Source organism: Tauraco erythrolophus, chromosome 17 (assembly GCF_009769465.1).
Source record: "Tauraco erythrolophus isolate bTauEry1 chromosome 17, bTauEry1.pri, whole genome shotgun sequence".
Classification (NCBI taxonomy): domain Eukaryota; kingdom Metazoa; phylum Chordata; class Aves; order Musophagiformes; family Musophagidae; genus Tauraco; species Tauraco erythrolophus.
The window spans coordinates 15,869,585-16,152,618 of record NC_141481.1 but is presented as its reverse complement, the minus strand read 5'-3'; the positions used below and the strand labels follow the sequence as shown (position 1 = coordinate 16,152,618).

Genomic DNA, 283,034 nt, shown 5'->3' with positions numbered 1-283,034 from the left:
CTTGCACCCGGGAGCTGGTGCAAGCAATTCACAGGAGGAATTGTGAATTGAGGAGCAGGCTGGTTGGAGTTTGACACCACCAGTGTGTCAGACCCTCTGGTCCGCTCTTCCTGACTGCTCCTGTGCAACTTCTGGTCTCCAGCAGCGGGCTTCGCTGCCGAATGGTGCTCCTGGCAAACCCACAGCTCTGGTTTGGAAAAACCTTGGAAATGGGTCTGTTGTTTGAAACCTCTCTTTGTCGGAGCGTTGCCCTCACACGTTGCTGCCGCCTGCCCGCTCCAAAGGGTGTTCATCCCGCTGGGCATGGCCTCCCAGCGGGAGCCAGGGCTCTGGGACTCCTGTTCCCGAAGGCAGGGTGCTGCAGTACATGGACTGACCGGGACAGTATTGAGTTACAGTCAGGCCCCCGCAGGAATGCAGGACCTTCCCAGCATGACCCGTTCAGATATCCCAACCGAGAGCAGGAGCCGCTGGCAGGCTTTAAACCAGAGAGGTCAAGTTAATGTCACAGCGCACCTTCGCCAGGAGGAAGGCTTCTGAAAGTGTGGTCTGGGCAGCTAGTTGGATATGCTTTTCCCATCTGTTCTGTATTTTTCCATTCCTTTGTTTGGTTGTTCCCCCTCACCAATCAGCACCAACCTTCTGGAAGAACATCAAGTTTTGGATGCTGGAGGGCAGTAGTGAAGCCCAGATGAGCCAGCCTTTCCTTTGGGTGGCTCAGATGGTCCCTTCAGGTTGTTTGAAGCCCTTGAATGAGTGAAGAGGTCCAAAGACACCTCTGGAGGGCAGGCGGTGCTCAGCAAAGAGCCCACGTGGCAGGTCCACAGGCCTTCGGAGAGGTCTGCACGCTCAACGGGAGTTTTTTCAGCTCGAAGGTCAGGTCCTGTTCAGCTGCTCAGGGCTGCCATTCGAGTAAGAAACATGAATCCTTGCACCAGCTCACATACAGGGAAACCTGGTAAGCCACAGCTGTGCCTGGGGACAAAAGAAGCAGATTAACAGGAGCCCCTCTGAGTTCGGAGGGGTTCGTGCCGCAGGCGTACGAGGAGCGATCCGAAGGGTGCCCGTGTGCAGAAACGCCCTGTTTATGAGCTGACCCGAAATCCAAACCAGCTGTCAGCAGCATCAGCGCCCAGCTGGACCCGTGGCCCATCCAATATCATCTCTAGGCTATGAAAATCATCTAAAATAACCTTAATATTAAACACTAGCGTGAGAGCTCAGAAGTCACTCGTCGCCGGTTTCTGGTTCGTAGCTCTGGCGCGTGGTTCTGTTGATGGACTGCAGGACACCGAGCAGTCGGTGCTACTTGCAGTCCCTAAGAATAAGGAAAGCAAAGGGAGCTGGCTGGCTTCGGCCAGCAGACCTGCAAACCGACTCCCAACTGCCTGTGTCTTGCTCCGACACAGCTCTCCTCCTTAAGTCATATTCCTTTACCAGTTTATGGCGTAAGCAGGATGGGTACAGAATCTTCTGTATGACAGGGTGAAACACGCAGAAGAGATTTTGTGATTTATTAAAATATGACTTCTGCACTGCTTTCAGCTTATTTCGAGCCCAGGAATGAGAATTTTATGAGCTGGGTCCTGTGGTGAGCAGGGGAAGGACAGTGGATGGACCAAGCTAATGGGAGAGGAGTCACAGTGAGAAGCTGCTGACAGCAGAGGGCACAAAAGATAATGGCATCATATACTTGGTGCTGGCACAGGACCAAAAGTGATAGCTTGCATTTGTGTTCTATCTAATTAGGGTTTTGTTGTTTTCTCCTTATGACTGTAAAAACCAAAATTCTTTATTCTGATTTTTTTAAAGCTTCATTTTCAATTTTTTCTCTCTAAATTTTAATTTTTTCTTAATATTTCAAATCAGACGCCACTTTGTGGACTCTGTGCTATGATTTCCTTTCTTATCCCAAATAGTAAAGCACTAAATACTCCAGCACCTGTGGGATCAAGGTGGTCGGTGTTTCCACTGAGAAACTCTGTGAACTCCTACAGCGATTCATAACATCATTTCACCCCATTTCCTTTCCTGATTCATCTTTTTCTATAGAAACTGTGGTTGCTGAGTTTAATACCTTAGAAAATGCCATCTGATGTGTTGGGGTATTTACACTCATCATTCAGCTGGGGTTAGGAAGGCCTCATCTGGCACTACGGGCACTAGTGAGCGGATTCCCAGAGCTGTTCTTTCGGTGCAGGAGGGTGAGATCCAGCACCTGAAGACCTGAACATGTCTGCAGGCAGCTCTGATGGGTGCAGCTGCAGGAGGACACCACCTGTTCACCTGGGTTTGCAGTGCCAATGGCTGTGTATCCTTAGGGTTTAAACCTTTTGTATACCCAAATCTCTAATATTCGCTTACTCTAAACGTATCACTCGTAATAACTGTAAGTATGAGTTTGCAGTTTGGGGGCATCTTTGGTCTTCGTCCTTTCTCTGTGTGCTTGTCAGTCACATTAGGGGTGTTGTTCAGAAGGATGAACAGCAGCTGTTCTAGCTCTTTTTCCCAAACCACGGAGCAAACAGTGCCAATTATCTCAATGTTGCTTCTTTAAGGAAAAAAAAAAAAAAGCCAAACACCTGAAGAAAAGGACTTAGCTGTTGAGATGGTTGCATAGCAGCACAACTGAAGGACTTGCCCTGGATGGGATGGACTCCACTTTGCTGGGTAGAGTGGCTGAAGACAGCAGGCGCTGGCGCTGCGAACAGGAGGGCAGCAGTTCTGTCCCTGTGATGCTCGTGGTGTTAATCGCAGCGATGACCAGGAAAGCCTCAGCGCTTCCGATCCCTCTCTCAGAGCAAAGGAGCAGGTCAAGGGAGCACCCACCTGAGGTCGTTATTCTTTTTTTGTTTGTTTTGTTTTGTTTCTGAACAGGAGAAAACTCCTCCTTCTGGAAGCACTGAGAATATTGTGGAAGAGATTGGTGAGTTGGGCCAAACTGTGAGATTATGGCTAGAGAAACGTCCTTCTCCTGTGCAGGCATTTGCTTTTGCCACTTCAGCCAGGAGTGATGGGGAAAACGCTCCTGGCTTTGCCATCTCATGCATGAACATCTGTACACCCAGCCAAATATTCAGGTTCCTCCTCAGTCAGCACGCCGGGTCCGGCTGCGAGCGCTGTGTGTTGTCTGCCAGGCAAGCGGGCATTCCCTGCAGCTAGTTTGGGAAGGAAAGCAAGCCCTCAGGGAAAGGCATCGTTGGGCATTGGCTTCATGAGGGTGCCCAGAGACTGCTCTCCTGAGCACCCTGGCTATGCCCACAGAGCCTGAAGACGGGGCTCGGTGAGCAGAAGATGCTCCCGCTGGCCTGGCAGATAGCCTTGGGAAAGCGTGGCTCTGTGGCCGGCACGCTCAGCCACGTGGCACTCGGTGTGCCCTGGGAGATGCCCTCTGGCCGTGCCTGAGGTCACATACAGAAGGAAGAGAGTGTGGCCCCTGCCCTGACCCACCACCGCCAGGACTCCTAAGGCAGCGGATGGGAGCGAGGATCTGGATGGCCTCGCTCTTGCCTTCCCGCTCGTCCCGGCAGTCTCCTCCCGGCCAGCCCGCCCCACGGGCTCTGACTCCGTAGCTCCCCGATGTCCCTCTCCAGCCTGATGCTGAAACCATTCCTTAAGCTTTTTCCTCTCAGCCTGATTTGCAAATATGTCGTTGACTTCAAGATCAAATTTTATACTCTCCCCTTACAAACTGACCCTTCCTTCACGTGAAGGTGGTGAGCCCAGACGTTGGGTCGTTAGCGGGCACAGCTGGTTGAATAAACGAGGGTTTGCCAGGACTAGAGCAGAGGGGGGTTCGTGCCCGTCCCGGCCCTTCCGCAGTCCGTGGGTTTCAAAACTGCCCTCCACAGAACGTCGCTGCCAATCACTCTTGATGGCAGCTTTTGGAAACTTCTGTTGCTTTTATCCACAACGGCAACAAGTGTTTTTGACCAAAAGGGAAATAATTAACTCCATGCTTTGTTTTACACAAAATCTTCCATTGCCAAAACTTGACCTGACCAGCTGTACAGCCGTTTAGTACTGTGTGTGTTGAAGGGAAGAAAGCCCTCCTAATTTGAGTTTCCTCTGGTTTATCACACGCAGGTAAAGCTGTTTTACCCACTTCCTCATTCTGCAGCCCCTGCAGATTTATGTTTGGAAACCAGAGTGTACCCATATACCTCCTCATTATGCTAAATGCACGCGTATTGAACATAACAAGCAGGTATAGGGGTTCACAATGGACCACGAGACACAAAGAGCACAAGCCCAGACTTTCAGCTGCCCCAGCTGGCAAGGAAGAGACTCAACAGCATCGAGCCGATGGCGATTCTCCAAACAGGGAGCGATTTTTGGTTTGGCCGTTCGGCTTTGCGCTCTTCTGAGCTGTCTGAACCTATGCGAGAAACGCAGCAGGGGAGGCACTTCCTAGGAAAGCAGGACGGATGGCTTCAGGTATCAAAAGAAGATGTGCTGGTGTAAGGCCAGCCTCATTGGCCAGTGCGGAGGAGAGGGAGGCCAGAGGGATGTCCATGAAGTCATCTGGAGACCATGGTTTCTGCGTGCACGCAAGGGCTGCGTTTGCGCTGGAAGCCAGTGACTGCGTTGTCCTGGCTGTGCGGGGCCAGGTATGACCCCCCCAGTTGAGAGGTCCCTCCTGAGTCTCAAAGGATGCAGAAGCGATGGTCTCCTGCACTGTGCAGAAGTTATAGTCTTCAGGAGGTCAACGTGCTGGGTTTCCAAACACGCCACCCAAAAAAGTCACCAAATTTAAAAAGCTTAATTGAGCTTGAGAGGGTAAAGGCATTTTCAACTGAGGAAAGAAAGAGGGCTGCAGGACAGGTTTTCTGGACCATGATACGAGATCCAGCACTTGGGACTGCCATTCCTAACCTCCCACAGTGCTTGGCCCCACCAGCAGCTATGACCAGGCAATCTCCTGCAGGGCTTGCTGACAACTGCAAGGAGCTCATCAACAGAGGTGTATCTGTCTTTGTCCTGCTTCCAGAGCAAGCGGTTCAGGAGACGGTAGACACAGATCTGTATGTGAGAAGAAGACAGCACCCGACTGCTTCCAGGAGATACCGTGAGGGTTACCGGTAAAGACAGTTCTCCGTGGGCGTCTTGTTTGGCTGTGGCTCTCCTTGCCTCCTTCTTCCTTTCTTTTCTTGCTCTTCTGGACTCTGTCTCTGCTAAGCTCAGCCGTGTCCTTACTGGATTGGGGTGAGAGGAGAGGTGTTGGTAGCTCCTCATGGTGCTGGTGGCTCCCTGTGAGAGGTGTGCAGTGGCCCTGGGCAGGAGAAGCTGCAGGAGTGGGCTGGGGATGGGTGAAGCTGTGAAGATGACGAGTGTGGAGGAGCACAAGATGGTTCTGGGATCCTTTTTCCTGTTAATGTGGGGTGGGAGCTCTGGCCACGTAGGAGGAGAAGAGCTGAGGAAGAGGTGGCATCATTTTCTTCCTTGGCATGGGCCAGCGAAGTGAGTGTCTCGTGAATTGGCCGACATGTCAGCAAAGGGCCCACTTGGCTTCCACCGTTCCCCTTTTGGGTGAGTGTTTGGGGGTGGGACAGTATCTGTTTTGCAAACCCTCCTGGAAATGGAGAGGCCTTTCCTGGGGCATTGTCCCTGGTGGCAGCTGAGCCCTCGCCGGGGGCCGGAGTCTGAGCATCGCCCCGGTGGGCTGCAGCGGCTCTGCCAGGACAGAGCCCGGGGGCAGCTCTGCGGCTCGGTCCTGCGTCGTCTGAGCCGACCTCGGTCGCTGCGCGGGGATGCCGGGGGCTGCACCTTCCGGGCAAAGAGGAAAGGTCAGTGCAGGCTCAGAGACCTCGAAACGAGCCGTGCTGATGGAGCGGAGCTACGGCCGTGTTACAGCGGGCTCCGTCCAGTGCCAAAGTTTGCCATGACCAGGAAAGGGAGAAATGGCACCTATGGAAACTCAGTGTGGGCTCCTACTGCCAGAGGGGCTGTCCAGCCTCTAGCCACTTCAGGAAAAGGAGGAGAACAAGGAGAATATAGGGTTTCTGGGGCAAAAATACCAAAAAGAGAGTGGCTCCCTTTTTACGTTGTTCAGCCGTTAAAAAGCACCTGCTTGGATTTTATTTCCTTTCCATTTCGGTAGTCAACACTTACACAGTCTGAGAGTGGTTCTAGAATCCACAGCATGGGAGAGCTTAGTTTTGCACCTTGTAGTAGTGCTCTTTGTCCAACATAATGCATGATGTATAGATGAGTGTGTGTGCATACGCAGATGTGTGTGTGTATTTATTGAGGACATCCTCTGCCCATCGCCACCTTCTTCGGCACACGCTAAACAGTTGTGCTGGTTTCATTAAATTAAGCATGGCTGAAGATCTGGGATCCCCATCATCAGAAGGACGTGGACCTGTTGGAGCGGGTCCAGAGGAGGCCACGAAGATCATGCGAGGGCTGGAGCACCTCTGCTATGGAGACAGGCTGAGAGAGTTGGGGCTGTTCAGCCTGGAGAACAGAAGGCTCCGGGTAGACCTTCCAGCAGCCTTCCAGTATCTAAAGGGGCTACAGGAAAGCTGGAGAGGGTCTTTGGACAAGGGTGTGTAGTGACAGGACAAGGGGCAATGGCTTTGAACTGAAAGGGGAGATTTCAATTAGGTCTAAGGGGCACTGGAACAGATTGCCCGGAGAAGTTGTGGCTGCCCCATCCCTGGCAGTGTTCAAGGCCAGGTTGGATGAGACTTTGAGCAACCTGGTGTAGTGGAAGGTGTCCCTGCCCATGGCAGGGGGGTTGGAACTGGATGATCTTTAAGGTCCAATCCAACCCAAACTATTCTATAATCCTTGACAGTTCACGGATGCACGCTCGTTGTTAGATACGCGGGATTGTTAGGGATGTGTGTGATGCATTCGCTGTGCACCATGTGTTAGGTCATACGGAGCACACGCGCTGTGGGGGGTGTGTGTGTAACGACACGGGGCAACCTTGCTTTGGCGCTGCAAGGGATGTCATGCCAAATGCTCTGTCATGGCAATTTAGAGCTGACCCATGGTCCCTAAGCATCAGGTTATGTTGACTGCTGAAATAACCTTCCTCAGACACGCAAAGCATCTGCCAGTTTGTAATTAGAGCCCTTTCCTCGGCAGCTGCACCAGCGCAGAGTCAGTTCAGAGGAAGACGGGGAGCAGGCAAGAGGGATGTTCTTCCCACATAGGTGTGGGACCCTGGTTAATTGTCAGCCACCATCCACCACGTCAAGGGGAAGGCAGCTTGGTGGGACTCGCTTCTCCAGAGCGCTGCTGCTGGCAAAACCATGTCCTGATGACAGGGCTGGGACTCAACAGGGAGCAAGTGCCTGGCTGTGCTACTCCCTGTAGAGATGCTCAGCCGGTGTCCAGGACCAGGTAGATATTCAGGAAGCTTCCCCTTTTTGCCTTGAGCACATAGTAGAGAAGGGAAATAGGTTCAGAGAGTCCATATCCCAGAAGCTGATGAGCAGGGAAGACGATGTCTTTTTGTGTCAGGGTTGCATGTAGCTGAAAGCAAGAACTTTTCATGCTTCCCGGCGTCACGGGGTACGTGCATGTTTTGACCCCCTTTGAAGTAGATGCACATGTTCAAGCACTCCCTGGACAAACAGTCTCAGCTTTTCATAGCTGGGATGCTCCTCAGGAGTGGGCACGGGGCCCCTGCATGCTGGAAGGGCCTTTGACAACCTGATCTGCTGCGGCTGCTGGTTTGCTCATCCGTACTCTGTCACAGCTCGTTCTGGTGTCAAGTCCAGCTTGGGGCACTGAGGTCATTTGGGCTTTGCACCAGTGCAAAGATGAGTGTTCGGGCTGGAGCTGTAAGTGTGCAAAGAGCTCAGCAACAGTGTTGAGCAAAAGCTGCTCTGCTTTCCCCAGTGACCTCGGTCTGAACTGCTGGGTCCTCAGCACCAGCAGGTCCCACCTGCAAGAACTGGGCTGAGGACCGCTGCTCTACCCTGGTGAAAGTGTCCCTCCCTCCAAGGGTGACGCCACTCTTGTTTCTCCTCTTGCTTCGAGGTGCAGTTGTTGTCCCCCCGCTGACTGCCCCTTTCGGTTTTGCCCTTTTCTTGCAGGCCTGAAGCAGCCGTTCAGCCTGAGACCGACACTGCTTAGAGCAGTAGCTGGTAAGTGTCTCCTCATCGCTCGCTGCCCGTTTGACGTAGCTCCATCAGGCTAGAGGGGTTAGGTGGCCACAGCCTGTGACACCCGTCTGCAGGCGGTGCGTCTGGCTGTCCCGGCTGTCCCCCATGTCCATGGATCGAGAACCTGCAGAGCACGAGGGCTGGGCTGGTGTCCCAAACCTCAGGTTGTGCTTTGTATTGCACCGGGAGTCCCGCTGGGCTCGGAGTCCTGCTGCATGCCTCCTCCTGCCCAGCTTGTCCCTGCCTGGATGCTGCCAGAGAGGAGGACCGAGGCTGAAGCCATCTGCCTGGGCTGCCCCACCACGGCAGGGTTCCTGCCTCGGCCTCACGCTTGTGTGGTTTCCGTGGGTACGATCTGGTCACCAGCTGGAGACTCTCTTGGTGCTGCCAGGACAGAGCCTGGGGGTCTGTGGGAAATGCAGAGCTGGCAGAGGCGCTGAGGGTCTCTGGGCTTTCCGGAGCCACTTGAACCAGCAATCGAGAAACGGTCTTTGCCACCGTCACTGTCACCTGCCCTGAAGTGAAGGTGGCCCTGAGCGGATGCTTGCCTTCCTACCGAGGCACAGCCTGTCAGCGCGTACTCAAGCTCCTCCTCCTCCTCCTCCTCCTCCTCCTCCTCCTCCCAGAGTCTCTGCCTACATCCCACTCGTGCAATCTTCAGCCAGGTCTCAGTCTCTTTTCCTTTCTGTTTCCCGACAGCTCCAGCTTCCATGGCGTGTGGCGGCAGCTTGCAGAACTAGTGGCATTGCAGCCTTCCCGGAGGAGACCTAGAGTGAACCAGGGGGTTTGGTGGGGTGGGATGGGATCGGGGCATCCTTAGGTGCATACCTGGGTGAGGGGAGAAGGAACACTCAGCGTTGCAGTTGTGTTGCAGCTAATGCAAAAAGCTTTCCCTGTGTTGAGGCCAGGTCAGGTACATTTGCTGTTTCTTGAGAATAAACATCCCTTCTTGTTCATACAGCTGCAGTCTTGATCTAACCAGACATTCACTGGCTGAAGATTGACTGCCCCACAGCAAGCCCTTCCCTGCTCCTCTCAGCAGCCATAGCTTCCCACGCAGCTGGTGGCCTTGGCCACCACCACACGGCACTGAGAGAAAAGGCAATGCCTAAAAAGAGAAGGCAGCATCTCAAGAAACACCAAATGGTCTGGCCCGGCCAGCCTCTTTGAGCACATCAGCGCAGCAGTTGCCTGTTTCAGGCCGTGCAGAACCCAAAGCTATCCCACAGCCTGAGGACCGTTGGCGTTTATAAGCTGGTGGCTGCCTGGCTTGACCCTTCTGGCTAAGAGGAGACAGGGTTTGCACAAACACTGGTGGAACCAGGGGGCTGGACGTGCTTCTCACTAGTGGGGTCCAGCCTGAAGCTGTCCACCTCTTCGTGTCTGTGAACTGGGGCTGAGCTCTGGTGCACGTCCTTCTTTAGAGCTTTTTTTTTTCCCTTTTCAATGGCTTCCCAAAGCTCCCTCCCACATGGCAGCACCTGGAAGTCAGAGGAGTCAGATGTGACTGGTGACACTGGGGGGCAGTGGGCAGAGGCTCAGTGGGGGAGAAGAGCCAACACAGCCCATAAAAACACTCTGGGCTGTTGGTCCATCCCGTCTGGCCTGCTTGACCCCATCAGTGGCTTTTTCGGTCCCTTTTTTTGCAATGTAAAGGCTGTCCCCAAAGCACTCTCACTTCCAGCATGGATCTGCAGTGAGTATTTGATGTCCTCAGGCTTTTTACCTTTGTGTCATGGCCTGATGGAGGAGGGAGGAGAGTCTTCCCGAAAGCTGGAACAGGACAGACTCGGAGGCAGCAGTCTCTGCTTTGACCCCAACGCCTTGGCTTTTCCAGGCTGAGTTGCAAGTCCTTTGGGAAGTCTTACCCTTAGCACAGGTGGGTGGGAGGTGAGAACCCCCCCAAGTGGGCTGAGATGCTCCACCAGGTAAACATCCCTGCTGCTGGGCTGGCAGAAAGGCACACAAAGGAGCATTTTCTAACTGCTCCAAACCCACCGTCCTTTCACTGGGACGTGTGCCAGCGAGACCCCATGGGGAGCACCGCACCAACGAATGCAGCCGGCCAGGAAAAGAAAAACAAAACAGGTCTCAGCAGGTCTCTCAATTCGTGACAGTTATAGGCAGCGGCTGGGGAAGGAAGAAAGTTGAAGTGGATAAATAGTAAGGATTTCCTGAGGATTTCATCTAGAGTGGATGCGGGTGAGCAGCATAAAGATGCTGAAAATAGTCTCCAGGCAGACAATAAGTGCTCACCCTCGAGAGGTGCCAGGACGGGAGCTCTTGGAGCAGGGTGGGTTCAGCAGGAAGGACAGGTTAGGGCCCCGCTCTCGCCTGGGGCAGCAGATCCCCCGGAGGGACAGCATCCCCCGAACCCGCTGATCGGCCTGCGAGCATCACCTGGGTCCCACGGGACAGGATTGGTCACAGTTGTATCTGTTCTCTCATCCCAGTGCCAGTGGCTGTCAAGGTCAGCCTGTCTTTGGTGCTGCCCTCCCGGGCAGGATGCCGGGGGTGCTCAAAGCCACCTACCAGAAGCTCAAAGCCACCACCTTCTGCTCAAAGCCCTTTGCAGAAGGAGAAGGGGCTGGGAACAAGGCTCCAGCTCATCTAACTCTGCCCCTGCTGTCTCCCCAAGCCCTGACATCTGATCCAGGCGTTTCTTGGCTGGGTGCTGTAAAACCCCACCTGAGGACGTCACATCTGGGCTCCCTGATGGGTGCATCCCCCCTCACCCAGCAGTAAACGCCTGGTGTCTTTCAGCCAGCAAGGGACAGGTCAGCAGCTCCAGAAGCACTTTGTTATGAGCAGCGAGGAGGTCTCCAGGGTCGGGAGGGCAGCGCGTTAGACTTGCTTTGCAGCAGCAGCCTTAGAGGCAGCGCTCGCTGATTGAGAAGGTGTCACCGCAGCGTAGAGTAGCGACAGAAATGGAAAGGTCCTGTTAGCTGCAGGGTGGGAGCTCAGAGACGTCTCTGCTGTGACAGCAGAGCAGATGTTTGGGGAGTGCTGCTCCCCACGCCGGCTCTCGCTGCACCGGGTCCTTGGCCCACACCGCCGAGGGATGTCGGTGCCCGCGCAGACACGTGCTGGTGATTGCTGCGGGTGCTGGCTGGGCACGGCCCAGGATTTAACCAGCAGCTCAGGCACGGGCAGAGCCTGGCAGGTGGCACCGCAGCATTGGCCGAGGGGGTTCGGTACAGCCCCGCTCCGCGAGGCTGAGCAACGCTGCCGGGATGCCGGGAGCGCTGCCGAGGCAGCCTGCGGTGACGGGTCCGTGCGTCTGCTTGTGCAGCAGAGCCAGCTTGCTCCTTGTGCAAACCGTTTGGAGTGAAACCAATAAACACTGAGCTCTCTGTGCCTGCACTAGTGAGCTGAGCCTCATTGCACATCTCTCCTCTTCGCCTCCCCGTGCCCTATCTCTGCTCCACAGCAGGAGCTGCCCACTGGCAGCTTGGCCATGGCCACCCGACCAGCAGGACAGGGCACCCATGCCCACCACTGACCACCTGGATGTGGCGGCCACAGCTCACCGTCCAGACGTGATGCCCACAGCCACAGGGAGCCATCCACACCCCTTGGTGCTGCAGCGCAGTGGTGAGCACCCACCGCCGGGCACTAGCGCCGTGCAGGCTCGTGGTGGTTGCTATCACCGCAGCCACTACCCTGGGTCATGCTGGGTCTGAACACAACCCTGCTTTCCACCCAGCCTGGCAGCGTGCACCCCACAGTGTCCAGTCCGGCTGGGGGTGAGAGTGGGTGGGGGCCACAGTGCATCACGGTGGGCATGAACTTGGTCAAATATCCCCAGAAGCTTTGCTGGAGAGAGCTGGATCCAGTTCTGCCCCAGCTGGTCCTGCACCAGTGCCCCTCAGTGGCACCAACGGGTGCTCCTGCTTGTCCCCCACGCACACAGGATGGGCCATCTCTGACTTCCTGCACTGCCTGCGAGTCCCACGCCACGGGAAGACCCGTCCACCCAGATACAGGCTGGCCACTCTCCAGCACCTGAACAAAGCGGCTTCCTCTGCCCAGGGTGTATTTTTGACACAAGAAAAACGTTCCCTCATACAGCATCTGAGCCTTGCAGGTTTTTCCTGCCTTTAATAGGCCCAACTGGCTGAGCTTATTCAGAATACAGGTAGAAAATACATTCCAGCAGCAAGGTACATTGTCCTAAGGAAGTGGTTAAAACTTTTGCAGGGCTGTTCACGCTTGTCCTGCCAAGCTCCACCTTGGCAAAGCCACGTCGTGCCATGCTTGCTCTAGGTTGGAGATCATAGATGTGGCGGTGCCCAGCCCACCCAGCCAGCAGACACAGACTCCCCCCAAAGCAGTGAGAGCTGCAGCTTTCCACCTGGTGCCTGCTGGTACTGCGGGGCAGAGTTGCCTGGCACTGCAGACCCACCTCCCGGGCAGACTGGACACAAAGGGAATTCAGGCATCAGCCATACTCCTGAGCACACCTGGCCACAAATGGGACGTGAGCAGGAGGGACGACCCCAGGTCCTGCCCTGTCACCCCTGCGCTTCTCCCGTCTGGGGACCAGGTTCTCCCCCACTGCTCCCCACTCCTTGCATGGGCAGCAGCCCCTCGCGGCAGCGGCTCCACAGAGGCTCCCTTCATCTTGTGGCAGGACGTTTGGTCTTCTGTCCCCAAATGCCCCCTTGCTCTGCCTCCCCACAGGCTGGCAGGCTGCTGTGCAGCTGGAGAAGGCACAGATGGAGGAAAGAGCTTTCCAGGGGTCCAGGCTGTGCTCCCCAGCAGAAGGACAGGAGCCCGGCAGGACAGAGCAGCAGTGGGCGAAGCGAGCACAGGGCTGAGCACGCAGCCGAGGTGGGAGGGTGCGGGGACCCCCAGCGGGTCTGGGACCTGCTGCAGCCATGGCACGGAGTAGCTGTCAGAGTCCGATGTGCCACGTGGATCGCAGCAAGGGATGAGTCAGGGCCCCTTCTGGGTTAGGGCGTTTCCTCTCCCCAGCAGCTCTCCACCTTCTTTTGTAATTCCAGAGCCTCATGATTGAACAAATAAAATGTCTCAAAAATGTTATCCTTAAACTGAATAAACCACGTCAGGAGGAATATTGGCTTTACTCCCTGTGGCTGAGCAGCCATGCAGAGCGCTCAGGCCCCAAGGAGCACTTGGGGGGTGTATCCTGCCCCTCGTGCCACAGCCTCCCCTCCAGGAATAACTGCGGATCACACAAAGACACCAGGGCTGCGGGGGCACGGCTCTCCCCAGCCCAGCCCTGCAAGACCTGGGGCAAACGCGGCCCCCCTGGCAGAGCTCTCCCTCTTGCACCGAGTCCAGCCCCAAGCGGCATCTCTAGGACCTTCTCCTGCCACCGAGTCCCCGTGTCTGGTGGAGCACAGCAGTAACCACACAGCTTTCCCCGCAGGGATATCCAGGGAAGGGAGACCAGGCAGCCCCACGAGCAGGTCCAGGGGAGCAGGACCTGAGAGTTGACGGGGAGGAAGAGGGAAGCCAGGCTGGCCTCCTCCATTGCCCAGGGAGCAGGATCCCAGTGCAACTTGGGGGAACTTAAAGCTCCCTCTGGCCAGGCGAGCTGGGAGATGCACAGCGGTATTTACTCTTCCTTCTGCATCCAGACAGGCTGGGCATTGGATCATGCACAGCAGAAACTCAGCCCTGGGGCACAGCAGCTCGTGGACCAGGACCAGGGACCGGGACCAGGGCCAGTGCTGTGGCAGCCGCGGGGTCAGGGTGGGCACCACCGTGCAGCCCCCCAGCTCGGGGTTCAACTGCTGAGGCTGGTGCAAGGAGAGACGCAGCATCCTGCGGCACAGCCGTGCTGCCAGGCCCGGCGGGGGAGTTCAGTGGGGCGGGGGAAAAATGGATTCACAACGGGTAAACATCCATCCATCCATCCATCCATCCATCCATCCATCCATCCATCCATCCATCCATCCATCCGTCCATCCATCCGTCCATCCGTCCGTCCATCCATCCATCCATCCATCCATCCATCTGTCCGTCCGTCCATCCCCCGGGAGAAGAGCAGGGAAGAGCCAGAGAAGGGTATTCTGAGACACGAGGACGAGGGAAATTATTTTGGGGATGGAGCCCGGCGAACGGCTCTCCCTCCTCCTCCTCCTCCTCCCCGACCCGCCCCGCCCTCCCCGGTGCGGCCCGTGGCAGCGAGCGGCGGTGAGTGCGCGGGGCGGCGGGGCCGGGCGACCCCCGGCCCGGCGCGGGGGCTGCGCGGAGACTGCGCGGGGGCTGCGCGGGGGCTGCGCGGCGGCGGTGCCGGCAGAGCCCGCTCCCGGCGACCCGCGCTGAGCCCCGCAGCTCCGCTCGGCTCCGCGGAGCCCCGCCGGGAGCTGGGCCGCCTCCCCGGGCCGGCCGGACCCTCGTCCCCATCCCCGTCCCTTCTCACCCGCCCCCGGCCCGGCACGGGGGTCCCGCCGCCCCCTTCAGCTCGGAGCGGGGCGGGGGGCTGCCGGGGTCGCCGCCCGGTCCCTGCTGCGCCGCGGAATTCCGCCCCGCTCCTGCCCTGCCCGGACTGTCCAGCTTGGGGGGTGGGGGGTAGTTTTTTCCTTGTTTTCTCCGATTTCTGGTGGGTTTCCCTCTGTCCCGCCACACAGGAGCTCCCCCCTGTGTTCCTCCTCCTTTCTCCCGCCTTGAGCCGAAATGGGGAGAGACCGTGGAAACAGGGCATCCGGGGGGCTGCGGAGGGGAGAAGCTGGCACAGTTTCTTTTTCTTCGGAAGCTTGGCAGGAGCAAGAGTCTGCCAGAGGGAGGATGTTGAGAGTGATTTTGGGAATGATCTGTGCCAGAAAGGGAGCGGAGACCTTTTTGATGCTGACCGTCACAGCGGAGAGAGCAGCCCCGGGCTGGCACGTGTGCCCTTCTGCAGCTTCTGCAGCCTGCGGGCGGATGGGCTCAAGGGCTGGCAGGGACAGGGAAAGGGAAGGGCGTTATGGGGCAGAGTGGCTCGGGGTCACCTCTCCATCGGGGTCTGTTTGTGGGATCACTGTCAGCTTCACGCTCTGGCGTTATTGCAGTTTCCTGCTCTTTGGGAGGCGATGTCCGTGGGCTGGCATCAGCTCGGGTGGCCGTGACAGATGGGAGCGTGCCAGCTCACTTGCACGCCTGGGTGTGTTGTGTCTGCAGCTGAAGGCTGTGATGCTACGGTCCTGCTGCAGCTGGCACTTCACCTCTAAGAGACTGCAGGTCCCCACCCGCGCAGCAGTCACCCCTTCGGGCTGCCGTGACCATCAGCCGTGGCTTTAAGCAGCCGGAGGGTTGGGTGCGTTCCTGATCCGTCAGCCCCGCGTGGATGCAGCCCCGCAGCAGGGAAGGAGGCAAGCCTCTGGCATCCGTGCCAGTAAACATTGCACGGGCTGGAAACCTCTGCGTGTCTGATCTCAGCTGGCCAAAGACTGCAAGGAGGTTGTCTAAACTCAGCAGGTGCTGGTAGGGCTGGAAACATCTCTGGAAATGGGAAAACAAATTTCTCAAATTTCTTTTTTTTTTTTTTTTTTTCCCCCCAAGCATCTTAGACTGTTAGTTCCTCCCTGCTGCTTATTCTGCAGACTTGTTCTGCATCTGCTGGAGCTGCAGCAGGGTTGGTGTGCGTGGTGGCCAGTGGAGCTGCTCTGCGATGCATTGTGACAAGAATCCAGCCAAACCCGTCTGCCCTCTCCTTCCCCACCCTCACCTTGGTGGAGAAGATGGTTATTGTCATCTTTAGTGCCATCTTGTGCTAACTGCTGTGGCATAAATTGGACTCAGGGAAATAACTATTAACACAGACACCACACGGCTTTCAGCGTTCACACAAGTCCCAGGATTTCGAACGCTGAGGACCGCTGGCTTTGTCCCCCTGCAGCGGCTCTTACACGTTTCGATAAACCTCTGACTAAACAGAGGGAGGAAAAAACCTGCGTGGCTTTAAGGCTGTTAAATGTCACTGGTGGGTTTCTGTGTATCCTAACGAGTTTTTTCTTCCCTCTCCCTCTTTTAAAGGAGCTGAGCTGGGAAATCTCTTATACAAGCCATGCCCTTCTCAGTCTGACTTTTGTAGGATTGCTGCTTTGCTTTGCAAACCAGAACTCCCCGAAGAAGTGTGCCTGCCTCTTCCAGTGCCTCTGCCAGTCAGCAGCCAGGTTGGAGGCCTAGCATTTTAGTCTTCAACAGCAGCTTCCTTCTGTGCTCTGTTTGTGGCTGCGAAAAGGACAAGCACCTCTCCTCTAAATTTGAACTGAAACAAAAATCCCAGCTTTCATCATGGCTGATGTCTGGCTGGTTGGATTGATGGTACTTGTGAACGTCTGGTTTTTCAAGGTTGCGGCTCAGAATCTCATCAAAAACCCCAGGGACCAGAAACCAGAGCATACCCTCTTGATTAATGAAGTCAATGCTGACAGCCCAGGAGAGGACACTTCTGAGTTTGTGGAGCTCTATCACACCAGCGGTCAAACAGCCTGCTTGGATGACTACTATCTGGTCTTCTACAATGGCAATGGAAACCGAGCCTACAAAGTTTTGAACCTCCATGGCCAAGTTACTAACAGCCAGGGGCTCTTTCTCATTGGCTCCTCTTCTGTGAACCCTGCTATAGTAATTCCTAAGAACACCATCCAGAATGGCCCTGACGCCATTGCTCTCTACTATGGAAAAGGGAACTACAAAGAGGGCATGAGCGTCACAAGTTATGGACTAGTAGATGCCTTGGTCCATAAGACTAAGAAGACAGACAGAGCAGATACGCTGGTCAGGGTACTGACCCCTGGCAGAGATGCTTTCCTGGAGGACTCCACCTTCAGGACCATGGATGAGTCAATAGAAAGGTGCCATGGTGTAGATTCTCAGTGGATCTTCCAAGTGGCCATGCCCACCCCAGGCACAGAGAACCACTGCATCCTAACTTCTCAGCTGAACGCATCTGCTGTCCTGATCAGTGAGGTCCTTGCTGCCTCTTCTTCTGAAGAGTTTGAGTTCATAGAGCTTCAGGGTCCTCACTCAACCATGCTGAGGGACGTTGTTCTGGTGCTGATCGATGGTCGGACCAAAGACATTTATTTCACCATGGATGTTTATGGCAAAACCTCACTGGATGGGCTACTTCTGATTGGTCCAGCACAAAGCAAAACTCCAGGTAAGAACCGCATTTTGATGACTACCTCAGAGCTGGGGGAACAATCAGCCAAGTTTGGGGCTGGAGGACGCTCTTGGTTGTTATTGTTGTTGGGCATTCTGAGAGATCAGTGAAAATGTGACTCAACTCAGTGGCAGATAAAAAAGCACATCAAATGTTAGAAATTATTGGAAAAGGAATTATATAAAGCAAATTAAATATTAGAAATTATTAGAGAAGAGGAAATAATGGAGGCCATCTTTTATGGCAGTCTGTAAGTTCGTGGTTTGCTTGTATCTTCAGTTGTGTCTTGCGCGGTACGATACCTTAATCTCAAAAAGTATATATTGGCAGTGGAGACGTTCAGAGAAGGTCAGCCAGGATGGACAGTGCTCTGGAAATGCTTCCACAGAAGAAGTAACTGAGTACACCCAGAAAAGGGAAAGCTTAGGAGGGCCCTGACAGAGGTTTCAGACATGGGAGTATCCTGGAGAAAGTGGACAGGTGTCGTGGTTCAGCCCGGCCGGCAGCTAAAGGCCACGCAGCCGCTCGCTCACCCTCCCCCACCCTCAGAGAATGGGGAAGAGAATTGAAGGGGAAAAGGGAAGGAGACTCGCAAGTTGAGAGAAGAACAATTTAATAATAGCGATAATATAAAAGTAATAATGGTAATAATAATATATGAATATATATTTGCAACAACATCTACAAACAAGTGATGCACAGGGTAATTGCTCACCACCTGGGGACCAACGCCTGTCCCATCCTGGCAAACGGTTCGGAAACACAGAAGCCCCGACAACGCAATCCCGGACGAGCGTAAAGCCCGGAAAGGGAGCGAGAGTGAGAGAGCACTCCAGGAGTCCGAGAGTGAGAGCTCCCGGAGGAGCAAAGGCCCTTCTTTCCAGTCAACCCTCCTCTATATACTGGGCATGACGTTGCATCATATGGAATACTCCATTGGCCAGTTTGGCCTCAATCCTAAATCTACGTACAAATCGTAAGGAGAGTTGTGGCCCCTCTGTCCCGGCTCTGCTCCCCCTTATCCTGCTGTGCTCCTGCACACTGGCAAGAGCACGGGAAGCTGGAAAGTCCTTGATGTCTCAGTGCCAGCTACAAACATCAGTGCGCTGTCAGCGTTCGTCTCGTAGTCAATCCCAGACTAAATCCAAACCAGAGAGCTCTTCTGGCTGCTGAAAAGAAGAACCAAGTCTGTCCCAGCAAACACCAGGACAACAGGGATCGATTGCTTACTCTTTCTCCTGGTTCAAGAACTAAAGGGCATCACAGAAGGTAGAAGGAGATGGTTTCAAGACAAGCAAGTGGAGGTGGTGTGTCTCACAGTGGTATTAGACCTTCAGAGCTCCCGGTGAGGGACCTCCTGGAGGTCAGAAGCCCACATGTGCCTTTGCTGCTTGGGAGGACACGGTTCAGCTCCCAGCCCTGTGGTCAGCCTGCCATGGGACCCTGACTGCACCACAGCTCCTTGAAGTGTCTCCCTTCTCTATGTGTAACGTGGTGGTCGTTCACTGCAGATACCTACTCTCTTCTGGAAAAAGCACAAGGACTTTTCTTCCGTTGTGCCATCTGCCAATGTAGGTCACACGTGTATCGGCTGTGTGACGCTGCAATCTGGACTTCCTCCCAACGTTCAAAATTTCTTCCAGGCCACCAGAGGAGGAAGAAATATCTTGTTATTTTGGGCACCTCAAAAGATTTTGGCAGCTGGAGACACTGACTCTGCAGATGTCTTGCATAATTCACTGACTCGTGATTTCTGAGTGGAGGAGTACACTCATCCCTTACAAAGCTGGTTCCCATGAAAATAAAAATACTTTTGCAACTAAAACTCTTTTTTTTTTTTTTTTAAAGCAGTTGAGCTCCTTTTTACAATTCAAACTGCTCCAAATACTCTCTCACCACAAGTAGATTGTCCAGGTAAGGAGCTCGGATTTTCTTACCAGGAAAGGTGCTCTGCTCTTGCCTCTGGGTGAGCTGGGGCTGCTAGTGGCCAGTAAGCTAAGCCAGATCAAAGCAAGTGATGCCAAAGCACAAGCAGCTTGCAGACTAAGCAGGAAATTCCTAAGGATCATGTTTAACTGTTCCTCAAGGCTCACCGAAGTCAAGGAGGTCATTGGAGATATGCTTTGGCACTTTTTTCCAATGAGGCTTTGTTAAGATGTCTCAAGCATACTGCACACGCATTTTTGTGGAAGGTTTTCCCCAAAAAACACCAAATGACTCTGTGTGATTACATTTTAATCATCTTAAAAGGATACTTTCATAGTGACTTCATGGTGAGCGCTCTGTGAGAAGTTGACTACTTGATTTAACCTGACCACTTCGAATTTGGGACAGAAGCTCTTAAAATGGCTCTGGTTCTTAGTCCTGTCTTTACTCGGCTTGTCTGCCTATCACTGCAGAGAACTTAAAGCTATGGGAGCACCAGAGCAGAAGTCCTCCCTTGACAGATGCCAGTGTGAAAACTTTCAGTTGAATCATCGGATGGTTTGAGTTGAAGGGACCTTTAAAGATCATCTGGTTCCATCCCCCTTGCCATGGGCAGGGACATCTTTCACGAGATTAGATTGCTCAAAGCTCCATCCAACCTAAGCTTGAACACGTCCAGGAATGGAGCATCCACAACTTCTGTGGGCAACCTGTTCCAGCATCTCACCACCCTCACCGCAAAACTTTCCTTCCTTATTCTTCTTGTCTAGATCTACCCTCTGTCAGTTTAAAATCATTACTCCTCATCCTATCAGCACAGGCTCTGGTAAAAAGTCTGTCCCCATCTTTCTTATAAGTCCCTTGTAAGTATTGGAAGGCTGCAAGAAGGTCTCCCCAGAGTCTTCTACACGCAGAACAACTCCAGCCTTTCTTAATGGGAGAGGTTCTTCCAGCCCTTGGATCATTTTAATGGCCTCTGCTGAACCCGCTCCAACAGCTCCATGTCTTTCTTGTGCTGGAACCCCCAGAGCTGGATACAGCACTGTGGGGGGGTCGTCTCATGTGAGCAGAGCAGAGGGGCAGAATCCCCTCCCTCAACCTGCTGGCCACACTTTTTTGGATGCAGCCCAGGATACAGTTGGCTTTCTGGGCTGCAAGTGCACCTTGCTGGGTCATGTCCAATTTTTCATACACCAGTCCTTCTCTGCAGGGCTGCTCTCTACCCATTCATCCCAGGTGTAGGACCTTGCACTTGACCTTGTTGAACTTCATGAGGTTCACATGGGCCTGCTCCTCTAGCCTGCCAAAGTCCCTCTGGATGGTATCTCTTCCCTCAACTGTATCAAATGCATCACTCAGGCTGGTGTCATCTGCAAACTTGTTGAGGGTGCCCTCACTGCCTGTGTCGTTAATGAAGATATTCAACCATATGGGTCCCAATACGGACCCCTGAGAGACACCACTTGTTACTGATCTCCATTTGGGCATAGATCTGCAACTCTTTGGATGTGGCCATCTAGCCAATTCCTTATCCATTGAGTAGTCCATCCCTCAAACCTCTATCTCTTCAATTTAGAGACAAGGATGTTGTGTGGGACCGTGTCAAAGGCCTTACAGAAGTCAAGATAGATCAGTTTCTCTTCCATTATCCTCCAATGCAGTTGCTCCACTGCAGAAGGCCACCAGATTAGTCAGGCAGGGATAAAACAGTCCCCTGGCAAGGGGTGCATCAGGACTAAGGCACAGAACTGCCCCTTAGTGTGCAGGTGCCCTGGGGGCACTTCTCAAGGAGGAACCACTTCTCCTTAGTCTGTGCCTCTGCTGTGATTCCTCCTTTAAGGACTGTTCCCTGGAGCCATTTACGCAGGGGAAAGTATTGAAATGGCACCAGTTTGCTGGTTTTTAATAGCCTCAGCAGTTCCTCCTGGGTGCTGGGGAAACAGCTTGTGAAGGGAGCAGTAAGTATGAGGAAAGAAATTGAGAAGCTCATGAAATCGAGAAGCTCCACTAAACCTCAACCTTAATTCTGCACACTGGCATGTGGGGCTGCTGCTGAGCACGTGTGTGGGTATGTGTAGAGTGTTTGTGTTTGTAAAAAACATGGACTGTTAAACGATAGAATAAAATGTAAATTCTTAAATATTTTTGTGTATTATTGAAGTAGCTGCCACCTGAAACGTTAGTGGATTTTGCAGATCTCTTTTAGAATTAAAAATTGACTTTACTGTAGACAAAGTCACATCAGCACTTGCTTTCCAGTTCCCCTGCTTACGTATAAACCAGCTTCTCTGTTGGCAGAAGCAAAATAGCAGGACGAGCTCTGCTCAGATTTCCCCCTCCAGCCTCCTCCACGCTGCACATCTGGCCACGAATGGGGAAATTCCGACTGGGCGATCATGAGAAACGTTAGTGAGCAGAAAGATGGGGCAGCAGATGCCGAATTTGCAATAAGCAGCCAACCCCAGCCACTCTCTGAGTTCCTGTGTCCTGCTCTCCAGGACCGAAGAGGTGCTGGTTTCCTACATAGCAGGTGTTGCTCACGCGTTGCTTACGTGCCGTTGTCGTTCCTTTCCTTGCTGGTGTGCAGTGGATCTGCCCTTCCCAGAGAACATCACCCGTCCTGTCCTCAGAGGTGGCCCCAGTGCCATTGCCCTCTACAGAGGCAACAGCAGCAGTTTTGTCCCCGGGAAGGCGGTGCCAGTGACCAGCCTGTTGGATGCCTTCGTGTACACGACCAACGAGGAACCGGACCCTGAGCTGCTGGAGACCCTGACCCCTGGCAGACCTGCCTACAAGGAGAAATGGTGAGAGGCTTGTCGCTGGGCAGGGCTGGGAGGACAGTTTGGCAGCAGAGTCGTCCTTGCCTGCTGTCCCAAACCCTGGTCAAGACTGGAAGGCAAGTGCCACCTCCAGACCAGGGTCTCCTCATGGTGGTATTGAGTCCCGGCCTTTTTCCACCGCCTGGTCCGAGTTCGTAGGTGTCCCCTCTCCACAGCTGTCCTGGAGCAGCTGTACAGTTGCAGAGGGATTTTCTGACCAAATGATTATAAAATTCTATAATTTTAATAATTTATTATTTATAAAAATCTAATGGTTGATATTATAAATTTTCCAGTACTGCTTTCAACAAGAAAAGGTTTTTCTTAGATTCAGGATGGAATTTCAGGTCAAAATGAGGGCAAGGGAGGGACTTCAGTATTGCTCACCTGACCCGGGAGGAAATCCCTGCCCTGCATCATCCAGACCAAGGACTGGGAGCAGGTTACTGTTCGTTCTGGGCTGAGCCACTTTCTTTTCAGTTTTTTTTGTGGGTTAAGGGAAATGTTCGTAACCTCCGACTTCTGTGAGAACTGTTTCCTTCACATCTTAGGCATGCTCTGCTAACGGGAGAAAATGGACAACAGAGCGGGTGGAAGAGCAGAGGCAGCGAGGTGCCGTGCACATGAAGATGGGGTGGGCTGTGTAGAACCAGGCAGTAAGCCAAAAAAACCCTGGGCAAGCTCTGGTTGGTGCCTTTGATGGCAAAGCATCAGACTTGACCTCTGTCTGTAGCTGTCAACTAACTGACAACGTCCTGGCTCTGTAGCTGGAGGAGATTCACCCTTTCTGGATGGGCCTGTGAAAAGACCATTTGAGACTACAGTGGCATCAACTGCATCGGCAAAGGGTGTAGTTTACTCTCGTGACAGGGTCACCACTTATTCACAGCACATTCCTGTTCCTTCCGTTGCTCGTCTTCCTCCCACTGGTGAAACAAACTCTGCACTTGTCCCACGAGGAGGTGGTCTCCTTCCCTGAGGAGCTCTCAGCAGCTCTGCTCTGGGCAGCTCCTCACAGTGGGGCTTCATCCTCTTTGCCTTTGAGTTGAGGGCTCTTGCTCAAGCGTTTCATCCTCAGGTGCTGCCTTTCCAGTTTCTCTAGCTGCACCCCACCGTTCTTCCCAGTGGTCCCAGGCTGAGCACAAGTGTGTCTGTATTATCTTACCTGTCTTCAGACCAGTCAAAAAAGCAGCCAGTGCTAGGAGAGAAAGAGCTGGCTGAAGCCCATGCTCTTCTGCCTCAAGATTTAGTGAGCTCTTGGGCTTTCTTTTGAGACAAGGAGGCACCGATGAGCATGAGATATCTCTCCAAACCTTGTGAAGGGAGAAGACTGTAAGAAACTGCATGGTTTCATCCTCTGATGTGACCAGTGGGTGAAGAGCACTCAGGTCTCTGGCTGGCAGGTCATATTTTCTTTCATTTACATGTCTGTCTCTTGCAGGCACCAGCTGGCAGGTGTGTCCATGAGCCAGTGCAACTGCTGCTCTGTGGCCCGGGACTCCTTGTCCTTTGTCCTCAGCAGGCCCACCCCTGGCAGGGTGAATGATTGTCCCAGCAAACGCTTCAGCCAGACTCTCTCCGTCTGCCTTCATGTCGCAGGTGGGTGTTAGTTATTTCTGCTCCTGTCGGCAGGACCTCCTAAGGACAAGAGCATGTGCACAAAGCCAGAGCTGTCCAGGAAGACCACCTGGAGTCGTGCTGGGTTGTGTGAACGTAACACCGAAGGAAACACAACTAGGACATCTGAAAATTTTCCGTAATAATTTTTCTTCATAGCAGCCCATGCCCACCTGAGCTTCTCCAGTCTTCATTCCCACATAGAATCGTAGAATCATAGAATGGTTTGGGTTGGGAGGGACCTCAAAGATCATCCAGTTCCAACCCCCCTGCCATGGACAGGGACACCTTCCACTACACCAGGTTGCCCAAAGCCTCATCCAACCTGGCCTTGAACACTTCCAGGGATGGGGCAGCCACAACTTCTCTGGGCAACCTGTGCCAGTGCCTCACCACCCTCAGAGGGAAGAATTTCTTCCTTAGATCTCATTGAAATCTCCCCTCTTTCAGCTAGAGGGTTCTACATCCAGCTGCTCAGGGCAGAGATAAGCTATTTCAGGCCCTCTGAGTGATATCAGGAGCTGAGCTGCACCCATCCGAGAATGAGCTGGATCCTGTGACCGAGGTTGCACTGGCTGGGTAACAGGTGACTTTTTTTTTTTGCCCCTAGATTGCCAGGAGTGGCTCCTGAAGCCAGAAGAGATTCTGATGACTCTGGTCCAGGCCCTTGATGAATCCTGCAGCTGTGGAGTCTCTGCTGCCTACTTCAAAGGTGAGCTGGGCAGGAGCAGGGCAGTCCAGGGACCACCAGTGGTTAGTGCCTGTTCACTTTTGATTTTCAGCCCCGTGTTCCCTGTTGCGTTGTGTCCTCCTGGCTGAGATCGCAGCTGATTTGAACTCGGTGCTGATGACAGAACTGCTGAGTGCGAGGCAGAGCATGTGCCTAGGTGCTGCTCTTCCATGCTCCGCAGAGCCCTCCCATCTGCAGCTCCACCAACGCGCACCAGTGCCCATCTGCAAGACCACCATCTATTTTGGCCTTGAGCATTTGCAGTCAGACACATGTGGCAACAGGGCTGACATCTCGACTAGGAGTTTGTTGCCTGCCTGACCTGATGATCCGTAGGCACCAAGCCAAGTTGCAGCAGAAATGCAAGTGCACTTACTGCTCTGCGTTGCGTTTCTGAGATCCCCACTAGGTTGATGCGCGAGCGTGACGAGGACATGCAGACCCACCAAGAGCAGTGCCATGGCTCTGCAGCCTGCGTTGGCAGCGGCGTTATGTTTAGCTTATGTTTGGACACCCCCCAAAGAGACCGTTCTGTCCGCTGTTGGGACTACAAGGCATCAGAAGGATGAAGACAGTATCTCGGTGTGCCATGTGGCTTGGTCCCAGGATGCCCCCTGGCACAGGCAGAGCGCATGGCATCATGTGGATGGTGTGCACTGCCCTGAGTCAGTCTGAGCAGGAGGGCAGCGATGGTAGAGATGAGCTGGTGAACTCCATGTCTCTTCCAGGAGAAAGTGGGTCTTTGGTGGTGTGGGGAAACTGAGGCAGTTCTCTGCTTGCCTCTGCAGAGCCAAAGGCAGCCTGCCAGGACCTGGGGCTTGTGTTCACCGCTCTGCTAACTGCTAAGTCAGAGGACCAGCTGAGCAGCCTGCTGCTAGCCTTCAAGGCCTTCCTAGAGACACCCAGACTTGTGAGTTTTGATGGAAGCAACATCACAGCAGAAAGCTCCTGCTTCAAGGATATTAATGTGCCAGACCTGCCTCCAGGTACCGGTCATCATTCTTGCAGGTTGGGGAATATGATGCATTTGAGGATGGACATGTGGATCTAGCTCTTCCAGAGGAGGGAGATGTCCCTCTCCCCATTTCCCCAACTCCAGCAAAGATCCCCTCCAATTCCATCATAGTTACTCGAGCCCATGTTGCTCATTGTCTGGAACAGCAGCAAGCCCTGTTGTTAGAGCCAGTATGAGCCAGAGTATTGCCAGGGCTCTTCCAAGGAGTCTCGAGCAAGCAGATGATAAAAATCTGAGCCAGCACCCTCAGTGCTCTGCTGAATTTCGTCTCGCCCCAGCAAAAGAGCGTGCAACGTTGTGTTATTTCCCTGGGGCTCATGCATTCATGACATTTTTGCTTTCCAAGGTGTCCCATCAGAGATACCCAAAGGGACTCAAGAGCCTTCTGCGCAAGGGGCCAAGCTGCTCATCAACGAGGTGAACCCAGACAACCCAGGGGCAGGAGAGGATGCAGAATACATTGAACTCTTCTACACAGGACGGACACGCTTTGACCTCCAGGGATATTGGCTGGTCCTCTACAACGGTAAAAATAGCCGGGCCTACCGGGTGTTGGACCTGTCGGGCCACCACACAGATGAGCTGGGTTACTTCTTGGTGGGGAGCAGCGCCGTGCGCCCAGCACCGATGATCAGGCTGCCCCCCAACACCATCCAGAACGGGGCGGACGCTGTGGCTCTCTACTACAGCAACACCATCCTCTACACGGTGAACATGGCCGTGACGGCAGAAGGGCTGGTGGACGCTGTGGTGTACACGTCCCGAATGCCGGAGAAGGCAGACCAGCTGGTCACAGTGCTGGTACCAGGGCAGGGGATCCTGTACGAAAATGATTCTCACAGCACCGAGGATGAGTCTCTGAGCCGCTGCCACAGCCTGAGTGCAAAACTCCAGAGCAGCTTCCAGGTGGGTGGATGGAGATGTCCTTTCTCTGTCCATAGTCACTGGGAGGGTAGAAGTCTGTTCTCCATCCAGAGTCACTGGGAGGGCAGCGGTCGTGTTTCAATACACCCTTTATCTGGGAGAGCGGGGCGTTCTGGTGAGCCACATCTGCCTCCTGCCATCTGCTGATGCTCTCACCAGCCCTCACCTCCCTGCCCCCTTCGCCTGCCGTTGTTGGCCAGGTAACAGCTCCCTGCCCTGTGCAGCGTGGCTCAGAACCAGGAGAACATGGCTCACATGCCACCAACCCCAAAACCAGGGAGTCTGCTTTTAGGCAGCATCCTGGACTCTCGAGATACCCCGAGCCAGATGTGGAGCCACCTCTTCACCCCAGCTTGTTTGGTGCTGCCTTTGGGATGTGTGGTACAGCACATCATGGCCATGAAGCCCACCTTGCTGCAGGGCCAATGTGTGAAGGACATTCCTCGACTGCTGGTGTGGTCGATCTGCGTTAATTCATTTGAACTGTTCCTTTTTGTTGCAAAATGTCTGGTTTCAGATGGTCCCCCTGAAGGAACATGACAGAGTATGTATGCAGGTCCTGCACAAGCTGGGTAAGGGAGGGCTTGGCTGCTGCACTGGTGATACCTGCTGGGATTGGGCCAGCACAGAAGTGTGCTCTGGTCCAAAACTGGGGCAATAAAACTGCTCTAGAAGCTGAAGAGGTCTGCTGGCAGGAGGGAGGTGTGTTTGTGGTGGAGGAGGACCTCAAGGAAGCGATGCCGTGGACTGGAGACGCAAGTGTAGAAGTGCTCCCAACAGTAGGGAAAGAGAATTGTTCCCAGTCCTGAGGGTGGGAGCGAAGGCAGTGATGGAGATGTGTGGTGATGGGGCCTCGCAGTCAGGACAACCCTTCAAAAGATGGTGGGAGTGAGGAGCAGCTCGCATGAGGCAGAACCACTGCATCCTCTTTGGGCCTCACCAGGGAGCTGTGGGAGGCACAAACGAGAGGTACCGCCGTGAGCAGCTGTCACACCACCTGAAGAGATGGGAGCAGCAGTGGTGGCAGCAGCTTCTCTGTCTCCCTGCAGGTGACCACGGTGACACCGCTGCGGGAGAACCTCTGCAGCAGGTCCTCAGCGCTGGTCCCTCCTGCCGTCCGCATCAGTGAGCTGTGCCTGGCCAGTGGTGTTACCCCCTGTGGCTTCATCGAGCTGGAGGGGAAGCCCGGCACCAGCCTGGGAGGGCTCAGCCTGGTCTTCTTCTCGGGGAAGGAGGGCAAGGTGCATGCCAGCGTCCCACTGAGGGGCACTGTCGGAACCACGGGGCTGTTTGTGTTTGCACTGGACGGAGGGCACGGGAATGGTGAGGCTGATGTCACAGACCTGGTGGGCACATGGTTGAGTGGCTTTGAGGAATGGGATGGAGAAGGGTGCATGGTGTGGGGAACGACTCTTCCTTGCCGTTCCTGTCCTTTATTCCCCCTTTTTCTCTCTTTGTTCTGCCTGGGCTGTTCCGTCACACTCCAGCTGAGAAGGTGCCTCTGCTGAGCTCCCTGTGCAGGGCAGAGGGACCAGGAGGACTGAAAGCTCCTCCTGCCAGTACCTAAACAAGGGGGCTTTCAGGAGAAGCAGGGTCCATCAGGGCTGCCAGGTGGTTCACTGATGCTTGCTGAGCCCTGCAGTGCTGCTGCCTCCTCCTCGTCCTGGGGTGGTGGTTCCTCTGTGCACTCATTTATCTTGATTTATTTTTTGTTCGCCTTAAATTCTGGCTGGACTGCGTGAAGAGGACTCTGTAGCTCAGAGGAACCTTGATCTTTTGGGAAACTTGTGTTCACGGCAAGCATTTGCTTCTTTATAGCTTTACTTGGCCTCAGTAACCGCCATTCTTTTGTCCCCTGTTTCTGTTCTTGGAGTTCTCCTCATTATCAGCTTGCCCTGTCAGGCTCAAGGCTCAGCCTAACGCTGTCTGGATGTTCACCCTACTTATTCCCCTGGCACTTCCAGATGGCACAAACCTGACTTTCAAGGACATCTCTGCTGTTAGTGAAGGCTCCAGCGCTATTGCTGTGTACAGCACCAGCTTGGTTCCTGGTGACACAGAGGCAACATCAGAGAACTTGGTGGATGCCTTGGTTTACACATGTGAGCCCAGCACAGCTGGAGGACACTTGGACTTCCTCGGACCACCTTATGCTGTGCCCTGCGAGGACGACAGGTGAGGTCGCTTCTCTGGGAGAATGTCTTTGGGTTCCCCACACCCAGAGCCTCCAGCTGGCACGTGGCAGAGCTTGCTGCCTTGTCCTGCCTCTGGGATGAAAAACGGAGAGGTGGGTAGTGCTTTGCAATGGAAAACATCTCCCTGCCCTTGGTGTAGGCAATTGAACTCTGTTCCTCACTGCTCGCTCCACTTGCTTCTCCCAAGGGATACGTACGGCATCACATGAAGGGGCGCAGCCCTTACAGACAGCAGCTGTATATGCTGCTTTGCCAAGTTTTTTCTTTAGGAAAAAAAAAAAACGATCAACAAACCAAACAGAAAAGGATATCCCTGTGAGCAGCAGAACAAAACAAAACCCGGCATCCCTTTCGCTCCCAGGTGGACTCAACGACAAACAGGCCTGAGCCTTTCTCTTGGTGGGAACACTAGCGGGGTTCCTCCTGTCCCCATGATCACCTCTGGTAACTAAATCTGTCCTGCTCAAGTCCTCTGCTCCCCCGTCCCATCTGGTGTGACAGGAGGTAGCCTTCCCTACGAGCATGGGTGCGCAGAGCACAGCCCCACACACGTGGTTTTCCTGGGAAACTGTCATCTCCAGCTTCTGGCTGGCTGAGACACGGTGCTGAAACCTCTCCAGGGTGGTTATTCGCAAGGCCAGGGCAGCGGATTGGTGGGGAGCTCACACGGGCTGACTCCAGGCAGCCTCTCTCAGTCCAGCCCTGAACGGCTGCACCCAGAAAAGCTGGTTCCTCACACTGGGACCAAGTTTCTAAGCCCTGGTGCGGGGAGAGAAGCAATAGGTTAGAGAAATGCAGGGGTAGATATTGTGTAGCTCGGAAAATTCCTTATCCTGGAGGACAAGGACTTAATTTTGAGAGGCTGGCTGTAATGAGGCAGCAATCTTACTCCTACAGAAGCCAGTCGGAACAAATAGTTTTGCTCTGGCCAAGCCCAGGTGTTTTCCAACTGGTGGGATTGGCTGGGCTCATCTCTGTGAAAGCTGATTTTGGCTCCATCTCCAGCAAACTCTCCATGATCCCCAGCAGCGTCAGGAACTGGGGCCCGGGGGTGGTCTGTGGATGGAGGTGGGAAGAAAGGTGTGTGCTGTGTTGGTGAGCTCTTGACTCCTCTTCCGGGGACAGGCCCGTGTCCTTGAGCCGTTGTGCCCACAGCAATGCCAGCACAGGGCTGCAGTTTGCCCTCTCGGACCCTACCCCTGGTCTGCAGAACAGCTGTCCCCAGGACACCTTCGCGGTGGATCTCCACCTCTGCCTCCTGACACACGGTGAGTGGAGCTGGCTGCCCACGCTGGGGCAGGGCAGGAGGGACGGGAGGCTGACCCCATCTTCCCATGGCATGGGAGGGGGATACTGGCAGAGACCCTGCTGCCACCCAGTCCTGGAAGCAGACATGCTGGGGGAGCGCTGGTGCAGACACCTGTGTGTTGATGTGATGCCACCGACCCAAAAGGGCAGCACGTGCTTGTATGAAGGTGGCCACGTACTTCGTTTGAGACGTCTCTGCTCAGACGGGGCTGTGCCCAGCTCTTGGGGTTTCTTTCTGCAGCATTAGGTTGGCAGCAATGGCAGGAGATCCCCCCCCCGGGGTCTCTTGTGATGGCACGGGCACGGTCAGGGAAACCACCAGCAAACCCTCCTGTCTCAGCCTGTCCGCAGGAACAAAGCGGTGTGGCTCAGTCCTGATTCTGGAGCCAGCAAGCAAAAGTACAGTGGGATCTCCAGCCCCTGCAGAGGCCATGCTTGGATCAGCTTGGGGCAGTCAAGACCTGGGTAAAATGAAACGGAGGTGGACCTCTCCTCCCTCTCCCAGCACAAGAGATCACTCTATACTGGCCCATGTGGTGGGACATGCCTCTTCCCCACTCCCCTGGGAGGCTGGCAAAGGAGTGAAGCTGGCGTACGTGGTGGTAGAAGGCCAGAAGTGAAGACTCACCCTCTAGGAGAGGGGCAGAGGAGGAGGGGATGCAGAGGAGGGTGGGATGCAGGCTCTGGAGGAGCTTTGCTCCTGAGCTCAGGTGTGACACTAAGAGTTTTGGAAGGGGCACACAGGTGGGAGCTTATTAACAGCCCTGAGCTGCACTCAGAAAACCATGTCTCCTTTTCCTCTAGACTGTTCCATGTGGACCCTGCACCGCAGGAGAATGCTGGAAAGCTTGGGCAGGGTCTTGGTGAGCTCCCTAGAGGAGAAGTGCTCCTGTGGCGTCTCTGAGCTCTACCTGCAAGGTTGGTGCCCCACGCTGCTCACCCAGTTTGCAGTGCCCTCCATCCTCACCCATCCACAGCCGCTCATCATCAGGATGGTCCCTTCTCAAGCCAAACTTGCAGCCTTGCACGCAAGTGAGGGGAATTGGAGGAGCAGTGGTGGGTACGTGGGATTTCAGCAAGGAGAGCAGGAGAGGGTCTGGGGCGGGCTGCTTAACTAGAGGAAGGGTGAGCTAGAGGGACCGTGAGGAATGCGAGTCTCTGATGATGCCTTGAGACGTCTGCTGGACAAACTGGATATCCTAAACCTGCAAAGCAAAAAGCCGTTTGCGCTCTAGAGGACGCTGGTTCTCAACTCTTTCTCTATCCGACTCCTTCAATGTCCTATACTTTTTTGAAGTACCTGGACCAAAAACTCACTTCTGGAAGTCTTAGGGACCTACAGCTTTTGAGGGATGGGAAGAAATGTTTCCTATTTTTGGCTGGTTTTGTAAGGAAAGGAAGGCTTTGCAGCCATGCTTTGTCTCCCTTGCCCAAACATCTTTTTGACCCTTTGAACAATTGCAGACAACTCTCTGCCAATGGGTAGAGATCGTGAAGTTATGAAGTGTAGTATGAAGTATTCTGCTGGGTTGGGTGGACAACTCCGAGTCCCTTTGGTCACCAAAAGAAAGGTTGAGCATGTGCTCAACTTGCCTGTGATACAGCGTGGCGGCATGATCTCAGAGAGGTGGGGAGAAGAGGGTGAAGAGCATGGGAGCAGGAGGGTGTTACTGGAGCAGGGCACGAGGTCATGGGAGCAATGTTTTCCCAAACAGCCGGAGGTTTTCCGACCACCCGAGACCCACTGTTGTTTCTCTGCAGAGCTGAACCTGACATGTGTGGGCTCCTTGGTGAAGGTCTGGGGCCAGGTGTGGGCTCGGGAGCTGGAGCAGCAGCAGTCCATCAAGACCTGGCGCCAGGGCCTCCTGGCCAGCCCCCACCCCTTCTCCGTGGATGGCGGAGTGCTGGAAACCAGTCCCGACTGCGTCGCCCCAAAAAATGCACCGTCTGTGTCACGCAGCGGTGGTGAGTAGGAGGCAAAGCTGAGCACAGCTCCTCCGGTGTGATGGGGTAGTCGGCCCCGTCACGCCAATACCACTGGAAGTTTGGGTGTCTAATTCTTCTCGTGAGACCGGGCTCCACCGGGGAGCCCCTTGCTTTTGGAGCTGTTGGACACACAGCCCAGAAGGCATGAAGCCCAATTGCTCAGAGCAGCAGCTGGAGCTGACCAGAGCCGGCACGCTGCGGGGGTGCAGCCAGGGGGTGGGAAGGTGGCTCTCCAGATCAGGAGGCTGGGACAACACAATCCATTGTTGCCCAGAGAAGCTGTGGGTGCCCCATCGCTGGAAGTGTTCAAGGTCAGGTCCGATGGGGCTTTAAGCAACCTGATCTGGTCAAAGATGTCCCTGCCAATGGCAGGGAGTTGGACCAGATGATCTTTAAACATCCCTTCCAACCCAACCCAGCCCAACCCAATCCATTCTGTGACTGTGATTCTATGACCTTCTGGTGGCACCCTGTGCTGGGAAGGGTCATGGCTACAACATTCCATCTCTGCCTTTGCACCCTCAGCCTCCTTTCAGGGCTGGGAAATAGCCCTGTTTGTCGTGGGATCTCTCCTGCTCATGTTCTTGTTGGTCAGCCTGGCATTTTACTTCATCAAAAGGTGAGGAAACCACCTTCACACCTGCCTTATATCGCCCACCCTCTCCTTCCTTGGTGCTTCCCTCTAACCACGGCGGGGGGACCTGCTCCTTTGCACGGGTGAACACCTACATTCAGATGCTGCATCCAAACACTCCAACACGTTGCTCCTAATTTTTGCAGCAAAGCCCCTTTGCTTTTGATGCAGCAGGCTGCAGGTTCTGCAGAAGGTTGCAATTACCACCAACAAAACCATGGATAATGCTAGGCGTGTCAGCGGACACCGGGTAAAGGCCACCAATCTTAGTTAGAACGTGCTGTGGTGGAAGAGCAGAGAGCTGAAGGCTCGTGGTACACAAGGGGCAGAGAGAGATGATGCTTTGGCCACGGGGCAGAGCTCTTCCTTAGGGCAGGGTGGAAGCAATGGGCAGTTTAGGATTGCCTTGATGGGAAACCGCTTCCACGTTATGACGTGACACCACTTTAAATTCCTTGGCGTTCCCTAAGGTTGTCCGCAGGCAAACAGCAGCTTAGCAGTCGGGCTGTGTGTCTGAAATCAGTGTTGCAGTGGGTGGGATGTTCAACCAGCCCAGGCGATTTGTTTCCATTAATTTTTACTGATGGTCTTTCATCGTTGGACAGGGGGCTGATGTTCAAGAGTTAGAAATGAGGAAAGTTCTTAAAATATGTTTAGGGAATAGAAAACTCAGTACGTATTTTTTTAAAGGAATTTAAAAACTGCCATAAGTCAGATTTAGGGAATCCCTTTCAGAAACCAGGGTGGTTTTAAATTGAGGTACATGTGCCAGGTGATGGCAGGTGTTCTGCTCCTGGTTTTCCCCAAAAAGGTCTGGTAGCACAGACCTCAGTCAGCTCTGCCTGCTGAGGGCGGCTCGTCCAGCCTCTTCATCCGAGGTGCAAAGCGGCGACGCAGATGAGCCGCCCTGTGCAAAAGAGCAGAGCGACTGATCTTCCTTTTTTTGTTTTTGCCCGTTGCTTTTCAGACATCCCCCAAATTACACCACCATCGAAATGACTGACCGCGGGGAGATTGCGGCGGATTCCTAATGCTCCCGGGAGCAGCTGCAGGGTCTGAGAGCGCTCAGGCCAGGCATGGGGCTTCGTGGGGGGCAGACTGGTTGTCCAGCTCCTGACCACTGGGATTGCTGCAAGGACCTGCAAAATGCCCAGGTGTATATATACACATATGTGTGTGTGTGTGTGTGTGTATACAAATGCTGAATTATTTTTACACTTCTAAATTTTGACCTCAGAGTAAAGGAGTTCGAAGAAACAGGCTGGGGACTACTTCTTCCAGGCAAAGTTTGTGCTGAGTATGGCGACCAGAAAGAAAGTAGCCTGCTGGTCAGGCTGGAAGGGCATCTTCTGCCCCCTCTCACAATTCACTGCTGGGTGATGAACCAAGGCCACCCCTCAGCAGAACTTTCCCCTTGGCAGGCAAGTCCAGTTTCTAGTCCCTCTGGACTCCACTGATGCAGTGAAAGTACCTCCACCTCCCTTGAGCCCTCCTTGTCCTGGCGGGTGAGGGCTTCTCAGCGTGGTGCCCCTCTCTGCTTGAGCAGCTCTGCATCACCAGCAGCCTGCACTGGGAGAGCCCGTGCTGCTGGGGACCACCACCAGAAGGACGTTGTGCCCAGAAAAAAGCGTTGAAGGAGAGATGAATACTCAGCTCATGCCCAAGCACAACTCTCACTCCTATGGACCTGCCCATGTCGTGGCCGGACCGTGGGCAGGAGCAGTGCCAGACTCTGGATCTGCTGAGAATCTGGGCTGGGGAGGGTGACCTAGGTGGCGTCTGCTCAGTAAAAGATTGGTTCCTACGTGAGTGTGATACATCCCTCACGGTGCAGCTGCTGATGCCAGGCCTCCGGCAGCATCCTTCGTGTGCGGAGCGGTGGTCTCACCTCATGGCTTTGAGCACCCCGCACAGCTCCGCGCATGGTGGCAGCGCCCAGGACAGATCCAGCCGGCTCCTGGTGGAGCGAGGGGTAGGTAAAATGAAGAAAGAGATCCCACGCTGTTTCTGAGCCATGGCATATATAGATTTTTTTCTCAACAAGGCTCCGCAGAGGGAGGGCATGAAGCATTTCTGTACCTGCCCCTCGAGAGAGGAAGCCTCATCTTTTCTTTGAGACCCACCTCCCTGCCGTGTCTCTCTTAGTTGTGCCTTCTACTTGCAGGCAGCGTGCCCGTGCTGCTGAAGTCCACGGGCCACCAGTCAGCTCCAGTGCCTGCCGGGATGAGCAGCACGGGCAAAGCAAGACCTCAGCTTCCCATTGCCCCTTCTGTTGTGCCAGGCAGCTCCTTCCAGTCAACAGGGCTGAAAACATGAGGCACCAGCGACCCTCTCCACTGGGTGCCCCACATAACCCTTAGGCAGCTGCCACAGCTGCTGAGAGGTGGTTCTTCATCATGGCTCCATCCTGCCACCAGTGCAGCACTGGTGGAGCATGCTGGCACCACCGGAGGTCAGATCAGCTCCATCTTGAACTGGCTGAAGTTTGGCACAGTGGGCGAGGGCTCGGCCACGCTGCTGAAGGGCACGCAGGGCTGGTTCGCTGGCACGGCGCCGTGGCTCACAGTGGAGCTGAGCTGCTGCAGCGTCACCAGCACCTCCTGCTGCAGCCGCTGCTGGTGCTCCTGCTGGCGCTCCAGGCGGCACTGCCTCTCCAGCACCGCGTGCAGGGCCTGGCTCAGCTTCTGGATCTCCGTCTGTACAGCATCCAGCTTTTCGGCAATGGCATGGGAGCTGGGAGCGGGGGGAAACGCTGGTCCGCCCCAGGCAAGGTTTTGGGTTCCGGGAATGGCGGGGTTCAGCAGGGCAGTCTGAGTGCTGGCGTCTTTGACCTGAAGTAGTGGAAGTCAGGAGAGAAGGGAAGGTGAAACATTATCAGCTGCTCCTTTAACGGCGATTAGCAAGAGAAAGATTTATTCTGCACTTAGCTACCAGGCATGAGAGAAAGCCACCACCTTGCTGTGGACCTCTAGACCTCACTGTGCTCTGAGCTGCTCTTCATCCCCACCCAGCCCCTGTGCCACTGCCCTGCATGCTCTCAGTACGTGCACAGCCCCGCGGTGGTGGGTGCTGCTAGAGTACAGCCAGGCTGCCCCCGCTGATGCCAGACCTGTGTTTGCTCTCTGCAGGGACAGAAACAGAGTATCCCAGGTTTTTCTTTCCAGCCCTTCCATTTAATGTATTACACCCGAGGAAAAGGACTGTTCTGCTCCCCTAGAGAGATCACGGGCTGGTTTTGAACCCCAGGGGAGCCTTTCTCCTGGAAAGGGTGTTGAACAGCCTGTGTCCTCTCAAGCAGCTGGCAAGGGCTCTTGGCAAACACCTGAGTTGGCTGGAGGAAACGTTTGCTGTGTCTGAGCAGAGACAGGGCCATGGGTGAAGGCTCAGCCTGGCTCACGGCTGTGTTCTGTGCCCAGGATCCCATGGCAAGACAGGCAGGTGCCAGCATCCTACCATCCTCCGTCGGGCAACAGCATCATCCGTCAGTGAAGTCTCCGGCCGTCGGAGGCTGCTCTGAAGGGGTAAACCTTGGGTGTTGGGGCAGCCACACAGCCACGCTGCCCTGCTGGCAGCCCACCCGGCTGGGCCTGGGACTGCTGGTCACTTGCATTTGCCCCATGGCTCACCGCAGCTGCCAGCAGAGCTGGGCTGGGCCGTGGAGCTGGGCAGCTGGTTGCGTGCTCGCCATGGTGGATGGGATGGCCACAGTGACATGGACCTGCTGGGGCTACATGTGCATGGCCATGGCCTGGGGGTCTCGTGGCACAGCAGGGCGGGAACATGCACATCAGGGATTATGGCAGCTGGATGTGTCCCAGAGGGCGGCCGTTCTGGCTGTGCCACCCTGTCCTGGCCCACCGCAGCCCTTTATCCCCCGGTGCGGCACCAAGTCACTCAGCTGCTGGTGTCCTCGTGGTGGCTTGGGGGACCTCCTGAGCTGGTACTGAAACCAAGCCTTAGAGAGGGGGTCTGTGAGCTGCAGGTTGGAGGCCACCACGGGCAGAAACTGGTATCACCAAGGACAGCAGCAAGTGCTGGCTGCAGGCGGGTGGGCGGCACAGCCCATGGCCCCGGCAGACAGAGGGGCTTCCCAGATGAGCTCCCCAAGTGCCAGGGCCGAGCATCACTCGAGAGGGCGGCTAGCAGAGGTTGGGGGGCATTTCAGGAGCCGTTCGTTCCCAACGGCCCGCCCCACCTGCAGGAGTGAGATGCAGCGGGCGCTGCGCAGGGCTGTCGGGGGGGGGGCAGCGCTGCACCGGCTCCCACCCGGAGCAGACAAGCTCTCCCATCCCGCCGTGCCACCTGGCATCCTACCTTTTTCTGCTGGAGGATAGCCCTGTCCACGATCTTCTTCTTCACCATCAGGGCTGGGTTCCTGGTGGGGGGTGTGACCAGCCGCCCTCGGCCAAGCAGGGGCTGTGGGGGGGTGGCCGGCCCCTCTGGAGGGGGGCAGTGCCCCGGAGCAGGGGGGGCACCTGTGAAGCTGTCATCACCTGCACGAGACAATGAGAGCAATGCCTCATCATGAGGCCCTTGGGGGCTCCTGGCGGGGGACAGGGAGCCCTTTCCCCAGCCCAGCGCTGCCAGGGGTGCCCATGGTGGCGACCCCCCGTGGGGAGCCAAGCCTTACCGTTCCCGGGGGGCAGTCCCGCCGGCAGGGCCTCCCCCAGCTGCCCACTGTCCCTGCAGAGCGAGGCTATGCTAACCATCTGGATGCCCTCCTTGGAGTCTCGGCTGCCAGCAGGGCAGGGGTCCTGGCTGCCCGCAGGGCTCCTGCCGGGCATTGCGGGGGGCCGGGCACCCGGCGGCTTGGGCAGCTCAGCCTCCAGCCCCTGCAGCGGGGGCCAGGGCTGGTCTCCATCCCAGCCAGCTGCTGCCAAGCCCGGCTCCACACTCTTCCGCTTGAGGAAGAGGTACACAGCCTGTGGCGTCACCCGGATGTCATCCAGCTCCAGCACCTTCTTGATCTTGCGGAAGCTCAGCCCAGCCCTGCGCAGCTCCACGATCCTCCTCTTGGCGTGGTCGTCCAGCCGGCCCATGGCTCCTGGCACCCCTCCCTGTGCCCAGCACCTACATCCCCGGAGCACTGCCACTGCAGGGATGCTGGCAGCCCCCCAGGCACCACTCAGCCCCTGGCAGTGCTCGGGCGCCGCTAGCGCTCTCCTGCCTGGCTGCCGTCCCCAGCCATGGCTCCACGTGGCACCATCCCCAGCTCCCAGCAGCGACCTGGTTGCCAGCCAGAGAGGGGGAAGGAGGCAGCTCTTCCCACCAGAGTGACTAGGGACAGCCCAAACCCCGTCCCTTGCTCACGCAGAGCCCCCTCCGAGCTGGGAGCCCACCCCCAGCCCCCTGTCTGCCAGGGGCACAGAGGACAGTAAGAGGCTCGGCTCTGCCCAGTGTCCCAAACCAGACATCGATTCACCACCAGCAGCAGTACGGTGAGGAGTGAGGAGCAGTCAGTATCCCGAGCAGCAGCTCAGTATCCCCGGGAGCTCGCAGCGAGGTTCATCACGCAAGGCTGGCAGGTCCTCAGCAGAACCTCGCGGTCCCTGTGGTGGCCTGGAAGGTTATGGCGAGCAGAGCCAGGGATGCCCACGTGAACAGCTGCTGCGTGGAAACTGTTGGTGCCGCAGAGCCCGTTGGGTTTGGAGATGGTGCTGTCCCATACCTTTGGGAGAACCAAAAGCAATCATTTATATACCAGTTGTGAAGAAGGCAAGAACTAGAAATGTAATGACGGTACCTCCTGTGCTTCCCCTTTCTCCCCACATGCAAAGCCTTGGTGAGTGATGTCGGTCAGAGATGGTGGCTCAGGACATGGTCACACTCACTCTGCATGCGTGGGTGGTGTAGCAGGGACCACGCCGCCGGGACAGCCCCTGCACGCACATGTCCTCTGGGTCGCACCTCAGAGCAAAGCAACACGGTGGGACCAGCCCCTTCCCTTGCTGCAGGCACCACGGTGGGGCCAGGTCAGGATGGACAGTGCTTGGAGTTGAGTATATGTGTGTATATGTACTTACACCTACATGGAGATACATCTATGTATGGGTATACGTACACGTGTGTGTGTGTGTGTACAACTATGGTGGAGGTTTTTTTCCACTTCCTATCAGCTTCCTTCATCTGCAGGTGTTTCTTGGACGCTCGGTGCTGCAACTGCTGTGTAAAGGACATACTTTTGGGTTCTACCTCACCAAAATCAATAGCCACCAAGAATTCCCAGACAACAAAACACTTCTCAGCTTGGCAGTGTATAATAGAGGGTACCTCAAGTAGTCGCTGCCAAGCAGATGTGATATAGGAACCTTTTCCAAACCCCATGGCACATGGGGATCTTAAAAAGGACAACAACGTGTTTTGTAGGCCAAGGAAGCACAGAGACTGTTGTACATCAGCCACAGAAAGCTACAGGGAGAAACGGAACCACTTAACTCGACACAGTTGTGCCCCTCCGCGGTTTACTTCCTCCACAGCAAAAGAGAGAGACATTAAGTCCAGGGATGTAGGTTGTACTTTGATCCAGCTCCGTTTACACCTGACGGCCTCCCCACGCCCTGCTATGTGCATCAGGGACCTTGCAGATAAGAGCAGGGGGATAGTGGATGTGGGAAAACAGATGTCCCTGGCTGCAGACACAGTGATCGCAGCGCAAGAGGAAAAGGTCAGAAACATCCAGCTTCCTCCAAGCCAGGGGAGATGCTACACGGAAACCACCACCTTGGGCTTCCCGTGGCTGCAGGTACAGGGAGCTCAGGCCCTGGCAAGAAGCTCTGCCCTCCTCCCAGAGTGTGTCAAGACATGGCCAGAGGACACCAGAGCAAAAGCAAAGCAGTGTGACTATCTGAACGGCTGGTGACAGAAACACAAGGTTTCTGTAAATGCCAGGAAAACCAGAGCCCCACGCCCACAGCCTTCATCCAGCCTCCGCACCGGAGGAGGGATGATGAGAGAGCCTCAGAGATGCACTGACTCCATGTAGCATCTCGCCTAGCTCCCTCTCCACTGGAGATGTGGCTCACTTTGTACCATCCCAGGTCCCAGCTCTTTCCTTCTTCACCTGCTCATCCCCTCCGGACCTTCCCCAGCCCTCCGCAGAGCTCCCGCCGCCCTGCCCTCCTGGGCTTGGGGACAGCTCGTGGGAGGCACAGACCACCCCTGCCCCGCTAAGCCCACGTCAGCTCGGCGTTCCCAACGCAGGGCAGCGGGATGAGGAGCCTGGCCAGGATGGCTCCCTGCCGCAGCGCGTGGCTCCGTGCCTGCAGCACACGGCTGCGAGCAGCAGCTCCATGGAGACACCATCAGTGCCCCGGGCTCAAGGCTAGCTCCGTCCAGCTCCTTCTGCTTCGAGTACTTGTCTCTGCAGCAAAGCTTTTTAAAAATACGTGTTTACTGACCAGAGATGGAGCAAGATCTGGAAACCCATCCCAGAGAAGAGGCTGAAAAGTGGGCTGTGGGGCAGCAGGAGGCAGCTGGCAAGCAGGAGGCAGTGCAGGATGAAGGGCAGGGACGCCGAGGCACGCCAAGCACACAGCAGCTACTCTCTGCCCCGTCGGGTAGGAGAAAGGGCTGCCAGTGAAAGCAACAGGTCGCCCCTCTGGACAATACAGTATTCCAGCAATTCCCTCCAAGACCACGAGCCAGCCCCTCACAGCTCGGCGCTGGCTCCATCTCCAGCTCTACCTTTATGTATCCAAGTTTTCCTGCACTAAACGTGCTCCCCCCTTCCACAGCTGAGCCCATCACCTTCTCCTCTTTCCCCCTCTCCAGAGGGGATTTTCCCGATGGAGCTGCTGCCTGCGCCATGCATGCAGCTCGTGCAACACAGCTGCTCAAGTTACACATTCATGGAGATGAGACCTTTACACTCACCTGGCCTACAAGATGTTTGTTACTCTCCAATAATTCTTGCACAAGGAAAAAATAAATCAATTCAAAGAGAGCAAAAGATTCAGGGATTTTCCTAGACCTCTGATTTCACGTCAAGGGTAGAGTTCCCTTCAGCTTCTCAGGGTCAGGCTGGGGAGGTGATGTGGTTCCTCAGAAGGTTTCTTACACCACTCAGAAGTGAATGCCAGTGGAGACTTTGCAGGGGCACAAGGAAAGGGGCACATCAGTGAAGCAAACGCACAGCACTGCAATCACGTGAGCTTACTCTCTGCCTTTACCCCTTTTCTTTCTGTGGACATCAAGAAAACAGAAAGGCTCCATCTCCTCCAGAAAGTCCCTGGAACAATTTCATGCGGGCTGACTCAGCCTTTGCTATTTCTAAAACAGAGCAGCACCACGACGTCTGCTGGGCTCGGCGGTTTGCCCACAGAGCTCAGGCACCGTGAGCCATGTGCATGGGCACCAGACGTCCTCCGTTCTGCAGTCCAGGTTGCTTCCACCCCCCTGGCTGTCGCACCGTGCCCCAGCCACAGCCACCAGACATGGCATCACTCCCCTGTGACCTACGGCAGCATCGGTGCCACTCCTCCCGAGCCCGCAGGCGTCCTCCCGCCCTCCACCCGCCGTGTTCTGCAGCGGGACGTGCACTCACGGGGTGCAGCCCTGGTGCCTGGGACACTCGGCTTATGGCTGCGGCCAGAGAGGGCTGTCACCCCACACCACGGGCTCCCAGTCCTGCCCTTCAGTGGGTCGGCTTGCAAGACCTTCCCCAGCCAGCTGGACACCCCCGTTTGTGCGAGCGGCTGCGTGTTCTGTCCCACAGCCAGCCTGCACAAGGAGCTCCGCTCCAGCCTGCCGCTTTAGGCGTCTGTCCAAATTTGGATCAGCCACCCCTTCTTCAGCCGCTGCTGACCCCTTGCAATGCCTAAAGTCTTTAAATACATAGTTGTAGCTGGGAAAGCTCCTGTAACCAGGCATTGCTGCTGGAAATACTGCTATTCCGTAACTCGGCACGCAGTAATATCCACAGAAGCACAGACCACAGCCTGGAGCAACCTTCTCATCACCGGGATTATTTCCTCAGCTCTCCTGCTCGCTGGCCCAGAAAATATCACATACAAAATGGAATAGCCTCAGGGAGAAGGAGAAAGCAGGCAGCACTCATGCACACCGAGTTCCTGTCAGGGCAGAGTGGATTTAAGGCCTGAGAAGGAGGAAGAGGCTGAATCCGAGTTTCCTACAACCCAGGTGGAGTTAACTAACCACTGGCCTTCACTGCTGGCTTCTGCACCAGCGGAACCCCCCGCTGCGGGAGGCCAACCCGAGGAAGAGGAGCTCCCCAGTGCCCACCCTATGAGTCCGTCGGGGCAGACCCCCCTCTCGCTGCACACACGTACACCCACCGGCTGCATCGCCGCCTGCTTCCCCCCGAGCCGCTCTGCAGCCGTGCTGGCCGGCGTCGGAACACCGCGTTCCCCAGGAGTTAAACATTAGTTGTGCCACCACAGAGTTGACTCCTGTTTGCTGAGATTTACTTCTCCCTTCTGTCTCACAGCTGCTGCCCTGCTCCTGGGTGCAGGCAGTTTGTACCCCAGGGAGGTGCTTCATCTGAAATTCCTGCTGGAGTGAAGCAGGGAAGAGTCAGATTCCCGCGGAGCCTTCAACAGACAGTAGGACCACGTCGCAGTCATGTTATTTGACGTGGTCTGTTTAAGTTATCTAATTGTTGCACGACAGCATGCCTGCAGCCAGCCTGGCCCTCAGGGATGGAACAGCCTTGGAGAGACATAGACATGGGAGAAGATCAGATTTGAGACCATCTAAGGAACCTGAAGGTGCACAAATCTGTGGGACCTGATGAGGTGCATCCGCAGGTCCTGAGGGAACTGGCAGATGAAGTTGCTAAACCAATATCCATCACACTTGAGAAGTTGTGGCAGTCTAGTGAAGGTCCCACTGACTGGAAAAGGGAAAACATAGCCCCCATCTTTAAAAACGGAAAAAAGGAAGACCCAGGGAGCTACAGGCCAGTCAGTCTCACCTCTGTGCCCGGCAAGATCATGGAGCAGATCCTCCTGGCGACTATGCTAAGGCACATGGAAAATAAAGAGGTGATTGGTGACAGCCAACATGGCTTCACTAAGGGCAAATCCTGCCTGACTAATTTGGTGGCCGTCTATTGTGAGGTTACAGCATTGGTGGACAACTGACATCATCTACCTGGACTTGTCCAAAGCATTTGATACTGTCTCGCATGACATCCTTGTCTCTAAATTGGAGTGACACGAATTTGACAGATGGACCACTCAGTGGATAAGGAATTGGCTGGATGGTCTCTCTCAAAGAGTTGTGGTCAACGGCTCGATGTCCAAGTGGAGACCAGTGACGAGTGGTGCTCCTCAGGGGTCAGTACTGGGACCAGTGCTATTTAATATCTTTGTTGGTGACATGGACAGTGGGATCGAGGGCACCCTCAGCACGTTTGCTGACTACACCAACTGCGTGGTGTTGTGGACACGCTGGAGGGAAGGGATGCCATCCAGAGGGACCTGGACAGGCTGGAGAGGTGGGCCTGTGAGAACCTCACGAAGTTCAACAAGGCCAAGTGCAAGGTCCTGCACATGGGTTGGGGCAATCCCAAGCACAAGTACAGGCTGGGCAGAGAATGGATGGAGAGCAGCCCTGAGGAGAAGGACTTGGGAGTGTTGGGTGATGAGAAGCTCAACAGGAGCTGGAAATGTGCACTGGCAGCCCAGAAAGCCAACCGTGTCCTGGGCTGCATCAAAAGAAGTGGTGCCAGCAGGACAAGGGAAGTGATTCTGCCCCTCTGCTCTGCTCTCGGGAGACCCCCCACTGCAGTGCTGCATTCAGCACTGGGGTCCCCAACAGCAGAAGGACATGGAGCTGTTGGAGCTGGTCCAGAGGAGGCCACGAAGATCATGCGAGGGCTGGAGCACCTCTGCTATGGAGACAGGCTGAGAGAGTTGAGGTAGTTCAGCCCGGAGAAGAGAAGGCTCCAGGGAGACCTTCCAGCACCTTCCAGTACCTAAAGGGGCTACAAGAAAGCTGGAGAGGGGCTTTGGACAGGGGTGTGTAGTGACAGGACACAGGGCAATGGCTTTAAACTGAAAGAGGGGGGATTTAGATTAGATCTAAGGAAGAAATTTTTCACTCAGAGGGTGGTGAGGCACTGGACCAGGTTGCCCAGAGAAGTTGTGGCTGCCCCATCCCTGGCAGTGTTCAAGGCCAGGTTGGATGAGACTTTGAGCAACCTGGTGTAGTGGAGGGTGTCCCTGCCTGTGGCACGGGGGTTGGAATGAGATGGTCTTGAAAGTCCCTTCCAACCCAAACCATTCTGTGACTCTATGATTTATCTATGGATGGATTTAACCAGCACAAGCTTCAATATATCATTTCAGAAGCTGCACAGCTACAAGGGCAGCAGATACCAAAGTGCAGCAACGTGTCTCACCAGTGAGACAAACTGCTGTTGCTGAGAATGGCTGTGACCAAAGAAGAGGGATGAGTGGGAGAGGGAGAAGTTGCCACCCACAGAGAGCGAGAAGATGCAGCTCATCCTGTCTGGTCTCAGCAACTGGAAGCAGCTGCTGTACGTTTTTATCATCCCAATGCACGTTGGAGTCAAGAGGCTGCTGTACTACAGAGAGCGCAGAATACTCTTGCCCTAAGAAGGTCAATGTAGGACCGTGAAGGACAAAGATAGATGTGGGTGTATCTCCTTCCTTTCAGTTATTGCCTTATGCACGTTGCATTTGGCCTGGCCGGCAACTAAACACCGCACAGCCGCTCGCTCACCCTTCCCCACCCTGAGGAGATGAGGAAGAGAATGAAAGGGGAAAAAGGGAAGAAGACCCATGGGTTGAGATAATAATAATAACAATAATATATTAATATATATGTATAATGATAACAACATATACAAACAAGTGATGCACAGTGTAATTGCTCACCACGCAGTGACCAACGCCTGTCCCATCCCCGCTGGCGATACCGGAACAGGTAAGTCCCGACACCGCAATCCCGGACGAGCGTAAAGCCCGGAAAGAGAGTGAGAGTGAGAGAGCACTCCAGGAGTCCGAGAGTGAGAGCTCCCAGAGGAGCAAAGGCCCTTCTTTCCGGTCAACCCTCCTCTACATACAGGGCATGATGTTGCATGATATGGAATACTCCATTGGCCAGTTTGGCCTCAGTCCTAAGTCTAAGTTCAGATCACAAGGGGAGTTGTGGACCCCCATGTCCCCACCGTGCTCCCCCCCAGCCTGCTGTGCTCCGGCACGCTGGAAATCATGGGAAGCTGGAAGGTCCTTGATGTCTCAGTGCCAACTACAAACATCAGTGCGCTATTGACATTCTTCTCGTAGCGAATCCCAGACTAAAACCAAACCACAGAGCTCTTCTTGCTGCTAAAAAGAAGAACCAAATGTGTCCCAGTGAAAACCAGGACAGTGCACCAGCCACTGCCTTTGCATGGTGCCAGGCTGGGGTATCAGGGCATGGGACAGGAAACAGTTCAACTACTCCGTAACGGATGCACGGGGCACCCCAGGCTACGCAAAAGCACCAAAATAAAGAAGGGGAAGGCATTAGCGAAAGGGAATTGATCCTCATGGACCTTGTAAGGAGCCACAAGCCCAATCTGCCAGACTTCCTTCACCCTGGGCCCTGTGGCTGGTAGCAGCTTGACAAGGTCCGCTTGCACACCCTTCTCTTTGCCTCCCATTCCCAGCCCTCCTTCTCAGATCCCCAACACACCTTTGGGAAGCTGGAGCAGCTGCAAGCAGCTGGGGAGGGACTGGTCCATCCTCATCGCTTTTCCTGCTTTCCCACAGTGTTCTAAATAGCCCCTGCAAAAGCTGGCAAGATGAGGCCTTTTTCACTCTGCAGCAGCTCAGAGGGGAATAAAAAATATTCAAAACATCCTCCAGAAGCACAAGGAGCGCAGTGTTTACACTCGATCCAGATATGGAAAAGAGCTTCTTGCAACCGAGAGAGCGAATAAAGCAAAGGCAAAGATGCCATGGAAGGGGCTGGTCAGCCGGGGAACGCCCGATCCCTCCTCATCCCGCCGAGAAACGTGCTTTGGACACAGCCGTGCCGGCAGGAGCGACGAGCTGGTATGGCAATGCTCCACTTGGCTTCTTGCCCTCGGGGTTCCGTTTCAGAGCCCGCCTGGCACTGCTCTGCAGGGACATGGATAGTTCTCAGCTCTCCCCCCAGGTGACGGTTTCACTGCTGCACAGGCTGGAAAGTCTCAGTCCCAGGGAGAGAGGTAATCAGAAAGAACCGGCGATGTGGTTTACTGGTGCTCAGCATGGAAGAAGATGAACAGTATCAGCTGTCCTATGCTGGAATCTTGCCAAAGCAGGACGATCTGTGCCAAGGAAGAACGGCCATGTCTCCCAGACTGCGATTTCATAGAATCATAGAATCACAGAATGGTTTGGGTTGGAAGGGACCTCAAAGATCATCCAGTTCCAACCCCCCTGCCATGGGCAGGGAAATCCTCCACCACATCAGGTTGCCCAAAGCCTCATCCAACCTGGCCTGGAACACTTCCAGGGATGGGGCAGCCACAACTTCTCTGGGCAACCTGTTCCAGTACCTCACCACCCTCAATGTAAAGAATTTCTTTCTTATATCTAACCTAAATCTCCCCTCTTTCAGTTTAAATCCGTTGCCCCTTGTCCTATCACTACACACCCTTGTAAAATTTCACCCAGTGTCAGTGCTTTGCGGGATTTGTGGAAGCGATAACACCTCACTGCCTGCTCCCAGCCCTACGGACTGTGTCCCATGTCGCAGAGCCCTGCTTTTCTTTGCCAAGGTGGTGAAGGAGCAGCTCAGGTGTTATTAAAAGGAGAGGGGCCAGTTGAATTTAGACAGTGCTGCTGCGACCTGAGCTGTGCTGACATCCCCTCTGAAGGGGTGACCTCATGAGGAGCTTTTCCATCAACTTGTGCTTCAGCCATCAGAACAGCACAGAAGGAAGGGCAGTACCTTTGGAAGTGAGCTTTCCTCTGCCACTTTTGACAACTTCCTTTGGGCTTTGCTTTCAGAGCAGTTGAGAAGCTAGCCCCTGCCTGGCCATGCTTTAAAAATTAGATCCTCAAATGGAAAACAGAAAACTTTAAGGTTCTACTTTAAGGTTTGCAGTACGTGCAAATTGGAGATGGTTTGGTCTCTGCAAGGTTTCTTTAATTAAGAGTCTTGAAGTTTGCAAAATAAATTGTGAGTAGGATGATACATGTAGTTTGCTTTTGACCCAGATGATGCTACTATAGCCTTATGCTAACTGGGGAATGGGGTGTAAAGAGAAGGTGACAGGAGAAACAGGAGCACGCACACATGATGAGTTGTTTAGAGGCACAGGGTAACAACCGTAGAAACAGAGTGCTGTTTGCTCATGTTTGAGGGGAGGAAAGGAGGAGTTTCAGGAACACAGAAAAATCCGCCCTGATGGTCAAAAGGTCCCAAGACACACAGCACACAGCAGTGACACTATAAAATCACGCTGATGGATAGCTTTGTACGAAAAGGCTCTGCATTGCATCAGCTCTCCTACACCTCAAAAACCATAAGTCGATGTCAACACCGGTATCACGTGGTGTGACAAATTCAGCATGGTTGTGATGCTGTGCCTGGACCTGGTAAAGGTCAGATTTGTATTAAGAGGGTTCAAGCCTGATATTAAGGACTGTGGAACTACAGCTTGAAGGAACAAGAGGCCTTTTACAGACCACCTGGGAAGGAGGGACAGACTGTATTTAACATCCAGGCTCAGAAATCCATCTCTGCCCTGGCAATGAATAAACTCATCAAGCTAATCTTAAGTATTCAGACAAGAACAATAAATGCCAATTATCTCACCGCCCTGCCTGTACCTCTACAGGCAACATTCACCTCTCTTTAAAGGGTTTTGCAGTTTTAAGTCTCTGCTCTGCAAAGATGCAGCCCTCCCAGCAGACAGAGTTGCAAAGGCTAAAACACAAGCCCACCTTGAATTCCTGGTGTCTTTCACACGGCCGAAGAGGAAACAGATAAATCACTGCAAAGCATAACGCAGCATTTGTTCCTTGTGGTGAAAGCAGGACGTCTGAGGAAGGTTAACATTGAGCAGGCATATTGCTACAACGTCAGGGCATGCTTTGTAAGTTTTCAGGAAAACAGAGAAAAAGCATATCATGACAGTTTTTAGGCTAAGAGCCCTGAAATACGAATGTGTGCATAGGCACATTCAGGTGCAGGCAGTCCTGAAGTCTTGAGCTTGTCCATGGCCTGTCTGCTGGTGTGCAAGGCGAGAACAAGCCTCACATCTCAAGAGAGGGCAGGCCAGATGTTCAGAGACTACTGCTGAAGACTGAATTCACCTAGAAGTGTTTCAGCTAAACTGCTAAATTCACCTCCTTCTACAGATCAGAGGGGAACCCCAACCGTCTCCTTTTCCTGCTGTTCCAAATCTGTATAGCTACTCGGCAGCGCAGCCGCTGGGAGCTCGGGCTAATCCCAGCTCTGCAGAGATAACTAAGGCTGTTACTACACATCAGGATGAAAAGTTTCCAAGCCCTTAGAAGACAAACGCCCCATCTTGCAATTCCTCTAACGAAGCCACACGGACTACATTCTCCGAAGCCAGACACATGTCTGACCCCACTCTAACACAGGTGCAGAAGGAGCGATGGACCGAACAGGGAGATGGACCAAAGCTCCCACAGCACAGGGAAATCATCAGCATCATGCCTACAAACGCGAAGGAACGCCGGGTATAGGGCACCTCGCACCTCACCGGGGTAACTGAACGCCGGTGGTTCAGTGCTGCCGTTGGCGGAACAGCCCACTGACCACCTGGATCTCCTGGGGCTCAGGGAGAGCTCTCTGTAGCCACACCACCACGCCGCTGCAGCTCCACAACCCAAAGCCAAGGAATAGGAAGGAAGAATGAAGCACCCAGTTGCACGACAGCGCAGCACGCAGGACAAGCACTTTCAGCCCCAGGTGGCATTCAGAGATGCTGACTAATTAGTCCTAACCACCATCAGCCACCAGGAGAGCAGTTCACCTGTGGAGAGGGCAGTAAATCCCACTGTTCTCCTCAGCAGCCTGGAGGTGCAGGAATGAAGGGACAGCAAAACACAGAGGCAAGATCCAAAAGCAGCACTAATGGAGCACCGCTCCTTCCTCCCCTGCTCGCCTTTGGTGTTGTGGCTGGAGCAGTTTGAGGTTGTCTGCTGCCTTAAATCCACCACTCAGCAGCCTATCGACACGCGGGCAGGTTCTGAAGAGGGTCTGCACCTCTGCTGGAGAATGGCTAGGCAGGATTTCTGAGTTCAAGAAGCAGCTGGAGGATAGCGTTTCAGATCCACTCCAGCTCTGACACTGAATCTCAGCGTGGCACCAGACCTCCACGTCCCTGCTCGAGCACATCCCTGGGCTGCACACCAAGCAGCAGCGGTACGGGATGGCTGTGGGCCACCGTGGGCCACCAGCACTGGCCTCCTGCCACCCCTCCCTGCCTCTCGCACCCCCGTCGAACTACCACTGCGAGAAGTTTCTCTCCATCCTTCCCCATCACGCTCCCAGCACCCAAACCAGCGCACTGCACGAAGCAAACATCCACGTACAGGGACTAAAGACGACTGCTGGGATCCTCCCAAGCGATGGCACCAACTTGCTGCCGCTGCTGCATCCTGCGGTGGCTGTGGCCAGACGGGGTCCCAGTACAGCCCAGCTCTGTGGCAGCCAACTTTCTGGGAGACTGGTGTTTGAAAAGCTCCTGCCCTCTTTGTTTGGTTGGGGCAGAGCCAGCAAAGGCTGCCGGGAAGGTCACCCAGGAGGAGACTTATGTACTGGGAAGGAGGAGCCCTCCTCTTAACTCTTTCGGGGCAGCCTGGCTCCAGGGCCACGAGGAGCCACGCCACCTTTGCAGTCTCGGAGCGCACACTCGCCGTCCGTCCCGTCCTGCACCGCAGCTCGGATGTGGCCAGTGGCCCCTGTGTCAGAGGATGGAGGAGAAACCCTGCAGGAGACAGCAGTGCTGTCCTCATAGGTCCCATCCAGAGCGAGAAGCACCAGCTCCTTGTGCGTGGAGGGGTGCCCTGCGCCGGGCTGAGCTGCTGGCATGGGGCAGAAGGGCATCGGTGCCGTTCGCTCTCAAACTGAAGCGGACACATGCTCTGACCTGTTCTCACCTCTGCTTGTGCCCCCAAATCAGATGTTCAAATGTCTCTTCTTGCTCAGGCTTAGCCTTAAGGCTTAGTTCTGCCGAGTGCCAACAGCGGCTGAGAGGAGACCAGACCTCCCAGCACCCTGCCACCACCACGCTGGGGCCGGCCCTGCTGCTCACAGCTCCGTGGGAAGCTGTTAGAGGGCGACAACTGGCAGGAAACATCTTTTTTTTTTTTCACAGTAGTGTTATTTTTCTGCCAGTTCAGTGAACTCACCTGACCACCCTTGGAGAGATGACAGCCGTTAGGAGAACAAGGGTGTGCACGGCTTCGGGATCAGCCAGCCCTTACGGCTTTGCGACGGCTGAGAGAGGAGAAAATTTGAAACATCACGCCCTGAGCCTGACAGCAGTGAGCACAGGCGAGTGGGAACAAGCCTGGCCTCCATCCCTCCGGCCCGAGGAAGCACGGCCTCTCCCGTGGGACTGCCTCTGCGCGGTGGTACTTGGGGTGCAGCCTGCCTTGGGGCTGAGCACTAAAAGGCTGTCACTAAACAGCACGACCTGCTGAAAGCCGTAGGTCTGGTGAGTAAGGCGGGCTGAGACTTCCAGCTTATCTTTGGCAGCTAATTTTTATCTAATCTTTAGTCCGTATTGCCATTTGTTAAATCGAGACAGCGGTACCTGCCATCTCTCATACAGTGGTTTTCAGATTTCCAGCCAAAACATGGCACAGAAGAGGTTGGGATGTGTCACATCTTGCTCTCCAGCTGTGGCTGCAGCTGTTATCCAACGGGCACGTTTGTTAACTGTTCCCTCGCTCAGGGGTTATTCTAAGTATGGACAGACATGGGCAGCATAAAAATGGACTGAAGATTTTAATAAAGCACCATAAACCTCAAGAATTAAAATTTCGTGTGTAACGAGTTAGTTGAAGAAAGGACAGGATAACACCATGCTGGGTCAGCGCACAGGTTTCTTTGGGCCAGCACTCCATCTCCAGCAGGCTGACTAGCAGCTACCTGGGCAGGAATAGAAAAGCAGTGCAAGCCCATAATAGCACTTCCCAAAGCACACTCCTCCCAGTACAGCACTGAGAAACTTTCCAAGAAGGCCAAGAGCATCCTGGCTTGTATCAGCAGCAGTGTGGCCAGCAGGACCAGGTCAGTGACCACCCCCTGTACTTGGCACTGGTGAGGCTGCAGCCTGAATACCACATTGAGTTTTGGGCCCCTCACTACAAGAAAGACACTGAGGGGCTGGAGCGTGTCCAGAGACGGGCAACGGAGCTGGTGAAGGGTCTGGAGCACAAGTCTTGTGAGCAGCAGCTGAGGGAACTGGGGCTGTTCAGCCTGGAGGAGGCTGAGGGCAGAGCTTATCGCTCTACAGCTGCCTGAAAGGAGGTTGTAGCGAGGTGGGGTCGGGCTCTTCTCCCAGTAACAAGTGATAGGACAAGAGGAAACGGCCTCAAGTTGCACCAGGGGAGGCTTAGGTTGGATATGAGGAAAAATTTCTTCTGCAAAAATGTTGTCAAGCATTGGAACAGGCTGCCCAGGGAAGTGGTGGAGTCACTGCCCCTGGAAGGTATTTGAGAGACCTGTAGATGTGGTGCTGAGGGATGTGGGTTAGTGGTGGGCTTGGCAGTGTTAGGTTTACGGTGGGACCTGACGATCTTAAGGGCCTCCTCCAACCTCAATGATCCTGTAATTCTAAGGTCATCATGTCAGTCTACGAAGAGTCCTCCGTAGACATAGTCCAGTTTCTCTTTGAACCCGTGTAAACTTTTAGTGGGCTACAACGCCCTATGGTAAGGAAATCTGCCTTTTAACAACATGTTGTGTGAAGAACAACCTTCTTGTCTTTTTTTTTTTTCCTCAACCTGCCCATGCCGTACCCCCTTGGTTTTGCAGCAGAAGAGAAAATAAACCAATTCTCCTTGCCACACGTGATCTTATGGACACCTGCCCTGTTCTTGCTCACGTTCTGTAAGGGAGGTAGACAGGACACACTTACACCGTTTGCAGGAGGTGGAGCTGTCTGCCTTTCACAGAGGAGCACAGGATTCAAATCTGAGGAATTTAACAACAACATCTACGATCACAGTTCAGGTGCCTCGTACACCTGCTTCTCGGAGAGGTTTGTCACGTTTAAGGCCCTGCGTTGGGAACGGGGTCAAGGTCCACTTCTGAATTCGTGCCTCTGAAGTCAGATGCCAGGCAGCCAGTGCAGCTGGAATCCAGCGCCAGCAGGTCAGAAGATCAATGCCCCTCCAGTTGCAAATTTCCTTGTAAGTTCACAGCACGTTTTGGAAAACGCCTTTCCCACATAAATCTTCCGGTTTACGAAGTGCCGCTGGCTAGTGCTCCATCTCACGTCTTTCCTTCTTTTCTTCAGCTTTTTCTTGCACTTAAGCAAGCTGGGCACGGGTACCCCTCCCAGCGGTGCACGTCCCTTCCTGCTCCCCGGCCCAAGAGGACACGTCTGCCACCCCCTCAAATTAGAGACGTGCGTGTCGTGAGCCTGCAACCTGCACCCAGCACCTCCCGCCAGGGCCTGCAGCTTGCTGGGTTCTCTCTTCAGGCAAGTCAAGAGTCGAGGCCCTGGCTATTATTATTATTATTAACTATTATTATTAAGCAGGTCAAGGTTCGTAGGGAGGCTTAACAACTTTTACTATACCAGTAAGCACAGCTGCAACAATCCAACTGGCCCAATACAGAGGGGCTCACTGCTCACCACTCCACTAGACACCCCTGGACACACAGGCACCAGCACAGCTGGAGCACATCTGCCCTGGCAGAGCACGAGCTGCTCCCATAAACACATCGGACGTTCCCAGCTGCAGAGCTGTCCCCCCCGTCGGGCCCCCCGACCGTCATGGCCACAGCCCGCTGGCACCGCAGTGCTCTGACCAGCAATTTATTTCCCTCTCCGCAGCAACACAGTCCGTTTTTTTCTCTTCCCATTCCCGCTCCCCCCTTGCCCCCCCAGGACCCCCCGACGAACCTGCTCCCCCCTCACCCCCCCAGGGACACCCCGATTGACCCGCTCCCCCCCAGGGACACCCCGACGGACCCGCTCCCCAGCCCCCCCCTCTCCAGGACGCCCCAACAGACCCGCTCCCCCCCTCCCAAGGAGACCCCGATGGACTCGTTCCCCCTCCTGCCCCCCTAGGACCCCCAGACGGACGCCCTCCCCCCTCGCCCCCCAGGACACCCCAAACAGACCCGCTCCCCCGCCGAGACACCCCGACGGACCCACTCCCCCTCTCACCCTCCCCCGGACGCGCTCCCCCCCACACCCTCCAGGACACCCCAACAGACCCGCTCCCCCCTCCAGGGACAGCCCGACGGACTCGTTCCCCCTCCCGCCCCCCCCCAGGACCCCCCGGCGGCCCCGCTCCCGCCCTGTCCCTTTAAACCCGCGCGCCCCGCTCCCGCCTCCCTCCCCCCTCCCCCTCGGCGCGTGACGCCATCGGCGCGCGCCGCGCGGCTCTCGCTTCCCGCCCGCGCTGCGTCGGTCGCGCGCGACGGGCGCGGAGCGGCGGCAGCGGCGGGCGCCGAGGATGTGAGTGGGGCCGGGGCGGGGGGATCGGCGTCCATCCGGGCCGGCCGCGGCGCCCAGCCGCCGAGCCGCCGCGCGGGGACGCCGCGGGGAGCGCGCCGGAGCCGCCGAGGGGGAGATGGCGGGGCGAGGGGCAGGGATGGGGCCGCGGCGCCGCGGCCTACCGCGGCCGGGGGCGGGGAGGGGGGCCGGGCCGGGGCGGGGCCGGGCCGGGGCCTGCGGGGGGGCCGGGGCCGGGGGTCTGGGCGCTCCCCGCGGCCGGGGCGGCGGGGGGAGCGCTGTGCGGGCCCGGGGGCGGGCGGGTGGGCTGGCGGCGCCGGGCCGTACCCGCGGCGTGCGGACCGGGACGCGGAGCCGGCCGCCCTGCGCTCCGCCGGCCCTGCGCGCTGGGGTCAGCTCGGGCGAGCGGCCGCCGCTTTGCGAAGGACGGCCAAGCGCCGAACCCCCCCTCGCACCGGGGATCTTGTCCGCGCTTTGCAAACGAGGAGCTGAGGCGAGCTGCCGCTGAAGGGCTTGCCCGTAGCCGTGCGGGAAGCCCAGGGGGGAGCTGGGCGTGCTGCCTGTGCTGCCTGTGCTTCAGAATTGCAGCTTTCCAAGAGCGCGCATCAGCTCCGTGAAGCAGCGAGGGGTGTGTGTGCGAAATGAACGTTTTGCCCTGGGTAGACCACTCTCAAGGCTGTCTGGTTAGCAGTGGGTGCTGCAAAAGCATCGACTTGTCAGGGACTGAGAGGTTTTTTGGGTGTAGGAAGGAAGCACATTGCTTAGAAACCTGTTGTTATACGCCCTTGTGTGAAGATGGTGCTTTTAATCTTTCCACGTGTTCCGGCGAGAGTCTGAACACCTACAGGTGAAAGTATCTGCAGGCTGCATCTTAGACTGAGCTTTCCAGCTGAAGTAAGCTGGGGAAGTGGCATTCTTGGGAAAGGTGCATATATTGCAGCCTTCCAGTACCTAAAGAGGGCCTACAGGACAGCTGGAGAGGGACTTTTTACAAGGACGTCTAGTGGTAGGACAAGGGGCAATGGATTTAAACTGAAAGAGGGGAGATTTCTATTAGATCTAAGGAAGAAATTCTTCCCTCTGAGGGTGGCGAGGCACTGGACCAGGTTGCTCAGAGAAGTTGTGGCTGCCCCATCCCTGGAAGTGTTCAAGGCCAGGTTGGATGAGGCTTTGGTCAACCTGGTGTAGTGGAGGGTGTCCCTGCCCATGGCAGGGGGGTTGGAACTGGATGATCTTTGAGGTCCCTTCCAACCTGAACCATTCTGTGATTTTGATGGAGAGAAAACACTGGTTAGTTTGGAGGCTGCTTAAATGCTGCCTGTACCATTATATGGAAGTTTGCTGAATGTATAAACATCATATGGCTGATTTGACCAGTTAAGTGCCCGTCCTGAGGAGCAGTAGCTGTTTAACTGGAATATTACCTACCACTCCAGAAGCAGGCTGTGTGACAGCAACACGTGTGCTGGTCTGAGCTGGGCTCTCTTTCTCCCCTCCGTCCAGAGGGGATAAAACCAGAGGCAGCTCTCAGATGATAATGGCTAGTGTTGCGTGGCTGAGCTGGTAGCACCATCACTGTGATGGTCCACAGATGCAAGAGGAGCTGGTGTGCGGGAAGAGACAACACAGACCTGGCCGGTATATTTAGGAGAAAAAAGGTGGGAAAGGAAGGCGTCAAGTTTTTTGGTCTTGTGAGTGCAGAAGCTTGCCTGTTCGGTTCTTCCAAGTGAGTGAGCTGGCCTCATGCCGTGGCTTTCAGGTTTTGAGCTGCAGCCCCTCGCACTTTGCACCCGAGGCACAGAGCTGATAAGAAATGTCATAAAGCTGGATGATGCACATGGATTTGTCTTTCTTAGTCGCCTTTGCAGCACCTCTGGAACAGTCCTTGGACTGCCTTCTTACTGCCACTGGTGTTAGAGGAGACACTTCCTCTCCTAGCAAGCCCTGCCAGTGTCACGTTTATGCTGTGGGTTTCCTGTTCTCCGTGCAAAAAGGCATGGGTGTTGTGCAGAGAGCTGGGCTTGCAAGTGTTCCTTTGTGTTACCTTTGGGAGTTGCTGTATTAGGGAAAACGGGAAGGGAAGCTGAAAATCAGGGAAGTGAGTGCAGCCATTCAGAAGTAATATCGTCCCAAAGATAAATTTGATTGCAGTTTAGACAACAAAGTAATTGCTTACCACAATCTGACACCAGAAGCAACAGGACTGTTGGGTGCTGTGAGCTGGAGAGGATTTTTGCTTGTTAACTGATTTTGCCTGTGGTGCATGTGGACATAGAGGGGTTTCCAGCATCCTGCAGTACTAGGAATATTCAGTGCCACTTCGGATACGCCTGGCAGTTCGTGCCTGCGCCCACTCTTCCATTTCCTGAATGTTTCATTTAAGCTGGATAATGGGTGTTACACCAAATCAAATCTGCCACACTCTTTTAGAGATTATTAAAACCTGTGCTGGAGGCAGCTTTGTAATGCAGGTGTTAGATCAGCTCACGTGGACTAGGCAAGATGCAACAGCGTGTTTAGACATCGCAGAGTATGTGATGGATGCAGCCCTCCTGGGAAACATCTGGAATGCAACTAACACCCAGTAAAAGTACAACATTTCAGTGTTAAATAACAGGGTGTTGCATTTGGCTCCTTTGGGATCTAGAGTACAGAGGGAGCTGACTGGGGGTAGGTGAGGTCGGAATCCAGTTTAGACTTTCTGCGAAGAAGTTAAAGTCAAATCTGCTGTTGCAGCAGTGCAGCAAACTGGGCTGTTTAATCTGGTCTTTCCAAGGCTGCCAGAGCTTTGGGAGCAGCTTGTTGAAAGCAGCCATGATTCCGTGGGGGCTTTGTTCTCAACAGCCCTTTCTTCCTGACAAATCCGTGCTGTACTGGCTTTGGAGAAAACCAGTACTTACTCCTCTGGAGACAAGGCTGTTGTCAAGAGGCAGGAGCTGCAGGTACATCTTGCAGAGAAAATAGATGTCCTCTGTCATTTTTTTGGTTGGGTAATTAACATTCTTTGTACTTCTGTGAATAAACGATAGCTTTAAACATGGATGCAGACTTTTCCATGAGGCACACAGTGCCAGTGTGAGCTGGCACACAGGTTGGCCATTAACGGCCGTGTGCCAGTGTGTGTAACTGTACAGTCACTCTCTAGAAACCAGTTGATGCCCAGTGCACTGCTACTCTTGCAAAGCAGGTTTGGTGTTTTATGCCTATCTGCTAATTTCTTGTTTCTAAACCCTTTTGTCTTGTCACTAGGCTGTTCTGTGGAGTTTATTGCGCTCGATTAGGGATCGGTTCTCAGAGTCGAGGAGTTAGAAGTGAGATTTGAGATAAGTGAGGCCCGTTCGGTGCTGCTTTGGACGCCTCCGAAGGGGAAATGGAGTTTTCAGGATTGAAAAAGAAGAGTTTGCTAGGACTCAAAGAAAATAATAAAAAATCCAACACTAGGTAATAATTCTGTCCAAATTTTCTAGGCTTAACAAAACTGGGGATGTTGTAGGCTACTAGGGCTCTCCCAGTGAGGGTGAGGAGTTGAAAATGTACTTCTTCCAGCGTGAATTTCTGTATGGGAGAATTTCTGTATGCTATAGCTGTCTCCCTCAAAGCTGCTCTGTAATGTCAAACGTTTTCCTTTTTCTAGCAGCTCCAGACTTGCCTAATGTTTTGACTCTGCAGCTATGGTGATCTTGAGTTACGTTTGAAGTCCAATGTTTCGAGTTGCTGTTCTGTTCTTTGTTTGGGTGTGGGTTTTCTGCTGTTTGTGGTCTTCTATATTAAACAACATCTTCTGCAATTTGTTCTTGAAGGGCTCCCTCCCCGACCAAGCGCAAGGATAGGTCTGAAGAGAAATCCAAGGACCGGTCCAAGGATAAAGCAGGCACCAAGGAATCGGGTGAAAAGGATCGTGGTCGAGACAAGACGCGCAAAAGACGCAGTGCTTCCAGTGGGAGCAGCAGTACCAGGTAGTTGCTTTTGCAGTCTTTTCAGAAACCAGCAGTTTGATTTCTGGTACGTTTTGTCCCCTGGGTCCTGGACTCGTTGACATTGGGTTAGTCAAGAGTGCAGTTTTGTCTCACTTAAGGGGTTTTGGTTTTTTAAGGTATGAGTTTCCTGTGGCTGTTTGGTGAGCTATAGAGTCCCTTTGCACTGTTCTGACTCACAGTTGCGCTCTCTGTAACGATCAGAAGTTTTTCAGCTGTTCCTTTTCTGGGTATTCCACTCATTTTTATTGCCCGCACCTGCCAACAGATCCCGTTCCAGCTCAACTTCCAGTTCAGGGTCCAGTTCCAGCACTGGTTCTAGCAGCGGCTCTAGCTCCTCTTCTGCCTCAAGCCGCTCTGGGAGCTCCAGCACCTCACGCAGTTCCAGTTCCAGCAGCTCCTCTGGTTCTCCAAGTCCATCTCGACGGAGGCATGACAACAGGAGACGCTCCCGCTCCAAGTGAGTTTCATTTGCCTTCTAGGAATACCAGACGCCAGGTTAATTTCCATGTAGAATGCAAGATGATGATCAGAATAGATTTTTATCTGAGGACCATTTTCTTTCTCTATAACTTAAGATATCTGTGTTTTGTTAGAATGGGAGTGCTCCTCCTGCTTACAATCAAAACATACACCCTGTAGGAAGAGAGACTATAAACCTTATTTTTGAAGAGTGATTTATAGAATCCTAGAATGGTTTGGGTTGGAAGGGACTTTCAAGACCATCTAGTTCCAGCCCCCCTGCCATGGGCAGGGACACCCTCCACTACACCAGGTTGCTCAAAGCCCCATCCAACCTGGCCTGGAACACTTCCAGGGATGGGGCAGCCACAACTTCTCTGGGCAGCCTGTTCAGTGCCTCACCACCCTCAGAGAGAAGAATTTCTTCCTTAGATCTCATGGAAATCTCCCCTCTTTTGGTTTAAAGCCATTGCCCCGTGTCCTGTCACTACACACCCTTGTCCAAAGCCCCTCTCCAGCTTTCTTGTAGCTCCTTTAGGCACTGGAAGGTGCTGGAAGGTCTCCCCGGAGCCTTCTCTTCTCCAGGCTGAGCAGCCCCAACTCTCTCAGCCTGTCTCCATAGCAGAGGTGCTCCAGCCCAAAGCATCATCTCCGTGGCCTCCTCTGGACCCGCTCCAGCAGCTCCATGTCCTTCTGCTGTTGGGGGCCCCAGAGCTGCAGCTCTACATAACTATACTTCCACGTATTATATTTTGTAGAGGCAGTTTAAATCAATGTTTCCCCAATAGTATGGGAATACATGGGCCCTAGGTGAGATTAAAGCTCTGATTCCTGTAAGTTACAGCCAAGACTAAAAGAAAAGTCAGAGCCGAAAATGGTGTAAATGTGTAATCATGTGTATGTGTATATTTGTACGTATAAAAAAACCAAAATGGGAGGAGGCAAAGGAAGCGTTTTCCTGTAAGGGTGGGAATCAAACTCCGTTAATGTCCGTATAGTTTTCCCTTTGGATAACTCTGTAGGTAAGGTGCTGAAGGCTGATAAAATCTACTGAAGTATTATAATCCAGTGTGAGTTATTTTGATATATCCCTCAATTTACAGACAGTGAGATTAGGAAGAAGCATAAACATAAATTTTCTGCGTACTGAACTTTTTACGTATTAAAGTTACATTCCAGATTTTTTTAAAAGAAAAACTACAAAAAAAATTGTGATATGCAGCTACTTAAATATTTTTTTTTTTTTAAACTGTGACATTTCTGGGCCCCTGGAGTGAACAGAATATCCAGAAACACAAATCATTGGATCCATTAATGTGCCTGGTTGTGGTATGCTTTGGTGTTTATGTCCTCTTTTTGTCTGTTTAAGCGTTGAGGCAAAGAATGGTTTTTTGTTTTAACAACTGGGAAATGCTTTAACTATGGCAAACGGCTTTATAGAAGTGTTTGCTACATTTCGTGTTTGTTACCCTAGTTGCAGTAAAGTTGAAAACTCACAAAAAGGCTCTCAAATTGCAGAAGGTTCTAAAGCAAAAGCAGACAAGGCAGATGCGAGTCCTGAGGTGTTTCTCAGTGGAACACTCTCACCACCAGCCCAGCACTTCCTAACCTGTAACTTCTTAAGAAAAAAGACACCCTCCCAAGAAAAGTGGTACTTTTTTATCATGTGATAACGACTGGCTTCTTGGTTTTGTCTTGTGTGTTCCCTGAAAACTGCAAATGTTTTCTGTTGTCAAAATCAGGTCCAAGCCACCCAAGAGAGATGAAAAGGAGCGGAAGAGGCGGAGCCCATCCCCCAGACCTACCAAAGTGCATGTTGGAAGGCTCACTAGGAACGTGACCAAGGTAACAGTGTGCTTCCCTGTAACATCAAGCTTGCATGTTTTCTGTGAGGATGTGTGAGTGACTCTTTCAAAGCTCTCAAAGCTGCTTTTGTTGCTAGAGTCTTGCTGTTGGGAATTCTTGCTTTGAGTCCCAATTTATCAGTGAGGAAAATTTTGGTAGGATTTTACTGAGTCAGATACAGAGCAAGCTTTTGGGACTGTAGTGCCTAAAGAGGTCTGTCTGCTTTGTCAGCGTTACAGAGCTTGTATCCTGCCCTGCTAGGAAGAAAACTGTGGAAGTTGGCACAATAGCTGAAATTACCTTGGAGGCATTAAGGATATCTGGAGGTTCTTGGTGTCTGAAGAGAGCTGGGCTGGTGTGAGTTGTCTTTGCTAGAATGCAGTTTAAAGATCTTCAGAGTTAAAAGGTTTAGGGTGCTGAAAAGATTATATTTTTTTAAAAAATATTAGCAATTGCACCTTAAAAGTTTTCAGGTGAGGGCGTGAGCTCCCTTTTCATGTCCCCAGGACAATTTTCACGCTAGTCGTGTTTTTTGTAGCCAGTGTGACGTCCAGCAGTCATGCTGCTGGAACTGAAGGTTTGGAACAATCTGAGAAGGAGCTGAATAAACAATAGTAGGGAACGCAGTGATAATCCTTTCCACATCTGGCCAGTGAAATACGTCCCTTCCTGATGGTGGCATTGATTTAAAGCTAATCTAGTGCCGTGGATTTAACGCTCTAGTGCCAGCCAGAGCTGGTCAGTGAGTGTGGTCTGTGGCCTTAAGACTTGCTCTTTCTCTGCAGGATCACATCATGGAAATTTTTTCCACTTATGGAAAGATTAAAATGATTGACATGCCAGTTGACAGGCTAAATCCACACCTCTCTAAAGGTTATGCTTACGTGGAGTTTGAGAATCCAGATGATGCTGAGAAAGCCCTGAAACACATGGATGGAGGTAGGTGTCAAATGCTGCAAGGAGGCTGGGTGCTTTTAAAAATCTTTGGAGCAGATGAGTTTGATCTGAAAATGAGCTCGAGGTGATGGGGAAGCCTTTGGTGAACTGATCTGAAATACTATCTGTTTTCAGCCCAAACGGCTTTGGCTTTTGTATGGTTCAGGACAGGTCTAAAAACCATAGAACTTAATAAAGCTGGGTTTTTTCAAAACAAACAGTAATAAAAATTAATTAAATTAATTAAAAATAATAAAGTTTCCATGAAAATCTTTCCCGGGTAACATCTGAACTGCAGTTTGATGGGATATTAGATTAAGAAGTCTGGTATGTGTGCGGACTTTGTCAAAACAACCCCTGGGTGGGTGGTGGGAATGGCACCGTAGGCTGATTCACAGAGCTGTGAGTTGCACCACACAGTGGTGTGTGGATGTTAGTGTTGGAAAATACTTACTTCTTCCTGTTTCTGTTCTTCCCTAAAAAGGCCAGATCGATGGTCAGGAGATCACTGCCACGGCTGTGCTGGCACCACGGCCTAGGCCGCCTCCCAGACGCTTTAGCCCACCCAGGAGGATGCTGCCACCACCACCCATGTGGCGCAGGTCACCTCCTCGCATGAGGAGAAGGTGAGAGCTGTGACAATTTGTGTTTCCTTCTGGGTGTAACAACACCTTATTGCTGAAAGACTTGGCATGGTGACTGTTTCATCCTGCGGGACTCGGCTTTCCCCTCCAAATGACAGTAGCACCTTCTGGGCACCAGTTGAACCTGGATTGTCCTTCGTAACTCCTTAGTGCCAGGGTGACTCGCTCTGCCCTACGCTCTGAAGGCAGTCTGTTGGAAATGTCACATGCTTTCCAGCCTGTTCCCTGGAATCTGCATAAATGCTTCGAGGGGAAGTGGGAATGGCCTTCTGACTGGCGGAATGCTTTTGGGAGCCTGCTCCAGCCGCTTGCTTTTCTGGAGCCCCTGCACCTCCCTCCCTTACTCGTATGAATGGGCACCTGACCAAAAACCAGTCCTGCTGCATCAGGTGAGCAGACTGGGCTGACCCCGGACGTGACCTGACATGCACGTGCCCATTGCCTGCCTGAACGTGCTCAGATCAGTCAACTTTCGGAGTCTTCCTCAGCGTCCAGATGGGCTCCTTTGCCTTGGAAATCTACTGAAACTCTTGTCGCTGGCAAAAGCAGCTCGTGTTTGAGCCGCTCCGTTGCCAAACAGCTTACGAACGACAGGTCTAAAAATGAGAACCAGTAACGTGGCATGAGATCCACTGCCTGTTGGTTTTCCTTTAAACCAGCCTTTTCCCGAGGTCTGGCAAATGCTGGATTTGACCTTCCCTCCTGAGGAAGGTTTTGTTTTGTTTTCTTCCCTCTTCTGACTCTTATTGTCGTGTTGAGGCTCTGTTCATATTCCGTGCCTGGAACCTTGGTGTCCTACTGGTGGCTGTACAGATCGGGTGTGGTACCGAAGAGCTGGAAGCTTAGACTTCCTGTAGGAAATGTCCCTGTGATTTGGAAAGGCTCATGTAAATCCTTTCCCTGGATATCCCTGCGTTTCAGGAATCCAGGCTGGCCTTTCAGGTGAAGGAGAACGCTCTAGAATGAATGTGAGCTTGTCTTGCTTGAAGAAGACAGGATCCATGTTTGTTCTTTGGATATTAAATGTTCTTTCAACTTCTGGAAGTAGAGGGAGGGTAGCCAGGATATTCCTGCACTGTAGTCAATGTTCTGAATCGGCTTTTTGCTCTCTGGAGCTGGCTGTGTTTCACTGGAGCTCTTCTACTGTGGTGTGTGAGGGTTTTTTGGAGGGGGACGGGGAGGTGTTGTGTGAAAAGTTGGTTGATGAGCTGCCAGGTTTCTGGAACCTATTGCCCTTGTCTCCTAACAAAAGCTTTCTCCTCCTTCTGCCAGGTCCCGGTCTCCTCGGCGCAGATCACCCGTTCGCCGGCGGTCAAGATCCAGATCTCCTGGCCGAAGGCGCCATCGCAGCCGCTCCAGCTCAAACTCCTCGCGATAAAGCAAAAAGACTGGACAGCTTTTGATTTTTTAACTTAAATCCCATCAGACTAAATATTTTACCTTTTTTTTTTATAACGGGTCTGGGTGAGGAGGAGTGAGAGAGAGAGAGAATCCTGGCAGTGAAGGCAACCTAAGAGGAGAGAGCGACAGTTCCCGGCCAGTAGATAGCCTTCACTGGGGGCTTCTAGTTTCCTGGCATTTAATTGAGATTATTTAAAAATGGCTTTGCTTTTTAAAGGCTGCAAAACCATCTTTTTTTTCCAGCTAAAGGGAAGGAAAGATGTGGCAGCCGCTCTTTCCCCCGTTAGCAGGCTGCGGCGTGGCGGTTCCCAAACGCTTGGCACGCTGTACAGACGAGCTTGCAAACGGTGAGCTGGTGCAGAAGCCCCGGGTAGGGTGGCAGGGAGGCCTTTAACTTCATCCCCAGGTGCCAGCACAAGGTTTTTCAGAGCAGCTGGAGTCCAGATCTGCCCGAGACTTAAATCCCGAGTTTTGCTTTATCCCAGTACCCGACCAGTTATTGATTTGTGCAGAGTAAGCTCTTCCGTAACGCGCACACCCGGCCACCACCGCAGAAACAGCGGTGCAGCCCGCTGAGCGCGATACTTTAGCAAGAAGCAGCAGGGGGTTGTGAGCGCTGATGTGTAGCTGCCCCTGTACGGGATTTCTGTCACCTTTTCTCGAAGGGTTTTGGTGGCACCGCCCTGCACGAGAGCCCCTGGTGAAACGGTGCGAGCGCTTCTGCTTTCCCAGACCTCGCGTGTCGGCCCCTGCGCACCGCGGGGCGGAGGGGGGTGGGCTGGGTGGCGCCGGGAAGGGCGCGGGGTGCCCCGCTGTAGGGTCCGTGCTCGCTGCGGGATTTTTGTTGGGGTTTGTATCACTTTGTAGCCGCCTGGCCGGTCGTGTTTGTACTCGCGTAGGATGAGTCGCTGTCGAATAAAGCAGTAGGGTTCATAGCCCGCCTGCCTCGCTCCCTTCTTCCGCGCGCAGCCGGCGGCCGCCTCTCCCGGGCGTTCTGGCGGTGGAACCGGGGAGGGCAGCGCAGCCGGAGCCGCCGGGCGGGCTCCGGCTGCTCGCCTAAAGCGCACCTGGCTCTTTAAGACGGTTGTGGGCGGGGCTTTCTGCGCGTCACGCGTGCCGGCGCCGCTGATTGGCTGCCGCCGCGGGCGGGCGGAAGCGGAGCTGTCGCCGCCGCGCTGCCCTCAGCGCCATGGCGGCCGCGGCGCTGGAGCGCGCCCTGCGGGAGGCGGCGGCGGCGCTGGAGCGGGACGGGCCGGCGGCCCGCGGCGGCGCTGGGCGCCGTGCGGGAAGCCCTGGCGGCGGCGGGAGGCTCGGCCGCCCTCGGCGAGCGGGAGCGGGCGCTCTTCGGCGCCGTCCTGCGGGGCCTGGCGCGGGCGCGGCCCGAGGGCGGGCGGCAGCGCTGCTTCGTGGAGGCCCCGCCGGGACCCGCCTTCTGCGTGCTGCTGGAGGCGCTCGGCGCCCCGCGGTCAGTCTGGCGGGGCTCGCCGGGCGGAGCTCAGCAGGAGGGGGGTGCGAGGGGGGTCCGAGGGTGCCCGCCGGCGGCATAAGCCGGGGCAGGGATGGATGAGTGAGCGCGGGGGGCCTGGCGCTGCCCGGGCCTCCTCAGTTTCAAAACCCGCACGCGGTACTGGCGTTTCCCACCGAGGCCACGAAGCTTCCCCAGTTGTGCTCATTGAGTATCTTGAAGCGTCATGAGCCGAGGAAGCTGGAGAGATTAAAGTTGCTTTCGGTGTGATTTGATTTTCCTTGAAATTAGAATCGTGGAATGGGTCGGGTTGGAAGGGACCTCAAAGATCATCCAGTTCCAACCCACCTGCCATGGGCAGGGACACCCTCCACTACACCAGATTGCCCAAATTCTGTATGACTGAGCAGCAGTGCTTTAGCGGTGAGACCACAGCAGAAAAATGATAGCACACGAGGCTTTTTATCAGTTAAATGGGGCAGAGACTTATTCCAGTTACTTTCTTCCAGTCCTAGCTTTCCTCCGAGGGAGGTGGTTGAGATCCTGGAACAGTTCCTGCAGGAGGGACGGATTTCAGCCCTGATGTGGGAGGTGTGCCAGCAGCAAGCACAAGCTGGCTCACCTGAGCTGCAGGAGGCCCTGCTCAACCAGATTGTGTGTCTGCCAGATCATGTGAGCAACAAACTCCAGGGGAAAAACCCACCAGTGTTCTTCCCACAGAACTACTTTCCTCTCTTGGGTGGTGCAATTATCCAGGTGCTGCAGAAGATCTCTGATTCTCTGAGAGGTAAGATTGCAGGAGGGCTGTGCTGTGGGGACAGCTCTTCCTCAGAAGAGTTTTGTGCACGGACCCCCTTGGCTGGTGCTTGAAATAGAGATAATGGATGTTGCAGAGCCTCATGTCCATCCTTCGGGCTGGAGTTCCTTATGCTTAGAAGCATAAGACACCATGAATGAGGAAGGTGACCGAGGCTTTTTAAAGTCCCGCTGAAAGCTGGAATCCTACAGGCTGTTAAAGTGTTGTCTGTTGCTAAAGCTGAATTGTGGTGACTTGATCTGTGCTGAAGTAGTTGTATGGAAGATTGAAACGGTACTGAAAGAACCAGTGTCTTTGTGATCATTGTGTTAAAAGTGAGACTGGACTGCTGTAGTCATAGAATCCTAGAATGGTTCGGGTTGGAAGGGACCTCAAAGATGATCCAGTTCCAACCCCCCTGCCATGGGCAGGGACAACTTCCACTACACCAGGTTGCCCAAAGCCTCATCCAGCCTGGCCTTGGACACTCCCAGGGATGGGGCAGCCACAGCTTCTCTGGGCAACCTGGTCCAGTGCCTCACCACCCTCAGAGCGAAAAATTTCTTCCTTCTATCTAATCTAATCTCTCCTCTTTCAGTTTAAAGCCATTTCCCCGTGTCCTGTCACTACATGTCCTTGTCCAAAGCCCCTCTCCAGCTTTCTTGTAGCCCGTTCAAGTACTGGAAGGTGCTGGAAGGTCTCCCCAGAGCCTTCTCTTCTCCAGGCTGAACAGCCCCAACTCTCTCAGCCTGTCTCCATAGCAGAGGTGTTCCAGCCCAAAGCATCATCTTCGTGGCCTCCTCTAGACCTGCTCCAACAGGTCCATGTCCTTCCCTAACCCAATTCCTTATCCATGGAGTGGTCCATCCATCAAAACCATGTCTTTCCAGTTTAGTCTTCTGACCCTCACTGTTAATATATAATACTGGGTGCCGTTTTGTGCCTGAGGGCAGGTCGTGGAGGGAGGAGGAGGAGGTGATGCTTGAAGAGGAGAAGATAATCTGTGTTTTCAGGCTTCAGTACTGTAGAAGCGTACATGCGTCCTTCTGAAGGTTGGTGGGAGGATGCTGGGGATGCTTGTGTTAAGCTTGTGTCTGTTTTATTCCAGGTGGCTTGGATTGCTCCATCTCTTTTGTGTCTCATGTCCTGGGGAAGGTGTGCGTTCAGGGGAGACAAAGTGAGTGGTTTACGATACTGTCTTGGGGAGGGGGAAGGTTGGTTTTACTGTATTAGTACGGAAGGATGACTATGATGGGGATCAGCCAGGAGAGTGGGAGACTGACCACGTAATACTCTGGGGGGTTGTGAGTTGAACTGTGGAGGCTGCTCTCTGCTTTCTGAGGCTGCCGAACTCCATATCTGATAGATGTCGATGCTCTCCTGTCGGCTCATGGGAATGTGATCTGTTCTCCTCTCAAAAACTGACGAGGTTATTTGGCTTCTCAGCCTGCCCTTTGGGCAAAAACCAGCTTTTCTAGTGCTTTTCATCCAGTGGTCTGAAAGTGCCTTGTGAATACCAGCATAAATCTCTGCCTGTACGTAATAACCTTCTCCTGCGAGTAGCCTTCGGTCTGGCGTTGCTTGCACCTTCGAAGCCTTCTGCATTCAGAAGCAGCTAACAGGGCAGAGGAAGAAGAGGAAAGATTTTCTAGCTGTTTGCTGCGATGAGGAATACTTGCAAGTTCCTTAGGCTGCTTAGGTTAGTTCTTACCACAGCAACAATTTAGAACTGCAAACTGGACGTTGGCCTTCTTCATCTTGTAAGCATCTGGAAATTTGCAGGCTGACCTTGAGTACCATTGCACCAGTTCTATCTTGTGTGTTTACCTGTTTTTTCTTCCAGAGGAAATCCTGAGCGTTTTGGTGCCCAGCCTAACAGACCTCACCGAGTCAGACTGCATCTGGCAGAGAATATGCTGGCGCTTGGTCGAATGCGTGCCAGACCGCTGGATGGAAGCAGTGGTCCTTGGCTTTGTGCAGAGAGCAGCCGGGTAAGGACTCTGCTTTCCTCCCTGATCCAGAGCAAAGGCTGGGATCTTTTTCACGGATCCTTGCAGAATCGGTTTCTGAAAGGTGCTGGGGTGTGTGTGTTTGTGAAGGCAGTCTCTTACAGTGCTGTTTCCTGAGAGACTCTAGGGGGAAAGTAGCTGATTGTTCCCCCTCAGAACCTGCACCATTCCTTAAAGGTCTGTTGTTGTGACGTGCAGTGAAAAGACAAATGAAAACATTCTTTGTAATTACTGACTCTTAAAGTTTAAAGATGTCTTAGAGACTTGAACAAGACTTGAACATCTACAACTTAGAAGCTGTGGCGTCCCCATCCCTGGAAGTGTTCAAGGCCAGGTTGGATGAGGCTTTGGGCAACCTGGTGTAGTGGAGGGTGTCCCTGGCCATGGCAGGGGGGTTGGAACTGGATGATCTTTGAGGTCCCTTCCAACCCAAAACATTCTGTGATTCTGTGACTTAGTTGCAAACAGCTGCTCACAGAATTTCCTACGGTTAGTGGCAGCGTGGCAGTAATTACATGGATTCCTAACGTTTTGCTATTGACCTGTCTTGCCAGGGCAGACGTGTTGTCCAGGTTGCTGGGGAACCTTGTTGTGAAAAACAAGAAAGCTCAGTTCGTGGTGACACAGAAGCTGCTGCTCTTGCAGTATTGCCACTCGGTAAGGCCTCTGCATTGCACAGCGGTGCAGTAATCCCTGTTTTTTTCCAAGTGCTAATGTGTTTTTTAGCTGAGCTCCAGGTCATCTGGAGTAAGATTTAGCTCTTCATTCTGAAATCAGCCCTCAGTCTCTGCACGGGTACCTGAGCTGTGCAGCTGTTCTCCTGCATCCTCTCGGCTGAATGTAATGAAGATGGAGTGGTAAATGGTTGCTTTGAAATCCTGGGGTTCATGTGCTCTCTCAGTGTTGATGGCGATGAGCAGAATTCCTGTACTCTTTTCCTGGATCCAAGTGGTTATTTGCACGTATTTTCAGTGTTCTGGGGAGCTGGAGCCATCTAGTTAGTTTAGAATCTGCAAGAAGAGACTGAATAAGCCATGACCCACCCTTAGGGATAAGGATTACATTGAAGAGATGAGACGAGGACTAGGATTTTTATTGTTTGTCACAAGGTGTTAGGAGGTGTTCTGTGGCTTGTGGTGTTGTGAGGGATGTTCTCTTTCTATGTTCCATGTTTGCCTGGGACTGTGCTGAACTGGTTTTGATGGTAAAAATACTATGCTGCATTCCTTTCTTGGTTTTCCGTGTATTTCATCAGCAACTGCATCTGTGTGTTTGGTTGTTTTTCAAAATTTGCTTACTTTCCTGTCTCTGAACGCTGTCACCCAGTCTCTCAGAATGAAAAGTTTAACATAGTGCAAACAGGCACGTGTCGTTGCTGGGTGACAGCTTGATGCCCAGTTAAAGCAAGACTTGTGGTTTCCATTGCAGACTGCAGTGCTACAGAACCTCCTTGGCTACCTGTCCCTGGACAGCCTTCGGCGCGCCTTGTTGATCAAAGTAAGGTTTTGGTACCTCTCTAAGACACGTTTGTTCCTGTTCATGAGTGAGGGAAGCCCTGCCATATCACAAGTAAATTGTGATGTACAAATCAAAGACTTTCTGCACTGCTGGCGTTAGTTTTTCGTATTTAATTGGTAAATTGTATTCCAAGTAGCAAAACTATGGAGGCTTGGAACCCAACAGATGTCTTGTGTCCTCCACCCTTCTCAGCTTCCCCTGTCATCCCCTGTTTGTGTGGCGGGGCAGATGGCAGCAAGTGATGAAGCTGCTTGAGAGCTGTCTGTGTGCCAAATGGTTGATGCTTCAGAATCGTTCTCATCTGCCTTTTCCTCAGTGGGGATGCAGATATTTTCCCTCTCAAAGTCAGCAATGTGATGGAACTTCTAGAAAATTTATATCTCTGGAAATCTCCACCATTTTGTCAATTTTTTTCTTTTTTGTTTTGTTTTGTTATTCTAATTATCTGGAAGCACTGGCAGCTATATAAGGTTGGAATGAAACCATATAATAATCATACTGGGTTTTGATTATAATATATATTACTCTATATATAATGTTTATCACTTTTAAATGAAAAACTGAAACATTGTTTAACAATTTATTAAATAAAGGTGGTGTGGAGTTCTGAGTTGGTCAAACACAGTGTGTTTTGGGCCCTGAAGTATAAAGTTAGCTCTGTTTGTAGAGAGTGTCAGGTTCACTGGGAGATATGAATCACAGAATGGTTTGGGTTGGAAGGGACCTCAAAGATCATCCAGTTCCAACCCCCCTGCCAGATGATCTTTGAGGTCCCTTCCAATCCTAACACACTGTGTTTGACCAACTGAGAACTCCATACCACCTTTGTTTAATATATTGTTAAACAGAATGGGGTTTTTTTTAATTTAAAAGTGATAAATATTATACAGAGAGTAATATATATTGAAGCTCTAAGGTCGTCAGAATATACAATGTGCTGTATGAAAGCATGTTTCAAAAATTTGCTTCAAAACCAAGGTTACTCGTGTAGAAAAGATCCATTTCAAGCCAACTTGAGATCTGTGGTTCAGGTTCTGCAGGAGCTCTTGGAGACCTGGGGCAGCAGCAGCGCTGTGAAGCACTCCCCAGTGGAGCAGCAGCAGTATATTAGCAAGGCCATCCTCATCTGCCTTTCCCACCTGAAGGAGCTGGAGATCGAGAGCTGCAGGCAAGGTGAGGGGGTGATTTGTGTGACAGAAGGTCTGCCTGTGAGTAGGAAAACGTCTTTTTTTGATCAGTGGATAAACAAAATTGTGCCATGTTCGTCTTGGCAAACGGGGCAGCCTCCTGGAATGCTCTTTTTTCCTTAGCGCTGATGTGAGATAATTCCAAGCGCGCAGATTTAAATTACAAAATTGGAGAACCCTGTCTTTGTACTAAGGCTCTTGAACAGTGGTTTAGGAACCCCGAAATTTTGCCACAGGAAAATCAGGCTTGACTCTGGGACTGGTTAGAGGAATAGTGTGATTTTCAATTTACAGGGCAAGTACACCAAGGATAAAAAGCTGGTTGGTTGGTCTCTGACTATCCGTGTGCGTTCCTGCGTGTCATCCTGCTCCCCTCAGCGGTGAGGTGAGTAGGGATGGTGTTACCAGCAAGGACCTCCTGATCTGTGTTCATACAGTGGGGTCCTGGTCTAAAAATTTCACATTGGGGTCCCGGTCTAAAAATTTCTGGTTCTGTTGCAGTCAAAAAAATTTCAGTCTCCAGTGTCTAGAGTTACTTTTCTGTGTGTGTGGCTTTTGGAGGGCACAAAGGTTGACTTGTAAGACCTGTTAATGTGTTTCATTCTAGAATTAATTCTTTAGGTGAATAAGTGACCTGGTATTTACTGAACGTATGGCAGTTTTATGATCTGGTTTTTGTCTGACAGCTGTTGCAAAGATAAGCTTTTCTGAGTCGAAGGAGGTCAGTCTAACAGCAGTAAGGCTGCCCAGTAAAGCTCTGGACTGAGAAGTACTGGTGTTATCTGCCTGTTTCCACTTTATCTGGTGGTGAGGGAGATTTCTCCCTCCATGGTCAGAATTTGTAGCTTCCTCAAAATATGACACTTCACTTAAGCGGCTTTGAAGCACTCTCAAGTCCATCTTTAGCTTACTTTTACTTACCATCCTTTTTTGTTTCAGTGGAAACCAAAATATTCCAAATTTACAATATATTGTAATGTTTTGTTGACTTTGTACCTCATGGAAAAGCTTGTTTTTATTATATTGGTGCTGAAGGGCAATACTGCCACTGCAGGAAGAGAAGTCACAGCTGCGTGGGCCCTTCCTGTGCTTCTGCCTGGTATTGGGTGGCGAGTGGCTGAAGATGCCATCTCAGGGAACCAGTGGATGTTTGCTTCTGTCATTGCTTATGTGCTGTGTGTTCTTTTTTTCAGAGCTTCTTACAAGCATGATGGAGGGTGTGAAATGCCACTTGGACAGCAGTCTGCCACAAATACGGCGTCTGGGAATGATCGTGGCAGAGAGCATTAGTTCAAAAATAAACACTGATGGGCCTGTCCTGAAGTTTCAGGTGAATGTTGTAACAAAATTTGTCTGATGTGCAGGGCTTAGAGGAAGTAAAAGCTATGAACCAGATGATCCAGGGCATTATAGCAACTTCTAACGCTTATCTGGGAATGAGGAGAGGCAGCAACACTTTCAAAAAGAGAGGATATCTGTTTACAAAAACAATTGTGTAGAAAATAGCCAGGTGGCTGAGGGTGACCTTAAGAGGGTAATCTGAGGACAAAGTTCAGGGTAAACTGATGATAATAAAGGGCTCCTAGAGGATTATCGTATTGCATGAGGGAATCGGAATCTGACTCATGGAAGTTGAGAGAGAACTTCAAACCTAAACCAGCGGTGAACGTTCAGTTCCTGGCACGTGGGAAGACCTGCTCTGAGTTGAGATTTTCAAGATTGGTACGAGGATATATGCTCTGCTAGTTCCTCTAGAGTTTATAAGAATGATGCGACTAAATCACATTCTTTAAAAACCTGCATCATCTCTTATATCACATTGCCATTTATTAAATGTTCTAAATGTTTTAAATTTAAATGTTTTAGTATGAAGAAGATGATGAAACGAGAGAATTGAAGTCCCTTCTGGTGCAGACTCCGCCATTCCGTGTTGTCTCCAGCCTTCCAGATGATGAGTAAGATGTTGCTACCGTTCATCTCCGTGCCATATTTGGCCCTTCTCCATACCTTTTTTTGGAGTTATGCACTAGAACTGCGTATGATATTCAAGATGTCTTATCTATTCTTAAGCCACCTGCGGAGGCTCTTTGAAGCACCTCGTGTTACTGGCAAACGTCCAGCACTCCAGTGAAATACAGATTTATTGCTGCCATTTTAGGGCCATAACCAGCATAGATGACTGTTTGAGACAGCATTTGAGAAGCAGAGGGATGAAAGGACAATGCCAAAGTCCACAGAAATAAGTACAGAGACAGAAAAAAAATTCTGCATTGTTGTATTTATCCCACTAGCAATGGTTAAAGATGTTTCTTCCCCTGTTTGTTGAGTTTCATTCACAGCTTCAGATATAGTGCAGGCCAGAGTGATGTACTTGTCGCAGACGAGTCTTTCCTTAGCAGTCAGGTACAGGTTAGTGCAGGGGGAACACACCAAATTAGCTAGCTTAATTTTTGTTATCCTTTACTCTTCTGTTAAGAGATTCTGCTTCGCTCCCCCCCCTCACCCCATTCTCCATCCCAGGACTTTGCTCCTTGTGTAGGCCAAGCTAGGTGGGAGCCTGCAGCAGAAATAGCTGTCTGCCACTCTGTTTCAGCAGCAAGGGTTGGTGGTGCGGGTAGTTCCATGTGAGTAAGGACTGTTACTTTACTGGTTTTGATACTTCTTGTTCTTCAAAGCAGAAATGAGAAAGCAGATGCTGCACAGCCGTTGGTGTTGGAAAGTAACAAGAAGTCATGTACAGCAGCCCCTGTGACCCCAGATGAGGAGTCAGACGCCGAGCTGGACAGGTATGGAGCAAGAAACTGGTAGAATATGGAAAACAAATGGTGAGTTCTTAAGAGCAGGCACGGGGAGAAGGGAGCTATCGGTAGCTGCGTTTCTTGACAAATCTTGTGCTTCCTGACCTTGTTCAGCTCAGTGCTGTGCAGCAGAATAGGGCTTTGTGTAGGAAATTGCATGCAAGTGTGCTAGTCAATAATCTGAGCAAAGCCTGCGTTGTGTGCAACCATTGTATTTGTTCCGTTTGACTCATACCTGTTTCCTGGAATTCAGAGACATATCTCCCCGTTTTAATAGTGGATCTGCCGTATTCTGTCACTTTACCGATACATACAAGAAATCTCAAGAATCAGCTTCTAGTCTCTGGGTCACCTGACTGCTTCCTGCACTTGACAAGGAGATCCAGCTCCAGATCTGGTCACAGAACTGCTCTTTCACTGAGCTCCAGACTAACTCATAGGACTTCCTAAGGAAGCCGTTCGGGCTAGGCTTCAGCAGTGCTGCTGGATGATGCACGAGTGACAGTGTTACGACAATATACGTGCTGGCTCTTTCCCTTTTGTGTGGATAGCTGGAGAAAGGAAGAAATCTATGCTTTATAGACTAACTCCTGCCTTTATTTCTTCTACAGTGATGATGACCTCATCCCTTACGACATGTCAGAGGATAAAGAACTAAAGACTAAGGCTCCTCTGTATATCCGAGACTGTATTGAAGGTAGGAGATTTTGGGCTGAGTCTTTATCTGTTTCTTACTGGTTTTGGAAGAGTGGTCTCTGTGTAGGTTTGGGATTTTTCTGAGCTAATCCGAAGAAGTTGTAGGATTTCAGTAATCTGGGCCTAAGTGTTGAACTGTGATTTCTGAGTAATTTCAATTTAGTTCCTAACGCTGGGCGTGCACTAGGTCAATGATATCTGCCTATAACAAGACGAACTATGGGCAGAAGAAAGTTGGGGTGTGTGTACCCCTAAGCACAACCATTCTGTTAATGGCTTTTGTTTGTCGTTTGGTTTCCTTCAGTCCTGACAGGATCTGAAGATGTGGACAAATGGGAAGCTGCAGTCAATGCTGTTGAGAGCTTGGTGCGAAAGAATCCAGCAGCAACGAGAGAGGTGAAGTAGCACGAGCTGAGTTACCAGGGGGCTGTAAAGCAGGATTATCCTTTGCCCTCGTGAGGAGACTAAACATGCCAGTAGAGCAGCTGGCCAGGCTCGTGTGTACCTGGATGTAAAGCTTTCAACTTGGGAAGGGAAATAGAAGGAATTAGTTGCTTTGGAGGTGAGGCTGCAGAGCACAAAGGAACAAAGAACCAGGCGAAGGTGCTGGCAACACTACAGCATTTAGCAGCTCCAGTGCTGAAAATGAAATGCATTGCAAGTAGAGCTTGCCAGTAGTGTGAGAAAGCAGAGGATGCTCCATGCTTTGTGCTGGGCAGAAAATACATTGGAAATGCAGTTTACAGAGCAGCCACAAATTCCACAGACCAATTGATTTTCATTTTGGATTTCATTGATTTTGAATTGAAATTGGATTCAATTGTTAGTCCTCAGCAAAAAGGGAGACAAAATCAAATGGACTTTCCCTATTTGCTTGTACTAGCATAATGTCTTCCAGAGGGAGTAGTTGGATTGTACTGGTCAAGATGAAAAGCTCAAGTAAGAGGAACGTGGGACAAGGTCACTGGTGGGATGAGTGCTCACCACCACTTGCTAGTGAACGCTTGAGGTGGCAGAGATACCTGCCTCTGCCAGCTGAGAAAGGGAAGGGGTGTAGTCTGGTAAGCAATGCACAGCCTGCTGCTGCTCATCAGCTGTGTTACTGAGCTGCATGGGCTTTGAGTGTGGTGCTGTTCCCTTTCACCCATCCGTCGTAGTGACAAGTCCTCCTATGTCATGATGCCACCACTTGTCCAAAAAGCCAGCGTGGACATGGACAGAGAAATCAGCGTAGGGGTTTGTTCAGTGTTTTGAGCAATCTGTCTTGAATGGCATTTAGCTTAATGTGTTTTCTCTGCCTCCTAAGATGTTGCCTATATTCCATGCCCTCATTGTCTTTGCTTAAACGCTAGAAATGGAAAATGGATGCTGCTGTGTAAATCCTGTGTGAAAGAAAACACTTGGAGGGATTTGATTCCTTTTTTCATATTTTGAGCAGGTTAGCGTGGAGCTGGCAAAAATACTATTGCATCTGGAGGAGAAGACGTGCATTGAAGGCTTTGTGGAGCTCCGTCAGAGAGCTCAAGTAGCTGTTTTAACCACAGATCCAGTACCCGTGAGTCCCTCTTACTGCTTTCCTTTTTCCAGGTCATGCACCGGCAAAAGTTTAAGCAGCTGAAGTCTCTTGCTAGCTTGCTAGAAGCAGGTGTCAGAGTGTGGTAGCATAGCTAGTTCATGTCTGACAGCATTGATGCAGAGATGGGCTATGTACTGAAGAATCTACGATGGATGACTGAACAGGAAAGAAAAAAAAAAACTGTCAGAGCTGTAACAGACTGGAGGAACTGTTTGGAGACTGTTAATATGAGTATACCTGAAGGCAAATTAGGCGAGGAGTTGTTGCACTGAAGGGAGATCATTTCACATAGAGGGAGGCTGAGACACAAAGGGCTTCTCTAGAAGAAGACTTGACTGGTGATTGTAATCATAGAGTGGTTTGGGTTGGAAGGAACCGTTAAAAAATCATCGAACACTCCCTGCCGCGGGCAGGGACATCTTCTACTAGATGAGGTTGCTCAAAACCCCATCCAACCTGACCCTGAACACTTGCTATGATACAGCATCCATAACTTCTCTGGGCAACCTGTTCCAGTGTCTCACCACCCTCATAGTAAGGAATTTCTTAGGTCCAGTCTAGATCTCCCCTCTGTCAGTTTAAAACCATTACCCCTTGTCCTGTCAGTACAGGCCCTGGTAAAAAGTCCCTCTCCATCTTTCTTACAAGCCCCCTTTAGGTATGGAAAGGCCACAGTAAGGTCTCCTTCAAAGTGCCAGAGCTGCTGTGGCAGTTGTTTAGGAGCCTCTGCACAGGAGGGAGAGAAGAATGGCAAAGCCCCATTAGTCATTTTCTTCCTTTGTGAGAATCTAGCAGTGTAATTGTCTGAACTTCCCGTGTTTGCACAGCGTGTCTCTTCCCCTCTCTTGGAGGCTTGTTGGAACTAACAAGAAGCAGGACTTCTTCTGAAATGGACTGCTTTTAGAATTAGTGGGAGGGCTGTTGCCAGCCCGGCTTTGTGTCCATTGCACCTTGATCTTTCTGTACAGGTGGCAAAGTACTTGACCTCCCAGTTCTATTCCCTCAACTACAGCCTTCGTCAGCGCATGGACATTCTCGACGTAAGTGCTCTTCTCTTCAGTGCCCACTGTCCTTGGGCCTTTGTTGCACCGGTGCCACCTGAGCCGTCACGGGGTTTCCTTTTATTGCTCGGGGGAGGAGGCAGAGGCGTGGGAATCTCTTTCACTAGCATTTGTGCCTGGCAGTCCCCTCTTGTTCACTCCAGTCATACAGCGATCCTTCCCCACAGAATGCAAAACACATGGTGGGCATTTGCTTAGGAGAAGGCGCTGTTTCCCAACATGTCATCAGTCTGTTGCATCTTCCCTTTTGGGAAGACAGCAATCCACCTGTGACTCCTACGTCATGTCACTTACTGTGTCTGAAGAAGGAGCCACTGTTCTGTTTCAGGGCTGAGTGACCAAGTTTCTGCCTCGGAGCCAGTTGGCTGGTTGGGGGTCAGTTGCCTTGCTGTTCTTCATCCTAAACTTTTCTGCCTTGCTGTTCCTGCCAGTTTGGGTGCAGGTAACTCTTGTTGGGGCTCCCTAGTATACGGATTACCCCTTTTTAACAGAACCTCCCTCTTTTTCATCTAGGTATTGGTTTTGGCAGCTCAGGAACTGTCCTATCCCAAATTCCATGGGAAGACCAAGCATTCCGGTAGCCAAAAACCTTGTATCCAGCTCCTTCCTGGAAGTGACAGCTCTAAGGACTGGAGAAGAATTGTTGATGAGAGGATCAAAAGCAAGACTCGGAGATTTGCTACGGTGAGGCCAGGGCAGAAACAAACTAATGTCAAACTCTGCAAAAATAGAGATGCTAGGAGTTGCTGTAGTTCTGTCCAGAAAGAACAAAATTCCTGGGAAATTGGGCCCAATCCAAAGGAAAGACTGTGTAACTTCAAATATAAATTTATCTTGGTATCTGGCTGAATCTTTCAGTGCAGAGTACTAATTCCTGTAGTCTTCTCCCAGCAGGGAGAGGAAGATGCACTGTGAACTCCTTGCCTTGTGTTGAGGGATAGTTGCTGCTGTTCTGTGCTTGTTCTGAGCGTGTCTGACCGCTGCAGGGAGCTGTGGCTGCACCTCACGGATCCCAGAGCCTCCTCCGTCAGACAGCCGCCTCTGGGCTGAACTGTCTCGGCCTTCCTAGTTTTCAGGAAGATAAATCGACGCCAGTTTCCTAGTTCCCAGAGCTCCCCTGTGGTTTTTCCTGGAGAACTTGCTTTTCAAAACTCCTTTATCCATTGCATGTTCTTGTTTCCTGTGTCTGACCCAGCAGTACTGAGCTATATTGCACTGAAATATTTAGATATGTGAGAGGAGCTGAAGTGGGAAGTGAGCTGGCTAGTCTGGAAACTAGTAGCCACAGGCATACAAGCAAGCAGTGGCTGACAGTGGGATGGCTGCAAAGAGCCCGTAGTCTTGACAGTGTCCGGTGAAGTGGAAGAGTTGGGTGCTGCACCTTGTGTCTAGACTTCATTTCTCTCTTGCACAGGGTCAGCCTCAGGTGGAACTGGCATCTGGCCCAAACGAGTTCAGTGCTGTTGCTGGGCACTTCTTTTTTCCATTGATTCAGCACTTTGACAGGTGAGTGTCAACACCTTTGGGATGTGGGCATGGCAGCTGCCAGAGCGAACCTTTCTGCTTGTTCTGCTTGTCTCAGAACAGCAGGCTGACCCCCAGAAGCTGTGTGGGAGTCCACTGACACCACACTGGTGCCTGGCCTTGTCCATAAAGCTTATAGAGGGAGGGACTGATGGTCTCTTGGACTTACCCTGTGGAGTCTTGTTGGACAGGAGTGTGTCTGGCTCTGCAGAAGCAAGATACGTTATGAAGAAGAACCTGTAAGCAGGTAGACAGGCGGATGATTTTGGCAGTACCAAACCAGTTGTCTTGGCTGACCCTCCACCTTGGGAGGTTCACACAAAACCGCAGGACTCGGTCTTTCACGAAAATTAACTCTGTCTCAGGTTAGGGCCTGTCACCTGGGCTGGTCCTCGTGACCACTTTATGGTGGTTGATTATTATTGTTTAATTAACTAATAATTGTTTATTATAATTATTGACAAATTGCTTAAACCTTTGCTTGCCTAAGGAAGGCTGAGTAATTGGTTCCATGAGAATCAAGATTCTTGTAATATCAGTCTTAATGATTAATGATCTAGTATGGCAGTGGTGTAGCTTTTGCATGCTGTTCTTTCTCCGTAAAGCCTGTTGGTAGAATAAGTGCCACCTGCTGTAAGAGTAGAAGATAGTACTGGTCTGGGAGCAAAGGTGAGAGCAAACAGCTGTGGCCTGTGTTAAATCAGGAATGGCTGCTGTATAATCACTGTTGTCATAGGGCTTCAGGCTTGTGGGGGACAGTTCCCCCTGCATAACTACCCTGACTGCTCCAAAGATGCACAGACCATCCTGCTCACTGCTACAGGACTGTGTATCTTGCACTTGCAGGCCTTTGACAACATTTGATCTCCTGGGGGAAGATCACTTTGTTCTTGGAAGACTGGTTCACACTTTAGCAATCCTGATGTACTTGGCTGTCAACACTATGGTAAGAATAACAGAATCATGGAATGGTTTGGGTTGGAAGGGACCTTAAAGATCATCTAGTTCCAATCCCCCTGCCATGGGCAGGGACACCTTGCACTACACCAGGTTGCTCAAAGCCTCATCCAGCCTGGCCTGGAACACTGCCAGGGATGGGGCAGCCACAACTTCTCTGGGCAACCTGGTCCAGTGCCTCACCACCCTCTGAGTGAAAAATTTCTTCCTTAGATCTAATCTGAATCTCCCCTCTTTCAGTTTAAATCCATTGCCCCTTGTCTTGTCATTACACACCCTTGTAAAAAGTCCCTCTCCAGCTTTCTTGTAGCCCCTTTAGGTACTGGAAGGTGCTATAAGATCACCCCGGAGCCTTCTCTTCTCCAGGCTGAACAGCCCCAACTCTCTCAGCCTGTCTCCATAGCAGAGGTGCTCCAGCCCTCGGATCATCTTTGTGGTCTCCTCTGGACTCGCTCCAACAGCTCCATGTCTTTTTGATGCAGCCCAGGACACGGTTGGCTTTCTGGGCCGCCAGTGCACATTGCCAGCTCATGTTGAGCTTCTCATCACCCAACACTCCCATGTCCTTTTCCTCAGGGCTGCTCTCAATCCATTCTCCGCCCAGCCTGTACTTGTGCTTGGGGTTGCCCCAACCCATATGCAGGAACTTGCACTTGGCCTTGTTGAACTTTATTAGGTTCTCATAGGCCCACACCTCCAGCCTGTCCAGTTCCCTCTGGATGGCATCCCTTCCCTCCAGCGTGTCCACCACACCACGCAGTTGGTGTTGTCAGCAAACTTGCTGAGGCTGCACTCGATCCCACTGTCCATGTCACCAACAAAGATGTTAAACAGCACTGGCCCCAGTACTGACCCCTGAGGAACACCACTCGTCACTGGTCTCCACTTGGACATCGAGCCGTTGACCTCAACTCTTTGAGTGCGACCATCCAGCCAATTCCTTATCCACTGAGTGGTCCATCCATCAAATCCGTGTCTCTCCAATTTGGAGACGGATGTCGTGCGGGACAGTGTCAGATGCTTTGGATAAGTCCAGGTAGATGATGTCAGGCTGCATGAGCTTGCAGACAGCTGCAGAGAGATCCAACCTGGGAACTCTGAGATGCCTTCTGAAAAAGCAGTGTGCTCTGGGGCCTGCTATGCTTAGACTGGCAACAAGTTTGAGTCATGTGTGCGCTGAGAAGTTTGGGGAAGGGCAAAAATGGTCAGAAAGGAGACGTGGGATTCAGCTCCCCCGCTTCTTATGGAAGAAAACCTCTCAGCTTCCATGGGAGGCTGGTCACATCATTTCACTTCACTGCGTCATTTTCCTCATCTGTACAATAACGTTAGTTGTAACGGTGATGCTCACAAGAGTGTACGGTCCAGTTCTGCAGGGGGTGTGGGTGTGAAGGTGTTCAGTGTTTCTGTCCCAATTCTGTTCTGCAGGCAGTTACCGCCATGGGAAAGGCACTGCTGGAGTTTGTCTGGGCTCTGCGTTTCCACACTGACTCGTGAGTTGTAGTTGTAGCTTTTATTTCTAAAGATCAGCTGCGAGCCAGTCTCCAGCGTGGTTTGTCTTTGTCCTGACCAAGAATGTCAATGACTTAACCCTTAACTCTCTGCTCCCCTCCAGCCTTGTGTTCTTGTGGCTGAGTATTGCAAGAACATTTAATGGTACTGCTTTAATGTCAGACGTATGAACTTGGCTAGTGTCTTCTAGTGTGAAGGTGCAATCATTACCTATAGAAAGCATGACAAAATTCTTGATCTACTAGCCATGTGATAGTTTTATCTATGTTTACTCAGGGAGGTCAGAAAACTTTAGATTCAATTCCAGCATTCAACCCTGGAAAGGAATTAAGACATGTAGCTAAAATGCTGTAAGCATCCAGTTTCTGTTCTGATCTCAGACTCGTCCAGGACTCTGAATTATGCTAGACCCCTGCACCATAGTAGGGCAGGGGCTCTGTATGTGAGCACTCTGCCAGCTGGTGCATGACTACACTCCTAATCAGTAGGAATATGGCAAAAGTCATCATAAGCACAAACATTTGAAACTGGAGAACCCCTGAGGTGAGGAAATCAAGGTAGAGCATGAAGCTGCAGGCTCTAACCAGTTCAGTCTTTCTCCAACAGGTATGTGCGCCAGGGTCTTTTGTCGTGTGTCTCCTCCATGCTCCTCAGTGTCCCTGCGGAGCGTCTTCTAGAAGACATGACAGAAGAGCTGTTGGAGACTCAGTCCTGGCTGGGAGGTAAGATGTGGTGGTGTACCCCAGTGTTTTTCTGCTTAGTGGTGCAGTCTTTGTGCAGCATCTCTTCAGTTGTGATGGTAGCAGTAACGTCCTGGTGGTGTGCAGCAGAGATTTGCAGGATGAGCATATTTATCACTCGCTTGTAAGTTTAGGGCAAGTACCAGACCACACTGTGTGTTGTACAGACGGGTTACTGAGGTATCTAATGCATCAGCTGAGAGCTGCTAATGGCATTTCAAAGTGTGACTATCCTCACCTTACAGGCCAACCAAAAAAGTCCCAAAATGTAGTGTGTGTCCCCTTCCTCTGTCGAAGCATCCAACCGTACATCTTGTGAAGCTGCAGAAAGTATTGTCATATTGCATGTTGCATCCAGGCAGTGATTTTGACCAGCAGGAACATGAGGCTTGTATGGCCTGTTTATACCGTGTGCACAGAAGGTGGGCTTCATTAGTGCTAAAAATTGGAGAAGACCGTGACCCCATCTCTTACTTCACATTGCTGATGGAAAGAACAACCTATGAAAGACAGCAGATGACTTTGTGTGCTGCACCCAACTCACCTGGCATCAACACAAGCTCTTTTGTGGGTTCTGGTAGGCACACCTTGGTGCCCAGGTATCACGGTGTGCTGGGAGTGCAAGAGGAAATAACGCTGGGTGCTTCGTAGCTCTGAAGCCTCCACTGTATTCTGAGTGGACTTTGTGACTCCCTGGGTTGGTTGCCTTCACCTTTCTTGCTCTTGGTGGGTTGGCTTCTCCCAGGGAGCAGGCAGGAAGCAAGGCTGACACAGCTGGCCTCTGATCCTTGCAGGTTGTGCAGCTCTGTGCCCTTTAAAAGGAAGAGAGCGGCCGTGTGGGACCAAAAACTTTACTTTTCCCATGACATGGTGTGCTCTGAGGAATCTGTTGTCTCTGCAGTTAACCCTGCTGTTACCAAGTGAAGCCTTCCCAGGAATGCTATAACTGCATTTGCAGCATGAGGGTCTGCGTAATCTGTTTTTAATGAGTTATTTTTGGAAGGAGGACAACGACAGAGCTGGTAGCATCTTTTTATGCCTGTAGGTAGTGCAACAGCCATCTCTTTACATGCAGTGCTTTTGCACGAAAATTGTACGGTAAATCCTGCTGGGAATGAGAGCAGGGTAAGATCACAATTGTGTGTGTTGTGGAGAAGCAGAAATTTTTGTAGGAATACCTTAAAGAATACAACCCAGCTCCATATCTGGTCAGATAGGATTTAAGTGCAATTTAAAACTTGCACGTCCTTCTAGAGCTGCTTCCTGAAACACAGCAGCTTTTTGGGCAATGCCCTTGCTCTTTGTTTGAAGATGGTTGGCAAAACAGCTATCCCAGGGAGGCACCGGGCTGCTCCGACACGTGAAGTCAGTCACTGGAGACCTACTTTTGTGGCTGCATCATGGTTTTGAGCTAGCAGACGTGCTGTTGCTTCCTGACGCTTCCAGACAAGATTTGCAGGAGGTGTCATGTGTTGGATCTACTGCTGCAGCTGGGAAAAACGACAAGCTGTTGAGCCTGCAAGCCCAAGAGCCAGGAGGAGTCACCCCTTCTTGGGTTTCAGCTTAAAGCATCTAATTTCTCTGGCTGTGGCTAAAGCACAATGAGGAACAGCGGGCTAGAAAATGTTATCCATGAGGCAATTAGTAGAAATCTAAAAATCTTCTCCAGTTTGTCATGATAATACCCCAGCCTGTGCAGATTGCTCTGGTTCACCGTGTGAAGGTGGCTGGCTGTTCTTGCCCTTCGCCTGTGGGCTGCAACTAGAACTGCTCCCCATTAGAAAGTGTTCGCAGCCTGGGGTAAGGAACTGCTTCCTGCACTGTCTCAGTGCTGTCTGCTTCGTGGATACTTTGGGATGCTTCATTTGGAGAGAGGGGTCAGGATCCACCTTGTACATGTCTGTCATTGCCCTTAATGCCCCGCTGGACCTGCTACTGAGCAGCCTACTCTTTCCCGGGGGAGGGAGGGAGGGAGGGAGGGAGGGAGGGAATACCTACATATTTCTAGGAAATAGTTCCTTTGATTCCTCAGCAGCTGCCTTTGAGGGAATTCCCTACCCCTTGCAAGTGCTGTAGAGCTCTGTCATAGGTAAGGACCCGAATGATACTCCAGTGCCCTGTGCCTCCCTTTTGGTGGCACCTGTTCAAGGTCCACGCTCATGGAATTAGACTCTGTGCCAGCACCAGTCTCCTAGCTTTTGAGCTTGGATTAATCTGTCTTGTAGCCTCCCCCTTTTGCCTTCTGTAGAGGGAGTTTGGAAACACCATGGTGAAGCTCTCGCTGAGGTTATAAATAGGCTCAGTCCATCCGAATGAGTCATGTGTTTGGGCTGACAGCACCGAGCTCTGAGCACACCGCTTGTGCGTACAGGATATCCTGACACGGGCTCGCTGCTCTGCCAGGCTCCCCCTGCTCAGACATCCTGCGTGCATCCTGGCTTTTACTTCGCAGGCCCATTAAGGGCCCCTGAAATAACAGCTGCTGGAAGCAGCTTCAGGCCCTCCCTTACACACTGCACAAAGTGTGAAAGACCTACTGGTTTTTCAGAAGACTAATCTCTCAGAGTGGAGAACGTGTTGAAACTTGGGGCCTGCCGCCTCCTTTCCCCCGTTTGAAGGGCTGCGTGAGCACAGATTTCGGGAGGGAGCACTAAGCATTTGTGTAGATTGCAGGAACTGGCAGAATGGAGACTTTTAGACATTTAAGTAAGTGGATTTCTAATTGCAAACTGCACTCATGGTGGTAGATCAGCTCTAGAAAGGTTATGTATCGCTCGAAGGCTCAAGTGTAAACTCTGGGATGGAGGTTATCCCAGGGAATGCAAGGCCAGGCAGTTTCTATAGTGCTTTAACCCAGCTGTTCATGCCTGCTGCAGAGTGAACTGAGCGTTATTGCCTGTGCCAGTCAGGGCCCAGCTAAGCTCACCCTGCTTAAGACGATCATGTCTGTGCATCTTCGCCTCCTCGTCTAACATAATTTCTGCAAGTGCTGTTGTCCAGCCCAGATGTAGTTGCATCTGCTGTTGCATTTGGTGCTGTTCTGTGATGGTCAGTGAAACAGTAGAGAAGTCTTAGGTGAAGAGTAGTTTTTCCTGTTTCCCAGCTAACAGTGGCTGCTTCTTTTACAGATGTGGTGGAGAAAGATCCGGATGGGGACTGCAGGAGGCTGGCCTTGCAGAACTTGCTACTAATGGAGAACCTGAAAAAGAAACTCAAAACTGTCCCTTCCTAGCTGAAGGGTAGAAGAAGTGACCTTTACTTGCCGTACTCTTGCCAGCTGGATGTGTGTAGGCACTGCTGGGGCCTCGTCAGCAGTCACCTGGCTGGAGAAGAGGAAGAAGGGGGAAGGGTGCAGAGCTGTACGCCGGTGAACCTGACTTGACATCTGGACTTTGTAGTGGAGGCCAATGTAGTGAGCTATTGCTGTCTGGTACGGGGTGTTCAGATGCAGGAAGGTAGGCTCCTACTGCCATCCTCCCACACCTCCCCAGCCCCCACCCCGGCTATTTATAACCTTGGCAGTTTTGAGCGCGCTGCTAAAAATACAGGGAAGATCTCATAGCAGGCTTCTTGTCAGGAAAACAGCAGGGCTGGAAAGGGCCACTTACTTCCCAGGGCTCGGTCTGTGACATGCCCATAACAGAGGCTCCCGTGTCTGCCAGCAGTCAGCGTTGGGTGGGATAGTTGCTGGTCTGCTGTTGGAAGGGGTGGCACGGCGTCGGGAATGACGCTGCTGCTGAGGTGCAAGAACTGAATAGCTACACTGAAGCTCTGAAAATGGGCCAGACCTTAAAGGCTTGAGCTAGAGCTGTGCTGGGGTTAGGAACACACGAAACAGGAATTCTTTTAGTGTAATCTCAGTACAGAAATAAGTTTCTATTAAAGGATAACTAACGTCCAAATTTTGGCCTTAAAACCTCCCCGCACCCTTCTTCCCTGAAAGCATACAATTTAACACCTTCATGTTCACCCCAAGTTTTGAAGCAAGTCACAAAACAAAAAAGAAAAATCCCTCTAAGCAGAAGAGCTGGTGGGTGTGAAATGTATGAGAGTGACTTTAGAAGTACACCTTTGTGGGGCAGGGTAACAGACTTAAAGGTGAGCAAAACCTTGGGTGCTTATGTTGGTCACTTCTCATGGTCCTGCTTGTGCCGGGCAAGAAATTTGCATCCTAAAATCTGACTAGTACAGAGTAGCTTGACATAACTGTAGTGTTACGGAGAAGAAGCTTCTCTGGCTCAAAGTGACACAGCTTGAGCAGAGAGGATTGGACCAGATGACCTCCAGAGGTTTCTCCAACCCTAGATGTTCTGGGATTCTGAGGTTTAGTCCAGATTTTTGTAAATGGTAGCTCTAGCCCACATGGCCTGTGATGTATCTGAATATGAAAGCTTTGGGTTGGGGGAAGTCTCCCTTCATTCTGCAGCAGAGGAGCAGTTTGACTTTTCGCCAAGCTCCCACCCAAACAGGACAGAGATTGTTTTCAGAAGTTTGGACTTCCAGGGAATGACAAATAAGTTGGCACTGCAGCAGATCAAAGTTGTAAGTGAAAATGTTGTCAGCTCGGGAGTGTCTGCCTCAGTTACTCAGCTCTTTCCTGTACTCAGAAAAAGGCCTGAAGTTACAATATGCAGTTCTTGGTGTATTTTCCCCTCAAATTTATTAAAATACCAAACCCAGATTCATAACAGGATACACACGAGAATCTTTGTGTGTAGTGCTTGAGATAATATTAACTTCAATACTGTTGCTTGTACAGTCAAGCAGGAAAATGAAATTTCTTGGTAATAACCAAAAAGCCTTGTCACAGCAGTGTGTTGACTGCTGCGTGACCCCTAACGAGGACAGAAGAAATGACCTGGTATTAAAGTCAGCTTGGCAAGTGTAAGCCATCAAGGCTCCTCGGCTTCATCTGCCACTTCTTCCTCCACCTCCTTGTTCTCCAGACTGCTGTGGCGAGTTTGCTCTGGAACCAGGGTCCGGCTTACGGGAATGCCCACTCCTCGGTGAACGGCCTCAACGGTCTGCTGAGTCACGTAGTAGGTCAGGTTCGTGGGTGGAATTCTTTTCTGCATCTCTTCCAGATACTGGTGAGCCTGCAGCAATGCAGAGAGATGACTGTTACGGGGAGGGTGTGCTGCCACGTGAGTCCCAGCAAACGTGAAAAGTGCCCACCCTTCGTGCGTGGCTGAGCTCTTGACAGGAGCTCGGTGTTGAAGGGTGATCACGCTTAACCAGGAGTTGTAGCCTTTGCTGACATGATGCCCTTTCGCAGTGACTTGTGTCAATCCTAGCTTTTCCAGCTTAAAAAAGAAGGGATCTCAAAGGCTGGTTTTACCTTGTCCCGTCAAACAGCACGTTAGAAATAAGGTTAATCAGCACAGCTGGAGAAGCCAGCAGTTGGCATCCTCGTGTTTCGTAATAAAGCAAGTTCTGGTTTAGTCCAAACACTGGTGTGTGGTGCTTCTGCCCTGAAGAAGTGATTCACCATTTCCTCAAATGATTTCAAATCTACATTTTTCTTTTCTTCCTTGGCCAGCTGGCAAATGAAGCACAGTGTAATTGCTGAGACATGCTCCCAGACAGACCCTTCTGTCCTTACCTAATAACTGGGAATCCACCACTATTTATGCTGTGTGTCCTGTGAGCTTTCTTTTTCTCTTCAGTCCCATGAAATGAAAAATATATTAATTTGGATGGAATGGAATTTCTGAGGTCTACCACGCCCTGCTGAGCAGTTTAGCTCCTGTAAAGGAGTCTCTGCTATGGAATGTCTTCCTGTATGAGATAACTGCTCTACCAAGGTGCACTGGTGTATATAAAATACAGGCTCTGCAGATTGGAAGAATTAAGAATTAACTTACCGTACGGAAATCTTCCACTTGTACATAATGTTCAACCAGAAACCCCAAGACGTCGCCGTGACGGATGGCATTGTCGAAATCTTGTTCAGCTAGGAGAAGTTCACACTGTCTGACTGCTTCCTTGGGATCTTCGGAGTGAACTCTAGTGAAAGGAGCAAAAGGAAACTGAACAAGCTGGGGGAGCATTCGGCTTGTCACGTAAAGAACAGGGAAGAATTTTTTTACTGTGGTATGTTTCATAACTGCCTTTCTGACAGAGCTCTGGTTCCTTGGCCCATACACTGCTCGTATTTCAGGTTACCTTTTCATCTCTAATTTAGTCAACAGCACTTTTAAAAATCGCATCGTGGCTTCCCTGCTAGAAGAATCTAACAGCAGCTTTTAGAAGCGAGTCTGCAAGTTATTTATTAAACTGTAGGTGCAGCTTTGCTTCTTGCCTGATGTTTGTGTCATTAGCTTACGTGCTCTGAATACTGCAGCTCACCTCCGAGCGTGGATGAAGCGCTTAATTAGGGTTATCTTGCTCTGCAAAGTTGCAAGTTTGCTTTCCTGTTCCAGAGGGCTTCTAGTCTTCGCTTTTGAAAGGCACTTGTATGCCTCTGTCAGTGCTCCGTGTGCTTTCTCGTAGTTCTGGTACTCATCGATTTCTACCTGCGAGAGGAGAAACGAGCTGAATGTCTTGCTCGAGCGCTGACAAACCAAACAGAGTCACAGAAGGGAGATGTACCTGAGCACATGCATCATAGAAACCTGCCAGCAGGTCCAGGGCCCGCCCTTTAGTGTAGAAGCTAATGATGTTCTTCATGACCTCGGGGTCCGTTCGCCAATCCAGGGATTGCAGGTAGTTGGCTGCCATGATATAAATCTCCCTCTGTCTGGAAACTCCCGCAAAGAAGACAATTTTCTCGGTGTCTCCAGATTTCAGGAGTGCCCTCATAGCCTAGCAATGGAAAGGGGAGTAGGAGGGAAGAGGGGGGAAAAATACCATTGTAATGCAAGCACACAAGCCATGCTAAGATGGCAGGGAAGCTCATCTGGATAGTGTCCTACATGAACACTGTTCCGAGATTTACTTCTCAAAACACCTTGTTTTGGGAAGTCTTAGGAAGGTAACAGGCTCAGCCTCTTCAGCTTTTCTTTCTACCAATCAAGACTGACCTTTAACTTGTTTCCTGCTTGCGTGTACTTCTTGGTCGCCATGTGGTAATTGCCTTGTCTCACGCAGCAATCAGCAATTTGCTCCAACAGCTCCCTACGGGACTCCTCAGAGAGGTCCTTGGAGTCCTTAGAGACTGTCATCTTCTCAGCCATCTCCTCTGTGATGGTCAGGTTCTGCTTCAGGCAAAGCTGCAGAGCTTCATGGTACTAATGGAGGTGAGAACGCAATGAGATGTTGCAAACACTACAGTGGTACTTCATGTTGCTTGTGGTGTAACCTACAGAAGTTGGCTATGTGAAGGCACAAATGCCAGCAGACGTGGATGCTCCAGGACATTGTTAAGCATCCCAACATCAACTCCCGTTCAAGTACACGCTGTCTCATTTTGTTTGCTAAGAAATGAGCAATTGTTCTTCCAGGAAGACCACTGCTTCTCCCCCGTTTTCTCAGAGGACACTAGCGTGGCACTAAAGATTCACCTGTTTCATCTCTTTGAACGTGACATTCTGAGAGACACACAAGTCCGATTTATTACGCATGGTCGATGATGTTAAGGTGTGCAGCAAACACAAATACAATAAATACAGGCATTTGAAAGACTTGGTTAAAGATTTTGCTCCTTCCCATATAGGAACAAATCATGAGTAGGATACACAGCAGCTTGTAGCCCAGAAAAGGGCTACTGTACCCTTGCAAAGCATGGAAGGAAGACACAGGAGCTCCTTAAAGAGGAGCGGGCACAGAACTGCTTTGGCCAGGCTGAGTTGCCAGCACAATAATGAGGGTGAGGCAGAAGTGCACAAAAGTTTGGGTGAGAAATGAAGCACCTTAACTACATCGGTGGCATGAGAAGGGGGACAGTATTGGGTTTTTTTTGACTAATGATGTTATAATTTCCCTGTCTCCAAATATGTTAGTTGTTTAGAAAGGAGGTTTTTCTTTTCCCAAGAGTGCAAAATCTGCAGGTGACGAGCCAGAAACGAGACAAATGTCAGGAATCCATTTCTAGACTTGAGCCTGCCCCATGAGTCACTGGCACACGAGGAACCTTCAAACCTTACAGATATCTCCCCGTGTCTGTTTGCCAACAAAGATCATGCTGGTGCATGCTCCTGCAGGCCTGCTGTGCTCCTCCTTACCCGTGCACGGAGGGGCCGGAGCAGCCAGAGCTTACCTTTTTGGCTGCTAGCAGCAACTCCATCGCCTTCTCGTACTGAGCGTGCTCAATGAAAAAGTCAGAGCAGCGGGCTAGCAGAGCTGGGTCTGATTTCTCATCCAGGTCTTCGGCGATTAGCTGCAGGGCCCCAAACTGCTGCGTGGCAAAGGCTAGCTCCAGTGCTTTGGAGAAATGTCCTGCCTGCAAAAGGAGGACCGAGCCTTTAGAACAAGCACTGCAGAATCTGTTTGCAGGATGCTCTAGGGTAGATTAATAAAGCCTCACCTACCATGAAGAAATTACTAGTAAACAGTACATACAGTAAAAGCTACCGTTGGTTTGATGTTCCTCTGCTGGAGTAACCACTTCAGTTTAACATTTGGTATTTTTGACTAAGAAGGCATTTACCTTATGGTATAACATGACAGCTCTGTCCATTTGCTCCCCCTTTTCCTCATAATAGCAGGCTGCCTCTATCATGTCTTCTGGAGAGCTCAGAAGAGCCAGGTTCATCAGCTGATCATCTAAATTGTTCTCCTGTTCAAAAGCAAAGATGTGGCTCTAGGTAATGCAGCAAACAGATCTCCTAAGTCTCTCTTCTTGCAAGCTTTTTACTCGCACATAGTAGCCCATCAACCCTCTTCTGTGTAAGAACCAACCCAAGCAACTGAGCTGCAACGGCGATTGTTTCGGGCAGTTTTCTGTTGAACTATACAAGGAGACACTGTCCCGTACAACCCAGCCTTTATTGAGGCATCTTTTGTAGAAGACGCAGGCAGCAACCAGCAGCATCTTCATTGTGGGCTGTACGTGAGCAAGCAGTGTCTCAGGAGAGAATGGGCACCAACGACTGGTACCGCTTCCATTCTGTGTGCCGCCTAAGGAGAGGCCCCTGCGTTGCTTTTGGACATCAGTAGCTCTCCGCGTACCTTGCACAAGCGGATGGCATTGTTGAACGCCTGGGCCCTGGTGTAGAAGTGCACAGCCTGCTTGATTTCATCCTGGCTCTCGTACTGGCGCGCCAAGTGGTAGGACGCTGCCCAGTTCCCCGTTTCATTTGCGATTTCAGCAGCCTGAAAAGGAAATGGTACAGCTTTACTTCGTGCCCATACTCGTGCCAGGAACGAGCATTCTCTCTGGAAGCAGATGACACAGGCTGCCTTACCTTCTGGATGTTGCCCTGAAAGCAGTGGACACGGACCAGGGAAAAATAATCCTGAGCCAGTGCATAGTATTTTAGTGCAGATTCCATATCTGATTGGCTCTCCAGATACTGTGCCCACCATTTCCACAGGCTCCTAGAAAAGCAACAGCATTAATTGCAGTAACAAGGATTGCCAGAGACTGCATTTTTCACTCCTGGAGATGTTGCTCTCAAGACTAGATACGTTTTTTAGGACATAGACAAGGCTTTACCCCAACTCAAGGGTAACGTTCAGAGGTCTGCACGGTAAGGGAGGTCAGGCTGAGCATCTCATGGGGCAGGTTTTAAGCAAGATGTAGCACAATCCTGATGATAAGCTGTAGGAGGATCATAATGGATAAGGCAAGGGCTGAACCTGGAGCTGAGAAGATTCATCATACTCCTTCCCTGCTCTCTTCACAACTTGTATTTCAGACCCGAAAGTCCTATGGGGGAGAAGGGACAAGCATAGCACTGACTTGTCTTTCGTCTTGTTGATGTAGTTCTCCAGGGCTTGTAAGTCTTCAGAGAGCATTCGGGGTACCTCGAACCTGTGCGTGTCTGACTTCTCATAGCTGTAGAGAAGAACATATTAGATGTGAAATTACTACCTTCTTACTAGCTCACTTCCTGTTTTAAAAAAATAATCCATTTGATGTTGTTTGACAGCGAGAGAGTGACACCACTGGTAACGCTGCTTCGTTTGTATTACTAAGTTCACTGCAAAAGCAGGTGCAGTCTGGCAGCACCGTCAAAAATAAAAAGTTCAATGGTCCTGCAGGGCATCTGGTGTCAGGGAGGCAATGTGATCACAGAACTGTAAGTACGTTAAAAGTGCCAGTGATGGTGCACAGAAATACCCCAGAAAGTGCCCCAAACATTAAGCACATCCCTGTGCAACTGGCTGAAAAGGCTGCAGAAGGCCAGGGCTCTGTCTTGCCCGGGCCTCCTGCCATCTGCTGCAACGTCAGCCTCTTTGCCACCACCCCGAGATCGCTGCGCCAATGCCACCATCTACCGCTGGAATCTCTCCTCACCTGCCTGCCCGCCTTCATCATCTAATGGGTCTGTCTGATCACACCAGAGCTCTACTTTTGTCATGGAAAAGGAAGGAAAAGAGGGCAATGGTCTTCCAGAGCCAAGTACAGGATGGAATATTAGTGGGGTTCAACCGTTGGCCCCAACAAGACACTCAACCTGAGGGTGCTGGGCATTTATTGTAACAATGCTTTCGCTCCATGAGATAGAAAGCTCCAGAAACAGGAAAATACTTTAATTGTTAGTAGTCATCTCCAGACACCATCCTCCTGAGCCTGCCTCCAGTCTTCACGGGAGAACAGGCTCCAATTCCCGGCGTGCCGCAGGCTGGTGCTTACTGGGTGAGTGCCAGACTGTGCTCTCCGGTCGCCTCCAGGTGCTTCGCGTAGTTGTAGTAGGTGGTGCGTAGGTGAACCCGATCGTGAACTTCAGCTGTTTCGATGGCTTTCTGCCACTGGTTTGAGGCTTGATAGAACTTGTTCAGGAGGTCGTAGCGTTTGCAAGCCACGTACAGCTGCTCGGCGTCCTCCTGGAAGGAGAGCACGCAACACCCCGTTAGCTCCCACCGGCGTTTCATGGGTGCCCCTCACAACAGACCCTGCGCTTCTGGGTGGTGTATTAGTGCAGGTCACTGTAAGGCAATTAAAGTAACAATAATTCAGGCAGGGGGTTCAACCAACTAAATATACGTAGCCTGGAATAGCACATTACTGGGAAACAGGATGTTTATGTGAAAATAAGGAAAGCGCTCAGATCCTGGCATTTACTGTACAGAATCAACTGGGGGGTGGCACGAGCAAGCCATCAACAATTAAACGCTGTCATCAGGAACGTAAACTGTTTGGGAAAGGGGAGATATGCTCATGTGGGGCTACAGTTAATGGCCACACCACCCGCCCAGAGGTGAGGTCCAGGAGAAGGTCCTGGGCGCTAGGGCTTGTGGCAAGCAGGCGTGATGTGCCAGGGGACCCCCTGCAACCTCCGAGTAGGTCTCAGAGGTAGCAACGCTGGTCATGGATAACTGAGATCCATTCCTGGGAATAAACGCGAGTCACGTAAGGCAGAATTAGACCAGGAGGATTTCGCCGATGCTGACGCAAGGGTGAGCAAATTTGGAACTATTATTTTTACGCTTTGAGAGGTACTCCTGTGGAAGGAGCATTTTCCTGCTCCACCCAACTGCTGTCCAGCTGAACGCTATATTTAGTAAATTGAGATTATCTGTCCAAGACAGAAAAATAGTTTCTGTCTCTTATTGTTTCAAATTCAAAAAAGCATAGAAAGCAGGGGGGGAAGATGCTTGCACTGTGATTCTGTATGAGCTGAAAAAAGCAACCGAACCGCATTCGTTTTGCTACAGTGTCCCTCCACCACTCCAGCCAGAGCTAAATATCTAAAAGGATGAATATTGACGCTTCTCGGCCTCATAGTTTTCTCTGCCAGGAAGCTTTTCCAAACATCTAGTTTTAATTTTCCTTTTCTTCTTCACTTTAACTCAAAATAGTTACTCTCTCTCTAGCATTTATACTCCTAAAATAGTTGTAGATTGCTAAAGACCTTTTTAAGCCAAATTCTAATTATTCCGCTATCTTAAAGATTTCCTTGTCTGTGAAACCTTTCCAAGAGCTTAACAATTTGCACTGATTTTCTCTGAACTTCTTCCAGTTCATCAACGTTTTTTTCTGGTAATGAGATACTTGAGGGCGGAAGTCAATGTTCCAGCTGTAGCTGCAACAAATGCATAGACAGAAGTTCTCAAATCAAAGCCCCAGGGTGGTGCCTCCTCAGACGCTGCCCCAAACAGATTTTTGCTGTCGTAGCATCTTGCCATTTTTTATCCAATTCACTATGAACTGTGGGGTGTTTAATCAATTCTCCTTTCCCAGTTTTTCCCTCTTACAGATCGCATGCCTGGATTTTTTTACGGTTCATGAACTGAAAATCTCTGTTTTTCTTACAGATTATTGATGAAGACATTAATTAAAGGCAAACTGAGTGAACACATGCTCTTATCATTCATCTGACTGAACAGCGCTCTGGTCAGTTTTCAATCCACGTGATACTGCTGGTCTCAGACCCACTTGAGAGATCAGTTCTGTTGGTAATCCGACTACAACAAAGGGACATGGGAAAGACAAGGTCCATTTTGGTATGTATTTGCTGCCAAGTCAGGCTCCAGACACAGGTCCAAGGGACAGGCACCCCTCGCAGCAGACAGGAGGACAGCCTGACCGCGGCCTCCGGCTGTGCCGGGTCCAGGCAAGGTACTGCTCCCACAGCAGGAGAAACTGGGATGGAAATCTGGGCAACTGTAGTGGAGCATCCCTGGGACAGGACAAGCAGCGAATGTGACTCGCTAGAGCTCTCCAAGCCCACAGGGAACACCAGTTTTGCCTGAACTGCTTCAGTGCCTGGAGCCAGCCCTCGCTCTCCGGTAGAACACAGCTTTAGCCTTTCACTCCGCAAACAAACGTGTCAAAATGCAACTGGCGTTTCCTGTATCGCACCTTAAAATAGATTTGTTGAAGCATTTTAGCCAGAATGCTGTACGTTCTTTTTTGGTTCCAGTCAAACCTAGAATGATCAAGCTTGGAAGAACCGTGCCCCAAGAAAACAGTTTTTCTGTTTACTGTTTCACACATAAACCATCCTTAAAAGATGTTTCCTTCGCTCAGCAGTTTCTCATATAGAAAATTCTGTACAGCAGTTAAGAAAACAGACAAACGGATTTGCTATACCCGTACGTGGCTATGGCTCCTGGTGCTCTTATTTCCTGGCATCAGATTCTGCCACCCTCATTCTCATCTACCTTTTGAGGAACACAAAAGGGCTCAGGGGACTGCTGAGCCTCTGGAGTTTGGGGAAAACTCCTGATCAGTGTCACGCAGGAACCGTGCAGCAGGGGGTTGTGCAATGCTGAAGGAGATGACTAGCTCCCTAGGATAAAACCTCCACTTCAGGAAAATAATTGTCAGAACTATTCTTCATCGCTCCTTGGAAACCTGGCCATAGGTTTTACTCCCCAGCAAGGTCTTTGCATCTCGAAATTCAAAACCAAAATGATCAGTTTCTCATTTTTGGCCCCGGTTAAGAGGGGTGGATGTTTCTGGATGCACATGGTCGGCGGGGTTTACCAGCATGCCCAGCTGAATGGCCAGCACAGCCACTCTGGCCTCCTGCTCTGGTTCTTGTTCAGCCTCCCTCAGCGCCTTGGCTCCTCTTGCATGCCCCATGTTTCCCAGGCAAATTCTGGCAACGTCGAGCCTCTGGGTCTTCACGCACATGCGAGCCATGTTCTCCCAGACAGCCTCACTGTGAGAAATGGGAAAGAAACGGAGAGCTGTCACCTGTAAGGCTTGGGTGCTGCGCAGGTAAGATGCAAAGAAGGAGGTGAGAGTGGAAGAGAAAACCATTAGTACATTGGACACTTGCTGGATGTAACAAAGAGACTCCAGTTGCTGCTTGAAGACTGAAGAGGAACAGAAAAAGGACTCAGACACAAAGGTTAGTTCTGGAGCTGAATGCCCACAGCCCTAAGAAAATATCGCAGGTTTTGTTTTACCCCAATGTCTGAACAAAAGCAGTTATGTTGCACATATATGAACATCCATCATGCACCCACCACTGTGGTTCTTGCTGTAGCTGCCACATACAGGCATTCACAATAGCCCCACGTCAGTGTTCAGAATTCGAAAGAAAAACTATGAGAAAAGTCTTACGTACATGAACCTCACACTAGAAATGTCCTGCTGCTGTCCTGCGTCCTTCAAACATGGAACAGCCATTGGGAGCCAAATAGTTGCACTCAATAACAGGGAACGATGTGTTGGAAACAACTGACAAAACTATCCTGTCCTAATTTAATACTTGCTTAAAAAAATGGCACAAAGAAAAGCTTTAGTGTGGGAACTCCTCAGGGCTGAGAGCTTCCACTTCACACTGCACAATCCTCTGCCCAGACAGACACAGTTGACCACTACTTGGGGTGACAAGCACAGATTTTCGTAGATTCTATTTACATCTGAGACTCTTAGGAATAAAATGCAGTATGTTTGACTAATAGCAACCATAACCATTCAAAATATGAATTTTTCTCAGCGTGTGACCCTCAGTGGAGGTATGGTCCACACAGTTCTCAGACACCACCACAGCACAAAATAAGTACCTAAATGATAAAAGCAGAAAAAAAAAAAAGAAAAAAAAGAAAATAGTTGAACGGCACTTCAGGTCCTGCATCCGCAAGCAAATCCCCTTCCAGTTTTCCTATGATTGAAATGTTTTTCTCTTCCCAGTTGCTGTGGGAAAGTCCTGCACAAACAGGGGAAAATGACTAACCGGGAATCAGCGAAGCAGATGAGACACGACGTGCTGTGAAACACACACAATGAAGAAAGGCAGAGAAAAAAATGCTTTTCCTAATTTACTTTACAATTAGAGCATCTTTTATTTGCAGCTGGTATAAATTTTTCAGGTAGTAACACAAATATGTGACTTAAACTTCATTAAGGCCAAACATCATAGAGGAAATAAAATACGATCAGAAGCGATAACTCAGGGGCAAATTTCAGCCTGTTCAGAAGTTTTGCTTGTTTAGAAAAGCAAATATGAATGTCTGAATATTTTACTTACACCTTTCTTACAGGAAAGGTGTTTACTTACACCTGCAGGAATTTCTTACACCTGCATGTCCGTGCTGAACGTGGTGCAAACGCAGACTCCGCTCATGCTCTGCTCCAACATGTCCAAGTCCTCCGGCCGGAGGAGCCCAAAGGAGCACTGAAGCAGTCAGTTCTGAGCTGGGAAGGCCCTACATGAACTTCAGCACTAGGTCCTTCGTGTAAGTCTATGCACCACCACGCAATGTAGAAATGCTGACTAAGCAGCACAAGATGCGACCTTCCCAATTTTTGAAAAGTTGGAATTGGTTTCTCTCTTGTTCCAGTCACTGCCTGTATCTGAAGTGGAAAAATGCAGGAAAAACACCTTTAAAGAATATTTAGGTCTTGTTAGATATGGTCACCTGGCTTTGATCAACAAGGACAGTGAGTTCTGTCTTTAGTAAATGACACCAAACGTGTGTGTGTGGGCACGGCTGTGCTTCACTACGCGCAAGGAAAAGAAATACATTTTCCAAAGTCTGTGGCATGCCGTAAGTTGCCGATAGCCGTTTCGCTCCGGGTGAAGGAACCCACGCTTGTGCTGAGCTTTGTCAAACTGACTAATGGCAAGTTTCTAAAAGGAAATCAAACTCTTTATTTTCCAGAGCTTTGACAGCTCGCAGTTCCCTCAGTGCAAGATGAGCGTTCATGGGCTTGAACAGACGAGCGGATGAGAAATCTCATTTACACTGCAGGGAGTGGAAACTTTTGACAGGAAATAGCCCCCATAGCGCATTTGAAAGCACAAAGTTAAAAGATAACAGTGTGCAGAGACACACAGTAGGACTTAGAAGATGCTACTCATCATCTCTCAGCTGCACCATGCTTTCCTGAAGGGCAGTGGCTCCTGCCAGCTTCAAAACTGGGTGGGAGCTGCTGCCCCAGGGATTCCTCTGTGGGAGCTCCTGCCCCAGGCACAACCTGCCCATGGGCCACCGTGGCACTCATTCCAGCCGTGGGCCACCCACTGTACCCCTGCCCTGAGGAGCTGGAGCTCTGCCATCCCACCTCCTCCACTCCAAACCATTTGCAAAACTAGAGGCTCCAGCAGCGGGTACCGCTCGGGCGCAACAAATACAGAGGAAGAAACATCTCCAGGTGCTGTGCTCTGTGTTCAGCTTTACTTTGGCAAGCGCTGCCTCCCCGCCAGTGCCAGCCAGGCAGCTGGTGAGCACGCACCAGCATTCAGCACTGTGGCCAAGCCAGACCAAAGACGCTGGATTTTGGAAGCGTTCGCAGGACAGCAGTGCTGGCACAGGCTCATCCAGCGCAGAGCCCAGAGCTCGGGAGAGGCTAAGAGCAGCTCACCAGCACAAGCACCTATGAAAGGGGAAAACATTGCCTCCCTCAGACCATTCCCTCTCCTGCCTCTGCCCTCCAGAAGCGCCTGAAGGAATGTTTCATCTAAGGAACGTGGCACTGCCCTGCCCAGAGGCGTTCCCGTTGTCCCACAGGAGCTACGGATGGCTTCGTTGGGGGAGAACCCACAGCCAGACCTTCTCCCCTGGCCCATGTGGAGCTGCAGCACAGGCTGGTTCTTCCCAGTAGACATGTCCCTCGCAAGAAGGACACTGCTCTGATAAGGTGCATTATTTCAATTTTCTTCCTGCAGCAAAATGTTGGAAAACTGGTTCTGCTTTGAGAGACGATTCATTTTAGCACCATGCTCCAAACACTGCTGCTAAGGTACGTAAGTATTTCTGACACAGCAACATCCTCTTCGCTTGCAAAGACCATCTTCATAAAAATAAACATTCTATATGTTTATTTTTACTATTATTTTACTACTACTATACGTAGTTTGCATTTATTATTTTAATATTTGTTTGTTGTATCATATTTAAAAGGCAAAAGATCCGAAGCACTTTACAAAAATAAACTACCACGCAACACGCAGAAGGTCTCGCTGCCTAACGGAAGCACAAGCCACAGAACTGTTGACCACCACCGAGCACCACGGCCAAGCCTCAGCTGGGCAACAGCACGGACCGTGTCTCACTGAAACCACAGGGGAATAAGGCAGCAGATCTGCGCTCCCGAGCCTGGGCCAGGATCAGATCCCACTCTCCCAAGCTGGGACTGATCCACCCACAATTCCTGCAGAAAGACATGAGGATGTTCAGCCAGAACCTCAGTTTTACCTTCACCCTGAAAAGACACTTCCAGCCCCTCCACAGCAGGGCTGATCAGAGAGAACAGACACCGTGTCCTGGGCTGCTTCCAAAGCAGCGTGGGCAGCAGGGTGAGGGGGGGATTCTGCCCCTCTGCTCTGCTCTCCTGAGACCCCCCTGCAGTGCTGTGTTCAGCTCTGGGGTCCCCAGCACAAGAAGGACATGGAGCTGCTGGAGCGGGGCCAGAGGAGGCCATGGAGATGATCCGAGGGCTGGAGCACCTCTGCTCTGGAGACAGGCTGAGAGAGTTGGGGCTGTTCAGCCTGGAGAAGAGAAGGCTCCAGGGAGACCTTCCAGTACCTGAATGGGCCATAAGAAAGCTGGAGAGGGGCTTTGGACACGGGGCAATGGCTTTAAACTGAAAGAGGGGAGATTTCGATGGGATCTAAGGAAGAAATTGTTCCCTCTGAGGGTGGTGAGGCACTGGCACAGGTTTCCCAGAGAAGCTGTGGCTGCCCCATCCCTGGAAGTGTTCAAGGCCAGGTTGGATGACGCTTTGGGCAACCTGGTGTAGTGGAGGGTTTCCCTGCCCGTGGCAGGGGGGTTGGAACTGGATGATCTTTGAGGTCCCTTCCAACCCAAACTGTTCTGTGATTTCTGTGATTCTATGATTCTGTGAACTTTTTATAGTGCCAAATTGTTTTTCAGAGCTTTCCCCTGCAAACTGTTCAGCCTGAGGCGCCCAGCAGCCCCGCAGGTGAGGGATGGCTTTGGAGACAAGAACGATCCAGGCAGCATCAGCAATGCGCTTCCATGTCTCTCCGTGCCTGAAGAAGACCAGCCTCAGCCCTGGGCTGGCACAGCCTCCCTGGCAGGCAGATCCCTCTGGCACCGCAGCAAGTCTGGTGGCCACCCGCGCTGCCCCTGGGGAATGTGGGCAACGTGATGCAGGTCTGGCTGGGGAGCAGCAGCGGGAGGTGCAGACCAGGCCCACAGAGCCCGGGCCAGCCCATGGTGGATCTCCGAGCCGCTGTTCGTGTAGGGAAAAGACAACTCCGTCCTCGCAGCCCTCCGAGGCAGCGGCTCTTCTCCCCAGGCCGGCCCGCTGCCACATATCAAACCCCACGCAATGACTCCCCCGCCCCCAGCTCATGCTCTGGGAATTTCCTGTTCTTCCCCTCCTCCTCCTCCTTTCCCCCCTGGAAAGCCGCTCACATCTGTACTTCATCAGCCGAAGCTGGAAACTTAAGGAAGGGCAGCGGCAGCGGCAGCGCGAGCGGAGCCACGGGAACGTGCTCCCCACCAACACACCAGCGCGGTCTGCTGCTGCCCCCGAGCCCCGCGTGCTCCAGCCCGTCCATGGCGCTGCGCGTTCCGAAGGCGAGCTCCGACGCCTCTTAAGGCTGGACACAGGTTGTGCCACAGACTTGAAGAAAACATTTTTCTTCCTCTATATCTGAACTTTCGCATCAGTTTTTCTATGAAACTACGTTTATAGCATCTAACGGTCTGATTTTACAAGCCCTTCTGCTCCTATACATTATTCATTGTCCATTTTGATGAAAGTTTACAGAAAAAATCCAGCAAATGAAGTATTATTTAGAAGGGCTAGAGACTTACATGGCTGAAGCTTCTCACTACAAAATCTCTCTCCCTCTATTTTATGGGGTATATTTGGAAAACGAACATATGTTCCATCTCTTGTCTCTAAATATCTAGATCAGGAGGAAAAAAGCAGCTCTCTTCCCAGTCTGGGCCCCATTTTGTTGAACAGGACCCAGGCATTCTGCTTTAAAAGAATGCTATATAATGCAAAGAGAAATCATAATATAAACCATCTCTAACACTATATTATGTATAATATATTATGAAGTACTTTTACATCCCTCATGCATACATCTACCCGGAGTGGGTGGGTGTCTCCCTGTGCCTCAGGCACAGCCTGGGCTGTCAAAAATGGAAATAAACCCAGCAAGTGGGAGAGTTTCTGGTGACCCAGTGGTGGGGACAAGGCAGTTTCACTTCCCTATCCCAAAACCAACCCCACAGGAATTTCAAAGCAGATTCTCAGCAGCTCAGCCAACTGGGACGGCGGTGGATGCGCCGTTCTGGTGCCAAGTGTTTGCGACCAGGCTGACCCCAGTGTGAGCGGCGTCGGGGCCAGCCTGGCCGCGCGCCGCAGCGCCCTGGGCACCACCCTTCCCCGGCCTCCGCTCGCTGCCTACGTGCTGCTCTCGATGCAAAGGAAAAGGATGGGACAAAGCAGGTGCTGCTTCCTAAGGAAAATTAACAACTATTTACAACAACTATTACTGTTTTTCAAATGTTAATCCCTTACCTGGATTTCAGTAACTTAAAGCTGCATCTTCCAACTCCTGAAAAAATGTGTTAGAATAACATCATCTGGCTTAAATGTTCTGCAGTGGGTGATTCTGACCAGATAATTCATTTACGATCAACTGTACATACACGTGATGTGACAGACTGGTCACAGGACAAAAGCATCGTGCTGTGGACCGTAACGGCTACAGAGGGCTTGGACATGGTCAGATGGGACCAACCTTCAGGTGATGGGACCAACCTTCAGGTGATGGGACACCTTCAGGTGATGGGACACCTTCAGGTTAGCAGGGATGGAAAGCTCATCATTTAGAAGTACTATGTAAAACTTTAAATGCAAGCACTGATTTTATCTTCAAACTACCACAAAATAAATAGAGAGCTAAAATGTTAAAATTGGTGACTTACTGCCTGTTCTCTTCTAACCTGGAAAAAACACAGGACTTGAAAAAATGAAGTTTTATCTGACGTAGCTAAATTATGTTAGATGCTTTTAAAATGCATCTATCGGATTCTGGTTATCCTTGTTCAGTGGGACTAAAAGACAAGGAACTAAATCATATATGAAAAGTTGCAACAATTCCATGAGATTCTTGATAGCATTAATCATATTAATTGAGCTCTTCTCTGAGCACTGTCAGGCACTTTTCAGGTATGATCAAAGCACTGAAAGCTGTCTAGGTTATTCCTAAAAACTCTTCCCTGGCAGAAACAGAATTTGATAAAGCAACAAGAGCTTTACAGAATAGTATCTGCAGTATCATATTAAAGACGTAGTTTTTTCCATTCCAAACTCACCGTGATACAATTAACACCGAGCTATTGCTCAGTGCAACTGAGTACACTGCTGCACGTTCATCAGTACAGAAGTGTTCATTAAGGTGATTTTCTTTTATTTTTTTAAAGGACTAGAAGGATTCCTGGAGTGTTTTGTACTGGAAGCACAACAAGATCACTGACTGCGAATGTGCCAACAAGAACCACTTGATTAAAACTGTAACAAAAATGAATAACTGAGCCATTTTGGTACAGCAGGCTAGGAAAATCTACCAGATCTTTGCAAAACTAATTTAATTTTGACTTGGTGCAGTCTACTTATTTGGGGAATTCCCCAATTTTACATCTTTAGTTATTGGTATTGGTTGAAGAGAATGATAAAAAGACATTTGCCTATCAAAAAATAATAGAAAAAAAAAGTGCCCTGCATAAACCAACTGTAAACAGAGTTTATAAGGTAGCAGGTGGATAAATTCAGTATGGAAGCAACTAGTTATCTGAAATCATCTATATTATTGAGAATCTGAAAGTAAAATTCATTTACATAACTGATTTCTCATCCAGACAGACTCAAAATGCTTTATAAGTTGATATGCAAATTGTCTGGTGCAATTTACTCTACCACTGAGCAGAACCACTCTCTAGCACGGAACAATCAATTAGCAAACAGCTAATTCCAGACAAGAACATCCACTAGAAATTTTGCCATGGGGACAAAAAGTCAGCACACGCTTGCTGAACTACGGCAGGCAACAGCAGTGCCAGCGCCTCGCACTGCTCCCCAGGTCCCATCCGTGCCGCCGTGTCGTCGGGGCAGGCTGGGACTGCAGTGCTGCTCTCCTTTCTGCTCTGCGAGCCACCATCGTGGTGCCCAGAAGAACTTCCATCATCACAAAAACTCAAAGTCCCAAATCGTTTGTGACGTGGGAGTCCCCATCAACAGAGAGACAACGTGGACTTGAAACAACACAGCCTTTTGGGAGCTGCCAGAGGGATGCAGCATCTGATGTAAAGTCAACGTTGTCACCAGTCCCAGTGCCACCTCCGGGGTTTTACGTGGCAGCGAACCGATCCACTCGACTCCTCCGCGTCCGCATCAGCTGCGGCTCACCACACAGCCACGCCGCGTCTGCGGCCACAACAAGAGGAAGGCTGGCAGAGAGAAGGAGGGTTATTTTTCTTTGCTCTGGGAAAGCTGCCTTAAATGCAAACTCATGGACTTGCATGGATTTGCAAACGTGACATGAAGAATTTCTCAATTATCATATCTCAAACCACAAACTACTGCCACCATGTTTAACCTACCTGGGCCCTTTGATGCTCAAAGACAAGTATGACTTAGGCAGAATACGATTTATTTTTAATGCTGATGGAACTCAAAAAAGAAGTTAAATATACTCACATCAAATAATTAGTGTGGAAAGAGGAAGAGATGTGACTAAGTTTTAAATGATTAGACTGATTTGTTCAGCCTTTGTAAAATACAATTGCTGTATTTTTTTCACATGTAACCTCCAAACAAAGTTTCTGCCCTTCTGAAAATACATGCTCAGACTTCAACGAATCACAAAAATCAGAGACAGGAGGGGGCAGAAGCAGGTTAGATTACCCTAAAGGTAAATTTCTCCTGATCTTATCTGTACGTGAACATCATCCACCTTGCTGCTGAATCACAGGCTTAAGATAGTAACAAATAACCCATGGGCTATAAAATATGAAAATATAGTAATGGTTGTTAGGAAATTTCTTTGAAGAATGACAGACACCAGTGTGTTATTTATATCAAAACTTCTAAAACCGGAGATGTACACAAACATGACCAACCACAGGAAAAAAAGAAACCAAAGATGCTGTACTGCTGTCAGAGTATGAAGATGCTCAAAGTACCTAAAGTTTAATCCATTTAAGGATTAAAAACAAACCCAGGGCACAGAGGAGGGGTGAATTTACAGCCAGGTTTGTACATTTAATTCCAATAACTGGAACCTAATTATAGGGGCATATGAACTTCAGTGGAATCTTTCCCACTCCTCTCAGCAGTAAGTCTTAGAAAACAAAACGCTGCCTTTCATAGAATCATAGAATCATAGAATCGTTAGGGCTGGAAGGGACCTTCAAAGGTCATCTAGTCCAACCCCCCCGCAAGGAACAGGGATATCTCCAACTAGATCAGGTTGCTCAGGGCCTCATCCAACCTGGCCTTGAATGTCTCCAGGGATGGAGCATCCACCACCTCTCTGGGCAACCTGTTCCAGTATTCTACAACTCTCATGGTAAAAAATTTTTTCCTAATATCCAACCTGAACCTACCTCCCTCTATTTTAAAACCGTTACCCCTTGTCCTATCACAACAGGCCTCCTGAACAGCCTCTCCCCATCTTTCTTGTAGGCCCCCTTGAGGTACTGGAAGACCGCTATAAGGTCACCCCGGAGCCTCCTCTTCTCCAGGCTGAACAGCCCCAACTCTTTCAGCCTGTCCTCATAGGAAAGGTGCTCCAGCCCTCTTATCATCTTCGTGGCCCTCCTCTGGACCCTCTCCAACTGGTCCATGTCCTTCTTATGTTGGGGACTCCAGAACTGGACACAATACTCCAAGTGAGGTCTCACGAGGGCAGAGTAGAGGGGAAGAATCACCTCCCTCGACCTGCTGGCCACGCTCCTCTTGATGCAGCCCAGGACGTGGTTGGCCTTCTGGGCCGCAAGAGCACATTGCCGGCTCATATTGAGCTTTCAAAAATTTCCAGCCAGTTTGTCTGTGTGTGTTGGGTCAGTACGGATTTGTCGACCAAGGGCGAAGTAACTTAGCTGGTAAGACAGAACTGCTATAAAATTAAATCAGTTTTTAATCTAATTTTCTTAATTACACAGACGTGAACTCTCGTGCCAACATCTCAGGCGCGGTCGGTGCGGTGCCTGGTGATGCAGGTGGTCTGCCACCACGTCCCACTACTCCCTCTCCATGCCGCTGCCGTGAACACCACTGCACTATTTACCACCACTCCTTGAACAGCATTTTTTCAGCCCACAGAATTTTGAGAGGCTCAGGTGGAGGCAGGGCATAACCGCCGGCGGTAACGCGCCCAAGGGCAGGGGAAGCCGCGGCCGCCGCAGGGCGATACCCGCCCGGGGTCGCTGCCCCCGGCCCCGGCGCCGGCCCCGCTGCGGCGGCTGATGGAAACATCCCACAGCCGTTTGGAGAGACGGTCTCTGCAAGACCCCTCGGGAAACATCCGTGTTCCGGGACAGTTTGGAACGGCCTCAACAACTGTTCTGTAGCCTGTCTGTGAGAGCTGCTTTCTGTGCAGCTTCTGCAGTCCCAGCGCTGCGGTCCCGGCTGGTCGTCCGGCCGTCGATTCTGCACTGGATTGTGAGCAGAGACGCTCCATTAAGCAACTCGCAGGAGATTTTCCATCCTCAGGACACCGGGGCGAGGCGCTCAGCCTTCTCGGGGCACGGCGGAGGTTCCCAGCGAAGCGGGACGTGGGGCTCAGGGCTGTGCCAGCCCTGCCCGGTCACAACGCCGCGATTGTCAGCGTCATTCCCATCGCAACGCTTGCGACTGCCTTTCCAGACACCCCCAAATTCGTTTGTTTATCAGATGGAGAATGTTGTGATTCTGTTTTTCCCATTTCTCTGCTGTGCTCCCTCCCAGGGCTGCAGAGAGGAAGGGGGACACCACTGCCCCCCCCCTCAGCTTTCACAGCGAACCCTGACATTGCTTTGCTTTCAGTAAAAACCATTTCAAAATCCCTCTCCTCAATCCCTTCCTGCAGCCCTGATGGATGCTCCGAGGGCTGAGGCGGGGGATTTCTGTTTTCCCTCTGGAAGAGGAGCTCGGCTGTGCCCCCGGCCCCCGCACGGGCAGCCTGGCCCCGCTGCGCGCGGCCGGGACGGGGGGAGGAGTGAGAAGCGGGGGGGCTCTCCGAGGGGAGGAGGTACAACTTTAGGAGTCTCCATAGTCTTTTCCTTTCAGGAAACACATCCTGTTAATGTTTGACTGCTGTGGCAGTGGCTGTGTTTGTTGCAGCCGACTACGCCCTGAGGCTCACCAAAACCAGCCACAAAAACAGCCGTTTCCTCTCCGTGGCGGGGGGGTCTTCTCCAGCCCCAGCACGCCGAGCTCGGACCTCAGAGCGGGACACGGCGGAGCGAACTCCCCGAGACACCCCAGCCTCGCCGAGCTCACCTCCGCCCCAGCCCGGCTCTGGGAATGCCGCTTGCCGCGCTCCGGGGGATGTGCTGAAGTTCGCACCCAAAGAAGCAGCTCTTGGAGCGGCGCTGGTGGACGCGGAGGACGTGGCACGCTCGGCACGCTGCTGGTGAGCATCCTCGCCTCTGCCCCGGCAGCAACTCAGGCTTTCCTGCCTCGAGACTGGATTTTTTCTGGATTCGCCCCGTCTCACAAGGAATGGACCTCCCCGTCGTGCGGTTCATCACAGGACTGGCGTTACTTATCAAAGTGCAAGAAGGTGGATAAGCCAAAGCTGGGAAGGACCTAAAAAAGCTTCTTTGTGTTCTTATTTTATGGAATTCTACCTACCTCGCAAAATTCTCATTTCCTTGATCAGAAACACCTCTGGAGTTGACTTTGAGAATGAGCGGTGATGTCCTCTAGCCCTTCCTAACATTCCAGGGAAGCTGCCTCTGTTTAAGTTCAACTTCAATGTGCTGCAGCTGATCGAGACCTCGCGTCTTCTGCAAACAGAGACTGGCAGCAAGCTGACAGTCAGATATGACTGTCCAGAAACTGGTAGCCACAGCTGTGTTGGTAGCCCTGGTCTCACTTATTCTTAACAACGCAGCTGCCTTTACTCCCAACTGGGTATACCAGACCTTGGAGGACGGGCGTAAGCGCAGCGTGGGGCTCTGGAAGATGTGCTGGCTGGCAGAAAAGAGCAGAGGAGGTGCAAGCACGAGTGCCAGGCATGGGCAAGGGGAGGAGCGCGAGTGTGAAGCCCTGGGCTGGGGCTCCGAGTCAGCCGGGTTCCAGGAGTCGCGCAGTACTGTCAAACGTAAGTTCCATCTCTTCTGCTCTCTGCTTACGCTCGGTTGTGATTGATGCCACGTACCTGGTCCCCAGGGGATTTACAGCCTAGCAGAGCATCCTGAAATCATTGTTAACCACCTGAATCTAAACATCCCTTAACGTTTATCCACAAATAAATTCATTTGGGAACATAAGAATAATTATGATGTCTGCCAGTGATGAAGTAAACTCCTCCTCCTCCCTCTCCAAAAGCAGTAATCTGCATTGAGCTGTCTGGTTTATACAGCGTATGGAATGAGGTACTTTGAAAAAAATAATCTGTGAAGTGTAAGTCTAAAGCTTTGAGACATCTGCTGCTCACTTTTCCCTCTTGGGTTCCTGCTGTAAGCATATCCCTTCCTGCTCCATACATTAAACCCCAACCACAGTTGTTCTGGATACCATAAAATTTACAAAGTCAGTATTCAGATGCCATGCTAAATTATTTACTTTTGGTGGAAGTGGAAGTGCCAGGAGCAGAAAAGACAGAAATAGTTTTGGCAAAAACATGTAAAACTGAGATAAGCCTTAATGCATACAACTATTCTTCTTGGTGAAAACAACAGTTAGCATACTGCTCGGGGAACACGAAAATCATTAAGCATGGTGTATTCCTCATTTTGCAAATTCACAGACTCATGTGAAGAATGCATGTAGCTTAAACTGAGCTACTTAAAATTTTCGGATAAGATGAAGCCTGTAAGCCAACGTTGAGAATTATAAAGCTGAATAATAAAAAAGTGCATGCTACCAGATTCATAACGCTAAGGGTGCGACCCTGCTCTTGTTACGACACTAGAGCAGGACCGTGCTGGGAATACCCGCGGGCATCTCGGACACCGTGGCTGCGACCACAGCTACCCACGGTGCCAGAGTTCCGCTCCGCTGAAAGCCGCTGCTCCCAGCAGCTGGTTTCCAGGCGGGCACTGGGGCACGCTGGGAGCAGGCGGGGGCTGCAGCGGCAGCGCCGCGGTCATTGGGGCAAATGGATGCTCTAACGGAACCCTTGCAGGGACTGAATTTCATAGCACAAATGTTGGTAACACTCAGGCCATGGCAGACACTAGGATTTTCCGGAGATGCTAACGGTGCTCATAACCCGCTCTGGTGTCTCGGAGGGACGGCAGCGTGAGTAACATACGTTATTGCACAGAGATTCTTTTTCCACGTGGTTTGAAATGTGGAGAAAGAGCAAAATGCTCTGCTCCTCCTAAAAGGCTCTTATATCCCTCTGGAGAGGAAAACAAAGAAATATGAGAGGAATTTCTTTTCAAAAAACGTTTTAATGTGGACCCATTCCATATCATGCTTTCTTTCCAACTAAATTGTGCAGTAACGTTTTTTGCACATTTGCTAATATTAAACCTGCACAAACAGAAAACTTCTAAACCCAAAGCCCTAAACCTAACTTTCACTTCTTTCTTAACTGAAAGAACTTTTGTAATGACAAATAATTATAAATGGGATTAGACCATTGAAAAAGTTCCTTAATGTGTATCTGCAACTTCATCACTGGAACCACTGTCCCAATTAATATTTATAAGCCACGGTCTAACTTGAAAAACATGCATGTCATTAATGAATTTTAAAAGTACGTATTCTATGTTCAACAGCTGGAATGAGCTCCTGCATATTGAATTTGGCTCCTGCTGCATCTTAAACACACAAACTTGTGTTTCTTGCTGTGCACAGGTCAGAAGAGGGGTGGTGCTATAAAGATTGGCATAGACGGTTTCACAGGAGAATTTTACGGGCAGCAATTTCTTATGTCAAAGAGAAGCAAATTTGGTAGAAAATTTTTGAATTTCACAGTAATAATTACAGCATGATCAAATCCCCAGGAGAATTCTTGAAAAAACAGTCTTAAAAATTCTAATTTAAAGGACTTTGAAGTCCAGTGACTCAAGTTGCATAGGAATAAAGCATCCATTCCTGTTTAATCTGGGTGCTGACAGTAAGCAGAGGCCAATTCTGAATCTTTATAAAGCATTTGAAAGAAACTCTCACCTCTGCAGCTGTGCCATGACAAACTAAGTAGGAAACAAGTCCATTGCACATATTTTTCAGACGTTTCCATGGATTGTACCCATAGTCGATAAGAGCCTGATTCTGCATCCATGTTTTTGTCATTTTAAAGAGATGTTTCTCTAATGAGAAATCACACATTATTTTAGTAATAATAGTGATAAGAGTTAACATGTAGTATTTTGGGTGCCATTCGTAGAACCATAAATAGAAAATATGTTCTTCCAATAGCAATGCAAGTTAGTTATCTCACAGTTCAACAGAAAAACTGTAAAACCTTTGAGAATTTGCTTTTCCATGTACTGATGACTTCTGTCCAACTAAATGCACTCCTGTGAGCAGGCTCGCTCACTGCAGAGAAGCATGTTCTTAAAACCTGTTTCTCACTGACTTTCACTGCCTGCTCTTTCTCCCACTGAATCAGTGGCAAAGCTCATTTTCAGGGGACACAATAAAGCTGGGCTGTTTTTTTTTCCTCTTCATCATGTACACAGCTCAAGCAAAGTGATTTGCAAGAAGGATTATGGAAGTAGCTCATTGTGTTAGGACTGACATGTGCTTAAACTCAAACTACAGCAAATTGAAACAAATAATAACTGAAGTTTTGCATATTTGGGGTAGAAGTCATCGTAAATGATCTGTCAAAAGTTCATGCAGGGAAAGAACAGAAAAAGTCGATGTGATGGAGGATGTCTGCCAAAAGCCTCTCTGGAAACACAAAATCAAATTCCATAGCAAATACCTCTCTGAGCCACTTCCCCACTAACAGGATATCTGTGTGAATTATTTCGCCATAATCATAAACCACTGGAGCAAGAGGAAGACTAAGGTGTTCTGCTTTCAGATCCTGTGATGCAAACACTGCAGCGAGGATGTTAAAGTAAACATGTAAAGGACCGCTGGTGTAAATACCACGGGACATAAAAATAAAGGGAGATTACAGATGCTGCAGCAAAGAGATGCTGTGAGGAAAAAAAGATTAGAAATAGGAAAAAAAAAGAAAATCCAGGGGCAGGAGTACATGATATTAAAAATATATGGAAATGAAGCATTTCAATATGAACTATTTCAACAAGGCACAACATGAGAACCGTGGACGGCTTTGGTCCTCGGCAGAAGCACCTCAACTCTCTTCTTCCAGCTCAAGCCTTGCTGCTCGCGGAAGGAGATCTCAAGCCCTTCCATTCGTCTCTATCCACGTCTTTCTTTCTGCCTCTCCTTCTCGCTGTGCCATCCTACACCCTTCTTTAAACCATCTGTGATGCTAAAAAGCTGCTGTGAGACCATTCAAATGACTAACAGCAAGAAAATCCCCAGGTTTGGAGTGGAAGGTTGGGGGCAGGAGGACGGGGTAGTTTTTTGGGATGATTGTTTTTCTGTTGGATAAAGCCATGGTATCAGGAGTCCAAGCTGAGTGATGCAAGTGTGACGACGAGCGAGAGAGCTCCCTTTTAGCGGTAACAAACGATTAGATCTCAAATCTTTGCTTACGCTGAGAATCAGAGCCTAGTTACGAGGACACCAATCAAAGTTTTTCTAACATGGACAAACCACTAGATGATACAAACTTAAAGGCTTCACCACAAACTCAGATGACACATCCACTCTTCAAAACACTTTGAGGAAACCTAGCCAGGTCACCCAGCTCTCCTGTCATCTGAGCAAGGGCAAAGCAGCTTGCCAAAGGTTACGGAGTTGCAGTTTCAGAGTTGTTGCAAAATTTTGGAAAATTAGGCTCTTGTCTGCATCTCTTAATCCTTCAAAAAAAGACCGTAAGTCGTAGGAGCATACACTTAGTAAGATCTTGGCTAAGGCAGCATGTCTTGAGTACTCAGTACTCAGCTTTGTGCCCACCCAACGCGTGAGCAGGCGCAGCACACCGAGCAATGCCCCATGGCAGGGACACACGAGCCGCCCTGAGCAGTGAGCATATGTCGCAGCCCCACCAGTGAAGCCCTCTCAGAGCAAACCAGATCTACTCAAAGGTACCATCACCTACGTCCTGGCCCAGCATCAGGCCAGTAGTGCTGCGCTGCACTGTGTGAACACACCAGATGACTTGGAATCAGCTTGGATATTTTTAGCCGTGCTGAGCGGTACAACTGTGCCCTTAAGCCCTCCCGTGCTCCAAGGCTATCTCTGGGTGGACAGATGGAGCTGATTTATTCATTAGCCGAGGTCACAGTCTGTCCCTTTTTGTCTAAAGAACATTACGAACAATGTGGAAACACAGGAATAGGGAGGGGTCTAAAGAGATATAAAAACCTTGCTCGGTGCTGCGGGGCTCCAGAAGACAGAACACAAATCCCACCAGTGGGAAGCGTGTGATGCCCGGAGCAAGATAGCTCTTGTCAATTGTAGTTCTCACAAGGAAGTACAGGCAGTGCCAGGGAGAGGCACAGGATCACGAGCGACTACGTGACTGCTCCAGGGACCAAACATAAACACCTGTCCGGCCCAAATGTACGACTCATGCAAACACACGTACGCCTGGAAACGCGCGGGCTCAGGCAGGATGCTGCTCGGGGTGGGAATAAGGAGCTGGCATTTGCTTGCAGAGGCAACAGTTCACTTGAGTGCCCATGTCCATTATATTTACACAGGTTTCCAACGTCCACAAATTTCTCTGAAATTGGGCAGGATGGAAGCCAGGCTGAGTCAAGCCGTTGAGCGTGTTGTAGACACACGATACTTTTTCAATAGATAGAGAGCGAGAAAGGAGGCCCACTTCGTTTGGGGAAGGCAGGAGCTACCATCAGATTAAAGAAAGTTCAAAACCTTATTATGTACATGGTTGTCTGGTAAACTGCTCAGGCTGTCACACAGAGGTGTGACAGTCCAGACAGCTGGCAGCTTGGGATTACCCCGCCGAACATCTACAATATGATTTAAATGAGTAAAATTACTAAATTAACAGTAGAGGTCAAAATGCAATCTTTCTGGAGGTGAATTGTAAGAGGTCTGACTCTTCAAATTAGAGTGAATGCTTATTTTAGTGTGGATTTTACTACGCTGTGTACTTATTGTGGAAAAGTTCAAAACTTTTTGAGATTCAGGATAGGAAAATGAACGTAATATATGTTTCAATACTGTACCTTCACATGTGTTGCACAGAAATATTATCAGAGAAATCACTGATTACTCTCACTATCAAGACTTTGACTTCAATTAAAGCGTGAAAATGGCCATGAAGCTTTTGAAAATTTCAGATGAAACACATTTATTACAGCTAGCAACACAGAATACCCTGCTGCTGATGTTTATAAACAGGCAAACCATACCACGCAGACAACTAACATCTCAGCAGGAACTATGTAAGAGCCTTGTCTGCTAAAATTGATCATTGTATTCAAGTGTTCTCAATGTTGAGTTTGAAAGATTCCCATTGTTTAACCATAAGCACTTGGTCATGTTGAAAATAGTCGATGTAGCTTTGTCCTCACTCCAAAGGTAACTACTGAAGCAGTTAAAAAATAAAAAAAGGACCAACCACACTCTTCTCTCCCCGCACAAGAGCTGTATGCCTTTCAAACTAAATATGCAGATATGAAGTTTCAGGCTCAGATGAGCTCAATCACGAAGTTCCAAAATATCTAAAGGGATGGAAGATTTTACCAGTTTGTCACATCAGAACATTCTTTTAATTGTGCTGAAATACATTGGGTTTTCCCTGCTCTCCGCCCCCCCCTCCCCCCCGCCTTTAAAAACATTATTTTTAAGTGAAAAAACATAAATTGCATACTTCAGAAAGCTACCTAGGAGATGAAACCAATCAAAATAAGTGACTGTTCTCATTTTTAAGATATCCATCCAGGAACAGGACGTATTGAGGACTCCTTGTAGCTGAAAGCTATAGGGCTGCTAACAGAGATTTACAAAGAAAAGAGAGAGAGACTTTCCTTTTCAGGATAAAGCCCTGTCCTTTCACTAAGACATGCAAATAACATCTTCCCGTGGAAAGGGTACAAACTGATGAAGAACAAACTAGATAGGGATCTGTTTCACTTTTAAGAAATGAGTGCATATTCAGACCATCAACATCTATCTGTATCAAAGAGGCAGTGCTTTAACTTCATCTTCCCACAGTCTGTCACGTAGCCGTGCAAAGGTACACTTGAATACTGCCAGCATTTGTTTTACTCTGTTGCACAAACACGTTTAAAGTGTTTCAATATATTTCCTAATTCATACTCCAAAACACAGCTCGAGAGGTGAACAAGATAAATACCACAAATTTAAATCGACAGGAGAAATGAAATATCCAAAGACTTCATAAACACAGCACAAGTTTGGGAGATGCAGCACGATGCTGACTGTCAGCAGTCAGCTGACAGTTAATAATAACTGTTAAATAATTAGGTTAATCAGGTTAAATAATCAGGTTAAATAATTAACCCTAATTATTTAATTACAGTTATTCTGTTTATTGTCCTTATTGCTTCTGAACTATTTTAACAGTAAATGCGGAATCTCCTATGTCTGTGTTGTAGAACTTTGCATTTTCATACTGCTCTTGACATTCAAGGCACAGCTCCAGCTGATTTCCATGTCAGCTGCGGAGACTGTTCCTGCACATCTGATCTTTGCAGACAATGCTGACATCCAAAACAAGAGGAACGCCCAATTAGTTGCCAAAAGTTTGGCTAAAGTGGATTTTTTTTTAGAACTATAAAGAAGGGTTTCTTCTAAAATTATTTATTAATAGAGAATTCAGTTCTCCAGGTTGGAACTCAACTTCATTAACAGCAAGACCATAAGTAAGAGTCAGCAAGACACAAGTCGAATAGAGAGTCGGTCTGAACCACTTCAGCGTTTTTGCAAAGCAGAATTTCATGCACTGAATGACTCAGAGCTCCCATGAAAAAAAAATATAAGCCCATTTAGGTCAAAGTGTACTATTCTGGCTTTTCCCACTATCTGGATACTTGGTTTTGTGTTTCTGAAGTCTCTATAATGTAGATTTTAAAAAATGACTCCAAAAGGCTGAGAAAGTAGAACTCTGCTAAACAAAAACCATGCTCTAAGCCCAGCCTGAATCACGGGCCGGCTCATGCGCAGGCAGAACTGTTACTTTCCAAATGGCTCAGTAACTGAGGCAGGAATCATGGAGTGGTTTGGGTTGGAAAGGGCCTTAAAAGTCATCCAGTTCCAACCCCCCTGCCGTGGGCAGGGACACCCTGCACTACACCAGGTTGCCCAAAGCCCCATCCAACCTGGCCTTGAACACTGCCAGGGATGGGGCAGCCACAGCTTCTCTGGGCAGCCTGGTCCAAGGTTGAAGGAGAAGTGGACTTCCGAGCCGCGCCGCGAGGGCCGAGCTCGGACAGAACCAACTCTTTGCTTCTGAGCGTCTGGTACCGCAGCAGCTGGATGAACACAGGCCAAGGCTGTGGTCAGTGCTGTGGCATATCCAGTGCCCTGTGACCACAGAGCCACGATGTGATGAACACGGCTGGGCTTTCGGAGCATTTTGTCTGCCAGTTATTGTTGCTCACCGGCCTGGGCTGTGGCACCAAGGACACTGTTGCATCCTCCACAGCCAGGAGGAAATGGCCTGCCTCTTGTAGGCAGGATAGGTACCTTGAGTTGAGTAGTTAATTAGTAGTTCATTATCTTCAACTCAGTCCAGCTGGGTAAGAATGATTGGTGCCATAGTTATGGTTCTGTTAAGCCCATGTATACTGAGTTACCAGACCACTTTCTGGAGTGAATATTAACAGAATAGCAGGAGATGCAGCCCTCATCTCAGGATAACACCACAGCAAAATGTCAAGTTCCAGAGGAAAACCATGTACTCGGTTAGAATCTCTTGATTATATTAGAGAAAATCTAATTACTGACCTAGTTAGATTAAAGCTTAACAGCAGAATATGATCTCAGCCTGCAGACACCCAGCCCAAGAAGATGAAGTCTAGCAAAGTTATAAGCAACTGAAAACGAGTTCTTACAAAAATAAGTGAAGCAACTTAGGCATCAGAAGCATTATCAGCTCTATTCATAATTATTTAGAAATCACTATTTCAGAAATGCAACCGTTTATCCTCCTTTCCAGAATAAGGTCACATATGAATATTAAGCATTTATACTCAGTAATTCACTGAATAAACGATAAATAAATAAGCCCAAGAACCATAAAAAGGAACAGGCACCAATAGAATACTTTTTAAAAAAAGTCCTTTCATCACAAACATAGCAACCATGTAATGTTTAAAAAGCAAGTCAATGATGAAAAGGTGTTACACTCAGAACTCTAGTTGTTTGGAATAATTTTTAAAATCAATACCTAAAAGGGTAACTTTTAGTTAAAAGAAAACCAAAGGTAAACACAACTTAAGTAGTTTAACACTAAAACAATCAATAGAAACAAGGAAGCACAGTTCCCCAGATTTAAAGTATGGATAAACCGGTAAATGTGATCGACTTCGGAGCAGCCTAAGATGGCACTGTCCTTCAGTTAAGCTTAATGAATTCCTGCCCATCTAATTACAAATTTTAAATAGCGTTTTTTCATGTGAGACATGTTGTGTTCCACAGCGGGGACATGCTCACGGTCAGCTCCTGCAGCTTAGATGAGAGGCAGGAAGTTGTGAAGCCATGGTGAGATGTTCAGAGTCAGCACTGTTCCTACCCGGTGAGTCAACACGTGGTCACTGGTCCCTTCCCAGGGCTGGAAACAGACGCTGGACTTCCAGTTTTCACTGAAATTTTTGTTCACCAAAGTGGTATTTCTCAGAGAAAGTTTTAGACGAGTAGTAAAATATCTCGGGTCATTTAGTTCCCTTCATACACGCTCTGTGCTTTCATCGGTCAAAAGCTTGAATTCCCACCTGTGAGTGTTTTTTCCATATATGCAGACAGAAAAGGGGAAAAAACCCTTACATTTTAAGCAATTAGCATAATCTGATTTTTCAGTGAGGTCATCTTTCCTCATTATCCCAAAACACTGCAAATTACTCTCCGATATAATTAACCTACTTCTGCGAAGCACAAATAGTCCTCAGGCTATCATGGAACATAACAACCCAAAATTGCTGCTTGCAAATACTAAAATCAAATCAACATTTCCAGTCCAGATGGATACAAGACAACAGAGTCTGAATTGGTCTCATCCCTGGAGTTTGGGCTTTGACCCTTGACTGACCGCTGCGTTTTGAACAAAGCAGAATTTATTACCCAGTACCCCCAGCTGTGCAAGAGACCCGGCTAGATACCCTGTCCATGAATTAACTACTTCCCAGAGCGAAACGAGATCAAAATGGGATTCCAGAAGGAAAAAAGTCAGAGACTAGCATTTTATATTGATGAACAACGGCCACTTAGAGCAGAGTTTCGGAGCCGATCAGTGTCTACCCCTTTCAAGTTCTCAACAGCCAAGTTGCATCTTAGGGGAGGTGAGGGAATGGCATGTGTAAACCCAAGACACACTCTGGATCACCCTCCCTCCTTCACCTATGTCAGACACCCACAAAGGAATAAACACCTTCTGCAGTGTCCAGTTCTGTTCTGCTGGAAACATCCACCTCTAGCTATAGCAAACTCCTTTCCCAGTTAAACTTCAGGAGACAGGTGACATTAACAGTCATGAGTTCAAACCAACAAAAGTGTGACATCCAAAATACCTATGTCATGACGGTCTTAGACAGTAGATCGCAGAAGCTAATGGTTGACACAAATGCCAGCAGTAATTGTGCAGACATCATAAGCGGTAGGAAACTGTTGTTTTACAAATTGTGGCTAACGTAACGCCTTCTGCAAAAGTTGATGAAGTTTGTAATGGCCACAGAAAGGTACCGTGGGATCGTGCCTACTGTAAATGAAGCAGAAATGTTTGAAATGGTTGAACAGATCACCCTAGGTTCACACTAATTATCAAGTCTGTAGAAAGCACGTGAGAATGGACTGAAGCTGGCTACTGAGGAGCTCCTGGTTTACATATGATTTAAAATAGCAACAGGCAGAGTAAAAGAGCACAAAGGTAAACACTAAATTTCACAGCTCTTACAAAAACTATATTGCAGCCAGTTTTATAAGAGATGAGGAATATTTATGTCTGGATTGAGCTGGCATTCAAGCAGGAAGAGAGCTTTCTGGCCTAGCCTTCCTCAACTTGATTTACATCTTCAACACCCTTGTGTACAGGCTTTGAAGAAATGCTTTGAAATTGCACACTTAATTCCCTTCCTTGATCAGTGTTGTCCATTGGTTGTCTTCAATAAAAGGAGGCACAGTTGCTTTCCACAACTACCACCTTTTGGGGTGGTAGGTTTCATGTTGCAGAAGCTCAGTTTAGGGTTGCATATGTTCAAAATAAAATTTACCACGTGCTGAGCTGGCAACATGCAAAGTGACAACGGCTACGAGTATGAAAGCGTAGTCATCTGCAGAGTGCCACTCTCAGGCTGAATACAATTCACAAGCTCCACTGCAAGAAGAACAGAGTTTACACGAGCTACACATTTTTAAGTTTGACTTTTCCCCCCCTCTGAGGAAGAGGAATCATTACGATTCGAGAACAAAACCAGAAGGTGATGGATCATACATTAAACCTGTTAGAATAAACCAACAATATCCTAATATGAAATATGGAAGGGTACTCAATGCTTGTCATACCTCATTGCACAAAAATAACTGTCTTCACATTTAATGAAATCACACCAGCTGCTTCCTCCTTATCCTACCTATCGTCATCCTGCTGCAGGTTCAACCCGGACCGTGCACAACCTTCTCTTTGGTTAAAAGCAGCAGCTAGGCCAAACATCAGTTGCATTTCTACATCTCTCTGACCACTGCGGTGTGTTAGGTGAATGAGCATCCCCCAGGCTGCAGCTCTTACACACACTGGTAATTACACATCCATTACACATCTAATAATTACACATCCATTACACATCTAATTACACATCCATTACACATCTAATAATTACACATCCATTACACATCTAATTACACATCCATTGCACATCCAGTGCTGCTGCACTGCCCAACTGCGAGAGGACAGCGGTCGCAGAACCATTATTTAAAGACTAAACTACTACAAATTCTGTTGGAATTAATTTGAGTCACAGTCATAAACTTACTATTTTTAGTATGCCAGATATAATATCATCTATGGCAAAGCCAAAAGAATTTAGGATACAGTTAAGTATTAAAAAGAAATCACGAATAACAGTGAAGTCAAAAATGTGGTGTTTGTTTCTGTGTCAACAGGTAGTATGTATTTCTTCAGACATTTAGAGGGTATATAATAACAGAAGCTTTTTTTTAAGGAAAAAAAAAGCTCATGCATACTCTATATAGACAGGGCAACAGAATTCATTATGGCTATAAACCATTTTTTTCATTTGACACTACAGATAGCTGCTCTTTACTTAGTACCTTTGCTGCTTTGAAAGTCACTACTATTTCAACAAGTATCGGTCCTCAAAGTGTTACAGAAGTCCATTTAAGTGGAAATACAGAAGAACACTCCAAATGCTCAGAGTTTTACTGATATTGACAAAGCTCAGGCATCTGAATATTATTCTCTTATCAGCCAACATGCTTCACAACCTGTAAGCATTCCACATGGCCAGAGATCTAGATGCTCCCAAGGCTAGAAAGGACAACTTTGAAAGTTAAACACAAAATCTTTGAGCAAACTGGTTTTTTGAGTAAGACAGTTTTCCTCTCTGGTCAGAGATGAACTTACTAGCTAAAAACAAAACCACTTAGTATGTCATCTTCTTGAAATTTTATTAAATGTGAAAAAGTTTAACGGACTATGGTTCTTCACTAACTCTTTCAGATACAATATCATATTTTATTAAATTCTAGTTAAATTATGAGTTGTTACTTAGAACACTGGAAGCTAAAGATAACCTATGAGGGGAAAAGAAAGGATAAACTAATTTTTATGACTCTCAAAAGTAGACTAGACTCAATGATTACCATGATGAAGTTTACTGTTGCTTGTTTATATCAAATTTTGCTTTCTGCACTTCCTAGCAGTCTCCTTGGAAGACCAAGAATCAAATTCTGGTGGCCAGTGCACCCACTAAACTTATAACCATTTGAGTCGCTTTTGAAAATCTGGTGAATATTCATGTCCAGAGTCTTTCTTTTTCTGATATATGTCAACTTAAACACTGAGCTGCTTCTATTTCAGAATAGGAACAACACGTTAGTAAGAGATGTTGAACTGGTGCAATCATATTTACAAATCCCACCTTTTGCTAGAAAGGAAGGAAAAGGATGAAGACAGGACATCCATCAGGTTAACAGGAAAAGTAGGAAAAAAGCCTGACTAAAAGTCCCCAACTTTGCAAGGAATATATTCCATTCAGGAGCCAGCTGGGAGGTTAATCAGGTTTCCAGCCAAGACTCCAGATATCTATGTCTGTAATCATTTCTGCATTTGTTCTATCATATTCTATCTCGAGTTGGAAGGGACCCATAAGGATCATGGAGTCCCACTCCCTGCTCCTTGCAGGACTACCTCTAACTAAACCACAGAACTAAGAGCATCATCCAGACGCTCCTAGAGCTCTGACAGGCCTGGTGCCATGATCACTTCCCTGGGGAGCCTGTTCCAGTGACCAGCCACCCTCTCAGGGAAGAATCTTTTCCTAATGTCCAATCTGCACTTCCCCTGACAGAGCTTCATTCCATTTCCTTGTGTCCTATGGCTGGTCACCAGAGAGAGATCAGCACCTCGCCCTCCACTGCCCCCCTTGAGGAAGGTGTAGACTGCGATGAGGTCATCCCTCAGCGATGACGTCACATCTCATGCTTCTCTTTTCCAAGCTGAACAGCTCTTTCAGTACCCTGGGATGAATCCCATTGGGCACCATAGATTTGTGTGCATCCAGCTGGAGCAGCAAGTCTCGAACAAGTTCAGAGTTGGCTGGGAATTTATCGTCCTTCCAGTCTTCCAACCCAAGGCCCCGAGGGTCCCAGGGCCCATCACCAGTGTTAAGGACAGAGGCGAAGAAGGCATTAAACTTCTCTGCTTTGTCTGTGTCCCTATTTGTGAGGTTCCCGACCTTATCAGTGTTATCTCAGGTCCTCCTTTTGCTGTTAGCATGTTTAAAAAAGCCCTTTTTGTTGTCCTTCATAGTGCTGGCTGGCTTGAACTCTTAATTGAGCTTGGTCACATGAATTTTCTGCCTACAGTGGCAAACAGCATCTTTGTCTTCCTCCTATGTCACCTGCCCTTGCTTCCAATGTCCGTGCACTTTCCTTTTCCGCCTAAGTTCTAGAACAAGATCCCTGCTCAGCCAAGCTGGCCTTCTTCCCCACTTGCATGACTTCTGACACTTTGGAATTGCCTGCTCCTGCACTCTTAAGAAATGGCTCTTGAAAAGCGACCAGCATGGAAGTGTTCAAGGCCAGGTTGGATGAGGCTTTGAGCAACCTAATCTAGCAGATGTCCCTGCCCACGGCAGGGGGGTTGGAACTGGATGATCTTTAAGGTCCCTTCCAACCCAAACCATTCTATGATTCATGGACACCAATACCTTCAAAAGCAGATTCCCAGAGGACGTTACTGACTAGCTCCAGCAGCCCGAAGTCTGCTCTCCCCATATCCAGCACTGAAGTTTTGCTGGAAGTTTTTCTCCTATCACCAACAATTTGAAACTCAACTACTTCGTGGTCACTGAGACCAAGCCAGCCACCAACCACCACTTTGCGCACGAGTCCCTCTCTGCTTACAAACTACAAATCTAGGAGGGCACCGTTCCTAATCAGCTCCCTCAGTACGTGCACTAAGAAGTTGTCTTCAACATGCTTAGACATTTCCTGGACCTGTTTGTGTCCGCTGTATAATACGCCCAGTTGATGTCCAGGAATTTAAAATCACCCATAAGGCCAAGGGCAGTGGATCTAGAGGTATCTTTTAATTCCTTGTAGAACAACTCATCAGTGTCGCTGCCTTGGCTGGGTGGTTGATAGTAGACTCCCACAACAATATCCATTAATATTTATATATTAAAAAAAAAGCAACTTTTTACTGCCCCAAACAATTCTGGCTACTAGTTATAGGTAGAATCCTCACAGGGCAAAAGTCAAGCACCTCCAGTGGGCCATCCTTGGCAATTAGCCACTTGTTTCATACACGATTGCGTTGCACAGAAGCAATAGTTATGGGATGCTGTGGTACTAAAGGGAAGACTCAATACACATCCGAAAGAAAATCTGTTCTTAGTCAGACCAGAGGGAATGCACTTAGAGCAGGGGGCTGCTGGGAGCAGGAATAGCGTCTGAGAGTCGTTCTCTATGGACTGACAAATTTTACACACCTGCTCAGCCAGGGTTTTCCTGTTCCCAATTTTATATGCTTTTAACTTTATGCTTACTTCTTATGTTTCCCTAGTGCAGTTCGACATGATGCGTGCTTGTAACCTCATCGCCACTGTTGCTCTGACTGCTGGCCAGCTCATCTTCATCCTGGGCCTGATGGAGCTACCTATCATTTCTCAGGATACCCAGTGGTGGGAGGAGGCCATAGCTGCCGTGTTCCAACTTGCCAGTAAGTCCACTTCTTTTTACTGATGAAAAAATACTTGGTCTTTATTATATCCAGGTGGAAAAGAGTTTCTTGCTTTGTAAATCTTTCCAGTGACAAAGAATAGCAAAAAGGCCTAAATCTAAAAGTAAGCTCATTGTCTCTTAAAAGCTCTCCCCATGAGATTCTGCAGTACATGAATAGAAGCTTTTATCTTGGATATATCAGAATGAGTCTTCTGCCAACCAAGAAAAACAAGCCTTTATTATTTCCTATGAAACCAGGAAGGCAAACATGAAAGAAAGAAAACTGGATGCAATGTAATCCCACAATTCAGCAGGACAAAATACACCAAAGGAACCGTTTGAAAGCAGAGCAGAACGGCCGAGTACATTTTTGAAGTCTTGCTGAAATGTGATTATTTGCTTTTAGCTAACTGGATTTTACTCAATGACCATCAGCTGGATTTTGATAGACAGACACGTCTGCAATCTAGCAAAGAAAGCTGACTTCAATTCGTCACATTGGCTGCTACAAATAAAATTCCCACAGTAATTCCCACGGACACAGACTGTATACAGAAACGAATGAGGAAAGGAGGAAATGGTTTTATCACAATTCTGTATTGACAGCAGTGGCAACAACCTGTAAACATTTTACAATAATACCTTTCTTTACTACATAAAATAAGTCACTCAGTATTCATTACACCAAGAGTCCAATTTTATAGAATACCCATGCATGAAACTGTCATTGATGGGGTATAACATCCAGGCTGCTTAGGAGATCGGATTGAAAAGATGTCATTATTATTAATGGAAATAATGAGTTACATTACAGTAACACCATTTTATTTTAATTTCAACTTTAAAACCTCTGAATATTTGGAATGGTATAAACCTACTGAGACCTCAGGCTTACACTGCTGCAAGTTCAGAATCCATCCTACTTCATTTAAATACGGTTCTCAAGGCAATAAACACCCATTAAGGACGATGAACCTGAAATCCAAACAAGAGGAGGAGACTGCAGAGGTTCTGTAACTCTCAAAGCATCTGATCCAGCTTCCAGGTGCAGCAAGACCTCCACGCACCAGTCAGTGCTACCAAGAGGCAGGCAGCCAGCCTTGCCGTAACACCACCTCCCTACGGCCCCTCCATGTACACCATGGCATGTGTACCTGGGCACCTTCTGGGTAGTTCTCCCTGACCATCGCTGCGATGCCTGCTTTGCTCTCACTCCCTCCCATCCTCCCCAAAACCTGACATGTCTGTTTTTCCCGGAGAGGAAATGCATTCTGGCCCTGTTTAGACGTGTTGTTTCATTGACAAACAGCACAGTGGACAGCCATGTGCCTTTCTTCTATGAAGGCAGCTAATTTTAGACTGGGCTTTTTTTTTTTTTTTTTCCTGTGCTGGAGTCTGTTTTAAACACAGTCAGAGAGAGACTGAAGGGCGCCAGGATATCCCGACACAGGAGAAGGAAATGCCTGCTATTACCTGTTATGCAAGCTGAACCTTGAAATCCCCAGTGCTGGGAGGGGAGAGGGGAGGAAAGCCAGAGGCAGAATGATTAACAAAACACTAATGAGAATGGCTGAAGAAGCTGCTGAATCAAGGAGTTCATCTGCCTGTCTGTGCTCGAAAGGTGTGAAGAGATGGATCTGGCAGCTTGTGGCAGTTTCAGAGACAGACACTGCGCTATACAAACCACAGGTCTCCAACTCCAGAAACAATACAACAGCTTTGGTGGCTGTCCCTGACCCCCTTCCCCATCCTCTTCTGCAGTTACACCATGCTCTCCTTCACCCTCATCAGATGGTTTTCTGCCTATCTTGAATCATGTCCCCTCTAATGCCAACTTCTGTTTGATCTCAAACTTCCATCCTGGAATATGCCAACAAGTGCTGAAGAGAACCACAATGGTCACTGGTAGAAAGAAATCCAATATTATGGCAGAAGGCTTGAGTATATAGCTCAGAATCACACAGTCAACTTAGGATTTTCTTATTTTTAATCAGAGTTTACCCACTGAAACATTACGTGTGGGTTTCATTACAGCTTCCCAAGGTCCATACTAAGTGTTACCTTCCAAACCCTATCACAAGTTCGAATCGACCACCTCCGATCCCACTGGAGCTTGCAATGCCTCCAGGCTCCACCGCTTTCTCGCTTCTGCCACCTGCACGAGCATTTGACCATCGTTCCAAAAGGATGGACCTCTGACAGAAAATCAAGCCCCAGGAAGCAAAGAGGAAGGAAAGAAGAGAGGAAACTGCATCGCTCCCGGGACAGCGACGGGATTCACACCGCTCCGGAGCTCCGCAGCCTCACACCTCCCCGTTAACAGGAAAGCGAGCTGTTTGCTTTGGAACAGGCATGTGGTGAAAATGGAACCAGCGTTGGAGGTGGAATTTTGTGTCAACGCTTAGAAATTTCCCTCTAGAGGGTTTTGGGGTTTCTGGTTTTTTCCAAGCAACTGTTACAAACTCCGTGTGCTGAATATAGGATGAATAACAGAGCTGACAGAAGAGCAATTGGAAAGGAAAATCCATACTAACAGGATAGGGAATGAAAAGCACTTCAGAGAATATTGAACTGCTACAAGCAGTAACCTGCCAGAGTGGATCAGACCTTAAGGGACTGGAGCCAAGTCTCCGATCTCCTACAATGGTGATGATTATCACAGGCTTTAGAGTGAAATGTTAGAAACATAATGGGGAATATCCGGCACAAAGTATCCCTTACATGAGATCTGATCTTAGTTTCTGAAAGTCCAAGATTGGAATAAACCTGAATCATACTGATTAATACTTTTGCCAATCTGTTTTCAGCATTAAATTACTTTAATATATAATATCCTGAAGATTAAAAAGTTTTTTGTTCCTACTGAGCTTGTCGTGTACAGCTAAATAAATTACAATCTCACCTCTCTCCTGAATTTCAAGCAAGGCATTCCAGCTTTTCCTACTGTGTTTTTCTGCTGATCCTGTATTTCACTCCAGACCCCGAACACATCACAGGAAATCTGAGCTCACACATACTCTCATTTCTGTGCTATTAAACCTAAATCAAGCAATCGTTAGGCCATTTACCTACTCTCTTCTTCCTGGGTACTCCAGCTTTAGACTGGTTGATATCCAGAAAATCCTAATGCGGAACAGAGCCGCAAAGCAGCCGTTGGAGAACACAGCTGGAGATATTCACGAGAGCAATGCGACTCTGATTTCTGTATTACTTCCTTCCACCTTTTTCCTTCACAACACCCTCAAGTCAGATCTGTTCTAAGATGAAATCTATGGAGCTGTAAACCTTACACTTCCTGAAAAGGAAGCAAATAAATGAGACACTGTAAATAACCTAAAAATCATAACAAAAAGAGAAAACTCGACCGCTTGATTTGTGCTAAACATTTTCATTATTTCTCATTTTTGTTTCACCTCAGTGCCAAAATCGCTTGCTCTTTATGTGGACTGCAAACCTCACAATAAAGTGATATTGTTTACACACGTTTGCAGAATGAACCATATTTGGAAAGATCTTAAAATATGGAAGCCTATCTCACTTATTTTGGCTGAAATATTTCACGTGCCAAGCTATAAGGGGACACCTTCCAGCAGCCTTCCAGTACCTAAAGAGGGCTTATGAGAAAGCTGGAGAGGGACTTTTTACAAGGGCGTGTAGTGACAGGACAAGGGATAATGGCTTTAAACTGAGAGTAGATTTCGATTAGATATAGGGAAGAAATTCTTCCCTCTGAGGGTGGTGAGGCACTGGACCAGGTTGCCCAGAGAAGTTGTGGCTGTCCCATCCCTGGAAGTGTTCAAGGCCAGGTTGGATGGGGCTTTGGGCAACCTGGTGCAGTGGAAGGTGTCCCTGCCCATGGCAGGGGGGTTGGAACTGGATGATCTTTGAGGTCCCTTCCAACCCAAACCATTCCATGACCCTATAAGCTGACACAGGAAGAGGTGTTAAGTGATTAATCGTTTACATAAGTCCTACAGCAATCACACTTTGGGAATCAAATGCACTTTGATAAATGCAGTTGAGCTCCTACAAGCAGCTTCTTCAGGCTTGTGACTCATTGCAGCTGTATCGCTCCCTGTAAACATTTACAGGGTACATAAAGAAAAAATTTCCCCTCCCTGTTTGCAGTTTTGCTGTAGAAGCATGGGTTGTGAATTCTGAACAACAGTCTGGCTGCTCTGTTTTCCTTCTTCTCCCTCATCCTGGCAGCAAAAGTCATCCCATAGGACAAGCTGTTATGAGGAGAATGATAACTCCCAATATAGACTTTCTATCCACCCAGAAAAAACATAATATAGATTTCTTCAACTGTACTATCAATGCACTAATAAAAAGGAAGGATGCAAATCAAGAGCCATCTGGGAAAAAAAACAAAACAACAAAACCAAAAAACAAACACAAAACTATTCCAGAAGTAAAAAAAATGACTATGGGAGTTCTTTTAAAATGCTAAAAATCTGTAGTTGGCTTGCAGCCAGCTACAGTCAAACAGGAAATTCAGTATACAGATCTGAAATGTAAGTTCAAAAAGTAACATTCTCCCAACCCACCCCCACTCACACAGTCAATACTGTCCCAACCAAAAGTCTTCCTAGTGACCTCGTTATCTGTTTCCTTCCCCGACGGAAAAGCCCCCCCAGCCAGGCTTGTTTTGCTACGGATGGGAAACAACTACAGATAAACAGCAGCTCTATGGGAAAATAAAGTACTTTAAGTAATCTCATCGGGATTTTTATTAAAGATGTGGCCTCTGTGCAGACTTTAGACAATACACAAGAAAATGATCTGAAATTGATTGACATACATAATTAAATTAATTCAGGCAAATTCAGCCATGCATCTAAAAGTCTTGACACAGCTGCCAAACAGAAATGAAACTAAACCAGATGAAAGTGTTTAATATTTTCATAACTCAATTTCAATAAATATTTCCCATCTGTAGCCCTCCTCAAGCTGCATTGCAAATCAACAGTTCAAGATGACTGATAGCAAGTAGAGCAATTTTCTGGTTATTTTTAGTAGAATTACCTATGGGAAACAGTCTGGGAGGCCAACTGTCTCCCTCCAGATATTTTATTGGAATACTGAAACTAAATCCAGACGTTGTTGCTCAATGTTACAAGCAAAACAGGAGATATCAATATCATGAAAATTCTCTGGTTTAGCTGTTAGTAAAAATAAAACCTTAGTCAGACACCAGCTTCATTCTCTTTCCTTGCAGAAACTGAGGATTACTGCATCAGTGCGCTAGGGTTTGCAACCAAATGGTACACACGGAATTACTCATAAGGTTTCATCCAAACTAGGAAGACACCTCTCCTCAAATACATCCATATAACAAAGGAATAAAAAAGCTGGACCACTGAAGGAGAAGGGCCGGGCTGGAACAAATCAGTGAACAGAATGTGTGTGCCCAGTCAGTTAGAGAACAGGCTTGCTGCTGAATGGTCCAGCTCAATTCGTGGCTGGTGTACAAGGCCACCACTCTAAGGGCAAAGAAAACTTAAGCAGCGCATTGGAACACTTTGCTTGAAGATGTCTAATTTTGATCAAGTCATTACAGGTAAAATCTCTCCAAGCAAACTTTGGGGGTTTTCACGCAACATCATCTCTACAAAAGCAGCATTCATCAAAATTTAAATATGATTCTTTGCAAACTCAGTCTTTTTGGGTCAATACGATTTCTTCACCCTTTGCTCTTGAGCTCCTGCATTTATAAATCCAGTATCAGGTCATGCTAATATGAAATAAGAATGCTGGAAAATAATGTTCACAGCAGCATTTTTATTCCGGAGCTCGCATACACTGGCAGAACTGTAAAACCAACTGTGAAAACTCTCTACAGTAACATGCTTCCAACTCTCTGTCATGTTTTTCTCTCTTCTTAAATGTCCATTCCTGTCTAGCCTGCAGCAAAGTATTCTAAACAGATCCTACGTTTTCCACTCAAGAGCTCCAGTGACTCACTCCTGCTATCTGCCAAGTCGGGGAGCTCTCAAACCCATCATCTCCCAGTTCCCCCCCACTCAGACACTGGCACAGAGCTGCAAAAGGAGAGAAAGACTCTTGCAAGACTGGCTGCTCATCTGATCAGGGTTCAGGCAAAGGGCCTGTGAAGGGAAATAGTCTTGCTAGCATAAATAGTTTTATTTTGGGATCTGTAGGGAAGCCTTAGTGCTTTTTCCTGGTGGATAATTGGCTGGAAGGGAGTTCACGAAGGTGGCCAGTCTAGCATGGAGATTTGTAGTCATTTAGGACAGTGATACATAAGCAAGAAGGAAAAAGCTACATAATTTAATTAAAAGTTGGGTATTTGGAAAAAAGTTTATTCAATATTGAGAAGATTCCTACAGCATTTATTTACTTCTACTATGCCATAAAGGACTGTGCATAGACCACTGCCACTTGCCTTGGCTAAATGAGCCAGGAATGGGGCCACACTCATGCCCAAGGGATACAGCTCCCACATGCACCATGAACCCTAAAGGTTTTTCCCAGCGGGTTTGCACAAGCAGACCTGACTTCCAGTAAGGAAAGCAGAAGGGCTAATCATCCAGTACTTGTTTGAGCTAGAGATAATGGTAAATAGCCATAAACCTGCAGTGGGAAAGCACCAGTTGTGGTTCGATAACTGGAAATTAAGCTGCAAGAAATGACATAGCATCAGGGTTACTCTGTGTAACTGGTGTTCCTGAACGTAGCTCCCTCCGCCAAGAAAGCCTCAAACAAATAATGCAAGATAAAGTGCACTGTTGTCAGTATTTATAACTGTCCCTTGGAGCTACCCATAAGTGGTCACTGGCACAAACAGCTTAGCTTCAGAGTTCTTTCTGCTTAAGGTTTTCTGATTTGCTTCACACATTCTTTAATAATGTATTTCATGCTTTTTGGATTCCCTGTGAAAGCGTATGTGAACTGGAAAAGAGTTCTGAAAGACGACCTGAAAAGGAGGACAGATCACACGAAGTTTTGTCTTGTGCCAGACTCGTCAATAAGATGGGTCTCTTGATTTTGTACCTCAATACCCTCCTTCCTGCAAATTTTAAACCGGAAGGAAAAGAAACAGGTCAACAACTTGGCTGCAGGAGGTGCAAGCAATCTCCCTTTCTCTCAGCTTCCTACTTTTACGAGAAAATTGGTATCTATCATCCTTTGAAAAGTAGACTGCAACCTGTGGAAGAGGAAAGCACGATCAGTATTTATCTGTATTGTAAGACCTAAAGACCTCAAGCATAGACGTAGACACCCAAATTCTCTATAAACACATTACGACAAGCACATTCTGCTCCCAAAGCTCTGACATACAACACAAAACACAGGAGAAAAGAAGTTTTATCACCTTGGTTCCACAGATGGGGAACCGAGCCATCTCAGAGGAGAGTTTAAAAAACCTGATGTATTCCACAATATGGGATCTGATCCCTGCCTCTCTTCCCTACTACGTGCCTCAGGACAAACTGAACTCAGAGAATGACACTGGAAATGAGGGAAGACTATTTTGTTTCCCAGCTCCGCTGCAATCTTCTTGTACGGTGTTACTGCTAACAGTAAAGACACAGATGAAAGTCACACAAGGCTCAGATGACACCAAACAGCAAGGTCATGAGAATTCAAAAGGAATTCAAGGAAACATCACAGAAAAGGAAGAGCACAATTAACTGTGGCTTTGAGGACAAAAGTAGTGTTCTGTGAATGCTGAAAACACATGTGCAAACTTCAGTGAGGATTTGGAATGCACAAGGAGAGAACATTCCCACTTTCACGTGGTGATGAGCTAAGCATATGACCATATAGAAAAATTAACTCCTTCAAAGACAGATGATTTGCCTTCATCCATCCAAGGATGTAGATAACATCTGCCTGGCTTCAAGACGCGAGGATTTTTAAAAGCATGCATGATCTGATACAAGGTGTTTCATCCAACAGTGATTACTGAAAAAAAAAAAAAGGAAGATCCAAGCTTAATTTGTCAAAAGCACAACTTCACAATTTTTCTGCCTAGGCTGTAACTCAGTTTTTTTTTTTTAACAGGAATCAAGCAGCAACTTTCAAACTTGTATATTTTGAAATAATGCTAGATGACCACCTATGTATGGAGATCCCCTCTCCAACTTGGCTGACACTGGAACAGCCCGAGTAAGCCTGCAGACCCAATTTGGGAGTGCTGGCAAACACACATACCCATCAGTGACCTCTGCAACTCAGTTGAGTCAGTGTGCTCCATGTGGCCACGTTTTTCCCAGATGAAACCCGTTCGTTTATCACTAAGCTGAATCATTAAATTACTGACTGCATCAAGGAGTTATTAATTGCTGTCCTTACAACTGAGTCGACAGCCTAAAACCCATCCAGAGCATGCTGGACTTTTTTCACAGCAAAGGCTACTGCAGAGTGGTGAAAAAGCAGGAAAGAGCTACTCCTCCTGGAAGAACCCTGCTTCCTCCTTCTGTATCCTTAGGAAGAGATGCCTGACTTCAAACCCTCTCTGGTACATGCCATCAGTGGGACAGTGCTACTTCAGGAGGAGAAGGTGCAGCAAGCAACTGAGCTACAAACCACCTTCTAGGTAGACACAAGAGAGCTGAGGATGCCAGACATCTCCTGAACTCATTCATTCCTTGTTTTATTAGGAGAGAGATTCAGCCTTCATGTTATTGACTCTCAGGATAGCAAAGCCTCACACCTACTCAAGCAGTGATTGATTTTTTGTCTCCTATTTCTATTTCATTTCCCTCCTCTATTTTTTTTATCTTATATCATTTGTGTCTTTTCCACCTTCGCTGCATTAACAGTACTCTTTTTAGAAAGAATCTTGATGCAATGCATACTTAGGATATGCTCTTTCATGGAAAAATCAAAGAGCAGGGACAGGCTTCACACCATTTTAGAGCATTGCCACGGATCTGTGGGAACAGGGCTTGCAAGCAGTGCAGCTAACTGAGAAAACAGCATGCAGCCCCTGGGACTGACTTGGTCTTCACTTGTCCTTGCCCATGAACTTAGGAAGATGGTATCTAGAAAGCTTCTGACTGTTCATGGGCCTTCATTTATTCTAGTCTTCCTTGATGCGGGGTCAATGATATTTCTTGTGTTATGGTGGTGGTTAAGGAAACGTGTAGGAGAACACAGAGAAAAAACCTTTTTTCAGTCCGTGAGGCATATTTGCCTCTTTGTGTGTTTGTTTCAATCTAATCACATGTATAAATTACTTCTCTTAAAAAGTTGAAAAGTAGTTTGTTTTATTTGAGAGTAGGGACAGGAAGAGAGGTGAATACAATAAACAGAGGGCAGAAAAGTAATTATGTGCTTATCAATGCATTCTTCAGGGAAAGGGCAGTCTTAGTAACACGAAAAAGTAGGAGTCAAGGGATGTGGATTCTGCCCCTTGTTCTAATCTGGATCTCCTGCATGACTGGAAAAGTCATCCCACCTCATCTCGGTAATAACATTACTATTTATCAGCGATGTCTACCAAGAAAACTGTGGAAAATTTTTTTTCAGTGTTTTGCAAATCACATAGTGACATAGAATCACAGAACGGTTTGGGTTGGAAGGGACCTCAAAGATCATCCAGTTCCAACCCCCCTGCCATGGGCAGGGACACCCTCCACTACACCAGGTTGCCCAAAGCCTCATCCAACCTGGCCTTGAACACTTCCAGGGATGGGGCAGCTACAGCTTCTCTGGGCAACCTGTGCCAGTGCTTCACCACTCTCACAGTAAAGAATTTCCTTCTTAGATCTGATCCAAATCTCCCCTCTTTCAGTTTGAAGCCATTGCCCTGTGTCCTGTCACTACACTGGACATCTGGATGGAAATGCTGGACAAGTGCAGTGTTATTACTATGATATTACCTCCCTTACTGCCGTGCTTAAGGTTAGGAAGGAAATGGAAATCCTGGCTTCAGTAGCTTCTGGAGGCATGATATTACTCCTGCCTCACAACACCTTTTTCTAGCATAGAAAAAGCAGGACCACAACGTCCCGTTTATTTCACCTTCCATTTTTTTAAGCTTCTGTACTTTTAAAAAATTATTTCTGTAAGATGTGTAGCTATTCATCATCTTTGTAGTTTAAAATAGTGGACTACCTTAAATAAACATTTTAAAATCTCAGAAAAAGTGTACCATATTCTGAATAAAATATTTTCATTATTATTCTCATTAATATACCAGTTTTCTGTGTTGGCAACTATAATAAGAATGAGGACATCTGTGAGATGAGGATGAGGAAGAAACATGAGACAAGAGGATGAGGAAAAAACCACAACGTGAAGTACAGATAAGTGGGAGTCAGACATTTAAATCAAAGTGAACAGATTTAAACCTAACATTGAGACTCCGTTTCAGGCACCCAGTCTTTGCATATGTCCATGCCCAAATATGCCCTCAAGAACACACAGAGCACATCATAATAGGGATGGAAAGGCTTTACAGACTCATGAATGATGGCCTGTGGCATCCTGCCAGTCCAGAAATTCCAGAAAATCACACATTAAAAATAATTCTCACATTCTTCTTGCAGGTTTTGTTCTGGTTATCGGATTGGTGACTTTCTACCGCATCGGACCGTACACCAACCTCTCTTGGTCGTGCTATCTGAACATTGGAGCCTGTCTTTTGGCCACGCTGGCAGCTGCCATTCTCATATGGAACATCCTGCATAGGCGTGAGGACTGCATGGCACCCCGGGTCATTGTCATTAGCCGTACCCTGACCGCTCGGTTTCGCCGGGGCCTGGAAAACGACTACGTTGAGTCACCGTGCTGAAAGAGTGGACTTGAAAGGGGAAAGATCTCCAAGGATGTCTGTGTTGGAGTTGTCTTCTAGAAATATATGCTATAATTTAAAACTAAGGGTTGAAAGACATCACAAAGCTCACTCTTGTGGGCAGAGGCCCTCAATTATTATTTGGATGGGCTCCATCTATATAGATATGTATAAAACACATAATTTTATATATATTATATTATATTGCCCTCTCCCTCTGCTGTACAGCACAGAATGTTGGATTGTCAGAATCCTGACAGAGCATCGCAGCTACGTGCTAGCAGGGTCAGCTGTAGCAGACACAGAGTGTATGCAATGAGAATACAGAAAAGAGAAAACCAAACACATTTTCTCTGCATAAAGTTATCCTGCTGCCTAGTAATAATGTCAAAAGCTGTGGGAGACCAGTGCCAATAGCTTTGGAGTTAACAGGCAATCTGAGAAAGCAGAAAATCCACTATAGAATTAGTGATGATTTTAACAGCTGTTTAAGTTTCATGACTCTAGTCCTTCCATCCACTCCTCTTCAAGGAACTTCTCATCAGCTGCAGCACCGGCTCCCCAGCCACAGCACGGCCAGCTCAGGCAGTTCAAAGCAAAAGCAACTCTAACCATTCAAATTGTGAGGTAAGGGAACGCAGAAGAATGAAGCTGCATTGTTTTCAGACACTTCTTTTGTATCCTGAGACAAAGGTTTGGGTTCTTCCTATGTGCATCAGACATGCCATTAGAAATGAAAAGGGTACGCAGCTAGAGCAGGCCCTACACGTCGCTGAAAAACGCGTCTTCAGTGTTACAGTGAGGGCATACATCTACAGAAGAAGGTTACCTGGACTCCCTAAAAATCACAGATACTAGTAACCTACATTATTGGAAACGATTATTAAGAACAGATATTTCAGCCCAAATAAATTTCTTTTCTTCCCAACTTGCTTTAACATTTGCTGTGACATTTTCAGACACCCTGCTTTGCCCAGCAATGCTCAGAGGCACATAAATCAGTGAATATTGGAGAATATAACTGCCACTCCAGCACCCAAATTGGAGAATAAGACATATATACAGGACTTAAGCATGAGATTTAAAAAAAGACCTGCCTGGTAACTTAAGATGGTAATGAAATGAAAATAATTAGTACCTTTGGAATTAGGCATAATGTTTATAAGCCTGACCCTGAGAAGCACGTGGCCTCATGAAAGTCATGTGCAGGTAATTTTCAGGAAGAAAAACACGTCAAAAACTATTATGCAGAAATCCTTGGGATACAGGAACTAGAGGCAGTGACAGATGTTTAAAAAGTCTAAGGATGCTACTGAGCAGTTACGGACAGGTTTGAAGGACCATGAGCTGTGAATGTTACAAACTCTTTAGGACGGTTGTGTCACTCCCAGCTGAGTACACTGCTTTTCTTCTTAACCATTATTTCCACCATACTTTTCCACATTTTGTTAAAATGGGATCATCAAGCTGGCTCTTGAGTTCTGTTCTGCACTCAGTTCTGATGTAATAAGAAACTCAACCCCAACTGCTGCTCTGCACCATGTTCAAAGTGAGCAATGCTCTGCAGAGACTGATGCTCTAGAACAACTGCCTTGTTCTAGACTATCAGGGTAGAACACCATAAAGCTGACGACGAGTTTCTTCTAGCAGTAGGTTTGTAAAAACCAACTAAGATTTGTATTCATTTGCCTGCATTACTTTCTGGAAAATCTTTTCTAGAAATAATATGCTATGATTAATTGCAGGGTTTTTTAAAAATAAAATATTGGAATATTTAAAAGACATTATATTATTTCTTCTAATATTGCAATATCCATATTATAATAATGTACATTTAAATTTAAAAATCAGCTATGTCGTTGGTCAATTTGTAATACTGGTATTACTGTGATTATTTTAGATGTATAAATAAAGTTGTGAATGTTCATTTTCTTCTAGTGATAACGTGAGATTTTTGCCACTCAGACACAGAATATGGTTGCTTGTTATTAATCATCTTTTCCTGCTTAGTGAAAAACGATCCACAGAGCTTGCAGAATAAGCAGAGAAGACATGAAAATGTCTGTAAGATAAAGATATTTCATCTTGTTGAAAACAAAAGGCAGGATGAAATCAGAGAGGGAAATTGTAAGGAGAATTTAGGAGGATCACAACTTCATATACGCGTTTAATGAAAATAAACTGTACCCATAAAGAAATACATACAAACACCCGTGATACCTTTTTATCAGCTTGATGGATTTGAAGGCCTCGTCCATGTCTCCAGCAGTCAGATGGAAGCTGAAGTTCAGCATGGCATCCCGGGTAGCCTTATCACAGTCTCCCAATCCAACAAAATCTCTCATGGGTCTTCTCGCAGCCATCTGGGAGATCTTGATTGAGTCAGACTCTGCTTGTCCTTTCTCAGCTTCTCCTGGCTAAAATGAGAACGTTATCGCTTAGGTATCACGTAGGTTGAAACTTACTCCTTTGTACATGTAATTAATAAAATTATTTCCACTACTGCCCCAAGTTTTCTATTTCTACAGGACCATGATCAGTAGTGACAATAGCTGTGATGTTTCAGAACTACCCAAATTATGGAATGTCATAGAAGAGATTAGCATGTCATAATGAACCATCACAGCACATCAGTGATAGTCTGGAGATTGGCAAAATACCACAGGAGAGGCAGCCTCCTATTATTATGGTCATAATCATTATTATTAACATTAATATATTATTATTATTATGAATATGATAATAACTATTATTTTAAGTCCCCAGATTTCTGGAGATTTCAGATAAACCTTTGCCTAAGGTTAGTCTCTGCTCAAAAAGGAATCTGCTGTTCTGCAAGTTACCTATAGAAACCCAATTATTTTATTCTTGCCTTCATGTGAAGCTTATGAATACTAAAGCTCGGATTCAAATCCTTCCCCATGCAACTGGCAGTTTTGAAGCCTCTGGAGCTTCAGAGATACTTTCACCCACCACTGAAAGGCAGCTCAAAGCAATTTAAGCATTATTCAGAAAAGGAATAAAGTCAATCAGCAATATCAAATGATCTGTTGAGTAGGTAACACGGCAAATTTCACAAGCCAAACACAGTGGAAAATCATCTGAGTCATGAAGGACACCAGATTTCACATGTACTCTCCCCCAGCTGTAGAGTTAGATAACTAAATATTAAGGTTTCCAGAAGCCAATTAAAAACTATTATTATACAATGAAAGAATAGATACAGTAAAACACAGAAATCGAAAGTGCAAATGTGTTCGACTACAAATTTGGGTAATTTCTGGAACCAGGACAGAAAAGACATTATCGTGAATAAGGAGAAACCCTGGAATGAAATTTGGTCAAAACAGACTTGTTACCCCAACTCAATTTGCCATATTTCAAGCAGACTCTGTTCATATACTAAATCATGTTTCCAAAATGATTTATTATATAACAAGTGAGGCAGTGACTAAGATACAGCAACCTACTGAGGGAAGAAAGCGGAAACAGAAGAGAGAAAAGCAGAGAATGAAGGAAGAGGAGCAAAATAATGCAGATACTTACAGGTTTATAGACACATCCCCTCCGAAAAAATAACTAATGGCAGCAAAAATCCATACAGAGTTAAAAAAAAAATAAAAAGAGAGAGAGACATAACAACAAAGTAAAATAGCATGAGACATGATGGGGGGAAGTGTTGAAAGAAAGGTTAGAAAATGCAGCAGATGACTTTTGACCTTTCAAATTAAGGGAAAAAGGAAAGTAAAACAAAGTGCAACTCTAAAAGCTGGATCTGCCCAGGAAGAGTGACAACAGTCAGGTCTTTGGAGGGGGGGTAAATTGCAAAGTACTGCTCTGAATCTAAATATATTAAGTAGAAAAACATCTAGATACGTTTTCCCTGTTTAACACTACACGAAATTCGATTTACATGACCACACTGGTTTGCCTTATTTAGAAGATTTAGAGGATTAGAAGTCCCATTAATATTGAGCTCCTGCAGACTTCACAAATATCAATGCCCTGGCAGAATAAACAGACTCTTTCAAGCTCCCCCTACCCGAAGGGAGCAGTGCAAATCCTCGTCTTACCAGGCACTAAGCACCTCAGCTCAGAGCTGAACCAGCACACCAATTTGTAGGCTGCATTTCTTCCAGCGTGCACGGTATTGTTTACCCCAGCTGCAATTTTGGATCCATATCCAAGTTTCAGACGTTAAAGCATGCACTCCTGGTGTTGGTAGCACAGAGGCATCTGGTGACGGTGCAAGATGAGCATTCTTGCTCTCTTTGGCACTCTGTGGGGATTAAGCTTCCTTCCAGCAGGTACTGGGTTCCTTCTGCTGAAGCTAGTAGCAAGTGTCCCCTCTTATGGCCTATGTGAAGTTGAGACACACGCCTCCCCTGCTGGCAATAGGCATGTGACTACATAAAGCACAAAGAATTTTTTTCACATCCCTTTTTCAGTTGGATTTCCCAGTAATGACCGTGTCTCCTATGCTGGTATGTGGCATGCAGTTTGCAACACAACACCCACGAAAAGCCAATTCAGTGCAATTTCCACAGTGCTTCCAAGCACACCCACATCAGAATTATCTTTATGTCTTTTCTACCTGTCATTGGAGTTGCTCTACTTACCCCAGACTCGATTTGGTTAAATTTGATCCCTATGCAGTGAAAAGTCTGAACTTCTGGGAAACAACGAATTGTGAAAGATTTCCTCACCTTTTTTGCAAAGTAATAATGTGGGACCTCTATGCCCAGAAGAACCTGGTAGGACGAAGGCAATGGAAAGCTGTCCTGAAGCAAAAGGCCATGCTCTTCAGTACTGAAGAACGACACAATCCAAACATCCATCTGGAAAAGGAAGCAAAGCGTTATTTTAGTTTCATGCTGCAATATCCTTCTTTCATTTTGTTTTTATTTTCCATATTCACTTGGCAGAACCTTCTCTTCAAATAATGACATATACATTCACGCGCACACTCGCTGGAGAGGGCAGAGCTGCACTCTTCCTCCCTGTAGTAAGCAGCCAAGGACTCACTCTGCATGACAGACTGTTCCTACTGCAAAGGAACCTCCACCTCTGCCTTCCAGGAACCAACTTCACCAGCTGTGAAGATGGAAGTCCCTGGCCACAGACTGCTGCTCTAGAAGTCTCTGACTCAGGTCAAAGAAATATCCCAACTGTTTTCAACAATTTTTTTTTTTTTAAATACTACATTATTTTATAATTTCAGCATGTCACTGAATGCTTTGAGTTCCCAGGGAACAGAAATATACCAGCCATTTAAAAATAGTTTCTGTAACAGCTTAAATCTTGACCTGACTAAAGTCAAAACGAAGCATTTCTTTCCAACTAAAGGCAATCAGACTTCTCATTTCTTAAAGGATACAGCTAAAAGTTCTGTTGACTAAGGGCCAAAAAGTAAGCTGCATCCTTTCTAACTTTATTTTTCAACTTTATGTAGAAGCCAAACATTTTTACTTGTTTACATTAGGAATATTAGGTTGCAGTGTTCTCTTTGCTGGAAGACCCTAGCAAGGTCTTTTGAGACATTCCTACTCCATTCCTCCTTTCTACCTTGATTTCCCATGATTTTTCTAAAGTCATTTCAACCAATAAAAGAAATAAAGAGCTTTCTATCTCTAACTGGAAGAGGTTTAACTAAAATCGTGCACAAATCAGGAAACTTTAACTCAACATAGACATTTCAAATCAAAGGAATATTTGCGAAGGACAGGCAGCTCTGTACAGACAAAATGGTAAGGGCTGCAACAAGGACATCAGCAGGGGAAGTGGGGAAGAATTGTTGGTCTGATGAAAAAAATCTTTGATTAGATCATTTCTGATCAAATCTTTTTTTCCTAACATAAAAAAAGACCATAAAAGACAATTTGGGAAGCACTATAAATATGTAGGATGTCTGTCCAGCAAAGCAGAAGATGGCAAGAACTGGGTGGGAAGAGCATACTTCACTGTTCACCTTAACGGTAGGGTCTCTGTTATTCTATCAAATTAATTCTTGCTGCTAAAAGCGGACTCAAGATATAAAATCTGCATTTTTTTTTTTTTAATGAGAATAAGTATCAAACCTCTAGATTATCAATTCACCCCCAGTACTGTCACCTGAAAACTGTAGTCCAGACACAAGCCTGCATTACGATCATCCTCAAAATTCTAGCACAGATGAAGAAATCACTTCTTTTTCTTCGTCACCGTATGCAAGCTGGGGCTAAACCAGAAAGCTAAAGCACAGTGACTGCCTGCAGCCACGGACACCAAACACACAGTTTCACTACTCATTTTTGTACAAGATGACACGTACTACCAACTCCCACATCCTTAATGAAAGACCGATGATTTATTACTTGGACAGAGAGAGCTCCACGTAAAGCAAGGTAAAACAAACAAACAAAACCACCATACTGTGCTCTCAGTTTGGTTTTTCTTTTGGTCTGGAGATTGTAGGCCTGTTTCAGGAATTGCTTCACATACAAAGAGTCTTGGTTCACTCTGGTCCCAGAAATGGCAAGCAGGGACGTGACTGTGCAACTCTGGATACTCCACAACAGACCTACCGAAAGACAAGAGAAAAAAATACGTAGAAAGGGAGACAAAATCATTCCAGTTCATTCAGTGCATGCATGTAAATAAAGGTCTAACCAAGGGATAATCTTCAGATCTGATCAGTTATCTATAACCAGTTCCTCTGCATTGCAACATTAACCATATACATCTTCCTACCTCCTAACACCTTACACCTGGCAACGCCACTTCCAGTTTGCTTTGTATACATTAATGGTGACTACAGGACACAACACACTTCTGTAGGAAAAAAGCTGCCTCCACTGAAATTACATGTCCTACAGAAATACTTGAACATCCTTCAAACGATCCACCTTAGCGACTGCTAGCCGTGTGGCTACTGTAACATGGGGACTGCCTCAGCTCTGTCCTCTGGGGGGTTTTACAACCTGCCCCAGGGTGCCCACTGACAGCACTGCTGGGAATGCCCAGCCAGGCTGAAGAGAGCTTGGGACACTGATGTGCATTAGACGAGCAGTGAAGAGGGAGTTTCTGGTACATGTGTCTCACGTTCAGATCCAGCCAAGCAGCGGTCATAAGAGATCACGACTAGACAATTGTGATCAAACTGATGGGGGAAAAAAAATAAGAAATTAGTTTATATTCTCAGGCAATAGATCTCTCTCTTCAGCAGAGAGACCTGGGCGTGCAGCATGACCAATGCTTTGAACTGCTGGGCTTCCCAGGGCTGAGGGAAACTCCAAAGCTGCAGCTGAACCTGACCTGCAGTTGGGGGACTTCAGTCTAGACACAGAATCACAGAATGGTTTGGGTTGGAAGGGACCTCAAAGACCATCCAGTTCCAACCCCCCTGCCATGGGCAGGGACACCCTCCACTACACCAGGTTGCCCAAAGCCTCATCCAACCTGGCCTTGAACACTGCCAGGGATGGGGCAGCCACAGCTTCTCTGGGCAACCTGTGCCAGTGCCTCAGCACCCTCAGAGGGAAGAATTTCTTCCTTAGATCCAATCTAATTCTCCCCTCTTTCAGTTTGAATCCATTGCCCCGTGTCCTGTCACTACACACCCTTGTAAAAAGTCCCTCTGCAGCTTTCCTGTAGCCCCTGTAGGTACTGGAAGGTGCCACAGTTCATTCCCTTCCCTCAGCACTGTGCTTGAACCTTCTACTGGCTATGAAGAATTCCGAGGCACTGTTAAGCACAAGGACAACTCCTGCAGCTTTAGGAAAGCCACCCTCTGGCAGCAGTTTAAACACACGAGATTTCACCACCTCCTTTGGGCAATCAAACACTACTTCAGTGCCAGGCGTGTTAAACTGCAGACATACAGAATCAGACTATAGTAGCAATGGCCTAGGATTCTTCCGAAAAAAATACAGATTATAAAGAGGCGTCAAGTTTTTAAAAAGAGAGCAACCAAAGACTTCATTAAAATATTTTTCTCATTTGCTGTCACCACTGAAGGGTGGACTTTGGAGGGAGGATTGGAATAGGGCTGGAAGGCAAATTAAGGGAGAAATTCGACGGGATGCAGAAATACATGATAATCCACACCACTGAATTCAAAGTAAATTACTCCCAAACTGAAAAACAGTATTTGTGTAAAAAAAAACGGGAGTGTTTAGATTCTGCCTCAGGAGGAGAGAGAGAAGAGGAAGAAGTGTAGATTATTATTAGTTTCTGGTGAGTTTACTCATTGCAATTTCAAGACACTTTAAAATGAAACACAGATAAATGGATTATTCATGCCGACACCTTCCAGCATTTAAATAGCAGGGAAATAGTAACACTAGTTCGTGGTGGCCTCTGTTGGGCCACCCGAGATACTACACTTGAAAACAACGTCCTCACTGCTCCGAGTTACCGTCTGCGTAACTGACCGAGGCGGAGCCCCCGAATTTGCACCGCCCTGACTTTTGGGTGAGCTGGGTGGTTTCTCCTCGTAGTGATAAAGGAGAGTAAATCTTTTTTTGCTTGTAATATCTATAGCAGAGAGCTGCTAAAAAAGCAAACCACCTCCTATTCTAATGGGTTTTTCTTAAGAAAAACACAGTCAGAAAAATTATTGTAAAACCAGATGGGAATTTGTACCCTAACATGCCACTATATGAGAATTCCCAGTTCGCCGCATTTTTGCTGCCTTGCTACTAGGATTTCTAATGTTTTGGCTACAGAACAGTTTGAATGCAAACAAAGCTGTCAGTTGTAAATAGACACTTCATGAGGTTTTATCCATACAAAACCATCCTGTATTAAACTTAAAAATTAACTTTTTTCCTAGGAGGAGCTTCAGAATGCCTTTTTTTGAGTTCCTGCCCTGTAAACTCTTCATGGAAGAGTAGCTTTCCAAGATTTTTCTTTATTTTAAGATCAGGATTCTGACTCTAGTCATAGAACACCTCTTTGCATAGCCCCTCCACACTCAGTCAGCCTCCCCTCAGAGACCTCTTGAGCCAGATATGGCTTCCACACTTCTAACAACTCCCACAGCATTTCTCTGCTACGAGTTTGTCCAACACCTCCATGAACCCTTCCTTCAGCACCTGTAACTTCCTTTGGCAAGGAGTCCCCCAGCTCAGCTGCCTGTTGCCTGGAGAACCACCTCCCCATGCTTATTTTGAGCTTGCTTTCTGACACCTTCGTTTGACACTCCCTAGTCACGTATTGGAAGGGACGGGGCTGCAGGCTGGCTGACATACAATGCACTAGTTGTAATTAATTATTTAGAAATAAAATCATTAAATTTGTACAGGTTCCTACACAAAGAGAGAGGAACGCCAGTATCAAGGTGTTGCCTTGTCTTCATAGGGCAGACTCCTATCTTAAATCCACAAGCAGTACTCCTGGAAACAAAAGCTTCTTACTTGTCAATGCCTTGTCCAGCAGCAAGCTCCTCTCTACCATTCCCCTGTTCAGCCTTGAAATCAAAGAGTGTAACTTTGTCCATCTCAACATCATAGAAACAGATCTTGGAATCAATGTTCCCATCTGCCTACAAGAAGGGGAAACAAAAGTTGCTGAAGCACGCAGACAAAGTTGAAAAAAGTAAAACTTCAGGTGGTATGTTCTTCTCATCTGATTCACACTCTCAGTTTTGTTTGCTGGTAATCACATGTTCTTTGGAACGTTCTTTGGAAGAAATATCAGAGAATTTCTTGCTGTTTTTCCATTTTAGTAAGGTAGCCTTTGATTTCTTTGAACCGCTACAAATTAGCTTTTGTAACTAAAATATTGCTTCCCTTTCTGGGTTGTTCTTCTCACCAAACGTACAAAACCTTAACATACCTTAATTTTAGTGTTCAGTTACATGCTTGGACATGACATTTCAAGACCCAATACACTGCATAGAAAATGTAGGTTTATTTCTGAGAAGTGAATCTTGTGTCTTCAGAATCTTCTTGAAGAGCACACCAGTCTATTAACTGACAGTCTCCTAGGGCGGTAAGGGAAGAGCTTTGCCTCACCTTGCTAACAAGGATGCTGACTTTATTGCCATTGGCATTGCACTTGACAGACGCAATGCCTCCAAGGCCAGGAAACAGCTCAGAGAAATTCTTGCTATTGCAGTGCACTTTTGCCTCTCTGTGGGAAGAAATAAAACTTAAATCATACGGTGGCAAGCAACTGGCCATATGCATCAGCCAAAACATTTTTCAAATTATGGGTAAAACTTTTAAAAACAAACTATTTAACAAACTGTTTCTACCTTACGACCCACTGTCCCAGACTCCAGCTTCCTCTCCAGAGAACTGCTGCAACGTGCCTTTCTTTCAGGAAGAAGTTAATAAGACACTCTTTCCTCGATAATCGGGAAGAATAAACTTCAATGCTCCTACAGGATTCCCAAAACAGGGCTATACAGCAAGAATATCCTACCAGAATTTTGAATTTAGAGGTCTGTTTTTCCTACATAAGTTGAATAGTACCGTGAATGTTGAATGTAGCCTGTCACATTAAAAAAACCCCACTGTATGGAAAACACTGCGGAGCAGAAGTCAAGAGACGTCACTGGGGCTGTGGCATTTCTATCATCTTACTGGTCACCTTCCCTCTGTACATAAGTTCCAGAAGATTGTATCGTTCACATACTTGACACCCACCCTTCCCCACGACTTTTTTTTATTATCTCAGAAGAATCTTACTGGCAGTATAGATACTAATCCAGCAATCATTTAGCAACAGAGGACAAATCTCATTAATCAAAAGAATGTGGCAGAAAGAAGTAATTTAGACCCATAATATGATCCATGAAAAAAAATCTTCGATTCTGTAAAAATAGCATTCTTGGATTACATGTTTAGATTTCTCATTTATTCTAAGTCAACTATGCTTGCTTTGAAATTAAAGAGTGTTACACTGTCATCATTTGAGAGGGGGTATTGTCATTATCAGTCGCAAAACTTTAACACAGCATGCAGGAGTTCAGTTACTTTCTCTCCACTATCAAACATCATAATCCAATATCTGTGCTAGTTACCATCTGCCCAAACCCAATAACCTTCAAATTGTGTCCCATGTGGAATTTGTGCCATCTCAACACAGGTAACGTGTTTCCAAGTAAGTAACTACCCTCAGTAAATTTGCGGACGACACCAAGCTGGGAGGCTGTGTTGATCTGCTCGAGGGTAGGGAGGCCCTTCAGAGGGATTTGAACAGACTGGATCGTTGGGCTGAGGCCAATGGCATGAGCTTTAATAAGGCCAAGTGCAGAGTCCTTCACTTGGGGTATAAAAACCCCAAGCATCGCTATAGGCTCGGGGAGGAGTGGCTGGAGAGCTGCCTGGCGGAGAAGGACCTGGGGGTCTTGGTTGACTACCGGCTTGATATGAGCCAGCAGTGTGCCCAGGTGGCCAAAAAGGCCAATGGGATACTGGCATGTATCAAGAATAGTGTGACCAGCAGGAGCAGGGAAGTGATCCTGCCCCTGTACTCGGCACTGGTGAGGCCGCACCTGGAATATTGTGTCCAGTTTTGGGCCCCTCGCTTTAAGAGAGATATTGAGCTCCTGGAGCGGGGCCAGAGAAGGGCGACTAAACTGGTCAAGGGGCTGGAAAATAAAACTTATGAGGAGCGGCTGAGGGAGTTGGGGCTGTTTAGCCTGGAGAAGAGGAGGCTGAGGGGAGACCTGATTACGGCCTATAAATACTTGAGAAGGGATGGTGGGGAGGTGGGGGAAGGGCTCTTTACATTAGTGATGGGTGATAGAACAAGAGGAAATGGGCATAAGCTTAGTCAGGGGAGATTCAGGTTGGATGTTGGGAAGTATTTCTTCTCTGAAAGGGTTGTCAGCCACTGGAATAGGCTGCCCAGGGAGGTGGTTGAGTCCCCATCCCTGGATGTGTTTAAGAATAGGGTGGATGAGCTACTTGAGGATATGGTTTAATGGGGATTAGGGATGGTTGGACTCGATGATCTCTAAGGTCTTTTCCAACCTAGAAATCTATGAAATCTATGAAACTAACTTGACTTTAGCATTCCTCTGCTGACAGCACGTAAGGAAGAGCAGAATCTGTCTCACTTGAGGTTTTTCGGCTTTTCAAAATTACATTGCCATTAGCAGAATGGCATTGCATTTTCCAACTGGAAGTCATGTCAAGCACGTATCTTTTTCATGGCACAGCTGTTCGTCAGCACGGGAACACACAGTCAAGTTTGAACAACATCAAGTAAACTTCTCTCTTAATCTAAACAGGAGAAGGAACAGTGTCCGCAATTCTAGGTTCACTTCCTCCATGGATTCACTGAATCAAGTTTCTTGATTTATGAGGAATTAAGAGACCTAGCTTTTTCTTTTTTTTCTTTTTCCTCTTTATTTCAACTCTTTTGAGATTAAGGGCTTGTTGAAGTTACCAGCTGAAACATGTGACCTCCTTGTCTTGGTCTGCCATAAATTGTGCACCCACTTTCAAATGCACATAAATATCCCTCACAATATCCTGTTGTTAAAATTGTTATTATTAATATTGTTACTCATCCCATGATTTGTCTAATAATTCTGTTGGTCTTCCCTTCCTTTAGGGACAGGCCACCCGTTCACACAGGCTGCACGTCTCGAGGTTCAAAGCAGCAATCGCTTTTCATCAGATCAAAACCAATTAAAGATTCCCCTACAGAAGATACACTCAGTTATTAACAGACGTTTTTAAAAGGCTTATTAATACCTGCGAGAGAGATCAAAGATTTTGAAGTGAGCCAAATCGGTTCCCACAGCCAGGAAATTTCCGCAGACATCCAAGAGGCACGGATTCCCCTCGGCTTCGGAGAACACCAGCAGCTGTTTAACTGTGCCCTGAGAAGAAAGGTGTCACACCAGGCTTGCCTGCTCAGAGCCCAGCTGGAAGGGACTCACTTTGCCACTAAGTTAAGTAACTGCTGAACTTCTACGTTAGACAAATCACTACCCGCAAAATGAGAGAAACTACACAATCACACACACGGTCTCTACAAATGCAATCTTGTGTTTCAGGTTGAAAACGAGATGTATAACCTCCAAAAAAAGTCTAAATTTACAAGTATCCTTCTGCAACAACTTCCTCTCCAGTAATACAACTTTTTCCGAGCTGTACTAAGAGGCATACAGAAATACGGGTCCCTGAAGGTCTTTTAATATACGGCTGCAAAAATAAATACATGAATTAAATCAGTCCTTATTGTGATAAATCCCACCCATTCTTGAATACAGTACTTATTTCTTCAATATCTTTCGCTTTTTGGTTCTCCCAGACTAGCAGAGGCTGCAAAGGTTAAGCAGAAGATTTTGCAGTAACATGCAGAATGTGCAGGGGGCATTTTTCATTATCTTATAAGAATAATCAGTATGTTCATCTTCCTGACAGTAATATACATACACGTATTCTAACCTGCATACAATTTTGATCCTCTTAAAGTCCAGCCCTTAGAGAATTCTGTTTTCTTTTATAAATACTTATTAGTTACAACGCAGTAGCATTTAAAGCGACAGGCTTTTTAAAGAACACAAAATCTCAAAGATCCTTCTGCCGAAATACTCAAAATATTTTTTCTGTGACAAAGGTAGAGTTAATAGATTTATAGAACATCCACTTAACATTCCAGCTGTAACAACAATCTTTGAAAGCAATAAGGCAAATATATTCGTCGCTTCATGGTTTCAGCAGCCCTCACCTGCCAAGTGCGGACCTGGACCCGATAGGGCTCAACTGTGTACAGATTTTCTCCATGCACGGACAGAACTGGAGAGTCACAAAGAAAAGAGCCTGAAACAATCACAATAAAGCCGTTGTTACAATAAACAGATTTTTTGAAAGGGAAAAAACAGGAATTTTTACTTAAAGCATTCAATTTCCACTGTCTTGCACTAAATCCATTTTTCAATCCGTCAGTCTCTACTGATTCCCAAAGTCCTTGGTGTTGCAGCCTTCCTCCATTCTGCCATTCCAACCAAAAGCTGAGACTCCTACTGAAAACACGTTTTGTACACTCTGCCCATGAAAACAAGTGGGAGAGGAAGAGGAAAGAGTTAATATGGGGAGTGAAAGAAAGAAAAAGACAAGTGCAGTGTGTGGTTCTGTTCAGAGAATTCATTTCTTCCTCCATTGAACCACAGCTGACGAGTGATAAAGGAACTCTGCCAGAGAAAAGGAGTGGCTCTGAAATAATTCCATGAGTGTTGTACACTGTTGGGACCTTGGTGGTAATAACACACTGATTCGGCATGGGAAAGTTATAAAATAAACGAGTAAATATAGACAAGATAAGCCACTTCTTGGAAAAAACTTGATGGTTCTTAAAAGACAAAGCCTAAACTCCAAAGATTTTGGATGGGATTGATGGAATTCTGCATGACCTGTTTCTCAAGGCACAAATATTTAGGGAGAATTAATCATAGAAAAAACTAATTTACTTGACTCAGCTGTATATACAGCAATTTACAGAACAGATTTTCCTGACAGTTAGGACTAAAACTCACTCCTTCCCAGTTCCTACGTAAGTGCTACGTAACCTTAATTACACTTTCTCCCAAGCAAAACAGAAAAGCCTTCGACAGGCATCATCATGACCTATCTGTAGAAGGCAACAAGAGCTGTAGCTATAAAGGTAGGAAAAAAATTCTCTTCTTAATCAACTGTTGGAATAATTTACTTCAAAAGAAGAAGCCTCATCCTTATATCATGTTTTACACAAGGCCCTAGATGGTACGCTAGCTCTGAGGACACCCTTCAAGGCCAGGTGTGACAGCCAGGTGTACATCTCATCTGTGGGAAACAGCAACAAGATGCTTGGTCTTGTCAAGGCAAGTCACGCACTGGGATGCCTGCGGAACTCTAAGAAGGAAGCACGTTTAGTCTGCAGATACTACCAGGATTGGGTTGTAGCTGAAGAGAGGTTAGAGGATATATATTTTAATTTTATGCCTACAGATGCACATCACCTTCAGTTTTACTTCTGTTGCTGTGCTCCTACTCATATCCAGGAGCATCAACATGTTCTGAGGTTAACCTACACATCATATCCCAGCACATTTAGTGAATAAAGCACAGATGTAGGAGTTGGCATTTCAGTTCTGGTTTTGTGGATGATTTTTATACCCTCATCTTTCTGTTCTGCAAAATGGGAATATGAAGTCTAATTAGTGTTAATATTTTTCACTTTGCAGTTATGATTACAGTCCGTCAGATATCATGAATGAAGAGAACATGCAACTTTCGATGAAGAGAACCACTGCAACTCTGATCAGTGTTCTAAGTCCTACCTGCACTTCTGAAGGTATCTCCTGCGCACTCAAAGACGGTAACTTGCTTCCCATTCCACAATACTACAGCATCCTAAAGTAATCAAAAAAAGCAAAAGAATGCATATATTCAGTTTCTTTTGGAATCATATAGGAATTCAGGCAATAACACAGCAAGACCTTCCAGTCAATAGCCACCATTCACTAGTTCCTCTCTATATCGAGTCGGAAAGCTTGTGATAAGCTCAAAATTCTCTGGTCAGCACCCAGGGAATTACTGAGTCGCTGTGCTATCTGAAAATCAGCTCCACTACAGCATCACAGCAATACTTCCATTACACAATAAATTGAACATCAAAGAAGGGTTATATTAAAGACTTAGAAAGTTTGGTCTCCAGACACGTAACTAGGCAAACGATCAAGCAAATAAATGAAAAATCCCAACTAACCTTAGTAGTGAAGACTCCGTTGACATTCATATCAACACGAAGACTGTGTGTAGCTCCTGTGCTGAAGGAGGTCACGTTAAACAGGTTGGGAGACACCTGCACGACGGCCACTTGCTGATGGAAATGAGATGACGTGGCCTGCTCGCTGAGGATCACCACAGAGCTCATGGTGTTCACCGCCAGCAGGTTTTTTCTGGACCCCCACTGCACACAATGGGAAGAGCAAAACAAACAAACAAAAAAAAAGGCACAACACACAATTCCATCGGAGATCTTGAACAGTTAGAGCAACGTCCCAAGACAGATGACAAGGAGTAGAATAGAATAAACATTTTTATATGTATACAAAGTCCTGCTATCTAAATATAGCTATAGTCAGACTAGAAATTATTAGAGATCAAAACTATTATTCTTGTTACCGAGCTGCTCAGACTGCCCTAGCCTAAGTAGAAGAGCTGGTTTTCAAATTAAAATCACTTTTATTTTCAGGATGTTACTGCACCACCTTACATTTACTACCGCAAAAGAGCATCACATATTTAAATGGCTTAATAATGTTGCGATACGTAAAGGCAAGTTGCGTGCACAGTTTCATCTTGATGACCATATTCTGTTCTGCAGTTTTGAGAGCCCTTTCGGTCCATGTCGTTCCAACTCCCTAGCAAAGAGTGCTAAATCACATGCATAAATACGGGGTCCAGAAGCACACTTCCCCCTTTCTCCTAGAAGAATTTCCAGGTTTCAGTTAACTCTTTTTCAACGGGTTCTATGAAGATTATCTTTCCCTCCTTTTAAGATTGAAAAATAGCACCTACATTCAGTTTCTAAAACTGAAAATACCTTACAAAATTCAGTGGGAGAAAGGGAAGATCTGTTCCCAAGACGGCTTGCAGAGACTCAGTTTTTAACACGCAGCTGATGAATTCTGTTATTAAAGTAATGCTGCCATTTTCATTCTTTCTTTCTACCCTCACATTTAAACAAGCACACCTGACACTGCTTCTGTTTATTCCTACCGAAGGATGGTTCCTTCCAGAAAGCACTGTGGCAACCAGCTGACCACACGCGAACCCTTCGCACGTACCACGTTAGCCAGAAGTGATCCAAACTCCAGTTTGGAAGCTGGAACTATGCGTGGGAGTGCAGGGGTGCTACTCCTGAGCTACTACACACTTGCTGTGCAGGTGCTCCTTGGTGAGCCCAGTCCATAGTTCCCTCAGGGCTGGGCCAGGGAACAAGCACAGGGGTTTGGGGTTGGCTTTTTGTTGGGGGCTTTGGATTTTTTTGATCTACCAGGGACCATTCATACAGACATACTTTCATGGACGAGATAAATTATAAAGTTTCTTGGAGCTGTAGAAAATCCCTTTGAATTCCAAGAGCTTCTCTATCCTTGCACAACTGGTAAGCTCCATAAACTCCAGGGAGATGCCAAGTCTCTAAGGTCTCTGCTTCCCTCAAAATTATTTGAAGTTTCATATTCATTTCCTGACACATTGATATTTCTGCAGCTATACCTTTCCAACACTGTTTTAAATAGCTGTGTTTGGAAATAATTTCATTTTATTCAAGAGCACGATCTAAGAAATAAAGCTATTTTGCACGGTTTGTTCAGGATTTTCTTTTTAATGGCACTTAGTTACAATTAACTAGACACTACACTGCACAACAGATGAGCTAGAGCGCGTTTCCCAACCACCTCTCTTTTGAAGCCACCATATCAGGTTCAAAAGATGAGGTTGGCAAGGAGTCAAATGAAGTTATTGCTGCCCTTTGACTTCACCATGGTGTAAGGCTTTCTATTCCAAGGTTTTCATGGTAATATAGGAAAAGGCTTTTATAGGAATTTCCAAAAGATTTTTTGAAAATCTTTTGCAAAATATTTTTCGGACTGCAAGGATTATAATGAAAAATTATCTAGCGTTTCCATAACTAAAGACAGCTTTACAACACGAGATAAAAACGTGGTGATTGTTGACAATTGTTTGGCAATGCTTTTGTTTATGCTAACAAACATTGGGAACAAGGTGCTATTTCTGGACAGCACTCCATATCCTGTTATCTGGAAAATGCTTGAATAGTCAAGCTGACATAAACACCTATATCTCTTCCCTTCCCTCGGCTCACTAGCAGATGTATAACGTGCTACCGGCACACACTACTTCCTATATCCTGGGCCTTTTGTTACTGAAGCATCTTAACAAAAGAGCTGAGCTCTCCCCTGGAGCAGTACTCAGGGTTTAATTTTGTAAGCAGGACTCTGACACAGACCCTCACTATACGCCAACCCAGAGGAAGCAAATGCTGTTGCTCTCTAAATACTTTCCATTCTTATATGACAACAGAATAAAAGAAAACATAAAATTACTTTCTCTTGCAAGGCACCAGAAATATTTCAGATTTACGTTTCTTCTGAAAAATAATAAGTATTGTCCTCACATATTAAGCACAGCAGGAGGCAATGGCTTTAAACTGGAAGAGGGGAGATTTCGATGGGATCTAAGGAAGAAATTCTTCCCTCTGAGGGTGGTGAGGCACTGGCACAGGTTGCCCAGAGAAGCTGTGGCTGCCCCATCCCTGGAAGTGTTCAAGGCCAGGTTGGATGAGGCTTTGGGCAACCTGGTGTAGTGGAGGGTGTCCCTGCCCACGGCAGGGGGGTTGGAACTGGATGATCTTTGAGGTCCCTTCCAACCCAAACTGTTCTGTGGTTCTATGATTCTATAACAGAAACTCTAAAAACCTGGAAAAAACTTAATAATAGGGTACAACAAGCAAGCAAACCAAAAAATGCTGGAGAATCTAAAAGCACAAGCTTTGCCTTTTAGCAGGACGGTGATGGTCAAACAAGCTGACTGCTAATGTGAAACATCTTTAATTTAAACTTACAATTGTAACTCATTTCTCTTTTGCGTATATCAAAATATTAATGAGTATAGAATGACAGTGTTTAAGCTTACTGTGACAACTGAAAATATTTCAAATAAATAAAAACGCTGCACCCGGACACTTAACAGACAATTAAAAATTTTTAATTAAAAAATTAAAAATTAAAAAATTAAAAATTACTTTTAAATTAAAAATAAATATTACAATACCATGTATGGTTATAATCTTCAGCATTGAAAATATTGTAAATAGCAGCAGAAATGTTTTAAAGCATTGGTTTTAAAAATTTGTAAAAAAACTTATCATCCACATCTAGTCTGACACTGTCACACACAAAATCATCTAGCAAACAAGATACATTTTCTGACAAAAAAGCAGTTGAAACATCATTTTGTGTATAAAAATACAGCATTCCCTTCTAGATGGCACATCTCCTCACCACAGAACATTTGGTTGTAAATACATCTTTTTATTTTTGCAACAACCAGTAAGAGCAAACTTTACGATGAGAAAGTGACTAAAAAGAAGAAAATTATCTACAAATGAAATCATGCATTTAGTCAGATTTTATTGCTCGTTATTTTAATAAATTTATGTAAATTTGACATTTCTGACAATGTGCCTTTTCCAGAAAACAATTCCAGGGTGCTGAAACCAAAGGGTTTGCCAATGAGACATATAATGAAGGGATGTTTGGATTTAAGGACTGTGGATTCTCCCAGACGGAGATGTATTTCATAGATTTCATAGATTTTCTAGGTTGGAAAAGACCTTGTAGATCATCGAGTCCAACCATCCCTAATCCCCATTAAACCATAGCCTCAAGTAGATCATCCACCCTATTCTTAAACACATCCAGGGATGGGGACTCAACCACCTCCCTGGGCAGCCTATTCCAGTGGCTGACAACCCTTTCAGAGAAGAATAGATTTCAGAGAAGAATAGATTTGTGCTCCGGCGTGTTATCTTGCTGAGCATTTCAGCCCTGCCTGTAACAGAACAGCTACAAACAGCTCATATTTCTGCCCATTTCAATTTTAAAAGTTACTTGACCCTGATGTTTTTTCCTCTTTCTTCTGAAGGAGGACCAGCCTCCACTGGTGCACACATCTGTATGACAGCAGCCATATTCATCTGTTGCACAGATGATCTACTCATTTAATGTTTGTGAAGCTCTACTAACATGCAAGATGACTCCTTCCTGTCTTACCTTTATCTGAGTGACATTTCCTTCGAGTTCCGTGGGTGCCTGGAGCTTCCACTTCTCCTTGCCCTCCAAAGCCCGTGTGCTCTGACAGGATCCTGCTGCTTTCCTCCACATGGCTACTCTCCCTTTGTTCGTACCAGCTGCCAAGAGACCTGCCATTCACAAACCTTTTAGGCATTTCATATCTCGCACTTCAGAAAAACAAACCCACTGTATACAAAGCAGGAGGCAGCCTAGCTCTGGTTCTAAGGTACTTCTAGAGAAGCCTTCTTCTAGCAGCGTCCATTTCTTTGCCTTCCTGCAAACCAGCACCCTAGTCCCGAACTGGAGAAACTTTCTGGAGAAACCTTCTAAAACAATAGAAGAAGTTTCACGTGGCAAGCTCATTTTCTAAGATACCACATGAAGTTATCTTTTTAAATATATCAGACAATCGTTTCATTTTAACCATTCATTTTTGCATAGCTGGTTTTGCAGTCACCGTAGGCAAGTCATCACTGAAAACCATTTCAGCAGACACTAGCTATGCTTACGCTGGCAAACAAGGTGATGCATAGGAGTAGTTCTGTAGAAAACATCTGTTTTAAGGACCTGACGTCCACACTATACATGTTTAGTGAGTTCTACTCTGCATTAGCTCTACTATGGGCTTGTAGACTGAATGCCCACAACATGCTGGAGCACACTAGGTACACTCCAGGAGTACTTGTAGCAGTTCAGTGCCAAAGGGACTGCAGCTTGTGTGCTGGGGGACAACTCCACACCGAGACAAAGCGTGGTATCAAATGATCTCACTGTTCCTTCAAAAGTACACTCCTGAACTAAAATGCTTCCCCATCACATGCTGTTACTGAAACCCTCAGTAACAAGACAAACATACTGAAATGCCTGCGGGGCACTGAAGGGTGAGGTTTGACAGGTTTAGGACCCAGAGATCACAGATGCCGTGTTATTCCTCACCTTTAGCACTGCAGTAAGAAACACAGTTAATGCACTCTCCTCCCTCAAAGCCAAATTGCACATCTGGGGAGAGCACATAGTTCTCATCTCGGTCCAAATCCCAGAACCTAAGGTACACAAAACAAGTGTTAACAATGCTTTTCCTTCCAGGTGTCTTGCTAAACACAGTCAATAGGATGCTGTACATGGCATTAATTTGCTATTTCCATAATGCCCAGTTCATTCGATTTTTAATTGTCAGCAGCTGCCTCTGGAATGTGAATTCCTTAACAATCTCCTTCCTTTTCCTTTGACTTTTTAATCTGCAGCAGGTATTGTGATATTCTCCTATAAAGAAAGGAGTCAGAAGCAAACCTAGCTTTAAGAAAAAGAGAAAAGAAGTGAGGTCTAGTTGCAATTTTCCTCTTCTCTACTTAGGCTTCCTCCTCTATATTAAGAATATTCCTTGGTTAACCAGTAGTCCTTTGGATTCCAGATTTATTTTCTAGAACTAAACATTGTCAACAAAAATATTCCTCTTTGATACTTGCACAAAATTAACAGATGATTTTGTCGGATCGTAGCAGATAGAGGCTCAAGAAAGTGATCTCGTGCTGTTTATAGAACACTCCCATCCTCCCAAAAAAGTTACAGGAAACAGGTAGAGCAAGTCATAGTAAAGACAGGAAAAAAGAGATTTAATACTATTTTTAAAAAGATGCAAAAAGTAAAAATTACTGAACTCAGTAACACAGCAGCATGGCAAAGCAACACACTTAGTTTAAAGAGTTATAGATAGAAGTAACCTGACAAGAAAGCTCTTTTTTTCCTGTTGCTGATGCTATGACTATCCTAAGAATCAGACAATCACAGTGGAAAGAACAGCAAAGTGCCTATCTTTTTCATGCAAAAACCAAAATGGATACATTTTCAGAAGAAAGCAACAGCAGCTCTCAAAAAAGGAACAGATTTGGGTACTACTGCCTGACAAAATAAAATAACTAGAGAGAAAGATACATAGAACTAGCTTTTGTCCTCAAGGAAACAGATTTTTCATTTCATTTCTCTATTTATTTAGAGAAACAAAATTAGAAATATTGGGAGTTTTTTCATTCTTGTTAAAAAAAAAAATCAGTAAAACATTCAGTCCACTGCAGACCATAAACCTTCAGCTAGCACTTCGATGGGCAGCCAGAGCAGCTTTCAAGCAGGATTCTTACCTGATGACCGTCTCTCCAAGTGCTGTAACCACGAGGCTATGATCTATGAAAATGATGTCAGCAGAATGACCTGTCTTCCCACTCAACTTCACCTGTTAGCCGTAAGTAAATAAATACACTTACAAAAGGCAGGAAGAATACACTGACAGTAAGCATCTGAATTGCCTCGTTTGGCTGCCAAGGTAGAAGATAAGAATGACCAGACCTGTCTGTCACTTCAGATAGACCAACAGTTTCTCCCAGACACTGATCACCACTACATGCATCAAGAATATGATGTATAAATTTAATAAAAGAAGCCTCGTCATGCAGTGAGTAGGTAAGGAGCAGCCTTCTCTCTCGTGGTAGATCTTCTCTTACAACTTCGTAAAGGTTGCTTTAAAATGTGCAATACCAAATCTTACTTCAAGTTAAAAATAAATAACAATTAATAAGTTGTGTAATACACAACTGCTCAGTCTTTTTTGATCTTAGATAAAAAGAAAAAAATCTTAGAAACGCGAAGGTTTGGGTTCCATCCTCCCAAGCAGTATTCTCCAACAGCGCAGTATTTTATTTGAGTCAAGGTGATTACACATGTCCTGGATGAGGTCAGTTTGGTTTTTGTCCATGTGCAAAATGATTTTTGGGCCACTATCTTCTTCTTTGTGATTCTGTGACTTGTGGGTTGCTATTTGTTAAAAGCTTCCCAGCCTTTGCAGCTGTGAGGAAGACTTTCACAACATGAGAACTAAACCATCTTTCAGATTCGCAAAGATAATATCAGCAGGAGGAGGTACTGCTCCTACTAACCTGAAAGACACACAGCTCTGAGTGACTGATGATGATAAACCCGAGGACACAGGTTATCAACTGCTTATCCACACCATATTTTAACAAGTATTTGATTATACTGGAATTTCCAATTCTTCTCTAATTCACTAAGACAAGGTAAATGAAGTGTAAAAGGATAAACATAGGGTCAAAATGAAAGAGACTAAGAAAAAACAAGATGAAAACCATCTTTTCAAGTTCAATAATACATTACTCTATTCCACTTCTAAATGAGCATATATTTGCTTATCGAGGCATTATTTGAGAAACAAAAATGAAAGGTGACTCATGTTTAAGCAAAAAATGTGATAATCAAAAAACCCTAACAAACTCTTATAAAGATTAAACATTGCAACTTGATCCTCTAGTGTCACTCCTACCTTCAGGAGCTCTTCTGCCTCTCCCTCCAGAGTTACTGCATGCAAGGACAACTGCAGGTTCTCTGTTACTACAACTAAAACGCCTCTTTCCTCCAGGAACAGAAGCTTTTGGATGAGACTGTCTGTGGACAGCAGATGCCTTGTCTTCCCTTTCTCATTCACATAATGCACAGAACCTGTAATACACATGAACAAGGTATAGCTGTTAGTTAACAGGTTTTAGCTACAAAAATCAAAGTTGCTGCTTTCTACCTTCATAAAATATTCCTCAAGTGCTGAAAAGGTAAAACTAATCACAATTCCTTTGTCTTCTAGTTTGTAATCACAATTCCTTTGTCTTCTAGTTTGTCTCAGGATATACTATAATAGTTGACCAGAGCAATAAAACAAAACTTATTCACTTTTTCCCCATCTAGGAAATCCAGAGGAGAACTATTTAAATGTTATCACAAATACTTTTATACTAAAATTAAACTTTCTGCATATGTGTGCATGAATGATGGCTTCTGAAATCTTCAGTATTAATAATAATTTGTGCAAGAAGAACAGCAGCTAACAATGGCACAATTTACAGCAGAGTCTAGATTACAGAAAACTGGGGATATGAAGTCGTTCGTTGCTTCGAAGTGCTCCACCACACACACTAAATACAGCTTTTCTACATGAAAATACATAATATTATATAAATGTGGCATTTCAAACCAGCACAAACCAAAAAACCCTATGAAATGAAGTAATATTTTCCCAAAATAGTTGAAATAGAAAACAAATGTATAAGAACGAACATTAAGGATCCACACTAAAATTTGCACCCAAGAGGCAATATGATGTATCTAGGCAAAGAGAATGCTCTAATTTCCAAAACTCTTGCAAATATGTCATCCTCTATATTCCAATTGTATTAAAAAAAAAATTAAAAAACCAAACTCCTCTCCCAACCTCCTCCCACACCGCTGCATTTTGTCTCTGAAATAAAACACCGAGCAGATAACTTTATTTACCTTGCTAAATCACAGAACGGTTTGGGTCAGAAGAGACCTTTAGAGATCATCTAGTTCCAACTCCCCTGCCATGGGCTGGGACATCTTCCACTACACCAGGTTGCTCAGAGCCCTGTCCAACCCAGCCTTGAACACTTCCAGGGATGGGGCAGCCACAGGTGTCTCACCACTCTCTCAATAAAGACTCTTCTTCCTTACATCTGTTCTAGATCTCCCCTTTGTCAGTTTATAACCATTACCCTTGTCTTAGAATCATAGAATGGTTTGGGTTGGAAGGGACCTCAAAGATCATCCAGTTCCAACCCCCCTGCCATGGGCAGGAACACCTTCCACTACACCAGGTTGCCCAAAGCCTCATCCAACCTGGCCTTGAACACTGCCAGGGATGGGGCAGCCACAGCTTCTCTGGGAAACCTGCTCCAGTGCCTCACCACCCTCAGAGGGAAAAATTTCTTCCTTATATCTCATTGAAATCTCCCCTCTTCCAGTTTAAATCCATTGCCCCGTGTCCTGTCACTACACACCCATGTCCAAAGCCCCTCTCCAGCTTTCCTGTAGCCCCTTTAGGTACTGGAAAGCTGGAAGGTCTCCCTGGAGCCTTCTCTTCTCCAGGCTGAACAGCCCCAACTCTCTCAGCCTGTCTCCAGAGCAGAGGTGCTCCAGCTCTCGGATCATCTTCATGGTCTCCTCTGGACCCGCTCCAACAGCTCCATGTCCTTCTGATGTTGAGGACCCCAGAGCTGAATGCAGCACTGCAGGGGGGTCTCAGGAGAGCAGAGCAGAGGGGCAGAATCCCCTCCCTCGCCCTGCTGGGCATGTTTCTTTCGATGCAGCCCAGGATACGGTTGGCTTTCTGGCCTGTGAGTGCACATTGCCAGCTCACATCCAGTTTTTTATCCACCAGTATGCTCCAGTCCTTCTCCACAGGGCTGCTCTCAATCCATTCATCGCCCAGTCTGTGCTGATCCTGGGGATTGTTGGGATAATTCTCCAACGTAGCATTCTCTATCACAGATATCTGCTTATTTTAGCAATACACTAGCAGATTACTGACTGAATCTGAGTTTTATGGGATCTTTTACAAGAAACAGAGAGCCCCTTGATCTTATGTGCCATCTGAAATAGTTTCACAAGTTAAATTAACCTTCTGTACTTCGACATTACCATACAAAGCCTCAGGTATTGCACAGATAACATCACCCACTATTTTGAAGCTACTCAGGCGGTCAGGCAGAGAGTTACAGCGTTCTGAGGATCTGAGTTAATCTCTGAGAAAATTTTCATGCCGTATCACCCAAGAGCCTGATCTCAAAAGTTAAGAAAACTGAGCTAATCAAATAGAGCAAACAACTCTGAGATTCAGAAGACGAACAGCAGCAGAAAGTGTGCGCTGTTTGGGAAATACAAAGGGCACCAGGAGGGGATTATTACTCATGACCTGAAATATCTGCGGTGAAGGCAAACAAGGGCACAGTCAGTAAAAAATATCAGGATGCCTTCCACTCTTCAGATCATGTCCCACCACCTGTGCCAGGCATCTCAAATGTTCAGCAACGAAGATGATTCTTTGTGGTCACGGAAAGAGTTGCCAAACAACCTCCGAAAATTGGCATCTGTTCAGGTATCCTCTCTTCAGAGAAGCATCTCATGTAACGTGTTACCTGGACTGCCTCTAAAGTTTTTCTGCAAAGATCAGTGTTTTGGAAGCATCACAAAATATCTAGACTAATAAATACTGGAAACTTGGGAGTTTTTTGTTTTGTTTTGGGCTTTTTTGAGAAGCTGAATTGTTTATTTAGTTTTGCTTTAAAAGATGCTCTATTGTCTTTAGTCAAATCCCTTTTGAGATATTGAAAAGCATGCAATAAGAATGTGGGGGGTTTAAAATTCATTTTTATTAAACAAGTTTGGGCTGAGAATTCATACTTTAGGGGAAATTTGCAGGCCACTTTTAAACCCTAGGAAAAAATTAACTAACTCTGAATTTACGACAGATCACTAACTAGATTAAGAACAGGGTCCAAAATACATATGCCCAAAACAAGGTAGGCAATGAGACTGCTGGAAAGAAACAGTGTCATTTGACTGAAATTTGAGAAGTTGCTACGGGAGGCCCGAGAAACAAGCAGGATGCAGAGCCTGGCCTGGATGGAGCTGCGCACCACCACAACAGCGGCTTCGGAAGTGAGGCTGCAACAGGCACAGCTACTCAAAGATTCCCTCCCTGTATGTTTCAGAAGTGCCCTGTACCCCTTTTTCATGGAAATTGTTCACATCTAGTGAAGAGGCTCGGAACCCACCATCACAGGAAGGTACAGCCCACGGTTTTTTAAAAGAAACATGGAGCTGGACAGTGCTGCTCCTGCAATCATACGGAAGCTATGCGGGTGCAAATGATGGGTCTCATTCTTGATCATGTAAACACTGAATCAAGCTGTAATCGAGCTGCAGGACTAGCACAACTTCAATGTTTTTTGGAGGAGCTAACACCTGAATCGAGAGGATTACACGCTCAAATCACCTACCAGAAACATACTCGTCATGATACTTGTCACACATATTCTGGCTCCTGTCCAAAGAGTTAACAGGTTAGAGAGGCAGGAGGCTTCATGAGAACAGCCTGGGTGGGAAGAAAATGAGCTGGGAGCAAACTAGTACCCAGAACAGTAAAAGGGAAAGGAAAAGACAAACAGCAGGGAAGAAAACTAGCAAAACAGATATTCTGTCTTTTTTTGCTTCCTTAGACTGAAGCATCGCTTCAAAGCATGAGAAAAAAGTGAAAAAGTAAATGAATAATTTACTATAAAAGATATGTTCTAACAGCATTTGCCTATTTTTAGGGAAAAAAAAACACAACACATGCATTATTTTGAAGTTTTGCACAAAATGCTGACAACTTCTCAGTAGTTAGATGACTTTCCTTACACTCACTTCTTTGAGAATCTGACTAACTCAATACCTTTAGTGGCCTTTTGGAGAGGGCTCACCCTGAAGATGCTGAGATTTTAATAATTTTATTCATTTCTTCTTACCAAACATTCTTCAACCCCTATGAATACTCTACCCAGTTAGATATATGAACTGGGAACATATAGATAGTTGGATATATGAATGTGACAAACATATGGATACACTCCAGATGTCAGATACATGAAAACAGGACTATTGTGCACTGAGGTATTTTGAAGCATTAAGGAGACAAAATTCCAGCACACTGGAAAAGTGGTTTTGCTCTTACCATCTGTCAAAGTGACAAAGAAGGACAGCCCTTCCTGGAGTCCCATTTTCAGAGGTGCTCCTGTCCCAGGTTTTCTCCAGTTAAACATATCCAAGGCCTTCTCATCACCACCCACAGCTGCTTTTGCCAGCTGCACAAAGTCCCTGCAAACAGAGACACTTCATTTCCAATTCCTTGCACAGCAGAGTACTTTCCACCTCAAAGAATGGACGAGTAGCTAATAAAACACATTGTAAAGAGAGAATAAAGATGTTTCATATGCTGATTGGAAAAAAGATAGACTCAAAAAGATACAAAGAAAATTTTAATACTAGTTTTCATTTGCATCGTTTCACCTTTTTTCATAAGCATTATTTTTACAGAGATGTAAAACAGAAGTGGCCCAGACAAGGGAATTTTTTTTTTTACTACAGCTGTTTCCTATTTCTTGTTTGAAGAGGAAAGAAATAGTAATGCTTAAGAACTGACCTCTAATTTAATTGTTCTTGCCAATAATTTAATGGATAATTATGTTTTCAGTGTGCTTTCTGCTTTTCACAGTCAGCAACACTGCTAATTAGAAGAACCAAAGGAAGAAGAGTCAACAGCAACAGAGAGAAAGGTCTGGGCAAAAGGAAGATGATGTGTTGCTGCATACAAGACACAAAGAGCAGAGTGGGAAAAGAACCTGGGAATAAAGGACAGTTAGGAGAAGAACTTTTTAACATGTATTTAAAAACAGGTTTGTCTGTGAATCGGATTTTCTTCTTGTGCAACGGGAGAAAGACGCGGTGTACCAGTGCCCGGGTGGGCACAGCACTTACTCGGCCGGAGGGGGTGGTCGAAAGACGCAGTGAGACAGCCCCTTTCCATACTCCTGTTGGAGCAGGGCAGGATCCTGCACTCTGCCTCGCTGGTCCGTTCTCCACAGAACCAAGACACCGTGCTAGAAAAAGACAACAGTTCATTACATTTTGCACACAGGTGAGAATCCAGACTCCAGCTACTCAGTGCATATAAAAATAAACTTTTTATCAACAGAGCAACACCTTTCCTTTCATCTAGCTGACAACGTACAATTACTCCCACTTAAAATCAAGCCACAAGGAATAAAAATTATCTTTAACATTATATTATTTGTTTATTTAAAAACAATTTATCTAAAAAAGCTTCTTGGTCCTATCCAGTCTTAGTAAAATGACAATCATAGAATCATAGAATGGTTTGGGTTGAAAAGGACCTCCAAGATCATCTTGTTCCAACCCCCCTGCCATGGGCAGGGACACCTTCCACTACACCAAAGGTTGCTCAAAGCCTCATCCAACCTGGCCTTGAACACTTCCAGGGACGGGGCAGCCACAGCTTCTCTTGCTGACAGAGCCATTAAATGGAACAGCCTTGGTTCTCCTCTGCAAGTAGCATATGCAAATCTTTTTTAGGTAACTCCCTTTCCACTTTTTTCTTTCAAGCAGTCTGATTGCTAAAAGAAAAGATGCTGAGATAAAGCACAGTAAGGCATAAGACACGCATCCCTGAGTAAGTGCATGTAGCACTGATAAGGTGAGCATGGGTATATGACTAGGCACGTGTGGAGTCCCCAGATGCAGACAATCTAAGGAAAGAACCTCAGAATTTCAGAAGCTTTCCTTTTCTTTCAGAGTAGACATTCTAGTACAACAAGAATTCATTTTTAGAAACAGATCTTAGTAACCAGAAGCATCCTAGATGCTGCAGAAAGGAAGACTGGTCAGCTGGCACAGGTTCTGAAGGTAACACGTGTTTTGCCAGGCCAGCTCAGAACAAGCACCAAACCCCTGGTAAGCAGAAAGAATGGAGAAGGCAGAGAAGCAAAAAGACATTTCAGCATGACGAACACTTTCACCATCCCAACAAACTGACTTATTCTACAGCCTTACAGCTGGAGTTTTAAGATTATTATCAGAGAGTATTGCTCAGGGAACCAAATTGCGTTTGGAGACCCTCTGTATAAGCATCACATGAAAAAACAGCAACAATTTGCAATATCAGGTTCAATCTCGTTTTGTTTCATTAAGACAGACAACAATACAGTGGTATCATAGTGGTATTATACGGTTCTATTTTCCTTTACTGTTTCCAATGGAGCATAGTCTTTCTAGAAGTGAAAGACCAGTAGCAGTGGTACAATCTAAACACTTATTCTTCACAATCCTAACTGGAAGCCACACAAGATGCAGCTGAGGCCTTCCAAGGTAACATTTCCTCCTTTTTTTCCCCTCAAAGAATCAAGGTTCTAACTTCTTGGGTCTTACAATAAACAGTTTTAGGTGTAAATATTAAGTGCAATGCTGTCTCTTGCAGCTTAAAGAACGTGACACAGCTGTGCATCTGTGAAAGTGCTGTACTCCCGTTCCAGGAGGCCACTTGCAGTTCATACTATGTTTGCTGGTTACCTCTGGAAATCACAGTATCCTATGGGCAGAGAATGGATGGAGAGCAGCCCTGAGGAGAAGGACTTGGGGGTGCTGGTTGATGAGAAGCTCACCATGAGCTGGCACCGTGTGCTGGCAGCCCAGAAAGCCAACTGTGTCCTGGGCTACTCTTCAGGCATCTCCTATCTTCGCCATCATCCTTAACAGCCCAAAGATTTAGCTTCTTGTTACGGAGGCTATTTGCCTTATAAGTAGGTTTTCATTACAGAAAGCACCCACATTCTTAGGATTCTTTTGTGTGATGGTAACCCGGAAGTCATCTCTGTTGTTTGTTACTTAGAACACAAATTAAAAGCTTCTGATTTTCACAGCTTCTTATTCTAACTTTAAGAAGCTATTCTCAATTTTCTTGCAACTCAGGATTTATGATGACTGAACATTCTCAGCTGAGCACTCTCAGTTATGAAGTCCCAGTGAAGATCAAATAGAAACTAAATCCAGGCCCAAATATTTACCTTGTGGTCAATGGCTCTATGCCCATGTGGAGGCCAGTAACGAGTGGTGTTCGTCAGGGGTCAGTACTGGGGCCAGTGCCGTTTAACATCTTTGTCGGCAACGTGGACAGTGGGATCGAGTGCACCCTCAGCACGTTTGCTGATGACATCAGCTGTGTGGTGTGGTGGACCCACCGGGGGGAAGGGATGGTATCCAGAGGGACCTGGACAGGCTGGAGGTGTGGGCCTGTAAAGAACCTAATAAAGTTCAACAAGGCCAAGTGCAAGGTCCTGCACGTGGGTCAGGGCAATCCCAAGCACCAGTACAGGCTGGGCAGAGAATGGATGGAGAGCAGCCCTGAGGAGAAGGGCTTGGGGGTGTTGGTTGAGGAGAAGCTCAATACGAGCTGGGCATGTGCGCTGGCAGCCCAGAAAGACAACCGTGTCCTGGGCTGCATCAAAAGAAATGTGTCCAGCAGGGCGAGGGAGGGGATTCTGCCCCTCTGCTCTGCTCTCGGGAGACCCCCCTGCAGTGCTGCGTTCAGCTCTGGGGTCCTCAACATCAGAAGGACATGGAGCTGTTGGAGCGGGTCCAGAGGAGGCCACAGAGACGATCCAAGGGCTGGAGCACCTCTGCTATGGAGACAGGCTGAGAGAGTTGGGGCTGTTCAGCCTGGAGAAGAGAAGGCTCCGGGGTGATCTTATAGCACCTTCCAGTACCTAAAGGGGCTACAGGAAAGCTGGAGAGGGGCTTTGGACATGGGTGTGTAGTGACAGGACACGGGGCAATGGCTTTGAACTGAAAGAGGGCAGATTTCCATTAGACAGAAGGAAGAAATTCTTTACATTGAGGGTGGTGAGGCACTGGACCAGGTTGCCCAGAGAAGCTGTGGCTGCCCCATCCCTGGAAGTGTTCAAGGCCAGGCTGGATGAGGCTTTGGGCAACCTGGTGTAGTGGAGGGTGTCCCTGCCCATGGCAGGGGGGCTGGAACGAGATAGTCTTGAAGGTCCCTTCCAACCCAAACCGTTCTACGATCTTCTAAGGGTATTCCTCTAACACAAGCAGAGTATGATCCCGGCAGCACTCACCTAATGGAAGTTCCCTGAATAGAAACCTTCATGGGAACATTTTAAAAATAAACTTAAAAGCTATTGGAAAAGATGTAGGAAATGAAGCATACCTATGCTGCACTTCAGAGCATGGTGCAATGACACCGAGTGTACAACCCCAGAGGTGAGAGGGCTCACCCAGTGCCGTACTGGGCAGAGACACCACCTTGGAGCCAAGCAGAGGACACTGAACCAGCTGTGCCCTCGGCCTCCTTAGCCTGGGCTCTTGGCGAGGCTGATTAGCTGGAGCTGGCCACCGCACACACAGCTGCAGGTTCTTAAGGACCCACGTGTCGTCGGCCAGGGAGCACCATGAACTGTGCCCCGCTGCGTGTTTCCACGTCTGCAGAGGGTAACGTGGCTTTTGGGCAATAATGAACTTGTCCGAGTTCGAACGCGCTGCTGTCGGTCTTTCCAACGACTGCAACTGCAGCTACATGAAACTGAAGGCCATCTGTGTCAACACATGCACTGGCTTTGCTCTGTCATGTTCAGGTATTCCCACTCTGCTTTGATGAATAATCCCATCGGAGAAGCAGTTAGGAGGAGTCTATAAATCGTTAACTCTGCCTGTAAGAAAAGCTGTATCTGTTTGAAGGTGACCTCATCACTGTGATCTGACACCAAATAAATCCATTTGAAAAAGGTTTGTTCACAAACGTAGGGTTAATGTAAGCAGTGGCTACGTTAATGTACTATCTTCATATAAATAAGGCCTCAGTTTTTCTGTGAGTCACTTTCTTGTGTCTGGGCAGCATTTTCTCTTTTCTAATAAAGAGGATAAATTAATTTTTGACTCAATTTTGAATTTCTGCATTTCTGCCAAATGCGACAACAGAATTTTACAAACAATGATTTAAAATAGTATTTTCCTCTAACTCGTATAGGTAAGAATTCTGAGAGAGCAGAACTGAAATTCTTGGACAAGCTCAAGTTTATATCAGGGAAAATACAGAAAAACCCACCTTTTTTTTTTTTTCTTTTTTCATTTGCTGACTCAAGAACTGGCAAAACCAGAATCTTCTATGAATACTTAATCCTGAATACTAAATATTCAACAGCTAGTTTCTCATTTCACTGTATAAAAGGGCAATCAGCTCATCAAGAAATACTGTCACATTTCAAGTATTTCCACAACATATTTTCCATACAATAAGTTTGACTCATTTTTAGAGTATTAATAAAAACAGAACAAGAAACATTAGATGGGTTTTTTGTACTTAAGTGAGCATCACTACACACTCACTACAGATGAATACGTTGTGGCTGGAATTGGTTTCTTGACATCTGGGGTTTATTCCTGAGTTTGCCACAAAATTCTTGCACAGACAGGAGCAAATAATTCAAATTGTCTATGCCTTAATTACCCCATCTATTAAATAGCCTTAAACACTAATCTACTGCTCAGCATATACTGAGGCTAGAATACACTTTTATTTAAAGATAAACTGATAAAGCAGCAATGACTTCTGCAGAAAAACACTGAGATTTGACTTTGCTCCCTAACAGTTTTAATTCGCACCTAAAGCGAGGAAATTTCTCTCCCCCGCAACCATCCCTTCCCCTGGCAATCCATCCCATAATCCCTGCCCATCGCAGGGTTCGCGACGCTGTGCTCCACCTCAAACACACATCTGGCATTTCAGCCACTCACCCTGTCACCAGACACAAGGTGGGTACCAGTTGTACTCCAGTTCAGGACCGCAATTTGGGCGTCATGATGCGGCGGCACAGCGTGCTGCTCCTTGTCTTGCTTGTTCAGGATGACGATTTCTCCCGTCTCCCAGCCTGCTGCAAGAATGGGTCTGGAAGGGTGCCAGGAAAGCGATGTGACCTGGAAGCTTCTCTCAACATGTGCATCAGGCACATGTTCTCCCTGCAAACGGAAATAAAGCGCAAGCTCAGTACATTTCAAGCACATTTCAAGGTAAAAACCCCAATTTTTTAAAAAGAATAAAGCACCTCACTGAGGACCCAGAATAACCTAATGCTCAAACAGCTCTTAAAGGCAGACCCTCCTTCATGCGTGGTTTGCAAAAATGTTTCAGGCGAGTCATTTAACCTCTCTGCTTGTTTGTTTTTCCATCTGTAAAATGTGGATGACAGTTTTTCATCATGCACTTTGAGAAGCATGTGTTTTACAGGCCACTCATATTAACAGACGTCAACTTTTCCAGCGCGTCTGCTGCTAGATGGCTTGTAGTACCGTTGCCCTAAATAGCACACTTTTTTCCTGAAAATTATGCAAACCAAAGTCCCACGCAAGCCTCCTGTGTAAAGTTTAGAGCATGCAAAGGAAATATCTGTCCACAGGCAGAAACCCTACGAGGAAACAACCTACTTGAATGGAACACGCTGACTCTAGCAAATCAGGTAAGTTTCAAGGTGGAGGAATGACTTCTTTAAATTTACATTTATTAGGACATTTTATTCATTTAGAGATTAAAAAAAAAAAAAAACCAGCAGCATGTACCCATTTTACTTTTAAGCCTGACATTCTCATAGTATGAGAAGTAAAAAGCGAATCGGTAACCATCACAACAAGACTTAACGGCTGTAAAAATTCAATTTCAATAGAAAGATCCATTTAATTTATAAATACCTTTTGATAAAATACATATAATTAGTAGCTGGTGAATCTGACATGCCTTAGCACGGGACACGGATAGTAATTAAAATCCAGAGAGAGGGGTTCAAGGAGCATAAGGCTGCAAACATGTAAATGAAAAAGGTGACGTTTCAAACCAACAAACCGATACCAAGACCAAAGCAAAGCTGCAGACGATTCACCTGTTCCAGGTAGATGTCCACGCAGCCCCCAGAGGCTGTGCTGATGGACGCGACTGCCAGGAGCGGATGGAGTGGGTGCCATGCTATGTGAGAAGGGGAAGCAACTGAATCCGGAGCTTCTGCCCGATGATCCACATACACAGCCATACCAACAGCGGCTGGCACAGCCTGCCCACCTGTGCAAGGAAAACAAACACTCCTGACAGGTATGCTTAGGTATGTAATACATATACACACTATATATAAAATAACAAGTGTGCTTTAAAAATGGGGAAAAAATCAAGCTGCAGCATCATCTTGTTAATACACACTACACAGACATGAAGAAGGTCATGGTGGCATTTTTATAAAAAATTTTAAAAATACAGAGGAATATTGAGCCTTGTAGCCTGCAGATTCGTAGTGCGCACAGGCTGTGTAGTTGGTGAACAACTCAGAATTTACCAGAACTTCATCTCCAAAGACGTCAGTGTACAGGCAGAGTGATTTCTTCCAGTACCTCAAGGGGGCCTACAGGAAAGATGGGGAGAGGCTGTTCAGGAGGGCCAGTTATGATAGGACAAGGGGTAATGGTTTTAAAATAGAGGGAGGTAGATTCAGGTTGGATATTAGGAAAAAATTTTTTACTATGAGAGTTGTAGAACACTGGAACAGGTTGCCCAGAGAGGTGGTGGATGCTCCATCCCTGGAGACGTTCAAGGCCAGGTTGGACAAGGCCCTGAGCAACCTGATCTAGTTGGAGATATCCCTGTTCCTTGCAGGGGGGTTGGACTAGATGACCTTTGAAGGTCCCTTCCAGCCCTAACCATTCTATGATTCTATGATTCTATGATTTTATGTTGTAAAGTCTCACATCTGGGCTTGCAATGTAAGTTTTAACAGTCGTCACCACTTTGGAGCTTGTACGGTTGAAATTAGGCAAGATCAGTTTAACTCCTGGAATCACAGAATCATTGAGGTTGGAGGAGACCCTTAAGATCATCGAGTCCAGCCGTTAACCCAGCACTGCCAAGCCCACCACTAACCCATGTCCCTCAGCACCACATCTACAGGTCTTTTAGATACCTCCACCCATTCCCTGGGCAGCCTGTTCCAATGCTTGACAACGTTTTTGTGGGAGAAATTTTTCCTCATATCCAACCTAAGCCTCCCCTGGTGCAACTTGAGGCCGTTTCCGCTCGTCCCATCGCTTGTTACTGGGAGAAGAGCCCGACCCCACCTTGCTACAACCTCCTTTCAGGCAGCTGTAGAGCGATAAGCTCTGCCCTCAGCCTCCTCTTCTCCAGGCTGAACAGCCCCAGTTCCCTCAGCTGCTGCTCACAAGACTTGTGCTCCAGACCCTTCACCAGCTCCGTTGCCCGTCTCTGGACACGCTCCAGCCCCTCAGTGTCTTTCTTGTAGTGAGGGGCCCAAAACTGAACACGGTGTTCCAGGTGTAGCCTCACCAGTGCTGAGTGTGGGGGGACGATCACCTCCCTGGTCCTGCTGGCCACACTGCTGCTGATACAAGCCAGGATGCTCTTGGCCCTCTCGGCCACCCCGGCACACCGCTGGCTCATGTTCAGCCGGCTGTCGACCAACACCTCCAGGTTCTTTTCCGCCAGGCAGCTTTCCAGCCATCCTTCCCCAAGCCCGTAGCGTTGCAGGGGGTTGTTGTGGCCCAAGTGCAGGACCCAGCACTCAGCCGTGTTGAACCTCATACAGTTGGCCTTGGCCTATGGGTCCAGCCTGTCCCCATCCCCCTGCAGAGCCTTCCTGCCCTATCTGTCATCTGCATTCGAATGGCAATACTCAATACAAGCTGATGTTCCAAGGAAAAGAACCTGAGGGCAATGCTCTCTTCAGAGCTGTTTGCCAGAAGTGGAGGAAGTCACTAACAATCTCTGATATCTGATATACGGAGATCGTCTTTGGGATCGGCGGTGTGTGATCTCACACACTCAAAAGAAAAACAGCTGGAGAAAAACACCTCCAGTTATCAGCAAATAACGCCAAGACAACATGAACTACCAGACATCGAAACAGAAACAGGTGTAGTGAGCCTAATAACGAACAATTTGATGTTTCAACAAGATCCATTCACCTTTATCCTCAGGCTCCTTCAAAATCCTTTGCATTCCCATAGCAGCATGTGGGTCTAGTTTTAACGTCACACAAAAAAAAAAACCCAAACAACAAACCATTCAAATAAAAATTGGAGTGGTTTTCATCTTGATTTCATGTTTTTTCAATAGTTTTCTTAAATCTCCAGTTCTGCTCCAAAATACTGTCCCCATTCTACCACTTTCATTATTTCATCTGTTTCATTTTCCTTTAACAGGACAAGAATTTAGTCCATATTTGAATATAAGCTCTATACAGGCTCAAACTTTGAACTAATAGAGAAATTCACTTTGGATTCAAATAAAAATTTGAGGTGCCTAAATGAAAACAACCACACTTGGTATGAAATAATGGTTTTATCCCACCAAACCACACAGCTGTAATGCCTCTTCTAGAGCCACCTTCTTCTGCTGTTAAGCATTCCTTGCATCTGTAATCACAAATATTACTTATTACTATGCAGTTCTTCCAGTTCCCTTCTGAGAGAGAAGAAAACCAGTTTGTCAAGCTTACAAACTGTGTTTCTTTGTCAGCTCACTAACGGGTACATCAAGCCACGTTGTCTGTGTTGCCACAGGTGACTGTCAGCTTGTTCCAGTTCAGACAGCTAGAGCTAACTACCTCTTCCAGCATTACTGGGCAGCAAAACCAATTCTTCAATCAATACTGTATATATTTCAAAAGGCAGATGAGCACTTACAAAAACACGATTCACTGATATTGTCATGTAAATAATGGATGATCCTTAACATAAAATACTTTTCACCATCTCAGTAACTATATAAAATTGCACAGGAGACTGCTATAAAATGTAAATTGCTTACATAAATGGATTACCTCTGGTGTAAAAGTCACCAAACCAACATTCACTTGCTTGTTGTCATCTTGGGAATCTGTTATTCGCATGTTTACTGTTGCTTTGACAGATACTTCTTCAAAAAAAGCCTTCAAAGAAGAAAACTGAAAACCAAGTAGCACTACCTCTACAAATGATTCTGGCACTGCACGTTCTATTTTTTCAAGGTCTAAGAGACAAGAATTTCTGAAAAAGTCAACCACTTTGAGGATTGGAATAGAACATGAGTAAGTCCAGACATCTGATCTCAGTAATTAGATTGGATACACCTGATGGACACACGTGAAACAACTTACAAGCACGTCATAAAAAACAGAAGAGTTCATAGAATCACAGAATGGGTTGGGTTGGGTTGGAAGGGACCTTTAAAGATCACCTGCTTCCCACCCCCTTGCGTGGGCAGGAACATCTTTCCCTAGATTAGGTTGATCAAAGCCCTGTTCAACCTGAGCTTGAAAACATCCAATAACAGGACATTCACAACTTCTCTGGGCAACCTGTTCCAGTGTCACCACCCTCATCATAAAACTCTTCTTCCTTATGCACAAACTAAACCTACCCTCTTACAGTTTAAAACCATTACCCTTGTCTTATCAGTACAGGCCCTGGTAAGAAGTGTCTCTCCATCTTTCTTATAAGCCCATTTGAATTACTGAAAGACCACAAGGTCTCCTTGGAGCCTTCTCTTCCCCAGGCTGCGCAATCCCAGCTCTCTCAGCCTGTCTTCACGGGAGAGGTTCTTCCAGCCCTTAGATCATTTTTGCAGCCCTCCTCTGGATCCACTCCAGCAGCTCCATGTCTTTCTTGCGCTGGAGACCCTAGAGCTGAACGCAGAACTGCAGGGGGGTCTCACCAGAGCGGAGCAGAGGGGCAGAATCCCCTCCCTCGCCCTGCTGCCCACGCTGCTCTGGGTGCAGCCCAGGGCACAGCTGGCTTTCTGGGCTGTGAGTGCACATTGCCAGCTCACGTCCAGTTTTTTATCCACCAGTACCCCCAAGTCCTTCTCTGTAAGGCTGCTCTCAACTCATTCATCACTCAGTCTGTACCAGTACTGGGGATTGCCCCAATCCAGGTGCAGGACCTTACACTTGGCCGTGTCGAACTTCATGAAGTTCACACAGGCAAACATTATACATGACATTAATGTCTGCCAACAGAGAAAAGCTAAGAGAGGTTCAAGGTCATTGTCTGCCCCTGTTCTTAACCAGGCAGACACAAGCCAGGTCTGGTGCAGACATCACACACCCACACTAATGTGGCCCTGTGTTTGGGATATCAGGTCTTTTGGGGAAATCAAGCCTTATTTCAGGATTTATCAGCTCACCACCAATGCACCACCTATATAGGCCCCAACGCAGATCAATAACTGGCCATCATCTCAGAGCAGGGGCAAAGGACTCTGTTTGTCTGCACCCACCAACATAGACATGCGTAAGATTTCACACGGAGTCAGTAATTCCATGAGTAAGGGAAAATTATCCTTTGATATGGGGTGATTTCCCTCCAGACAAACTTCTGAATTCATTACTTAAAAGTTGACAGAGTATTAAAACAAATTACAAACCAAATAGTGTTTATTTCTTTGGTTTGAATTTCCTGGGATTTATGCAGGTAACCTCAATATTCCGACGGCTACAAGTGACAGCAGTGAGCCAGAATACATGCACATACTTCAAAACACAACCGTCCACATTCAGGAAAAAAAAGTGTTTTTAAGAATGTTATTCTGTCTTGGGTGACAATTCTTAAGAAGTTACTTTTACGCCCTGCGTGACAGCGCTGTCAGCACATTTAGCACCTAAGGGAGGCTGATTACGACGAGGTTTGCTGCTCTTGTGGAACTGGTACCAGCTTACCAGCAAACCCACCACCAAGCATAGCCATAGAGGAGTTTTCTGCACGCGTTGCTACGGTGTCCCTGACAAGACCTGACAGCTACCCATGCAGAAACATAGTTTTTTCTTATAATCCCTACGTACAAGAAACGCGAATGGTTTATATTTTAAAATGGTTAAAATTGCTAGCCCCAGAAGAAGAATGAGAACACAAAATTGTGTACAAAAACCGACTAAATACGATTTCCTCTAACCGGTGAAACAGGAAAAGTAAATAACAAAAAGGGATTAAATGCTGAAGCGGCACAGAGGGAGACGGGGCAGGAAAACACGCCACGGGACGAGCCCAGCCCGCTTCTCGAGGGGTTCCTCCGCCCGCGGGGCAGCGCTCGTGTGCGCCGGGACCCGCGCGGGCCACCTCGGCCGAGCGACCGCCACCGGGCGCCACCGCCCCCGCCCGCACGGAACGACCACGGCGCAGCGGCCCCCGGAGCCCGCCGCGGCCCGCGGGGGCTCCCGGCTCCGCGCCCGGGCGCGGCAAACGCGGGGCCGCCCGCCCCGTCGGCGCTCCCCGGGCACGGCCGCTCCCGCCGCCGCAGGATGACCCGGCGGGCCGCGCTCCCGCGGGGCAGGCCCGGACCGACCGGGGAGAAGCCGGCCGAGCCCCTGCGGGCTCCCGGCGCCTTCGCTCGGGCCGATCCCGGCGCCCCGCGCCCGCTCGTACCTGCCGGCAGCCGCGCCGCGCGGTCCCGGCGCCCAAGGCCGCACTCGCTCCGAGATGCTTTGCGTTACCCCTGACAACGGGCAGAGCCCCGGCACGGAAGCTCCCGAACGCGAGCCGAAGAGTCACGGAAACGAGCGAAGAGGGACGGAAAGTGCCGAGCGCCGCCCCGCGGTGCCCCGCCGGCGCTGAGCGCGCTGCCTCCGCGCTCCGGGCGGGGCCGGGGGCCGGGGGGGCCGGCGCGGCGCCCCAGCCAGCACCCGAGGCGTGTGCCCGAAGGAGCGCTGCCCCGCGCCCCGTCCCACCACCGGCCTCCGGGCAGGGGAACCGCCTCCAGCCTGGGACACCCACCTTCGGGGGGCTCCGGCTGCCGGGACCCCAAATCGTAACGGGCAGCTTTGAGGCATCGGCGGTTGTCGTCAGGATGGTGCAGATTAACCTGTGAGGACCTTTTTCCGGCGCAGATGGACGGTGAGCTCCCCGGCCTCCCGGGAATCAAGATTCCATGACAAACTCTTCAGGTCGCCGACCATGTGTCAAACACCCGCTGCTACACAGCCTGATCCAGTCGAAACTCCACGAAATATAAACGCGGATTGTAACCGGGTGTGATTATACAGCCCAGAGCTCATTAGCTCTTTCGGAGTGCGAAAAGTGATTTGGTAACTTTTTAAGATAGTGGCCAAGTTTTTCTAGTAACATCCAAGCACAGATAGCCCCAGAAAGCTTTCCTGCCACCGCCCCACACACCACCCCCCCTCTCCTGCAGCACCCCTGGGTGCAGGGGTCCAGCCCAGGCCCGGGACAGGGGGACAGCCTGGCTCGATCTCCAGTCCTCATCAGTGCCAGGCCTGCACTCAGCCTCAACAGCCGGGTTTACCAAGCACATCCAAAAGAGACAATTCAAGACCAAATCCTCCTACCGTGATCAACTCCACAATCACTTGTAATTCCTCTGAAGTCACACCACTTCCGCACCAACAGATGAAAAGAAGCAGCACCTCTAGTAAAGCTGTGACCAAGTTTCTGCACACAATTACTTACCTTGACCCTAACCATGTGTAACATGTTGTGTGATTCATGTGGTGTTTCACACTATTTCCCTTTTCATAGAATCATAGAATCATAGAATCGTTAGGGCTGGAAGGGACCTTCAAAGGCCATCTAGTCCAACCCCCTGCAAGGAACAGGGATATCTCCAACTAGATCAGGTTGCTCAGGCCTTTTCCAAGTACACAACAATTACTGGGACCCTTCTGACAAATAAAAAAACCCAAACAGTTTTTGTTAGCAAGCAGGAAAAAGTACTAGGTGGGAGATAGACTGCTTTGAAACACACTGTGTCTCTTCCCGAACTTAAAGATAGGCTTTAGGTAGGGAGGCAAAACACTGGCTTTAAACCTGCTTGCTACAAGCTCAGCAACCCCTTCCAGAACAAATTATTTTCTGAGCAGCAGAACTTACAAAGTCCTGTAGCTTTTTATCTTCTCCCTCACAAGGCAAGAGCTCTAACTCGATCATTTATGGCATCTCCTCTTGGTGGATTCTTGGGCACGTAGTAACACCATCAGCTCACTCAGGTGCCGCTCCCAAAGCACAGTCAGTAATTCATTCCTTGGCTCTGCCCAGCTGACTATGTTCGCTGTGTCCATAGTATTTTTGAGAGCATTGGATTGGAAGTTGAGTGTTTGAGCAGACCGTGCGTACAGATGCCTTGCTTTCTCAGACAGCCAGGCTAATGAGGAAACTGTTGCAACTACATAGTCCAATCAAGTCAGAAATACATGGCCAGTAGGAGCCTCAAGCAACCATCCGGTCTGTCATCCCTTCCGGACTGGAATAAAAATAATTAAAAAAAACCCCAACGTTGACTGTCTCTGCTCAAGTGACCATTTTCGCAGCTTTCATAATTACCTGGTTCAATATTACACAAAATTTTGCCCAATAACTAAACTATATATTCCTACTTGTGCAGGTATAGCTGGAAATTAAAGTTCCCTGCCCTCCAATATTCAACAGGAAAACCCTACTGCAAAGGATTTATATCCTAAATAGACAAATGAGCAGGGCATCTTAGGATTCCAAGATCTTCCCTCCTGAGTACTGTGCTCATAAGGGATGCCTAGCAGCTCTGAGTCCCTAAAGTCCCAGGACAGGCAAAGAACAAGCCTCAGCAGTGTAGTCACACACAGTGTATTTCTTCCCTTCCTCTAAGGGCTTGACCTCAGATGCAGAGAAAAAAATAAAATAAAGTTGCATGATTAGGTGCAACTCCCTATTTAGTAAGCCATAAAGGATTAACAGTAGGAGCCTGAGCTTTGGTTTAAATCCCCTTACCTGAATGGGAAAGAACTGCTTTAGGAACACAGAGATCATCTATTAGAATTTGCTGGATTAAACAACTTAAGAGCCTTTTAAGAATTAAATGAGTTACGAATGAAATGTAGTAGCTTCTAAGTAACCTAAAATGAAAATAGAGATTAACACCCACTGTATTTGTGGCTTTTCACCTAAGATCTTCAGAAAAGTATTTTCACGTTATAACTAGTGTAATGATCACGCACATTAGATGCAAAATTAGAAACAGCTCAACATAAACCAGGAGTATTATTGTCCTTCTGTTAGACAGTTCCGCATTGCTCGCTCTGTTTCTACTAAACATGCAATTCGCTATTCATACCTCAAAACACACAGGATGCGCAACAAATCCACGTTAAAGTTCTTGCCTAGTCTGGAAACCCATGGCAACAAGCACTGAAAGATTATTTGCATTCCATATCTGTGCAGGTCTGCCAGAGCACAATCACTGACCCTCCCTACTATGAAAAAAGTACGAATGAAAGTTCAAGTGTCTTTTGACATCTCAACCCACCCCCTGCCTCTCAGCTCTTGTCCAACTCCCCTTTATTCAGCCTGTCTTTCCCAAACATTTACGCACATGAGCAATTTCACACCTTAACAGCCCTCTCGAGGCAAAGGGGCTGTTCAAGCATGTGAAGTTATTTACATACAGAGAGAATGGAAACCTTCAACTCGGGGCTCCTTGGGGAGCCCAACATGCCTTTGTGTCTCTTTGCAAAGCACCATGGAAATACATGGCACTGGAGATGCAGAATGCATCATTTCCTGTCAGTATCGTCAAATTTGGTTGTGGTCAAACCAAGTGGCAAAACCAAGCTAATGACCTTGTGCTCAATTATAACAAAACTGCAAAATACTCTCTCTACAAAAAAATCTAATTAAGATGTAGATTTAAATTCAAAGCTCTGCAGTGGAGACAGGACCATTAAGCAATTTGAATTGAAGTTCCCTGTGATTGTGTTTGCAATCCCAAGCACAAGTCCAGGCTGGGCGGAGAATGGATGGAGAGCAGACCTGAGGAGAAGGACTTGGGGGTGTTGTTTGAGGAGAAGCTCAACAGGGGCTGCCGCCACTGTGTGCTGGCAGCCCAGAAAGCCAGCCATGTCCTGGGCTGCACCCAAAGCAGCGTGAGCAGCAGGTCGAGGGAGGGGATTCTGCCCCTCTGCTCTGCCCTCCTGAGACCCCCATGCAGTGCTGCGTTCAGCTCTGGGGTCCCCAACATCAGAAGGACATGGAGCTGCTGGAGTGGGTCCAGAGAGGACCACAGAGATGATGCGAGGGCTGGAGCACCTCTTCTCTGGAGACAGGCTGAGAGAGTTGGGGCTGTTCAGCCTGGAGAAGAGAAGGCTCTGGGGAGACCTTCCAGCACCTTCCAGTGCCTAAAGGGGCTACAGGAAAGCTGGAGAGGGGCTTTTTACAAGGGCATGTAGTGACAGGACAAGGGGCAATGGATTTAAACTGAAAGAGGGGAGACTTCGATGAGATCTAAGGAAGAAATTCTTCCCTCTGAGGGTGCTGAGGCACTGGCACAAGTTGCCCAGAGAAGCTGTGGCTGCCCCATCCCTGGCAGTGTTCAAGGCCAGGTTGGATGAGGCTTTAGGCAACCCAGTGTAGTGGAGGGTGTCCCTGCCCATGGCAGGGGGGTTGGAACTGGATGATCTTTGAGGTCCCTTCCAACCCAAACCGTTCTGTGATTCTATGATTCTAATTTGGCTCTTTTTTGTTTACAAACTGCATTTATAGCAATACGCTCGGTTGCTCACAGCTGTGCTTTACAGCGTGTTTATAGGAGATGATGCAGAGCACATAGAATGCTCAAGTTTAGTTCACCATAATTACTTGCAACACCCTCCATGTGAGCCCAGCCTTCCAGAATTTAGATGCCATCATGAAGTTTAAATTGTTAAGACACTGATTTCTAAGCTACAGTTTATGAAGCTTTTCCTCAGGAGGCAGCATCCTTTCCTGCTGTGACAATCACAAAGCTCCAAGAAGAGGATGATGTAATGTTCTTTCCACAAATAATTTATTAAGGGGGAAAAAAAAAAACCAAAACAGTTGTTAAGATTTTTGGAATCATCCTTCCTAGCAGTTAAGATGAAGCCACCACATGAAAGTATGAGAGAGCAGTCACTGGAAAACAGGCCACAACATCGGGTTAGCAAACAAAACTCAATTCAAAATGAAATTCAGTGAATAACGCTTCTTAATCTTGGAGAGTTTATTAAAAAAATAATAATATCCCACTTAAGGGTACCTACACGAGAGCAAACTGGAAGAAGACTAGAAGCTGGGAAGACTCGGCCCTTCCCAGGAGGTTTCACGCCGGTTATTTGTGCCTTTCGGGACAACGAAGAGCTCGGTAACGCCCTGAGTTAGCAAGCGGCACGGTGCCGAGCGAGCCGCGGGGACAGCGCGCAGCTCGGCAGCGCTCCGGGCTGCGGCCGCCGCTCCGCCCAGAGCCCCGGGAGCGCGGCGGGCGGCCCGGCGTGCCCCCGGGCTGCTGCCGCCCCTTCGGGACCGCTAACCGAACAGAGAACCGGCCAGCGGCAGGCTCCGCGGCCGGCGCCGCGCGGAGGCGGCTGGGCGGGAGGCCCGCTGTTCCGCCGGTCCCGGCAAGCGCAGAGAGCTGCGGGGCACAGCGGGCCCCGGCCCACCCGCTCCCACCCGGCCGGCATGGGCCGCTCCGCTCCCGGCCGCGGAGGCGAACTCACCCAGAGAGCCCTCCGGGCGGGCGGGCGGGCGGGCACGGCGGCGGGGCGGGGCAGCCCCGCCCCGCCCTTACCGCCCGGCCGAGAGCGGAGCGCCAGGGCCGCGGGGCGAACGGAGCGGAGCCGCAGCGTCCCGCCCGCGGCCGCCGCCATTTCCCGGCACGCCATAACCGCCCCACCGCGTGCAAATCGGCAGCTGCCCGACCAATGGGGTCCTGCGCCGCCGCCGAGGGCCCCGGCTGTACGGCCCGCAATTGGCTTTTCCTTTAGCCAATCAGCAGCCAGCTCTCCGCGCTCGTCCCGCCCCCTGACGGATACCGCTTGACGCCTCTTCCTCCGCGTTCAGCTGTCGTCAGCCACCCCGCGTCGCGCTTTGTTTGGCTGGCGTAGGCGCCCCGGCCCCGCCTCCAGCCTCGCTCCCGCTCGCCGCCAGCCAATGGGGCGCCTTGTTTGGGGTGCCGGGGCGGGGGGTGCCGGCGCGCTCAGCTGGGCCCGCGCGCCGTGTCCTGCCCCGCCCCTCGGGCCCGGCGCGCGGTGACGAGGAAGCGGAACCGCCGGGCCGGACTCGCCGCCACCCGCTCCGGGGCCGCGGCTCTGGCCGGGCGCGTTGAGGCCCAGCGGGCAGCCGGCAGTGCTGAGAGCGCAGCCGCCGTGTCGGAGCGGCCTGGGGAAGAGAGGTCGCCTGCCCGGCCGGGAGCGGGGCTGCTGCCGCCGGCCAAGCTGGGAGGGCCGCTGGGCTCCGCGCCGGCCCCCTCCCGCGCTGGCGGGTGCCGGAGGAGCCGAGACAGCCGCCGGCGGGAGAGCTGGAGCGCGGAGGCTGCGCGGCGGTATTGATGCGGCAGGTGAGGCTCGGAGCGGGGCTGGGGCCTCCCGCGGGGCCCTCCGCTGCTGTGGCGGGGAGGGAAGGGGCGGTTTGGGCCCCCGCGGCACGTTCGGGCCCCCGCGGGGAGCGGTGCGGTCCGGCCCGCCCTGGCGCGGCTCCGCTGTCCGGGCCGTCGGTCAGCGGGGCGCGGCGGCGCCGGGGTCTGCGGGATCTCACCGCTGAGCGGAGGCGGAGCGAGGGCACGGCGGCCGAGCATGGCGGTGTAGAGCACCAGAGCGGCGGGGCTGGTAAGGTTTTCCCTTCGGGAGAAAAAGTGGGTGCAAGGCGAAAGGAGAAGGCAGCCGAAATGGGTGGCCCGGGTGCGGGGCACGGCCGCGGGGTTTGGGCAGGACGGAGTAAGGAGCCAGCTGCTGGGAAATGGGGCAGGCGCCGGGATTCGCCACCCTGGTCTTGTGAGTAGCTGTCCCCAAGGTGTGCTTCCTTGTTATCCCCCTGCTAATTGTTGGGGGATCCCAGCAGGTGCATCGTTGAATTTGCGGTGATAAAACTGAACTGGGAATCCGGGAGATTTGAACCTCACTTAAGTGAAGCTTTCGAGCACAGACTGTCAGAGTTGGAAGACTTCTGCCCTCAAAATAACTGAAAACTCTGCAATTTTTGTTGTGTGGAGAGCAAGTTTGTGTAATTGAGGACCTGTCAGGTGAATACTTAATCAAGGTTTAATATGAGTTTAGATCCACAGCTTAAGTGAGTTTGAGTGTTTGCAAAGAACGGAACGTTGCCCGACATAATTCTGAATTGGTGGATGTGGTGGTTTAGCTGAAAATCCTTAGAGAGAAAAGCATCATTTCGACAGCAGGAATGCAATTTATAAACTGCGATCACACAAATTTGTACACCAAATAATGCTGACGCTTTATTCTAAACCATGTTATTCTGGTGTCAGCCTAGTCTGTGGTAATTCCATTCTTTATTTGTAATACTCAAGAGTTTCCTTCTCTTGGTTTTTATCTTTTCTCTTAATTAAAGTTGGACTGTGGCTCCTGCTCTGGTGATGAAGCAGCTCCATTGCAACTGCTACTTTTTTCTGGTTTGCTGCGAGGGATTCCTTTCTTGGAAGTTGACTTCTTTTAGATATGGTGTCAGTAATATTTTTACACTCTTAAGAAGAAAAACCCAGTTCTTGAGTTTTAGCAGATAATACAGTTTAATGCCTTAAGTTTCGCGTATCTGGCATTTTGTTCTGAGCATTTAAAAAGTTCTTTAGGATGGAGAGGGTTTATGAAGTTAGACGCAGAGTGAGCGGCCACCTCAGCAGCTGGTTGGAGTGTCAGATTTGGAATTACGGTTGTTCAGCGGTGCCTCTCGGGAAGTCCAGGACCGCTCCGCGAGCAAACGATGATGTTTGAAAACTTTTTTCGCTCGGCCGAGGGGTCGCAGCATCGCCGTCCTTGCGCGGTCCCCATCGAAGCGAGGGGGGAACAGCCGCTGCGGGTGCCCGCGGAGTTTGCTGCCCTTGGAATTAGGGAAGATGATGAGGGGGTGACGCTAATTTAGAGAAAGAAGCCGCTGGGCGCTGCTGACAGCCGGGCCGGGCCGCTCCGCTCCGCTGGGGCCGGCGCGCTGCGCTCCGCGGCCGCGCCCGGGGCTGCCCCGCGGGGAGCGGCGCGGGGCTCCGGCGGGGTGGGGGCGGCGGGGGGGCTGGAAACCTCGGTGGCCTCGGCCAGTCCCAGCCCCGGAGACACACACACACACACGCACGCTCGGAGGAGGAGGAGGAGGAGGAGAAGCCGCCGCCGCATCTCGGAACATGAATCCCCCCCCCGCGGCGGGCCGGGCCGCCTCGGCTGCATGGTGAGGAGCAGGAAGGGCCCCCCCGGGCCCGCGGGGCCGCGGAACGGGTAGGATGGGGGGCGAGCAGCCGGGCCGGCCCGGCCGCGCTGCCCCGCTCCGCCGGGCCCGGCCGCTGCCGTTCCTGCCGGCGGCGGCCGAGCGCTCCCCACGCCCGAGTTGGCCCGGGCGGTTTCTCTGCCCAGGGCGCCCCGAGCCCCTCCGGGAGGGTGCCGGGGGAGCCCCGCCGCCTTTTGGGCCGCTCCGGGGGGGTTCCGGCGGGGCCTTCCCCCGCCCGCCCTCGGCACAGGTTGTTGGGTCGGGACAGCAAACGAAAGGGGATTTAGTAACAAACAACGGCGGCCATGTTGAGAGGAATTTCTGCAGCTAAACTTCTCCCCTCAGCCCAGGGATTTCTCTCCCTCCCGGGGGGCTCCCCGGGCTCACTCCGTGCCCCCCTCTTCTCTCTTTCTCCTCCTCAACAGGATGACAGTGAAACTGGGAGAGAGCAGCGGGGAGGAAGGGGTGAAAAAGCTGGGCAAGAGAGCAGGAGGAGATGAGGAGTCCCTGGAAGAAGAAGGGGCAGGAGGAGGAGGAGAGGCAGCTCCAGGCAGCAGCAGCACAAAGAAAGAAGAGAAGATCATTAACACCAGCACCACCAGCAGCCCCCCACCCAACCCCAGCTTGGCGCAGGCCCCGGCCGCCCTCCAGCCCTCCCACAGCCAGGACCAGCATCATTTTCTCAGGTCCAGCGTCAGACCTCAGAGCAAGAGGCTGAAGAAGGATTCTCAGGCATCCTCTGCGGTTGGCAGCAGCGCTGCTGCAAAAGGCAAAGGTACCGTGTTCTGCACCCCGAAAACACGCGTGCGGGGTGGGTTGGGGGTGTCATTCCCCTCCCCTAGGTGCCATCTTTTGTTTGGCGCTGGGGAAGGTGCTTTGGGGCTTGTTTCTCACCGTGGCTGGAATCTTCTTTGTGTCCCAAGGCTCCAGCTGCTCTGCTGCCCACCGTCCTCTTGCACTCGCAGAAACGGGGGCTTTGGGGGGGGGGTGTGGAGGAGGAAAAAATCTCTGTTATTGAAGCAAACCTTTAATTCCTGCATTTCGTCTTTCTTGAGTTTTAGGGAATTCCTGTGTTTTGGTTGGGAAATTGGAGTCTAGCTAGCAGTGTAATCAGGTGGCTACGCTCTGAATTCTGCTCTTGGACAATAACAAAATGTTCACTGGGTGCTAGTGGAGAAAGGGAAGAAAACGACCCACAAGACATCGGTGATTTCCCCAGTTATTTCTGTGATCATTTTACCCAAGGAACTGTTTTGGAAGCAGCTACGAAATACACATGTTGACATATTTGTTTGTAAGGTTTGGTGAGTTCTGCATTACTCTCTCAGAACAGTTTGGGCATTTCCACATAATTTGAGGTTTTATTCAGGTAGTTCTGTATACATCTGAATGTCTGCACATTCACACATACACATGGTTTTTTGCTCTAGCCTTGCAGATAGAATTTGATTTTTTTCAAAGCCATTTCTTACTTGAGTAGCTAAAAGACGGCTACTTTTAGGGATTTTGAATTTTGAATATCTTGGTGCTATTGTGTGTGCTCAGCAGTGACTGGGTGACACCTGGCACTGTAGTCGCGCTGTACTGGAGCTTAATTTTGGATACCTTGTGCAAAAGTGCTCGGGTGTTACTTTCTGCTAATTTTGGAGAAAAACAACACTCGGAGATTTCTTCAGCGTTTGAAATAACAAAGTTTACTCTTTTCTGCTTGGACAAAATTAAACTCCACGTAGCCTAAATGTGTCTTGGGAGCTACCTCACTCTTTGGTCCGTTACAGTGGTGTGCACGTGCTGGACATTAGGTAAACATTATGGATTACGATAGTTTTGTGGTACAGGAATAAATCAGTGCAAATTGGGATACTTGAGTTGTTGCCATATTATGAAAAAATTCTTAAACTCAGTTGCTTGACAGTTAGTTTATATAATTGATTAAATTTTTTTTAAGTACCTTAGTAAGTCCTCTTTAATGTCTTAAACTTTTTAAGTGAAAAACTCCTGTGCGTGATGTTGGAGGATAGAACAGAAGGGCCTGTGTAGTTTTTTGCCCAGTTGCATTTTACCAAATAAACAGCTGGAATACTCAGGAGTGTTTCGCTACAGGTAATTATTTCAAGAGTTGTAAATAGTATTAAATGCGAGGGGGTGTTTCTTTGGAATACGTGTTGTCCACGATTGACAAGTCAGATGTAGGCATTTGAAATGACTCCCTTGCTTTGAAAGCGTGTACGTGTGTGAACAAAATGCGTGGATCTTTGTGCAGGTGTATGTTCATGTTTGTGTCTTTGCACATAAACCTGCACGTCCAATTCTAGAGCAGCAGAACCATTTTGAACTAGGTGTACCGACCGACACAACTGGAAAGCAAACTTGTTTATTTTGCAGTTCAGATTCCAAAATAGCCCTGTTGAAATTATACACAGAATGGAAAATCCTGTTTCAGTAATCAGCCATAGATAGTGCTTGTAATCACCGTACCTGACTGCCTTGTCAGGGTTGGGGAAGCTTCGGAAATCACTGGGAGGGACAGGAGGTGGTGGAATTACTGTTATGCTCTGACTTTTTTAATTGTGAGACCAGCCACAGCTCCGCCTGGCTGCTTTTGGTGTGAATGCATTACGGTTGGTTCCTCTTGATTCGGTGGGGATGATAACTGTCAGATCTTGGAGAACAGAGACGGAGCGGGATCCTTTCTAATTTGAGTTCTTTACATTCAGGGATGCACACAGAGGTTTTCCAGGCTTGTCTGAATTCTCCGTAATGGAATGTCTTGTGACCAGAATTTTTAGGGCTTTGCATTCTGAGTGAGGTGTCTCACAGAGCTAGCTTCCAGCAGGAAAATAATGGAAGGGTGGAGATTACTAGTGAAGATGGGACTTAAATCCTTCCATTTACTGTCCCACCAGCTTTCTGCTCACGCTGTTAAGTACAAAAATGATAAAAAGCTCGAATGCACGTGTTTTGGATCAGCTCTGAAGGCTGGAAGCTCTTCCATTTTGCATGTCACACAAGGTGATAGCTGCAAAGGTAATCTTGACATTGGCCAGCAGGAGTGTGTAGGCCACACTTACACTTGGTCCAGTGAAACCAGAAACTTGTTTTTGTCATGGTCTTTCAGTAATGCTGCGTAGCCCTTAAAATTTTGTTAAAGTGGTCCTGCTTTTAGAATTTATATTCTAAAGTGAAGACTCTTTCAAAAGCCATTATTAAGGAGTGTAATCAGTAAACTTAATTTCTTTCAAATTGTAGTGACTCAGCAGGCCTTGGCTTGTCCTGATCATGTCTTCAAAAGAATTTTGATTTTTTTTTTTTTTTTCTGTCTGTTGCAGATCCATTTTTACTTTTGGCATTTGTGCTTTCAGGGCACTTCATTGTAGCAGACAAATTATGGATAAACTAAACTTGACTGTAAACTGTAGGAAGTGTTTGCCCACTCAGCAGGTGCTGGATTTTCAACTTTACCTTACTGTGGTTTAGGGAAGATTGTTAGTAATAATTCTCAAGTTCTGCCTAGTAGAATGTGTAAATGTATTGCTAATTTTCACACTGCCCCAATGGGATCTTTAATTGCATCACTGGGTTCTGTCTCTTGCCTTTTATGCACTGAGTTGCGCTTTTGAGTTTAGGACAAAAACGACACAGAAAGTAGCACAGTAAAAGAAAGTTTGAAAACTATTTCACTTCAAAAAAGCCAATCCATTTCGAATTGCTGAAAGTTTTATCAAACTTCCTGCACACATATCTACATCTATGCCTTTTTTTGTTTGTGTTTTGTTTTTTTTTTTTAGAATGATGATTATCTTATTTTCAAATGTTGGTCGTCATTTTATTGTATTTCCAAGTTTGTAGTCTACACCATCTCAAATAATGCACACCTTTTGAAGTATGAGTGCTTGGAAGTCAGTCTTAAAATAACTTGCATTAAATCAGAGGAGGAACTTGAAGGAATAGTGGGGGCAGTTTATTATTACAGTTCAAAAGCAGGGAGGTTCCTTGAGGGGAGAGGAAGCAGACCAATAGAAGGTTGCTGAAAAAGAGGGATTTCTGAGAGTTTGCTTCTCAAATACAAACATGCCACGTGGTTGCTGAGCACAGGTTTTGAAGTAGGGCTTTTTTATGGAGTGGAAGTGGTTAGAAGATGCATGTGTACGTTGTGACCGCCTTGGTAAAAGCATTTGGGGAACACAGTGCCATCATGCACTGTAGATTTAGTTTGAACTAGAGTATAGTGTTCCCATTTCTGTGTTTTTATCCGATTTCTGAATGCAGAATGAAGTCAGGAGGCAATAGGAACAAAGTGTAATGATGATGAGCTGAGGCCTGAAGATGTCTTTAACTCCCTTGCTCTAGATTTATTAATAAAATGTGTAGAATGGCCCAAACAAGTATTTGGATTTGTTTTGCAGTAATAAGCAGTTCTTTCTTGAAAAAGAATTACTCAGCCGAAAGCATTGACTGAATTAGAATGTTGCATCTTTTGACATTGTACAAAACTTGCTAGAAAGCAGTCCAGTTTGTTTCAGCCCACCGAAGTTGTGTGTCCTGTAGCGTGTGGATTAAATTCACTAGTCTTCTCCCGCGGAGAGGGTGTGTATACCAAGATACCCCATGTATGTGCTTACAGTATGGTTTTATTGTATCTTCCCAAGTTTATATGCTGCAGAATGTATCGTGGCCTTCTTTTGAAACATCATTCCTCCAGCGTTGTTTCTCTAGGCTACGAATGACTGTTTAAAAACTGCTGGTATGATCCCTTGTTTTGGTATTCTCCTTAATTCTGTCCATCTCCTTTACACTTGTTAGTTCTTCTATCCTGCCCTGCCATGCTTTCATTCATTCTTTGCCCTCTCGTTTACCCGAGTTCTCTCTCCCCTCCTTGTAAAGTGGCTTAGGACCAGAACTCCACGTTGTCTCATCCCACACCAGAAGAGGAGGATTTTTTTCCATGTACTCTGCGCAGCAGGTGCTGAACTTCGAAAGGGACCTGCCTGCAAGGTTGCACAGCCACATGGTTTAGATGGAACTTCCTTCTAGGCTTTATGGGTGTTTTCTAATGGAAGCGCAGAGAATAATGATTTACTGGAGATAGAGGTGTAACCACATTTATGATGAACTGTTTATTTTTCAAAGCTGTACTTGGTTAGCTCAGATAGTGCTGCATTTGGTATATTAAATACATACTGTTCGTAGAAAAGCAAGCCTTCAGTGTGGCTTTGTAGACTCCCGTTGATAATTGGCATTGTATATGTTTAAACACATTCAACTACATCGTGGTTGTACAAATCTCCTAAATAATAAGAGGGAGAAGAAGCTGGACTAGTCTGTATCCTTGTAGGGCAGTCACCTGTGGTGTTTAAAACTTTGGATGCTAATTCCTAACGAGAACGCTGTTTCAGCCATGCAATATGGCATAAGCTGTCCTAGACTTACCCTTCTTAGGAGTCCATGCTATTTTCTGTGCAGGCATACAAGGTAGAAACTTGTTTTCCAGTTACAATGTTAGCACTCAAAATGAAGCATTGGCTTGCAGGGAATGTGTCTTGTGTCTCTCCCTCTCTCATCTGTGTTCTCTTCTCAGCTACGATTCATCACGGTGGAAGCAAATTGGATCCAGCCTGCAGTTGTGTTGGGTTGTCCTTCCATGGAGCAAGTGGCTTCACTTAAATTCCCAAAGCACACGCTTTCCGTGGGATCACCTGATTAATCTCTTCACTGAAGTAGACGATGTGTATCTGCCCTTAGAAAGATGTGGCTAGAAGTTGTGGCTGCAGTTGGCTGGTGGCTCCTGAAGAAGCTGAGATTTTGCACGCTAAGCCTGTAGAACACCAATAAGAGCACCAGCCTGTGTGTTGAGATACATGGGTGTAGTGGGGATTAACTCTGTAAATTCCAGCTTCTGTGGATGCGGAATCCGTCCTAGAAGAGAGGAATCAGCTGGCATGTAAGAGCTGCCAGTGGAAAATTGAAAAGCAGACACTAAGCTGCTATGTAGAGCCTGGAAGGAGGAACTTCTTGTGGCTGTAGCCACGATAAGACACCGATACTATCAGTCACTGGATGATTTGATACATACAGTGTTCCATTGTTTGTCATTTTCATATCAGATTTTTGAATTGCAGTCTTTCAGTTTCTTTATATAAATTTTTCTGAGTGTTTGTGCTTTGCTTAGAACTACAAAGACGACAGCTTTTTCTACAGAAAATGTAGTTTGAGATGGTGTTATGCCATTCACAGATGAATGAAGTTCTGATACTGGAGCATACAGATGAGTAGGAAATACGGGATAAAAGGACGGAATAAGTTTCTCTGAAACGTTGGTGGTTTGGTCCGTGATTTTGTTGGGGATTATAGTTCACACACCGAGTGCCGAAACCTGATGTCTTTGCAGACTGAGAGTTGAAAGCTGACTGAAATTGCTGAGAGCTTACACAGCCAGACTTGCTGCTTTGCACCTCCTACGCAGGTGCTGGTGCTCTGTCGTGTCCTGGAGGGAAGGGAAGGAATTGCCGTAGCTGGAATTGTGTGGATGTCCAGTCCACACAACTGGGTGGTTGGGTGGTGCAGGATAAGTGGGCAGAGTGAGAATGACCATCTTGGCTCTGTCTCATCTGCAGCGTTCTGCTTTTAGAAAGGATTTGACTCAGAACAAGCACCTTAGCTTTAGAGAAAGCTCTTTCCTCTCTCCGGCAATTCGGCAGCGGTAGTGGTGTGGCCAGCCTCAGTGGACCTGTTTGGATTAATGCATTGCTGAAGTTCTAAATAATCTATTGTTGGGAATTACGGACCATCATCATCTTAGCCTGGAGAAGAGGAGGCTGAGGAGAGACCTGATTACAGCCTACAAATACTTGAGAAGGGATGGTGGGGAGGTAGGGGAAGGGCTCTTTACATTAGTGTTGGGTGATAGAACAAGAGGAAATGGGCATAAGCTTAGTCAGGGGAGATTCAGGTTGGATGTTAGGAAGTATTTCTTCTCTGAAAGGGTTGTCAGCCACTGGAATAGGCTGCCCAGGGAGGTGGTTGGGTCCCCATCCCTGGATGTGTTTAAGAAAAGGGTGGATGAACTACTTAGGGATATGGTTTAATGGGAGATTAGAGGCGGTTGGACTGGATGATCTCTAAGGTCTGTTCCAACCTAGAAAAATCTATGAAATCTCTAAATCTATGAAATGTATCATTAGTGAGGGGGTAAAAACTTGTTAGCTGTTTTCTATGTTACAAGAATCTCATGCAGTGAGATTGAAAGAATGCATTTATCAGGTGTTAATTTAATGATGTGTGACTATTTTTACTTTTGACTTTTATCTTGAATTGGTTTATAACACCATATTTTAGAACATACCGCATTCTGTTGCCTTACGGAGATCCAGTAGGCTCTAGGGTGGATCGTGGTGACCCAGTGATAAATATTACCGTGCACAGGAGGAAGAAAGTTTATGCAAAGGGATGATACAGCAAACTCCTTGATTCCTGGAAGAATTAGGTGGAGTATAAGATCTCTGTAGAGGTGACAAGATATTAAAATTTTTAGATCTTCATCTACGATACTCTAAACAATTGTCTGGATAGTAATTTATTTGTTTAAAACAAGATAGATTGATAAACTTCCCAGGACTAGAGTTAGTCTTGTAGAGTAGTGAGTATGTATAAAGGAGTAAAAGAGCAGTTGTGAGCTGCGTGTGCTTTGTAGAGGTTGAAGCAGTGGAGCCCTTGGCATGTCCTCGATAGAGCTGTTCTCTTCATTTCATCTTTTATGTACAGCTAAGAGGAAATCTACTCAAGTTTGTAGTCCTGTTAGAGTTGTAGTGCAGCCTTCAGGTGTGCCAAATGTACTGTACAGCCTTTGGAAGATCCTTGGTAAGATCTGAGCTTTAGGCAGCTGACTTCAGGTTCTTACTTATTTGAACGTGTATAGGGAGTGATGTAAAAACCCCTCAAACCCGCTAAAACGCCAAGCAAAGCCCAACCACCCGTCAGACAACCAAAACCCGGCATTCCTGGTTCCTCTGGATGGTTTCTCAGGCAGGGAAGAGGTGTGGGATCAGAATGGTGACTCTGGAATGGCATCCTGTAGCTGCCTTTTGATAAAAGATGTCTTTGGCAGTGGGGACTGGTAGCAACGGGAGATTGTGCATTGAGATGGAGCACTGATGTGTTCGAATTCCACCTTCTTGACCAAAGGTTTTAAACACTAAAATCTGTGTTTCTTTACCATGCAAATGGTGATATTTCAGTCTCATGTTTGCAGGATAAAGAAGTAATTCTGTATCTTAAGATTGCTGATTTTCTTCTTGGCCGTCTACTAAAGTGCTCAGGTTTTTTTTATGGCTTCATATTTTTTAAAAGATTTACCTCCACACCTGCAGAATTAAATTGCTTAACTTTCAGTTATTTTATCAGTGGCTGATGAAGGCTTTAGGAAATAGAGAAACTGTTTATTTGAGAAGCTGTTTTTAAGTGCATTTTCTTCTAGATATCTAATTCTTTTGCGTGTTTTGCCTTGCATACTTTCTTGTGATGACAGTAATTTTCTTTTAAAGGGTAAAATAGCCATTCCTAGAAATAAAAGAAACATTAAACTTAAAAGGGTCACAATATCATATTTTATATCAAGTAAGTATTTATTGTATGCAGGGAAAAAAATGTACTTCAACATATCTTACTGTCTTCCAGGTTGGATTTCAAATGTTCTTCGTTACTTGAACAAACGTCTTTTTTAGGATTTGGAGAAATACGATGTTGTCATCCAAAGGAATTGCTTTCAAATTGTGACGGAATAGTTACAATTAGGATTTACACACAAGTCTTTCAGATCGCTAAAGCATAGTAAGCCTGTAACAAGTGATTCTTCTGATACTCTTTTTTTTCAATGATATTTGGATTATCAAACTGGGATGTCTTGGCTCTTGAGAGAGAGATGTGTATGTGTATCTCTATAAAACCACTGACATAGTGGTTTGTCAGCAGAACAAACTGCTTCACATACTTGGCTCTCTAAAGATAACTTCTAAAGCTTAAATATGAAAGAGAGAACTGTGCCAATGTCTAGAAAAGTTTGGGGAGCTAGTTGGGACTGCTGTGTTGTACAAGCTGGATTTACAACGAGTGAACGAAGGGAGGCCGATTTGTCGTGAGATCAACCACAAAACATAGAGGAAAACCAGGAAAATGGGAACAGTGCTATGCATTCCTTACAGTAGCAAAGTGTGTTTCGTGTTAGAAGGCGTCTGGTTTATTAAGTACGTGCCTGCCTTGATAAGGGCGGTCACATCTTAATGGGTGCACTTTTGGGGAGATCTCCCTGGATTAACGTTCTGATCATCTGTTACAGTGTCAAACCAGGCATGATGTTTGATTTGATTTGTTGTGAGTAAGTCACCAGTTTAAGGTTAGTTGATAATGTTTTTGCTGATTAAAATGTCTTCAAAAGACTCATGGTTTGAGAGGCAATTTTTTTTTTTTAAAAAAAAAGCTGCTTCTTCTGAATTAAGGTGAGGGAGTGGAATTTTACTGCATTATATGTGGCTCTCACCTTCCTGCAGTTTCTCCATCCCATTTTCTTCCTGCCCCCTACTTGCCTAAACAGTACATTCTCTTAGTTCCATCAGTCTTTGTTCTCATTTTAGTATTTCCAGTCTTTGTATTTTTTTCTGATCCGTGTTCTTTGGGGTGCCGATAACTGACAAAGGTGCAGTCCAGGTGATACTTCTGTGCCTTTTTCCAAAAGCCACACCAGGATTTGGGGAAGGAGAAGGGGTTGGGACTCGCCATCCTTGGGATACCTTGAATTATCCTGGATGGGCTGCATGTCAGAGATGGTGCTTTTTCTGCTGAGGATGCTGATGTATTGCCATGTGATGAACTAAAGTAGGCACCTTCCAGTCCTGTTGTTACCGCAGTTATTCTGGAGGCAGTAGGGTCAAGACCAAAGACAAGGAGATGAAATCACATGTGTTTTCTCATGGTTGTTGGATTGCTCTGTTGGTCGCATCAGTGTGCAGCATTGCTCAGAAGTTCCCTGCAGCTGCAAAGGGGCAACTGCAGAGCACGCCAGTGTATAGGCATCGGAGAGTCTTTTGGTATATTCCTGCTTGTCTGTCTGATCTCTGGAAATACAATATTATGCCATTCAAAACTTCCCCTTGTTTTTTGCTCTTTGAGATTTTATTTATTTAAGAAAAACCTTGTTATTTGCCTGTTGTGTTTCAGGTGAAATATCGAGTTTTTTCCAAGAGAGGGATGGGAGTGGTGAAGAAGGAGGAAATTCTGAGTTCCTTGCTATCCTATCCTTTCCTGTTCCTTCTCTATCCGCATCTTCTTGTTGGCTTAATATTCACTCCAGTCATGTTTTTTTTTGCAGCAGCGGATAATGGAGGGGCTGCATCTGGTGGCACATCAGGAATTCCTCCCAGCAATCCTGCTGGGAATTCCAAGGCAGCAGCAAGGAACCTGGGCTCCTCGGCTGGAGAGAAGGAGGAAGGCAAGAAGGTCAGACGACAGTGGGAATCGTGGAGCACAGAGGACAAAAATACTTTCTTCGAGGGATTGTATGAGGTACATGTCGAGGAAAATAACAAGTTTAGGTTTGTTTAGTATCTGGATATTCCTAAAGAAGGCTGGTTCCGTTGAGGTTTGCAGGAGCACAAGGCACGTGTGCACACGTGCAGTTGTTTGTCCGTGCGTATGGGTCTGTACAGTTGGCACTAAACCAGCTGTCAGTCAAAGCCACCTTTCAAAAACGTCAAGCTCTTTGTTGTTTTGAAATACACAGGGAATATTTGTGAGTTTTATTCAAAAACGTTTATAATATTTTAAATTATTTTTCAGTTAGGGTTCTATTTCAAAGGAGAAATAAGTAAATAATGTCCCCATGTCAACTTTCAAAAGCAACACACGCTGTAATATTAGCAAACAAGAAAATATGTTGTGACATGAATTGGAGGCACTGCATTTAGTCTTGGACCATGGAAAGGTTTGTGCTGGGGCTGAGGCACAAAGAAAAGTTAGATCATCTTATATCTCACGTGATGCAGCAATATATTCCTGCTTGTCCTGCTCTTAAGATTATTTTAAGAGCACTTGTGTTATGAAAATGTGTACTAAAGGTGAAAATAAAAGAAATGGTGATGGGCTATCTTTGCATGTGTTAAAAATATTTTTTTACTGGTAGGCATCATTCACATGTATATATTTTGTGGACAAAATGAACAATCGCTGTTTTCTTTTTTAACTTCTCTGTCTTGCAGTAATATTCCTGGGCATCATGTAATTTTTAAGTCCCTTCATCACTCAAAGAAAATGTGGGTTTTTTTGGACGCTGAGGAAGAAGTTCAAAACCTTGCCCCAAGATGGGTGTGGGACTCGGTTCGTTGGGTCCCCCGCTTGCATTCATTTTGTTTCACTGCCTTGCAAAAGAGATTTTCACATTTTGTATTTTAAATCAGTTCCAACCTTTTTTGAATACTGAGAAATTTTGTGACAGCAGGAGTTCAGTGATAACATATGTAAAATTAAATCTTCCTCTTTTGAGCTCCAAGGATTTTGAAGGAATTGGCTAGTTTTAAAGGGACACTTAGGTGTCTCATTTTTATTTCTACCCTGAGATTAAACTTCTGCATGACGTATAGTGTAAAAAAAATGTGTTTTCTGCAAGAAGTTCTTTATTTTTATTGTTTTAAAAATATAATCTTTTCTTTCATTGTTTGAAACTCAAATGTTGTACTCCTAATAACTGGAACATGAATAAAAGTGAAGCTGTTAAATATAAAAGGGTTTTCATTCGCCCTAGTCAGAATGGAGGTAGGAGGGAGAGGGGGGAAACGCAGAGGAAGGTTAAGGAAGCTAAGTGAGAAAGTTGGTGTTACCAGTTTTGCTACTTGCATGTTTATGAGTGAAGTGTTGGTTTTTGTTGTGTGTTTTTTTTTTTTAAGTTTGCTAGCAACTCAGTTTTTATTTTGAAACTGTTCAAGAAATTGGAACATAATTTATTTGGCATCTCTAATACATTTTATATCAAATAAAGGAAAGCAGTGTCCTCCTTGTGCTGTTGAGTTCTGACACCCAAGAATTTCACAAGCATTGGAATCTAATTTCCCACAGAGAACCCCAAAGTCCCTCGTGTTGTTTGAGTCATTTTATAACAAGATAAAAGGTTGATTTTGAGTATTTGGGTTTGTTTTGTTTGTTCTTCAGCATGGGAAGGACTTTGAAGCTATCCAAACCAACATTGCCCTGAAATACAAGAAGAAAGGCAAGCCAGCAAGCATGGTGAAGAACAAGGAACAGGTCCGGCATTTCTACTACCGCACCTGGCACAAGATCTCAAAGTACATTGACTTTGATAATGGTTAGTATGTGATGAGATGGGCTTGGTGTGGAGCACTCGGTCTTGGGAGGGCTGGAGTCCTGCCTCTTAGTGCCATCATGGAGGGCAGGAATGGTGGAGATGGGAAAATAAGTGCTGGGTAGGATGTCTGTGAACGTGTCTTATTTTTATTAGCACGACCATGCCGAGGTTCATATTTTTTTAAAAATACTTCTCAAAAAGTGGTAATCATGCCACTGCTTTTATATCAATTCACCACACCATAACAAATGCTGATGCTACTATTCATACTGGGGAAAAGTTGGGTTCAAGGAAATATTTTTGTGTTCTCAGGAGCACACCTTTGACTACAGCTACCTAAACGTTAGTCAGGCATGACTTCAGCGAGCAAATTGACTCCAGCACTACTTTGCACTTCTTGGAGGAAGGAAGAAATAAATAGTGTGATACAAGTGTAAATAGTGAAAGGTTTGCTCACACTTTAAATAAACCTGAAATGGTAGAATCATAGAATGGCACAGGCTGGAAGGGACCTCAGAGATCATCTAATCCAGCCTCCCTGTCATGGGCAGGGACGCCTCTCAACTAGACCAGGCTACTCAAGGCTCCGTCCAACCTGGCCTTGAACACCTCCAGGGAGGGGCATCCACAACTTCTCTGGGCAATCTATTCCAAAGTCTCACCACCCTCGTACTGAAGAATTTCTTCCTAAGATCTAATCTAAATCTGTTCTCCTTCAACTGAAACCCATTTCCTGTTGTCCTGTCAGTGGACACTCTTGTAAAAAGTCCCTCCCCAGCCTTCCTGTAGGTTCCCTTCAGGTATTGGAAGGCAGCTATTAGGTCCCCCTGAAGTCTTCTCTCTCCAAGGCTGAACAATCCCAGCTCCCGCAGCCTGTCCTCGTAGCAGAGGTGCTCCAGTGCCTGGATCATCTTTGTGGCCTCCTCTGAACACGCTCCAACAGATCTATGTCTCTCTTATGGTGGGGACACCAGAACTGGATGCAGTATTCGAGGTGGGGTCTCACAAGAGCAGAGTAGGGGGGGAGAATCACCTCTCTTGACCTGCTGACCACGCTTCTCTTGATACATCCCAGGATGCGGTTGGCCTTCTGGGCCGCATGAGTGCACTGCCGGCTCATGTTGAGCTTCTCATCTATAAGCACCCCCAAATCCTTCTCTTCAGGGCTACACTCAACCCACTCTGTGCCCAGTTTTCTATTTTTTTTTTAATTTCAGAATTTTCTAAATTCTGCTATGGAAGGCGGTCCCCTGGGGACGAGACGGAGACCTCTGTACCAATCCACAGATCGTATCATGGGTTCAGTAGCCTAGGATTGATTCCCAGTGCCACATTCCTCTCTTCCCTGTCGTTTCCCTCCTTCCCCAGCTTGTTGAGTGAAAAGGAAATGAAGTCACATGAACTGCCCGTGGTGTTCTGTAACAATAGTTGCAATATATGATCATGGTAATGGACTTTTATCAAATGCACAGTGTTCAGAAAGAGGCAGTGGGAAGTGCAGTCCGTTTGTGCGTAGCCTAATCGGAATAGCGGGTTAGAGAAATCTGTTGCAGAGTTAACGGATTTTACTGAGACTCAGTTCTTTTGATTTTTCTGAAGCATGAAAAATGTCAGTTCTCCTGTTAGCTTGTCGATCGAGTAAAGGTCTCGAGGGCTTTCCTGTCCCTCTGGTGCTGTACTCTAAGTTGCATAAATCGTGGCAGTTTCATGGTGGTTGAATTTTTTGGTCTTTAAACAACTCTTTTTAACATCACCAATAAGTTTGGCTAGTAAATCCGTCTATATGACTTGTGGCCAGAGCCTCTCAAGTTAAAAATAAGTCATTCATGAGAAATGGATGTGACTAGAAAAAAGCTGAAGGAGTGCAGAGGTAGAGTACGATATAGTCTCTTCGTGAAATTGTTTCGTCTGTTCCTGAGATTATGTTACCTAAAGGAGGACTTGCACATCTAAACCAGCTGTCATCAGGTGGATTTTCAAGTTCCTTTTTCAAAACAAGACAGCATTTTAAGATGAAACAAGCCAATAGTATTTTATTTAAAAACAAATGGTACAGCAAACACAGTATGGAAGAACTTTAAAAAAAAAAAAAAGTCATGGAGGAGCCTCGTCTGTTTTCTAGGTAGTGTAAAGTTCTGCATCTGTACCTGGAAGGTCCGAAATCCCGTCGGCTGTAGGAATTTAAGAATTAGTGCAGTGCTTTGATTAGCTTTAGTATTGGTAGAAATGTGTGTGCCTGGATTTTGAGGTTAAATGACTCTGCAAGGGAAAGAGAACTGAATTCTTGATGAGTAGGCAAGAATAAGTATTTTCATCTGATCTGTAAACCACAAGACTGTTTTTCTGTGCTGTCATAGATATTTAGGTTTATTAGCAATAACGTCCACATCATGCACGTTGATGAGAAAGGAGAAAAAAAACTTGTAAAGTTGAATAAAATGTGTGCAATTCTTCACATAAAAATCTAGAATCTAGAATTTGCATTAAATCTCTAAGGCATATTCATGTGAACGGAAGTCATTCTCTGTCTTCTGGAAAATTCAGACCTACTTAATTTTCTTGTGTGAAAGAGTTCTGTCTGAATTTTCTTGGGAGCATCTGGACATTTGCTTTGGAAATTGTAAACAGTTAAGTGATACTAAAGATAGTTTTATTATCAATCAGCTTTATTTTGCATATTGAACTGTTTCACATTTGTTTAAATCTTGTGGAAGCTTCTTTGTCCTGTAATCTAGAAAATGCTTAATTTCTCAGATATTTAAGTCATCAAAAGGAAATTAGTGAAGCTGTATAATTGTAGTGTTTCTTGAAACAGAGCTTAGTCTCACCTTCACTGAGATGTTTGTCTCGTCATTGAAAATACGCATCATCTCTTTCTCAGTGTCAAAGTGAGTATCTGCAATGTAGCTGTGTACGAGTACCTGCAATCTGCGTCTCACTTACACCTCTTCTGCTTTTCAGTGTTTTCTCAAGGGCTGAAAAAATCCTCCCTGGAGCTTTATGGCTTAATCTGCTATGGGGAACTAAGGAAAAAGATTGGAGGCTGTGAGTATGAATGACTTAAAATTATTTTGCATGGTAGAATCACAAGTGTCTACCCTCGAAGTTGGCAATGTCTAGTAGAGTTTAACTTCTGAGTTATTCAGACTTTGTGTTCGTTGTATTCTGTTGCAGTAATCTGTGATATTGTTCTTTCATTAAGTGTATTTTTGTTTTTAAAGACCTTTTTAGTCTGTTGCATTAGTCGCCGTTCTTTTTGACAGATTGCTTTAGCTTTTGCTGTCTGGGGAATGCAGAGCATGTAATACCCACAGCTGGCAGGTAAATGTGTTTGCAGCTTAGATTATCTGTCTGGTTTATTGTTCTTGAACACTAGGCAATTAAACGTGTAAGTGATACTGTTTGCACCCACAATTATTTCTGCCTACGCAGTCAAAATCTGGGATGCTGCCTTTCCCTAAGTCAGTCTCTAAATCTTTGCTTGTTGAACTCTGAGGATGAAAAAGCCCTGCAAGTCATGATCAGAGGTGACAATTTCCTGGCTAACCAAGGTGCATTCTGACCTTGGCAGTCCCAGAGGCTGGTTTTGTCCATAACGATAAGTGTAGACTGATGAGTATGTGCCATACCAGTGCTCCTCTGGTTCAAGGCCAGGTTGGATGAGGCTTTGGGCAACCTGGTGTAGTGGAAGGTGTCCCTGCCCATGGCAGGGGGGTTGGAACTAGATGATCTTTGAGGTCCCTTCCAACCCAAACCATTCTGTGATTCTGTGATTCTATGATGAGTTGCATTGGCAAGATGCCTGAGTTTAGGCTGAGTACCATGTTCACAGAATCATAGGATGGATTGGGTTGGAAGGGACCCTTAAAGGTCATCTAGTCCAATCCCCCTGTAGCGAGCAGGGATATCTTCAACCAGATCAGCTTGCTCAGAGACCCGTCTGGCTTCATCTTGAATATTTCCAGGGATGGGGCATCTACCACCTCTCTGCAGCCTGTGCCAGTGTTTCACCACTCTCAGCATAAATTTTTTGTTCTTTATATCTGGTCTGAATCTACTCTCTTTTATTTTAAAGCCATTACCCCTTGTCTTACACGTCCTTATAAAAAGTTCCTCTCCAGCTTTCCTGTATGCCCCCTTTAAGTACTGGAAGGTGCTGGAAGGTCTCCCCAGAGCCTTCTCTTCTCCAGGCTGAACAGCCCCAACTCTCAGCCTGTCTCCATAGCAGAGGTGCTCCAGCCCTCGCATCATCTCCATGGCCTCCGCTGGATTCAGTCCAGCAGCTCCATGTCCTTCTGCTGTTGGGGACCCCAGAGCTGAACGCAGCACTGCAGGGGGGGCGGGTCTCAGGAGAGCAGAGCAGAGGGGCAGGATGGCCTCCCTCGACCTGCTGCCCACGCTGCTCTGGATGCAGCCCAGGACACAGCTGGCTTGGTCTTCACAGCTTCCAGACTAGAGAGAGTTCTAACATGGCTAGCGTGGGGAGTGGGCAGAGGAGCAGGCACTGTGCGCTGCTCCATGCACAAATACCTTCTTATCTGTGGATTTTTTTTCAGTTGTCCCCAAGCATTTTGCAGAGTCAATGTTATATCATATTGCATCTTCTACGTGTTTTGTTTAATTTGTGAGGCATGGAAAAATCATCAAAATACTTTCACTTCTTCATAAAGTCATACGAGTTGCAAAGTTAAAAAAGACAGGAAAGCTTTAAAGAGTGGACGTGTACAGTTCCTAATAGAATTGTGATATTTTGGCAGATTATATTTTTCTTTTGGCCACAGTGTTTCCTCACCTGGGATTTTTATTCCAACGTGTCATGAACAAGAACCATTCTGAATGTTCATACTGACTTTATTCTATTTCTTCAAAGATCTCCAGTGTGTTAATTCATCTTGGAGAAGCAATTTTGAACTGTTTCATGACAAAGAAGGTGCAGAGGCAAGACAGATTGCATCGTCAGTAGAAATCAGTGTTTCTTCCCAATATCCACATCTTGTCTTAAAAGCATCAACAGACCCTCCTTGCTGTGACTGGGAACAAGGTTTCACGCAGTCACCAGGCAATGCACGCATATTCTGCGTCTCTTTTTCTAACTTTGGTACTTGGTTACGTGTTTTACCCACTGTAAAAAAAAAAAAAAAAAAAAAAAATCTGGTCTCTAAGGCCAAGTGGGCTCAAGCTGCAAGGCTCTACCCCCAGTTTAAGAGGTCTGCTTTGCAGCTCGGGAAAGCAGTTTCTTGCTCTCCCACCGCCCATCTGCCTTGCAGCATTCAGCCAGTCCTGCCTTCCCAGAAATTGAGCTGGCTTACGTGTTAGGTGCTGAGATGTGACAACACCTCAGGAATACTTGCAGCATTACCAGAGGGAGATTAATTGTTTAGTAAATAGATTTGTGCCTGACTATCATTGGGAATATCAATCAAATCCATAATGCCCATTTAAAAATGTGCTGAATAACGCATAGAAGAAGAGTGCAGGTTCCATGTGCATTTTGTTATTTTTATTTTCTTTTTTATTGCATTCTGCGCTGTCAGAGCTCGATGCTTTTTCATTCTGCTGTGCTGCCTTAGCAACAGAGATTGAGCAAGAGGATGGGGAAGCTTTTCTTTTTAATACCCCAGTGTCAGATTAACGCCCAGCAACCCAAGATGACTGGAGCACCTAAGCTAGGGTCATTTAATCCATGAGTAAAATGTCATTTTCATGGCAAGGACCGTTTAAAGCTTGGACGTTACGAAAATAGAAAGTTTTCAGAAAGTATGTTACAGCACGTTTGCGTGCGTTAATCCTGTTTGAGAATAAAATGTAATAGCTTTGAAATCTGAATGGGACACAAGAAAAGGTCATGACTATGTCACTTCAAATCCTAATTCACTCTGTTATCCTGTTTCGTGTACAGGTATGGATGACAAGAATGCAGCTAAACTCAACGAGCTCATTCAAGCCGGGTAAGTAGGAACTTATTCCTGAAACTCTCAAAACTGGGTTGTTCAGCAGCTTGGTGGTCGAGTTGGTCACCCAGAGTCTAGGGGGCACTTCTTACTTCTTTTAGAAATGCAATTTGACGTTTTCTGTTCTTAGTTTGTTTTGTATGAGTTTTCTCCACTTTTCCATGAAGCCATTAATTATTATTAGTAAGAAACGATGGGCAAAGCTTAAGAAGGTGATGAAATGGGACCTGATGAGATCCATCCGCGGGTCCTGAAGGAACTGGCGGATGAAGTTGCCAAGCCACTGGCCATTGTATTTGAGAAGTCGTGGCGGTCTGGCGAGGTCCCCGATGACTGGAAGAGAGGGAACATAACCCCCATTTTTAAAAAGGGGAACAAGGAGGACCCGGGCAACTACAGGCTGGTCAGCCTCACCTCTGTGCCTGGCAAGGTCATGGATCAGATTCTCCTGGGAACCATGCTAAGGCACATGGAGAGCAAGGAGGTGGTGGGTGACAGCCAACATGGCTTCACCAAAGGCAGATCGTGCCTGACCAACTTGGTGGCCTTTTATGATGGGGTGACAGCATCGGTGGACAAGGGTCGACCAATGGATATCATCTACCTGGACTTGTGCAAAGCCTTTGACACTGTCCCGCACGACATTCTTCTCTCTAAACTAGAGAGGCATGGGTTTGATGGATGGACCACTCGGTGGATAAGGAATTGGCTCAATGGCCGCACTCAGAGAGTAGTGGTCAACGGCTCGATGTCCAAGTGGAGACCGGTCACGAGTGGCGTCCCTCAGGGGTCCGTGTTGGGCCCGGCCCTCTTCAACATCTTTGTCGGTGACGTGGACAGTGGCATGGAGTGCACCCTCAGCAAGTTCGCCGATGACACCAAGCTGTGTGGTGCCGTCGACACGCTGGAAGGGAGGGATGCCATCCAGAGGGACCTCGACAGGCTGGAGAGGTGGGCCCGTGCCAACCTCATGAAGTTCAACCAGGCCAAGTGCAAGGTCCTACATCTGGGTCGTGGCAATCCCAGGCACAAATACAGACTGGGCGGAGAATGGATCGAGAGCAGCCCTGAGGAGAAGGACTTGGGAGTACTGGTGGACGAGAAGCTCAATATGAGCCGGCAATGTGCTCTTGCGGCCCAGAAGGCCAACCGCGTCCTGGGCTGCATCAAGAGGAGCGTGGCCAGCAGGTCGAGGGAGGGGATTCTCCCCCTCTACTCTGCCCTCGTGAGACCTCACCTGGAGTATTGTGTCCAGTTCTGGAGTCCCCAACATAAGAAGGACATGGACCAGTTGGAGAGGGTCCAGAGGAGGGCCACGAAGATGATAAGAGGGCTGGAGCACCTTTCCTATGAGGACAGGCTGAAAGAGTTGGGGCTGTTCAGCCTGGAGAAGAGGAGGCTCCGGGGTGACCTTATAGCGGTCTTCCAGTACCTCAAGGGGGCCTACAAGAAAGATGGGGAGAGGCTGTTCAGGAGGGCCTGTTGTGATAGGACAAGGGGTAATGGTTTTAAAATAGAGGGAGGTAGATTCAGGTCGGATATTAGGAAAAAATTTTTTACCATAAGAGTTGTAGAACACTGGAACAGGTTGCCCAGAGAGGTGGTGGATGCTCCATCCCTGGAGACGTTCAAGGCCAGGTTGGATGAGGCCCTGAGCAACCTGATCTAGTTGAGGATATCCCTGTTCCTTGCAGGGGGGTTGGACTAGATGGCCTTTGAAGGTCCCTTCCAGCCCTAACCATTCTATGATTCTATGATTCTTCCCAGAAGTTAGTGGTGTAACTGTGTGGGTTCACTACAGGGAATGTCATTAATCCCCAGACAGTCCTGCCAGCAGTGTTCGTGAGTCCTGACTTTCAGACCTGAAACAACACTTCCAGTACCCCGGAGGCCTCAGCCCCCCAGTCGCTTCTGCAAGTGCGTGGCTTTAGGAACAAGCATTGTCCTTCACTTCGAGAGGAATTTTGGGGTTTGAGGGTTCCCTCTTGGCAACGTACTTTTAGAACACGGAGGGAGTTAGAAGTTGCCGTACTGTTAGAGATGAGGGAATACCTGACGTATCGGTACACAGAATTTTCTGAAGTAGTCCTGCTTTTAGAATTTGTGCAGTCTGCAGTGAAGTGTCTTCCAAAGGGCATTGTTTTAGGGAGTGTGATCATTAAACTTTGTTTTGAATTGCAGTCACTCAGCAGGCGATGGTTTGTCCTCATCCTGTCTTTAAAAGCAATTTGCAAATAGTATCATTTTCTGTCTGTTGCAGATCCCTTGTCAGGTTTTGCGTTGGTGCTTTAGGGCGCTTCGTGGTAGCAGACAAGTTATTGATCAGGTCAGCTTCAGGGTAAACAGGAGGAAGAGTTCGCCCACTCAGCAGCTGCCGACTTTCTGACTTTACCTTCCGTAAAATGGGTGCTTGTTGTTGTGCCTTTCTGTTATTTCCCAGTGAGTTCTGTACAGTTTATCCACCGCCATCTCCCGGGAGATGCACAGTGTACAGTGTGCCGTTGTGTCGCAGGGCTGGAGAGGGATTTTTTGTGAAATCAGGGGTTCGTTCTTCTGTTAACGGCGAAGTTTGAAAGTAGAAGAGAAATTGCCATTTGGTTTGGGTTTGGCAGTTAAGAAAATCTTGGCAGTAAGGTTTTTTTCATATAATAAAATTACTTTTAAAGGAAATAAATTGGAGTTTTCAGTTAAAATGGGCCTGGGCTGAGCCTTTCTTCCCCTAGTGTCCTGAATATTTTTAGAGTTGAGGATATAGGCAGTCACTTTGATCTCCCTGTGTTGTACTGGAGAGCCTTTTTAATACTGGGCCATCCAAATAGAGTAACCATAATAAATGAGGCTGGTGACTTTTAGCCAGCCGTAGCTTCAGTCTAGCACTTTGCATGATTAAGTCCTTAGTTCTTCTAATTAATTCATAGATTCATAGATTCATAGATTTCTAGGTTGGAAAAGACCTTGTAGATCATAGAATCATAGAATCATAGAATGGTTAGGGCTGGAAGGGACCTTCAAAGGTCATCTAGTCCAACCCCCCTGCAAGGAACAGGGGTATCTCCAACTAGATCAGGTTGCTCAGGGCCTTGTCCAACCTAGCCTTGAACGTCTCCAGGGATGGAGCATCCACCACCTCTCTGGGCAACCTGTTCCAGTGTTCTACCACTCTCATAGTAAAAAATTTTTTCCTAATATCCAACCTGAACCTACCTCCCTCTATTTTAAAACCATTACCCCTTGTCCTATCATAACTGGCCCTCCTGAACAGCCTCTCCCCATCTTTCCTGTAGGCCCCCTTGAGGTACTGGAAGACCGCTATAAGGTCACCCCGGAGCCTCCTCTTCTCCAGGCTGAACAGCCCCAACTCTTTCAGCCTGTTAACCAGATCATCGAGTCCAACCATCCCTAATCCCCATTAAACCATATCCTCAAGTAGATCATCCACCCTATTCTTAAACACATCCAGGGATGGGGACTCAACCACCTCCCTGGGCAGCCTATTCCAGTGGCTGACAACCCTTTCAGAGAAGAAATACTTCCTAACATCCAAATTTTGTTAGTGAGGGCTAATGATTTCTATGAACTCTAGGTGTTTATAAAAGCCAGTCTTGTAACAACCATTTTGAAAACAGGAGTCTTTGCATTTGAAAATATTAATGCTAGTCTTCTAACCGAAAACTAGAGTGTACTTAATAATATTCTTAGTGACTCAGTGACATTCTGAGGCAGTTCCGAAATAGTTGCTCTTGCACAGGCTCTTTGCCTACCAGATGGAAGACACATCCTTGCTTCCCTTTTTCCCCTGCATCTCTTGCCCCCTTTGGTGGGTAAACTGTGTCAGTCGAGGAGGAGCAAACTGTGCAGGGAGACAGTGTTCACATTTTGTACGTCATTGCTACCCGGATATCTGCAAATCCCTCGGCAATTTATTTGCAGGACAGCTCTAGACCCTGGAGTTGCACATTCTAATTCAGTGCTTGTTTTGCTTGTGTTACGCTGGCTTTCTCTAATAATTACGTGGTATACGGAGAAACAAGTGACCCTGTGAGGTGCCCATAAGAAAACCGTATTTAAAATCTTCCTGATTGAGTCTATAACCCCGGTCACAGATACTAAATAGCGCCTGAAAACTTAATTAACTGGCCATTTCAAGTCATGGCACAATCTTTGTGTGAAATGTCCTTGTTTGGTGATGGAAGCTAGGGCCATGCACTGCTGTCCATCTCTGGACTGTCTGCAGAATTTCAACAACATGTAAAATCAGGCTGGTCCGTAGCCTTTGGTATGGCTGTAGTTGAATTGTATCCGGGATCTTTTAGAAAATAGATCAAAGTTTGTGTGTTTAGAAGTGCAAGGGGAAGATAAGGATTGTTCTGTCAGCTTTTGTAACTAACTGGTCTGAGCAGTTTGCTGGTTTTGTGTCAACACTGGCCCACATGAGCTGCTTGAAGAAGTTTTCAGAATCACTAAGCAGGAGAGCTGTGAAACTAAGCTCCCTTAGAAATTCTAGGGAATCCGCGTCGCTTTCTGTCCCGTCTTTTGCTGCTAGATTTTTATTGCAGCAACGATATGTGTGATAAGGATGTGTAACAAGAAACAAAGATTTATGGCTATATCAGAGCTGCTTAGAAACCCACTTAAATAAACTTAAACCAGAGGGTTTTTATTTTGTATTCAGTAGAATAACTTTTTAAGATTTACCACTTTCTGCATTGGGAAGCATCCAGGATCTGGGTAAGGCAAGCGAAGGAAATAAGTATTTTTAATCTAAGAGTAGTTCTGTTGTAGGCTGTCTCCTTTTTACTGTGCTTTTCTTTGAAATTAATAGAACCATTGTTTTTCCAGCCTCCCAGCCATGCATTTCCATATCGCTAGGAAACTGTAGTGTCTAAATATATCTAATTTTGTATTAATTTAAAGAATAACTTATTATCAGACTCTCCCTGGATTGCTTGAAGCCCATCATACTTTATGGAAAAGGGAATTGGGGGAGTTATTCCTGACGCTCCAAGCAGAACACCTGAATCTAGAGAGGTGGGCTGCTACTTCTAAAATGTACTTTAGGGAACAATGAAAATAAAAGTATTGGTTGCTGTAGTTGTGGTGGAGTACTGTAGTGCCAGGACAAAAACTTCCATGTGGATTTTTTTAATGTTGTTTTGTCAAATTTGTGTGTTCTGTGTTCCTTCGTTTACTGAACAGCACGCTTTGCTTTCTAGATTTAAACTCCGTGCTCAGGGAATACAGTAGCTCCTGCTCCTCTTTTAGGGCTGTCAGCAGTTTTGCATTTGTTTTCTTTGCTCCAATATGATTTTTCTCCTAGATTTTTATCATTTTTTTAAAATATCTTTTCTGTAATATACTCAATTTTTCACACTTCTTTTGTGGCTTTTATCCTAGTTTTTGGTGGTGTTGGTTTTTTCTCCTCTGCCATTGAAGCACAGCTACAGATGCAGCCAGGAGCTTACAATGCTGATCCGTTGTTCGTTCGTGAGCTCCTCGGCCGTGGTAACAGATAGTGGGTATCTGCAGCCCAAGGTGCAGCTGAGCAGGTGGCAGACAAACTGGTCAGGAGCAACTGCCAGGCAGCCTGGCTCAATAATGAATGCTTCATGACCAACTAGTCAGGCTCTTTAAGAGAAACAGAAAAATATGAAAAATGAACAGCGACGCTTTTCTTCTTCCTTCTTTTTCTTGATCAGATCAGTTCAGCTGTTCTAGGTGGATCAATGAGCCTTTTGAACATTCAAGCCCGTCTTTCAGTCACCTTCAAGTTGTGTGACGAAGCCATTTCCAAAAGGCTTGTCTGTTTTGTGTAGTCTTAGCACTTAATCTAAGAAGAAATAGTGTTTCTCCCTGCAAACCCCTTCTCACTTACACCTGTACATGTTAAAGTCACAATAATAATAATGATAATGCTGTTTCTGACTCTTCACTTGCAGCTGCTTCGAGGGTATGTTTCACAAAAAGGTGTTGCATCAGCTAAAATCTTGGTGCAGGAGGAGAGTCTCAGCTTGCACGAGTAATCAAAAGAATCTGCTGTCCTCAAATAGTGTAAATTTGTGATTTAGCAAGGTTTCAAGGCGCATTGAATTATTGGATTTATTTTCACTGGCTTTAGTGGATTTTATATGAATCATAGAATAGAACCACAGAATGGTTTGGGTTGGAAGGGACCTCAAAGATCATCCAGTTCCAACCCCCCTGCCATGGGCATGGACACCTTCCACTACATCAGGTTGCTCAAAGCCTCATCCAACCTGGCCTTGAACACTTCCAGGGATGGGGCAGCCACAGCTTCTCTGGGCAACCTGGTCCAGTGCCTCACCACCCACTGAGTGAAAAATTTCTTCCTTAGATCTCATTGAAATCTGCCCTCTTTCAGTTTAAAGCCATTGCCCCGTGTCCTGTCACTACACACCCTTGTAAAAAGCCGCTCTCCAGCTTTCCTGTAGGCCCCCTTTAGGTACTGGAAAGCTGCAATAAGATCACCCTGGAGCCTTCTCTTCTCCAGGCTGAACAGCCCCAGCTCTCTCAGCCTGTCTCCATAGCAGAGGTGCTCCAGCACTCGGATCATCTCCATGGCCTCCTCTGGACCCGCTCCAACAGCTCCACGTCCTTCTGATGTTGGGGACCCCGGAGCTGAACACAGTATTCCAGGTGGGGTCTCACGAGAGCAGAGCAGAGGGGCAGAATCCCCTCCCTGGAACTGCTGCCCGTGCTGCTTTGGGTGCAGCCCAGGACACTGGTGGCTTTCTGGGCTGCCAGCGCACGGTGCCGGCTCATGTTGAGCTTCTCACCCACCCGCACATCCAAGTCCTTTTCCTCAGGGCTGCTCTCAATGAGGCTATTGGGAAACTTTGTTTTCCACTAGAACAGAGGGGAGTATCTGGGCACGTCTTCCCTAAGCAAGGACATCATTGCAGCAGTCTGATCGCTGTAAGACTGTAATTAACTCCTTGCAAGAAGAAGGAGGATGATAATTTTGGCGTGTTCGTGCAGCAGCATTGTTTTCCGTACAACCATCCTGTCACTTTACCAGGCTCTGTGTTTTGTAGCAGTCTGGGGGCAGTCGTGCATCCTGTCATCTCAACGTGAGCTTTGTGAAATTGCTGACTGTGATGAACAGCGTTCGTGGTGACAGAGCAAATGTAGCTTTCGTTAAATCCATGTGGTTAAGTCAAAAAGTAGTTGTTGTGAATCATGAGGATGTCTTACTTCAGCGTAGAACTGTGTAACAGTAAGAGTGATTTCTAGGAGCTACAGTAAAAGTTGAGGACTTTTAATCCTCAGCTGTTTTTTCAGTTGATGTTCTTGGAGGAAGTAATAATAAGCACTGGACGAAGAAATGTAGTATGTATCTAGAGTTTTTATTTACTGCAAATTCTAAGGGTCTGCCAAATCCTTCAGGTATTGTACCAGGCCCTTTTATGCTAGGCTGCCACTTCTGACTGCTGGCTGAGACCAGAGTTTGGGCTCATGAAGAAAAGTGGAGGTTTGCCACCTTAAGATTCAGATCCAAGAGAGAAGTTGTCCAAAAATTGACCAGCTGAATTTGAGAGCAGCAGAATTTGTGTTCAAGTTTCTTGTCTTTATACATGGCAGTCCCTGTTAACTTGACATACTGATCTTGTCCTCACTTATTTTCACATTTTAAAAAACAAAAAAAAGAGGGTGCTAGCTGCATATGATTAAACTTATTTTCAGGAGATTTATTTTCTGAAAAATGCTGATTTTCTGCTAAAATTATGTCTGCGTTAAGGCTCAAGTGTCCCTTGCAATGACCAGGAGGAGGTGTTACCTTTCATCATGACCTATGTCATGACCATGACTAGATATCCACAAGTGTTACTGTGTCCTTCTCTCAGAGTCTTTCCACTGGCAGAAGCTGAGTGTTGTACTTGGTGGGACCTGCTATCTCCAAACAAGTCAAGTTTCCTACATTTCCAGTGAGGGTTAAGTCGAAAGAGGAAAGGTAACAACAATGCTGTTGTTACAGCAGCTGTAGCGTTGTCTGGTGTAGGCAGATGTGAAAATAGGAAGCACTATTTGAAACCAGGCAAGTAGCTCTTGGGTATTTGTGTTTTTTTCTGCAGTAGCACTATTGCTAGTTTCTCCTGAGCACTTGAGAGCCTCTTGTCACTAGTTGAGCCATCACTACTTCTGCGTCAGAGCTCGTGAGAAAGTGAGTGCTGACATGTTCCCTCTAGCTCCTGGTAGCTCCGTGCAGATTGAGGAAACCTGCCCTTCCAGCCCTGGGCTGTTCCGGCTCTGTAGAAGTTGGCAGCTTAGGAGCTGAAACTCACCTCATCAGCTCCGTCTTCCCAGGTCTGGCTTCACTTGCACTGCTTTTTTGTGAATTTCCCTCTTAGCAGTGTACACCACTGCTCTTTCTGCCTGATGTTGTCTTCCTTTTAGCGCAGGAAAAAGTAAGGTCCTGCTGTAGGAGTATCCTCCGTAATTTTTTTCATTTTACTTGCAAGGACTGGTGTTCAGTCCTGCTGCTTCCGTGCTAGCTGGTCCTTATCGCTTGAAGTAGTACATGTCTGCCATCAGTAACTTTGTTGGTCTCGATGCCTGCCTTTTAAGTCCCTAAAAAGAAAGCAGGGATGACTGAGTGAAGAAATCAGATAGTTCCACTGTGTGAAAACAAGAATGGCCTCTTGCTTTTAAGGATCTTTATAGCTGTTAATGTGATATTGAAGCTCAAAGCCAGGGAAATCGTACTGTAAAGGTTGGTTTGCTCAGGCACCCACACAAGCTGTCAGGCCTCATTTCTGCAACAGATGTGCTGTTGATATTCCAGAATAGAAGACTCTTCAAAAACTTCAGACTTTTTCTTCCCATAATGAAGAGTTAAGGAGTATAAGGAGGAGTCTAAAGCAAAACCACTCATCTTTTTTGAAGAAGCTGTCTCTGAGGTTCCTCTTCAACCGAAGTAGCGTAATTCTGGCCTGCTTTATAAAATAGCTGTCCCTCCCTAAGTGAACAGCCCAGTATTTCATGAAAGTCTGGACGAGGAAGGTCACAAGTGTGGCATTTCTATAATGAAAGTAAGGTGATGGAAAAGGTTGAACACTGTTGTGAATCTGCCCTGCAAACCCTTGCATTTCGTTTTTCATTCCTGTAACCATGATTGTGTTTGGCTCTGTGTCCCTAAATGTGTGCGTTCACAAACTTTTGCTAATGGTGCCTGTAAATACTTTTCTTTCCATGTATTCAGGGCCACAACTGTTCGTTACAAAGGCAGAAACCTTCGTATCAAAGCTCCAATGTGCAGGGCTTTGAAGAAACTCTGTGATCCAGATGGTAAGTGAGAGACGCTGGAACGGGAAAGGGTTTTGACAGATGGTCAGAAGAACACGAGAGGGAGCAAGCCTGTTCTGATGTGTGCCTCGCTGGCAGGGAATCTGTGCTGCTTCGTGTTTGTGTTGGGCACAGATATGTCCCTATTGTCTTGCTTATCCTGTTTGCTTGCATAATCCCAATAATTTTAGGACCCACCCAGCTCTCTGAGTCTCGGAGCATGTCACTAGATTGGAAAGGAAATAGCTACACACCAGACAGGATCGCTACCGCTTTGCCAGTTGTGCTTTCACTCTGTGCAAAGTTTAATCCCTTGTGCCAGGGAATAGCAGTAGTATGTTGTTCAGCACTGAGCATTTTAGACTTTTTTTACCTCCTTCAGTTCAGCTATGTGTGATTTTTTTTTTTATTACTATTTTTTTCCTCTTCCTTCCCCCTTAGTAAGTAGAATCAGTGCAGTTCAAAGGTCTGAAGTACTGTACTTGTTCGAAGTTTCCAGCCACCTGATTCTGACACTGCTTGCTCAACTGAGAGCTCCAGTACCACTGCAGTGTCCAAGGCAAAAAATAAGTGTATTGGAACAGGAGGTAATCTAAGGAAGCAGGCTCCACTGGTGAAGCTGAGCCGCCTAAATTGTCTGTGGGTGATGCTGTTGTCTGTGATGGTTTTTTGATGTAACTGAGCATGTAGCGTTCCGACCGCATTGTCCTTGCTTTGACCCGTGCCCTTTGTGCTTCATCTCCCTTCAGGCGTTAGTGATGAAGAGGACCAGAAGCCAGTACGTCTTCCTCTCAAGGTCCCTGTGGAGTTGCAGCCACGAAATAATCATGCCTGGGCTCGAGTACAGAGTCTTGCCCAGAATCCACGGCTTAGGTAATGAAGAACGGATTGTGGTGCTCAGAATAGAAGAGGCAAATACATGAGCAGCATTCTGGCATCTTCCTCCCTCTTCAAGGTTCTCTTTGCTAGCTGGGCAGGTCATCTTTGATAATGCAGTCTGCTTAAATGTACTTATTCTGAAGCCTTTGCCCAACCAGAGTATGTGATTGTCGTAAACATGAGAGATCAGGCTTGAAAATCCATTGTTCTTTATATCTTTTAATGATAGAAGCTACTAGAGTTGGAGATGAATGTTCTTTGTTCCATTTACACCCAGTTGTACCTGCAGAGTTTACACCTGCAGAGTGCAGGTGAAATGGAGACACACAGCATTAGTTCTACTAAAATTTCTGTCGAATGTACCGTGAGATGGAGGCGCGGGGGGGGAGGTAGAGCAGTGGTCAGAGGCAGCTGCACCAGGACTCTGACCTCGTCAGCTGCAGTGCAGTGGTGCCAGCAGAAAGGAAGGTGTTTGTAGTTGGTGCTGCTATTCCGGGGTCAGCAGTGGCTGCGCATCGCAGTACTTGCATCTCGTCCAGAACTCGGGTAGGAAACACGAGGCCCCTGTGATGTCGATTGTCCTGTCATCTGAGTACTTCGTGTGGTGACCAAAGATCACACAGAGGAGAATGAAGATTTTTGGCATTAGGTTTGTTTTGTAAAGTGATTTGAGAGCAAAAAGTAAATGTTTGGGCTGGGTTTTATGCCCCTTTTTCTCTTTCTTTCTATACTTCACGTGGTAGCTGTGTGTCTTGCCAGTGCTTTTGCAGTTTGGCTAAATCTTGCCATCTTTTCCTTATCTTCTTCTTCTATCTGGAGAAACTAGTGTCTTGAATCATGGCAGTCAGATTTATCTGGTAGGCTTTTAGATCTTTCTCAGTTGTGAGTTATCCAGATTTTAAAGTTGCAGAATCACATATGTTTTTCTTCCCTTAATTCCCATTCTAGCATCAAGACTATGATTTGAAATGCTGCTGAAACTTTTTCTCTGTTCACTTGCTTTGTTTATCTTGCATGCAGGATGATTGTGGAGTTACATCGGAAGGTCTCCAGCCTCATCGAGTTCCTGAAGCAGAAGTGGGCTCTCCATGAAGTGCGCATCGTATCCTTTTCTTCTTGCAGTCTGTTCTGTATGCTGTGTCCTGGGAGCAATTCCCTTCCAATTCTAAGTTCATTTTTGCATCGAAAATGTGATTGTACCTCATAAATTTACCGGCTTGTGCCTAGTAAAGGTAGAGGTCAGTATCTCAGCGTCACTAATGGAGACTTTTGTGGGAAATCCGGAGATATTCCACTTTTATCTCAGCTCTTCTCTACTATGATCCCCTGAAAAGCTAGTTAGCAGTAAGTGAAGCTCCCTGCCTTTATTTAAATTGCTTAAACGGTGAGCTTAGTCTGCTTCATTATAGATGGGTGACCACTGTAGAAGCCTGGATAATAATTGATGATTTTGTTTCCAGTTTCTGCAGAGATTAAGGACAGATCTTTCCACTTGCTTTATGTGGTTTCACCAAATGAAGACTTAAGCTTCTTGTCTAGGTAGCTGCTGCTACCTGTTATGTATCTCTGTGCTGTCTGAGCCGTACAGCATTAGAGGTGTCCCTGCCTCTGAGCCTTGATCAACTTCTGGCATAGAAGGATTTGTGAGTTACAGCCATTCCGTTCTGTTGACTGGTATGCTATATCCTGCTCTTAGTCCTTTAATTCAGGCTTTTGCTGTGAATTTGTGAGCCTGGAAGAAGTAGCAGCACAGCCCTTGAAACTTAGAAGGATGTCAAAGCGTGTATCATGGAGGTTCCTGCACAGAAGGGGGAGTCTGTTTTGCTGAGCCGTCACATTACGGGTTTTTGCTCAGTTTTGTTGGGGTTTATTAGTTGGTGGATATTTTTTTTTTTTTTTTTTTTTTTTTTTTTTTTTTACTATTACAGTGGTGTGTGAAGCAGAGATAAGTGATGTCTGGAACAGAGATTTGGTTTGTGCTTGAAGCAGGTCTTCAGTGTAGTCTTCATCACCACAAAAGGACTTAATTTCTGGTCACAGAGTCTTCATATGTGTGCTGGAGAGAGAACATGTCCTTTGATCAGCTATGGATTTTTGTTGGTCGTTGTTTTCTTTTTTTCAGCTTGCAAAATAGGCTGCCAGGTGCTTAGTTGGAAGGGGCAGATGACTGTTGTATTCTTTGACACATCTGTTTTAGCGTAAAACACTAGAAGAACGGCAGCTTCAAGACTCCAGAGACTCAGAAACAAGAGGCAGCTTCTCAGAGGAGAAAGTGATGCTCCATCTCTTTCCAGGAGAGAATTGCACACTCACTCCGCTCCCTGGGGTAGCCAGAGTGGTCCACTCCAAGGCTTTCTGCACAGTGCATTGGCAGGAGACTGGCAAATGCAAACAGAACACAAAAGACTCTCACTTGCTACCCCCTGCACAAATCCTGGGCATACAGAGTGGTCAGGGGACGGCTAGGGGACAGCTGAAATACACGCGGGGAGCAGAAGGTAAGGGTGTGGGAAGGGCAGAGAGCACTACAGAGTCCAGCAGAACCTCTCAGCCCATGGCTGAAGTTTCTACAAGCACCGACGATGGCACCCCGGAGTCCGGCCTGGTGGAAGGAACAGCCTCAAATCTTGGCATCACTAATTCTCTCCAAACACTGCCTTCTGGACTTCAAGATCCAGGAGGGAACCACGAAAAGCTGAGCTCGGTGGCCTTCTGTGTGGAGGGCAGGGAGGCCCTGGCTAGTGACCAAGCAACTGTGCTGCCATCGTGCAGCACAGCCTGTGCTTGCAGTAAGATCCCTGACGTGGAGGAACTCTCTCTGCTCGATCCATTCCCACGGTACATGAAATCCTGTCAGGACCTGATCGTCCCAGAGAAATGTTCTTGCACAGACAAACTGCATGGGAAAGACTGTACTCCAGCAGCTGGAGATACTTCTCCTGTGGCTTTTCCAAGCAGGAGAAGCACAGAGACATCTGACTCCTGTTCACAGCAACCGAGAAGTGGTGTGGCTTCACCCAGCAGTGGCCCGTCCAGATATGAAACTCAGGCTAGCCACAGCCAGGGCCAGCAGCTTGATGCTTGTACCAAGGATATCACAGATGCAGTAATGGAGGACTCTCAAGAGAAGCTGGGCTCCTCATTTCCACCTCCACCTCAGGGACAATCTAGTACAAAGTCTCTCAAGGATGACCCAAGCCGGCTTTCTCAACAGGTTAGAGAAGAAGGATGGAGTCTACGAACTTCTGAGAGCCTTACGCTGGCTGAAGTCTACCTCATGATGGGCAAACCGAACAAGTTGCAGCTGGAATATGACTGGTTGGCTGTCTTGGAGCCAGAAACCCGTGATGCGAGGGAGCAAACGTCCGAGTCAAGTGCTGTTCCTGCGTGTTCCACCTTTCACAAGCAGAGACTCCTAAACTGCCTTCTAAAACTCATCTCTACTGAAGTCAATCCCAAACCAGTAAGTACCTCTTGTTCATGCTCCAGATGCTAAACTGTTATTTGATCCGGGGAATAATTGCCCAGTTGTGTTTTCATAGTAAATCAATGACCAGCCTTGTCAAGATCTTGGAGATGCCTGTGTTTAAAAAAAAAAAAAAAAGCAAACACCACCACAACCCAGCTTGCTACGGAGTGGACTTTTCCTCAATGTGCCACGTTTCCTTTTACACTGCCTTTAGTTTGGGGTTTGCTGTGAATGGGAAATGGAGCCTAGATGGCAAAGGGAGCCTACATCAGATTAATATTCCGTGTGAAAACTGCAACCCTTAATTTCCAATGTTTGTGTAGTTCAAGTTACACCAAGCGTAAGTCTGAAACAGGTTTATTTCTCTGGGACAGCGTAGCAAATACAGCTGTGCCTGCCACCGTGATTTCTGTAAAAATTCCCAGACTCCAGCGTAGTTGAACAGACCCAGGAAAATATCTCCTTCCTGGGAATGAACAACTGGGAATGAACTTGCTTTACTTCTTGTGCGTTGTAACCCACGTTGAACATCTGCCCCTAAGATACCTGGGCAGCCACTTCCACCTCGTGCAACTGATTGGAACTTAGTAAAATATCTTTTTAGAGACCACACAGACTCTGAATTCAGCAGATCTGGCTGAAAGCCTGTGATGCAGATGCGAGTTAAAGATACTGTTTGCATCATATTCCAGCATTTCACTACTCCCAAACACACGTAGTTCTTCCATCTTTCTTTGTTGGTGCAGGCTTAACTCCCCTCAAAGCTCCTTTTGATCCTGATTTTATAGACATAGAATGTAGGATTTTATAAATTTTAAACCATCTTTGCTCAGATACAGCTCCAGATATAGACTTAAATTAAACTGTGAAGACTTTTGGTCTGACATCTCTCAGATCTCCTCTTTTGGCATCTACTTTTGGTGGCACATGTGACAGCCAGGGATGACATTGTTAAACAATCACAAACTAGAAAGAAGGACATCTCCTTAGACTTGAGAGGACAGGGATAGAAGAGGAGGGGAAGATCTCAGCAGTTATTATTTGCAAGTGTTTCCCTGTCACACTAGCACCGTTAGTGCCTTAGTCACCGTAGTGCCGTGCTGCTGAAGAGGGAAGCAGTGCTTTCAGATACGTTCCTCCTCGTACATTCTAACAAAAAGATGTAGCGTAACCTTTTCTTTTGTTTGTCAAATACCACTTGATACCGGCTGCATTTCAGAAAAAGAGATGCTCTTCTTGTGGCAATGAATGTCGTGGGAGTGATACATATTCCAGAGATGAGGATGATATTCATAGAATGGTAGAATGCTTTGGGTTGGAAAAGACTTTCAAGATCATCGAGTCCAGCCGTTAACCCAGCACTGCCAAGCCCACCACTAACCCACGTCCCTCAGCACCACATCTACAGGTCTCTTAAATGCCTCCACCCATTCCCTGGGCAGCCTGTTCCAATGCTTGACAACATTTTTGTGGGAGAAATTTTTCCTCATATCCAATCTAATCTAAACCCCCCCTGGTGCAACTTGAGGCCGTTTCCTCTCATCCTATTGCTTGTTACTTGGGAGAAGAGACCGACCCCACCTTGCTACAGCCTCCTTTCAGGCAGCTGTAGAGCGATAAGCTCTGCCCTCAGCCTCTTTTTCTCCAATTTCATCCAGTAATGACAGGAAACATAATATTATTGCCACAGGGTACTTCACCAGAGGAAGGACTGGTTGTCTAGATCCCTGCTATTTTCTTAACATAATATGTAAAAATGCCAAAATGGCCAACTGCTGTGGTCCATTCCTTTAAATGAAGATTACCAGCATAAAACAAGCTGTAGTAAATTTGGTTGCAGTCAAGTGTGGGTGGTAATTTTATGCCCGGGGTTGCACCACAGATTCCTTAAAAAGGGAGCATTTCTAGAAAAGGTGTTCAACAACTTAATGAAATAACTGGATAGGCCTGGAAAAACAGTAAAGCACCTTGCCGTGTGCCTCTTGTTGCTGCTCTGTTACAGTATGAAATAGGAGAAGGGATGGGAAAAATAAATTTTTTGGTCTCTACTTGATTAGAATTAAGAGCCAAACATTTTTGTCCAGGTATGCTTCCAAGCAGAGGAGCCCTCTGGATGATTAGAGTTTATGAAAATTAGTTTTTCACTGAATTAAAACCACCACCTTTTCCCTTTCTGTGACCAATCTGTGTCGTTACCTTTTTTTTTATGCTGGGTGGTCTGGCACACTGTACGAAGCTGGTTGAGTGTTAACCCCATTGTGACATGAATTGTTGGTGCTGAACTGGTGACGTTTAACACGCTGAAATGGGCAGGAGGTGAGTTTCGGCTGCCCACCACGCGCACGCAGAGGTGTTGGTTAGAGCACTTACAGGTGCTGTAGTGGGTCAGGTTATTTTTTTGAAGCTCCCTAAGCAGGATGGGTTTAATGATGGAACACTTGGAACACTACACAGCATTGGATGTGGAACACTACACAACGTGAACCTAACATGCTGGCATTTTTAGGTGCCCGAGATGAGCTCTGTTGCCACGTCACCCATAAAGCCTGCTCAAGAGGAGCAGTCGCTGACTCCTCCGGGAAAGGTGATTGCCATCAGCTCCAGGAGCCCGGGCTGTGCGCGAAATCAGGCTGCCCTTCGCAACAACAAGACTTTTTCTCCTGCTGCTGCTGCTGCTGCTTCCAGCTCCTCAGGTGAGTGTTCATAAAAATCAGTTCCAAGAGATCAAACCCTTGGTACCGCGTACCGTGGTGAGTACATCCCAGCAGTGTGGCACTGGGAGAATGATTGTTCTTGCTCTTACAAACTGAGCTGTTTAAGAACATTGGTATGTGCTAATTTGCTTTAGAGCTGTCAGTACTTCTTCGAATCTTGAAAAACAACGTGTCCGTAACACGGTTCAGCATCCAGCACAGCTCTCGCAAGCCGTTCGTACAGAGGTGCTGGCGTTTGTCAGGAGTTGACTGATACAGAGTGCGGGATCGCAGGAGAGCGACAGCTTACAGAGCAGGAAAGTAAATATATGGTGTGAAGTTTGTTGATAAAATAGTTACTGAATATTTCCTGTGCCATTCTGCCATCATAAAATACAGAATTATTATGAATTACCTTTTCTTTTAATAGAAGGTGCAGCTGCTATAACTTTTGTGCCCCAGTGATGCAGATCAAGAATTTCAGTTCTATTTTTCAGTCCGATTACAGTTACCAGCACACGTTTTATGACTTCAGAAAGCCTGTGAAAGTGCCAGGGTTACTGGAAGCAATTGTGATCCCTACGCTGTCCTTTTCACACCTGTGCTGTAAGAAGCAATGGACCACGAGCAGTTTAACTGATGCTGTAAAACGTGCTTGGTGCTCTGCGTGGTTTTAGTTTAAAATGACATTATGACGTTAGAGCAATTTCATCTTTGTCTAAAGCTTCATTGCACTTACTTGCTCCTCAAAACTGTGCTGAGGCACATGGAAAATAAGGAGGTGACTGGTGACAGCCAACATGGCTTCACTAAGGGCAAATCCTGCCTGACTAAGTTGGTGGCCTTCTGTGCCGGGGTTACAGCATTGGTGGATAAGGGAAGAGCAACTGACATTGTCTACCTGGACTTGTCCAAAGCATTTGACACTGTCCCGTGCAACATCCTTCTCTCTAAATTGGAGAGACATGGATTTGACAGATGGACCACTCGGTGGATAAGGAATTGGCTGGATGGTCACATTCAAAGAGTTGTGGTCAACGGCTCGATGTCCAGGTGGAGGCCGGTGATGAGTGGTGTTCCTCAGGGGTCAGTACTGGGGCTGGTGCTGTTTAGTGTCTTTGTCATCTCTCCTGAGGAGAAGGACTTGGGGGTGCTGGGTGAGGAGAAGCTCACCATGAGCTGGCACCGTGCGCTGGCAGCCCAGAAAGCCAACCGTGTCCTGGGCTGCATCCAGAGCAGCGTGGGCAGCAGGGCGAGGGAGGGGATTCTGCCCCTCTGCTCTGCTCTCGGGAGACCCCCCTGCAGTGCTGCGTTCAGCTCTGGGGTCCCCAACATCAGAAGGACATGGAGCTGTTGGAGCGGGTCCAGAGGAGGCCACGGAGATGATCCAAGGGCTGGAGCACCTCTGCTATGGAGACAGGCTGAGAGAGTTGGGGCTGTTCAGCCTGGAGAAGAGAAGGCTCCGGGGAGACCTTCCAGCACCTTCCAGTGCCTAAAGGGGCTACAAGAAAGCTGGAGAGGGGCTTTGGACTAGGGTGTGTAGTGACAGGACATGGGCAATGGCTTTAAACTGAAAGAGGGGAGATTTAGGTTAGATCTAAGGAAGAAATTTTTCACTCAGAGGGTGCTGAGGCACTGGAACAAGTTGCCCAGAGAAGCTGTGGCTGCCCCATCCCTGGCAGTGTTCCAGGCCAGGTTGGATGAGGCTTTGGGCAACCTGGTGTAGTGGAGGGTGTCCCTGCCCATGGCAGGGGGGTTGGAACTGGATGATGTTTGATCCTTCCCGAAGCATTTTAAGTAAGGGTAAGGATCATCCACATGGGTATGGGCAGAAACAGCAGGCAGACAGCCGCACTTTGTATCCGATCCCTTAGGAACAGGCACCTGTATTGTTTACATAGAGCTTCATTGTTTCAAAAGCAGATATTCCCCCTTAGTATTTGGTTCCCACGACTGAGTCACAAGCAGGGCTGTGTGGCGGTTTGGTTTCAGGTACTACACTGAAGCACGTGGTCTTTAGTGCAAAATCAGGAAGTGAAAAATACAGACTGCACATTCCTGCTGCTGTAGGGTACCAGAGGCAGCTGAGGTGGCTTCAGCCGAGCTGCTTGGGCTGAGCAGAGGAGCAGTAGAAGTGTGTTGGGGACAACACTCTGCCGAGTTATTGGCTTCTCAGCAGTTCTGCCTGGGCGAATGCGCTCAGCTTGGGCCGTAGGTCACAGCGTTCCGTCGGATACCCAGCAAGTCTGACATCTTCACCCTGACTGGTGTTGTTTTGGTAGACAAACTGCATCCCTTTTATCGGCCGTGGTAAGGGTGTTCTGGATGTAAAATGGGATGGTTTGTGGTCCGGATGGCAAGCTCTAGCGTACAGGCATTGTCGTGTCCTCGCACACGGTGCTGCTAGTGCCTGCTGTGATTTGGCTGTTGGAAGGCAAACCGCCAGGTTGCTCCTGGTGATGAGCCTTCTGGCTGCATCCCCTCATGGACTTTGGTCCGGAGGCCTTCAGGGTGCTAACTGCTTTTTGGTTTGGGGTTTTTTTTAATCAGATAAATTCATTTGTCCTTCTCAGTGGAAAATAAAGGTTAGAAGATAGCCTGTGTCCACTCTGGAAGTACTGAAAGCTTGGGCAAACTGAAAGCTCCACAAAAGCCACACAGCTGGCTGAAGAGACAGAAAAAGGATAAAAAGTGTCATGCGCAGAGATTTAGAAAAGGAATGTCTGTGATGCAACATCTCAAATATCTTTACCTAATTATAGTTGCCTCCTTTTATTGCTTTTTTAAAAGATAATATTGTGTGTATTGTTTTCAACAGTTCTCTTTAACTCCTGGTGAGGCAGGAGGCACAAATGGAAATGTTGTTGTGCATTTAACTGATTTTTACATACATTGGTAGTTTGAACTAACCATGGAAGAACAGCAGAACCGAGAGCAGCAGGGTGGAGGTGGCAGTTTTGCCTTTTAAATAGGAGGATAATGAAACCTGTAGGTTTGTTTGTTAGGTAAATAAAGTTGGATGGTCTTCAAAACACTTCTTGAATCCTGTTGCATGTATCCATCTCTGCATTAGTGTGACCCAAGCTTGTGCTGTGTTGCCTCCTGCCCAGGGAGACAGCAGGCATGACTCAGGATCGTTGCCCACTTTGCTGCTTCCCCCTCTGGGTGAGCCAAGTGCCTGCTGCCTCCGGGCTGAGACCTCCAGCCCAGCAGGAGAGGCTGGAGCACCATGGCAAGTGTGGGTGCAATCTGAGTGTGAAAATAGCTGTGATTGTAGGGAAACCCAGTGTGACTCTCTTCTTCTGTAGAAGAGGGCCAGGTACACTTGTTGGTTATCTCAGCACGACATCCTAACAATCCTGGTTTCCATCCCAGCTGGGTGCCTGCAGAGCAGGCACAGCACTCTGAAATCCTGCAGTGTTTTGTAAAGTTAAATGTAAACGGAGCAGTTTTACTCAGACCAGATGCCGTTATTTCAGTGTGCCAAATGCATTTCTAAGACAATCCTGCCTTTTGGAAGGTATTTTGGTGGGTTGATCCCTGCTCTTTTGTTTCTCTCTCACCAGAACCACTTTGCTGAGATTGCACTTTGAATCACCATGGGGTGGGAGGGATGGGGGAGGGAGTGTAAATAAGACATAAACATTGTAGAATGAGTCTGTGTTTGTGTTATCTTCCTCTCCAAAGGGAATGGTGGATATGTAGTTTGTTTAGTGGGAAGAGCCCAAAACTCTTAATAAACTGGTTAATGCAGTCTGTGTGGGGCTTAAAACTGGGTGCTTGAAGTCTAGTTTCTTTAGCAGCATAAAATTGCATGTAGCCCCCTCCTTCTGAAGATTTCAAAACAAGAGAATGTTTGCAGTGTCCTTGTGGAGCAGGGAAATACTGTCAGTGTGCAGGTGGGAGAGTTTCATGATCAGAGATCACAAACAGGAGGTGGCAGAGCCAGAACCCATGAGTCCTGGCTCTCTGTAGGATACTTCGGTCACTAAAGAGTTACTTTCTTGTTGTTTTCACTTGACTTCATTTAAATTGCTGTTAAAATCTTCTAGGTTTGAGAAACCTCCCTAGACCTCTCTTGGTGGCTGGTCCTTCAAGTTCTGGAAGCGCCGATGCCGATGGTGGGCTCTTTGCAGTTCCGACGACTCTGCCGCCCAACAGCCGCCACGGGAAGCTGTTCTTGCCGAGCAAAGAAGCGGAGCTGACCTTCCGGCAGCACTTGGACACCATCAGTGTGAGTGAGATGATGGAATGAAAAAAAGTAGCTTCTTGTGCCTGTCAGCTTCTGATAGGTATTACGGGGATTTTTTTTGGTTCAGCAGAAAGTGTGGGCTTCCCTGTGAGGCAGTGCTTCTAGGGATGCTCAAGCATCACATTGTTAGCTGAGATGAGTCAGATTTTAACTAGATAGCTGTGCTCTGAAGTGACATCACCTCTTCAGAGCTGAATCTGAATGCCATCACACAGCCCGAGGAAACTGATTCACTCTCTAAATGTTGCTCCAGCAAAAATATTTGCCAGGTTTAGCAAAACTGATCTCCTTCTCATGCAGCTAATTTTAATACAACCTCATTGCTGTATTTAATTCAAATACTCATTTTATTTTTACGTATACAATCTCAGTAACAACTTCCTACAGGAAAGCTGGAGAGGGGCTTCGGACACGGGTGTGTAGTGACAGGACAAGGGGCAATGGCTTTAAACCGAAAGAGGGAAGATTTCGATTGGATCTGAGGAAGAAATTCTTCCCTCAGAGGGTGGTGAGGCACTGGAACAGGTTGCCCAGAGAAGCTGTGGCTGCCCCATCCCTGGAAGTGTTCAAGGCCAGGTTGGATGAGGCTTTGAGCAACCTGGTGTAGTGGAAGGTGTCCCTGCCCATGGCAGAGGGGTTGGAATTAGATGGCCTTGGAGGTCCCTTCTAGCCCAAACCATTCTGTGATTCATGACATGCTACAGTAGTTAAGTATTGAAATGGCTTTTTTGGGTGAAAGCTTTATCTCCATAAAACAAGAAGAAAAAAAAATATATATTCCTGGTGGAAAATTTTCCTACTCTAGCAGAAAAGTATTCTACTGTCTGAAGCAAACCAGAGTATTTTAATAAATAGTTACAGCTTCACTGATAAACAGAGTTTGGAGGTATAATTTATTTTGTGTCTGCATGCTTAAAATACTTTCTAATGCATTTCCTGTTCTTGTCCAGATGCAGTCGGACTTCTTCTTGCCAAAGCCAAGAAAGCTACGGAACAGGCACTTGCGGAAGCCGTTAGTAGTACAGGTCAGAACACTTTGCAAAGTGTGAAATGCCTGGTTTGCTTCCTGAATAGGCTCTAATGATTTGCACGTAACTGAAGTGAAAAACTGAGCTTCCCTTTTCCAGTGGATACATGAGGGAAGCTGAACATAGAAGGGAAGAAGCGTTTTAGCCTGTGTTGTAACCAGCCATGTTATGCTCTCTGTACGAGGAATGCCAACAACAGTAGTAGTCAGTGCATGAGACAGTTTGGAAAAAATAAAAAAAGCCCCTCACCTTAAAGCAGGTTCTGCTGTTTGGGCCTGCTGGTCCTGATGCACCAGCAGCGTGTTCGTGTCGTATGCCGACCTGCCAGTGCTGTAGCTGTCGGTGCTAGTGCAACAAGATTTCCCTTCACACATTTTTTTCCTGCTTCCTGCTCAGTAATGACTGTTAAACTGGGGTGGGTATGAACATCTGCACTGAAATATTATGTAGCAGTATTTGGAAGAAAAATTATTTCTGGGAAAAAATGGTTTCACGTGCCACTGTGAAACCACAGGCTTGTCCTAGGGACTTGTAGCAGGTGGAGAACATACAAGAAATCTAAAACCAAAATAATGGAAACTTCTTTGGAGAAAACAATTACCACGTGTCAATGTACCCTTTTGTCTTTTCTGCTTTGTATAAAAGACCTAGAAATTACCTACGTGCTGTTTTTTGGTACTGAGATACTCTGGTCTGTGCAATTCCATTTGCTTAATTGTAATGGGAGATTGGTTTGCACATAGAGTAGATCACATCCTTGAGATCACTGCTGTAATTCTGTGGGAGATTTAAAAGTACTGGAAGAATAATTGGAAAGGAATATAGCTCTAATTAGCATTTAGCTGAGAAGTGTCCATGTGGAAATCTTCTGTTGTCATAGTTTACAGAGAGAACACACGACTCCTACCTGTCGGTTATTCTGCAGAATGACACAGACCTTATTGCTGTGTCTGTTGCATGATAGTCATGCTGTGTAAATACTCTGCTTATTGCAGAGGGTACCATGAACTTCTGTGCCTTACCAGGTGAGCTTCACCCTCTTTTCTGTGTTTAAATATGTTTTCTCTCACATAGAGAACACTGCTCCCCAGGCCATCTGGAAATCCGTCCCAGCATGTCTGCTCCTTTTCGATCTTATCCAACTCATCCATTACAGGTGAGTCGGCGTGTCTTCTGTTGCTTTTACTCTGCATGAGATGAAAATGCCATAAAGGAATAGTTTGTAAAAAGAGGAAAATACCCTTTCAAAACCAGAGTCATTTACCAGTCGCTTGAGCCTCTTCCTGCAGGATGATGGGATTGTTCTCCTGGATTATTGTTAAGCAAGTCATGATCATGACAGAAGTTTTTTCTTCCATTTCCCAGTATCGAAAGCAGGGAACAATAAGTAGTTCTCTGCGAGGAGAAAAAATTTTGGAATAAATGACTTAGATAAGAGGTTTTTTTCTGTAGGGTGTAATCATTTGTCTAGGTTTTATAATGGACTTTTCCTGGTACCCAGGATACTGGTTAAATTTCATACAGAGTAATCGGTGTAGTGCCCGTTTGTCCTTTCCTGCAGATACGCTCTTGAGTCCAATGGTAGTACAGGTGATCCACCATCTGGGCTTAAATCCCCAAATCAACACGAGATCTGAAAGGTTATCTTCACTGAAAATACTGGGAGCAGCTTCAGTAACACAGCAACACTTGCTGCTGGTTTTATGAGAATGTTTCAAGTCTGTTTCATCGTCTCGGCTCCTTGCATTCCAGGAGCTCACTACTGCTTGGGATTTGTTTGCTTCCATTGAACTGGCTTGTGCTCTGCTTTAAAGATGTCAGGTTTCATTGGCTTGAGAGGTGTTTAATCCTTCACTCTAGGGAGAGGTTCGTTTCGGCCAATCCAGTCCTCACTGACCAAGGCTGCTGTTTCTCGTCCGATCGTGCCCAAAGTTCTTCCAACACAGGCTCCCAACCATCTGTCTAGTAAGTCATTTCTTAATCAGAATGAGAGTCACGGTCTGCTGTGATCTGTATGACCTTACCTGTTGGTTTCTGTTTCCTAGGTGAAATCATTAGTGCCTTTGGAAGCTAAAGAAAACAACTGTGTTAGTGACACCTCACTTTGGGTGACTGCAGAGGGGGAGCAGTCAGTGGTGGGACAGTCGGAACGAGGTTCCCTTGCTCCGTCTGACCTGCAGGCAAAGCCAGGGTTAGAATTTGTAACTAAAGTTGAGCACTTCTGTGATGTTTTGTTCTAAGACCATTTTGAAAAGGGGTCGTGACATGTTTGGAATAAACTTCTGAACAGCGTGTTTATTAACGTGGGATTATGGGTTCTACAAGAAAAAAGCGTGCCAGTGTACCCCAGGCAGACACTGTCTTGAAACAAAAGAATGGGTCCCATGGTTAGAATGATTAGTGAGGTAAAAACAATGACTGCCTCTGTGTGTTACTTTACTCCGTGATGGGAAGACATTCAGATGTTTTAAGTGGATTTTAAAACATCTGGGTGAGGTCGACCCTGCAACAATATCAGTTTTTTATATTAGGTCTAAATGGCTGCTAGAGACAAGACGATAAAAGAAGGCAGTGCTGGTTTTAGAGCTCCTCTAGTAAACTGTAGGAAATCTCTAGAAATTCCATAACCAAACACTTAAGCATTTGAAGGACAAAAAAAAAAAAAAAAAAAATAGAAGGAAAGGGCAGGGAGTGGAGAACTGGGATGTTTCTCTAAACTCTTTTGATACACCTGTTGGAACAGGGTTGAAAAGTTAAACATTTTTAGCTGAAAGAAATGCTGTACTTTGTGAAGAGGACCAACGGATATAGTTGATCAGATAATTACCATTTGCGCTTTTTGTGTGTGTTGAGTTTTGACTCTTGGCAATTCCTAAAAAAAAAATCATCTTTCAGATGAGTCGCAACAGAGTAATGGCCTGAAGAAAAGGCTCGTAATGTGTTTTTTGCTTTTTTTCTTTCACAAAAGGTGCTATCGACTTGGCAGCTAAAAGTGCTGGTATTATCCCTGGTAGCCCCGTGCCTGTCCTGGATGCGGATGGTTTGTCAGGTGTATCTCCATTGTCACCCGACGGAGTGGCCGCGGTGGTGACGGGGCAGGAGTCAGCAGTAGTGCATCAGAACGGAGGCTCCATCACCGCCGTGGAGGTCAGAGTCTCTCCAGCACGCTTTTTGAAGTAGCTCAGTGTCTTGCTCTGTCGTGCAAAAAAGCTGTGTTGTTAATGACTCTTGGATGAGCTTTCTCCTGGAGCTTGTTTTTAGACACTTTTGTTGTGGTCAAATCAGTCATCAAATCATCAGTCATCAAATCATCAGCACCCTGGATGGATTTCCATCCTGTAGAACAGCTTTCGGCCATGAGGCTGTGGAAGTTGGCGATCGGGAAATCTGGGCTTCACCAGAAACAGTAGCATTTTGATAGACAGTAATTCAGGAGGGAATCTGGGGCAAAACATGGACTTTTAGGGATGTATTTGGAATGGAAATTGTGATTTCTCCTTGTGTCTTTCATTGAGACCCAGATACGTGGTAGTCCATGTCATTTTCTCAGGGAGTTGATGATGGACCGTTTTGAAAGGCATGATATAGAATCACAGAATGGTTTGGGTTGGAAGGGACCTCAAAGATCATCCAGTTCCAACCCCCTGCCATGGGCAGGGACACCCTCCACTACACCAGGTTGCCCAAAGCCTCATCCAACCTGGCCTTGAACACTGCCAGGGATGGGGCAGCCACAGCTTCTCTGGGCAACCTGGTCCAGTGCCTCACCACCATCAGAGTTGAAAAATTTCTTTCTTATATCCAATCTAAATCTCCCCTTTCAGTTCAAAGCCATTGCCCCGTGTCCTGTCACTACACACCCTTGTCCAAAGCCCCTCTCCAGCTTTCTTGTAGGCCCTTTAGGTACTGGAAGGTGCTGGAAGGTCTCCCCAGAGCCTTCTCTTCTCCAGGCTGAACAGCCCCAACTCTCTCAGCCTGTCTCCATAGCAGAGGTGCTTCAGCCCAAAGCATCATCTCTGTGGCCTCCTCTGGACCTGCTCCAGCAGCTCCATGTCCTTCTGGTGTTGTAGAAAGCGCGTGCATGAATGGTGATAGGCACTTATCTCTTCCTCCCAGCTATATTTGCAGCATCTCTTGCAAACGTGTGTAACTCAGATGATTTCTGTTGTGCTTCTAGGGCTCGGGCCCCGGCTGTCGCGTTCCCTTCATCAGTCTGCCAGCACGGCATGGGCAGGAGGCGGTTCCTGATGGTTTCCAGGTAGAGTATGTGTTGAAGGAACAGTTGTGTGAGATGGGTAATGTTTGGAAGACACCACTGGTAGTACTAGTTGCAACTCCTTGTTCCCAGGTGATTGTACACCACTGGTACTGGTTTGTGGGTATGGAAATCTCTAGCATCTGAAGAAATTTAAAGAAAGAAATTTAGGAAAGCTGCTTAAATTTGTGTAAGAGCTGTTCTCTAAAAAAGCAAAGTGAAGCTGACTGGCCTCTGAAGGACAAACAGGTTTTATGTGTTTCTCGATGCAGTGGAGGAGTTTGTAAGTGCTCTGCTGTGTCATACCTGTGTGTTTGAGACATCCCAAAGAAAGAATTTGGCAATCGGCGGTCCCACTGCTTGTGTGCTGCTGAAGGAGGAATGTTAAGACTAAAAGCATGATTGTAACGCCAGCATCCTCTTCAGAGAATGGCATTTCCTCGTGCTGCATCCACTAAGACAGATACTTCAAAAGCAACTGTGGCAGCACCTCAGCAGTGAGGCTGTTGTCATCCTGTCCAGTTGTTGTCCTTCTCCAGTGAGATCCAGGACCTTGTGTTAGATCCTGAAGCCACAGAATACAGGCTTTTCTCTTTTTCAGTGGAAGCACTTTCCACCCGTTCTGTGCAAACACATGTGGAAAAGGTCAAAATAATTTGATGCGAGAGCATGAAGGAGAGGAAGATTATTTTAATTGTTTGGGTTTTTTTTTTTTCATAGCCCAGATGTTAGGACACGAACCTACTAGGCATTTATTCGTGGTAATGGGGCCTCAGGTTCTGGTCCTTGCTCTCAGGACAGCTTTGTCTGTACCACAAACCGCTCACTAATAATGAGAGTCCTTAAAAAATACCTGGCTGTAAAGAGGAGTGAGGTAGCAATTTAAAATATTTACCCACTCTTCAAGCAGTTACAGGGCTTTTGCCTGTACAAAGGCAAATTAGTACTTAATTCTGAAGAACTGTCTCGTAGGTTCATCAAAATCATGTTGATTTTTTGCTTGTTTCTGTTATGTAGGCTGTGTTAAATATTCCTTGGAAGGTTACAGGCATTTTTTTCATGTCTGATTTGGCAGGATATGGGCTGAAGGATATTTGTTTATGCTTACAGATCTTTTTTTGTGAAAATAATACAAATTTATTATATAAATAATAATATATTCCTAAAATTTTAGGAATTTTATCTGCTGGATTATTAGTTGACTTTTTTTTTTTTGCTTCTCTTAAAGTCTGATTTTACTCTGATGCTTAGGAGCCAAGCTGTTGTTTTTCAGACAGATTTCCAAGTCCTTCACAAATTAATGAACAATCAACTCTGTTTCTTGTAACAGGGCACATCGGTCCTTTCTCTGTCCGAACTGTCCAAGACTCCCCTCCAAAATGGTCTCTCCACCCCTCCACTTCCCTCGTCAGAAGCTTCTAGTACTCGGCTCTCTCCTCCCAATGTTTCTGCTCTCCTGGATATCTCTCTGCCCGGGCCACCTGAAGATGTGCTTTCCCAAGGAGAACCTGCCACTCAAATCAGTGATTCCATCATTGAAATAGCTATCAGCTCTGGTCAATACAGTAAGTCTGAGCTTAGCTAAAGCCTTCCTATTAACTTAAAAAATATATCTTTTTTAAAATATATGTAGTTTCTGCTACATGTCAGCAGAAACTTTTCCAGGAAGCAGTTCTTGGTGTGTTTGGGTTTTTTTGTTTTAGTATCTATTGGAAATAAAATTTATTTAGCCTTTATTTTCTAGCAGATGTAGGTGGGGTTTTGTTGTTGTTTTATTTTCCTCTCTAAACATAAATTGGCGCAGTGCCTGTGACTTGACAGTGTTGAGTGAACCATGACTCCTGACATTGGCTTACAGGTGAAGGTGTTGCTCTCTCTCCTGCAAAGCTGAACGGCAGTGACAGCTCCAAAAGTCTTCCGTCCCCTTCCAGTAGTCCTCAGCAGAATTGGATTGCCTCTCCTAGCCACGACCCCCAGTGGTACCCCAATGACTCCACAGACTCGTCTCTCAGCAGCTTGTTTTGTAAGTGTCCATGTGCAGAGAACTGCAACAAAAAAGCTCTTTCCTGTTTAAAAAAACAAAACAAAACAAAAAAAACGCCCAACAAAACCAAACCTATTTATTGGAAGTGAATCCTTTGGAAAATCATAAACCCAGTAGGACATTTGTAGAATTTTTCCATTACTTCTTGCTTTCATTTGAACAGTGTCGCCTTGAATACATTTTCTTTCCCTTTCCAAGTCTGTTCCTGAAAAGATCCTGTTGGCAGACTGGGGCCCGTACCTTGGGACAAATAATTTCTTGTTTAGAGCCTGACTCATCAGTTGGGTTGAGACATTTTGGCTGTTCTGCCAAAATGAAAAGATGCCTTTGGCTCTGCTGGGGAAAAATAGCCTTCCTCGTGTGCTTGGTGGGTGCAGTCACAAAAACCTGAGTTTGGGGTTTGTTTGGGTTTTTTTTCATTAATATTTAATGAGGCCAGTGTAATGAGTCTCTGCACCCTTAGCAGCGCGCTGATGGTGCTCATGCTTTAACTCATAATTTTTAAGAGATAGAACAGGTATCTGTTTTTCTTCTCCATTTTCTATTTCCTTGTCCTTCCCTCTATCCTCCCAGTTGCAAACGTTCAGTGCAGTGACTTACTGGTGTGCCTGTTCTTTGTAGCAAGTTTCATCTCCCCCGAGAAGGGACGAAAAATGTTGCCAACTCCTGTTGGGACTGCCAGTGGCACCTCCTTACTGGGACCCAGCCTTCTGGATGGAAACTCGCGGGACTCTTTCGTGTCACGGTCTCTGGCAGATGTAGCAGAGGTACGTCACCAAATTGCATTCAGCTGTCTGCTTCCTTGTAGTGCAACGTTGCTGTACGGTGTCCATCATACCTTCCTGAGGTATTGAAGGCAAAGATCTTTGACATCTGCTCCTCAGCTTAGTAAAACAAGGTTACAGTCCTAACAGGAAGATGTGAAATGACTTGGGGGTGTACTGCACCAGAGCTGAGCCATGTAAGGTGACCAAGAGTGTCACCAGCTGTTCCACAGCAGCATAGCCAGTAGATGGAACAGTGGTGATTATCTCACTCTGCTCAACAGCTGTGAAACCATGTCTAGAACATTGCAACCAGTTTTGAGCACCTGCTACAGGAAAGACATAGATAAACTGGAGCAAGTTCAGCAGAGGGCTGCCACGATGATTAGGGGGGCTGAAGCAGCTGTCTGTGAGGAAAGGCTGATGGTACTGGGCTTGTTCATCCTGGAGAAGGCTTCAGGGTGAGAGGGACCTAACTGCCTGCCAGTACTTGCAGGGATGTCATCAAGAAAACACAGCCAAGCCCTTCACAGAGCGGTGATGCATGGTGGGAGGAGCAGCCAAATGCTGAACTGGGAAAGGTTCTTCCTACATATAAAGAAAAACTCCTTCACCCCGAGGACAGGCAGGCAGAGGTCACCCAGAGATGTTGTGCAGTATCTGTCTTCAGAGCTGTTCAGGACTAACATTGATAAAGCCCTGGATAAGCTGGGCTGTCCTCTGAGGTGACCCTGCTTTGAGCAAGAGGTTGAACCAGAGACCTCTTAAGGTCCCTTCCAGTCTCTGTTATCCTACAGTTTCTGGTCATTGGCTCAGGGTAACATCATGTACACTGTGACTTGGGGGGCTTGCCCTGACGGAAGGAAAACGTCATTCCTCTGCTGCCCTCTGGATTTGGGTAAGGAGGTTCTGCACAGACCTTGTAAGCAGGAGCTGCAGCAAGCTCGTGCTGTTTGAACGTGCCCTTGGCTGCTTCAGACTCCACACACAGCTGGCTCCACTTCCTGGCATAAATAGGAACATTCTGCTGACTTGGTGGTGAGAGTCTGTCTGTGTGCATTAATTAAAGCAATATATGATAATTTATTCGTGAGAATTTGACGTGACGTTGCAGCTCTTGATCTTACAAAGTTCCTTCAGAAGAAATTGGGGTAAGCCACGGTTTTAGGCACACCAGAGCAGCTGCTGTGGCACCTGCGGGTTTGTGTCGGAGTCTTCAGAGGAAGCAAGAATCACTGAAAAATGGCTTTAATGATGGGAGAGTTCGAAAGGCCTTTTATTAAGTGTCCTGCAGAATTCAGGTTTATTTACAAATGCAGGTGCTGTGTTGGAGGTAAGATCTGTAAGTGCATCTTCTAGTGCACCTTAGTGCTGAATTAAGGATAGGCAGGTAGGGCCCATCGAGACTATAGTGGGTGGGTTTTGGGTTTTGATTTGGTGTTTTTTAGAGGCTTGGATTTAGCCACGGCTAAGAGCTATTCTCTAACCCAGATCAAGTGAGATAAAGCCTCTCTTTCCTATGAGGAGAGGCTGGGAATGAAGATGAGGGAGGCAAACTCAGGACAAAGGGCAGCCGGCACAAATTGGAACACATGAAATTCCACCTGAACACAGGAAAGCTTTTTTAACGCGAGGGTGGACAAACACAGAAAGAGGTTGCCCAGAGAGGTGGCGGAATCTCCATTCATGGAGATAATCCAACACCTGACCGGACAAGGTGCAGGGCAGCCTGTTCTAGCTGACCCTACTTGAGCAGGATGATTGGACAAAATGAGCCCAAGATGTCTCTTCCCCCCTAAACAACTCTGTGATGCTGTGAAATTTCCACTGACATGTAGCTCTCCTTTTTCTCTCGTGTCTCTTCTAGGTGGTGGATTCTCAGCTGGCTTGCATGATGAATGAGAACAGCATAGATTACATATCTCGTTTCAATGACCTTGCCCAGGAACTGTCAATACCTGAGCCAACCCGCAGGGAAATTCTGTTTGATGGAGGAGGTGGTGGTCCCCCAATTGGGGATCTCTCCCAGTGAGTGTAGGAGACCAGCAGGCTGGTGTAGACTGTTGAGCTGAAGTTGGAGCTTGCAGCGCTGGATCATGGCAAGGGCAGGTTGTAGAGAAACAGCTGAGGCTCAGTTGTCCCTGTCTCCTGTGCTTCTTTCTAAAAGAGAAGCCTTGTCTTCAAAGGTCTGAAGAAGTACTTGCAAGTCCTGGAATGTGCAATATACTGGGAACAACGAAACATGAATAGTGTTACAGAAAATGATGTGTCTTCTGCATTACTGATAGAAGATGGAGGTTTATGGGACAGTCCTGGAATTGTACTTTGGAATGGCCTGCGCAGGAAGCTCAGGCAGGGAAGGGTATTGCCAGAAGCTCCTGTATGTGAATTAGTTTTTGCATAGTAATCGAAATGCCGTGATTTGGGATCGACATTGAAGCTGTGGAAGATGAAGGGTGGGGGTGAGTATGGGAACCGTTTTGCATCTTGACACGTCCTACTTGGCACTCTTTGGATCAGTCAGTCAAACTGAAGTTTCTTGCACTCTCTCCAAAGGCGCTGCAACTCGGTGACACTTTGTTTTTACAGACCATTCTGTTTCTCTGGCTGTTTTGTTGTTTGACCATTCCAGCAGGGGCACCTACCTGCTTGCTTGTTTCGGAGAGGAGCTCTCGTTCACTCTGCTCCCAGACTGCATGGATCCGTGGGGAGTTTCCTCTGCTTTTAAACCCCATCACATGTCACAATCATCATTATCCTGACTGCACTCATGTTCTCCACCTTTGAGATTCTTCATCACACTGCACAGTTCATCCCACGAGTAGGAGTTTGCTTTCTTGCTTTCCCTGAAGAGCGGTTGCTTTTTAAGTCAGGAAACACTGCAGAAGAGCTTCTTGGAATCACTAGGAAAGCTTTGTCATAATTAGTCTTGGCTTTGCTGGAAACTTGTATATATTGCCATCTTTCTGCACAAAAACTGAGGATCTACCTGGGAGAGGAAATAGGAAAGAATATTGTAGTGTATAGAAACAAATCATATGTTCACGCTAACGTTGTTGAGATCTGCTTTGTGTCATGAAGGAGAGGTGTCAAGTCCTAGCTTAACCCCTTAGTCTTTCCTTATTTCCTCCTTGTTCTGTGAATTCCAGGTGCTCTGTAGGACCTCAGGGCATCATTTTTCATTACAGTCACTCCCAGGCACTAGAGGATCTGGTACTCCCTCTCCTAAATCCCTATGCGTTTAATGGTAGCGTTTTAATGTTTGAAAGACCCAGATCCTTGTACCAGCAGGTTCAAACGAATATAAAGTTACTTTTCCTGCAGCTGGTTGTCCCTCAGTTCTGCCTTTATAACTCAGGAGACTTTGCCTATTTCCTTTCCTACTGGTCACGAGAGAGAATGCCCCTTTTTTAAGCTCTTCTCTGCTTCTCCAGTAAGAGGATGTCCCGTGGCTATTCAAAGTAGCTCTGAACTCATCCAAGGGGCTACTCCTCTAGAAACCTCAACTTTATATCATTAATAAATAATCAAAACCCTCCATCTCATGGGCTGTTACCAGGGGCTCATTTTCCCAACTTGCACTATACTTGGTGGATGTAGTTCTACCTGCCTTCAGCTACTTTCACAAGGCATTTGACTGGGAGTTTCTTCTTGTAACCTTGCTCGTGATGCACTGATTGGATTTCCTGTTTTCCCAGTCGCTTTACCCTGCTTAATGTGGATTATTTTTTTTTAACCACCAAATAGTTTGCCTTATGCTTTCTGTCATTAAGAGAAAACGTTAAATGAGTTTTCTGACGCACCTTTCGTGTGGCCCAGAGCAACCCTCCTGATTTCACTCAACAGCAGTGAGACTGGATGACATTCCAAGACCCCACGTATCAGGTTGCTACATCCTCCTCTCTGACATAGGAATCATATGGACGTGTAAAACCAGCATTAGTACAACTGGGTGTTCCCAGCAGGGAGGCAAACCTGTATGACTAGCAAGGAAACAATCATGACCAGAAGACCGGAGATTTCATACCTGTGGGCTAACTGCCTCTTCTGGCTGGATGTCATGTGAGATACCAAGTCCTTCTGTCGTTATTTCTCTTTCGTTATTCTTAGAGCCTTGTTTGAGAATTGGTGCAAATATCAGGAAATATGTAAACCTAGAATACAAAAAGTTGAAGGCTGTCAGAAAAAGGAATGCTGAGGAGTGTGTCGTTCTGAGCGTTCACTCTTGGCATGGAGAGGATACCCACTAATCCTGAGAGTCACTCCCTCTAGAACTTCTAAGCTCTACTTAGAGTTGACCTGTATTTTGCTTCGGTCTTTCCCAGATTGTTTTCCTCTTGGTTTTGGCTTTTACATTAGCAATGCTGATTATCCTGTATGCTGTACCTCCAGAACTCCTTTGGACTTGCACTTGCAGGGCAAAAGTAGAGGGCTCCTGCTGTAGCTGTGGCTTAAAGGACGTGCAGGAGGAGATGTGATACGTTCTAATCAAGTACTGTATAAAAAGAATCTGAACTCTCGTTTGTAAGCTTCTAAATACTGGAAGACCAGCCCAATGGTCTCCAGTGTATTTGGGTAGCTTGACAAACATGTCATCTTCTTTACCCATGCTGGTAATGGAGTCAGCGTGATGCTGGTTTTGACTCTTGGACTGGAACAAGTGCCTGTTGCTGCACCTGTGTGGCAGAGCACTTTGTCCAGACCGCGAAGATGTTCTGCCGTCTGATCTCAGCCGTCAGTTGCCCCAGGGGAATGACAGAATTGCAGAATGAAGTCAGCACAGTGGCTATTTTTCGTGGTGCCATGAGATCAGAAGATTTTAATATCTTGTACCTTTGCAAGTAGACTTGGATCACCAAGTGGTACCAAAGTGGAAATGACAGAGGTCAGTTCAGCACTCAGAAATTTGTTGTTAGAAACATGTTTGGCATCAGCCTCCTAAGAGTTGTCATTATGAAACACAATTTGACTTCAGAAATGTAATGCTTTGCAAACGGCAGTTCGATAATAAAGCCCTTTCAGGACAAACAAGTCTTATCAGGAAAAAACTTGAAAATAACTTTGCTCATTGTGGTAATTTGAAGTTGATGCAGAATTTGGTGAAGGGTCACGTAAACACACCTCTGATTCCACCAGTTCTAGATTTTGGGTGGATGTGCTTTACAATACTAATCAGGATCAGTTTGTGCCTAAGAATGCTAAGCGAAAAACTGGGGCGAGGGTGTGTGTACACACACACACACACACACACACACACGAGAGATTATTTTTTTGTAAAACACAAAACTTTTCGAATTGTTATTATTTCAGCTTCCCCAGCAGAAGTAACAAACTCCATGTGTGTAACAATGTCAGCCTCTCCTAAGCAAACTTGCAGGCAAGTTGCACTGACGTGCCAGCAGGATTGCTTTTGAGGTGAAGATGATTTGTTAGCTTCTTGGGCCCCGTGCGGTGGTTGGAGAGGACAAGCGGACACTAATGACCCCAGTTCTAGTGTTGGTTGCTCTAGGCTTTCCCCGTGCTGGTTAGTGACTGTGTAAGAAGGAAGTTCCGAGCAGTTGAGCAGGGTGAGTGGCAGAAGATTCAGAGTTTGTTGTCACGGAGCCGGGGTGATCAGCAGCACTACATCCGAAGGGTGAGATCTACCCGCCCGCGCTAACTGGGCTTTCTGCTGCTGTGGCGACCTGATTGCCCACACAACTCATTTTCTCCTTTCTCACCTCACCTACTAAGCATAGGAGTACTAATTGTTTCTAATTCGGTGTTGTTAAGCCTTTTCTTGACACCCCTCTCTGTTTTTAAATGGAATTAAGCGGCTCGGATAAAATCTCATCTATACAGACATCTCATCTACCGACTCCGCAGGTCCCAGAGTGGAAATTAAGTTGTGTTTTGTTTTTTACACTCAGACTTTGGATGCGTTTATAAGGAAAGTACTGCACTTTTTTTTTTTTTTAACCTTTTCAGACCTTTGAATCTCTTAATTTCACAGCAATTTGTAAATGTTAACTAAGTGAAACCTTGGCAAGCACTACGGCAATAAGTTATCATTAATTATTGGAACATGATAACTGCTTTAGAGCTTATGGTTCTGGCAGCAAAATTTAATGCTGTTTCTTTTAATAATAGTTAAGCCATATCATCAAAGGTTTCTGGCTTGAGATGTGAATTTGTTTTATAGATTATAAATATACCTATATAGTGTATGTATAAAGCAGAATGCCTGTCCTTACTGATTATTTTTTTGTACCATATTGTAAATTATATTATTTATTCTTTACCAATTTTGGAAAAAGGTGTTTTGGTTATTTAATATAATATACAAAAGCTGTTAAACTTCCTCTGTTTAAATTTCCAATTCAACTTGTAAAGCTGTTTTTATTCTTGTGCATAAATACATACTAATACTTGGTCTAACTTACGTCCAGCGTGTTACTTGCTGTTCGTGCCCTGTCAGATTTTTGCATTTAACCTTTCTTTACGTAACAATAGCCCCTTGGGGGGAGGGGCTAAAAATTTGTCCATAAGGCCAAGCCTTCCAAGGCGACACTCTTTTCAGTGAAATCAGTGGCATAACTTCCATTGACATCTCCCAGCCCAGAATTTTCACAATTTTCACCATGGCGAGAGAAGGTTGGGTTGGGCTTGGTTTGTTTTGTTTTCTTCTAGCTTGACAGCTTCTGTTCCTAGTGGTGTCCAGTAATTCTGAGTGTCAGAAATGGGTCAAACCAGAGGGCAGGCTGTCCTGAATGGCCTGTATTTGACAATGAGTACCAGTAACAAGGGGAAGAGAGGGAAAAAAAAAACCAACACCAAACAAACAAACAAAAACCCAAACAAAACATAACACCTTGAAAAAACCCACCAAGCAAAGGGTACTGTATATCTTTTTTATTTTTTTTCCCCTATTTTTTTTCTTTCACAGCTTCAGATAAGCAGGAACTTGGACGTCAAGGTTGTATTCAGGCCACCATGTTTTACATAGCCACTACCAGAAAAATTTTTTCACCCTGAGGACGATCGGGAAGAGAAACAGGTTGCCCAGAGAGGTGGTGCAGTGTCTGTCTTTGGAGCTTTCCATGACAAACCTGGATGAAGCTCAGAGGAAGCTGGTCTGATCCAGCTCACCATGCTTTATGCAGGAGGTTGAACTAGAGGCCTGAGGTTCCTTTCAGGTTGAATTATCCTGTGATCTGTCATTAACTAATTCCTTTTTGTACACATTTAGGATTTTGGTCTCTGCAATATGCAACAGCAGCTTTAGTTTAATTCTGCATTAAGGAAGTGCAGGAGTGTTCTTCAGCTATATGGTAATAAGTGAACGTTTTAAAAAGCTCAGCAAAAACCTTATTAGTAGTATTCTTTGATGCTTCCTTTGCATCCAAAGAGCGAGGACTCATCTCTGCCACTGTGTACTGAGAACACTGGACTATATGACCAAGGTAGAGCTCTCTTTCTGTGCAGCTTCCCACCGCCACCGTGCTGTGACAAAGGCTCCCAGCCAAGAGAGACCTTTAACTCTTTTCCATCTTACATCAAAGCTGGTACTGATTCCTACTGCTCTATCACAGATTATCTAATTTAGCCCTTAATGACCGAAACTTAACACTGTGAAAACATAAGGAATGAGTCAGAAGTAAAGAATTATTATTAGCAAAGCAAGAAATGAAACAAAGCAAGATGTTACAGTTCGAGTACGTATTGTTGGTGTGTTGGGTTTTTTGCTTGGCCTTGTTTTGCTTTTTTTTCACTCGTATCAAGACAAAAGCAGCACTATGGCTGCCTGTAAGTTTACTCCTTGCCACGTGGGAAGCTGTGGAGCCATGAAATCAAGCCTTCAGCTGGAACGTTGTTACCATCCATCAGAACTGTTTGGTTACAAAAGCCATGCAAGTGCTGGCTCCTTGAGCGTGGCTGTACCAGCCTCCCCAAGCCCAGATGCTCCAGGAAACCGGCGGCTTTCCCGTGGCAGGTGCCCGGTGCTGTTCAGCCGCAGCCTGCGGGCGACTGATGGACCCGTTTCCTGCGGCAGGAGCGAGGCGAGCCGCGGCGCGGGGGTCGTGGCGAGCGGCCGTGAGCACATGGCGCCCCGCCCGCGGTGCTCCGGACCGAGGTGCAGCCCGCTCCTCTGCCACGGCTGGGCGACTCCGCAGGGCTCCTGAGGGACATGATGGCCGAGTCATCCGGTCACAAAGTCAGCCGTGAGGTTACTGCTCATGGTGCTCTTCCTCCTGACCTTCGCTTCACGCTGACGTTCCGGGGTGAGAAGCCCTCATGAGGCCCCCGGGGCTGGCTGCTGAGCACGGAGCGGAGCCGGCCCGGGTCGGGGCTGCGGCGGCCGCTGGCCCCAGGGAGCCGCTCCTCTGCCGGCAGCCCGGCCGGGCTCGGCCGTGGGGAGCGCACTGCCCGCGCCACATCTCGCCCTCAGAGCCGGCGCTGCGCAGCGATGGCTGCCGGGCTGCCCCCTCAGCGGGCAGGCAACCAGCCCTGCTGCCACCCGCCCTTTAAATACCCTCCCGCTGCTCGTCTTCCCCCTCCTCCTCTCAGCCAATGGCTCTGCCGTCCCTTCTGACGGACATCCAGTCTTACCAATGGGAAGCGGTGAGAGTGAGTGACGACGCGAGCCCTTTTCAAGCTTCCCTCCCTCTCCGCGGCTCGCCGGACGGGCGGGATATCGAGAGGGCGGGCTGCGTTCGATAGGCTGCTCGAGTGATGGGCAGGTGGCTCAGCCAACGAGAGGGGAGGGCGCGCCCGCCGGGGCTACCTGCGGTGCAGGCAGCCGAGGAGGAGAGCCGCGCGCGGGGCCGTGCCGCCGAGCCCGACGTCCGTCACCATGTTCCAGGGCCCCGAGGCCGACTCGGCCAAGCCCAGCTCCAGGTGGCGCGGCGAGGGGGGACCCGCGGAGCGGGGCGAAGGGGGAGGCGGGAGGAGCCGTGTGGCGGTGCGGGGCTTTGTTCGGGGGCGGGAGGGGCGCGGGCTGCAGCCGGGGCGCGGCGCCGAGGGCGGGAGCTGCGGCTGAGGGCGGGGGGGCGGCGGGAAGGGCGCGCTGCGGCTGAGGCGAGGGAGGCAGCGGGGGCTCCGGGTGAGGCGGAGGAGGGGCAGCGGCTGCGGCGCGGCGCTGAGGAGAAGCAGAGCGGCGGCTCTGGCTGAGGGGCGGCTCTGGCTGAGGCGAGCGGGTCCCGGCCGAGGGGCCTTCTCGGCCGCGGCGGGGGGGACGCCGCCCTCCGCCGCTCCGGTAGCCGCCGGGGCAGGAGGCTGGCGCAGGACGGGGCGCTCGCCGCCCGCCCCGTGACCTCGCCGTGCCTCAGTTTACCTCTCCCGCGCCCCGGGGGTGGGGAGCGGCCGTCGCTGCCGGCGGTGCTGCCGCCCGGGGCTCGGGCCACGCGTGGGACACGCCGAGAGGGAGCGGGCAGGGCCGCTCGGCGCCGGGCGGGGGCCGAGCTCCGGCGGGGGGTCACCGAGCCGGGAGGGGGGTCTGGATCCTGAGGGATTGCCGTGCGGGGAGAAGGGCCTGGCGCTGCGCAGTCCCTGCCTGCTCCGTGTTGGCACTTCCTCGGGGAGGGAGGAGGAGCCGGGTGCGCTCTGCGAAGGACCTACAGCGCCCGCGTAAGCAGGTGCGAGCTTGTTTTCGCCTTACAAAGCTGAAATACGTTGTTGTGCTCGGACATCCTAATGAGCTGCAGTGATTAATCCATCGGCGAGGTAATCTTGTGCTGGGAGGGGAAGGAGGGAGGTGTTTCGAAATTGCGCTTTAAGTTTGCCTTTTATTGCAGTTTCTCTAAGCCGTGACCTGGTTTTAAAAGACTTCTGAGGGTGCTCTGCCCTTAGTGTAGTTCTGAGAAGCTTCTGTTCTCATGGTAACTCCGAAACCATGTTTAACTCATAAACAGAGAGACCATCATAACATTTTAGTCAGCAGCAAGCAAAGGTGGCCTTGTTGCAGCTTGTTCTGTGGCATTTTGGCAGTGTTTCCGTTGTGCCGGAGAACAGACGGCGGCGGTGCACACAGCTGTGCGAGCAGCCCTGGCGTAGCAAGCATGCATGCTGCAGCACGGTACGTTCTTGCATTTTGCAGAGCGGTCTCTGAGGTGGTGGCTAGTGACATAGGGCCTGTGCTGGCAAAAGCAAAAAGTACTTGGTTTAAGGACGCTTCTCCCAGAGCTTATTCTGCTTGTTCCCTAAACACAACTTCGTTTGGTGATAATGCAAATGCTTTTACAGTTCTCGATGTGTGGAGATTTCTCTGATTAAAACTGAGCCTAATTTGAAATCCCTGCGGCAGCCATCAACAGCCGTGGAAGCGAGAAAAAATAACTCTTCCTAATGTGAAAAATCTCGGTGAGAAAACTATAAACAAATGCCTTGCATTTTGAGAACTTCGTAATGCAGGGGTATTACTGTTAATGTAATAATATTTTATTAAATTATTAAATTCTACATTAAATTATTATTGTATTAATAGCTTATTAAATTATTAATGAATAATGCTAAAATATTTTAAATGGAAGCTTCCACTTAAAGAATTGTCCAGTGAGACGTATCTCTAGTGATCCAGTTAATGTATACAGTGACATAGCAAACAACTAGTTTGCTGAATGAAATTAACGGACTAGTTTTATTTTATTAAGCTTTAATAACGACACTTTCTATTTTTAAGGAAGTTTTACTTTTCCAAAATAAAGCAAGGAATTGCATGTCCGAAGAGTTGCTGTTGCCCTGAAAGTAAGGCAGGACAGAATCCTGTTGTCCTGCTGTTGGTGCACATTATCAAGATGCATTGCTTTCATGTCTCCTCAGCCCATCTTTTGTATGAGCAGTTTCACAGCTGCTGTGTAGAGCGGAAAGTGTTAAAAAGCCATCTTGGCAATGTAACACACGTATTCCCTCCCTCCCTCCCTCCCTCAGCGTTACTGCAGAATGCTGCAGAGCTTTCAGATCAAGAGCGTAACTGACTTAAGGAAACTTGCTCTTTGTTTGTGAGCGAGCTGTTTAATGAGCCAGCCATTGGACAGCAGGGTCACCCCCAGTAACCCTCTGGTCTTTGCCTCCCAGCCTGGTGTTCCAAACCTTAATGCCTGCTTTCTGGTTGGCTTTCTGCTAGTCACCTTCGTGGTGCTCTCTTTTGTGTAATGCAACTTGCCCATTTTACCTGCTTTATTAGAACTTCTGAAAACTGGTACGACTTCAGTGTTCAACTTCCAGGCAGAACTAAAAAAAAAAATAAATAGCCTGCGTATGAAGCGATGGATAAGTCTTGGCACCTCTTCCATAGGTCAGCTGAAAGGTTTCATGAGGAAAGGGCATTCGGATTCAAGTGTGTCAGAGTGTAGGAAAAAAAGACCATAAGAACTAACGAAAATCCTTCAGGCTTGCCAGAATAGAGCAAAGCAATTAGGAGAGGCTTTTAAACTTGCGGGGTAGGGTTCTTAATTTGGCTGTTGTAGATTAATTGATAGACTTCTAGTCTACTGGAGGGGAGGAGAAGAGGCGAGGCAGATATAGATTGTGTAGGAAACAAAAGGGGTTTTTAATTACTGTTTAAAAGAAAAAACCACCACCTTCCCTCCCCCAGTTTCTCCACCCAAAGGAAAAACACTTGCCTGGCTAGAAGACACAAAACCATCTCCTTATGTAAACTGGCGTAATACCAACATAAACTGAACTGGCTATAAAGTGTAAACTGAACTGGCTGCAAAGTGTAAACTGAAATGCCTACAAAGTGTGTGTTGAATTCCCTTGTGCTCCGTTGAAGCAGCTCGCACTGGCTCACCAAGTTTAGCATGCTGTTTTCCACTGGTAGGATTCACAGGCTAAATCTGATTTTCTGATTTAGTGTGGGAGACCTGCACATCTCACTCCGATCTAGCACGGAGTGGCGCGAGAGTACGAGGAGGTCAGCAATGCTCTGGAGGCTGCACAGCAAGAAAATAGCTCTCTGTTCTGCCCAGTTTTTTGCTGAAGTGAAGGAGTGCAAAACTCTTTGCTGTCGTGAGCTGGGACACCTTGTTGCTCTACTTCGATGCTATTTTTGGCCATTTCTGTGAGTGACTTAGTTATCCGACTTTGCATTAGTTAGAATTTTATGGACCTGGCGTCACAGTCACTTGGAAGTTTATGGAATGTTTGGAAGGTTCGTAGCAATTAGAAGTTCCTAAAATTGAGGAGGCAAATTCACTTTGTGTATGTAGGGTCAAGATGTTCTTCTGGGTGATGCTGGCAGAAAAGGTCACCTGTTACGTACCTGGTCAGCACCTCCGTTGGTGCCTCTGACTTACTCATTGCAGCAGTCGTGTTCTCTTGGCGTGTGTGCTGAGCTGAAAATGGAGGGCAGTGTAAGGTTAGTCAGTGCTGGGCTGCTTTTGATGCTTAATCAAGTTTAACTGAACAATCGAGACCTTCAATCTTAAAGTGAGGTTTCTCCAGAATTTTTTTCTGCAGTGGATCTTAAGTCCAGTTGCAGGAATGAGAAGTAATTTGATTCTTATGACTGGTTGTTTTTCTTAAAACCCCAAAACATCTGCACATAGTTATTTTGTTCTTCCCTCCTGCGCTTGTAGGCATGTGTTAAGAAAACATCATGGTAAATGGGGTAAATCTATAGTATCAGAAACTCCATCTGTGTAAACTACGTTTCTCTTCCTTTCAATCTCTGATAGTATACTTAGATTAGTATGCTTAGAACTCAAGAAAGACTAGATCTGTTAAAAAAATAGCTGGAAAGAATGGGTAAAGTCAGAAGTCACTTAAATTATATGACGGATGCTAGCAGACCTACTTTTTTAACAGGAGCCCCTTCCCAAACTCCTCTAGGTTTTTTTTTCGGTTGTTCCCATTTCTCTCATATCATCTCCCAGGTGTAAAAGCTTAAACTGCCTCGTGGTTTCTGGACCATTGTGAAAGATCAAAATACGTAATTTGCCTGTATGACGTCTGTTTTAATGGCAGTTCTAGATCTTCTGAGACACGTGGAAAGCCTGTAGCACAGTTGGATCTGTGGTCTGATGAACACTAAATTGTAAATAGGCTTTCTGCTCACATCTTACCTGTGCAGTGAACAAGACAGTTGTCCTGTCTACTGAAGTTCTAGTTACTCGAGCTAAAGGGGTTCATTAAATCCACAGTCATACTGAGGATTAAAATATTGAAATTAGCCAGTAAAGACAGTCTCCCTGAGGCTGGTTCTGACTGTATGCTACTCCCAGGCTAAAAGAGGAAATTTTCTCCTTCCTCCCAAAGAGGATGGACTGCGTTCTGCATCCTGAGATCCGAAATGCTGACAAAGCTCGTTTTCTGACAGGGCAGCTCTCATGATAAGGTACGATGTTGGATCGATAGAGGACAGAGATGGGAACAACCTTGAGCCCTTTTCCATCTGACCAGTCTACTGGTTTCCCAAGACAGACAAGACCCTTGTACCTGACCCACCTGCCCCCCCCCCCCCCCCCCCCTCCCCGTTTGAGGAGAAGGGGGGTCACCTTGAGCCCTTTACAATGTGACCAGTCCGTCAGGCTCACGCTGACAGTGTCACTGGGACTGATCCCTCTGGGCAGCCCGCTGAGTCGGAGGGTGTTTGTCTGACCTGCTCAGGGACCCTCACGGGCAGTGACACCAGGACAAATCCCTTATATCATCTGTACCATTTATCAAAGTTTCTGGAAACTTAATATTTATAGATAAACTGACTTTATTATATATTTTCATGGCAGGAGACAGGTTTGAGGAGAGCCGGTGGTAAGATACTAACTGCGAAAGCGGATTTGGAACAATATGCAAACAGGACTGATCAGCGATGGTTTTCAATAGTGAGCAAGGTGTTAGTAACTAAGCACAGATAACACAAGAGTTCTTACCCAACAGGCGTCCCTGTGCGGGGGGAGAAGAGGGGTCCAGCCTGTCAGCTGTTCCCAGACGTTCCGATGGAGGTCTTCCTCCAACACCCCCTTCTCTTAAGCCATTTTTATACTGTGTTTTACTTTCAGGTGGAGCTCGAGTGACTCTAGTTGTACGTACCCTTGTTAGGGTTGGTGTAAATTTTCCTCCCTTTGGTTTAAAGGCATAGGCTGGAAGAATTTCGGAGCGCGTGCTCAGTGAGGGGTGGTCGCAGCCTGGAGGCAAGTGGCTTTTGAGATGGAGGTGTGTTTTGGTATTCTAATGATATTATAATGAGCAAAGTTCAGCTTCAGGACACAATTTCACCATCATTGCTGAGGCAGCAGTTGCAATCCGTCTTCCTTGATGGTAACTATGCGGTTATCTTTACCAGACATTCTTTATCCCCGATAACAGAGATGAGCCAAGGTGCCTCCGTACCGCTCTACTCCTCGTTCCAAGGATATTGTACGTTCTGTTTGGCCAGATGCAGGCCTTGTCCGTTCCAACTGCATTGTGTTCCTGGGAGCGGCAACTGTGTGTCACCTCAAGGCTACTCTAATATTACAGTTTGTTACGATGTAAGCTGAACTTTGGGGGACAGTGTTCTCCCATTGCCCCCAGTTTCTATTGTTTTTCCATATAATCCACCCTGTGACTATAGTGACTCAAGCTTCACAATATTCAAATAGATTTGGGAATGTCTGTATCACGTGGGACATCAAGTGTGCTGTGTGTGTTACATATGGGTATCAGATAAGTTAGGCTTTTCATTGTTTTCCAGCTTTTTGCATACGGTGCTACTAACAAAACAAAACATACTGAGGTTAGTATTAGAAGAACAACAACAGGGTGAAGCATTCTGTTAAGAACTCCTGTGGCAGTTGGTGACCATCCAAAAAGGGTGTCTGACCATTGGCGTTCCACATCTTTCTTCGCTCGCTCTAGGACGTGGTGTACCTCATCCGTGTCATGATGGACGGTAGTCAGGGTCCGCTTCCCACTGTCCTGAACTCGTCTCAGCAGTCCCTTCACACTCTGGTGTTGTAGTAACTTCTTTGTTATGGCGAGATTCATTCCAGTAGGCACAGGTAACAGTTCGGGAATCGGAGTGTGATTTGATCACAACAGTTGAGAGGATATGACAGATGTAAGTAAAATCACATCCTACAATTTCAATGAAGTTACAGACACAAAAGTTTGAATAGTTTCTTGCATCTACAATAACATTGTCAATGGACATGGAACCACAACAAGTTCTGAGACACACACAACCTTTGCCAATACGTGAGAGTGTTGTTTCAGAGCTCTTATCTGGATGGATTTCAAAATGACAAACACTTTGGTCTGTATCAGGACAAATGTCTTGAGCCTGGATGGTGTTACCTTCACAAATGAATCCTCGTTGCCCTCACGCGATGCGTGAATCAGCACTGGTTGTTGACCATTTGTTGCCATTTTTGGGGCCCATGCTCTGTGCTCTAAGGGACAGAGTGTAGTTGGTTGTGATTTAACCCAAACACAGTGACTGGCTGTATTGTGAATACTGAAGCATTGTATGTGGTTAGCGCAAAGGCTGTGGCTGTGCTGGTGGTGGAATCATAAGGAAAGTTTACCAAATACCACCAGGATTGGAATTTCCTTTCAAAGTCAATTGCATTGTCCCAGATTATTTTTCTAATGGTGAGGTGCCTTCTTCACCTTCTCTTATAATTGTGGCTGTTGTTGATTGCATCCAGAATTGAGCTTGGATACAACTAAGAGCCAAGGAGACATTTTGGACTGCACCAAGTGCGTCTACGATCAGTTCGTGGTCCTTTCCTTTCACCTTTTCCCACTTTGGTAATATATCCATTAAGAGCCCTTGGTTAGTTCCAAAGCCAATAGGGAAGATCATAAAGGATGTTTCAGTTTGTTCAGGTCACTGGTGGTGGTGATGACTTTGTCCATCAATATTTCCAAATCGATGCTGTTTAGAATTCCCAATCCCATTCCCAGGATACCAGTTAGGTCTCTCTTTATTCGCCTTGGGGTCCGTTTCAGCAGCCAGGTTGTCCACCCTTCGTAAGAGGTGTTTAGAAATGGTGAGCAGGCTGGCTGGACTCCTGCAACGTTATTTTGCATCAATAATTCAACTCGTTTGAGGGACCATGATGGGTTAAACAGCGTTTGTTGCTGACCTGTGTTTCTGATCGCATATGGTCCAGTTTCAGAAATTTTTGGGTTGGTTATGATGGATGATTTGGTACAAGGTGCTGTAACACTTATTTTGAATTCTCCCCAGTGTTTTGTGTGGCTTTTGTTACACGTGACCCTATAAGGATCTTGTACGGAGGTCGAATTTAACCAGCAATCTCGTTTTTGGTCTTCCCATAATGTGATGGAACCTTGTGGTCCAGTCCCATAGCTGTTTACAGGTTCAACGAGGGATTCACTAATAATCTACATCGTCCAGAAGCATCACTACCATGTACTGTAGTAAAAAGGGTGTAATTCCATCACCATTCATGAATTCACCATTCCGGGTGGTGGGGTGTCCGTGCCATGATGTGTGGTCACTGCACAAGCGTCGTTAAGGGTCACAGCGTTTGTTTTAAATTCAGATGTTCGACCCAGCGGATCAGTGTGCTCTTGCTGCCAGTGCCATGCCACATAGACAGGTTTAATCAAGGTAAAATTGACCAAGCTTGTTTCTGACAGGCAGCCAAGTATCTCTGCTTTTGTGAAATTAAATCTTAGATTCTAGGAGCTCTTGTCTCGAGAAGAAGCTCTTTTTTTGCCTGTGAGATAGCTAACCTGAAATGGCTTGCTTCTGCCGCAGATCTGTGCGCACGTGTTGTGTGAATCCACCCCCACTCCAATTCTGCTCAGGCAAAGCGAGGCAAAGGTCCTGCAGTTTGTCATTGCTCTCTTTGGGAGAAAGTCAGGGTTAGTTTAGTCCCAGATCAAGTACTCAGCTGAGAAGAGGTAGAATTCAGCTACTGCTTTTGCCCAGCTGCTAGGATGGTGGGTAACTGATCAAGTAGCCGTAACTATACAGATTACTTTTGGTACCTAGGTATCCGTCGCTTTCCCATGCTTTTCAGTTAATTTTCCAATTAATTCCACTGATTCCACTCCCACGTAGTGGTTCAGTTCCTTTTCAGGACAGGACCTGAAGTTTGTTGAACAAGGCATAGGTATTAATGCTAACTGTGGGCTTATCACTCAAGGACGAGCATGACTTTTAGGTTTTCAAGAGGTCAGTCCGTTTCTATTGGAACCTCCAATTTTCATGAGTATCTGTCTGATATATCTCTAGTGCAGGGCTTTGGTCTTAATGGATTTGCGTCTTGACCACTAAAAATTTGACTTCTTGTCATCCCACCTTTCCAGTCTGAACTCTACAGCAGCTGATAGGATAACTGGTGGTTGAAACTAGCAAGCTTTTTAGTAGTTATGAAACGTCTGCTTTTATTTAAAAGTCGATAGGCTTGAATGGGATCACAGATGCAAAGTTGGTACGTGCAGTTTAGCAGAAAGTCTGGTTCTGTAACGGTTATTTTAAAAATACTGACCAGTATGTCTTCTCTTAATCTCCTGTTGCTTCTGGAGCACCACGGATAGCCTAGGCATTGGTACTGGTGCTCTGTGAAGGACGATTCCAGGTAATCGGAGCTAGCATAAGGATCAAGTTGACTGACTAGGATGCTGGCAATATTTACGCCGAACTTGAGAATGTTTTATTAGAACAGCTCTGGAAAAGTAGATAATTCATGGACAGAGTGGAATTACCTGAAGGAAGTTTCTGTCAGAAGAGGTATTCATAACATACAGGGGAGAATGGGGAGGAGGCATCAAATATGTTGAATGCTGTAAATTTCAAACAAAGTTTTGTCTCTTGCTTCTCTCATTCTGCAATGTAGGGTATTGAAGCCGCCAGGAGGGGGTTCCAGTAATCTCTTCGGGAGTACAGAAGAAGTCTCCTCTTCATGCAGGCCACACCGGATGGCATCTAATATCTTTGGAGCATCAGAAGAACCTCAAAACATTCCAAAAAGAACAAACCCTCCAGGTAAGAGCAACCGCCTCTTTCAGCACAATTGGGCTCTGAATTGCAACGCAGAACTGGTGTTGTGTTCCTAAAGCGGGGCGCTGTGATCGGTCTGTCTTTTGATGTTGTGTTTTTACAAACTGAGTGGGCTCGAGCAATAAATCTGTTCAGGCTTCTGAATATATGAATGTTTCAGTGGTCTGCGCGTTCACAGACTTTTTAGCACATCTTCCAAGTCTAATTCTTTCCAAGTTGAGGTCTAAGAAATGTTGAAAGGAAACTGCACCATTCTAGACCTGTCTCATCAGTTAGCTGCAGTGGGTCCGGGTCTGAAGTGGACATCCTCTACTAAGTTCTTGTAACAGAGGATTTCATCTTCAGGCAAGCAAAAGTAGGCAATAGGGTTCTAGAAGTTTTTGAATTCTTACATTTAAAAAAATTTTTTAATATAATATGGTGAAACCAGGTCATCTAGAAAAAAAAAAAAAACACAATTTAACAACTGCCTTGCAGGGGGAAAAGGAAGTGGTATTTTTGAGGATTCTAGTTCTGCTCAGCCTCGTCCACGCCTGAATCCACCTGGTGGGAAGACAAGTGATATCTTTGGGTCTCCTGTGTCCGCCAGCGTTGTACGAGCACACCCGAACAAGCCGAAGGTACTGACACTTCTTTCGCTGTCAGACATGATGCTGGCAGCGCCGCGAGTCGTCTTACAGCCTTGCCATGGTGCCGTGCCCGTGGGTTTTTTGAGAGGAGAGACCCAAATCATGCGTAGTGTCACTTCCATTGGACAGTTACTCCTGAAGTCTCTTTGATAGCTTGTTATCTTTGGTACATCAGATCTCAGTGCGCTCTGTAGTTTGCAATAAAACTATTCATTAGGCTGTGGATGTGTGGTTTAAAAAAAAAAAGAGAAAGGAAAGGAGAAAAAATGCTTCTGCAGCCTTTGGTCTTTCTTGTAAGTGAGGTACAGCTGGAGTTCTTGGCACACAGTCAAGAGGTGTTCAAGCTAGATAGGGAGAAGATTTTTCTTTGTCCTGCAGTTTGGCAGATGTGATCTTGATACCAGCTCTGGAAACTGGTGAACACCGGTGAGCTACAGTCAGAAATGTTCATGTGGCCATCACCTCTCCTAAATGTATGTACCTTCAGCAGGAGATGAAGCCGAAGTGATCAGCAGTGAAAAAGCTAACTCTAGATCATCTTTGAGTGTCAGCTCCAGCATCTACTTGATTTTATGGTGCCAAACAGAAGTGTGTCTTGCTATATCAGTTGTTATTTTTTGATCTTAAAGCTAGAATGTGTAATAGTTGGAAAGGCTTGTAGTTATGACCAAATCTGGTTTTGGAAAAAAGCAGGATACATTGCCAGTTGCTTTATTTCTGTATTTAAGTGCCCTGCATTTGGATTTACAACCTTCTGTGTTACTCTGAGTAGATACTATTAAATGAGTAGCTACTGTGTTGGCAATGTTTTTGACATGTAAGGTAGCACGGAAACTTAACATCCCATGAAACGCAGCTCACTGTGCTGAAAAAGTAGTAGCAGACTCATTTTTTCTGGGACCTTAGGAAGAAAAGATTAGTCCAATTTAACTCTTTTTCCCCTCCTTTTTTACCGTTAAATTTAGAGGTACTGGTAGTGTGCTTTTGCCTGACTTTTTGTGCAGACTCCAAAGTGTATTTTGGGGGATTTGGGTCATAAGAAAGGAGGAGGAAAAAGACTGGGAGCTAGGTTTTGTCAGGAGTAGTGCTGTTGGTGTAGGAGAGGGCTTGGTTTTGTTCCTCTGTACCCCATTATCGGGCTGGTCTCTGAGTCTTTTTAGTTGCTTTTTAAAAAATATAGCATTAAATTCTGTGAATTCTTGACTAAATGGAGGACAACACTTCAGAAATTCCTATGTCTTGAATTAGGGAACTGGAATTGTAGAGAATCCTGGGATGGAAAGGAGATAGCGTACTTGCAAAATTAGTGCAGGTTGGGTTGTGTGGGTGGGAAACACGCAAGCGTTGCTGAGGTGTTGCTGTGTATTTCTGACGATGAATTGGGATTCCTGGGGAAATGATCTTAAAAGGTTTTGTTAGTGACCGGGTCACTCTCTAATGACCCAGTGTAGCATCTTCACCTGTGTGTCAGTGAACTGTCTGAGATGTGCACCTTGATGCAGCGTAGGAGCTGTCTCCTACCACTGTTGGGCGATGTAGCGGTGGAGGGGATGCGGGGCTGCACACCGTGTCTGCAGCTTTTAGCATGATAGGGGTTTTAGATCGGAAACAAAGCAAAACTTTCTGAAGGATTCTGTGACAGTTACTGTTTGGAAACGACAGTGTGCTAAGGTAGTTTTTGGTTTCTTTGCAGGATCACATTGTCTTGAAAGAAGATGAAACACCAAAGAAGCTGGAAGGTCAGCAAAAGCAATTTCTTTCTCTGTTTTCTTTGAGAAGTTAAGCACTGAGGAACGGTTTCTTATGCTTCCTTTTGAAAACATGAGTTTTCCTTCTGTTAGTCAGGAATTTAATGACTTTTCTCAGGGACAAGGTTCTCTTCTTATCGAGGAGAACACCACGGGCCTAAGTCTTGATTCTCTGTGTGTGTGTGCATACTTTGCTTGATACTGGGTGTGTATGTAGGTAGATATGGAATCTATATATATAGTTTCTATCTATATCTCTCTATACATAGATAGAAAAGCATCCTGTCAGATTGATTCTTCCTCCCTTGCCAAATCCTTCAAGTGTGTAATGTTGGCCTCCTGTAGTTGTAAATAACAAGCAGCTGGCCGAGTATATTATTGCTCAGCTAGTTATTGTTCAAGGGTGATGGGAGCATTGCTCTCAAGCTCAGTGTGAAAGAATTCATTGGTATGTTGCATCTCGTTTGCCTGAAACTGCCAAAATAATTCTGAAAATAATTCTGAAAATAATTCTTAGCCTACACATCCTTGTTAGTAAGATTGCAGAAGGAAGAGGAATTGCTGTGAGAAGTGAAATTCTGCCTCAGCACCTGTTTCCTTCAGGAAAAATGAACAGACACAGGGAAACTTTAGATGGACACACAGGAAATACCGGAGCCTACAGACATGAGGCACTTTGTGCGTTGCGGAATGGCGAGTCGATCTAATCCTGTTTCTTTTCGTTTAGCTGCAGAAAATGTCAAACCGCAGCTGGAAGACGGAGGCGAGAAGAAAGATGTGTGCAAAGAGGAGCGATGCAAGGACCCAGAACCCAAGATAGACAATCACGAGCCCCGGTTAGGGCCGAGGCCACGCTCACACAACAAAGTTCTCAATCCGCCCGGGGGGAAGTCCAGCATTGCCTTCTATTAGCAGCATCCGGTCACGTCCACTAACGGAGTCTGCACAGAAACTCTTGCCTTGGGTTGCGAGGTCAATTTAGAGCCTATTGTTTGTGGATAGATTCGTAGGCAGGTGGGTAAGGGTTGTGCTAAAGTGTGTAGGAAGGATAACCTGATGATTTGGGAAGGGAGGGCTGGGGAGGGAAAGGGTGCTCTGTGGAAAACATTGGTCTGCCGAGGTGGGTGGCAGAGAGGGACATTGGTGTAACTTTGTGAAAGATCAGTGCTACTTTGTGGTGAGTTGATCAGCCTCTTAGGTTCTTGGCTAGCTAGTGGCTCAGGACACTCTTGTGGAGTCAGGCGTACCCAGTCACCAGGTGGAACCTTGTGAGTGGGTAGCGACCTGGAGTCACCTCGGGAAGCTTCGGAAGCACGGCAGGGAGGCTGTGCTCCCCTCTGGGCAATGGGGTGTAGCTTCACAGTGTGAGTTGCCTTGCGGTCACCTGAATGTAAATTCGTTCCACTGGAACCAGTAGTGCTACCGTGGCTTTGAGTGTCTTCAGTCTTTGGGTCTCTTTTTCTCCCTTCTTGCTTTGCAGCACATGATTGCTAATACAGGGACAAGACATGCTGAAAGTTTCTTTTATACTCACAGACCATCATAGCTTAATAAACATCGTGGTCTTCCTCTCCCTGGAGGATTCAGGCCTTTCTGATGCCTTCAGCAATGGGCTGTTTCCTATGGCTAGCTCTTGACAAGTGATAATACCAGTCTGACATACTGGTTTGTGTAGGTGCTTCTAGAAGACTTTTATTTCAGGTATCCTGCTTGAGTGCTTGCACATTTTCTGGAAAAACATGGGTGCAAACAATAGCTTTGTGGTACTCTTTGAACAGAAGCAGCTGGAAGTGCACAGTTACCTCGGAGATACACCGAGGTGCCCAGCCAGCTGGCTTTGACTCAACCTGCACAGAAAGGCCTTAGCTTCTGCAAAGGTTTCCACTTCGTACCCTGCAGAAACCAGGGCTGTGCTGCTGTCTTCGCCACAGTGCTTTTTTTTTTTTTGTTTGTCTGTGCTGACTTTGTTAGTGAATTCCCTTGGGTTCGGCCAGCCTTACGTTTGCCTTTGACTGCCTCAGATTTTTATGGGTTGGGTTGGGAGAACAGTGTGGCTTCTCCCGAGCCACAGCTGTAGTTGTTCTGAGACATGCTGTAGGCTATCCTAGTTGGAGAAACCAAGCCTTTAGCAATACAAACCTTTCGATTGTGCTGGCTGTCTTAAATCATGTTTGGAAGAAGTGCATGTTTTGCACAGACGGTTGCTGGGGAGGGTGGCTCCCGTCATTTGTTCTCTGAATGGACTTTCTTATCTTATCCAGAGCTTTGATGTGAGTGTTAACGTTAGGTGCTCACTGCTCAGTGTGTTTAATAGTGACTTTTTAAATCTGCCATAGTGAGACAGGAGCTGTTCAGGTACACCAAAGAACAAGTGGCCTTATCTGCGTGTATCCACTGCTGTTCCTGCCCAGGTTTCCTGGGAACTGCCGCTGTTGAGAGGGGCCAGCCCTGGGCCAGGTGCTAAAACACTCCCATTACAGTGCTTACTAGGCTGCCCGGTTCAGTTATCTCAGGAGTGCTGGATGACTGCACAAAGACCTCGTTGCCTTTTCAGATAGTGAAAGCGAAATACACGGGGCAGTGCTCAGGGCAGAAACAGCCATGGAAAGTAGGGGACCTTTCAGACAGATGCCTTTGAACCTTTCAGACAGATGTGGAGCTCGCTGTTATGTGGCCCTCTAGGAAAAGAATAGAGTGATTCCAACTGCAGCCCTGGAACAGATTTTTGTTACTTCCAAACATGTATTTCCTAGCAGCTGTTGAGCCTGTGCTGTCATGCCTCTGGCTGCCTCTCAGATGCATCTATCTGTTTCAGTTCCTTGCTCCAGTTCTTGACAGGGTTTTAGGAGGCTGCCATGTGGGAAAGTCAGCCAGAGGCTGCTCTCTGCACCGAAGGGTCTGGTCCAATTGCTGCTGCCCGTAATACTGAGCTTAGACTTGGCACCTTGCAGTACTGATGTGCGTTGGCTCCAGTGCCTGGCTTTTAAACAGCAGCTTCCAACTGGGCCTTAAAGCAGTTAAACTGTGTTCATTTTCTTGCGTTTCTTTCTTGGGAATCCAAACTATGTTTTCAACTCATCGAGTAAGAATGATAAGAGCATTTCTCCGGGACAGAAGGGGATTGGAAATCAAATGAGAAATCATGCAATTGTCAATAAACTTGAGTATTTTGTTACTTCATTGTGTGCTGTGGATGTCTGCTTTTACAATCGGTAATCACACTGGTGGATTTTGTTATCTGAAACTGGAAAAACTGCACAAATGTTTTCGGGCCTTCTGCAGTGGGGAGTATGCCTTAGAGAGGTGACATCCTGCTCAGGCCGCTCGTGAGACCTCACACCCTGGGGAGTGTGAGGGGACGGGCTGTTTAGGTCAGTGCCTTCTGTGGGCAGCCAGCGTTCCGTGGTGTTCTGTACAACGCAGAGATGCTCTTGTGCTCTCCAGCAACATTATAAATACACTTAAATATCCCAGTATTATAAATGTTTAAGTCTGTTTGTAGAATGGTGTAGAAATTTCCCTTGAGCAAGGGATGCTGCTCATGCGGTCAAGTCATACCCCCACTTCTACACTTTTGGTGAGTGCACAAAACTGTCCTCGTGGGCCAAAGTGTCTGGGCTGAGACAGTGGAGGTAGCTACGGAGATTCCAGTTCTGGATGAGCTGGACATGCTGGCTTCTCAGCCAGGGTGTTGTAAATCTGCTGTGTTCATCCCTGAGCTTGCAGACTGTGATGCCCACGGAGCCTCTCAGTCAGTACTCGTTTCTGCAGTGGCTTCTGTCTTCTGCACAGAGAGTTTTGCCATTCGTAGTTCGGAATTCTTCTCTTGAGCAGGCACAGTGCTTTGGGTGGGATCTGCTTAGTATGGGAACTGGTGAATATCCTTGATAGATGAGCGACAAAGGGTGGTCCTTCCTTGGAACTGCTGCCAACTAGTAGACTACAACATAGTTTCGCTTTGCAACTCTATACATTACCTCATTCCTTTCTCCCTAAAATGAAGGTTTGTATCTTAAACACTTAGGATAGAATATTATCCAGGTTACTCCTTCAGTCTTGGACGGAAGTGATGGTATATGTAGCAAGTTGGGAAGTGGTTAGGGGCTGCTTGCATGCTTTCCTAAGCCATGCGTACGATTCTGGGCAAAGCCACTGCTTATAAATGTGTCACTGCCCACCCGGTACGAGACAGTGCTGTTCTGAGCAGCCCAGCTGCAGCATGTCCTCCCTCCTGGTCCCCTGTGAGCCCATTAACCCAGCTCTGGGCATGTTTTGCCCTGGGAAGACTCCTGGCTTCCGTGCAACACCTCTCAAGCCAGCACTGTGATCCTTGTGTCGCATCACTGCACAACCGGTGCCGAACAGCCCGCTTTGCGCTCTTGACGAGGAGAATTCATTAACGTCGTCTCTGTCAGCGCCCTAAGTAGCATTGCTGTGAGGCTTCGAAGGGTGAAGCGGGCTGAAGCGGGCCTTGTTCGGTGAGAGGGGATGTGTAAAGCCATGCTGTGTGGACACAACTATTAAGCACTCAGCAAGCAACAGCTGTGGTGTGTTCCTGGAAGCATTCCCACAGTCGCTGTGGTAGCCCCTTTGGGCAATGCCAACTGAATCAGTATTTGCAATATACATCATGGCACCCCATCCACAAGTACATGTCGGATCGCATCCAGAGGAGAACAATAAAAGTGATCAGAACCCTAACGACTGAAATGAAAAGCCTGGGTGAATTGAAATCAGGGCTGTCTGGGATAAAGAGGAGACGCCTGGAGGGGACAGGTGATAAGAGCCTTCAAATACAGAAACGTATCCGGCAATCCCGGATGAGCAAGAGGCCCAAAAATAGAGAGCGAGACAGAGACAGCACTCTGAGAGTCCAAGAGTGAGAGCCCCGGAAGAGCAAAGGCTGAAGGTGCTGTGCCTGCCTCCCTTCTCCGCGATGACCCTGCTGATTGACATAGTCCTGCCCCCCGGAATCTTGGGCAGAGTCCTTCTGTTAGTTTTAGTAGTTATCGCAATGGTTCTCTTAATAATTTCTTGTCTGTTGCGCTTGCTGATGAAAACGACTGAACGGGCTGTAAAACAAGTCTGGATTGTTCAAAAACAAGAAGGGGGATGTGTGGAAGGATACCTGAGAATCAACGGACGTGAACAATCCAGCCTTTCCTGAGAGCACGTGCCTGGATGCGGAACAGGAAATGGACACCATGATGATGTTGCTTCCGGGATGCAACCAATCATACTGGGGGGTGGGCTATTGTTTGTGTTGTAACCAATCATAGATTGCCAAGTCTTGTTTAGAAAGCTCTAAAGCACGCTGAGTGTGTGCAAATAAAGGTTCACTTGTTTGATCACATTGATCGTGTCAGGTGTCCTCACTCATCTCCCGCAGTTACACAAAACTTTAACCCCTTTATTGTTGGGTAACAATTCCCCCCCTTTTCTTTATCCTTGCGAATTCTTTCACAAAAATTCATATTGTTCGTGTTTAAGAATTGTGAGTAGCACCCAAACATGGACGTCCATGTGTCTTGGCTGCCTGTGCGGTCGTGTGGTGCCCGGTTTGATGCTTGCCTGGCAGCACGTGGGGCGTGCCCACTTGGCATCTTCACAGGCTGCAAGCCAGCTGGCCGCTCAGTGTTTTGTTCAACCCCCTGATGTGTCTCCTGTTGAATTTCAGCTGGAAGCGCTGCTGAAATCCTTTGTCCCTTGCCCGAGTGAGGGTTAGGGTTGAACAAACACTGAGCGGCCAGCTGGCTTGCAGTGAACGCAGCACTGCAGGGGGGTCAGGAGAGCAGAGCAGAGGGGCAGAATCCCCTCCCTCGCCCTGCTGCCCACGCTGCTCTGGGTGCAGCCCAGGGCACGGTTGGCTTTCTGGGCTGCCAGCGCACATTGCCGGCTCATGTTGAGCTTCTCACCCACCAGCACTCCCAAGTCCTTCTCCTCAGAGCTGCTCTCAATCCATTCTCCGCCCAGCCTGTGCTTGTGCTTGGGATTGCCCCGACCCACGTGCAGGACCTTGCCCTTGGCCTTGTTGAACTTCATGAGGTTCTCACAGACCTCTCCAGTCTGTCCAGGTCGCTCTGGATGCCATCCCTTCCTTCCAACATGTCTACCACACCACACAGCTTGGTGTCATCTGCAAACATGCTGAGGGTGCACTGGATCCCACTGTCCATGTCACCAACAAAGATGTTAAATAGCACTGGCCCCAGAACCGACCCCTGAGGAACACCACTCGTCACTGGTCTCCACTTGGACATCGAGCCGTTGACACCAACTCTTTGAATGCGACCATCCAGCCAATTCCTTATCCACCAAGTGGTCCATCCATCAAATCCATGTCTCTCCAGTTTAGAGACAAGGATGTCGTGTGGGACAGTAGCAAATGCTACTTTGTCAAGAGTAATGGCATGGCTCTCTACTTGTCATGAAAACGATAGGGTGGCATTCACAGAGGCCAACCTGCTGCCAGAAATGGAGAGAAACAACCAGCTGGTTTTGTTTAATTTTGGTCGTGTTGCACTCATCATGTGTACAGGTAACAAACCCCCCACCCCTCGCCCTGGGCACCCCTGGAACCAGTAAGCTCTTTTCAGCAGTGTTCTTGGGCAGGACATTCCCCTTGTGTAAGGCACAACGGATTGCAACTCTTAAAGCATCAACTGTGAAACCTGAAAGTGGACTTCAGTTCAGGCAACTCACACTGAGGTGGATTTTTTGTTTTGCTCATGATGCTCCAGAACATGCTCTCGGAAGCCAGAACGTACATGGTGGAGCACACGTTTGTGTAAGTTCGTGGGAGGTGGCAGTGGAGGAAAAGCCATCATCTTCATGAAGAAACTGGGACATTGTCAAGTTCCTGGTTACTCCTGATAGACCTCTGTGCTTCCGATACTTCCACACAGAGCTGTGTTTTTGGCTCAAGCGGCGTACGGCGTGTGCCCAGCAGTAGCGTGGGAGGGACGATCGAGAGGCCAAGGGCAGCACAGCTACTCTTTAAACCACGTGTATGTGTGGGAGAGAGGAGGGAAGTGGCAGGGGTAAGAGACCAGGATTAGAAGCTGGCTGGAGCTAGAGAGGCTGATGGGTAAGCTACTGCCTTCTTGTCGGTTATGGCCAGCATTTTCATAGAATCATAGAATCACAGAATGGTTTGGGTTGGAAGGGACCTCAAAGATGGTCTAGTTCCAACCCCCCTGCCATGGGCAGGGACACCTCCCACTACACCAGGTTGCCCAAAACCTCATCCAACCTGGCCTTGAAAACTTCCAGGGATGGGGCAGCCACAGCTTCTCTGGGCAACCTGTGCCAGTGCCTCACCACCCTCAGAGGGAAGAATTTCCTCCTTAGATCTCATCGAAATCTCCCCTCTTTCAGTTCAAAGCCATTGCCCCGTGTCCTGTCACTACACACCCTTGTCCAAAGCCCCTCTCCAGCTTCCTTGTAGCCCCTTTAGGTAATGGAAGGTGCTGGAAGGTCTCCCTGGAGCCTTCTCTTCTCCAGGCTGAACAGCCCCAACTCTCTCAGCCTGTCTCCAGAGCAGAGGTGCTCCAGCCCTCGGATCGTCTTCATGGTCTCCTCTGGAGCCGCTCCAGGAGCTCCATGGCCTTCTTGTGTTGAGGACTCCAGAACACAAGGAAGCACTTTTTTACTGTGAGGGTGGCCAAACACTGGGACAGGTTGCCCAGAGAGGTTGTAGTCTCCATCTGTGGAGATGCTCAAACTCTGATTGGACACAGTTCTGGGCACCCTGCACCATCTGACCCTGCCTGAGCTGAGGGTGTTGGACTAGATGATCTCAGGAGGTCACCACCAAACTAAAGTAGTCTCTGATTTTGCAGTTCTGTGACTTCTCACCCCACCCTCAATTTTTCACTGTGCCAGACTCTATCACAGAAATCCTCTAATTGTGTGGTGTGAAATGAATCCAGTGTAACTTAAAAGTCAGAAGATGTTGCTCTCTGAACATGTCCTCATAGAATCATAGAATCACAGAATGGTTTGGGTTGGAAGGGACCTCAAAGATCATCCAGTTCCAACCCCCTGCCATGGACAGGGACACCCTCCACTACACCAGGTTGCCCAAAGCCCCATCCCACCTGGCCTTGAACACTGCCAGGGATGGGGCAGCCACAGCTTCTCTGGGCAACCTGTGCCAGTACCTCACCACCCTCATCGTAAAAAATTTCTTCCTTATATCCAATCTAAATCTCCCGTCTTCCAGTTTAAAGCCATTGCCCTGTGTCCTGTCACTACACGCCCGTGTCCAAAGCCCCTCTCCAGCTTTCCTGTAGCCCCTTTAGGCACTGGAAGGTGCTGGAAGGTCTCCCCGGAGCCTTCTCTTCTCCAGGCTGAACAGCCCCAACTCTCTCAACCTGTTTCCATAGCAGAGGTGCTCCAGCCCTCGGATCATCTTCATGACCCTCCTCTGGACCCGCTCCAGTAGCTCCATGTGCTTCTTGTGTTGGGGACCCCAGAGCTGAACGCAGCACTGCAGGGGAGTCTCACGAGAGCAGAGCAGAGGGGCAGAATCCCCTCCCTCAACCTGCTGCCCACACTTCTTTTGATACAGCCCAGGACACGGTTGGCTTTCTGGGCTGCCAGCACACGGTGCCGGCTCATGTTGAGCTTCTCATCCACCAGCACTCCCAAGTCCATTTCCTCAGGGCTGCTCTCCATCTATTCTCCACCCAGCCTGTGCTTGTGCTTGGGATTGCCCCAACCCACATGCAGGACCTTGCACTTGGCCTTGTTGAACTTCATGAGGTTCTTTACAGGCCCACACCTCTCCAGCCTGTCAAGGTCCCTCTGGATGGCAATCATCAGTAAATCCGTTTAAGAAAACTTTACTTTGATGGGTGGATTAGTCTTCTGTGACATCTACTTAAAATATGACTTTACTGGATGCTGTCAGCGCCTGAATTGCTTTCAATCTACTAGAATTCATGTTGAATGCAACTTGAGCAGAGCTGCTCGTTCTCCTAAAGACGTGTCATAATTTGCGTGGCTCACTTCGGCATGCCTTGTGCTTGGCTGAGTGAAAGTTTAGTTTGCTCTGCAAGCATCCCTTGTGCTTTCCCAGCAAACCCTGGGTGAGCGTTTGCGAGTGGTTTGCATCGTGAAGAGGGCAGCTGGCTGGGTCACACAAGGCTCCAGCACTCGGGAGCAAAAGCACCCTTGGTCAAAGGACAGAATTTCGGGTCGAAACCTTTCATGCTTTTGAAGGCAAATGAACAGGCACAGCTGAGGGAAGCACTTCTGGCGAGGTAATTAGCAATTAAGCTAGGCCTGCGTGCCAAAGGTGATCAGTTTGATTAATTCTGGCTCCCGACTGAAGAATAATGATGGTGTCGCTTGCACAGCTGTGCAATTTGTGGCTGTTGCGTGCTGATCTCGAGCAGGAACCGAAGCAGCAGGCCTGCCGAGGTGTGTGCGTTAGCAAGTGCCGGGGGACGGGATTCTCGTGGTGGACCAGGGAGGCACAGCTGCTGCGGGCAGTTTGGATGCCAGAGGAAAAGCAGCAGCTGTCTCAGGGCTCAGGGACAGGCTGCAGCTACGCTCGTTCTGCGTTCTGTAGGGCAGCTCTTAGTGAGCCGGCAGGTTTCTGTACCGGGGAGCGCCCAAGAGCCATACAGCAGGCGCCTTTCACGTGTGTGCCAGGCACAAGGAAGGGAAACATTCTCTTTCTGTGGACAATTCCCTTCAAGATTCCCTTTAAAGATGTTTAACATGCGCAGGCTAAAACCCTCCTTTGGAACAGAACTGGTCGATGCTGTGCCTGGCAGCCCTCGTTCTCACGCTGCAAAGGTTCAGCTGACGGAGCCGTCGTTCCCGGTTCCATCATCACGGAGCGGTGCTGCACCCGCAGGGTCGCTGTCCTCTGGCTCCACGGGTGCCCCCTTCCTTGTTCCGTCCAGCATCCCACCCTAGGAATTCAAAGCAGCAATCAGTGGCAAAAAGGATCCTGTTCTTCCTGTACACATCTATTGCCACAGCTGTGTCCCGGCCCTTCCCCTCACCTTCCTGCAGAAAAACAGCCCCCAGCAGCTTGGCACCAGGTGACACTACCACGCACTGCCTCCGTATTTTCCCAGACAGTTCTCTTTTTATGCTGTCCCATTTTTACGCCAGGGGAATTACCTACATGCACACCCAACAGCTACTACAGCAATAAAAGCAACAGCAATTCTTCGCCTTTTATCACACTTACCTCTTTCTCACCCACAACATTAAGGCTCACGGAGGCAACAATGCAGGCAATAGTGTTTGCCAACATAAAGATCATCATCTGTTGCCAGCGCCACAGGCGGATCTTGAATTCACTGGGAAAGGCCAAAACAGGACAGAACAACTAGTCACTTGGAGATGTTGAAGGCACCTCTATAGTTCCTTGCAGCATCAGGCTGCAAAGACACTGATTTCTGTTCACACTGCTCTGCTAAAGCACTGTTGATGTCTCTGCTTGAAAAAGAAAATTAAAAAGCATTCTCCCCTGGACTTTGTTCCTAGAACGTGTCCAACAATCAGATTCAAAAGGCCAACTCCATCATCTGCACAGAAGTTGCGAGCCCCATAGTGGTCCCCAGAGTTGCTTGAGAGACCACAAGAGGTATGGATGGCCACATACTAGCCTGGCAGGAGTAGTGAGAGGAGGAATTAACTCAAAGCCTTGTTTAAAGGTGTTAGATGGTCATGGGTTTAAAAAGGAATTATTCCCACTAAAGAAATATTTATTTCTCTTCAAAGGATCTGGTATTTATCCCTCCCTGCCTACTGGCTGGTTCTGGACTGTTCCCCACGCTTTTCAAGCAGCTTGAGACAGCACAGACAACACATGTTACTGGAACTGGAATAACCTGACTCCAGGTTTCGGAAGGGGAGTTAGAGCTGGTGATTGAGCTCCTAAGACTCAAAGGAGATGCAGGTGTTACGTTCAAGGTAAAAAGCCACTAAGGGAAGCAGAGACAGATTCATGCTTCACGCTGTATCAAATGGTCCCTTACTCTGCTTTGCATTTTGCTCCATGTTGATTCTTTGGGTTATTTGTTAGTGACCAAAGTCTTCAGGATTGGGGAGCCAGTGGCTTCAAACTGCGGCTGCTAAACCTGCTCATCAGGACACAAGAGCAGTGCCGTGCCATCCGGGATGCGGAAGGAGCACAGCCACGGAACACCCAGCTGCAGCAGTGGGGTCAGGATCTTACAGCAGCAAAGGAGGGAGTAATTCCCAACCAGGTGGCAGAGACTGACGGAGGAACAGACGTAAATGCCAGGGGAGCAAAGGCTGGCAGAGTCAATGTGGCACAGCCAGCAGCAAAGATGCCTCTCGGGCCAACGTAGTCCTGGTAGCGGAAACAAACAGAAGGCGTTTTACAAGGGATCCTTGCTTCCCACAGATCCCAGTGACGCGAGCGGCTGCACAAACTGGGCTGGCGGGGGTGGCAGAAACACGTCGTTCCCAGCTGTCAGTGTTGTAGCTGGCTCCCTATTGCTCGTCCCTCTTGCACGCGCCTGAGCCGAGAGCGAAACGCCCGTCAGAGAACCAGTGTCCAGCACTCACGGGGCACGGCAGGCTTCGGCACAGCGGGAGGAAAGCCACACCGTTATGCCCTGACGGATACGGAAATACGGAAAGGGAGAGTCAGGGACTGTCCCGTCCCATCTACTCGCAAAGCTCATCCTGATCCTCTCTGTTCCAGTCTCAGACCTCAAACCACACAGCCATTAGCCCTGGTTTGATGGTGCCATAGCACAATTCAGGGACAGAGGGAAAAACGGGTTAACATTCTTTTTTGTAATTTAATTCAGACTGAAGTGCATCTTGCAGTTTGCAAGGAATTAAAGGACTGCTTGTTCAGCGACGACAGGCTGAATTCTGGTTGGGGGGGTTGTAACAAAGACATTTCAAAAAATTAGGAAAAAGTGATCAGCAAGTGTTTCTGGTCTTGGGTACTCACAATTAATATGCCAACTGCTGCAGAGAGAACGAGGGAGCCGTCGTGCGCTGCCCCAGCGATGTAAGCGGCTGCCTGCTGATGTAACTGGAATATTTATCCTGGATAAACTTGCTAAAAATAAAATGAAGGGGAGGGAAAAATTACATAATTAGGATTCTTGATCTGGTTATTTTGACAGAAAGAAAGTCTGAGCACAAACACATGGGCAGAAAGGGTTTTAATGAGGACTTTTAAGCATGTTTGATTCCATCTGGTTTGTAGTGCCAAGCCTTTGTTGGTTTATTTTCTTTCTAATTGGTGCACTCCATAAAGAAGCTGGCAGCTTAAATGGCCACTTTCAAGACACTTCTGCAAGCCCAGAGTAAAACTGCGAGTTGGGCGTATGTTCCATTACATCAGCACAGCTCACAAGCAGCCATTCGCCATCACTGTCCAAAACATGCAGGTGAATTTTCTACATTCCCTTTGAAGAGGCAGAAAGCGTTATCAGTCCAAGGGTGAGAATGCTGAGGGTCAGGAAGAGTATTTTAAAATAATCCAGCAGCAAAGACCAGCATTTAAAACGAACACCTGCATTTTGGAAGTTCTAGGAATTCCCCCTTGGCATCTTTAAGGAGACTTCTGGCTAAAGCAGAAAACATAGAAGCCAAGTTTTGTTCTCATGGCCAGAGGTCAGCCTCTCACCTTCGTTAGGGATGCGCCAAAAGAGCATTAAAACTTACTCAAATTCTGTACAGAATTTACAGTCATCCAGTGGCAACAGCTTAGGAAGACTAATTTATTTAGAGATCTTGTAGCTACTTAAACCTGGGTTGGCTACTTGCGTGGCTACTTACCTTTAGTAATAACGAGCCTTTACAGCCCGTGCTGTCAGTAAAGCACGAAACAAGACACTGTTCCCTGAAGATTCACTGCAGTAGAGTTCACCGAGGAGCAGTGGCCTTGGGACCATTATTAGCACTGTTTGCAGTCAAAATGAGAGGGCAACGATGGAAAGCCCATCTTACCAAGGCCGTGACGACCCTTGCCATCTTGAATGTCTTTATTTTACTAAGAAGAGGTCATTTGTGCATTTTTTGTGACAACGTTGATGACATTTCTTCACTCCCAATTTCACAGCGGCTTATTCTACATCACTAATAAAACACTGCCAAAATAATTTTCTTTTTTTTTTTTTTTACTGCAGGCCTTTGCTAATATAAAAGTGCATACTCATGATGTGCTAGAAGCCACATCATCCACAAACAGGAAAAAAGCAGCAAAATGACATGTCTGTGGCAAAGCAGGAGTGACTCTTCGTTTTAAGCAAATGAAGGCATGAAAAAGGAAGTCTGCAAGCCTCCCACTGGGACGCAGGGCGCTCCTCATTTACAAGCCCTGGCTGATGCAAGCTTAGCTTTGTTCCACACACAGCAGACAACATGCAGAGACTGCAGGACATGACTGCCGCAGGCTAACACTGCCCAGCTCAAGAGACAGCCACTTTGCTGGACTGTCACAAAGGTGAAATGTCTACAGGCTATTTTTTAAAGAAAGTATTTCTTCCCCTTCTCCCAAATCCTTCTCATCCTCTTGTGTCAGTGTTCCAAGCTTTAACTATTGGATGAATCATTTCCATGTAAGTTATTTTTGATTTCCTTCAGAAGCCTCCCTCATCTTTGAAGGGAAAGAAAGGTTAAAGAATCCTCATATGGTTCTGGAGGCACTGGCACAGGTTGCCCAGAGAAGCTGTGGCTGCCCTGTCCCTGGAAGTGTTCAAGGCCAGGTTGGATGGGGCTCTGAGCAATCTGGTGTAGTGGAGGGTGTCCCTGCCCATGGCAGGGGGGTTGGAACTAGATGATCTTTGAGGTCCCTTCCAACCTGAACCATTCTATGGTGATTCTATGACTCTATGATCTATTAAAGTGCCATAAAAATTGCAACCCATTGTCTGTAATGCTTCTTCCTAGATAGAAGAATGCAAGGAGGACCGGAAGAGAAGCACTGGCAAAAGATAGTTCAGTACTGACCAGAGTAGCTATTTTCTATCCTGGACCCTGCGAGCCAGAAAGCCGTTCCAGAGAGGCTAGTATCTAGTTTTACGCACAAAATCCTCCTCTGAGCCACCTACAGACAAGAAGTAACTCAGAGAAGTAATCAGAGTGCTAACTCAGCTCTCGGGAAGGCTGCAAACACATGGTATTTCTGCAAACAGGACATTTAGACTTTGGTGGCTCGCAGGTGCGATATCTCAGGTGTACCTGGAGGACTACTCTGCGAGGTTTCACCAGGTGGTGTCAATGCCCTCTTCTGACCAGGAGCAGCTCTTACTGCTGCAGCTTCCCTGCTCTGCAGAAGCAGGGCTCACACACCCCAGGCTTTCAGGATGGAGATGGAAAAGCTGGCTGTGCACCACGTACCACTTTTTTGGATTCTTGCTGGATAACGCCATCCAAGCCCAGTTGCTTCATGCCCACTTTATCCAGCACGCTGACTGCAAGAGCTGAAACAAAACCAAGCACACAGAGCAGGGTACCTGGAAAAGACACAAGAGGTGTCAGAAATTCCTGTGTGGAGACAGCTGGATGACAAAACCAACTGCCTGTATTATGCAGAATTCTCTGACTCCTATTCCTGGCTTAACATGAACAGCTTTCCCTACTGCAGCCATAGAGTAGGACCATTTACCTCGTACCACCCTGTCAGAGTCCTTCAGCTCTTTGTCCACTACCCTTCCAATGGCTGCAGAACTGCCTGAGGCCAGGGAAGTGAAAACCCCACCAGTCTCTAAAGACAGCCACCTGGTTGGACTATGGCCAGAATGCTTTCTGAACTGCAGCAGGGCTGTGCGCAACAAACCCGAGGTTAAAACAAGCCAGACATGAAGAAACTTAGAATCACAGAATGGTTTGGGTTGGAAGGGACCTCAAAGATCATCCAATTCCAACCCCCCTGCCATGGGCAGGGACACCCTCCACTACACCAGGTTGCCCAAAGCCTCATCTAACCTGGCCTTGAACACTGCCAGGGATGGGGCAGCCACAGCTTCTCTGGGCAACCTGTGCCAGTGCCTCACCACCCTCAGAGGGAAGAATTTCTTTCTTATATCTAACCTAAATCTCCCCTCTTTCAGTTTAAAGCCATTGCCCCGTGTCCTGTCACTACACGCCCTTGTAAAAAGTCCCTCTCCAGCTTTCCTGTAGGCCCCCTTTAGGTACTGGAAAGCTGCTATAAGGTCACCCTGGAGCCTTCTCTTCTCCAGGCTGAACAGCCCCAACTCTCTCAGCCTGTCTCCAGAGCAGAGGTGCTCCAGCCCTCGGATCATCTTCGTGGCCTCCTCTAGACCTGCTCCAACAGCTCCATGTACTTCTGATGTTGGGGACCCCAGAGCTGAACGCAGCACTGCAGGGGGGGTCAGGAGAGCAGAGCAGAGGGGCAGAATCCCCTCCCTCGCCCTGCTGCCCACGCTGCTTTGGGTGCAGCCCAGGGCACGGTTGGCTTTCTGGGCTGCCAGCACACGGTGCCGGCTCATGTTGAGCTTCTCATCCACCAGCACTCCCAAGTCCATTTCCTCAGGGCTGCTCTCAATCTATTCTCCACCCAGCCTGTGCTTGTGCTTGGGATTGCCCCAACCCACATGCAGGACCTTGCACTTGGCCTTGTTGAACTTCATGAGGTTCTCACAGGCCCACACCTCTCCAGCCTGTCAAAGTCCCTCTGGATGGCATCCCTTCCCTCCAGCGTGCCCACAACACCACACAGCTTGGTGTCATCTGCAAACATGCTGAGGGTGCACTCGATCCCACTGTCCATGTCTCCAACAAGGATGTTAAATAGCACTGGCCCCAGTACCAACCCCTGAGGAACACCACTCGTCACTGGCCTCCACATGGACATTGAACTGTTGACCACAACTCTTTGAGTGCGACCATCCAGCCAATTCCTTATCCACCGAGCGGTCGATCCATCAAAACCATGTCTTTCCAGTTTAGAGACAAGGATGTCGTGTGGGACAGTATCAAATGCTTTGGATAAGTCCAGGTAGACAATGTCAGTTGCTCTTCCCCAATCCATCAGTGCTGTAACCTCATCATAGAAGGCCACCAAATTAGTCAGGCAGGATTTGCACTTAGTGAAGCCATGTTGGCTGTCACCAGTCACCTCCTTATTTTCCATGTGTCTTAGCATAGTCGCCAGGAGGATGTGCTCCATGATCTTGCTAGGCACAGAGGTGAGACTGACGGGCCTGTAGTTCCCTGGGTCTTCTTTTTTCCCCTTTTTAAAGATGGGGCTGCGTTTCCCTTTTTCCAGTCAGTGGGAACTTCACCAGATTGCCACGACTTCTGAAATATGATGGACAGTGGCTTAGCAACTTCATCTGCCAGTTCCCTCAGGACCCATGGATGTACCTCATCCAGTCCCATGGACTTGTCCACCTTCAGGTTCCTTAGATGGTCTCGAACCTGATCTTCTCCTACAGTGGGCCTCCTTCATTCTCCCAGTCCCTGCCTTTGCCTTCTGTGGCTTGGGCTGTGCAGCTGGAGCTCTTGCCAGTGAAGGCTGAGGCAAAGAAGTCATTTAGAACCTCAGCCTTCTCCATATCCTGGGTGGCCAGGTCCCCCGTTTCCTTCCGGAGAGGGCCCACGTTTTCCCTAGATCTCTTTTTATCACTGACATATCTATAGAAGCCTTTCTTGTCGCCCTTGATGGCCCTGGCCAGATTTAACTCTATCAGGGCTTTGGCTTTCCTAACCTGATCTCTGGTTACTCGGACAATTTCTCTGTATTCTTCCCAGGCTACGTGTCCTTGCTTCCACCCCCTATAGGCTTTCTTTTTGTGCCTGAGTTGGTCCAGGAGCTCCTTATTCATCCATGCAGACCTCCTGGTGTTCCTACTGACTTTCTCTTTATTGCGATGCACTGCTCCTGATCTTGGAGGAGGTGATCCTTGAATATTAACCTGGTCCTTATTAACCAGGACCAGTAACTTCCATGGTCCTCTGAGCAGGACAGGTGCCACGCAGAGGCTGGTACTGGAAGCCAAGTTGTACCTCTTCATTTCTGTGATCTACTGCAGTTATTGCAGCGATCTGACCTGTTAGCACACTCCAGAGAAGCGAGTCAGGTTATGCTGGATGTGCCAGAAGGAAGTTTGGCAATGGGCATCAGCTGCAGACATCCTTCTCTCAGGCAGAGATCTGTATCCAGTTTGTTTTGCAGAGAGCCAGAACAATCTCTGTGACGCGTACACACTTTGTCTGATGTATTTATCTCTTCACAGGCTACTGAAGTTGCTGTGCTGTGCTTGCAAATGCTGCCTGAGCACAAACTAGTAGTGTCAGATGTGATGCAACACGTCATGACTGTCCCAGTTTCTTCTCTGAGAACCGGAATCAGAGGAGAGCAACGGGTTTCAAATTCTGCAAGAGACTGATCTCATATAGCATTCTTTTTTCCATGGGTGATAGCCCATACTGCCTTGTTGTTTGGGAAATAAGCTTCCCTATAACCACCCAGTCTTTGTACACAAAGGATGCCCTGAGGCAGGTCTCCCTAACATCACCATCCCAGCACACCAGAGGACCTGCATGCCACTACTCAACTGCACTGTAGAACAGATCATCCCTTCCACTAGAGACAGATCCCATCTCACTGCACCAAGGAGACAACAGAAACTCCAATCTTCTAAAGAGATGAGCTCTAGAACAGACTCACACTAAGAAACGTGATTCAGGCTCTGCTTCTCGCGCTAATTTAAACCTACAGTTTTGATCAGTCCATGCGTGAGGCATCTTGCACGGAGACAAATACAGATCCTACTCCAGAAGGAGCATGTTCTGCCAGCTAAAACACACACCAGCAAACACATTAGGTTCCTCTTTTGTTTCACCCTGTGAAGCTTCCATTCCATGGAGCAAACCTACAGTAAGTACTGACTACCTGTGACTGCGGATGTTAAAATACTTCAAGAAAACTGCAGGCAAAACTGTCAGGCTGACAATACAGCTTTAGAGAGGGTTTCCAGGGAAAAAAACGCCACTCCATTGCATACAGAAAGCAACAGGAAAAACTGAAAAATAATGTGCCTCCTTGTGGTAACTTCACTCTCTCTTTCGGGTACTTTTCGTAACTGGACAAAACAGGCTAGCCTCAGGTCTAGAGAACAAAAGGCCAAAGCCCCAAAGAAACTCACCCCCACAGAGCGTCCACTGCATCCCAAATTGTGCCCCAAACTGCTGAGTGAAGAAGAAGTTGAGGACACTCCCAAGACAGGAGAAAGACAGAGTCAGTCCAAAAGCCAGTGCCAGTTCCTTCCCCATGAACCAGAAGGCTGTGATATGATTCTGCCCAACTTGCAGACGACAAAAATCCTCTCTTGAACAGACAGACTTGGCCAAAAGCATTGCACAGAAGCAAAAAACACACCTCTCAAGCTGGAGAGCTTGAGCTGGGATAAGAAACTTCTATGAATCCCAAGTGGTGGTAGTGTGTGTCAACTTCGCAGTCTGTTGTAAAACATACTGAACCATGCTGGGACGTGGGAGATGAACTTATCCCTCAAATAAGGTAAGCAAAAATAATCTCAAAAGCGTAGCAATCGCATGTCAGTCCCCACCCTTGGGAGAGGCACAAACTTGTTAGAGGGAAAAGCTTTTAAACTTTCAGCACACGTGAAATCCATGCAACCCTTCGAGGAGCACTGTTCTTCTGTTAGCAATGTAGGTCCCTGGTGCAGAGCAGGTGAAGGTGTCACTAGTAGGACAGGGGTCTAGGAGGCAAAATAAAAAGTATCATGACCCTCTGGTGAGGTGTAACTACGAATGTGAATTCCTTACTAGCAAGTGACCCATTCCCAGAGCCAAAGAGCAGTCTTGCTGTTAGCATCATTGGTAGGAAGTATGGCGACCCCTTGAAATGTGAGCCTAGAGCAAAGACCGATGATCCCAGCACAGTCAGAAGAGAGAAAACAAAGACACCAACTAGGAAGAAACAGAAAAAAAATAACACAAACCTCAACAGACAGGCTGAGATCGGGACGAAAGCATTCTTTGTCAAAAAGCAAAACAGCAACCTCAAAACAGGCCAGTAAACCAGTGGGCTTCCATCAGATTACTAGTTTTATTTTAATTTTGTAAAGACTTTATAAAATGATCTGGGAATCCTCAAAATAACGACAATATTATCATGGTGGAAGGTTGGAGAGGCAGAATAAGTGAGACAGAGGACTCTGAACTCTATAGAGCCCCTGTTCCTATCTTGAGCTCCACTACAGACTACGGCCTGGAGCAAGGCATCTCCTTCTCTGTGCCTCTGCTCATCTGCCAGGTGTCTACCTCTGTGATGCAGAGAAAGAGCATAACTGCATTTGCTGGGGCTGCTGGGCCTTAGACTATGGCACACGCCAGAACAAACGTCGGAGCAGGGAACGTAACACTGTATGAGTTTGTCCCTCTGAAACAGATGACACTGTTCCCTGTTGCATGCGTGTCAGAGGAAAGCACATTTACTGCACTGCTGTGTAAATTCAGGTGAGTCATAGAATCATAGAATGGTTTGGGTTGGAAGGGACCTCAAAGATCATTTAGTTCCAACCCCCTTGCCATGGGCAGGGACACCCTCCACTACACCAGGTTGCCCAAAGCCTCATCCAACCTGGTCTTGAATACCTCCAGGGATGGGGCAGCCACAACTTCTCTGGGCAACCTGTTCCAGTACCTCACCCCCCTCAATGTAAAGAATTTCTTTCTTATATCTAACCTAAATCTCCCCCCTTTCAGTTTAAATCCATTGCCCCTTGTCCCATCACTACACACCCTTGTAAAAAGCCCCTCTCCAGCTTTCCTGTAGGCCCCCTTTAGGTACTGGAAGGCTGCAATAAGATCACCCCGGAGCCTTCTCTTCTCCAGGCTGAACAGCCCCAACTCTCTCAGCCTGTCTCCATAGCAGAGATGCTCCAGCCCTCGGATCATCTTCGTGGCCTCCTCTGGACTCGTTCCAGTAGCTCCATGTCCTTCTTGTGTTGGGGACTCCAGAGCTGAACACAGTACTGAAGTCAGCGGTCAAAGGTTGAAAACGTCTCAGTTGCCTTCACAGAGCTGTTCAACTGTCCATCATGCACTCTGCACACAGAGCTGGCCCTCCTCTCCCATCCCTCTGATCTTACTGAAGTGGAACCTTTGATCATCCCCTTGCATTGAAAGAACAGCCTGAAATCCCACTTCGGTTCAAGAATAAATTAATTGATCCTCAGAATTTACAGCAATTTCCTAGTTTATCAGTCAGGAATCCAGCCAGAATAACCACTGCTGCATTTCCAGGAGAAAACAAGAACAGAAACATTCGTGTCTTGCTGCTGTGAAGCAATTAGCAAACCACCTCGCCCCCCCGAGGCAAGGGCAAAGTGACTCACGTCCAAGCACAGACCACATACAGCAAGTTGTATTGTGCAGGTGTCATTCCCAAGCCTCCAACACAGTCCAGCGTGCCCTTGTGCCCAGTGCTGTTATGATGGGTTCCACTGGGGCAAGTGAAGTTCTGCGTAACAAGTCACAGCCTGCACTAGGCAGCAGACACAGATGAAAACCTACGTATTCCTTTAAAAATGAAGTTAAGTTCTTGCCTACTAGATTTCTGCTTCTCTTACTCAGTTCTCAGGAATTAGAGGACTTGTGTCTTCTCCCGGGAAGCCAGCCCGTGCCAAATGAGAAACAACTGGCCATCGGCACAGCACTTCTTCCCTTTCCCTTTCTGTGGCAGGAGTGGCAGGGGCTCAGCGCTTTCACACACGGTTCAGTCAAAAAGAAATGCCAGGAGACTGCACCACGAGGTTTCTTGGATCCTTCAGTTTCTTAGCTATAGTTTGGCTTGATCTGACTGCCCCATCCCTGGAAGTGTTCAAGGCCAGGCTGGATGAGGCTTTGGGTGACCTGGTGTAGTAGAGGGTGTCCCTGCCCATGGCAGGGGGTTGGAAATGGATGATCTTTGAGGTCTGGATGGTCTTGAAGGTCCCTTCCAACCCAAACCATTCTATGATTCTATGATTACATACTATAAAGTCTTAAGCAGTCGGTAAATACGACACTTAGCAGCAGCCCATATTAATTCACAGCTATAAAGCATTTGCTGAACAGTAGGAATCTGGTAGTCCTGACGTGATTTAATAACATCATTTTTGCTACTAAAAGGCAACATCTTCTCAACACCACGTGATCAGGACAAAAACTCCATCTTCCAACTACTAAAAATCTACCTGCATTAGGAAACAGACGCCAGGTCTTCCACACCAGCAGGCACAAGTGTAACGTCTTGAATAAGCCCACGGAAAGTGTGATTTTAACCACATGATTTTTACAGAGCCATCGTATTTACAAACCCCTCAGAGCTGCTGTAGCAAAAAAGTCTGAGGCTGTGGGGAAGCAGTTCTCTAGAACAAAGGGTTTTCACTGCAAGCTCTGGTCCTAGAGGCTCTGACGACCTCCATTCCACATGTGTAAGGCAGGCAGAGGCTGAAGTCACCAGAGTAAAAACACGATGAGAGTGTCACAGATAAAAACGCTGTTTGCACGGTACCTAACGCAGAAAAATATGGCTTGGTTTCACTACCCAACAAAGTTACCTAGGCAACAAAATATAGAATCACAGAAGGGTTTGGGTTGGAAGGGACCTCAAAGATGACCCAGCTCCAACCCCTCTGCCATGGGCAGGGACACCCTCCACTACACCAGGTTGCTCAAAGCCCCATCCAACCTGGCCTTGAACACTTCCAGGGATGGGGCAGGCCACAAATTCTCTGGGCAACCTGGTCCAGTGCTTCTCTATCCAGTGAAGAATTTCTTCCTTAGACCTAATCTAAATCTCCCCTCTTTCAGTTTAAAGCCATTGCCCCGTGTCCTGTCACTACACGTCCTTGACAAAGCCCCTCTCCAGCTTTCCTGTAGCCCCTTCAGGTACTGGAAGGTGCTGGAAGGTCTCCCCGGAGCCTTCTCCAGGCTGAACAGCCCCAACTCTCTCAGCCTGTCTTCATAGCAGAGGTGCTCCAGCCCAAAGCATCATCTTCATGGCCTTTCTCATATGACATAACTTTTCCTTTACTCCATAAATTAATAATTTTATTTTCTCCCATAGACCTACAGCAGTTGTGGAGGATCAAGGAACAAATATTGACCTATTTTTTCTTCTTACTCCTATTTGCAATGAGAAACTGCACCCAATTTAGCCTGGAGTTCACCATCTGAATGTCATGGATGAACTGCATTTAAAAAAAAATAGTTACATGCAAGCTATATATGTTTCTGCCCTTGCTACTGGGGCAAAGAGCAGGACAGCGACGCTCAGCCTGCACATGGCGAGGTACCAGCAGATGGCACACGAGTAAAATCGTCTCTCAAAAGATGATGAAACAAACGCAATAATGACAGGTACATGAGTCAAGTAAGGATTTCTGTCAGGCATTCAGGAATTCAGGTAAGAACTTGGGGACTCGGCATCCCTGGAGAAATCCCAGAAATCAGCTGAGATATCAGTTTGAACCCTGGCCAATACCATTTTCTAACATTTGAGAATGTGACCAGTTTTCACATGACAAGAGTTGTCCCGTGGTCTCCCTGCATGGCTGTCTTTTGGGCACCAACCAAACGCATGATGTGACACCTGCAATACCAGCAGGTTTGGAGCTTAAGACCCAGAAAGTCTTTTCTATTCTCCCACCTCCAACACCGCTGGTGTTCCAGAGCAGTGTGGGCACTGACGGTCAATTCTATGTATCTTCCATGTGCTGAGTGCTGCGAACGCTCTTCCAATCCCCATGTCAGGGGGGGTTGGAACTGGATGATCTTTGAGGTCCCTTCCAACCCAAACCATTCTGTGATTCCATGATCCTGGTCTAACTCTGAACTCCATTAGTGCAGCAAACGGACGTTTGGACGGAGCGCTGTCGATCACAGCACAGACAGGTTTTGGACCAGACCTCGGGGCACGGCTCCTGCGCTGACAGCGTAGCAAAAGGCTTTGAACCCCCACCGGGACCGTGGGCCCTGTTCTGCTGGTGCCACCCGTGTGTGCCCAGCTGGGCGCTGGGCCAAGGCCGGCCACCAGCACTCACCCCCTGGAGCTGCTCCTGCAGCACGCCGGGGATGTCGAAGCAGAAGTAGGGCGGAAGGTGAGGAGGCAGCTGACGAGGAGCACTGCGAACCGGTGGGAAGCTGCGCAGCGGAGTGGACTGTGAGAAACGAGCCCACGTAAACGGTTTTCATGTAGTTTATTCGGGGATGAAGTCAGCGGAGCAAAGATGGCAGCGCTGGGCGCAGTGTGACCGTAGCCAGCGGCGCCGACGCCATCGTCAGCGGGTGATTTATACCGTAATTCGTTACATACTCATAAATGTTTTTACATATTCATCATTATCTCGGGGGCCAGGGAGGAGATATTACAATTAGCATTTCCATAAGTCCGCCTTACTCCTCCCTCCCACCAGTCATGCGCAGTTTGTTCTGGTGGTTGTCCCGGGGGTCGGTGTGGGTGAAGTCAGGGTCTTCATCAGGGTGAGCTTTTCACCATGGATGAAGTCAGGAGTCTTCATCAGGATGAACTCTCCCCGCCCCGGTTCCAGCTGGCTTCAGTCCGTCAGTTTCTTACCTGGAGTAGGGAGTTTTCCCGCTCAAAGATTTGCAATGTACTTTCCGCCGCTCTGGGGGATTGTGTCTGTATTTTTAACCACAAGTGGCCTCGTTCCGCCTTCTCCATCAGCTCCACCTGAAAGGACCCACCTCGCCCGCTGCGCCTCCCGGCGCGGCCCCGCCCGGCCCCGGCTGCGCTCAGCGCGGCGGGACCGGGGCACGGCGGGACACGGCGGAACACGGCCCGGGACACGGCCCGGGACACGGGGGGACACGGCCCGGGACACGGCCCGGGACACGGGGGGACACGGCGGGACACGGCGGGACACGACGGGACACGGCCCGGGACACGGGGGGACACGGGGGGACACGGCGGGACACGGCGGGACGGCGGGACACGACGGGACACGGCCCGGGACACGGGGGGACACGGCGGGACACGGCGGGACACGGCCCGGGACACGGGGGGACACGGCCGCCTGCGGGCCCCGCGCCCCCGGATCGCGCCGCCCCCCGCCCCGCGGGCGCTCCCCCCGCTCCGCCGCGGTACGGCCCCGGGCCGGGGTTGCGCCGCCGCGGGAGCCCGCGCGGGGCGGTGCTCGAGGGGCTCTGGAGGGACAGGGTCCGGTCTGAACAGCGGCGTGAGGAGCTGGAGGAATCATGGAATCACAGAATGGTTTGGGCTGGAAGGGACCTCAGAGACCATCCAGTTCCAACCCCCCTGCCATGGGCAGGGACACCCTCCATTGCACCAGGTTGCCCAAAGCCTCATCCAGCCTGGCCTTGAACACTTCCAGGGATGGGGCAGCCACAGCTTCTCTGGGCAACCTGTTCCAGTGCCTCACCACCCTCAGAGGGAAGAATTTCTTCCTTAGATCTGATATCTTCCGTATATCATCCTCAGTTCAAACAAGGAAATTCAGTAAAGAGAATTCAAACTGGTACATACGAAAGGAAGAAGGCAAATGGGCAAAGCTAAGGTGGGCCATAGCTGACTGGGGAACAGCAGCACGGAAGAAACTGGTTTGTAATGCTTCATAAACTGAACAGAATTCGAAAACATGATGTTTTCTGGGGAAAAAATGTGTATCTTTTAGATATATTAATAGAACTGTCACGTGTAAGAACTGGAGGAAGCAGTTACTTGAGCTAGTAACAGAGAGATAGAAACCAGCCAGGCACAAACCAGAGCTTTCTAGTTATCACAAGAGCAGAGTTCTGTAAGGAAAAGAAGAAAAACAAGGAAAGAGGAAGGAAAAAAAACCGACACAAAAAATCTCAAAACCCCTATATGATTGAAACAGTAAGTGTATTTCTCTTCCTGTGTGAAGAATGATTTCTGCCCAAACAAGGCACCAAGAGCCACCAAGAAAGGGAAGGCTCACAGCAGCACCAGCAAGGGCCAGTGCCTCACCGGATTTTAGAACGTACCTCGATGGATACATGAGCGAGGCTGTGTGCGTGGCTGTCCTTCACAGCGAGCAGCGGCACTTCAGGATCCAGAAGTTTCTTCCTGCTGGTGTGTCGGCGGGTCAAAGGTACACACACAGCAGGGAAAAGGTGCAGGATGAAGAAATAACCTTGAGCAACCTGGATACGTGTCGTGAAATTTTCTGTGCTCATGTTATACGTTCAGTCAGACAAAGTTTAGTCAGGTAGCCAAGGTGTTAAAAAGCTTTTCAACAGTGGTGTGTACTGGAAACAGTTCAATAATTAACCATTTTAGGAGCACTCGACTTGTGAACAGAGCCAGACTACAAGATATCCTTAAAGTCTGTTTTTATGAATGCAGATGTTTTAGACATCACTTGTGCAGCTGTGTAGAAGGTTTTTATTTTGTCCTACCCTATAATTTCTCACTTCCTTTCTTCGCCACCTTTCTCACTGCAAGTGTGGAGAACGCTGAAACAGCATTGTTTCCTTACGTGCAGAGGATGTTTCTCATTGCTGATCCATGTTGGCCTTACCTGGCTTTGGTGGGCTGATCCCCACCAGCAGGTGAGCCCCCACCCTGGCTGCTCACTCCCTTTCCTCAGTGGCATGGAGGAGAGAATCAGAAGGGTAAAAAACCACAAAGCCTTGTGGGCAGCTTAATAAGTGAACAGGAAAAAAACCCCTCCAAGTGATGCACAATCACTCACCATCAACAGACCGATGCCCACCCAGCCCTCAAGCAACTGTTACTATGGAAAAAAAATTCCCCCAGCTTTCTTACTGAACGTGATGCTACATGGCATGGGGCACCTCTTTGGTCAGCTAAAACATGGTTGTGTTACCAACAGTGTGTTCCTCCCCAGCCTGAAGCACAGCACCGTGTCAACTGCTATGAAGAAAATTAACTCCTTCCCAGCTAAACCCAGTATACTAACTAAGAACCAGCTGCTGAAAGGAACTCTTTCGACCAAATAAAATGTTTTATAGAAGCATCTAGCAAAATCAAAAATGTCTGGGCAGTGGTAACATTTATATATACATGTGTGTGTATGTATGTATATGTGTGTGCATATAAAACGTAAACGATCGTGTGTGATTGGTTTGAAAACTAGGGTTAGACCTTTCCTAATGATTTGAAACCAGCTGAGTTTTGACTCTAGGTGCTTTCTTACCAAAGCTATGGAATGTTCCCGAGTCCAGTTCTTCCTAACTGTGCTGCCCCTCGTTTAATTTCTGATTTATGTCTTCGTGAAGGACGCCTGCTGCCAAGTTCTCGTTCAAATGGCATCTGGGAGAGCTTTTCAGCTACCAGCATACTGTGACAGCACTACTTTTTAAAGTCAAAGAATGAATCTAAGATTCCAGGCTTGCAGTAATACATCCTACAGCCCTCAGATTCTCAGCTTTCCCATCAGGCTACAACGGTCACTAGCAGCGGCAGGGACATGCACCAGCACTGCTGGGAGCAGCAGCAGGTTCCTGCTCTGTACAAAGCTTTGTCGCACGTCTAAGACCAGTGATATTCGTATCACACTTCAGGAACCCGTGTTGCACTCACGGTGCTTATGAAAAATACTACTATGCCGGAAAAAATTCACCGTGGTGTCAAAGGGACAGAAATGAAAAATAGGTATCAGCATCCTACTACGTAAATAACAGGTTGAAGAGAACTGGATTCCTTTGCGCAGTGAGTCTGGACACACACTTCCAATTTTTCTCTGGAATTGTTTTGTTTTCCATATATATAACAGAAATATTTTCTGTATGTATATATATGCATGTGTATATATGGAAATATATATATATTTCATAGTATTCCATGTTGTATATATGGAAATAGATAATATATATTTTCCACACATATTCAATATTTCCCCCTCCCTCCTTCCAGTCTTTGGCTAACAGGCTATGTGACTATCGTGTGTTACAATTAATTCACCTTTTGAACTTTACTCTTATTTTCACTCTTTTAACTCCAGCTCTTAAAAGATCTGGAGCAGAGATTGGAAGGGCGTTTGATTCATAAGAACTGGTATGTAGGACTAACGATGGTGAGGTCAGCTACTGGTGAGGGATTTGCAATGGAGGCATGAATGTTTGTCCAGACTCACGTTACTGCATGTCTAGAAGACCCTTTAGGCTGTCTTTAGGGAGGAAAGGGACAGGCATCAAAATACTTCCGATGTCTCACCAGTAAAAGATAACTTTCTGAGCATGGCCAGATGAAATACTTTCCTGCTGAATCTGTATGTCAGCAGCTCTGGGGTGTCTGCTGTGTCTCAGAGCTTCCTAGAAAAGAATCAGAACTAATAGACACAACTGATTAAAAATCTATGATCCAGAAATCATTTGGAAACACTGAACCTGAAGACTGCTGTTATTTCCACCTTCTATCCAGTAAAAATCATAGAATCATGGAATGGTTTGGGCTGGAAGGGACCTTCAAGATCATCTCATTCCAACCCCACTGCCATGGACAGGGACACTTTCCCCTAGTTCAGGTTGCTCAAAGCCTCATCCAACCTGGCCTTGAACATTTCCAGGGATGGGGCAGCCACAGCTTCTCTGGGCAACCTGGTCCAGTGCCTCACCACCCTCTGAGGGAAGAATTTCTTCCTTAGATTTCATTGAAATCTGCCCTCTTCCAGTTTAAATCCATTGCCCCATGTCCTGTCACTACACAACCGTGTCCAAAGCCCCTCTCCAGCTTTCCTGTAGCCCCTTTAGGCACTGGAAGGAGCTGGAAGGTCTCCCCAGAGCCTTCTCTTCTCCAGGCTGAACAGCCCCAACTCTCCCAGCCTGTCTCCATAGCAGAGGTGCTCCAGCTCTCGCATCATCTCTGTGGCCTCCTCTGGCCCCGCTCCAACAGCTCCATGTCCTTCTGATGTTGGGGACCCCAGAGCTGAACGCAGCACTGCAGGGGGGGTCTCAGGAGAGCAGAGCAGAGGGGCAGAATCACTTCCCTCGACCTGCTGGACACACTCCTTTTGATACAGCCCAGGACACTGTTGGCTCTCTGGGCTGCCAGCGCACATTGCCAGCTCGTGGTGAGCTTCTCTTCAACCAACACCCCCAAGTCCTTCTCCTCAGGGCTGCTCTCCAGCCATTCTCTGTCCAGCCTGTATTTGTGCTTGGGATTGCCCTGACCCGTGTGCAGGACCGTGCACTTGACCTTGTTGAACTTCATGAGATTCTCACAGGCCCACCTCTCCAGCCTGTCAAAGTTCCTCTGGATGGCATCCCTTCCCTCCAGTGTGTCCACCACACCACACAACTTGGTGTCATCTGTAAACTTGCTGAGGGTGCACTCGATCCCACTGTCCATGTCTCCAACAAAGATGTTAAATAGCACTGGTCCCAGTACCGACCCCTGAGGAACACCATTGCCACTGGCCTCCGCTCGGACATCAAGCCGTTGACCACAACTCTTTGAGTGTGACCATCCAGACAATTCCTTATCCACCGAGTGGTCCTTCCATCAAAACCATGTCTCTCCAGTTTAGAGACAAGGATGTTGTGCAGGACAGTGTCAAATGCTTTGGAAGACCAGGTAGATGATGTCAGTTGCTCCTCCCTCTTTCCTTATCCACTAACGCTGTAACCCCAGCGTAGAAGGCCACCAGATTAGTCAGACAGGATTTGCACTTAGTGAAGCCATGTTGGCTGTCACCAGTCACCTTCTTATTTTCCATGTGCCTTAGCATAGTCGCCAGGAGGATCTGCTCCATGATCTTGCAGGGCACAGAGGTGAGACTGACTGGCCTGTAGTTCCTTGAGTCTTCCTTTTTTTCCCTTTTTAGAGATGGGGGCTATGTTTCCCCTTTTCCAGTCATTGGGAACTTCACCAGATTGCCACGACTTCTGAAATATGATGGACAGTGGCTTGGCAACTTCATCTGCCAGTTCCCTCAGGACCCGCGAATGCACCTCATCAGGTCCCATGGACTTGTCCACCTTCAGGTTCCTTAGATGGTCTTGAACCTGGTCTTCTCCTACAGTGGGCAGTTCTTCATTCTCCCAGTCCCTGCCTTTGCCTTCTGTGGCTTGGGCTGTGCAGCTGGAGCTCTTGCCAGTGAAGGCTGAGGCCAAAATTCATTGAGTACCTCAGCCTCCTCCATATTCTGGCTAACCAGGTCTCCCGTTTCCTTCCGGAGAGGGCCCACGTTTTCCCTAGATCTCTTTTTATCACTGACATATCTATAGAAGTTTTTCTTGTTGCCCTCGATGTCCCTGGCCAGATTTAACTCTACCAGGGCTTTGTCTTTCCTAACCTGATCTCTGGTTACTCGGACAATTTCTCTGTATTCTTCCCAGGCTACCTGTCCTTGCTTCCACCCTCTGTAGGCCTTCTTTTTGTGTCTGAGTTGGTCCAGGAGCTCCTTGTTCATCCATGCGGGCTCCTGGTGTTCCTGCCTGACTTCCTCTTTGTTGGGATGCACCACTGCTGAGCTTGGAGGAGGTGATCTTTGAATATTAACCAGCTTTCTTGGGCCCCTCTTCCCTCCAGGGCTTCATCCCATGGTACTCTACCAAGCAGATCCCTGAAAAGGCTGCAGTCTGCTCTCCTGAAATCCAGGGTAGTGAGCTTGCTTAGCACCCTCCTCACTGCCCTAAGGCTCTTGAACTCCCCCATTTCATGGTCACTGCAGCTAAGGCTGCCCTTGAGCATCACGTTTCTCACCAGCCCCTTCTTATTGGTGAGAACAAAGTCCAGCAAAGTACCTCTCCTCGTTGGTTCCTCTACCTCTTGGAGAAGGAAGTTATCATCCATGCATTCCAGGAACCTCCTGGATTGCCTATGCCCTGCTGTGTTGTCCCTCCAACAGATATCGGGGTGGTTGAAGTCTTCCGTGAGGACCTGGGCTTGTGAACGTGAGGCAGCTCCTATCTCTCTGTAGAGGGCCTCATCCACTCGGTCGTTCTGGTCAGCTGGCCTGCAGTAGACCCCCACTACTATGTCCCCTGTCCCTGCTCTCCCTTTAATCCTGACCCATAAGCTCTCAGTTGGCTCCTCATCCATCCCCAGGTGCAGCTCCATGCACTGCAGCTGCTCTTTGACACAGAAGGCAAGCCCTCCTCCTCATCTGCCCTGCCTGTCCTTCCTAAAGAGCCTGTACCCTTCCATACCCATACTGACGCTCCAGTCATAGGATTCATCCCACCACGTCTCTGTGATGCCAATAACATCATAAGAAGTCTTTACATAGTAGAAGAGGCTTACATCTCAAACGGAGTAGGAGGATCAAAAAAATTTGAAACTGAAGAAGTAGCAGTGTGTCAGAAACCTCATCTACTCACAACTCACAACACTTATGGGGCAAGAGCCAGACCATTTCAGACAGAGGAGAGAAGGAGGAGAGCTCTTTTTCCATTACTGCCTCAAGGAAGGGAATTAATATTTGGCAAGAAAAATCAGTTAGGTGGCAAATAAGATGGAGATTCTGAACAGAACCTACGGAGACCATCCTCAAAGAAAACCTTTAATGTAGAGCATCCATGATGGCTTTATAAGGTCTGGAGCACAGTAGTGGGTAGCTGGTTGACTCAGAGTTTGCCTTAGGTTCTACCTTGTAAGTATATGTATGATTTTGATATTGTCTCCTGTCTATTAGTTCTCTTATGTTCTGTCAAATTCCATTCATCTTAACTCAAATTTGTAGGTTTTCAGTCATTCTGATTTTTATTTGAAACATTACCTGGTTCCTACACCTGTGCATCCATAAATGCATCATTGTAATATTTTGCCTTGACTGTAAATTACTTCCAAAACTGCCGAGTTGTTACGCTGTTATTTCCTGAAGCTTTCAGAAGTCCTGGTTTTAGTCCTCTCATAAAAACCTACACAGCTAATTGTAATTAAGTTTTACAGAAAGCTTACTGAAAGTAGGATCAAGTCCTTCTCCTGCCCTTGAAGTCCTTGTGCCAGTTTTCCTGATTTTGTAGCTCCAATTTCTTATGTTAAAACGGGCAGTCTCTTCTGCTATGTGTTTCCTCTTGTTCACCTGGATTTTTCACCACCAAGATCTCAGTCTCGGGGATGCCTCATGGACAGTCCTTCAAGTTTAATGCTTAACTAATTAAGGCATGTGTCATTACTTGCGTTCTGATTGCAAGTGATTGGTGAGAGAAACACACTTGGCTTCGTGATAAGTTGTGTTAAATGTTTGTGAAAAGACAAGACACTGTCTTTTTTGCTGTCTCTTCAGTCGTAAACAGTCAGGCAAAAGTATAGCTGTAGTCAGTACATTTTCAGGCAGGTGAGTGATTTTAATTTGTCAGGTGTTATACTTCCTTTTGCAATGAATTGTGTATTTCTTCCGAAAGCAGCGGAAGCAGGAGCATGAACACGTAAGCATTTAACACGTTGTGCCACATCCTGCTCATGACTGCGCGTTTTTCTTACGGAGCAGCCAGTGCCTTCCCTCAGGCTCGCTGGGTTTGCAGAGCTTGTTCTCCTGCCAAGCTCCGAAACGCCTGTTTGCTGCTGATGCTGTCAGAGGCTCCGTCACCAGATGTTGGGTGCTGCTCGCGGCCGAGGCTGAGTGGCTGGGAGGGAGGAAAATCCCCAACGCACGGGGCGAGCTGGGGCGGGGAGGGGGGTCTGCAGCCGCAGGAAGATCCATGCTTGTGTGTGTTTGCTTGCTGCAGTCTGAGGGATGAGCTATTCCTGTTCTCCTGTAAGGTCCTGCTGTTGCAAGAGAGCTTTTTAACGTGGTTAATAATGTAGCCTGCCCTAGCATTGCTGCTCCATTCGCTGGTGCTCATTCCGGCTGGCTTAGAAGCCGTCCCTCCCACAGGCTCAGGATCTTAAAACCCACCATGGATTTAATATGGCACTAAACTAAGGAGTCCTGTCAGTTAATTATATTCTTTGCCCTTGTCACAGAGGCAGAATTTTCCCTCTTTGCTGAACCACTGATAAAGGCAACCTGACTCTTTCGGTACTTGTACTGCATCCCTTCTTGCCGTACCTGAGCATCTGTCTGTCACCTTAGATTTGTACTGAAGGTCTCTTAAATGTAGCGTAGGTTTCTAGAGGCTCTGCAAGAGTCTCTCTCCTACCTTATAAAAAGCAAATGGAAAGAATGGGGGAGTTGATGCAAATCTTCCAGGCACCAAGGTGTGTGCAGCTGCCCCTTTCTTCTTGAAAAGATTGTCCCTAGCCAGGCATGTCCCTGTACCTGCAGCTTGCCAGCTGAGAGCACAGGAGTGAAAGTGAGGAGGCAGGGGAAGAAGGCCGCATGCTGTGCAGGATCTGTGTGTCAAAGCTGGCATCTGAAACCTCCCGTCCTGCTCCCGTCGTGTTTGTCTCTCACTGGTGTGGAAGGGTATCAGGTGCAAAAGGGCTACTGTAAAACATCTAATGGCAGCCAGTGTTTCTGAAAACATCGTGAGCTTCTGCACATTTTACTACACTTCTACTCTTCTATGTTTCTTAATTTGCCATGAGATACCTTTCTGGCAGAGGCCGTGGTTTTCATATAACGTAGCTTGCTTGGGGTTTTGTTTGTTTTTCTTTCCTCTCTATACTTTATAGGACAGGGAGTAAAAGGGCTGAGATCAGGAGGCCAGGACATCCTGACCTTCTTCAAGAAATCTTTTTTGCCTTCAGTTCAAGATCTATTCATCGATTTAATAGGAAAGAAAAAAAAAAGTTCACATAGAAGTTATTAAAAAAACCCAACCTGAACTTACAGTTTGCGTGCATTTTTGGTGTTAATATTCACCGTGAATGTAACTATCATCTGCCCTGAAAAGCACACTTGGATGTCAATAACGAAGCAATAAGAACACAGTTGGGCTCAATGATCCTAAAGGTCTTTTCCAACCTAAATGATTCCATAAGGATTAATAAAATACAGAGATGGAAGATGGAACTCTGATCCTGCCCATCCTCAGGGCAGATCACCACCGCAGTCAGTGGTCTGGTAATTAGCACAATACCATCTGAAGGAAATACTGTACCATTTGCACAGAAATTCCTGATGTATTGTGGAGCTCTCAGGTGAACTTCAGCTGTGAGCCCTGGGGATGAGTTACCTAGTGCATAAATTGAGCCTTTTTTTTGACAGATCAAAAGATACAAAATGACTGGGTGTACACTAGCTTTGGAGAACCACGTCAAAAACCCATTTGCTTTGGGCAAGGATGCCATCTTTAAAACTATGTCCACTAAACACTTCTGAAGTGCATTGAAGAGAGGTAGAGGAGGAAGTGACTTTCCTGTTGCTGAATCGTATCATTGCAGCACTTTAAAATCTAGCAAACCAGCGGATAGGAAGAAAATTGCACCAGAATTTATAAATCCGTGTTTCAATCAAAATATTGTTAACGATACAATCACTTGGAGCATTTCAAAGGCAGAATCGCAGTGCTAATGGTGATTTAATCTCTACTTTCTTACATTCTTTAAAGAACTCAAATAAAACAGATTACAAAAACGACGGGGAATTGCCTTCAGGGATGCAGATAATCCGTGTTTGCGGATCTTGGGGATTTCACCCAGAATGGAAGTTGCTTTTACTAATATTTTGTGAACGCTAAACAAAGTCTGCTGAGCTTTCCTGCAAGGCCTGACTTCCTCCTCTTCTCTCCACCATCCTTTGAAGACTAAGGCTCCAGTTACAGTTCTGCCAGAACCTTCAAAATGCCTCCTTGATTAGCCAGTAGGGTCGGGTAGGGAATGGATCTCATCACATGGCCCCTAACAACTGTTTGAGATTTTGTTAGGTGTTTGCACGATCTTACCTACTGCTCCTTGATTGAAAATGCTTTTTTTGTTGGTTCGTTTGTTGTGCATATTGTACCAGTGCCATTCACACGACTGAAGAAACGTCAAAGATTAGAGAGGATGAACTGGTGTGCCTGTTTCTCCATTGGTTCCAGAAAGCAAAGTGCTACATCAAAGCAGTTAATTAAATTTTGACTAAATGAGAGTATTATTTGCAAAACAATGATGGAGTTCTCAGCAGGGTGAGTAGACGCTATACAAAAATTTCATAATTGTGAAGGTATCCAAAATGTAGTTCCATCTTTTTTTTTTACAGCCCATTTAACTAATAGAAGCTCTGTATAACAATGTAGAAAACTACACACAGTTTTCTTCAGTCAGAAGAGAATTGAACAGAAATGTGAGGGTCTGTGGTCTGTAAGTACCTTCCAAGGAATGACGTCTGATTCAAGCCAACTCCTCAGTACTCTAGAAGGTATATTAAAATCTCGTGGCTGTAAAATTAAAAATAAAGAACTTCAAGCTGGGACCACCGCTAAGGATTTTCAAGAGAGATGGTAGATTGTCTATTTAAAAATGAAGTCTGCATATCTCTGTAACATATGTTCTCTAGCCAAAGCACAAATCATGGCCACATGTGGTGGTTTAGCCCCAGGCAGCAACTAAGCACCACGCAGCCGATCGCTCACTTGTCCTGCCAGTAGGATGGAGAGGAAAAAATATAACAAAAGGCTCGAGGGTTGAGATAAGCAAAGGAAGGGACCAGCCACCAACTGTGGTCACAGGCAGAACAGACTCGACTTGGGGACAAATCAGTTTAATTCATTACCAATCGCATCAGAGAGGATAATGAGGAACAAAGCTAGATCTTAAAAATACCTCCCCCCACCCCTCCCTTCTTCCCAGCTCCACCTCCTTCCCCAGCGGTGCAGGGAGACAGGGAATGGGCGTTGTGGTCAGTTTGTCACATGTTGTTTCTGCTGCTTCTTCCTCCCTAGGGGGAGGGCTCCTTCCACTCTTCCCCTGCTCCAACGTGGGGTCCTTTCCCACAGGAGACAGCTCTCCACGAACTTCTCTGACATGAGTTCTTCCTGCGGAATCCCATCCTAACCCATCAGACTGTCCCGGGAACACCCCTACGCAGTTTTTATGTTGGACAGAGATAAACCTCTTTAAAAAAGTTTTATACAATCCCTTTCCTGTAGCTGAATTTTTCCAGTCAACCCTCTTATAGAGAAGAAGCACGAGTATTTTCTGCTGTACTGGTATTTTTGAACAAGAATAGTCACTCGTAAAGAATGCCTGGTTTGCAGAAACCCTGCCTCTGCCACAACTGTCATATTGGTACTATGATGCCGTAACTTTCTGCGGAAACACCACCTTGGATTTCAGCTGAGTATTATCTGAAGGTAAGTTCCAGCCACTACAAACGAGTCAATATTTTCCTTGGCTGTGTGCCAGCAAGATAAAAACCTAAAATGTTTGTTCTTTCACACAGCAAAGTTTCAACTCTTCAAAGTGAAAAAAAAAAAAAAGGCCAATTGGAGCTAGCGTGGTTATTCCAAAACAATCCTGATTTTACTTGCTTAGCCTCAGTGTTTCTACCCATTTGTCACTCCTTGTGTGTTGCCTCTGTATGATCCACTGGGAGAAGTAAGCTCTGTAGGAAAGGGGCCTCGCAGCCATATCTACCCAACACTTAGTTTCAGCGTATTGTCAGTGCTAAGCTCGAAACAATTTGAATCGTGTGCAAGTTCCTACGCTAGATCCAATAAAAAAAAACACAAAAGGGGTAAAATAAGCAAATATTTTTCCTGCCAATTTTCATTCTGAAGTCGTAATTTTAACTCTCACACGTGGCAGCACCTAGCATTGCTACAGTTTCTTGACTCATCTCTAGACTTTAAATTATTTATGGATTTATAAATACAGGAATGTATATTTTGATGTATCGTGTAACTTAAGGCAATCAGCTGTCTTTCTCAGCAGGAGCTTTAACAACGTCATAGCACTTGTGCAAGTTGTCTTTTGCAGAAAGGAGAGTGTAACTAAGCTCACATCACCACACCTCAGGGATGCCTGCTGGACCTTTCGAGATGACAGTCAAGAAGTGTGGGTAATGCCACGAACTCATCATGCAATTTAATGGGTTTTAATTCATGTCAGTCCCATTGTTATAGTTTCTTATGTATGTGGGCGAAACGTAAGACAACTTCATAAATTTTTTTTACATACCCTCTATATTACATGAAATTAGAAGTTCAATGTAATGAGGAATGAACCAAAATAAATTGGCAAATAAGCCTTCTCTCACCCTTCACCTGCCTTCTTTCTCTCTTCTCACCTGATCTTGTAAGTTTTTCTCATAATATTTTAAATGCAATCAGGCATTTAATCCAGCATGCAATGAGGTTTGCTGGCATGCCATTCTTCTTGTGCGTGGCAGTACAATTTTTTGTCCACATAGTTTCCCAAGCAAGGCAGTGCAGATCCAGGCCCAACACGTTGGTCAACTTTTTGAGTTTTACATTTCTCCGCGGGATTTTTGGCATCCACATTTACTGTTTATATGTATACACCCACCGCCTCCGCTGCGCTCACCTGGACCTGCTCTGTGTGGAGAACGTTTATTACATTCAGACGCCTCATGATTTATTGGTGATCCATCCCATAACTAATTACACCCCAGACTCTATCATTGTACATCCCTTCCAAGTGAACTACTTCTATTCTATTCTATTCTATTCTATTCTATTCTATTCTATTCTATTCTATTCTATTCTATTCTATTCTATTCTTCCTCAGTCAATTCTCCTTTTTTTTGGGGGAGACAAACAGGTTTTTTTGCTATAAATGCAGCAGTCTCCAAAAGCTGTCATACAATGGATCTATAGTATCCTAGCGATGTAGTTAGCAATAATCCTACAACATAGGATGAAACAGTCCTAGGACTTAAACCTGTTAATTACTGGTGAGATGCAATATTCCCATTGCAATTATGCTTTCTGGGTAGGTTTAAAGTTCTTTCCCTTTGTGTAATATGAAGCTTTTAGGGCCATTCTTAATGATGACTTTGGAATTACACTCTTCTTCAAGATCTCTAAATCAAATGTGTATGTTGGGAGCCTTTTCACAAGTGAACACCTCATTCCTCTACCCTGCCAGGCTGGATTCAGTACAGAGAAGATGGCTTTCTGCTGCCCTCCTGCTTGAGCTCCACAGTAAGATCAGCTATGCTCAAGATCTGGGTAACTGCCCCAAGGTTTGCCTGCAGTGGTTTTCTGTAGCTGTGCTGCAGAAGGGAACAGCCGGTCCCTATCCCAGTACAACCCTTTCGGCATTTCCCTCACCGTGGTAACTCCATTACAGCCAGGAAGCACCAGTGCAGACTGTCAGCCAGTGCTTCACACTGCCGTAGAAAGACAAAACCACAGGTCAAATGCAGACTCCAGATCTGCATTTAGCCCTCAAAAGCTCCTCTGCTCTACTCCCAGCTCTAGGAGTCTTTCCCTGTGTGGTCTTTATGGGTTCGTTTAATGCTTCTGCCTCAGTTTCTTCCATCTCTAAACCAGAGAAAATATTCACAAGAAGGTGTGAGACCTGATCAGCGTTTGTAAAATGGGAGTTACTGAGTGTGTTGCTGTGGATCTGTGGACTCATACATACCAAAGACACGTATTTCTTAAATAAATGGTTAATACACATACCAGTGCAATCCCACTCAGTTCTGTATTACTTCTGCTTGCAGGATATAGAACCATAGAATCACGTAGGTTGACAACGACCTGCAAGGTCATCGAGTCCAACTGTTAACCT

General features: G+C 47.6%; 8 protein-coding genes across 11 annotated transcripts; 6 read left to right on the top strand and 2 right to left on the bottom strand.

Moving 5' to 3' along the window:
- The first annotated feature begins 16,370 nt into the window (after window positions 1-16,370).
- On the top strand, window positions 16,371-33,429 carry LOC104375985 (uncharacterized). Its single transcript, XM_086622509.1, has 13 exons — window positions 16,371-17,241; window positions 21,758-21,974; window positions 23,431-23,588; window positions 24,217-24,318; window positions 25,125-25,322; window positions 25,698-26,257; window positions 27,325-27,598; window positions 28,240-28,450; window positions 29,596-29,738; window positions 30,583-30,696; window positions 31,540-31,743; window positions 32,290-32,383; window positions 33,366-33,429. Exons 1-13 carry the CDS (start codon window positions 16,371-16,373, stop codon window positions 33,427-33,429), a joined length of 3,210 nt encoding a protein of 1,069 aa, XP_086478635.1.
- Window positions 33,430-34,851: 1,422 nt separating this feature from the next.
- LOC147527589 (uncharacterized) lies at window positions 34,852-37,437 on the bottom strand. The gene is made up of 3 exons (XM_086622562.1): window positions 37,029-37,437; window positions 36,713-36,891; window positions 34,852-35,229 (listed from the first exon to the last, which is right to left on the bottom strand). Exons 1-3 carry the CDS (start codon window positions 37,435-37,437, stop codon window positions 34,852-34,854), a joined length of 966 nt encoding a protein of 321 aa, XP_086478688.1.
- Window positions 37,438-56,396: 18,959 nt separating this feature from the next.
- RNPS1 (RNA binding protein with serine rich domain 1) lies at window positions 56,397-63,051 on the top strand. Its single transcript, XM_009990732.2, has 7 exons — window positions 56,397-56,474; window positions 56,834-56,989; window positions 57,276-57,467; window positions 59,212-59,314; window positions 60,100-60,253; window positions 60,735-60,876; window positions 62,167-63,051. The coding sequence occupies exons 1-7, from the start codon at window positions 56,404-56,406 to the stop codon at window positions 62,270-62,272; spliced, it is 924 nt and encodes a 307-aa protein (XP_009989034.2). The 5' UTR covers window positions 56,397-56,403; the 3' UTR covers window positions 62,273-63,051.
- Window positions 62,555-83,592, top strand: TELO2 (telomere maintenance 2). The gene is made up of 21 exons (XM_086622508.1): window positions 62,555-62,642; window positions 63,376-63,760; window positions 64,270-64,547; window positions 65,665-65,733; window positions 66,400-66,547; window positions 67,120-67,222; window positions 67,994-68,062; window positions 69,115-69,256; window positions 70,464-70,600; window positions 71,137-71,225; window positions 71,946-72,056; window positions 72,680-72,765; window positions 73,069-73,160; window positions 74,203-74,319; window positions 75,309-75,380; window positions 75,915-76,085; window positions 76,816-76,907; window positions 77,772-77,871; window positions 79,311-79,375; window positions 80,001-80,116; window positions 83,263-83,592. Exons 1-21 carry the CDS (start codon window positions 62,555-62,557, stop codon window positions 83,364-83,366), a joined length of 2,634 nt encoding a protein of 877 aa, XP_086478634.1. The 3' UTR covers window positions 83,367-83,592.
- Window positions 83,593-84,204: 612 nt separating this feature from the next.
- Window positions 84,205-165,054, bottom strand: IFT140 (intraflagellar transport 140). Of its 2 annotated transcripts, XM_086622100.1 has the most exons (30): window positions 164,908-165,054; window positions 163,772-163,993; window positions 158,927-159,048; window positions 158,124-158,266; window positions 153,885-154,060; window positions 152,692-152,783; window positions 151,493-151,599; window positions 150,536-150,684; window positions 146,440-146,643; window positions 146,012-146,084; window positions 144,424-144,515; window positions 143,442-143,569; window positions 140,745-140,862; window positions 140,145-140,272; window positions 137,161-137,308; window positions 135,456-135,587; window positions 134,296-134,328; window positions 132,970-133,166; window positions 93,669-93,846; window positions 90,873-91,063; window positions 89,976-90,071; window positions 89,479-89,611; window positions 89,243-89,386; window positions 88,722-88,850; window positions 88,332-88,514; window positions 87,157-87,363; window positions 86,726-86,938; window positions 86,483-86,649; window positions 85,999-86,140; window positions 84,205-85,230 (listed from the first exon to the last, which is right to left on the bottom strand). In XM_086622100.1, exons 1-30 carry the CDS (start codon window positions 165,052-165,054, stop codon window positions 85,027-85,029), a joined length of 4,398 nt encoding a protein of 1,465 aa, XP_086478226.1. In that variant the 3' UTR covers window positions 84,205-85,026. The 2 variants fall into 2 exon arrangements, with proteins under 2 accessions (XP_086478226.1, XP_086478227.1); XM_086622101.1 differs by lacking the exon at window positions 134,296-134,328.
- On the top strand, window positions 105,153-130,749 carry TMEM204 (transmembrane protein 204). The gene is made up of 3 exons (XM_086622447.1): window positions 105,153-105,432; window positions 119,824-119,979; window positions 130,505-130,749. The coding sequence occupies exons 1-3, from the start codon at window positions 105,153-105,155 to the stop codon at window positions 130,747-130,749; spliced, it is 681 nt and encodes a 226-aa protein (XP_086478573.1).
- Window positions 165,055-178,127: 13,073 nt separating the features above from the next.
- Window positions 178,128-228,586, top strand: CRAMP1 (cramped chromatin regulator 1). 3 transcript variants are annotated; one of them, XM_086622135.1, is made up of 21 exons: window positions 178,128-178,171; window positions 178,633-178,982; window positions 188,568-188,761; window positions 190,400-190,553; window positions 193,515-193,598; window positions 196,453-196,501; window positions 205,722-205,807; window positions 206,554-206,677; window positions 207,704-207,785; window positions 208,881-210,146; window positions 212,659-212,845; window positions 216,898-217,079; window positions 218,048-218,122; window positions 219,200-219,281; window positions 219,986-220,090; window positions 221,094-221,272; window positions 222,303-222,383; window positions 223,711-223,945; window positions 224,239-224,403; window positions 225,046-225,191; window positions 227,056-228,586. In XM_086622135.1, exons 1-21 carry the CDS (start codon window positions 178,128-178,130, stop codon window positions 227,218-227,220), a joined length of 4,035 nt encoding a protein of 1,344 aa, XP_086478261.1. In that variant the 3' UTR covers window positions 227,221-228,586. The 3 variants fall into 3 exon arrangements, with proteins under 3 accessions (XP_086478261.1, XP_086478260.1, XP_086478262.1); XM_086622134.1 differs by having other exon boundaries at window positions 178,169-178,218; XM_086622136.1 differs by lacking the exon at window positions 178,128-178,171 and having other exon boundaries at window positions 178,634-178,982; window positions 188,571-188,761.
- A 5,393-nt stretch (window positions 228,587-233,979) lies between these two features.
- Window positions 233,980-248,677, top strand: JPT2 (Jupiter microtubule associated homolog 2). The gene is made up of 5 exons (XM_086622112.1): window positions 233,980-234,065; window positions 242,963-243,111; window positions 243,604-243,746; window positions 245,449-245,494; window positions 246,231-248,677. Exons 1-5 carry the CDS (start codon window positions 234,022-234,024, stop codon window positions 246,413-246,415), a joined length of 567 nt encoding a protein of 188 aa, XP_086478238.1. The 5' UTR covers window positions 233,980-234,021; the 3' UTR covers window positions 246,416-248,677.
- The last annotated feature ends 34,357 nt before the right edge of the window (window positions 248,678-283,034 follow it).

What these genes read in the sequence shown, in the direction of transcription:
- LOC104375985 (XM_086622509.1), top strand. Translation starts at nt 16,371, where the DNA reads ATGGCTGATGTCTGGCTGGTTGGATTGATGGTACTTGTGAACGTCTGG. An exon ending in CTCTGCTGCCTACTTCAAAG is followed by an intron (nt 24,319 to 25,124) that starts GTGAGCTGGGCA and finishes TTGCCTCTGCAG; the next exon opens with AGCCAAAGGCAGCCTGCCAG. An exon ending in AACTCCAGAGCAGCTTCCAG is followed by an intron (nt 26,258 to 27,324) that starts GTGGGTGGATGG and finishes GTCTCCCTGCAG; the next exon opens with GTGACCACGGTGACACCGCT.
- LOC147527589 (XM_086622562.1), bottom strand. Translation starts at nt 37,437, where the DNA reads ATGGGCCGGCTGGACGACCACGCCAAGAGGAGGATCGTGGAGCTGCGC. An exon ending in GGGACTGCCCCCCGGGAACG is followed by an intron (nt 36,892 to 37,028) that starts GTAAGGCTTGGC and finishes TGTCTCGTGCAG; the next exon opens with GTGATGACAGCTTCACAGGT. An exon ending in CTATCCTCCAGCAGAAAAAG is followed by an intron (nt 35,230 to 36,712) that starts GTAGGATGCCAG and finishes CCACTACTTCAG; the next exon opens with GTCAAAGACGCCAGCACTCA.
- RNPS1 (XM_009990732.2), top strand. Translation starts at nt 56,404, where the DNA reads ATGGAGTTTTCAGGATTGAAAAAGAAGAGTTTGCTAGGACTCAAAGAA. An exon ending in AGTGGGAGCAGCAGTACCAG is followed by an intron (nt 56,990 to 57,275) that starts GTAGTTGCTTTT and finishes ACCTGCCAACAG; the next exon opens with ATCCCGTTCCAGCTCAACTT. An exon ending in CCTGAAACACATGGATGGAG is followed by an intron (nt 60,254 to 60,734) that starts GTAGGTGTCAAA and finishes TTCCCTAAAAAG; the next exon opens with GCCAGATCGATGGTCAGGAG.
- TELO2 (XM_086622508.1), top strand. Translation starts at nt 62,555, where the DNA reads ATGTGGCAGCCGCTCTTTCCCCCGTTAGCAGGCTGCGGCGTGGCGGTT. An exon ending in TACAGACGAGCTTGCAAACG is followed by an intron (nt 62,643 to 63,375) that starts GTGAGCTGGTGC and finishes TGGCTCTTTAAG; the next exon opens with ACGGTTGTGGGCGGGGCTTT. An exon ending in TTGATTCAGCACTTTGACAG is followed by an intron (nt 76,908 to 77,771) that starts GTGAGTGTCAAC and finishes TTGCACTTGCAG; the next exon opens with GCCTTTGACAACATTTGATC.
- TMEM204 (XM_086622447.1), top strand. Translation starts at nt 105,153, where the DNA reads ATGACTGTCCAGAAACTGGTAGCCACAGCTGTGTTGGTAGCCCTGGTC. An exon ending in GTCGCGCAGTACTGTCAAAC is followed by an intron (nt 105,433 to 119,823) that starts GTAAGTTCCATC and finishes ATGTTTCCCTAG; the next exon opens with TGCAGTTCGACATGATGCGT. An exon ending in TGCCGTGTTCCAACTTGCCA is followed by an intron (nt 119,980 to 130,504) that starts GTAAGTCCACTT and finishes TTCTTCTTGCAG; the next exon opens with GTTTTGTTCTGGTTATCGGA.
- IFT140 (XM_086622100.1), bottom strand. Translation starts at nt 165,054, where the DNA reads ATGGCTGTGTATGTGGATCATCGGGCAGAAGCTCCGGATTCAGTTGCT. An exon ending in TCCAGGTCCGCACTTGGCAG is followed by an intron (nt 143,570 to 144,423) that starts GTGAGGGCTGCT and finishes CTTTCTTCTCAG; the next exon opens with GGCACAGTTAAACAGCTGCT. An exon ending in CGCTTCATCCACGCTCGGAG is followed by an intron (nt 86,141 to 86,482) that starts GTGAGCTGCAGT and finishes TCCTTTCACTAG; the next exon opens with AGTTCACTCCGAAGATCCCA.
- CRAMP1 (XM_086622134.1), top strand. Translation starts at nt 178,169, where the DNA reads ATGGTGAGGAGCAGGAAGGGCCCCCCCGGGCCCGCGGGGCCGCGGAAC. An exon ending in GGCTCCCAACCATCTGTCTA is followed by an intron (nt 220,091 to 221,093) that starts GTAAGTCATTTC and finishes CTTTCACAAAAG; the next exon opens with GTGCTATCGACTTGGCAGCT. An exon ending in TATCAGCTCTGGTCAATACA is followed by an intron (nt 223,946 to 224,238) that starts GTAAGTCTGAGC and finishes ATTGGCTTACAG; the next exon opens with GTGAAGGTGTTGCTCTCTCT.
- JPT2 (XM_086622112.1), top strand. Translation starts at nt 234,022, where the DNA reads ATGTTCCAGGGCCCCGAGGCCGACTCGGCCAAGCCCAGCTCCAG. An exon ending in AAAAAGAACAAACCCTCCAG is followed by an intron (nt 243,112 to 243,603) that starts GTAAGAGCAACC and finishes ACTGCCTTGCAG; the next exon opens with GGGGAAAAGGAAGTGGTATT. An exon ending in CACACCCGAACAAGCCGAAG is followed by an intron (nt 243,747 to 245,448) that starts GTACTGACACTT and finishes GTTTCTTTGCAG; the next exon opens with GATCACATTGTCTTGAAAGA.